The 245,036-nt window shown below is 45.8% G+C and overlaps 1 protein-coding gene and 2 pseudogenes across 5 annotated transcripts; 1 reads left to right on the top strand and 2 right to left on the bottom strand.

The window, feature by feature from the left end:
* Positions 1-61,675: 61,675 nt before the first annotated feature.
* UBE3C (ubiquitin protein ligase E3C) lies at positions 61,676-192,986 on the bottom strand. Of its 5 annotated transcripts, none has more exons than XM_004046552.5 (23): positions 192,573-192,986; positions 168,113-168,166; positions 162,876-162,950; positions 161,532-161,678; positions 156,502-156,617; positions 152,682-152,839; positions 149,871-150,024; positions 149,214-149,434; positions 147,515-147,666; positions 144,527-144,714; positions 129,733-129,819; positions 124,008-124,165; positions 123,629-123,861; positions 114,614-114,718; positions 110,815-110,902; positions 108,246-108,343; positions 106,032-106,164; positions 100,257-100,504; positions 82,722-82,934; positions 77,165-77,353; positions 76,997-77,063; positions 74,286-74,416; positions 61,676-63,460 (listed from the first exon to the last, which is right to left on the bottom strand). In XM_004046552.5, exons 1-23 carry the CDS (start codon positions 192,636-192,638, stop codon positions 63,290-63,292), a joined length of 3,252 nt encoding a protein of 1,083 aa, XP_004046600.2. In that variant the 5' UTR covers positions 192,639-192,986; the 3' UTR covers positions 61,676-63,289. The 5 variants fall into 5 exon arrangements, with proteins under 5 accessions (XP_004046600.2, XP_055203379.1, XP_063564953.1 ...); XM_055347404.2 differs by lacking the exon at positions 192,573-192,986 and adding an exon at positions 191,918-192,195; XM_063708883.1 differs by lacking the exons at positions 168,113-168,166; positions 192,573-192,986 and adding an exon at positions 165,298-165,317.
* Positions 133,018-133,989, top strand: LOC109027596 (UBX domain-containing protein 2B-like; annotated as a pseudogene).
* On the bottom strand, positions 133,913-144,520 carry LOC129523783 (ubiquitin-ribosomal protein eS31 fusion protein-like; annotated as a pseudogene).
* Positions 192,987-245,036: the final 52,050 nt, after the last annotated feature.

Below are 245,036 nucleotides of genomic sequence, written 5' to 3'. Positions count from 1 at the left end.
AAGTGATCAACCCCCCTCGGCCTCCCAAAGTGCTGGGATTACAGGTGTGAACCACGTGCCCAGCCCCAATTGCTTTTTATTGATCCCTTTATGGCTGACTGGTATCATGGCAGTCACATCACCACTAGGCTCATTTAAATGACAAAAATATCCAAAAATGGTTTGGGGATTTAGTGTTTGTCTTGCTGAGCAATTGATCTGCATGCTCTTTGCAGCTACAGGGATGTTCTCAGCAGCTGCTCAATACATAAGCTTTATTTTATTTATTTATTTATTTATTTGGAGACAAGTCTTGCTCTGTTGCCCAGGCTGGAGTGCAGTGGTGCGATCTCGGCTCACTGCAACCTCTGCCTTCTGGGTTCAAGCAATTCTCCTGCCTACGCCTCCCAAATAGCTGGGACTACAGGCGCGTGCCACCATGCCCTGCTAATTTTTTGTATTTTTAGTAGAGACAAGGTTTCATCGTGTTAGCCAGGATGGTCTTGATCTCCTGACCTCGTGATCCTCCCGCCTCGGTCTCCCAAATTGCTGGGATTACAGGCGTGAGCCACCGCACCCGGCCAATAAATAAGCTTTAAATAATGAATCCCAAGGTTCTAGTGGGTGCCTTACAGAGCCTCTGAAGCAAAGACTGAAGAGGCCACCTTGGATAAAATGAAACACCCCAAGTGTGGCAAGGCTTGTCACCATCGTCACTGTGCTCACTTCAGAACAGGCATCACTCCTTCAGCCTGGCCAACCTAGCGAAACCTTCTCTCTACTAAAAATACAGCAATTAGCTGGGCATAGTGGCACACACCTGTAATCCCAGCAGTTTGGGAGGCTGAAGCAGGTGGATCACCTGGGGTCAGGATTTCAAGACCAGCCTGGCTGACATGGCAAAACCTCATCTCTACTAAAAATACAAAACTTAGCTGGGGCCGGGCAAGGTGGCTCACACCTGTAATGCCAGCACTTTGGGAGCTGAGGCGGGCTGATCACGAGGTCAGTAGATCAAGACCATCCTGGCTAATATGGTAAAACCCCATCTCTACTAAAAATACAAAAAATTAGCTGGGCATTGTGGCAGGCACCTATAATCCCAGCTACTCGGGAGGCTGAGGCAGGGGAATTGCTTGAACCCGGCAGGCAGAGGTTGCAGTGAGCCGAGATCGCACCACTGTGCCACTGTACTCCAATCTGGGCGACAGAGTGAGACTCCGTCTCAAAAAAATCAAGCAAACAAAAAAAACTTAGCTGGGTGTGATGGCAATCCCAACTACCTGGGAGGCTGAGGCAGGAGAATCACTTGAATACAGGAGGCGGAGGTTGCAATGAGCTGAGATTGCGCCACTGCGCTCCAGCCTGGGTGATAGAGCAAGACTCCGTCTCAAAAAAAAAAAAAAAAAAACTAACTAAAAAAACAAAACAAAAAATAGGCATCATCCCATTCCCCAACCCAGAAGGAAGGAGACAGAAGAAAATTTTTTGGCCGGGCGTGGTGACTCACGCCTGTAATCCCAGCACTTTGGGAGGCCGAGGTGGGCGGATCACGAGGTCAGGAGATCGAGACCATCCTGGCTAACACAGTGAGACCCCGTCTCTACTAAAAATACAAAAAATTAGCTGGGTGTGGTGGCGAGCACCTGTAGTCCCACCTCCTTGGGAAGGTGAGGCAGGAGATTGGCGTGAAGCCGGAAGGTGGAGCTTGCAGTGAGCCGAGATTGTACCACTGCACTACAGCCTGGGTGACAGAACGAGATTCCGTTTCAAAAAAAAAAAAAGAAAGAAAATTTTTCCTTTTTTGAGACAAGGTCTCACTCTGCCCAGGCTGGAGTGCAGTGGCACGACCACAGCTCACTGTAGCCTTGACCTCCCAGGCTCAAGCAATCCTCCCACCTCAGCCTCCTGAGTAGCTGGACAAGCCTGGCTAATTTTTTGTTTTTTTGTAGAGACATGGTCTTTTGTTGCCTAAACTGGTGTTGAACTCCTGGGCTCAATGAATCCACCCACCTCAGCCTCCCAAAATGTTGGGATTACAGGCGTGAGCCACTGTACCCAGCAAGAAAATCTTAAAGTCAAACTGAAAGGCTGTCTCTCCCCAAGCCAACCGCACCCCACCCCACGTGACAGTCAGCCTAACATTGAATAGCTGAAGTTCCAGACTGTGGGTCAGGGGATCTGCACTGTACGCCATGGCACAAATTGACCTCGTTTTCTCTTTTTTTTTTTTTTTTTTTTTTTTTTTTGAGACGGAGTCTAACTCTGTTGCCCAGGCTGGAGTGCAGCGGCTGGATCTCGGCTCACTGCAAGCTCCACCTCCCGGGTTCACGCCATTCTCCTGCCTCAGCCTCCCGAGTAGCTGGGACTACAGGTGCCCGCCACCGTGCCCAGCTAATTTTTTTGTATTTTTTTTTAGTAGAGACGGGGTTTCACCATGTTAGCCAGGATGGTCTCGATCTCCTGACCTCGTGATCCGCCCGCCTCGGCCTCCCAGAGTGCTGGGATTACAGGTGTGAGCCGCTGCACCTGGCCTTGACCTCGTTTCCTTTGAATGAATGCTAACAAACAGGGTAAGAGAAATTCAATGACCAGTAAAAACATTCATTGGCATCTCTGCTTCCATTGACCCACCATTGCCACACAGGACCCTGTACGGGTTTCTTCCCAGAGAGCCCTGGCGCTCCAGGAACTTCCGTTTGGTAGCCCTTCACTGGGGACATACACGTTGGTTTCTGATGCTCACAGCGATTGCTTTCTTTTTCGTTTGCTTCTGCTCGCTGGGCACTTCTCTGATGAGTGCTTCTTCACTTCACATCATTACGGTTTGTCCGCTCTCCTCCAACCGCGAGACTCCTCCAAATCACCATGCATCATGTGTTTCTGTTACTGTATGTTGTTCTTATGTTCTCATAATGCAAGGACATCAAATCTAGACATCATGCAATACCATGGACACATTACAACGAAACTCAGGGTTAAACCCTGCCTGGTACTTGAGAGCACCTAGTTAGAACCCTGTGTGGTTGTGCTTGAGACCTCAACTGTAGGAATTAGTTCACTGAGGAAAGTGGTTGTTGCTGCCTCTTTAAATTTTTAAGCATGGCTACTCTGGGTGTGCTGCCTGTGGGTTAGCCCTGCTTTACAAGGAGCAGTCAAAAAAATTTAAAAAAGAAAAAAAGAAATTAGAAAAATCAGCTGGGCATGGTGGCTCACACCTGTAATCCCAGCACTTTGGGAGCCCGAGGTGGGTGGATCACCTGCGGTCAGGAGTTCGAGACTAGCCTGGCCAACATGGTGAAACTCCATCTCTACTAAAAATACAAAAATTAGCCGAGCACGGAGGCAGGTGCCTGTAATCCCAGCTACTGGGGAGGCTGAAGCAGGAGAATCACTTGAACCCAGGAGGCGGAGGTTGCAGTGAGCCAAGATCGCGCCATCGCACTCCAGCCTGGGCGACAAGAGTGAGACTCCATCTCAAAAAAAAAAAAAAAAAAAAAAAATTAGGCATAATTTTCTTATCTCCAGCTTGATGACATTTAGGAAAATTCCCTAATCTCTCCAAGCCTCATTTGTCCCGTATGTCAAATTGGAATATTAAGAGTATCTCGGCTGGGTGCAGTGGCTCACTCCTGTAATCCCAGCACTTTGGGAGGCTGAGGCGGGTGGATCACCTGAGGTCAGGAGTTCAAAACCAGCCTGACCAACATGGTGAAACCCCATCTCTACTAAAAATACAAAAATTAGCCAGGCACAGTGGTGCACACCTCTAATCCCAGCTACTCAGGAGGCTGAGGCAGGAGAATCGCTTGAACCTGGGAGGCAGAGGTTGCAGTGAGCCGAGATCGCACCACTGCATGCCAGCCTGGGCGACAGAGCAAGACTCTGTCTCAAAAAAAAAAAAAAGAGTATCTCTAGGCCGGGCACAGTGGCTCACCCCTGTAATCCCAGCACTTTGGGAGGCCGAGGGGGGTGGATCACTTGAGGTCAAGAGTTTGAGACCAGCCTGGCCAACATGGTGAAACCCCATCTCTACTAAAAATACAAAAATTAGCTGGGTGTGGTGGTAAGCACCTGTAATCCCACCCACTCGGGAGGCCGAGGCAGGAGAATTGCTTGAACTTGGGAGGCAGAGGTTGCAGTGAGATGAGATCACACCATTGCACTCCAGCCTGGGCAAAAAGAGCAAAAACTCCATCTCAAAAAAAAGAAAACACAAAACAAGTATCTCTATACAATTCTAATAGAGAGGCCAGGTGCAGTGGCTCACGCCTGTAATCCTCGCACTTTGGGAGGCCAAGGCGGGCAGATTGCCTGAGCTCAGGAGTTCGAGACCGGCCTGGGCAACATGGTGAAACCCCATCTCTACTAAAACACACACACAAATTCCAATAGAGAAAGCAATGCAAACACTATGACCAAGTGGGTTCCCTCTAATACTAAACTAATAGTAGTCATCCATTTTAGAGAATAGATAAGTTTTAAAAGGAAGAAAAAGAGTATCTTGGGGAACAACAGCATAGGGCTTACGTGAGAGAGGAGAATGCGAGGAGGGAAAGCTTCAGGAAAAAAACAAATGTTGGAGGCCAGCGCGGCGGCTCACACCTGTAATCCCAGCCCTTTGGGAGGCCAATGCAGGCAGATCACATGAGGTGAGACCAGCCTGGCCAACATGGTGAAATCTCGTGTCTACTAAAAATACAAAAATTAGCCAGGCATGGCGGCGGGTGCCTCCGTATCTCAGCTACTTGGGAGGCTGAGGCAGGAAAATCACTTGAACCCGGGAGGCAGAGGTTGAAGTAAGCCAAGATTGCACTACTGTACTCCAGCTTGGGCAACAGAGGGAGACTGTGTCTCAGAACAAAAATTTAAAAAAAGAAAAATTGGTTGGGCATGGTGGCACGTGACTGCAGTCTCAGCAACTAGGGAGGCTGAAGTGGGAGGATAGCTTGAGTCTGGAAGGTCAAGCCTGCAGCGAGCTGAGATCACACCACTGTACTCCATCCTGAGTGACAGAGTGAGACCCTGTCTCAAAAACAAAACAAAACAAACAAAAAAGTTCAGCTGGGACCAACACTGAAGCCCCAGGAGGCTCCAGTTAGTTTCACAGACACCGTCCCTTTCAACAGAGCTGAGCCTTAAGACCTGCCATCTGCCCTAGAAATATGTTGAATCTGTGTTAGCGCTTCAAATTCCGGTTCAATAAAATATTTACTGCTTTCAAATTATTATAATTTTCAATTGTAATCAATTTAATTGAAATAATTTTTTATTTGTATTTTTTTTTTAAATATATTTTTTACACAGTCTCACCACGTTGCCCAAGCTAGAATGAAGTGCGTGCTCACGGCTCTCTGCAGCCTCGATCTCCCCAGCTCAAGTGATCCTCCCACCTCGGCTTCCTGAGTAGCTAGGACAACAGGCATGTGCCTGTTTTTGATTTGTTTATTTATTTATTTATTATTTATTTATTGAGACAGAATCTCGCTCTGTCGCCCAGGCTGGAGTACAGTGGCATGATCTCAGCCCCCCATAACCTGCACCTCCTGGGTTCAAGTGATTCTCATGCCTCAGCCTCCTGAGTAGCTGGGATTACAGGCACACGCCACTATGCCCAGCTAATTTTTGTATTTTTAGTAGAGACGGGGTTTCTCCATGTTGGCCAGGGTGGTCTTGAACTCCCGACTTCAGGTGATCCACAAGCCTCGGCCTCCCAAAGTGCTGGGATTACAGACATGAGCCATCGCACCCGGCCAAATTTCTATTGAAGAGATATTCCCTACCCTTCCCAGAACAAAGTATGGGACCAAATCATTATTTTGATATAAAGTAATACATGTTTGAGCTCTTTTTTTTTTTTTTTGAGATGGAGTCTAGCTCTGTTGCCCAGGCTAGAGTGCAGTGGTGCAATCTCAGCTCACTGCAAGCTCCGCCTCCTGGGTTCACGCCATTCTCCTGCCTCAGCCTCCCAAGTAGCTGGGACTACAGGCACCAGCCACCACGCCCAGCTAATTTTTTTTGTATTTTTAGTAGAGACTGGGTTTCACCGTAGCCAGGATGGTCTCGATCTCCTGACCTCGTGATCCGCCCACCTTGGCCTACCAAAGTGCTGGTATTACAGGGGTGAGCCACCGCACTTGGCCATGTTTGAGCTCCTGACCTTGCTGAGGGCTATTTTATCAGTTAAAACTTAGTTGCTCATAACTGAAATTAATTCTGTATTTATTTGTTTTATTTATTTTTTTGAGACGGAGTCTCGCTCTGTCACCAGGCTAGAGTGCAGTGGCTCCATCTCAGCTCACTGCAACCTCTGCCTCCCGAATTCAAGCAATTCTCCTGCCTCAGCCTCCCGAGTAGGTGGGACTACAGGCATGCATCACCACGCCCAGCTAAGTTTTGTGTGTTTAGTAGAGACAGGGTTTCACCATGTTGGCCAGGATGGTCTCAATCTCTTGACCTCATGATCCGCCCGCCTCGGTCTCCCAAAGTGCTGGGATTACAGGCATGAGTCACCACACCCGGCCTAATTCTGTATTTCATATGTTTTGCAAGTTGGCATTCACTGTGATTTCAATATCATTCATAGTAGTAATAATAATACCAAGTATATAAGGGCTGCCATCAAAAAATGCAAGAGTTTTATTTTAAAAATTTTATTTCCGCTGGATGCAGGGGCTCATCCGTACAATCCCAGCACTTTGGGAAACCGAGACGGGAGGATAGCTTGAGCTCAGGAGTTCAAGACCAGGCTGAGTAACATAGTGAGACCCCATTTCCTCAAAACTTTTGAAAATTAAGTGGCCCAGCACAGTGGTTTATGCCTGTAATCCCAGCATTTTGGGAGGCCGAGGCAGACAGATCACTTGAGGTCAGGAGTTTGAGACCAGCCTGGCCAACATGGTGAAACCCCATTTCTACTAAAAATGCAAAAATTAGCCGGGCATGGTGGTGCATGCCTGTAATCCCAGCTACTCGGGAGGCTGAGGCATAAGAATCACTTGAACCCAGGAGGTGGAGGTTGCAGTGACCTGAGATCACACCACTCCACTCCAGCCTGGGCGAGAGTGAGACTCTATCTCCAAAAATAAAAATAAATATCCCTACCTTGCACTGTATACAAACATTAACTCAAGAGAGATCACAAACTCAAATGAAAATCTGAAACAATAACGCTTCTAGAAGAAAACAGGTGAAAATCATTGAGACTTTCTGGGAGCAGAGTTTTTTTGCTCAGGATACCGAAAGCATTTGCCATAAAAGAAAAAAATTCATGGCTGGGCGCAGAGGCTCATGCCTGTAATCCCAGCACTTTGGGAGGCCGAGGCGGGTGGATCACAAGGTCAAAAGTTCAAGACCAGCCTGGCCAAGTTAGTGAAACGCCGCCTACACTAAAAATACAAAAATTAGCCGGGCACGGTGGCAGGTACCTGTAATCCCAGCTACTAGGGAGGCTGAGGCAGGAGAATCGCTTGAACCCGGGGGTCAAAGGTTGCAGTGAGCCAAGACTGCGCCACTGCCCTCCAGCCTGGGCAACAGAATGAGACTCTGTCTCAAAAACAAAAACAAACAAAAAAAAGAAAATTCATAAATTAGATCTCTTCAAAATTAAACACTTTCACTTTTCAAAAACCACAGTATAAAAATGAAAAAGCCAGGCTCTGAGCCCAGAGTTCTGGGCTCAGAATGCTGTGGTGGCTTACACCTGCAGTTCCAGCTGCTTGAAGGTCTGAGGCAATAGGATCACTCAGCACAGGAGTCTGAGACCAGCCTCAGCAACAACAACAACAACAACAAAAGACAAGCCCAGACCGGGGGCGGTAGCTCAAGCCTGTAATCCCAACACTTTGGGAGGCCAAGGCGGGCAGCTCATGAGGTCAGGAGTTCCAGACCAGCCTGATCAACATGTTGAAACCCCGTCTCTACTAAAAATACAAAAAAAAATTAGCCAGGCTTGGTGGCGTGCGCCTGTAATCCCAGCTACTCGGGAGGCTGAGGCAGGAGAATCACTTGAACCCAGGAAACGGAGGTTGCAGTGAGCTGAAGTGGCACCACTGCACTGCAGCCTGGGCAACAGAGTGAGACTCCATCTCAAAGACAAGCCCAAGGCCAGGCAGGGTGGCTCAAGCCTGTAACGCCAGCACTTTGGGAGACCGAGGCAGGTGGATCAGGACTTGAGGTCAGGAGTTCAAGACCAGCCTGGCCAACACGGCAAAACCCTGTCTCTACTGAAAATACAAACATTAACCAGGTGTCATGGTGCTTGCCTTTAATCCCAGCTACTCAGGAGGCTGAGGTATGAGAATCACTTGAACCCATAAGGTGGAGGTTGCAGTGAGCTGGGATGGAGCCACTGCACTCCAGCCCCGGCTACAGAGGACGTCTCTGTCTCAACAAAATAAAACAAAGACAGCCCTAGACTGAGCTGGAGCCAGGATGAGATCCAGGGGTGACCTTCCAGGCCCAATCATAGCTCAGGATGAGATCCTGGGGTGACCTTCCAGGCCCAATCATAGCTCAGGATGAGATCCTCAGGGTGACCTTCCAGGCCCAGTCATAGCACAGGATGAGATCCTCGGGGTGACCTTCCAGGCCCAATCATAGCTCAGGATGAGATCCTCGGGGTGACCTTCCAGGCCAACCATAGCTCAGGATGAGATCCTCGGGGTGACCTTCCAGGCCAACCATAGCTCCGTGCATAACCTATGCCACTCGTGGCCTCTCTCGCGGGACATGTAGTCCCCCGTTATAAACTGTCCCTACCAGTAGCCTTCAGGTCCCTCTCGGGCTCTAAAAGGTCATCAGGGTGAGCAGACACGGGGGAGCTTTACAGAGGAGGTGGGTGTTTGCAATAATTTTCATCCACACTTCTCCAAATGGAAGGGGCTGCCTCATGAAGTAATGAGAGGAGTCAAACTCACAGCAGACTAATCTCTGTTATGCTATTTGAGAGGAAATTCAAACCATGAGGGTTAAACCAGAAGTACTAGACGTCCTGCCAATTCAAAACTCTGGTGCCGATCACAATGGTGTGCTCAAAGAGGCCAGGGTGCAGAGGACCTGGCTCCCTTTCCTTCCAGTCATCTCTGCATCTCTTTGTATTTTTATTTTTATTTATTTATTTTTGTTTTGAGATGGAGTTTTGCTCTTGTTGCCCAGGCTGGAGTGCAATGGCGCAATCTTGGCGCACCGCAACCTCCGCCTCCTGGGTTCAAGCAATTCTCCTGCCTCAGCCTCCCGAGTAGCTGGGATTACAGGCATGCACCACCATGCCCGGCTAATTTTGTATTTTTAGTAGAGACAGGGTTTCTCCATTTTGGTCAGGCTGGTCTCGAACTCCTGACCTCAGGTGATCCGCCTGCCTTGGCCTCCCAAAGTGCTAAAATTACAGGTGTGAGCTACCATGCCCAGCCATCTCTCTCTTTTTATAATTTAATAAAGTTTTTTTTTTTTGGCTGGGCGCAGTGGCTCATGCCTGTAATCCCAGAACTGTTGCCTGTCACCCAGGCTAGAGCGCAGTGGCAGGATCTCGGCTCACTGCAACCTCCACCTCCTGGGTTCAAGCGATTCTCCTGCCTCAGCCTCCTGAGTAACTGGGATTAAAGACACCTGCCACCACACCTGGCTAATTTTTGTATTTTTATTAGAGACAGCATTTCACCATGTTGGCCAAGCTGGTCTCCAACTCCTGACCTCAGGTGATTCACCTGCCTCGGCCTCCCAAAGTGCTGGGATTACAGGCGTGAGCCACCGTGCCCAGCCGGGACATGGGATTTTAATAAAAGTCCTAAGAGTATGTAAAGTCCCTTAACAGTCCCTTTCATTTTCTTCCATGGGCCATAAATTGAGTCAGTTCTATAATGAGGCTGGACTGGCAAAGAATCAGGCAGATTTCCAGCAGGAAGGGGCGTCAGATGGTACCAGATCCAGAGGCCTCATCTTCCAAAGAGGAAACAGGTTGAGACATCCACGAAGGGATTCATGGGCAGTTCTGGATCTGGATCCGGAGAGGCAGTTGAGTGAGGTCACTGGGCCCAGAGCTTCCTCATCTCAGAGCTCAGACAGCACGCAAACGCCTCCAGGAACCCTCAGCTGAGCCAGAAGGAAGTGACTGTCCTGGGCTCAGAACGCTGAGGTCTCCTCTTCATGCCTGAACCCTGAGAGTGATCAGCAGAGTGAAAGAACAGGCAGATTCTGCTGAGGAAACTAAAGCCGGGCCTTTGTTGCTCTTGCAAGCTTCTCTAGCACTCAGCCTGTCAAGCAGCGTCCCCTCCAGAGGGAATGTTTTCTCGTTTTCAGTCAATCAGTAGATTTTCCCCACACTTCCGCCACTTTTTTGAAGTCTGAAATCTGGGAAATTTTCTTTTCTAGTTGGTGTTCAGCCCTATGAAATGGCAGGGCAGGGTTTTCCCTGTCCCTGCCCAGCAGCCACTGGGCAGGCCCTGACAAGCTCAACCTGCAGCTCAAGGGAGCCACCCGGGGCTCCTGGGCATGGCGGGGTCATCAGCGTCCAAGGGCCCAAAGCCAGGCTGCAGAGGTCCCATGCGCCAGCTGACCGTCCCTTTAACACAAAACACAAAACACTGTCCCAGTTTCTGATTTCATTTTTCAAACCTACAGAAAATTTGAAAAAATAATCAAGTGGGCTGGGTGCGTTGGCTCATGCCTGTAATCCCAGCACTCCGGGAGGCCGAGGCGGGCGGATCACAAGGTCAGGAGATCCAGACGATCCTGGCTAACACAGTGAAACCCTGTCTCTACTAACAATATAAAAAATTAGCCGGGTGTGGCAGCGGGCGCCTGCAGTCCCAGCTACTCGGGAGACTGAAGCAGGAGAATGGCATGAACCCGGGAAGCGGAGCTTGCAGTGAGCCGAGATTGCGCCACTGCACTCCAGCCTGGGCGACAGAGCGAGATTCCATCTCAAAAACAAACAAACAAAAAAATCAAGTGAACACCTGCAAACCCTTCAAAAGGTATTCACCAAGTAGTACCTTTTCTCCATAGCTTTCCTTATTTTTATTCACATATTATTATTATTATTATTCTCTGAGACAAGCTCTTGCTCTTTTGCCGCCCAGGCTGGAGTGCAGTGGCCTGATCTTGGCTCACTGCAGCCTCAACCTCCCCAGCTTAAGCGATCCTCCCACCTCAGCCTCCTGAGTAGCTGGAATCACAGGCACACACTACCAAGCCTGGCTCATTTTTGTATTTTTAGTAGAGATAAGGTCTCACTATGTCGCCCAGGCTGGCCTTGAACTCCTGCCCAGGAGGGCTCAAGTGATCCGCCCGCCTCAGCCTCTCAAAGTGCTAGGATTACAGGTGTAAGCCACCGTGCCCAGCCTAATTTTGTCTTTTGACACTCCTAAGAAAACATTTATTCAATAATATGGGCTAGTATGTAACCCATAGGTAAGTGTCCCCAGTTGTTTGAAAATTGTCTCCTTTTGTTTTGTTTTGTTTTTGAGACGGAGTTTCACTCTCTTCTCCCAGGCTGGAGTGCAATGGCATAATCTCGGCTTTCTGCAACCTCCGCCTTGCGGGTTCAAGCGATTCTCCTGCCTCAGCCTCCCGAGTAGCTGAGACTACAGGCACCCGCCACCACGCCCAACTAATTTTTTTATTTTTAGTAGAGACAGGGTTTCGCCATGTTGGCCAGGCTGGTCTCGAACTCCTGATCTCAGGTGATCCACCCATCTCGGCCTCCCAAAACGCCGGGATTACAAGCATGAGCCACCGTACCCTCCCGGTGTCCATCAAATATTGATGGAATGAGCGAATGAACGAACGTATTCTTGGACAGTGGCTTAATTGGACATGGACACACTAGAGAGGTGAGTGACTTTTTTAGAAGATCAAAGGCTCTAGGCACTCATTGTGTAACCACCCAAAGGGCTCACCTTGCCCGCTGCCCAGAGCCGATTCATCAAGATAGGGGAATTGCAATGGAGAAAGAGTGATTCACACAGAGCAGACTGTGAGGGAGACAGGAGTTTTACTATTACTCAAATCAGTCTCCCGGAGCATTCAGGGATCAGAGTTTTTAAAGTTAATTTTGTGGATAAGGGCTTGGGAAGTGGGGAGTGTTGATTGGTCGGGTTGGAGATGGAATCATAGGGGGTTGAAGTGAGGTTTTCTTGTTGTCTTCTGTTCCTGGGTGTGAGGGCTGAACTGGTTGAGTCAGATTACCTGAATGGATGGTATCAGCTGATGCAGGGTCTGCAAAACATCTCAAGCACTGATCTTAAGTTTTACAATAGTGATGTTATCCCCAGGGGCAATTGGGGAGGTTCCGATTCTTGGAGCCAGAGGCTGTTTGACCCCCTAAACTGTAATTTCTAATCTTGCAGCTAATTTGTTAGTCATGCAAAGGCTGACAGGTCTCCAGGCCAGAAGGGGGTCTTTTTAGGAAAGGGCCATTATCAATTTTCTTTCAGATTCAAACCACAAACTTGTCTACAAAAAGAGTTAAACTCTGTAAAATATTTGAAGAGATTTATTCTGAGCCAAATATGAGTGACCATGGCCCGTGACACAGCCCCCAGGAAGTCCTGAGAACATGTGCCCGAGGTGGTCGGGGTACAGCTTGGTTTTATAGATTTTAGGGAGGCATGAGACATCAATCAAATACATTTAAGAAATACATTGGTTTGGTCCAGGAAGGTGGGACAACTCAAAGCAAGTTAGGGGGGCAGGGTGGGCGGTGCCAAGCTATAGGAAAAATTTTTTTGTTTTGTTTTGTTTTTTTTTGGAGACAGAGTCTCTGTCGCCCGGGTTGGAATGCAGTGGTGCAATCTTGGGCTCACTGCAACCTCCACCTCCTGGGTTCAAGCGATTCTCCTGCCTCAGCCTCCCTAGTAGCTGGGATTACAGCTACTACTGTGTTGCTGGAATATTGCAACCATTTGCAACCAATTGGTTGAGTTTGTCTAAAGACCTGGGATCATAGAAAAAAATGTTCAGGTTAAGATAAAAGATTGTGGAGACCAAGGTTATTTTGAAGTCTTATAGTGGCTGCCCTTAGAGACAATAGATGACAAATGTTTCCTTTTCAGACCTCTAAAAGGTGCTAGACTCGCCGGGTGTGGTGGCTTACACCTGTAATCCCAGCACTTTGGGAGGCCGAGGCGGGCAGATCACCTGAGGTTGGGAGTTCAAGACCAGCTTGACCAACATGGTGAAACAGCGTCTCTACTATAATACAGTATTAGTCGTTCAGGGTGGTGCATGCCTGTAATCCCAGCTACTTGGGAGGCTGAGGCAGGAGAATTGCTTGAACCCGGGAGGCAGAGGTTGCAGTGAGCCGAGATCCCACCATTGTCCAGCCTGGGTGACAGAGCAAGACTCCATCTCAAAATAAATAAATAAAATAAAATGCGCTAGACTCTCAGTTAATCTCTTCAGGACTGAGAGCGCCTGGCAGAGAAAGATCTAGCTGTGTTGCTAGAGATTCTTCACAGACGCACATTTCCCCCCATAAAGGATGATTTGCAGGGCCATTTCAAAATATTGCAAAGAAACATGTTTTGGGGTAAAATATTTTGATTTTCTTCTTTGTCACGTAATGTTATGCCAGAGTCAGATTGGAAAGTAAGTCATGATATATAAGGTTAAATAAAACCCATCGGATGAGAATTTATGGTTTCTAGGGCATAACTCCCCAGGCCCCTTAGATACGAATGGGCAAGAAAAAAAAAATCAGGCTGGGCGTGGTGGCTCACGCCTGTAATCCCAGCACTTTGGGAGGCCAAGGCGGGTGGATCACCTGAGGTCAGGAGTTCGAGACCAGCCTGGCCAAAATGGTGAAACCCCGTCTCTACTAAAAATACAAAAAATTAGCTGGGCATCGTGGCGTGTGCCTGTAATCCCAGCTACTTGAGAGGCTGAGGCAGAAGAATCGCTTGAACCCGGGAGGCGGAGGTTGCAGTGAGCTGAGATCACATCACTGCACGGCAGCCTGGGCAACAGAGCGAGAGTCCATCACAAAAAAAAAAGAAAGAAAGAAAAGAAAAAAGAAAAGAAATCAGAGTTTAGTTCTCAAACTGAATTGCTTCCTATAGTTTGGCCTCCACCCAGGAATGAACAAGGACAGCTTAAAGGTTAGAAGCAAGATGGAGTCAGTTGGGTCTGATCTCTTTCACTGTCTTGATTTCCTCTGTTATAGTTTTTGCAAAGGCGGTTTCAGTTCAGTCTGAGAAAGCGACCAGCACGGATCCCACGAAAGCAGCAGGAGGATGTGGGTCCCCAGTGGAGTGGAGGCCTGGAAAGAGGGGACATGGGTGACAAGTCTTCGATACTGGAAGGGCAGCCTACCTGAGAGGAGCTGTTGAGGCCCCAGTCATGCTGCCCACAGTCGAGGGTGCCCTGCAGGCGTCTGGCCCCCAGGAAGGCAGGGCAGGAGTCCTGCATCCTTGCCCAGCACGGCAGCCAGAAAGGTGAGAGCCAGCAGCCGCGGGCAGAGCCACAGGCGCGCTGCAGAGCCTGCTCCCAGGGCTGGGTCGGGTTTTTATTCTCTTCCCTCACACTCACCTCCAGTTCACTTTCTGATTCAGAGAATTGACGACATGCACCTGCGCTGCCCCATGCAGCTCTGCCGCCTCACTCTCCATCCCCAGAGATGCTCAGCCTCCGGCGTGGTGGCACACAGTGGGCTTCCAATTGTTAAAAGAGGTTACAGGTCACGGCAGTAACACCCAAGCCAGGGATACATGTGCAGCGGTAGGTTGCTCTTCTGGCCATTAGCTGGATGGACACACTGTGTGTGCTTACTGGAGGCAGGAGGCAGTGGACACAGGCACATAGCCTGCCTCTCCGGACCGGCTGGGCGAGATGCTTTCCTCACTTTAGGGCACGTACAACTCACGGGGCAGTTCATGAGAGGGAGGCTCTTTTAAGTAAATCCAGGCGTAATCGATACATTTTACTGATGACTTAACAGAAATTATATCAGAAAAAATGGACATTGTTGAAATAATTCCAATTTAGGAAGGCCATACTTTATTTTTTTGGAGACAGGGCCTGATTCTGTCACCCAGGCTGGAGTGCAATGGTGTGATCATGGCTCAGCCTCAACCTCCCAGGCTCAGGTGATTCTCCCATCTCAGCTTCCTGAGTAGCTAGGACTACAGGTGTGCGCCACCACACCTGGCTAATTTTCTGTATTTTTTTGGTAGCTAGGTTGCCCAGGCTGGTCTCAAACTCCTGGGCTCAAGCAGTCGTCCCACCTAAGCTTCCCAAAGTGCTGGGATGACAGGCATGAGCCACCGTGCCCAGCCAGGCCATACTTTAAATAAGATTTGTTAAATAAAGTTTATAGGAGGTGTCATGAGCCGTGCAAGGTTGGAGATAACAAGGTCCTTGCATGTTTTGTCTTTCCACAGTGTCGGGCTTCTACTGATGCTGCCTCAATCACAAAAACCATGAGCTCCATGGAGTTCGTAAGGAGACAGTTCTCCTCATCACTTCCTGGTGAGTCCGTGGTCAGAGACATGGGCACACAGGCTCAAGCCTCTCCACAGATCAGTCAATGTTGCAAACTGAACACGATAGTATACTTTTTTTCTTGTTTTTTTTTTCTATTTTATTACTGATATTTAAAAAATAGAGACAGGGTCTCACTACATTGCCCAGGCTGGTCTCAAACTCCTGGAATCAAGCAATCCTCCCGCCTCAACCTCCCAAAGTGCTGGGGTTACAGGCGTGATCCACCGCACCTGACCTGTGATAGTATACTTAATCAATATAGAAATGTTATAGGTTAAACATTCCACAACTTTTTTTTTTTTTTTTTTTGAGACAGAGTCTCACTCTGTGGCCCAAGCTGAAGTGCAGTGGCATGATCTCGGCTCACTGCAACCTCTGCATTTTTAGTAGAGATGGGGTTTCACAATGTTGGCCATGCTGGTCTCAAACTCCTGACCTCATGATCTGCCCACCTCGGCCTCCCAAAGTGCTGGGATTACAGGTGTGAGCCACCGTGCCTAGCCTCCACATTTAAGTAACATTTAAAATCAAGAGGAAACGGAGGACCAGGCATGCTGGCTCACACTTGTAATCCCAGCACTTCAAGAAGCTGAGGCAGGTGGATCACTTGAGGTCAGGAGTTCGAGACCAGCCTGGCAAACACTGTGAAACCCCGTCTCCACTAAAAATACAAAAATTAGCCAGGCATGGTAACATGTGCCTGTAATGCCAGCTACTCGGGAGGCTGAGGCAGGAGAATCACTTGAAACTGGGAGGTAGAGGTTGCAGTGAGCTGAGATTGCACCACTGCACTCCAGCCTGGGCCACAGAGTGAGACTCTGTCTCAAAAAAAAAAAAAAGGAAAAAGAGGCAGCTAGGCAGGGTGGCTCACACCTGTAATCCCAGCACTTTGGGAGGCTGGGGCAGGATGTTCACTTGCGCTCAGGAGTTCAAGACCAGCCTGGACAACATAGTGAGACCCTGTCTCTTTTTAATTTTTATTTTAAAAATAAAAAGAAATAAAGAGGAGCCAGGCATAGCGGCTCGTGTCTGTAATCCCAGCACTTTGGGAGGCCGAGGCGGGTGAATCACCTGAGATCAGGAATTCAAGACCAGCCTGGCCAACATGGTGAAACCCCATCTCTACTGAAAGTACAAAAATTATCTGGTCGTGGTGGTGAGTGCCTGTAATCCCAGCTACTCGGGAAGCTGAGGTAGGAGAATTGCTTGAACCCGGGAGACGGAGATTGCAGTGAGCCAAGATCGTGCCACTGCACTCCAGCGGGGTAACAGAGCAAGACTCAGAAAGGAAGGAAGGACAGAAAGAAGGGAGGAAGGGAGGGAGGGTGAGAGGGAGTGTTAATGAACCAGTCCACAGGGCGAGAAGACAAAAGGAGCCCTGGTCTCTGCTGGGAGTGCAGTGGCAGGATCCCAAGTAGCTGGGATTACAGGCTGGAGTGCAGTGGCGTGATCTTGGCTCACCGCAACCTCCGCCTCCTGGGTTCAAGCGATTCTCCTGCCTCAGCCTCTCGAGTAGCTGGGATTACAGGTGCCCGCCACCACGCCCAGCTAATTTTTGTATTTTTAGTAGAGACGGGGTTTCTCCATGTTGGTCAGGCTGCTATTGAACTCCCCACCTCAGGTGATCCGCCCACCTTGGCCTCCCAAAGTGCTGGGATTACAGGCACGAGCCAGCGCACCCAGCCTTATTTATTAAGCAAAATGCCTCATCCTTGTTGGCAGAGTTCCCCATGAAATAGAAAATGGAGTCTTTTTCCAAGATGGAGTCAGTTGTTTTTGTTTTTGTTTTTGTTTTTTTGAGACAGGGTCTCGCTCTGTCACCCAGGCTGGAGTGCAGTGGCACGATCTCGGCTCGCTGCAGCCTCCACCTCCTGGATTCAAGCAATCCTCTCACCTCAGCCTCCCGAGTAGCTGGAATTACAGGTGTGCGCCACCCCGCCTGGCTAAGTTTTGTATTTTAAGTAAAGACAAGGTTTCACTGTGTTGCTCAGGCAAGTCTCAAACTCCTCAAGTGATCCGCCCGTCTCGGCCTCCCACAATGCTGGGATTATAGGTGTGAGTCCCCGCCTGGCTTCAAGATGGAGTTAGTTATGTCAAGGCTGCACTATACAGGAGTGCACTGGTTTGGCCTGAGCTCCTGCACTAGGCCTGGCAGACCAGCCCAAAACGCAGCCACTCGTGCTAGAGTTCCACGTCACCAAGCCAAAACTAACTTGTTCATCTCACCTTCCAGGAAACCAGGAGACAGAGAACAGCCCCAAGCCAGCCAGGTCTTGCCAGCATGATGAGGAAGTCCCCTCTGCTGGAACCTTCCAAGGAAAACCTCTTGGAAATGACCAATCTGCTTTTTGTTCTGTGTCTGCTTCCTCAGCCTCTTTCTGTTTACAGAACCAACCTCCTCTACCCAGCACGCAGGAGCCCTCGTTCTGTTTTATAGAATGGGGTGTTTCCTGTTCTAGAATTGCAAATAAAGCCAGTTAAGATCTTCAAACCAAGTTTGTGGTAATTTTGTCTCTGTCAACTTGAAAACAAGGAAACTTTCATTCTTTTTAATCTGGTACTTTTCCTCATTTCAGAGTGAAATAGTTTCAAATGGAAAAATCATGGCAATGATGCCTTCCATTCATAGGAAATGCAATCATAATGCTCTCATTGTTATTCTGCCAGTGGTGACAACTGCTCCTTGTGTGCTGTTAATGGAAGGGAACAATGGCTCCCATTCTGCGGGGCCTCAGGTGATCTAGGTAAGATGAACTAACCTGAGAGGCAAGAAAACCCAGGGCCCTCGTGTGGCTCTCACTCCACCAAGATACCAGATTGTGGCTGCTAGACCGACTCTGCATTCCTTTCCCTTTAGATTTATAATTTCAGTATGGGTCTCAGCCTTCTCCTCCACCAGCCGCAACATCCTCACTTCCTAGGCTCCCAGCCTCATTCATTTCCCAAATATTTATGTTATTACCACGATTTATGAGTCATGACTGTGGAGTCAGACAGAGCCCTGAACCCAACTGGAGAATCTTTAAATACCTGAAGTTCCAAAGAACTGCAAATGCATCTGAAGCTGTGGAGAAATTTAATCGCAATCTTTGGGGGATGGCGGGGCTGGCCTCCCCAGAATGGCTGGACGATCTGAGAGCCATCTCCGTGTCCCTGATCAGGTGGTGGGTGCTCCCTGGTCTCGACCAGGGGTCTTTCTGGTCTGTAGAGAACCCAGGGTACTGGGACAGAAACCTCAGCCCATTCGAGTTGGAAAGCATAACTCTTCCAAGTGGAAACTGCCAGTGTCCTCCAGGGAGCATCTTCCCTTTGTTCTTCAGAACTAAGCCCTGGGTTCTAGGTTCTTGGCTGGCATTGCTTGTGGCTGGGTGTGGCCACAGAACGAGGTCAGGCCCAGGGTTGAGCGTGATGCAGCAGAGGCCCACATTTCCCTGATTCTTCCCCTCCTGCAGCCTGAAATGTACAGTTGGGTCCCGAAGCCCCGGCCCTGTGGGAGCAGGGCTGCTGCCCGAGCCTCACCTACCTCCCTGCAGCCGTCTGGGTGAGAGAGGCAGGGACCGCAGTGTTAGGTGGGCTCCTGGTACCACGGGTCTCCGCTACTCACACGTGGCCCTGTGTGTCCTACAGTGGGAAAGACCTCGCGATGAAGGAAAGTTAGGATCGAGTGTGGAAATGACAACATGACATGAGCTCGGAAAGGGCCAGCCCCTGTGACAAGTGCTGGGCAAAGAGAATTTACAACAAGCTCTCCAGCCGGAGGGAGGAAAAGCCTGCGCTTCCTTCCACCCCTGCTGGTTCTTTGGCTGGTATAGGAATTAAATTGACATAGAACGGATTTAACAGGTGAAAATCATTCTAATTCCACACACATGCCTGGGAGTACTGTCAGAGGCATTTCACCCAGAGCGACTCCATCTTGAACAGGGGCTGGTAAAATGAGGCTGACACCTACTGGGCTGCATTCCCAGGAGGTTCAGCATTCCAAGTCACCAGATGAGATAGGAAGTGGCACAAGATACAGGTCACAAAGGCCTTGCTGATAAAACAGGACACGGTAAAGAAGCCATCTAAGGCCAGGCGCAGTGGTTCATGCCTGTAATCCCAGCACGTTGGGAGGCTGAGGCAAGCGGATCAACTGAGGTCGGGAGTTCGAGACCAGCCTGACCAACATGGAGAAACCCCATCTCTACTAAAAATACAAAATTAGCCGGGCGTGGTGGCGCATGCCTGTAATCCCAGCTACTAGGGAGGCTGAGGCAGGAGAATCGCTTGAACCCGGGAGGCAGAGGTTACAGTGAGCCAAGATCGCGCCACTACACTCCAGCCTGGGCAACAGAGCGAAACTCCATCTCAAAAAAAAAAAAAAAAAAAAAGCCATCTAAAACCCACGAATACCGAGATGAAAGTGATTTCTGGTTGTCCTCACTGCTCATTATATGCTAATTTTTTTTTTTTTTTTTTTTTTTTGAGACTGTGTCTCGCTCTGTCACCAGGCTGGAGTGCAGTGGCGCGGTCTTGGCTCACTGCAACCTCCGCCTCCTAGGTTCAAGCGATTCTCCTGCCTCAGCCTCCCAAGTAGCTGGGATTACAGGCACCTGCCACCATGCCTGGCTAATTTTTGTATTTTTTTTGAGACGGAGTCTCGCTCAGTCGCCCAGGCTGGAGTGCAGTGGCGCGATCTCAGCTCACTGCAAGCTCCGCCTCCCGGGTTCATGCCATTCTCCTGCCTCAGCCTCCTGGGTAGCTGGGACTACAGACGCCCACCCACCACGCCCAGCTAATTTTTTGTATTTTTAGTAGAGACGGGGTTTCACCGTGTTAGCCAGGATGGTCTCCATCTCCTGACCTCGTGATCCACCCGCCTCAGTACCCCAAAGTGCTGGGATTACAAGCGTGAGCCACCGCACCCAGCCTCATTTTTGTATTTTTAGTAGAGATGCGTTTTCACCATGTTGACCAGGCTGGTCTTGAACTCCTGACCTCGTGATCCACCTGCCTCGGCCTCCCAAAGTGCTGGGATTACAGGAGTGAGCCACCTCGCCCAGCGCATTATATGCTAATTATAAGACATTAGCTGCTAAAAACCACTCCCGCCATTGCCTGGACAGTTTACAAATGCCATGGCAACGTCAGGAAGTTACCATATATGGTCTAGAAAGGGGAGGAACCCTCGGTTCCAGGAATTGCCCACCTCTTTTGAAGAAAACTCATGAATAATCCACCCCTTTGTGTAGCACATAATCAATAAGTAACCGTAAGTATTCTCAGTCAGACAGCCTAAGCTGCTGCTCTGCCTATGGAGTCGCCATTCCTTTGCTTTCCTAGTAAACTTGCTTTCACTTTACTCTATAGATTCGCCTCAAATTCTTTCTTGCGTGAGATCCGGGAACCCTCTTTTGGGGTCTGGATCAGGACCCCTTCCTGGTATAGTTCCGCAGAGCTATAAGACGCAAAGAAGGGCTGGATGACGGAGGCCTGGACGGCATTCTGAGCTACAGAAAGGAAGAGGGGCTTGGGGTTTCTGGGGGTGATGGAGACAAGTTTTGGGGTGGTCCAGGAAGAATGGGTCTGGTGAACAAACGTTGCCTTGTTATGCGGACGAAAGCCTGCAGGTGATGGGAGCAGACAATTCAGAAGCAGGGGACCAAGAAACCCAAGTCTGTCGGACGAGCAGGTGAGATGCTCACACAGCTGGTGCAGCCCTCAAAGCGCAGTCAGAGGTGTGGCCGTGAAGCAGAATGGACAAACCAGGAGGTGGAAGCTGGTTGGAGCCTCGGGCGAGGGAGAGTTCACCGAGTTAGAGTGGCGGAGCCTCCCGAAGTGCTGGGATTACAGGCATGAGCCGCCGCGCCCGGTCAGAAAGTACATTTTTAAGAAACTCCTTGCCTGTAAAATATGACACAATTGGTCTGAGGCTACTGATGGCCGGTGTGGACCCGCACACACTGTGCTGCCTACCCTCCGGAGATGGGATGGAACAGAACCATAGTATATGTGCAGAATGGACTTTTCAAAGTTTGGGAAAATTCCGAGTTCCAAAGCACATTGGGTCCCAAGAGTTTCACGAAGGGGCTGTGGCTGCACACAGCTGGTGTCTTGTTTGGCAGATGTCGGACCTGAGGCTCTGTGTGGCCCTGGCCCAACCCCCTCTCCACGTGCATTTACTGGGATGCTGACTTAGAGAGCTGTGCTGGGTTGAGCTTTCCTAGTGGATTCAAGTCCACCAGGGCTCAGCGGGACGTCTTCAGAGACAGATGGGTTTTCTTTAACCCTATATAATGTGACTTACTTTCCAATGTGACTCTGGCATAACATTCCATGACAAAGAAGAAAATCAAAATATTTTACCCCAAATCATGTTTCTTTGCCATATTTTGAAATGGCCCTGCAAAGCATCCTTTGTGGGGGAAAAATGCATCTGTAAAGAGTCTCCAGTAACATAGATCTTTTTCTTCCAGGCCCTCCCAATCCTGAAGACATTAACTGAAAGTCTAGCACCTTTTAAAGATCTGAACAGGAAACATTTGTCATCTTTTGTCTCTAAGGGCAGCCGCGATAAGATTCAAAAAAACCTTGGTCTCCACGGTCTGTGTGTGTGTGTGTGTGTGTGTGTGTGTGTGTGTGTGTGTGTGTGTGTGAGAGAGACGGAGTCTTGCTCTCTCGCTCAGGATGGAGTGCAATGGCACGGTCTCGGCTCACTGCAACCTCTGCCTCCCAGGTTCAAGCAATTCTCCTGCCTCAGCCCCTCCCTAGTAGTTGGAATTACAGGTGCACGCCTCCACGCCTGGCTAATTTTTGTATTTTTAGTAGAGACAGGGTTTCACCATGTTGGCCAGGCTGGTCTTGAACTCCTGACCTCAAGTGAAACTCCTGCCTCAGCTTCCTAAAGTGCTGGGATTATCGGCGTGAGCCACTGCACCCAGCCAACAATCTTTTATCTTTTTTTTTTTTTTTTTTTTTTTTTGAGACAGAGTTTTGCTCTTGTTGCCCAGACTGGAGTACAGCGGCACGATCTTGGCTCACTGCAACCTCCGCCCCCGAGTTCAAGCAATTCTCCTGCCTCAGCCTCCTGAGTAGATAGGATTACGGGCATGTGCCACCACATCCGGCTGATTTTATTTATTTTTATTTATTTATTTTTTGAGACAGAGTCTCACTCTGTGGCCCAGTCTGGAGTGCAGTGGCATGATCTCAGCTCACTACAACCTCCATCTCCTGGGTTCAGGTGATTCTCCTGCCTCAGCCTCTCTAGTAGCTGGGATTACAGGAATGCACCACCACGCCCGGCTAATTTTATATTTTTAGTACAGACGGGGTTTCACCATGTTGGTCAGGCTGGTCTCGAACTCCTGGCCTCAGGTGATCCACCTGCCTCAGCCTCCCAAAGTGCTGGGACTACAGGCGTGAGCCACTGCGCCCGGCCAACAATCTTTTATGTTAACCTGAACATTTCCTTTCTATCGATCCCAGGTCTTTAGATAAACTCAACCAATTGTCAACCAGAAAATGTTTAAACTTACCTATAGCCTGGAAGCCCCCGCTTTGAGTTGTCCCTCCTTTCTGGACCAAACCCAAGTCTCTCTCTCTCTCTTTCTCTCTCTCTCTTTCTTTTTTTTTTAGATGGAGTTTCGCTCTCATCACCCAGGCTGGAGTGCAGTGGCACAATCTCGGCTTGCTGCAACCTCTGCCTCTCGGGTTCAAGTGATTCTCCGGCCTTAGTCTCCTGAGTAGCTGGGATTACAGGTGCCTGCCACCACGCCCAGCTAATTTGTTTTTATTTTTAGTAGAGACGGGGGTTTCACCATGTTGGCCAGGCTGGTCTCGAACTCCTAACCTCAGGTGATCCACCCGCCTCGGCCTCCCACAGTGCTGGGATTACAGGCGTGAGCCACTGCACGCAGCCAAAGTATTTCTTAAATGCATTTGATTGACGTCTCATGCCTCTCTAAAATGTATAAAGCTGCGCCCCAACCACCTTGGGCCCATGTTCTCAGGACCTCCTGAGGGCTGTGTCATGGGTCATGGGCCATGGTCACTCATATTTGGCTCAGAATAAATTTCTTCCAATATTTTACAGTTTGACTCTTTCTTTGACATTTCCTATATGTGTGTGGTTCTTGGAATTATTTTTAAACTAGTTGTAACATCTTAACGAGTTACATGAAATCTTTTAACACATGCTCATTTTATATCTGTATGAATCATGACTATATTCTTTTTAAAAGTTATCTTTTGCTGGGGTCGAGTGTGGTGGCTCCTGCCTGTAATCCCAGCACTTTTGGAGGCTGAGGCAGGAGGATTACTTGCTGCCAGGATTTCCAGACCAGCCTGGGCAATATAGTGAGACCCCATCTCTACAAAAAAAAATTAAAAATTAGCTGAGTATGGTGACGCGTGCCTGTAGTCCCAGCTACTCAGGAGGCTGAGGTGGGAGAATCTCCTGAGCCCAGGAGGCTGAGGTTGTAGTGGGCCGTGAGTGCGCTACTGCACTCCAGCCTGGGGACAAGGCGAGACCCTGTCTCAACTTAAAAAAAAAAAAAAAAAAAGAAGTTACCTTTTACTATCTCCTAAAGATAAATTCCTAAAACAGAATTGCCAGGAGTGTAGGATGACTGTGTGAGCCCAGGAGCTTGAGGCTGTAGTGTGCCAAATTGATTACGTGTCCATGCTAAATTCAGCATCAATATGGTGACCTCTGGAAGCTGGGGGCCACCAGGTTGCCCAAGGTGGGGTGAACCAGCCCATGTCAGCGGGGAACAGGAGCAGGTTAAGAGCTTCTATGCTGACCATGGCCAGTGCCCTCCAGCCTGGGCAACATCACCAGACCCATCTCTAAAATATGAAATGAAGGCCGGGCGCAGTGACTCATGCCTGTAATCCCAGCACTTTGGGAGGCCAAGGTGGGCGGATTACAAGGTCAGGAGTTCAAGACCAGCCTGGCCAATATGGTGAAACACCGTCTCTACCAAAAATGCAAAAATGAGCCAGGTACGGTGGCACATGCCTGTAGTCCCAGCTACTCAGGAGGCTGAGGCAGAAGAATCGCTTGAACCCGGGAGGCGGAGGTTGCAGTGAACCGAGATCCCACCACTACACTCCAGCCTGGGTGACAGAGTGAGACTCTGTCTCAAAAAAAAAAAAAAAAAAGAAAGAAAGAAAGAAAGAAACCTTGGGCTATTCTGGGCACACTGTCTACGAGGAGGACCTACCCCACAAGGAGCAGTAAAACAAAACAAAAACAACAACCACCTCAGATCCATCACAGGCTCTCCCCTTCCTCCACTTTGTCCCCGTGCACCTGCCTATGTTGGACAATTCATATGAAAGGAATCCGTCTTTCTTTTCCTTTGCGACTAATTTGAATGTTATTAGATACAGCAGCATCCACATAGATTTGCAATCAGTAGCATATGTCAGTGTGAAACACGTGACAATCAATACTCAGAGGAAGACATGCATCGTCTTTGACCTAACAATTCCACTGACAGGAACGTCTGCAGATCCACTTGCAGGAGTAGACAAAGTGAAACACATTAAATATATGCCGGGACACGCTCTGCAGCCATGGTGGGAGTGGCAGAGACTGCAGCTACCCTAAGCACTCATTGCTAAGGAATTGATGAGATGGACACGCTCTGCAGCCATGGTGGGAGTGGCAGAGATTGCAGCTACCCTAAGCACTCATTGCTGAGGAACTGATGAGATGGACATGCTCTGCAGCCATGGTGGGAGTGGCAGAGACTGCAGCTACCCTAAGCACTCATTGCTAAGGAACTGATGAGATGGACACAGTAGGACCGTGCAATGGAGACTACGCAGCAACTGAAAAGAAGGGCAGATCGGCCGGGCGCAGCAGCTCATGCCTATAATCCCAGCACTTAGGGAGGCCAAGGCAGGCGGATTGCCTGAGCTCAAGATCAGCCTGGGCAACATGACAAAAACCCATCTCTACTAAATAAAAAATAAAAAATAAAAAAAAATTACAGGGCCGGGCGTGGTGGCTCACGTCTATAATCCCAGCACTTTGGGAGGCCGAGGCAGGCAGATCATGAGGTCAAGAGATCGAGACCATCCTGACCAACATAGTGAAACTCCACCTCTGCTACAAATACAAAAATTAGTTGGGCATGGTGGCTTGTGCCTGTAGTCCCAGCTACTTGAGAGGCTGAGACAGGAGAATCACTTGAACCCAGAAGGCAGAGGTTACAGCGAGCCGAGATCACACCACTACACTCCAGCCTGGACGACAGAGCGACATTCAGTCTCAAAAAAAGAAGAAGAAGAAGATAGAGGGAGTGGCTGGGTCAGGGTTGACATGGCCTCCTCCGAGGAAGACATACTGAATGTTCCCATCAGGAGGGAGCTGGGCTGGGAAAGACAGTCGAGCCCTGGGGCTGTGCCTGGGGCTGTGCTCACCAAGCAACGCTGATGACAAGGCGGTTTCTGGGCCACCCGACACCAGGAAGTGGGTGCCTGTGCCAGGCAGCTTCCTGTGATCTGGCTGCTGTGAACTGGAACGTTGGTGGCACAGTTTACACATCCTGAGTGGTTTCCCTTACTCATCTGTTTGGGGGTTTTTGTTTTCTTGTGTTTGCTTTGGTTTCCATTTCCAGTTTTTAAAATGTGTGCCTATAATAGATAAAACGCACGTTGTCAGGAAAATTCAAAGTGTGCCCTGTCTATGATGCAGACAGGCCCCTGCAATTCCACTCGAGCTACAGGTCGGTAGCCTGAACATACACATGGGAACATACAGTTTAGACGCCCCCAGAACGGCTCTTTCACTCACTAAGGCCTCGTGGACAACCTTCCAGGAAGAACAGAAGGATCTACCGTTCTCTTTTTTTTTTTTTTTTTGAGACAGAGTCTTCCTCTGTCGCCCAGGCTGGAGTGAAGTGGCGCAATCTTGGCTGACTGCAACCTCCGCCTCCCGGGTTCAAGCGATGCGATTCTCCTGTCTTCTCCTTCTTTTGACAGATTTTGAACTTTTCCCCAGAGGCCCTGTTATGGGCAAAACAGTGCTCTCCAAGCCCTGTGTTCAAGCCCAACTCCCAGTACCCAGAATGTGACTGTACCTGGAGACAGGGTCTCCCGAGAGATCATTAAGCCAAAAGGAGGCCATTAGGGTGGGCCCTCTTCCAATCCGATTGGGTTCCTTACCAGAAGAGATCAGGATGCAGACGTGCACAGAAGGGCCACCCTGTGAGGACACAGAGGGCCAAGGGCCATCGATCAGCAAAGGGAAGTGGCCTGGGACACAATCGTCCTGCAGAGCCACTGAGGAACCAGCCCTGCCTACACCTTGACCTCGGCCTTCCAGCCTGCAGAGTGCAAGACGCTCAATCTCTTGTTTAAGCTGCCCAGTCTGTGGGATGTTGTTCTGGCAGCCCTGCGAAAGGAATTCAGACCCTCTTAGCCAAGGGGAATAAATGCTCTAAGGTTTCATATTATATATTGGAGTCATACATTTTGTGTTTGCCATCGTATATTCAGCTGTGTTGTCTTTAAATTAACATGATCTGAATTACTTGCTAGATATATGTATGTATTTTGAGACAGGATCACTGTTACCCAGGCTGGAGTGCAGTGGTGTAATAATAGCTCTCTGCACACTGCAGCCTTGAAAATGGGCTCCAGCGATCTTCCTGCCCCAAGTAGCTGGGAATACAGGCATTCACCACAATGCCAGGCTAGTTTTTGTTTGTTTGTTTGTTTTTTGACAGTTTCACTCCTGTCACCCAGGCTGGAGTGTAGTGGCGCGAACACAGCTCGCTGCAGCCTTGACTTCCAGGGCTCAGGTGATCCTCCCACCGTAGCCTCCTGAGCAGCTACTTTTTTGTATTTTTTAGTAGAGATGGGTTTCACCATGTTGCCCAGGCTGGTCCCAAACTCCTGGGTTCAAGCAATTTGCCAGCCCCAAAGTGCTGGGATTACAGGCGTGAGCCACTGTTCCCGGCCTTTTTTTTTTTCTTGTAGAGATGAGATCTTGCTTTGCTGTCTGGGCTGGTCTCAAACTCGTGGTCTCAAGTGATCCTCCTTCCCTTGTTTGTCTTTTGCAACCCTCCATAGATGTAAAAGCCATTCTTGGTTCCAGGGCCGTGACTGCTTTCAGCCTGACAGAGGCAGGACTAATGGCATTTTTATTTCCGAACAATGCAGTGGGATGTTGGTGAGTGAATACCATGTCCTTAGACCACCAGGGAAAGTGACACGGGAGCTTGTGCAACACCGGCGTGCGCTCTCCTCCCACCGCGGGTGTTTTCTTACCAGGGTTCCTGTGCAGGAGCCTCCGCGCAGGTGGACGGAGAGAAGCTGTGTGGGGGACCCCAGCCTCCAGCTCCCCTGCAGAGCAGGCCACGTGCTGGACGCTGGGGAGCCGGCCTTCCTGGGAGGTGGACCTGGGCTCCCTGACACACGTGGGAGAATTCTGCATGCGTGTGAGAGGTTCGCATCGCTGTGCTGAGGCCTCTCCCAGGGAGACTGCGTCTTTTCCTTTCCACACAGGCTCTGGTGCAGCTCCGGAGAGCAGGCTGGACACGTGGCGGGCGGGCTGGACGCGTCCTCTCCTTGGGACAGGGAGTCCTACTCATGTTGTCGTCCAACCAAACAGCAAACAAAGCAAAACAAAAAACAGCTGGAACCTTACGGGGCCCCTAAAATGGCAGCAGAGACTTGTAGAAGCCGATCATCTGAGTCTTTCCTCATTTCTCTAAGGGGTGCTTGCCCATGGAACGATGCCACCCTGAGTGAGTTGCTACATCAGCGCATCCTGGCAGGTTCCAGAGCCGTGCACACCGCGCCCTTCAGAGCCCTGCTCAGGAATGTGCGTGGCAGGCGGTTCGCAGCGGCTGCAGACTGGAGGCGGCTGAGCCTGGAATCGTCCTCCGTCCCGAGGAGCAAACCCCGGGCTCCTCCGCCCCGGACTCTTGGCTCCCGCCATGCTCAGAGCGGCCTCTGGGGCCCCGGCTGTGTGGGAAGCCACCCCCAAAGGTGACCTGCGGCCTGATGCCACTCACAGAGCACAGCGGAAATGACAGAATCTCAGACGTGGAGGACGGCGCCGCTGGCAGGGTTAGAGCAGGGCGGGAGGGTCCCAGGGCGGAGGGTCCCAGGGCGGAGGGTCCCACGTGGGGAGGGTCCCACGTGGGGAGGGGTGCTGGGTGCAGGGCGGGGCGGAGCCGCTCCTGTAGAGGGTGTTTGTGAACACCCATGGGTGGTGGAGTCGTAGAGAACTAGAAGCCTCTGCACACACCACACAACACACAACACACACCACACATCACACACCACACACACCGCACAACACAAACCACACACACCACACACCACACACATCACACACCACACACACTGCACAACACAAACCACACACACCACACACCACACACATCACACACCACACACACACCACACACAGCGCACAACACACCACACACACCGCACATCACACACACCACACAACACACCGCACACAACACACAACACACACCACACACCACACACATCACACACCACACACACCGCACAACACACCCCACACACCGCACAACACAAACCACACACACCACACACCACACACATCACACACCACACACACACCACATACACACCACATACACCGCACAACACACCACACACACACCAAACACACCGCACACAACACACAACACACCACACACACCACACAACACACCACACACACCACACAACACACACAACACCACACACCACACACACCACACCACACACCGCACATCACAGACACAACGCACACCGCACACCACACACCACACACACCACACACACACCACATACCATGCACACACCACACACCACCCAGCATATCACACACTACCCATGGCATGCCACACAGCACACACACGCCACATACCACTCAGCACACACACACAACATACACAATACATGACACACCACACATAGCATACACACATCATATCACACACACCACACACAACACACCACTCCACACACACCACACACACAGCACACCACACATTACACACCAGCCAGCACACAAACACAACACGCCACACACAACACAACACACACTACACAGCACACACACACCAGGCAACACCACATACCACCACACAACACACACCACGCAACACAATACACCACACACCACACACACACCATGCAACACGGCACACCACACACACCACACACATATCACACCCACACACACACCATACACCACAGAACACACACACACCACACACCACACACCACGCAGCATTATACACCACATACCACACACCACCCAGCATGCCACACACCACACACACACCACCCAGCACACACACTGCACACCACCCAGCACACACGCACAACACACCACACACCACCCAACACACACACACAACAAAACAAACATACACAACACACCACACATAGCATACACACATCATATCACACAGACACACCACACACACCACCTGGCACACACAACACACCACACATCACATACCTCCTAGCACACACAAACACACCACACACAACACAACACACACCACCTAGCACACACAAAGACACCACACACGCAACACACCACACACTATCCAGCTCACACACACCAAGCAACACCACACACCACCCAGCGCACCACACATATCATATCACACACACCTTACACAACACACTACCCAGCACATGCAACACACCACACACCACCCAGCACACACCACACATTACACCCCACATCACACACACATCACATGCACACACACACCACACAATAAGACACACACCACACACATATACCACACACCACACCATACCACACTTAGTATATACACCACACCACACCACACATACATAGAGACACATACGCAGCACACACAAGTACAAGAAACGCCAGGAGGCCTGATGAGAGGCGTGGCTGTGTCTCTGTGGCCATGCTGGCGGGAACGCCACGCGGTGATTCTGCATGACGCCACCGTGGAGGGGCCTGGGCAAAGGGCTCTGTGTGCTTTCTAACAACCGCATGTGGACTATTTCAATAAAAGGCTAAGAGCACAGGACCACTGTACGCGTTTCCCAGGCGGCTGTAAAATCACTGCACGTGGCTCCAAACAACAGAGGTTTCTCCTCTCACAGTCTTGGAGGCTGGGAGTGAAATTAGCGTCAGCAGAAGTGCCTCCTCCTGGAGGAAGCCTGTTCTGTGGGCACCTCTGGGGGGTGCTGGAAACCCTCGGCCCTCCCCGCTTGTGGACGCAGCCGTCCCCTCTCTGCCTGTTGTCACAGAGCCTCCTCCCTGTCCCTGTGTCTCAATTCCCTCTTCTTCTTCTTCTTTTTTTTTTTTTTGAGATGGAGTCTCACTCTGTTGCCCAGGCTGGAGTGCAGTGGTACAATCTCAGCTCACTGCAACCTCCACCTCCCGGGTTCAAGTGATTCTCTTGCCTCAGCCTCCCGAGTAGCTGGGATTACAGGTGCCCGCCACCACGCCTGGCTAATTTTTGTATTTTTAGTAGAGATGGGGTTTTGTCATGTTGGTTAGGCTGGTCTCAAACTCCTGACCTCATGATCTGCCCACCTCGGCCTCCCAAAGTGCTGGGATTACAGGTGTGAGCCACTGCACCCAGCCATTTCCTTCTTCTTCTAAGAACACTAGTCGCTGGATTTGGGGCCCACCCTAATCCAATACAACCTCTTCTTAACTAATTACACAGACGCCAACCCTGCTTCCTAAAACACAGAGGCACTGGGCCTTCGGCGCATCTTTTGGGGGACAATTTAACGCACAACAACACATGTGAAGCTCATCTGCACCCACAGGGTGGCCCACGGCCCCTCAAGGCTGTCTGAACGCATCCCCACCCTGGCACCTGCAGCCGAGGGGCTCCTCACAGCGGACCTCAGCCCCTGGACGTGGCCGCCTGACTCTAAGATTTGGAAGTTCCTGAACGCAGCAAGCCTTGTGGGTGAACAACAGGAGTCCTCCAAGGTACGAAATGAAATATACGGGCTGTTCAAATGAATGAGACACAAGCTCCTGTAAATGTTCCTGAATTTATAGTGGTTTTGGAGTCCCTCAGAATTTTCTCTTTCAATAAATAACGAAATTATAACCATGACCACTTGAGAGGACATGACAATCTCCTGATGTTAAACGTGGTTCTCGCACTCAAAATATGGAACTACCACGTTGACTGTGTCTAACACCTTCAAAGGTTAAATATGGTGTATGCTATAAACGTCTTAGCAGGATGACCGGGCATTTGGAGGTGGGGTCTGAGGGCCTGGAGCCCATGACCGTGACCTATGACCCATCCAACCCACCATCATGGCCTTCGCTTGCCAGGCAGTGACCTCGGACCGACAGTACCTCTTCAGCCTGAGCATCTGGACAAGAAACCCTGATGGAGCAGATGACACAGATCTTACATAACACAGGGAGTTTCTTCCTTAAGCAAATACCCAGCCAGGAAGAGGTGCGTGTGTCCAAATCACCGGGGATATTCTCACCCGTCAGAGCCACAGGAGGCTTTCCGCTGGATTATGTGTCTTTGTTTTTGGCTTATCAGAAACTTCCTCTGAAATCGCTGGGGAATTCAGAGCCTAGGATGGGAGATGGAGAAACAGTGTTCGCCTAGCGGAATTCCCTGAGATTGGGTTATCCCCTCCTGAGAGCAGCACGGCAATCGATAACCTGAATCAGTGAAAGAAACGAACGGAAAATAAAGATCTGCTGTTCAGGCGGGGCACAGTGGCTCACGCCTGTAATCCTAGCACTTTGGGAGGCCGAGGCGGGTGGATCACTTGAGGTCAGGAGTTCGAGACCAGCCTGGCCAAAAAGGTGAAACCCCGTCTCCACTAAAAATACAAAAAATTAGCCAGACATAGTGGCAGGCGCCTGTACTCCCAGCTACTCAGGAGGCTGAGGCAGGAGGATCACTTAAGCCCGGGAGGTGGAGGTTGCAGTGAGCTGAGATTACACCACTGCACTCCAGCCTGGGTGACAAAAAATAATAGTAGAATAGAATGGAATAGAATAGAATAGAATAGAATAGAATAGAATAGAATAGAATAGAATAGAATAAGAAAATAAAATAAATTAAAATAAATTAAAATAAATTAAAATAAAATAAAATAAAATAAAATAAAATAAAATAAAATCCGCTGTTCTCCCAAGGAAGAAAACACAAGGTGAAAGGGGTTGGGGGAGGCCAGGCGTGGTGGTTCACGCCTGTGATCCCAGCACTGTGGGAAGCCGAGGTGGGCAGATCACCTGAGGGGGCAGATCACCTGAGGTTGGGAGTTCGAGATCACCCTGACTAACATGGAGAAACCCCGTCTCTACTAAAAGTACAAAATTAGTCAGGCATGGTGGCGCATGCCTGTCATCCCAGCTACTTGGGAGGCTGAGGCAGGAGAATCGCTTGAATCCAAGAGGCAGAGGTTGCAGTGAGCTGAGATCGCGCCATTGCACTCCAGCCTGGGCAACAAGAGTGAAACTCCGTTTCCAAAAAAAAAAAAAAGAAAGAAAGAAAGAAAGTAAAAGACCAGGCGTGGTGGCTCAGGCCTGCAATCCCAGCACTTTGGGAAGCTGAGGCAAGTGGATCACATAAGGAGTTCAAGACCAGCCTGGCCAAGATGGTGAAACCCCGTCTGTACTAAAAATACAAAAATTAGCCGGGTGTGGTGGCGCATGTCTGTAATCCCAGCTACTCTGGAGGCTGAGGAAGGAGAATCACTTGAACCTGGGAGGTGGAGGTTGCAGTGAGCCAAGACTGTGCCACTGCACTCCAGCCTGGGCAACAGAGTGAGACTCCATCTCAAAAAAAAAAAAAAAAAAAAGGCGGGGGGTTGGAAGAAGACAGCGTGGGGTAGGGAGGTTGGTGGAGTCCAGGACCCCGTTCCAGCCCCAGCTGCAGGGAGGACGGTGGAGTCCAGGACCCCGTTCCAGCCCCAGCTGCAGGGAGGACGGTGGAGTCCAGGACCCCGTTCCAGCCCCAGCTGCAGGGAGGACGGTGGAGTCCAGGACCCCGTTCTAGCCCCAGCTGCAGGGAGGATGGTGGAGTCCAGGACCCCATTCCAGCTCTGGCCGCGATCTTCGAGGCTGGGTGATATTCACATCCTTCACTCTCTCTTCACCTCAGGTCTTTGTTGTAAACTGAGAATAACCCTTTACTCATTTCACAGATATTTTTCTTGGGACTTTCACTGTGCAGGGCTTCCATAGGGATGTTGGGGTTCAATGGTTCACCAGGTGCCCACCACGGTCTCGCAGGCTGGAGGGACTCTTAAAGACCGAGTTAAGGGAAGTGGGAGTCCTGCACCCGCCCCAGAACTGGAAGGGTCCCCACTGGCTCTGGTTATGTTGTCTTAAAGCAATGGTGGCAGAGCTCTCTGAGGGCTCCGGGAGACGGGGCTCTGCTGGGAGGCTCTCCTCTCCTGAAGTGAAGGCAGACGCTGGCCGGGGCTCCCCCAGGATACCCGCTCGCAGGCCTGGCACTGGATGCTGGGGGCCGGGCTGGCATCACACGCCTCCCCGGATGACTGGGGCTTCTCCCAGCATAAGGGCTGGGCTCTAGGGGAGGGTCACCGCTGTTCAGAATCTGGTCCTCAGCTTAAAATACCCTCAGACTCCACTGTGTGGGGCAGGGCTCCCAGAAGAAAGCAGGCGTCCCCGCTTCCCCAGCCAGGGCGTCTGAGCCACTCTCGGCCACCACGGTCCAAGAATCATGGTGTCCTTGCTCTTCCTTACAGACTGCTCCCTCTGCCTGGGGTCCCCTCCCTCCCTTCCCACCACAGCCTGTCTGTCCCCCCATTACCACTCCCTGGCTAAACCCCTCTACTTTTTCAGAGTTCAGCCTAAATAATGATCATTTCTGTAGGTTGGGTCCATCCTCATGGCATGCTGAAACCCATGCGTCTCCTGCGTGGCATTCCCACGACGGCGACTGAACCCTGCTTGTGGCACTCAAGGCTCAGTGGCTGGCAGCCGTGCAGGTCCAGGCCTGGGTCCTGTATCAGCTGTGCAACTCAGACAGTCGCTGGCACACAGCAGGTGCTCAACACAGGCTTGTCTGCCGGGAAAGAATGAATGTACAACCACACAGGTGAGTAGGGGCTAATCAAGTCACCCTGGAGTCTCCTCTACAAGCCAGAGACCATCGCTGAGCTTACAACTGGCAAGAGAAATTGCAGCCAAGGCCAGGTGAGGTGGCTCATGCCTGTAATCCCAGCCCTTCGGGAGGCCAAAGCGGGAGGATAACCTGAGGTCCGGAGTTGAAGACCAGCCTGGCCAACATGGTGAGACCCCCGTCTCTATTAAAAATACAAAAAAAATTAGCCTGGCATGGTGGCGGCCGCCTATACTCCCAGCTACTCAGGAGGCTGAGGCAGGAGAATCACTTGAACCTGGGAGGTGGAAGTTGCAGTGAGCTGAGATCATACCACTGCACTCCAGCCTGGGCAACAGGGTGAGACTCTGGCTCAAAAAAAAAAAAAAAAAGGCAGCCAAATGAAAGATTTTTTTTTTTTTTTTAATTTTGAGATGGAATCTCACCCTGTCACCCAGGCGGGAGTGCAGTGGCACAATCTCGGCTCACTGCAACCTCCACCTCCTGGGTTCAAGTGATTCTCCTGCCTCAGCCTCCTGAGTAGCTGGGATTACAGGCGCACTCCACTGTGCCTGGCTAATTTCTGCATTTTTAGTAGAGATGGGGTCTCACCACATTGGCTAGGCTGTTCTCGAACTCCTGGCCTCAGGTGATCTGCCCACCTCGGTCTCCCAAAGTGCTGGGATTACAGGCGTGAGCCACTGTGCCCAGCCACAATTGAAAGTTTTTGTTTTTGTTTTTTTGAGATGGAGTTTCACTCTCGTCACCCAGGCTGGAGTGCAATGGCGCGATCTTGGCTCACCACAATCTCTGCCTCCCTGGTTCAAGCGATTCTCCTTCCTCAGCCTCCCAAGTAGCTGGGATTACAGGCATGCACCACCACACCCAGCTAATTTTGTATTTTTAGTAGAGATGGTGTTTCACCACGTTGGTCAAGCTGGTCTTGAACTCCTGACCTCAGGTGATCCGCCTGCCTCGGCCTCCCGAAGTGCTGGGACTACAGGCGTGAGCCACCGCGCCCGGCCTCAGTTGAATGGTCTTAATGGCTCTCTTTGCAATTCTAGAACCAGGCACAGATCATTCTATAAAACAGAACGAGGGCTCTGGCGTGCTGGGTAGAGGAGGTTGGTTTTGTAGACAGAAAGGGGCTGAGGAAGCAGACACAGAACAAAAAGCAGATCGGTCATTTGCAAGAGGTTTTCCTTGGAAGGTTCCAGCAGAGGGGACTTCCTCATCATGCCGGCAAGACCTGGCTTGTTTGGGGCTGTTCTCTATCTCCTGGTTTCCTGGAAGGTGAGATGAACAAGTTAGTTTTGGCTTGATGACATGGAGCTCTAGCACGAGTGGCTGCGTTTTGGTCTGTTCTGCCGGGCCTCCTGCAGGAGCTCAGGCCAAACCAGTGGCCTCCTACGAATTTTATCAAACGCAACTCAGACGATGCCGTTCAGGTGAATGGAACGTGCACAGCGCTGCTCCCAGACTCCCTGTCCGACTTCTAAATCTCTGCACTTTCAGCCTAAACGTCTGGAGATCCGGAGAACAAGTCCTCCAAGGCGGGGTCTCCCTGAGATGGCCCCTGCAGCTGGGCAAAAGGTCCCTCCAGACCACGTGACCCTTGTGTTGGGAGTGGAGACTCATCAGGGCGGGGAGGGCCTGAGACCGTGGGAGCAGAGGCTCGGCCGGGCAGCAGCTCTCCCTGCCCTCAGGGGGCCATGAGCTCCGCAGGCCCCAGAGCCCTGTGTGCACTTTTCACGCTTTTTCTCAGGCAAGGTTGAGAACCACGCCCAGCACTGCCTGGTCCAGCCCCTGGGAAGGAAGGCAGGGCCCGGAGCCCCTCCTGCCGCCAGCAGCGACCCTGTCTCGGAAGGTACGTGCATCCTCCGTCCCCGCCGAGGATCTTTAGGTCTCACCTGGGGCCTCACCGGGCGCTGGGAGGGGCTGGGCCCTGGGCCTGCAGCCAGCAAAAGGTGGGGTTTGGGCTGGAACTGGGAATCCCCGTGGGCGGCCGCGCCCTGTCTGCCCCTTCACGCTGAGTCAGGGCCGGGAAGGCCAGGCCCACCCAGGGACGGGCTGTCTACGGCTCCCCTGTCCGCCCCAGCCCTCGCTGCCCTGATAGGGTGAGGCTGTGTCCCGGAGCCTGACCCAGTTCCGCCTGCCCCCGCCCTCTTCACTGGAGAGGATCAGGGTCAGGGTGCCCGGCCCACAGAAGCGTGTCCAGCTCCACGCGGACACACGGGCCCTTGGTGCCCCCTCTAGAACTCCACGGTCCTGGCCTCCCCCAGGACCAGGCGAGGCCAGGCCCACTGCAGAGCTGCGTGTGCACACACCAACACACACATACATGTGTAACACACCCACACACATTCACACAGATACACACACCCTCCCGCACATATACATATACACACATGTAACACACCCACACACATTCACACAGATACAAACACTCTCCCACACATATACATATACACACGCGTGTGTAACACACCCACTCACACACCCACATTCACACAGATACACACACTCCCACACGTATACATATACACACACAACACGTGTAACACCCATTCACACACCCACACACATTCACACAGATACACACACCCTCCCACAGATATACATATACACAGACGTGTAACACACCCACTCACACACCCACACACATTCACACAGATACACACACCCTCCCACACATATACATACACACAACACACATATTCGCACAGATACACATATACCTACATTACAGATACACATGTACACACATACACACGTACACACATACAAGCAACGCTCATAGGTGCACAGGTGCACACGCTCAGTGAGCTCTCCCGGTGCTGTTGTTCACTAAAGGTTTGGGAAGGAGAAGTCTGGGTGGCAGCAAGGAAGGGACCTTAAACTGCGACACGATTTCTCCGAGGTCCTTGAGAACAGAACAGTCAGCAGGACAGGGGAGCCCTTCAGGGCCCAGGCAGCCGAGGCAATGGTCACTCATCTGTCTTTTCGGAAGCGCTCTCTGCCTCTACATGGACACGAGGAATCCATCCTTTCCTTCTTGACCCACACGGAGCCGAGGAGGGGTCTCCCTGAGTTGGTCCCCTGTAGCTGGGCCAAAGGTCCCTCCAGACCACATGACCCTTATGTTGGGAGTGGAGAATCGTCGGGGCGGGGAGAGCCTGAGACTGCGCTGCTGCTGGCATTGCTGTGCTATGTGACGCCAGCCCCGGGCCCTCCGGGGTCTGCAGGCTCCAGCCTCTTGCGTGGAGACCACACTCTGCTTGTCCTGCCACGGCGGGTGGGAGGCCACTGGCCTTTGTCTTTGCTCCCAGAGCCCAGCTGGTAACACCCTTGACTTGCTCTTGGAGCCCACGTTTGCACTTTAGTGTTGAGTGATACCAAACGCTCCTCCAGGCACGCGGTCTCTGAAGGCCTGGCTGGAGCCCCCATCCTCCCCCATCTGCCCTGCGACCCCCCTCTGCACCCTGGCGCCCAGGTGAACACAAGGCCCCCACACCCAGCCTCAGACACTGCCCTGGCCTCCTCCCCACCGCCCTCCTGCCACACCCCTGGTGGCAGGCCCCTCTGTGACCTCGGGCGGCCCGTCCCCCGGCTGGGATTCCTCCTCTGCAGAGCAGGGGCGCAGCGTCCTCCGCGGCAGTCCGGCTTCTGGCCAAGGCCCCCCGGAGTGGATTTCCAAAGCGAAATTGCCCTCCTCCTCCCCTGCCCTCCACTGGCCTCACCCCCTTCTCCGATTTTTTTTTTTTTTTTTTTTTTTTTTGAGACTGAGTCTGGCTCTTTCGCCCAGGCGGGACTGCAGTGGCGATATCTCGGCTCACTGCAAGCTCCGCCTCCCAGGTTCACGCCATTCTCCTGACTCAGCCTCCCAAGTAGCTGGGACTACAGGCGCCCGCCACAGCGCCCAGCTAATTTTTTGTATTGTTAGTAGAGATGGGGTTTCACCGTGTTAGCCAGGATGGTCTCGATCTCCTGACCTTGTGATCCGCCCGCCTCGGCCTCCCAGAGTGCTGGGATTACAGGCGTGAGCCACCGCGCCCGGCCGCCTCCTCCGATTTTCATCTGCTTTCACCTGGGGATCACGGTCTAAATGTTCACTTCTTGATTTTTTAAAAAATTGTGGTAAAGCTCATCTAACATAACATAAAATGCACCATCTCAGCCGTTTTCAAGCGCACAGTTCCGTGGCATGGAGCACATTCGCACTGATGTGCAGCCATCACCGCCATCGTCCGCAGAACTTTCCATCTTCCCAAGCTGAATCTGTCCCCATGAAACGCTGACTCCTGCCCCCGGCACCCCCACTCTTCTTCCTGTCTCCAGGGGTCTGAGAACTCTAGGGGCCGCATACACGGGGTCCTGCAGCGCCTGTCCCTCTGTGCCCGGCATTAGGTCCTCAAGGTGCGCCAGTGGTGGAGCAGGCACGGGGTTTCCTTCCTGCTGAGGCTGAACGATTCAGAATCTGTTCTAACTCTTCTTCCTCTGTCATTTTTCTGGACCTTGAATGGCAGAACCGCACCCCCTGGAAGGGCCCCCGGCACCCCTGCGCCTCCCCATCCCCATGCAGGCGACTGGTTCTTCCCCCAGGCTCCAGGGCTGTGAAACCAGCACAGAGCTCCTGCTCCCAGGCTGTGTGCGTGGCCAAGAGTAACTGGGAAGCAACCGGAGCCGCACGGGTCACCCACTCGCTGCACTGCGCCGTGCAGGGATCGCCGTGTCCTAGGGGCAAGGCCTTGGCCCCACTCACAGGTGCATGGACGGTCCCCAGGACCTTTCCCTCTTCCTTCACCTGGAGGGGCTTTGGGCCACTGTGCTCACTTCCAGCCACCTGGGGGTGGGCCCCAGCCCCACCCAGCCCCCGCAATCCTCCCAGCGCCCCCAGTCCTCTCCCCTCCCCCGAGTCTCCATGCAGCCTTGAGGCCCTGCTCTCCCGGCCCAGGCGAGCACAGTCTGTGCTGTTCCTTCCCAGAACACATTTGCATGGTGCCCTGGGCACCAAAGCCCTGGGGAAGGCAGATGACTCCAGGAGGGGCTGGTGGTGCTGTTTCCAGCCACGGAAGGGTCAGATGCAGCCCCAGATGAGGCAGCGTCGGGGACAGAGGCAGCCCTGGCTTGAAAAGCTGAGCTGCAGAGTGTGCACCCCCCCCACCCCCAAACACACACACACGCTTGTCCTGGGCCTCCCTCCTGACGCACCAGGCAAGCTTGACTGCCCCGCCTGACTCACTCCTTTCCCCTTGGGCCTCCACCTGGCTCCTGCCTTCCCACACACAGGCCCACACTGTGCTTGAGCCCCTTCCTCGGTCATCCCTGGGTACCCCCATGCCTCCTGGGCAGGGCTGGAGCAGACAGGTGCCTCCACCCAACCCCAGCCCCTGAGAAACGTCTCCCAGTCCCCTGGAGAAAACCCTCCTGACAGACCCAGCCCGCCCTCTGATTCCTCCTCTGCCCTAAGAGGCTCTCGTCATTCAGTCATTTACATGTGAGTGCGAACAAGCTGACCTTGGCATCTTGCTGAGACAGAGCGGCCTGTTCAGGGAAAGGCAGGTCCCCGGAGCAGGGAGGGAGGAGCTGGCATTTCCAGGAGAACCAGTCTGGGTGGGGCTCTGGGTGGAGGCCTCAGATCTTCCAGAGAAGCCCCAGGAGGTGACGGGCAGAGTGACAGGGATGGACGGGGCTGCCATGGGACGCCCCTGCTGCTTATGACTCTTGACTCTGCCAGGGTCTGGCTTTTTCCAGGGCTTTGCAAGCAGCAGCAGAGGCTACTCTCACTCTTGTCCCCATGCCCCTGTGGATGGCAGTCGTGGCGAGGGGACCCCAGCCAGTGCTTCTCTGAGATGTCTGTGTGAACTGAGGGAAGTCGGCTCTGTCCTGCCCCAGGCCAGCACTGACCACTCCTGGGCCTTGCTTCCAAATGTCTCCCCCAGTCCACTGCCTAACAAAAGGCTCCTCTGTAATCCAGCTCCACAGTGGAAGCCCAGTGGATCCTCTGGCTGGGAGGTGACTCTCCCTGGGCCTCTGGTATTTCTGTGCAGTTCTGACCAGAGCCTTTGTTTCAGGTTGTCTTTTCAGGGACGCTTGTACAGCAGACAACTTTGGAAGAAAGAGAGAGGGTCTCACTCAGGAGCTCAGGACAGGTATGCTTACTGCCTGTTATAAAAGATTCGGGTTTTCTAACTACAGGGTCATCTCCTGCAATGCACACCGCTGCTTGCAGGGGTACCTCACCCTCTTCACATCCCCCCACGGGAGCTGGGGCTCAGGAGCCATGGTGCATGGACATGCTGGCCCTGACTCTGCGCTACTGGGGGGTGATAAAGACCTTTGTATCTGACCCAGGAGTCTCGTGTCCTCTGCCTGCATTCACGAAACTGTGGGTGGCTACCTTGTTCATTCGCAAGGACCTGTGAAAGGAAAATAAATCTTGGGACCGCAAAGTCACTAAGCCAAAGGGAAAAGTCACACTGGGAACTGTCAGGCAAACCTGCTCCCATTTTATTCCCAAATAAGACAGCTACAGAGATTAAAAAAACAAAAAAGCCACACACCTCCCTCACAATTTGTGCACAAGGAAATTGCCTGTGGGGCTCAAGATCTTTACCCTAGAGCAGTTGTGTGGGATTTCACCCTGGCAATGTCAGTGGACAGCTTACCTTCACAGGTGCAGATGAAGGACAGAACTCAAAGCCATCCCTCTGCTTCCCTGAGACAAACGCATATCTGACTGCTTCCTCTGCCTTATTGTCTCACTGAGCCAGACTAAGGCACACGTGGCCTTTCCCCTACCCCCTCTCACATGTGGATTGTGTATTCAGTGAAAGGCTGATCAGAGACTCATAGAATGCAACCATCTGTTGCTTATCAACATTAACTGGAAGCCCCTGCTTCGAGTTGTCCCAAGTTGTCCTGCCTTTCTAGACCAAACCAACGTACATCTGACATATGTATATATTTTAATATTTATTTATTTATTTTGAGTTGGAGTCTTGCTGTGTTGCCCAGGCTGGAGTGCAGTGGTGCAATCTTGGCTCACTACAACCTCCACCTCCCAGGTTCAAGCGATTCTCCTGCCTCAGCCTCCCAAATAACTGGGATTACAGGCGCCTGCCGCCGCACCCAGCTGATTTTTGCATTTTAAGTAGAGACTGGGTTTCTCCATGTTGGCCAGGCTGGTCTGGAACTCTTGACCCCAGGTGATCTGCCCACCTCGGCCTTCCAAAGTGCTGGGATTACAGGCGTGAGCCCCTGCACCCGGCCATCTTACGTGTGTTGATGATGTGTCTTGTCTCCCTGAAATGTATGAGAAGAAGCTGCGCCCTGACTACTTTGGGCGTGTGTCATCAGGACCTCCTGAGGCCGTGTCACAGGCACACCTCAACCTGGGCAAAATACGCTTTCTAAATCGATTGAGACTTGTCTCAGATACTTTTGGGTTCACGGACCACAAAAACTCAGGCCTTTCCCAAGACTCGACCCCCTTGGGGTGCAAAATGTTCTCCCATGGGTTTTCTCTTTAGCATGTGGGCATGTACAGGAGGGCCTCACACACACTTCATTCCAAGGTGCCAGTGAGTTATTGCCTCCTGAGCCAGCTGGACAAGAGCTGAGTGCTGGGTGTCTGTCTGGGGAAAGGGTCAGGGGTTCCAGAAGAGGACATGGAGGCCAGGGCACCAAGGAGACAGCTTCTGCCTCACGGTCTCACTGACAGTCAGTGGACCCCACCCCGCGGCCCTTCACCAAGACAAAAAGGAGAACTGGCCGGGCATGGGGGCTTACGCCTGTAATCCCAGCACTGTGGGAGGCCAAGGCAGGCAGATCGTTTGAGGGTCAGGAGTTTGAGACCAGCCTGGCCAACATGGTGAAACCCCATTTCTACTTAAAATACAAAAATTAGCTGGGTGTGGTGGTGGGCACCTGTAATCCCAGCTACTTGGGAGGCTGAGGCAGGAGAATCGCTTGAACCCAGGAGGTTGAGGTTGCAGTGAGGCGAGATGGTGCCACTGCACTCCAGCCTGGGCGACAGAGCAAGACTCCGTCTCAAAACAAACATACAAACAAAGGAGGAGAACGGCTCCTGCTGGACAAGCCTCTTGGGCTCCAGTAGGGAGGACGCTGTGGTTCGGAGCCCTGAGGTGGGCACAGCCCCTGGTGCCAGCCTTGCCTACAGGGGTGAGCACCACGGTACTGGACGTTACCCTGGAGCCCATACGCCGTTTTCTAGTGCTTGAGTGTTTGCTACAAGCTGTCTATCCTTGGAAATGCTGCTAAAACTTGATGTCCTCATTAAGCACAACTTCTTAGATTTCCATAATGGTGAATAAACAGCTGATAAATGCTGGAAATATTTTAAGAAAGATAAAGGCAATCCAGGGGCTCATGGCCAGATCTGTTTTATATACTGTTTATTATTTTTATTTATTTTTGTTATCTATAAGAAACCTGTACATGTACAGATCTGTTTTAAATAACACTGAACCACAGATTTATTATGAAATCTTTTTTGTAAACAGAAAAGCCCCGAAAAGTTTAGTATGATTCTATCACAGAAAATGATTGACTCTTATCATGATGTCATGACTCTTTCATGACTTAAAAATATGAAAAGAACATGTTATAGGACAAATACAGACTAAAATATGATTGTGAGAATTTCTGATAATTCCCAGGAATTCTGATTTCTCCTTCCCCAATCCTGAGGGTGGAGCCGTAAGGAATCTGGGCTGACTGCAGGGTCCCGCCTGCCAGGAGCAAGAACAGCTCCTTCCCGAGGCCCGGTCATCACTGTTTTCTGCTGATCACCCGAAAGTGAACACCCAAAGCATGCAAGGAACACCTTTTGTTCCCAACAGGCCTGGAAAGAGCCCTGCCTGGCCTGCTGGGGAGGCGAGCTGTTCCTGCAGCAACTCGTAAGCAAAGCGTCTCAGTAAAACAAAAGGTCACTTCATATAGCTTCCCATGTAGACAGCTACATCTTTGTTTGGTTCGTTTGTTTGTTTGTTTGATTGGTTTTGAGATAGGGTCTTGCTGTGTTGCCCAGGCTGGAATGCAGTGGTGTGATCAGAGTTCACTGTAGCCTCCAACTCCTGGGCTCAAGTGATCCTCCCACCTCAGCTTCCCGAGTTAGCCGGGGCCACAGGCACATGCCACCAAGCCCAGCTAATTTTTGTAATTTTTAGTAGAGATGGGAGTCTCACTACATTGCCCAGGCTGGTTTCAAATTCCTGGCCTCAAGCAATCCTCCCACCTCGCTGGGCCTCCCGAAGTGCTGGGATTACAGGCAGGAGCCACCACACCGGGCCTGTAGCTGCATCTTTGAAGAACAAGCATTTCTGCCTTTCATCAGCCCCTGCCTCGAGCCCTGCCTTGGTGGGACCTGCAGGGAACCCGCGCCCAGAGACACCAGCCTGCAGAGCTGCAGACCAGGAGTCTCTAGGTGTTTTGCACCAGACACTCCTTTTATTTATTTATTTATTTATTTATTTATTTATTTATTTAAGACAGAGTTTTGCTCTTGTCACCCAGGCTGGAGTGCAGTGGCACAATCTCGGCTCACTGCAACTTCCACCTCCCGGGTTCAAGTGATTCTCCTGCCTCAGCCTCCTGAGTAGCTGGGACTACAGGCGCATGCCACCATACCCGGCTAGTTTTTTGTATTTTTAATAGAGACGTGGTTTCACCATGTTGGCCAGGCTGGTTTCTTTTTTTTAATTTTCATTTTTTGAGACAAACTTTTGCTCTTTCGCCCAGGCTGGAGTGCAATGGTGAGATCTTGGCTCACTGCAAGCTCCACCCCCAGGGTTCAAGTGATTCGCCTGCCTCAGCCTCCCGAGTAGCTAGGACTACAGGAATGTGCCACCAAGCCAGGCTAATTTTTGTATCTTCAGTAGAGACGGGGTTTCACCATGTTCGCCGGCTGGTCTCGAACTCCTGACCTCAGGTGATCTACCGCCTTGGCTTCCCAAAGTGCTGGGATTACAGGTGTGAGCCACCCTGCCCAGCCCAGACACCCCTTTTAATAACAATGCTTGCTTCTACACCGTGTGTGCAAAACCTCAGCCATGGCAAGGTTCTAACAAAGCACAGTGACTCCAAAATGTCCGCAGAAGTACTGCCCCCAAATTGGGAATTAATGTGCTAATAAAAACCCTAATTTATATAAAAAATCTATACTATGGTCAGGCCATATAGTAAATATTGATTAAAGAGGTCTCTGGGCTGGGAGGTGCTGGGTGCACAGTTTGTCTGGTCTCTGCCGTTTGTGTGAATGCACACAGACACGGACGAGCCCCACAAGCGGCTCATCACCATGGGCCTCACCGGTCTCACCAGCTCAGCTGCTCTCCATGATGCTTTCCTGCAGAACTTCCTTCCTAGCCTTTCCCAGGAAGTAGATATAATTTTCTGAACCGAGAAAAATCAATGGAGAAATTGGTAAAACAGGAACAAGGAGTATAATTGTGCGAGAATTAGAACATAACAACTGCCGGCCATGGTGGCTCACAGTGTAATTCCAGCACTTGGAGAGGCTGAGGTGGGAGGACTGTTTCAGCCCAGGAGTTCAAGACCAGCCCTGGCAACATAGCAAGACCCTGTCTCTACAAAGATTTCTAAAGATTAGCCAAGCATGGCAGAGTGTGGCAGAGTGGCTATGGCCTGCCTGTAATCCCAGCTACTCAGGAGGCCGAGGTGGGAGGATCCCTTGAGCCAACAAGGTCGAGGCTGCAATGAGCTGTGATTGCACCATTGCACTCCAGCCTGGGTGACAGAGTGAGACCCTGTCTCAAAGAAAAAAAAAAACCCCTGTAACAACTAGCACAACATATATTGCTGTTGGAGTACTCCAGGGTGTCCAGTCAGGAGCTGGAGCAGGAAACGAGGCATGTGAGGTCAACATTTTGGGGTGGGAAGAGACGCTGCAGCAATCGGCCAGCCTGGCTCCAGGCTGTTGTGTGCGATCCTGTGTCTGGTGCTAACGATGAGACCAAGTGCCATTGGCACCAGGGAGCCTGCATGCCTCCTGTAATGTCAGCACCAGGGACGCCTCACACCTCCTACGCTGTCCTCACCCTGTGTTCGAGGCTGCCTGCTTGGAGACCTCAGGTGGGCGCTTCCAGCCCCTGGTGCCAGCCTTGCCTGTGGGAGTGAGCACCGTGGTACTGGACGTTACCCCGAAGCCTGTACGCCATTTTCTAGTGCTCGAGTGTTTGCTACAAGCTACCTATCCTTGGAAATGCTGCTAAAACTTAATGTCCTTATTAAGCACAACTCCTCAGATCTCCATAATCGTGAATAAAGAGCTTGATAAACATCGGAAGTATTTTAAGAAAGATAAAGGCAATCCAGTGGCTCGTAGCCAGATCTGTTTTATTTATTTTTTTATTTTATTTTATTTATTTTAATTTTAATTTTTTTTTTTTGAGATGGAGTCTTGCTCTGTCACCCAGGCTGGAGTGCAGTGGCTCCATCTCAACTCACTGCAACCTCCGCCTCCCAGGTTCAAGCAATTCTCCTGCCTCAGCCTCCTGAGTAGCTGGGACTACAGGCGTGAGTCACCGCACCCAGCTAATTTTTGTATTTTTAGTAGAGACAGCATTTCACCATGTTGGTCTGGCTGGTCTGGAACTCCTGACCTCATGATCCGCCCACCTTGACCTCCCAAACTGCTGGGATTATAGGCGTGAGCCACCGTGCCTGGCCTATTTATTGTTTATTATTTTTATTTTATTTTTATTACCTATAAGAAACCTGCACATGTACAGATCTGGTTTGTTTTTTTTTTTTTTTTTTTTGAGATGGAGTCTCGCTCTGTCACCCAGGCTGGAGTGCAGCGGCGTGATCTTGGCTCACTGCAACCTCTGCCTCCTGGGTTCAAGTGATTCTCCTGCCTCAGCTTCCTGAGTAGCTGGGATTACAGGCACATGCCACCACGCCTTGCTAATTTTTGTATTTTTAGTAGAGATGGGGTTTCACCATGTTGGCCAGGCTGGTCTCCAACTCCTGACCTCAGGTGATCCACCTGCCTCCACCTCCAAAAGTGCTGGGATTACAGGCGTGAGCCACCGCGCCCGGCCTCCAGATCTGTTTTAAATCACACTGAACCACGCATTTATTATTAAATCTTCTTAAAATAGAAAAGCCCCGAAAAGTTTAGTATGATTCTATCACAGAAAATCATTTACTCTTATCATGATGGCCAGTCAATATTACATAAAAACATGAAAATAACATGTTATAGGGCGAATACAGACTAACGTATGATTGTAAGAATTTCTGATAATTCCCAGGAATTCTGATTTCTCCTTCCCCAATCCTGAGGGTGGAGCCGTGAGGAATCTGGGCTGACCGCAGGGTCCCGCCTGCTGGGAGTAACCACAGCTCCTTCCCGAGGCCCGGTCATCACTGTTTCCTGCTGATCACCCACCCCCACAGCCCCGCCCCGGCTGTATTAGCCTCCTTGTTCATTCAACAAACATTTATTGCTGCTCGACAATGTCTGCTGCTGGGTGAGGCCCTGACGTGCAGAGTGGTGAGACTCGGGCCCTGCCTTCCAGGAGGACACGCAGGTGGGGCTTACAGGTGGGTACCGACAGCCGAGTGGACGGGGTCAGGTGGGTTATCCGCCGTGGCCCGCGCAGCCCGGGGAACGCACGGAGGAAATCAGCCTTAAAGACAGGGAGGGGGTTCCCTGAGCGTGGGGTGGAGCAGGGATGAGGCCAGAGGGGAAACTCGTGCCTGGGGGAGGGTGTGCCTGGCATCGGTTCACAAACAGCCTCCGTGTGGCCAGGCCACCTCCCTGTGGGCCGCGTCCAGGCAGCACCGCAGAAGCTGCAGAAAATATTGAGACAGTGCCATCAGGTCACAGAGCCTGAGGCCCAGGCCGGGCTGCAGCCCTGATTCACCAGGGGCAGGTGCCAGAAGGAACTTTCAGGATGAGCGGCCGCCAGTCCCCTGGCCCAGCCCTAGCCCTAGCCCTGCAAATGCCAGGTGGTCAGCCTCTCCAGGTGAGTGGGGTCCTCGGGGTCCTCCCAGCAGGGCTGCCACAGCTTTGGCCCAGATTCACCATCACAAATCCTCACAACAAACCTTCCATCTCCATGTCACAGAGGGGAAACTGAGGCACAGGAAGGGCTGAGGACAGCGTGCCCAAGATCAGGGAGTGATGAGCCGGGGTCTCCTGGTTCCCAGTGGTGGGTTTCTGCCATTCCTCCCTGAACCCTCATGCTGTGGGGGCCCTGGGCCACCCAGCCCTGTGGCCAGAGGCTGATAGTCAGATCTTTGGCCTTCAGTGCCCGCAGAGGGGCCCGTCGGTTCCTGACTGCAGCTCACCTCTCCAGCCTCCCCGGAGGGGCCACACCCCTCGACGGTGCCACGGATCAAGGCCCAGCGAGGAATGTTCTAGAACCCACATGGCTTTTTGGTCCCCGCCTTTGTCCCCACCCTGGCCTCCCCTCCTGCATCCCTGAGATCCACAGAAGGCTGGACCTTTTGTTTTTTTTGAGGCTGCCTCTGGTGCCTCGGGCAGGAGTGGGTGGAGGGAGCGGTTTCAATCCCTTCCTGTTCTTCTCTGCCTCCCGAATGTTCCCAAGGCACACCACACTCAGGACCCGGAGGACTCTGCTGCCTGAGAAGCCGGCAGGACCCCTTGGTGCCCACAGCCTGGGCTGCCCAAGGGCCGTGTGAGCAGGTGAGGCAGAGGCTGCCAAGGAGGTTGGGGCCCGGAGCCGTTGGCAGGTGAGCCAACCCCGGCCTGCACCTCTGAACCATCTGCCCTCTGTCTCTGCAGTTCCTCAGAGGCTGGATGAGGCTGCATGACCCACTACCACACTGGCTATTTTTTTTTTTTTTTGATTCTCACTCTGTGGCCCAGGCTGGAGTGCTGTGGTGCAATCTCGGCTGACTGCAACCTCCACCTCCTGGGTTCAAGTGGTTCTCCTGCCTCAGCCTCCTGAGTAGCTGGGAATACAGGTGCGCACCACCACGCCCGGCTAATTTTTTACATTTTTAGTAGAGATGGGGTTTCACCATGTCAGCCAGGCTGGTCTTGAACTCCTGACCTCATGATCTGCCTGCCACGACCTCCCAAAGTGAGCCACCACACCTGGCCCAATTTTTTTATTTTTGTGGAGACAGGGTCTCGCTGTGCTGTCCAGGCTGGTCTTGAACTTGAGGCCCCAGGCCATCCTCCGGCCTTGGTCTCCTAACGTACTGGGAGTAGAGGCGTGAGCACCTGACCCCTGGTGTTTTTGTGTGCCGGCCTTTTCTCGGGGGTCAGGCCTAAGTCCTTCGGGACAAGAGCGGGTTCTCTTCATCAGCACAGAGCTGAGCGCGGAGTCGGCACCCACCAAGGGCACAATGGGCACTCACCCTGTGCCCTGCAGCACCTGGACACCGACCCCCCGCCAGCAGAAGTGCCCCCAACAAATCCCGGGTCCACGGGCAGGGCTCCTCTGCAGCTGATCGCCGGCAGGGTGACCCCATGCAGAGCCTCTCTGGAGCACTGCCTCTCCCCATCAGTCCCCAACTCCGCCTCAGGAGACTGTGCCTTCCTCCCTCCTGCCTGCCCGGCCGGGCCTCACCCAGCTGAGACTGCAGAGAAACCCTGCCTGGCCTGGGCAGCCTTGAGGGACAGGGCTACGCTAAAACCTGCAGAGCTGGACCCCCAGCTCCCGTCCTCCCATCAGGGGGAGCAGCTCCTCCCTCCGGGGTCCGGAGCTTCACCCCAGTGACACCAAGCATCACGTCCTCCTGACCAAGGCCTTGGCCTTACACCCCGGGAGCGTCCCCCAGCTCTGGCGGCCACCACCTCTGCCTGTGCCAGGCACCTGGAGTGGTCACAGTGCTGTCACTGAAGGACTGGGCACGCCGGAACACCTTCCCGGGCGGCTCCCCCTTTCTGGAAGGGACACTCCTGGCTGAAGGTGTCCATGACGAGGCCCTGTGCTCATGGTACCAAGGAGGCCACGGAGACAGAGGAGGGCCCACCTCAGCCCCCGCCGGGTGTGCACCTGTCGGGGAGGTGGGGCGAGCTGAGGACCTGCTCGGCTCCTTCCTGAGGACACCCCCGAGGACCCTCGTGCATCTCTCATCGTCAGGGCGCTTTCCCAACAGCCTCCATGGCCGGCAGCTCCTTTCTCAGCCAAGCTGGAAGCATGCAGGGCGGAACCTTCTGGTACCCTGTGCCCCCTGCGGTCAGCGCTCTGAAGTCCTTGTTGGGTGGGACTGGACGGCGGTGGCCGTTCCCAGGTCAGGGCAGGACTGGGGGCGGGGCGGGGGGCCTGGAGCAGCCGGCGTGGGGGCGACACCCACGGGCGTTCTCTGCCATCCGCGCGGCACCGTCCAGCGCAGGCCTCCCCTCCCTCCTCCGACCTCCGGCCCCCGGTGGGGACCCCCGAGAACTCTCAGGACCGCGGCTCTGGAGGGCCCGGGGGGCTGCGGGCTGGAGCGGGCGGGGAGGAGCCTCGGCTGCGGGAGCCCCGGTCCTCCCTCCGCGGACCCGTTTTCTAGGAGAGCGGCCGCCAGGCCCCCAGGGTGGCCGAGTCCGAAGCGTCCTTTGCGCGGTTCCAAGTCTCTGGAACGTGGCGGGGCCGGGCGTGGCTCTCCTTCCTTCCTGGGAGCGGCGCGGGGCCGCCTCTCGGCTCGATCCCTGGCCCCGGGGCCGTCCCAGGCCCTCCCGAATCACCTCCTGGACTCCGAGCCCTGGGTCCCGGGTCTCCTGCAGGCCTCGGGCGCCCCCCAGCCCAGCGCGGGAAATGCAAATCCCGACCCCGCACCCACAACCCCTCCCGCGGCCCTGGAGTCCCCAGAGGCTCTCCTGGGACTTCCGCCTGGAGCCGAGCCCGCGCCTCCCAGGCCCCCCTCCCGTGTCCCCGGGCCGCGCTCCTCAGGCCTGTCCGTTCAGCCCGTCCCGGAAGCCCGGGCCCCGCAGGGATTTTCGCGTTCTCAGTGTTTACTGGGCGAATGGACGAATACAGAAATGAAGTGGGGCCTCGTGCTGGGTTCGGTGCCGGCGCGGGTGACCCAGGTATACAGCCAGCGCATACTGTCCGTGTGTCCGAGGGGTCAGGCCCTGGGAGGATCCGAGCCCAGGGTCCCACGGAGGAAACTCGCCCACAGCAGCCAGCCCCGTGGCTCAGCCTCACTCCCAGCACGTGGGGAGGCTGAGGCAGGATGGCTCAAGGCCAGTTCAACACCAGTCTGGGCAACACAGCCAGACCCCGTCTCTACAAAAAAAGAAAAGAGAACAGCCCAGGTCAGCTGCTGCTGGACCAGTGGGGCTCCGTGGCATCACCGAGGAAGCAGAGGGCAGGCTCACAGGCGAGGGGGGTGGGGCGATGCAGACCCAGCCAAGGCCTATTGCACCCCAGGAGCGGGACCAGGGGAGGAGGGTCCCCGAGCCCCTGAGGGGCTTTGCTCCAGCGATGCTGACATTGAACTTTGGCCTCCAGAACTGGGACACAGTGTGTTTCTGTGTTGTGGGCCTCCAGAGCCCAGCCTTGGCTGCTAGCATCTCTCAAACACGTGTGGAAGAACCAGACCCTCCTTCCGCTCTACAGATCTCCTGAGCTCAATGGGTCCTCCTGCCTTGGCCTCCCAAAGTGTTGAGATTACAGGCGTGAGCCACTGTGCCCAGCTGCAATCTCCATTTTAAAGGAACAGGAGCTTCCACCCACACGAGGGTTCCCTGCTTCCCCTGGAGGGGGGGGCGGGCATCTGAGTTGGAGGGGAGCTGACAGCGTCAAGATGGGCCCAGGCTGCCCATCTGGGGGTGGCCTGGCTGTGGGGCTAGGGTGGTGGCCCTGGTGTGGCGCCCACCTGTGGGCCTGTCTGTCTGGGACAGAGCCTCTGACATCCCTGCAGGTCCCTTGCACTGTCTGAGGGTGCGCCCCCACCCTAGGCTCTGCCCTTCCCTGAATGAGACTCCAGGCACCCACCTGAGGGTGAGCAGCTTCCCCAGGTGACCTAAGCCAGTGACAGCCCTCATTCAAGGGTCCCCTAAGGCAAGTGTTTTGTCCTTGTCTCCTGTCCCCAAAGGCTCCTGCACACTGGAAGCCCATGGCAGCTCAAGGGGTGACCTGGGGAGGGGGACACCATCGCCCCTCACCCTTTCAGGAGTAAATCAAGTCCCCATCCCCCCGTGAAAAGCAATTCCAGGCCCCTAGAAACCTCCTTGAAAAGAAGTCACTTCGGCTCAGTATGGTGGCTCACACTTGTCATCCCAGCACTTTGGGAGGCCAAGGCGGGCAGATCCCTTGAGGTCAGGAGTTCAAGACCAGCCTGGGCAACATGGTGAAACCCCGTCTCTACAAAAAATGCAAAAAATTAGCTGGGCATGGTGACATGCACCTGTCATCCCAGTTATTTGGGGGGCGGAGACGGGAACATCGCTTGAGTCCAGGAGAGGGAGGTTGCAGTGAGCCCAGATCGCACCACTGCACTCCAGACTGGGCGATAGAGGGAGACCCTGTGTCAAAAAATAAAACAAAATAAAAATAAAGGAGGTCACTTAACACATTCCTTGGGGGGCCACCAAGCGCTGGGCAGAGCGAAAGTCCAGCGGTCTCGCTGCTCTGTATGTGGCAACCTGCACTCAACACTCATTACTAGAAAATGAAATGAAAAAACTCAAAGACACACAGCACAGATGCCCAGATCTTTTGATATTAGATTCAACAGACATGGAATTACTGAGCTTGACAGACACTCACTTTCCATTCTGTGCAGACGATGGCACAGATGGGCAGCCGGCCAAGGACTGCCCCCAGCAGCCCGGCAAGGGGAGGGGAGAGGAGACACAGCCTCTTCCTCAATGTGTGTGCCTTCCGGGGATCCAGGGCCCAGAGCTGGCCACGAATGGCTGCAGGAGGTGGGGGTGGGCAGCGCCTGCGAAGGAGCCCACACCCGGGGGAAGGACAGGCACCGGGGGGACACATGGGAGCCTGGCTGGAGGAACGGGAACGCCGGTGTGGGAAGACGCAGAAAGGAGTCGCTCAGAAACTGAGGCCATTAGGACCATCCAAAGTCAACGGACTCTGCCCAGTTCTCCCCTGCTTGCCTCAGAGGCTGAGGCCCCAGACTGAACAGGGGACGGTCTCCCCAGTAGACAGGGGTGATTCCTGCAGTGGGTGATGCTGCCCCGTTAGACAAATGGTCCCCCCAGTAGATGCGGGATAGCCCTGAAGCAGGGAGTGGATGGCCCCACACTGCTACAGCGAAACAGTCCCCCAGTAGACAGGGGACCCACCCGGCAGACAGGGGAGGCTCCCTCCAGGGGGACTTCTCTCCTGTGAGTTTTCAGTGTTGACTTCATTGTATCCAGGAAGCAATGACCACATTCTGAGTGAATTTATCAGGCACTTCCTGCCTCATCAGTCCTTGTTGTGACCAGCCTTCCTTTTGTGGTGTCTTAGGTGGCTGTCTTAGTAATGTTGGGACTCTGAAGATGGATCAAGGTGTCTTTCCTCCTTGAATGATAGTCCAAGATGTTGGATGGGTCTTAGGTGAGGAGCTGGCTGGGTGTCAGGGCACAGGGTGGTAAGGGTGGCTGGGAGTCCTGGCCTTGCCCTTGTCACCCCATTTAGGAGCCTCAGCGAGACCAGGCGGGGGCAATAGAGAGGGGGCAGGAGGCCTTGGACCTGGGCCTGTCTGTTCATCCCTTACTTGGTGCAGAACATCTGCTGGGGCCCCTCACATCTGTGGGGTCTGCATGTGAACATAATGTGCGAAACTTACCTGGCCGCGGGCACCACAGTCTGAGCTGCAGGTGACAGCCCCAGATGCGGCGGATCAGGAAACAGGTCCCACACTGGGGTCCCAGCTGGGCAGGTGGAGAACCGGCTCCTTCTGCCTGCCCCGCAGTGGCCAGGGCCTGTGTTCACACACACATCATTGCTGCACGGGGACCGTGCAAGGACGCCTTCTGCTGCAGAACAGGAAACTGCCCCCTGAATCTGCAGACCCTGGCAAGGCCCTTACGGCCACCGCGGTCACCCCCAGAGAGAGGAGAGGGGCCTCGGTGGCAGCACAGGCCCACCAGGGTGTCCCTAGGGCTGGGGTCTCTGGTCCCAGGGGCCTCTGAGTAGGGGAGGGGGGCGAGGGTGCTGCAGGGAGGGGAGGCCCCTGCAGATCCAAGTGGGCCCCACCTCAAAGGAAGGGATCCTTCGACTGGAGGTCCTGGGGGAAGATAAAGACCGCCCCAGGCCCATTCTTTCTGAACCGGAAGCCTCAGCAAACGTAAGAATGAAATAAGGTAAATACACCCCCAAATTAGAAAATTCCAAGCTTCTTCAAATGGGTTTGACAGAATTTCCAACTCCAGTCTTTCCTCTGAACTAGGCAGTGTTCCCCAAAAATGTAACTCGGCCTGCTGGTGACCAGAAGCCTAACCAACTGGTGACATCAACAGTGGCTACACATGGTTTCTATGCTACATGTCACATGCTGTATTCTTACAATACAGTGGGCTAGAGGAGGAAGGGCAGGCGGAAGGCGAGGTGAGAGGCTGGCACACTCAATAGAAGGCAACTTTCATGGAAAACCACCCATGTAGCCGGGCGCGGTGGCTCACGCCTGTCATCCCAGCACTTTGGGAGGCCGAGACGGGTGGATCACAAGGTCAGGAGATCGAGACAATCCTGGCTAACACGGTGAAACCCCGTCTCTACTAAAAATACAAAAAAATTAGCCAGGTGTGGTGGCGGGCGCTTGCAGTCCCAGCTACTCGGGAGGCTGGGACTCCATCTCAAAAAAAAAAAAAAAAAGAAAAAGAAAAAAAAAGAAACCCACCCACGCTTTGGTGGACCTGCACAGCTCAGACCGTGTTACGCAAGGGCCAGCTGTGTACAGTTTCCTATTTCTAAGTATATTCACAAGATTGTGCAGCCACCACCACCAATTCCAGAACATTCTCATCAGCCCCCAAAGAAGCCCTGTACCCATCAGCTGTCAGTGCCCGTCTCTTCCCTCCTAAGCCCTAACAAGCACCAGTCTGCACCCCGCCTCTGCGGATGTGCCTGTGCTGGACACTTCAGGTCAAGGAGTCACCCAGCATGTGTCCTTTTGTATCTAACGTCCCTGAGGCGCACCCATGCTGCTGTGTATCACACTTCCTTTTACTTTACTATTATTATTATTTTTGAGACAGAGTCTCAATCTGTCGCCCAGGCTGGAGTGCAGTGGCGCAATCTCGGTTCACTGCAAGCTCCGCCTCCTGGGTTCACACCATTCTCCTGCCTCAGCCTCCCGAGTAGCTGGGACTACAGGCGCCCGCCACCACACCCAGCTAATTGTTTTTGTATTTTTAGTAGAGACGGGGTTTCACCGTTGTTAGCCAGGATGGTCTTGATCTCCTGACCTCGTGATCTGCCCGCCTCGGCCTCCAAAAGTGCTGGGATTACAGGCGTGAGCCACCGCGCCTGGCCCACACTTCCTTTTACGACCAAGTCCTATTCCACTGCACGGAGGGACCACATAATGTTTATTCCTTCCTCAGCTGATGAACACTTGTGTGTTTCCATCCTTTGGCGATCGTGAATAATGCAGCTATGAACATTTGTGTACAAGTCTGTGTGTGGACAAAGGTTTTCACTTTTCTTTGAGACAGTTTCACACTGTGGCCGGTTGGAGTGCAGTGGTGCCATTCATAGCTCACTGCAGCCTCGACCTCCCAGGTTCAAGCGATCCTCCTGCCTCTGCCTCCAGAGTAGCTGAGACCACAGGCGTGCACCACCATGCCCTGCTAACCTTTTTATTTTTTGTAGAAATGGGGTTTTGCCATGTTGCCCAGGCTGGTCTCAAACTCCTGGCCTCAAGCGATCCACCCGCCTTGGCCTCCCAAAGTGCTGGGATTACAGGCATGAGCTCGGGTGCCTGGCCAGGTTTCTCTTCTCTACTGTAAACCTAGTAGAAACTGCTGGCTTGCTGCTGTGTGTTTAACATTTGAGGAACTAAGGCAATGGGATTTTAAACTTTAACATTTCTGCTGGGCACGGTGGCTCACGCCTGTAATCCCAGCACTTTGGGAGGCCAAGGTGGGCGGATCGCCTGAGGTCAGGAGTTCGGGACCACCCTGGCCAACATGGCAAAATCCTGTCTCTATTAAAAATACAAAATTAGCTGGGCGTGGTGGCGGGTGCCTGTAATCCCAGCTATGTGGGAGGCTGAGGCAGGAGAATCGCTTGAACCCAGGAAGCAGAGGTTGCAGTGATCCAAGATTGCACCACCGCACTCCAGCCTGGGCAACAAGAGGGAAACTCCATCTCAAAAACTTTAACATTTCTCTTACAAGGTTAGCTTTATATTGCTATTTTATTAGCCACTTCCTGATGAGGAGACACAAGCAGTGCAAGCCTGCTGACTCTGGTTGCGGGGGCAGGCACACCCGGGTGAAGATCACCTTCCAGAGCGCCGGGCGCCCTTCCACACGCAGTGCCCACTCCTGACCACCAGATGGACCCCACGCACTGCCCAGGACCACGAGGCCGACCCCGGGGTCTGGAGCAGGCCAGGCAGGCACTTGCTGGACACGTGGGCAGCTGCCCCCAGTGGGACCACCAGAAAGGCGGTGCCTGGGCGGCCCGCACCGGGCGCCCACTACTACCCTGAGCTAGGGCCGGCTGGCAGCCGCAGGGAGGCTCTCCTGCAAAAAATGGGGGTCCAAGAATTGAGGGTAGGAACCATACAGGGGCTAACTTGAAATTTACCTTAGTTAGCAAGACCGTTCTCCGGTCCTCTCCGTTGCTGGATTTGCATGCAGCAAATCCATGCACTCAACAAGTATTTACTGAACACCTGCTGTGTGCAAGGCGTTATTCTACATGCTTGGTAAACAGCAGTTTATTAAACTCCCACCCTCCATGAAACTTACATGGTGGGGGAGAAAGGAAGTAATAGGTGAGTGAAGTACATGGTGTATTAGACCAAAATCAGCACTCTAGAGAAAGATACCAATAAGAGAGGATGGATGTGCTGAGGGCAAGGGGGCTGTGTTTTAAATAGGGTGTGTGTGGCAGGGGAGGTGGCACTGGGCAATAAACTGCTGTAGAACACAAGATCAGCCATGCACCACAGCACAGCACACATCCCAGGGCCCCAAGCTGGGGAGGGGCGTGGTCTGATGGCACCAGGGGCGAATGACAGGGTCTCAGCTCTCCCTGAGCTGGGGACACACTGGAAGGTCTTGCCCAGAGAGTGTCATGAACTGACTTGAGGTCAGGGTCACTTTGGCAGTGGGCAGGGACTGAGGACGGAGGACACTTTGCTGCAATTCTAAGCCAATGGCTTGGGACAGGGAGGGGCAGAGAAAGCGGCAGGAAGGCCTCAGGTGTTGTTGGGAGGGTCTGTGATGCAGTGGTAGGTGTTGAGTGGGAGAAGGCCAGGCTGACCTGAGGAGGGCCAGGTGCCTAGGGACAGCCCACGTGTCGGGAACATAGAACGCAGTCCGGACTGGAGTCTCACGTCTGGCTCCGGGCTGCAATTAGCCTCTAGAACCCATCATTAGCTTATAACTGAGGGCCTTATTTTATGTTCAAAATACTGAGCTGAAGATCTCTTGACACCAGTTTTACGGTTCAGATAGGAGCTCCCAGCACCAGCCTCATCTTCCCTGACCCCCGAGTGGGCAAAAGCAAACGTAGAGGCTTGAAGGGCTGTGGGCCAGGCCACAGCCGAGCAGTCGGCAGCTGTGCCACAGACCATCCTCCATGGAGCCTGGATGGCACGTACAGCTGGAGGTTCCGGCCCAGGTGCTGCGGGTATCAGGACTCCCCGGAGCACCAGAAATGAACTCCAGGCAAATCAGCTGGAATGCCCTGCAACTCCCAACCTAGAAGTTTTTAACATTGAAAGGATTTTTTGAGACTGTCTAATTGTTTTCCAGAAATCACCTGGGAAGGATTATCCAGGACACTATAAAAAATACAGACTGCTAAGCCCCCACCCCTAGAGACACAATGGCCTTCAGGAAGGGCTGGGAACACTCATCTCATACATCCCTCGTTTTACTGAGTCAAAGGAAAGGCTTGTTCGAGTCTGCGTGGGCAACAGCCAAGTACAACCAGAACACGTTTCGAAATCCCCAAGGGTCTACCTACCACACTTAAATAAACACAGCCAGAATGGGGCTGCCCAAAGAAACAGGCCACGTCCTGACTCCAGGACACGTGTACATACATGGCCTTATTTGGAAACAGTCTTTGCAGATGTAATTGAGGATCTTGAGATGAAGTCATCCTGGATTACAGGGGTGTCTATAGGAAAAAGGCAGGACACTGGAGACAGGGGAGAAGACACCAGATACCAGAAGCTGGAGGAGACAAAGGGTTCCTCCCTGAGGCTGTGAGGCCTCCTGATCCCTGGAGGAGAGAAATGCTGCTGCTTTAAGCCACCTGATTTGTGGTAATTGGCTACAGCAGCCACAGGGAGCTGGTGACCATGAACACGATACCATTTTAAGAAAGACTACCCCCCTCACACTTGAATGAGCTCTAACAGCTCTGGTCCTGTCAAGTCTGTGGTTCTGTGGACGCAAGCACGACAGCATCCATTCAGTCATCACCTCAAACTCATCAGTCCATCGGCGCCATCCCATTACCTAGCATGGTGCGTACGTGGAGTGATGCTGGCCAGTTCACATGCGGGCCCTGAGCTGTGAAGGCGTGGAGCACCCATCGTGGAGGCGGACTTCTGTCTGCAATCCTGGCAGTTCAAGGAGACGCATGGACCTTGTGCTATCCACAAATCTAAGAAACATTGCCAGCAGTTGAATTCTTTGGGTGACTCAGTATGTGAACACCCTCCACGATAAATTCAAGACTGACAATAGGCTGCTTCCATGACATAAGATCACCTTAACGAGCGCAACAGGTGTGCCTTTCTTTATTCTGGATCGTGCAGAAAGAAAAACCCAGTGACTTCTGCCATATTTGCCTCTCTAGGCAGCCCCAGTTGGCTGGCTATGGCTCCCTCCTGTGACACCCTTCGGGCCTCTACGTTTGCTTTTGCCCACTCCAGGGTCAGGGAAGACGAGGCTGGTGGTGGGAGCTCCTATCTGAACGGTAAAATTGGTGTCAAGAGTCTTCAGCTCAGTATTTTGAACATAAATAAGGCCCTCAGTTATAAACTAATGACGGACACTGCCTCCTGTCAACATTTAGAAGTGCGCAATCGATGAATCCAAACCACAGCAATCCATCTCAGTCATCAGAACGTGAACCATCCTCTTAAAGCAAAAGTGGGGCCGGGCGCGGTGGCTCACGCCTGTAATCCCAGCTACTCGGGAGGCTGAGGCAGGACGATCGCTTGAACCTGGGAGGCGGAGCTTGCAGTGAGCCCAGATAGTACTACTGCACTCCGGCCAGGGCAAATGAGCGAGACTCTGTCTCAAAAAACGAAAAAAAAAAAGAAAAATGCACATAAAAAGAGAACAGCATTTAAAGAGATTACCGTTTTCTGCCTACCTCTGCAGAAGAAAAAGTAGTAGTAACGTTGCCCTTATACAGCAATATTTTTATTGTTAAGACCTTGGCCAAAACTATTGTAACCTTGTAGGCTGTTAGGGCAGACTTTTGAAGATGTGATGTTTGCAACCTGTGACACCAACCACCTAGGGAGACAAATTAAAACGTGGTTTACAGTATGTGAAAGTCAAAAGCCTGTCTACAATGCTCGTGGCATCTCCAGTGACACCAACCACCTAGGGAGACAAATTAAAACGTGGTTTACAGTATGTGAAAGTCAAAAGCCTGTCTACAATGCTCGTGGCATCTCCAGTGACACCAACCACCTAGGGAGACAAATTAAAACGTGGTTTACAGTATGTGAAAGTCAAAAGCCTGTCTACAATGCTCGTGGCATCTCCAGTGACACCAACCACCTAGGGAGACAAATTAAAATGTGGTTTACAGTATGTGAAAGTCAAAAGCCTGTCTACAATGCTCATGGCATCTCCAGTGACACCAACCACCTAGGGAGACAAATTAAAACGTGGTTTACAGTATGTGAAAGTCAAAAGCCTGTCTACAATGCTCGTGGCATCTCCAGTGACACCAACCACCTAGGGAGACAAATTAAAACGTGGTTTACAGTATGTGAAAGTCAAAAGCCTGTCTACAATGCTCATGGCATCTCCAGTGACACCAACCACCTAGGGAGACAAATTAAAACGTGGTTTACAGTATGTGAAAGTCAAAAGCCTGTCTACAATGCTCGTGGCATCTCCAGTGACACCAACCACCTAGGGAGACAAATTAAAACGTGGTTTACAGTATGTGAAAGTCAAAAGCCTGTCTACAATGCTCGTGGCATCTCCAGTGACACCAACCACCTAGGGAGACAAATTAAAACGTGGTTTACAGTATGTGAAAGTCAAAAGCCTGTCTACAATGCTCGTGGCATCTCCAGTGACACCAACCACCTAGGGAGACAAATTAAAACGTGGTTTACAGTATGTGAAAGTCAAAAGCCTGTCTACAATGCTCATGGCATCTCCAGTGACACCAACCACCTAGGGAGACAAATTAAAATGTGGTTTACAGTATGTGAAAGTCAAAAGCCTGTCTACAATGCTCGTGGCATCTCCAGTGACACCAACCACCTAGGGAGACAAATTAAAACGTGGTTTACAGCATGTGAAAGTCAAAAGCCTGTCTACAATGCTCGTGGCATCTCCAGTGACACCAACCACCTAGGGAGACAAATTAAAACGTGGTTTACAGCATGTGAAAGTCAAAAGCCTGTCTACAATGCTCGTGGCATCTCCAGTGACACCAACCACCTAGGGAGACAAATTAAAACGTGGTTTACAGCATGTGAAAGTCAAAAGCCTGTCTACAATGCTCGTGGCATCTCCAGTGACACCAACCACCTAGGGAGACAAATTAAAACGTGGTTTACAGCATGTGAAAGTCAAAAGCCTGTCTACAATGCTCGTGGCATCTCCAGAACGCTCCTGTGAAACCCGAGCCTCTAGACTGTCCCTGTTGCACAGATAAATCAGTCCAGGCACAAAGCACTTGGGCTCAAGAACTTACCATCAGAATTTTCTGGAAGCAGAGACCTTTGTGTAGTCAGTGCCTTTTCCCACCTGGACATGCTGGTCACCAGTCTCTTCAGGTCACCAACTTTGACCACCATCCAAGCACCAGGAAAAGCCCTCTGGGTTGATCCCAGCATGCCACAGTGTAGCACTCCAGCATTCAGCCTGTGTTTGGGAAGTCTAGGCAATTTCTCATTAGAAAAACCTCCAGGTGAACCTGCTGTTCTGTGAGGGATGCACAGGGTGGCTGCGTCACTTCCTAGACTACCCTGCTAGTTGTGATGCTTGCTGACCCAGAGCAGGTGGATCTGAAAGAGCTGAGCATGCCCTGAATTTCTATTCGAGTTACCATATGCCTTTGGCTGTTTATTTTTCTTTCAAGTATGAGAAAGCTTACATATTCAATTATTTCAGGTTCACCACTCCCCTCCTCAGGAAGTTCCTGGAAGGAGTCATTAACCCCACCACAGCCTTTCCCGTGCTCCCAGTTCCACCACTGGAGGCTTGCGTGTCAACGGCACGGATGCACAGAGTGTAGACTGCAGGCTCACGATGGGCAGGGATGCAGTATCTGGTTTCCCACACTCCGCAAAAGCACACACCATCCTGTAAACCACTGCAATCGATAAAGCTGCCTTAACGAGCTCAGGATACCAAAACAAAGATCTCTCTGCAGATAACACCTCATGAGAAGTATCTGCAATAACCCCAAGTCAACATTTAGGTTTGCGTACAAAATTACCAGAAAGCAGAAAGTAGGACAGAACATAGAAAAGGGCAAACAAAACAAAGAACAAAGAATCTTCCTCCAGAAATTTTTCAAGAACTAATGCCAGACCCAATGGGAGACTCGGGAAGGCAACACCCGTGGCTGGTCGGATAGGAGCACACTGGCCGCCGGCCTGGGAGCCACGCTCGGCCCACCCCTGATGACAGGCATCCTCCCGAGGACCTCTGATTCTCAGTGAGTGTAGGCCATCTTACTATACTCCATTAGCTGGTGACATGCAAACACCTGCGATAAAACTAGTAACATTCAGAAGCTGTGCTAATCACAATGATTTGGGGTAGGACTCCAACACAATCTTGGGAAAAAAAACATTTAATGTAAATGTTTAGCCATTAGAACATACAAATAAATAAATAAGCTCAGAATAGCTGAGAAAAAAACCACAAATAAGTGAATTGTCAATTTCTCTTCAGTCTCAGATATGCTATTTCCAAAATACTGCTAATAAAATATACAAATTAACTAATAAGATATAGAACATTCAACATAAAACAACCTAAAATAAAAAAGACCAACCCTAATTATTTTATTTCTGTATATCAAGACTACAAATAGCATTTAAACGCTTAATTTATTATTCAAATTAAGAAATTATACATTTTGTTTTGATAATGTTCATTGTCTTAAAAGTGTCATTCAGCTTTCCCACTTTAAAAGTATATTGCTAATTATGGTCAATTAACTATGACAGCCCACAGAGCCTCCAGTGACAGTAAAATACTAGACATAGAAGAGATAAATGAGGACTTAGATCCCCTCCCCCCAGCATCAGCAAAGGGTCACTCTGCTCCCACAGCTGACGCTTTGAAACGCTTTGTCTGTAGAGACTAAAATCACCCAGCAACAGGTCAGGTCCTGATAAAGTGCCTACTGCAAGAACTACCGACACTCCTCTTCCCTGGATGTGCACCAGGGACTGTCCCGTCTTCGAGTCAGAGCAGCACCAGGAAGCAGAGGGTGCCGAGCATGGCGAGTCACCCCCAAATATCCAGGAAGACAAGTGGGCGCAGCCCAGGGGAAAGGAGGGCGAGCGGATGATGGGAGACCGGCACGGCTAGCATCGGGACAAAGATGCAGCCACCACTTTGGTTCAAACAACTTTAATGACACCACAGTGTCTGTCCTCCCCCAAGTAACTGGGTATAGCGGGTGACAGATGTTGCAGTAGCTTGGCAGACCCTCCTCCTCCACCTCCCCTGAAAGCTCTCCAGGCACAAAGTGGAGATAGAATAGGACAATGAATGAAGTCCCCACCTCACATCCACAGACAGTATCTCCAAACCATCATGAGGCAGGCCACGGTATACTGAAAACAAGCATGCTAGTCCCATTTGGGGAAATGGCTTAAAAAGCACAAATAAAATATTACCATCATCATCTCTTTTCCAAACCTAACCACTTTGGGAAAGGCAGCAGAAAAAAAAAATGCCTTCAGTTTTAATGAGGCTTGTAAACAATCCAACCACATAAGCAGCAGCGGCCCCATGGCGTCTCAGCCCTCAGACCCTGTATCTCTGCCGCCTGCGCAGCCCTGTCTGAACCCTGGAGCGGTGCTGCCTGCTCAGGAGGGCTCTGATCTCATCAGCAAAGCCAAAGCTTCATCTTTGGTTAATTTCACTGGGATGCCACTAGTCTAAAAACTGCGCTCTTCTTGGCAATATTACTAACGTAGCCACATGGCACATAACGTGTTATTTTAAGTTATTTGAAAAGCAATGTCCATCTAAGTAAGTGACCACAACGTAATAAAAATCATTTAAAAAAGGAAGGGAGGGAGGAATGGCAGAATGAAAGAAGGAGCTTAGGAGAGCCTCAGGCGTGCAGTGTGAGTATCCTCGTGGGTCTGGGGAGGCGCTGCTGACGAAGGAAGCACTGGTTCTCTGTAGGGGTCGGACCCCAGCATCAGCTTCAGCTCAGCTCAAAGCCAGCAGCACATTCAATCGCATAGAGAAGTTTACTTCGCAAAAGTGTCTCGTCATAGAACTCGGGGAGCTTCAGCAGGTTCATGCAGGTGCTGGCTGTGGGGAGCCGCTCAAGGTCGGAGCCTCCGTTGTGAATACAAAATGCGGGATACAACTCCTGAAAAACAGCATGTGTGCAAGATGTCACTGTAACAAGCATGGCATTACATGAGTTTTAATACAAAGTACACAAAATGTGCCTGCTCCAATCAGTAAAAAGTTACCATTGCAGTCACATTTTCCCGAAACCACATTTGCTTTGTTGTTGTTGTTGTTGTTTGTTTTCTTTGAGATGAAGTCTTGCTCTGTCGCCCAGGCTGGAGGGCAATGGTGCCATCTCAGCTCACTGCAACCTCTGCCTCCCGGGTTCAAGCGATTCTCCTGCCTCAGCCTCCCAAGTAGCTGGGATTACAGGCGCCCGCCACCATGCCTGGCTAATTTTTGGATTTTTCCTAGATAAGGGGTTTCACCATGTTGGCCAGGATGGTCTTGAACTCCTGACCTTGTGATCTGCCCACCTCTGCCTCCCAAAGTGCTGGGATTACAGGCATGAGCCACCGTGCCCGGCCCACATTTGCTTTTTTAAAAAATTACATTGATGGCTTAGTTCTAAATTACATAAAAGATTATGCACTGTGCTTCAGGCATAAAAAGGGATAAATAACATTCCAGGCCAGGCGCATAGCTCACACCTGTAGTCCCAGCACTTTGGGAGGCCTAGCTGGGGGATGGCTTGAGCTTAGGAGTTCGAGACCAGCCTGGGCAACATAACGAGACCTCATTTCCACTAAAAATAAAAATCAAAACAATTAGCCAGGTGTGGTGGTGTGCCCCTATATTCCCAGCTACTTGGGAGGCTGAGGTGAAAAGATGTCTTGAGCCCAGGAGGTCGAGGTTAGTGAGGTATGATCACACCACTGCACTCCAGCCTGGGCAACACACGGCGAGACCCTGTCTATAAAAAATTTTTAAAGAGGATCAAGATTTATTCTATCTTTCCTGTACAAGCTATTACCCGGGTTAACCAAATCATTGGTGAGAAGAAACAAAGCTGTTTTTAAATAGAAAATTCCAGCTAATAAATGATACAATTACATAATTAGAACACGGCTGTTTTAGAAGCACATTAAACAATGGATCTAGGCAGTGATAAGTGACCACTAAAATCAAGAGGAATTCTGACGCAGAGATCGATCCCAGCATTGTGGGGAGATGACTCACGAGAAGTGGATCTCCATGACGATTAAGGGAATGGGAAGCATACGACATTATCTATGTGACGTTATTGTCAAAAAAAGAAAAATTCAAATTTAGAATCTGATGAGACTTCTATCAGTTTTCAAGAGATACAAAGAAGCAACCCAGTTCCCCTGTGATTTTTATTTATTTATTTTTTTGAGACAGAGTCTTGCTCTGTCGCCCAGGCTGGAGTGCAGTGGTGCCATCTCGGCTTACTGCAACATCCGCCTCCCGGGTTCATGCCATTCTCCTGCCTCAGCCTCCCGCATAGCTTGGACTACAGGCTCCCGCCACCACACCCGGCTAATTTTTTGTATTTTTAGTAGAGACGGGGTTTCACCGTGTTGGCCAGGATGGTCTCCATCTCCTGACCTCGTGATCCACCCGCCTCAGCCTCCCAAAGTGCTGGGATTACAGGCGTGAGCCACCGTGCCCGGCCCCAGTTCCCCTATTAATTAAATTACAAGACAAAATTGAGGGAGGCAGAACATCTATAGACCAAATGCATGATGAAAAGTGGCTTGCTTGTGCCAGAATTTAAATAATTGTTAACAACAAAGAAAGAAGATCAGGGAAATTTGAATATTGTTTTTCAGATGTGTTCACGACGTTCTGGTATTTAAAGGTACAGTGTGAAAATTCTCATCCCTGTATCACAGATACCCAGTTCCCATTCCCACTGGCAACCAATGCTTCAGCATCTTAAGTGCTCCCAGAGATTAAATGCACGCATGAGAAAAGGTTCTCCCTCCTTTAGTTTTAAAACTGCGACCGTGAGCACATTAGACACAGTATTCTGTGCCTTGCTTTTCTCTGATCATGTGTCTCGGTCATCTTGCCCTATCAATGGTGAGGCTGTATGGTTTCCATGGACACGTGTGGCACGATGTGTTGGTGGGCACTTCTCTCAGCTTTTTACAAAAAATGATGCAATGAATACGTACTTAGTTTTCACAATTGTGCAAATGTGTCTGTAGGCAAAAACTGTGTTAGGGATTGCTCAACGCAGACTTAATGCATGAGACCTATGGGCATGTCGGTCCTCTGACGGCCACAAAGAACCGGTGACTCCACCTTCCTCGTATACACAAACACCATTAGCTACTTGCCTCACATTTGAGATACGTGATTTATGTGTTCTCTTCCAACAGGAAGACAATAAGGCACAGATCGCCCTCAGTCTGCTCACTGTCGCAGCCTGTGCAGATTTAGTATCTGGCACGGATTTCAGAGACCTAGCTAGGTCAGCCCTTCACTGCACACGTGTACACGAAACTCTCTGAGAGGTGGGCCTGGCAGCAGGAGCAGGGGCTTCACCCACATTCACAACTCCTGGGACTGTACTTCAAGAAATAATTAGAGATGCCCGTGATAATTTATGCACAAGAGGTTCACAGCATCACAATGAAGGAAGAGCTGTAAACAACTAAAAAACAGAAAGTAAACTGGTAAATCACATGATGGGACACTACAAGTCCATTAAAAATATCTCAAAGAATAACACGAGCAAAAATGACCCTGATGTAATGTTGAGTAAAAAAGGTAGCCTATAAAATTGAACACAAGATACAGCTAAAATTGTATTTAAAAATTATGTGACCAGGAGCAGTGGCTCATGACTGTAATCCCAGCATTTTGGGAGGCCACAACGGGTGGATCACCCGAAGTCAGGATTTCTGAGACCAGCCTGACCAACATGGCGAAACCCCATCTCTACTAAAAATAAAAAATTAGCCGGCTGTAGTGGTGCATGCCTGTAATAATCCCAACTACTTGGGAGGCTGAGGCAGGAGGCAGAGGTTGCAGGCTGCAGTGAGACGAGATCACGCATTGCACTCCAGCCTGGGCAATAAGAGTGAAACTCTGTCTTAAAAATATGTATGTTTGTGTGTGTGTAACAGGCCGAGCATGTTGGCTCACACCTGAAGTACCGGTGTGTGTGTGCGCGCATAACAGGCCGAGCATGTTGGCTCACACCTGTAATACCAGGTATGTGTGTGCGCGTAACAGGCCGAGCATGTTGGCTCACACCTGTAGTACCAGGTGTGTGTCTGTGTGCGTAACAGGCCGAGCATGTTGGCTCACACCTGTAGTACCAGGTGTGTGTCTGTGTGCGTAACAGGCCGAGCATGTTGGCTCACACCTGTAGTACCACTGTGTGTGTGTGCATAACAGGCTGAGCATGTTGGCTCACACCTGTAATACCAGGTATGTGTGTGTGCATAACAGGCTGAGCATGTTGGCTCACACCTGTAATACCAGGTATGTGTGTGTGCGTTAACAGGCTGAGCATGTTGGCTCACACCTGTAGTACCAGGTGTGTGTGTGTGTGCATAACAGGCCGAGCATGTTGGCTCACCCCTGTAATACCAGGTGTGTGTGTGTGTGCATGTAACAGGCCGAGCATGTTGGCTCACACCTGTAGTACCAGTGCTTTTGGGAGGCTGGCGTGGGAGATCACTCAAGGCCAGGAGTTTCTGACAGCCTGGGCAACAGAGCAAGACCCTACCTCTACCAAAAACAGAAAAAATTATGCATATCTACATTAACACACACTCATGTATGTAGATAAAACACATACTAATTAAAGGAAGGAAACATAAAAAAAATAATGGTTAGAATGGGAGGAAATATAGGTTTCTTATACTTGATCACAATTTCCAATTTTCTATGATGAAAACATTACTTTTACTGAAAGGTAAAAAAAAAAAAAAAAAAATCCAATATAAAAAAAGTGCTTTCTGTGCCAACAGCGCTCCCACAAAGTGAATGTTCCTAAAACTTGCTAGACTTTTTTTTTTTTTTTGAGTTGGCGTCTTGCTCTCTCAACAAGGCTGGTGTACAATGGCACAATCTCGGCTCACTGCAACCTTTGCCTCCCAGGTTCAAGCAATTCTCTTGCCTCAACCTCCCGAGTAGCTGGGACTACATGTGCCCATCATCACACCTAGCTAATTTTTGTATTTTTAGTAGAGATGGGGTTTCGCCATGTTGGCCAGGCTGGTCGAGAACTCCTGAACTCAGGTGATCCGCCCGCCTCAGCCTCCCAAAGTGCGTGAGCCACCACACCCGGCCCCCGTTCGATTTTCTGTAAGTGTGGCAAGCCCACAAAGCGACACGGCACAAAAGGGCACGGATTCTCTGTATGCCTGGGAAGGCAGCGTTAGGACAGGCGCCCGGGGAAGGCGGCGTTAGGACAGGTGCCCGGGGAAGGTGATATATGTTAGGACAGGCGCCCAGGAAGGTGGCGTTAGGACAGGTGCCCGGGGAAGGTGATATATGTTAGGACAGGCGCCCGGGAAGGTGGCGTTAGGACAGGCGCCCGGGGAAGGTGATATATGTTAGGACAGGCGCCCGGGGAAGGCGGCGTTAGGACAGGCGCCCGGGGAAGGTGGCGTTAGGACAGGTGCCCGGGAAGGTGGCGTTAGGACAGGTGCCCGGGAAGGTGGCATTAGGACAGGCGCCCGGGGAAGGTGGCGTTAGGACAGGTGCCCGGGAAGGTGGCGTTAGGACAGGCGCCCGGGGAAGGCGGCGTTAGGACAGGTGCCCGGGGAAGGTGGTATATGTTAGGACAGGAAGCAGAGCGGCTACGGTGGGCAGACCAAGCTGATTTTCCGGGAAAAGGCCAGAACTATGAAGAAGCTTGTGCTGAGGCTTGAGTGCGTTGAGCGTAGGTGCAGATGTAAGAGAATGCTGGATATAAAGAGAGGTGAGCATTCTGAACTGGGAGGACAGAAGAGGAGGAAGGGCCAGGAGATCCAATTCTAAGTGTCATCTTTTGTTTTATTACGAAGACAATACAATCTTGAGTTTATGTTCAAAAAAATCTAAAAAATTTAAAAAATAGAAAAGGTAATTACCTTCTAACCACTGTAGTCAAATGTGAATCAAACTAGAGCAATGTCCCATTCTGCAGGAAACTTTGGAAGCACTGAAGCTGTCACAAAGCACAACAGGCACCCAACTGGCCACACCCACATTTCAGTTGGATTTTGTTTCAATTATATGTTGAGTTTAGAATATAATTTATGTTAAGGGTAAAACTAGCAAGAGCACAGCCCACAAAATGCTATGAAGAGGATGGGCGCGGTGGCTCAGGCCTGTAATCCCAGCACTTTGGGAGGCTGAGGTGGGTGGATCACCGGAGGTCAGGAGTTTGAGACCAGCCTGGCCAACATGGTGAAATCCTGCCTCTACTAAAAATGCAAAAAAATTAGCTCGGGGTGGTGGTAGGTGCCTGTAATCCCACCTACTCGGGAGGCTGCGGCAGGAGAATCACTTGAACCCAGGAGGCAGAGGTTGCAGTGAGCTGAGATGGGCCATTGTACTCCAGCCTGGGCAACAGGAGCGAAACTCTATCTCAAAAAAAAAAAAAAAAAAAAAAGAGCCTATGAAGAGACTTACATGATTCTTATTACTGATCTTTGTAGGTCTCTTTACTGTTAAATGTAAACTTCATTAAAAATATATATGTGGCATATAATATGTGCTAAAATCCATTGTCTTTTTTTCTAATTATAGTTTATTTGCTCCTTTAAATCTCTCATAAAAATGTTAGAATGAGAACCAAAGGAGAACCAGAAATTATACTTATTATTCAGCATTCTGAGTACATGAGGGCAATAATATCACAAATGCTTGAATATACTAAAAAGAAAGCATTGCATTTTTGAAACAGAAAAGGATCTCTGAATGAAGGGGTCAGTGACTGCTGGCAAAGTCACTGGATAAATGAAAAGCTTAAAATATATTTTGCAACTAAATGCCACATTTTAGTGTTTCTTTCATAACACTAATTGAATTTCCTACTTGGAGACTTAAAAGTAAAAAAATGAAGTTCTTCACTGAAATCTGAGTCAAGGGCACCATTTTGTGCATAATTAAATACAGTACAACGGGAATTTGCATTAATTCAGAGTGAGAAAAATCATTAATTTATTATGTGGCCTGATGGTAACTTAACAATTTTCTACAGCACTTTAATGATTTTTTGTCTGTAACAATCACATTTATTAAACATATTAAACTTTAATTAGCTTTAGCAGATGTTATTCTTCTCCAATAATCTGGCACTAAGGAGTTTCATAACTTTAAAATTATGCCTGCCTGCCTTTGCTATTTATAGTACTTCAACTGAAAGACATTCTCTTCCTTTAAGTCTACATTAATTCTGCAGCCCTGGCAAGTCCAGGCATACTAAGCTAACTGGAAAGCCTAAATATTAAGATGATTTTTCCAAACTGGATGTCTAACATAACAACTTCAAAAACACTTATCATGGAAAAATCAATTAAATTTCACATATGTTAGAACATTGAGAAAAATAAAAAAACAGGAAGACCGTCTCATGGATGCTCAAAGTGTTTTCCACGGTATAACTCAATTATGATTGTGCGGGGTGTTGACTGGGGTAGGATTTTCCCTTTTAGTCTATTTGGGATTTTTTTTTTTTTTCAGACAGAGTTTTGCTCTTGTTTCCAGGCTGGAGTGCAATGGTGCAATCTTGGTTCACTGCAACCTCCACCTTCCGTGTTCAAGCCATTCTCCGGCCTCAGCCTCCCAAGTAGCTGGGACTACAGGCATGCACCACCATGCCCGGCTGATTTTTTTTTTTGTATTTAGCAGAAGCGGGGTTTCATCATGTTGGTCAGGTTCATCTTGAACTCCTGGCCTCAGGGGATCCACCCGCCTTGGCCTCCCAAAGTGCTGGGATTACAGGTGTGAGCCACCGCACCTGGCCAGTCTATTTGGGATTTTAAAAGCTAATGTAAATCCCTCTACTTCTGTTCTCCTAAACCTATGACGCTCATGCAGCACAAGTGGCCATGCACGAACCCGGAGGCATCACGGAGGTGGAGAAGGCTCTCGCACTCCTAGGCACACATTATTGCTGGCTCTTTAGTTGGCTGTCAGAATGTCAAGAACCTACGTCTGCCAGGACTTCTAATTTTTATTGCTACTCACATGATTAGCATTATCTAATTAGCCAGGAGCCGACAAAAGTCTCTGCATCTTCCAGTGTTTTAACGGGAGCAGGTCCTCCAAACTTCCTTTTATGAAACTAGATGAGATGCATAATTTTCTTATCTCTAGCTTTGGAACAAACCAGTTTTGAAACAAAGATACTAGAAGCCTTGTCTATCATAATAAATGTTAATGACAAAATTACCAAATGGCATTAAAATCTTTACCGATAAAAAGTCGTCTGCACGCCTCACCTGCAGTCCTCCTCCTCTTTAGTCCCCAGCACAGCAAGCCCTCCAGACTCTGCCACCACACAGGCAGCACCCAGCTTTCACTGCGCTCGAGAGATTCTATCTGGTCACATGGGTCATGCTTCAAACTCTGAAGGGGACCCATCTATTTCTTCACACACGAACCTGGACGTGCCACTAAACCCTTCTGGGTCACTCCGTTTAGGTGTGTTGCTTGTAGGCGGCAGCGTTTTCCTGGCCCTGTCTCAAAGTCTTTTTCTTTTAATACGTGAGTTTCTCCGCACTCACTGTTGTAACATTCAGGCTTCTCTCATTTTATGTTTTCTATTTTACGATTCTGAATGTTACTTCCCACCCCCACCCCCCATATCTGGTAAATAGAGTTGGTTCGGTTTGTCTTGTTTTGTGTGCATGGTTATTTTTTCTCTCCAACAATTTGGAAGATTATCATTTCTACTAATATCATTGAGTAATGGTATTCACTAACACGTTTAAGTTTATACGTCTTTATTATTCATTACTTCTAGAACATAACGGTGTCGATGATTGACCTATTTGAAACAAACTCACTGCACTTAGGCCTCACTTCTTTCCACCTCTCTACTGGGTCCCAACTCCAGTTCTGAGGGCACTTACTGAGATGCTGTGTTAGTTTATAGTCAATTTTTAAGAACAGCTTAATTGAGGTGTACTTGACTTACTATAAGATTATCCCTTTAAATGTACAATCCAATGATTTTAGCAAATGTACAGAGTTCCGCAGCGACCCCCACAATCCGGTTTTGGGTCGCTCCACTTCTCTGAAGCTCCCGCTGCCACCTCCAGCCCTGTGCAGCCTCTAACCAGCTCTGTGTCTCTAAATGTGCCTTTCAAAGGACAGTTTATCCAAGTGGAATTACATATAATAATACGTCGTCTTGTGTCTTGCTTCGTTCACTTAGCACAGTGTTTTCAATGTTCATACACAGTGTAGTAGATATCATTTATTCCTTTTAAATTCTGAATATCTCTTCATCTATAGTATTTACTAGCAGTCCATGTACTGTGAATTATTTCCAGTTTTTGGCCATTATGAAGGGGCTTGCTCTGAACATTCATAAACACACTGTGTGAAAATATGTTGCCATCTGTACACTCCCAACAGTGGGGCTGCGACATCACACTGACGAACATTCTCAAGATAACTTGCCTGCACCCCTTGAAAATGGGGGTACAGAAGAAAGGAAACTAAAGAGCACACCAATTAAATGCAACGTGTGGTCCTGGATCAGATTCTATGAAGGACGTGAAGGGACAACCGGCCTAACACCTGAAGAGCTGCTCACAGCGTGACTGCGGTGCTCCGCTCCCACTGAGCGCTGACTCAGGTCTGAGTGGGGCCTGAAAATGTTCATTTTTAACATGTGCTCAAGTGATGCTGCAGCTGCTGGGCCCAGGACCACACTGTGCAGCCGGTGGATTCGATAAGGTAAGTGCCGTATGTCAGAGTTCAATTTCCTGACTTGTAATAATTTAATTGTGGCTGTTTAAAAAATGTCTCTATTCTTAGGAAGTATGTGCTGAGATATTTAGGGAAGACCTCATGTCTTCAACCTATTCTCAAATGACTCAGGAAAGAAATGCATGAAAAGAATGATAAAGTAAATGTAGCAAAATGTTAACAGTTGGTCAGTGCGGGTTTAGAAGTTATTTGTTAAATTCTCACAACTTTTCTATACATTTAAAATAGTTTCAAAGTAAAAAGTTAAAGAATAGCTTCACTCAGAAATATAAAAAAATACTTGGGGGGCTGGGCATGATGGCTCATACCTGTAATCCCAGCACTTTGTGAGGCTGAGGTGGGCGGATCACCTGAGGTCAGGAGTTTGAGACCAGCCTGGCCAACATGGTGAAACTCCGTCTCTACTAAAAATAGAAAAATTAGCCGGGCATGGAGGCGCACGTCTGTAATCACAGCTATTCAGGAGGCTGAAGCAGGAGAATTGCTTGACCCTGTGAGGCAGAGGTTGCAGTGAGCAGAGATCACGCCATTGCCCTCTGCACTCCAGCCTGGGCGACAGAGTAAAACTCCGTCTCAGAAACAAACAAACAAACAAAACAGCAACAACAACAACAAAGCAAAAAACCTTAACATTACTTTTTCCCCCTTGAGACAGGATCTCGCTACTACATTGCCCAGGTTGGTCTTAAACTCCTGGGCTCAACTAATCCTCCTACCTCAGCCTCAAGAGTAGCTGGGACTACATGAGTGTGCAGGAACTCTTTCTGATTGAAGGTTATTTGAAGGTGAATGCCAGCTGGGCATGGTGTGGTGGCTCACACCTGTCATCCCAGCACCTTGGGAGGCTGAAGTGAGAGGATTTCTTGGGCCCAGGAGTTGGAGGCCAGCCTGGGGAATACAGTGAAACCCTTCTCTACAAAAAATCAAAACATCAGCCAGGCATGGTGGTACATGCCTGTAGTCCCAGCTACTTGGGAGGCTGAGGTGGGAAGATTGCTTCAGCCTGGGTGGTTGCGGCTGCAGTGAGCCGTGATCACACCACCGCACTCCAGCCTGGGTGATACAGCGAGTGCTCATCTTATTTAAAAAAAAAAGGAAAAAAGAAAGTGAATGCCTATTAAGTTTCATAAGCACAAGTCACATACAGTACTTATCCAATTATATATTATTCTATAATATATACCACTGTGTGCATTTTTAAATGTTAATATGGTTTTATTTTAATTTACAGTGAATACAGGAATTATGATTAGACGTTCCTGAGGCAATTTTTTTTTTTTTTTTTTTTGGAGACAGGGTCTCACTCTGTCACCCAGGCTGGAGTGCAGTGCAGTGGCGCGATCTCGGCTCACTGCAACCTCCACCTCCTGGGTTCAAGCAATTCTCGTGCCTCAGCCTCCCAAGTAACTGGGATTACAGGCACAGGGCACCATGCCTGGCTAATTTTTCTGTATTTTTAGCAAAGACAGGGTTTCATCATGTTGGCCAGGCTGGTCTTGAACTCCTGACTTCAAATGATCCATCTGCCTGAGGCAATTTTAATTGCTAAAAATAAGCCAAATTACGTAAGATCAACATTAATTTCCAGAAGTGGTAAAATAAGGCTCAGTAGCATATACACTCCATCAACATCTCTACGTTGTACCTGCTTCAGTTCAGTAGCAAAAAGCCCAAGATGTGTTACAGATTTATGAGACTCATTATTAATATTGCAAATAGTCCCTCCAAACGTAGGGTTTGTTCACAGGCAATCATAAACACAATGTATAACTATCATATGAATAGGTTATTGTGAACAAACAAAAAAAGCAACCCCAAATAAAACTAGCACCAAAATATATACATCATAACCAGTACTTAATTAAAAATCTAGCTGAAGATAAAAACAAAAGTGTATGTAAAAGGACTTCATTTAACCCTACTGAATGTTCTGCTGCCTTTCTTATTATGAAGTGGTCTTTAAAGCAAATGTCATGAAAGTTGTGTACCTTAAACCCCAAGAGAGGGGGTCGAGAGCAGCTTGTTACAAACTTCAGCAGTTTGCGCTTTTCTTCATCAGTGAACCCTTCCACAACTCTCCAGAAGACCTTAATAACAGGGTGGTCTGCAGAATAGCCTCCTATGGCAAAACGAACACATGCTTTATGAAATGCAAAGCACACCCACCCTTCAGGACCCACAGGGATTGGTCCAGACCCCCACAGAAACTAAAGTCCATGGATCCTCAAGTCCCTTCTCTCAAACGGTGTGGCATCTGTGTATCACCTGTGTGCGTGCTGTGCACTTCCATGATCTCTAGAGCACTGGTACAATCTCATCTCATGCCGAGGCTGTGTAAATGGCTGTGACACTATATTGCTTAGCACACATTCAGTGCAGACACAACCATTGCTTTTTCCTCAAATATTTAAAATCTGCAATTGGTTGAAGCCATGGATGTGGACAGAACCCACAGATATGAAGGACCGATTGTAAATGCAAAAGCGGAATTCTCTGCCTCCCCCCGCCCCCGCCCCACCCACGGCCAATTATGTGGAGGCGATGGGAAAAGCACAAGAAGGGGAGAGCAACTTAAGGACGGTCAAAGCAGGGCCAGGCACAGTGGCTCACACCTGTAATCCCAGCACTTTGGGAGGCCCGGGCTGGCGGATCACTTGAGGTGGGGAGTTCGAGAGCAGCCTGGCCAACATGGTGAAACCCTGTCTCTACCAAATGTACAAAAATTAGCTGGATGTTGTGGCGCGCACCCGTAATCTCAGCTTCTTGGGAGGCTGAGGAGGGAGAATCGCTTGAACCCAGAAGGCAGAGGCTGCAGTGAGCTGAGATTGCATCACTACACTCCAGCCTGGGTGACAGGGTGAGATTCGCCCTCAAAATAAATAAATAAATACATAAAAAGCTAGAATAAGGATCACCCTGTAACTATAAAGATGAATGCGGGCACCAAGAGCTACTGCAGAGGAGCCTTATTTTGAAGAACCATGCTGCAGTTCAAAGCCGCCGCCGAGCAGACGGCAGAGAAGGGGCTTGCACGTGGCCACAGATCTAACATGACAGACAATGGGTGTCTAGTACTAACACAGCTGGGTGTTTTCCCAGCATGATTTGGTGTCTAAATTAATTTTATCATCTTTCCTTTTAACTTATTATCATTCTGATATTAATACCATGGCTAACAACCAATCTCACTATATGATGAGACCACTATTCTAAAATGTAATGTCTGCCACTTACAGCTTTTAATCTAGTAAAGTGCTCCCTAAACCTAAAATAATTGCTGTATATTGTTCCCTCATTGTTAATATACTACAGAAATAACACCAATAAAATATCTTAAGTGCATTAATTGGCACCAAAATGAATATAATATTTTAAACCTATTTACTGGCATAGCTGAGATTATTAAAGGTGCAAGCCCTCAGTGCAGATGGGTAATAAAAACAACCGAAGACAATCTCTTGGCAAAGGAAAGGTCAGACTGATTTCATTTCCTTAAACTTATGACCCGATCATGGGGACAACGTGACCTTAGGCATTATTTGCTTTTACATAAAGATTAGACTTCAGATGTAGGGCAATACAAACTACAGATAAGAGATACATATGCATGGATACACACAGGTATATGTAAAAATGATTTTTTGTAAATTTAGAGTTTTGCAACCATCAGCACAATCCAGTTTTAGAACATTTCCATTTCCTCAAAAAGCTCTCACCTGCACCCAGTAGACAACTAGTGGGTATGTGGGGTTATCTCATTTGGATTTAAGTGGCATTTTTCTATAATGACTAATGGTGCTGAACATCGTTATCGTGTGCTTATTTGCTTACTGGCCATTTATCTATCTTCTTATGTTAAACATCTGTTTTTTTTTGCCCATGTACGTTGTGTATGTATGTATTTATTTATTTAGAGACAGGGTTTCACTCCTGTCGCCCAGGCTGGAGTGCAGTGGCACGATCTCGGCTCACTGAGATCTCACGACCTCCGTCTCCCACCTCCAGTGATTCTCCTGCCTCAGCACCCCACGTAGATGGGACTGCAGGTGTGCGCCACCACGCCGGGACTGCAGGTGTGTGCCACCACACCGGGACTGCAGGTGTGCGCCACCACACCCAGCTAATTTTTAGTAGAGATGGGATTTCGCCACATTGCCCAGGCTGGTTTCAAACTCCTGAGCTCAAGTGATCCACCTGCCCCGGCCTCCCAAAGGCTGGGATTACAGGCGTGAGCCACTGCACTCAGCCATCTGGTTTTTGAACCATGTACATTACCCCTACAAAAGAGTACAATAAAAATTACTTTGAGGCCAGGCATGGTGGCTCACGCCCGTAATCCTGGCACTTTGGGGAGGCTGAGGCGGGTGGATCACTTGAGCTCAGGAGTTTGAAACCAGCCTGGCCAACATGGCAAAACCCTGTCTCTACTCAAAGTACAAAAATTAGTTGGGCCTGGTGGCAGGTGCCTGTAATCCCAGCTATTCGGGAGGCTGAGGCAGGAGAATTGCTTGAACCCGGGAGGCAAAGGTTTCAGTGAGCTGGGATAGCGCCACTGCACTCCAGCCTGGGCGACAAGAGTGAAACTCAGTCTGAAAAAAAAAATAAATTAATAAATTAAAATAAAATAAAATAAAAATTACTTTGGAAATATGACCACCTGCAACATTTTCAGAAACAATAACTAGCAGTGATAACATACCTGAATAGTTTGTAAAGGATTTTAGGTCCTCTAGGCTTATGGGAACTTGTGCACCAGAAATTAATACCTAAGGAAAAAAGTTCGAATAATAACATTTGAGGTAAATTTTAAGAAAGCCTTTTCCTTTCCTGTGACAAGCGTGTCCCAGAAAGTCAGCAGGTAGGGTACCTGAATTTCTTGCTGATCAAACATTCGGAGCCACTCGAGGCTGACGACATTGGCAAGGCCCTGGCGGAAAGCCAGGCAGTGCTGGCGGATCTGCCTGTTGAGCCTGTAGTCTGCCACCAAGTGGATGTACGCAATCCGGTTGGCGCTGGTGACAGGGATGTCTTTCCCACCGAATTTTAGTTCAACTACCTGGGAATACAAAACGTAAGGATCTCAAAATCCTCGAAGTATGATAATAGGTTAAAAAAAAAAAGCAAGAACAAATGTTTTAAGGAAATAGGACTTGATGCTTTATGAACAAGAATCTAAATACGAAAAAGTACCCGAGCATGCACAGCATTGTGCAGATGCCAAGATGCACCTCCAGGAAGAGTCTCCGAAGCCCAGCACCTTATTCTGTCTTTAAGATCACTAACCATCCATGTTTCCTCCGAAGCACTAGGGAATTGTGCAGCAATGTCACCATGGCAATTTTACTTAAACAAAAATGAGAAATCACAGAGGGCAAAGACATGAAGCAAACAATCACCGTTAAGTCAGAAGAGAAAAAGCGACTCATTCTGGAGGAAACGCAAAGGCTGTAGTAAAGTGATTTCTCATTTTCATCCATATAAGCAGCACACACTTACCTGTGTGCTTCCACAATGCCATTACTATAAAGCACTTTAATTATGATACAAAGGGTGGTGGTAACGATCAGTGATAATACATCAGCCAATTTCTTATGTATATAAACAGAGTGAGTAAGAACACTTTTTATTAGTACATGGCTATACTCACAGAATTTGCAGGTATAACGTGGGGCTCCCATAAACACTACAAGAGTGCTCATGAGAAAAGCAACATAGCGGAAACACAGACCTGGATCTTACTGTCCCCCACTTGTATGACAGACAAGTCACTTTACACCTTGAAACTTTTGGCCATTAATAAAATGGTGATATTTGTTTGTCTGACTTGGAATTGCTGTGATTATATGATTACATGAATTCATAAATACAGAACAGTACACGAGCAAAATACAATATAAACATGTAATCATAATTTATAAAGAGTGTATTTTAAATAAAAAAAATTTTAAAAAGTATTTATTAAGAAAACCAAAAAAACAGGCCGGGTATAGTGGCTCACGCCTCTAATCCCAGCACTGTGGGAGGCCAAGGCAGGAGGATCCCTTAAGCCCAGGAGTTTGAGATAAAGCAAGACCCCCACCTATATTTCTAAAACAAAACAAAAAAACAACAAAAACACCCCAACTGCATTCCTGGGGTTAGATGAGGGCAACCTATACTGTGGACAAAGAAAATATAAAATAAGCCCAAAATAAATGAACAAAGACATTTCAACTTCCCTACCTTTCCATTCTTTTCTTTTCACAGCCTTCAGTTTTCCTGGTAGCTTTAATATTCCCAGAGTAACAGACAAGACTGCTGCTTCTGGGCAATGGCACTGATGCCCCAGTCTCTTACCATTTACAGAAAGATTGTTTCACAAATCTGCTAGACAGCCTGACTTAAGTCATCCTACAGCTGATGGTTATAGGCGAGTCGTTTGCTGGTTCTCATTTTATATAGAATGTTCAAATTGAACTTGAACGTTCAACTTACCAGATCTGCTTCTTTTAACGTTTCACATTTTAAATGATGATTCAATTATTCTCAATAATTCACTTCCTGAGGTTTGGAACCATCAAGCCTAAGAATGGGCTTTCAATTCCATTGTCTTCATTCTGATTAAAGATTGTGTTCATTATCTTAATTCCTTTGCTTGTACTCAGCTGACAGTCCATCTGTTAACCAAGCCTCAGGAGGCTAGCTATTATATTTCAATATATAAAATACCACCCCTTCCTTTAAATGGATTAGAGGCAGGTAATAAATGATGATGTACTTGTATGATTTGGAAGACAAAGGACCAGTGAAGTTATCAGTTAAAGGAACTTCCAAGGCTCCCAATTACCTTGCCTGATCAGAAAAAACTGACATTTCTATAACTTTTTTTTTTTTTTTTTTTTTTTTGAGACAAGGTCTCACTCTGTCACCCACGCTGGAGTGCAGTGGAGCAATCTTGGCTCAGTGCAACCTCCACCATCTGGGTTCAAGAGATTCTTGTGCTTCAGCCTCCCGAGTAGCTGGGATTACAGGTGCACATCACCATGCCCGGCTCAGTTTTTTGTATTTTTAGTAGAGACAGGGTTTCACCATGTTGGCCAGGCTGGTCTGAACTCCTGACCTCAAATGATCTGCCTGCCTTGGCCTCCCAAAGTGCTGGGATTACAGGCGTGAGCCACTGCACCCAGCCCCTCTAATAACTTTTAAACGGTTACACTACTTTTAATTTAAAATTCTCTCTCAGGCTAAGCCTAAACAACTATGTGTACTAAAAATCATGTCACATAAGTGCTAAATTTCAGATCTGAGGGACATATTTAAAATTTCCTCTAAATACAAATATATTTAACTGGAGCAGTTCCCAGGACAGCAAGATACCAAGAGCTGTCCTTCCTGCTCCTCCAGAAGGTCTATTTTCACTTGGAATCCATAAAGCCCCACAAGACACCACCGTACACGACCTACTTCCATTAGCTCATTTCATCCTCCGGCACTCACACCCCTGTCTGAGATGAGGAAGAGGTCTTGTGACTTCCATAAGCCTCACAGAAAAGCGGCCAGACCAGGACCTGAACCAAGGTGTCGTCTTTTCTCCCTAACAGATGATTATTGTGGGTCCTTCTTAAACCCTTAGCATTTTCTGCTAGAAAGAGTTCTATGTAAATTAGTCGTCTAAAATTTCGTGGTCACTATTAAACAGATTAACAGCCAAATTGATTACACGGAAAAAAACAAATTTGAGAGCAGCACCATATTTTAAAAGGGATGATTAATTAACATAACCTGCTGAGACAATAAAGTATTTGCATATTACAAGTCTTTAAATCATACTTTATAAACTTAAAAACTTGTAAGGAGGACTACCTATTTACTTCTACAGAAATCCTTAAGATCTCCCTCTAAATTAGGTGCTTCACTAGTGAATTTCTTAATTTTTCTCATTAGGCTCTTTAGTATAATTATTCTCATACATTATCTATAATTTTTTAACTCAGTGGGAATCTCTATGAATAATTGGAACATCTTAACTTCACACTTTTGCTTTTAACAGATTCCAGTATTATCGGCAGTGCTTTAATGGAATTCTTGCATATGCGACGTTTCACTATTAACATTTATTTCAGAAGGAAAAATGGGAAATACTCGCATTAGCAAAGGCCTCAGGCAGGTCACCACAACACTCACCGTCCAAAGGCTTTTATGCCATTTAGAAATCAGGCCACTAGGTGGTGCAAGACCTAGCAGCAAGCCACATCACTGGATGTCGAGTACTTCCTAATGACGGTAACAGCCCCCCCGCCAAATTATCTAAATTTCACATTGGTGAAAATTCAGCTCTATGGTATGGAAAAATATGCAGAAACAAAAGCAACTAAATAAGTTGTAATCAAATAAATATGGCTCTTGGACAGGCATGGTGGCTTGCATCTGTAATCCCAGCACTTTGGGAGGCTGAGGCAGGAGGATCACTTGAGCCCAGGACTTTGAGACCAGCCTGGACAACATAGGGAGACACCCATGTCTATAAAAAACACAAAAATTAGCCAGGAATGGTGGCTCATGCCTGTAATCCCAGCACTTTGGGAGGCTCAGGCAGGAGGATCGCTTGAGCTCAGGAATTTGAGATCAACCTGGGTAACACAGGGCAACACTGTCTCTACAAAAAACACAAAAATTAGCCAGGTTTGGTGGTGTACGCCTGTAATCCCAGCTACTCAGGAGGCTGAGGGTGCAGTGAACCGAGATGCCATCACTAGACTCCTTCAGCCTGGGTGACAGAGTGAGACCCTGTCTCAAAACAATACAACAACAACAACAACAAAACCCCATACGCTAAAGTAGACAGAACAGTGTATGAGCTCCCAACCCCACACAGCCAGTTCATCAGGCATCACACCTCCCGGCCAGTCTCTGGAACTGATAGCCCCACTTCCTGCCCCTGTTCTCACCACACAGGGTCAGTATCCCTTATCTGAGTGAAATACTTGGGCCAGAAGTGTTTGGATTTGAATTTCCCCCCCCCAATTTTGGAATATTTGCATTATGCTTATCAGTAAGAGTCCTTAATCCAAAAACCTGAAATGGTCCAATTAGCATTTCCTTTGAGCTTCATGTTGGCACTCAGAAAGTTTTGGATTTTGGAACATTTTGGATTTTCAGATTATGGATGCTCAGAGTGTATTTGAAGCAAATCCCAGATGTTACTAACTCATTAATAATTATTTTAGTATGCTGTATGTGGATGTTTATAACAGTAATATTCTTATTAGCCCAAACATAGGAACAACCCAAATGTCCATCAACCAGTAAAGACCTTGTGGTATATCCATATAATGGAATATCATTTGGCCAGAAAAGGAATGAAGTCCTGATCCATGCAACTACAAGTGAAGGAAGACCACGTAAAAGGCTCTGTCGTGCCGGCCACGGTGGCTCACGCCTGTAATCCCAGCACTTCAGGAGGCCAAGGCAGGCGGATCACCTGAGGTTGGGAGTTCGAGACCAGCCTGACCAACATGGAGAAACCCCATCTCTACTAAAAATACAAAAATTAGCTGGGCGTGGTGGCGCATTGTAATCCCAGCTACTCGGGAAGCTGGGGCAGGAGAATCACTTGAACCCGGGAGGTGGAGGTTGTGGTGAGCCGAGATTGCGCCACTGCACTCCAGCCTGGGCAACAAGAGTGAAACTCCATCTCAAAAAAAAAAAGACTCTATCGATGTGAAGTGTCCACAGCAGGCCCATGCAGAGACAGAGTGGACTGGTGGCTGCCTGCGTGAGGTGGGGGAGCCTGCTAATGGGTGCACGGTTGCTCTGTAGACCGAGGAAAATGTGCTAACATTGGCTAGGGTGATGATGGCTGCACACCTCTATGAATATACTAAAAACCACTGAATCATGTACTAAAAAGGGCAGATTTTATGGTATGAGTTACATGTTGATAAAGCTGTTATTAAGAAAATCAGTTTGAATCTCTAATATAGACCTTTCTTTTTTCTTTTTTAAAAGGATATAAGTAACAAAAGTAACCAGATGGGTAATGAACACACCCCCTAGACAGTGCTGGAGCAGCTGAGGTGGCTCTGAGCAGGCAAGGAGTGAGGACTAAGCAAGGAGTCCTGCCGGGAAGCTGCTGAACGGTCACCCCCAGCACCGGGAAAAGCCAGACAAGCAGCAAGCCTGGGCCGCAGCCTCGAGAGTGGAGCTCCGCAGGAGGGGCTGCCGGGCAGGAACAGGCTTCATGCGTGGGAGCAGGAACTGCACTCGGCTCAGAGGCCAGGGCTAAGGTGCTTTGGAGCTACATGCTTCGACGTCTAACTCACAGCCACAGTCATTCTAACTAAAATGTGCGGAAGTCAAACGCTGTAACACAAATGGACTTCCACACACAAGGAGATGCTGCTACTTGCTATACAGGTATGTGAATCCTCCTCCTGACCCCTCACCTGTGCCTCTCCCAGGTCATTGTTCACCACAGTGAAGTTCAGCCCAAGCTCCTCCACATCGTCTTCGTAGCTCTTCAGAAAGAGCAAATTCTTATACACCTCAGGGTCTAGGGAGGCGAGGTGGTGAATGTCCACATCGGCACTGGTTCCAAGCAACTTGGAAAGAAAGAAGCCCGCAAAGGGCAGCTCCACCAGCATGTTCTCATAGAGAGCCTTCAAAAGAGAACAGTGACAATGTTAGCATCGAATATACAAGCCTTCTACAAACAAAGAGCCATATGCTCAACTTGATATTAAACCCAATCCTAAGAGAGCAGGTATTTTCTCCTCTTAGTACCGAAGATGGAAGCTGATATTCAGTGGGCAGGTACCGTGCTCCAGGATCCCGTGCAGGCATTCAATGCACGCACTAAGCATGCGGAGAACTCTGGAACAGACCACCTAGGAGCGAAATCGTGGAATTATGAAGAGACGGATCCTTCCTGTGAGACAGAAGCCAACAAATGCTTCTCCTCAACAGAAGGATGGTGAATCCTTCAGGAACTGCAGGTCTGTTAGTCTCCCAAGGTGGCTACGGCAAATGATCACACACTGCGAGACTGAAAACCACATGAACTCACGGCCTCGTAGCTCCACAGGCCACAGGTCCAAGATCCAGGGGAGGAGCCCTCACTGCGTCTCCAGCTCCTGGTGTCTCAGGGTAACCCTCGGTGGGCCTTGGCTTGTGGCTCCCTTACCCACTTTCCTGTCTCCTCTCACAGGTATCTCCCCTGTGTGCTCTCTGGGTCTGAATCTCTTCTTTCTCTTATCAAGACACTAGCGACTGGATTTTGGGACCCGCTCTAATTTACTATGACCTCATCTTAACTTGAGGAGGATTAAGATGAGATGACCTCACCTAAACTTTGCAAAGACCCTATTTCCAAACAAGGCCGTGCCCACAGGATGGGGTATTAGGATTTGAGCACAGTTTTTGGGGTCCCAGTTCATAACAGCATATGCCACTCTGCCCTGCAGCACAAAAGCAGCCACGGACAATGTGTCAATGAGTGAGGGTGGCTATGTTCCAAATTTGGGTTTCATGTGATTTTCACATGTCAAGAAATATTACTTATGCTCTTTTTTTTTTTTTGGAGACGGAGTCTTGCTCTGTTGCCCAGGCTGGAGTGCAGCCGCGCAATCTCAGCTCACTGCAACCTCCGCCTCCCAGGTTCAAGCGATTCTCCTGCCTCAGCCTCCCCAGTAGCTGGGATTACAGGCACCCACCACCATGCCCAGCTGATTTTTGTATATTTAGTAGAGACGGGGTTTTGCCATATTGGCCAGGCTTGTCTCAAACTCCTGAGCTCAGGTGATCCACCCACTTCAGCCTCCCAGAGTGCTGGGATTATAGGTGTGAGCCAACCTGCCCGGCCAAAAGTTTTCTAATAAAGACAATAGAGACAACAGTTACCATTCCTTGAGCACTTACTAGGTACTAGGTGCCAGGCACTGTGCTAGACATGCAGTTAGACATTAATTATCTTGTTTCCATGTGGTCCATCTGGACAATTTTTTAACTTAAGGTAAAGGAATGGAAGTAAACAAGAAATCTCAATTTCCTCTACAAAAGCCACTCGTGTTAGAATATATCTAGTCAGGCCAGGTGCGGTGGCTCACGCCTGTAATCCCAGCACTTTGGGAGGCTGAGGCGGCTGGATCACCTGAGGTCAGGAGTTCCAGACCAACCGACATGGTGAAACCCGGTCTCTACTAAATAAAAAAAAATTAGCTACGTGTGGTGGCATATGCCTATAATCCCAGCTACTTGGGAGGCTGAGGCAGGAGAATCGCTTGAACCCGGGAGGTGGAGGTTGCAGTGAGCCGAGATTGTGCCACTGCACTCCAGTCTGGGCAACAAGAGCAAAAACTCCGCCTCAAAAAAAGAGAAAACATCCAGTCTTCAGAGAGATGTGTATTTACAGTGATCCTATTTTCCCAGGTCAAACAGAGGTAGTCTAATTACCCCCAGGGGGTGTGGAGAACAGGTGGCCTAGTTTTAGAGAAAGAAACCCTCTCAACGGAGGCAGTCACGGGCCTTCCTACTGTCTGGAGGTGCAGCACTGGAATTTTTGCCCGAGAATGAGGGACGGCAGGAAGGACAGAGAGAGGGAAGGTGAAGGCTGGACTAACCATACCCTGCAAATGACTACTATGAGCTGTGCTGCAGGAGATGCTGTGATAGACCCAGACCCTCTTTATGCTACTGTTTTAAGATTCAAGTGCTATGGTGCTACCCAGGGAATACCAAAATCAAAACAAAACTTTATGGGGTAGTCATTCATCCATGAGAGAGTCAACTCAGAAGTCACCCTTCCAAGCTAGAGGCCATCACCCAACCATATCATGCACTGTAAATATTACAGAGATCTGTGTGAATTAATAACATGGGAGTAAGTAGCTTCCAGAGAGCTGGGACTGTGCTTCTGCAAGCTTCCAGCAAAGGAGAAATGTTTTAACTGTAAGCCACTGCTCCTGTGGGGAGTGAGTCCTTTGCTTAGTCATAGCTTCCAGCCAGTTACCATATTTAGTAATAATCTACTTCGTATGTGTAGTCTATAAAATGCGCATCCTTAAATAAGTACTCCAGAACTTACACACTACAACAGGGCATGCTCAGACACCCCTTGAGATTCACATTTTAAGGACTCGTCCACTGATACGACTGGAGAAAATGAGAAAATAGCTGTTGAGGTTTTCCCAAAAGCAAACATCTAGAGTACCACTGGCTTTTTGTTTCAGAAAATGACAGACATTGTGAAGAACGCTGTTTTTTTTTTTTTTTTTTTTTTTTTTGAGACGGAGTCTCCCTCTGTTGCCCAGGCTGGAGTGTGCAATGGCACGATCTCGGCTCACTGCAGCCTCCGCCTCCCGAGTTCAAGCGATTCTCCTGTCTCAGTTTCCTGAGTAGCTGGGACTACAGGAGTGCACCACCAGGCCCAACTAATTTTTGTATTTGTAATAGAGATGGAGTTTCACCATATTGGCCAGGCTGGTCTCGAACTCCTGACTGAAGAAAGCTGTTTTTTAAGGAGCTCAGGCGCATGTCTGATAACTAGAGCCGGCATAACATCCCCTCCAGGAAGACTGCGGCTGGCCTCTGCCAGGTAAACCAAAGTATTATGTCCTTGTGCTTTTATTTCTGATTTGAGGACTAAGGATTACCCAATTAATTTTGAAAAGATAGCAAAAAAAGGGTTTCTTAATGAGAGAATGAATAAAATGGCAACAGGCACATAGTCATCATCTCCTGATAATGTAAAGAAAGTTGTGTTGAAAAGTCACAGTTTGTTTAAAGTTAAGGATGGTTAATACTATTAACCTGGAGCACTGATAAACGGCATCACTTCGAAATGAATGACGAGTTCAAAGCCAAGGGGAACATTCTGCATACAACTACATGATTGATTCCAGGTGCTGAAGAAAAGCCCTCATTTGTACAGTGGACTTTAAAAGTAAACTGGAAGTGTAAATCATTTGATGTTCAATATATAAGGTCACTGTTTGCCATTTCTGCATTAGTAACAATAAACCAGTGAAACTAGTTAAATATATCAGAACTACCTGAATTTTAAACAGAAATCCCACTGTGACTCATAAAATGTAAATGCATAGGTATCATTTTTTACATAAGGCAGGTTTAAACCTTCAGAGCATTTAATATACAAGCACTAATAAATGATGGCACTAAAAACTATGACTGCATCAGCTAAATGGATTATAAATTAAATTTCCATAATGTATGCAACTGAGATACAAATGTAAGCATAAATCAAGGTATTTTCTAAACACAGGTTAATTATACAACTTCAGAAACTGCCTATTTTTTATGCAAAATAATCCACTTAGCATTTTTCACACTGGCCTTCTCAGCCAGCTGTACCACGCTTGTTCCTAGAAGCATATCAATAACTACTTGTCATGAAAAAAATAGCAATAGGTATATGGAAAAGACCTGTAACGAATTTTTCAACTGTCTGTCTTTTATGAATGTTTATAGCTAGAAATTGTGCCAAAATGATTTGAAATAAAAAGGATTAATTATAGTAGAAGCCTTTTAATATAAGTGAGTGCAGTCACGACGCAATTAATGCAAATTGTGGCTCTATCAGGAGAATCAATGTGAACCACATCACAGACCATTTCTGTTTGCCGCCAAATAACTTCAGTAATTTACTACATTAAGAATCAATAAAAAAAAATAATGCTTTTCAAATGCATCTCTATCAATCTTCAGGCAGCTCTAAAGTGAACATTTATAACTTAATCTAAAAACTATATAAGAGATGATGTCTTGCTTTAAAGCCATCCTAACTGAGCAAGCAGATAATTTTAATTATTTCATATCATATTAACCATATAATTTAAAAAACAAAAAAGAAACATAAAATAAGAATGTATACTAATAGCAACACGCTATTTAATAATTGTGCTTCAGAATTAGTAAGTTGGAATTGAAAAACAAAGTCCCTTCAGTCACTGGGACCACTAGGGGCTTGTGTAACTAACTCTAAACTCCTAGGGGGCAGGAGATATACCTCATCTTTCTTTCTTTTTTTTTGAGACGGAGTTTCGCTCTATTGCCCAGGCTGGAGCGCAATGAATGGCACGATCTCAGCTCACTGCAACCTCCGCCTCCTGGGTTCAAGCGATTCTCCTGCCTCAGCCTCGTGAGCAGCTGGGATTACAAGCACGCACACCATGCCCAGCAAATTTTTGTATTTTTAGTAGAGACAGGGTTTCCCCACGTTGGCCAGGATTGTCTTGAACTCCTGACCTCAGGTGATCACCCGCCTCGGCCTCCCAAAGTGCTGGGATTACAGGCGTGAGCCACCGCGCCTGGCAACATACCTCATCTTTAATGCAACAGTCCAAATACAACATATGGTGCCCATTCATGTAACAAACATTTATTAAGTGCCAACTATATGTCAGGGACCACATTACATACTGGAATTCTGCATTCATGAATCTGTTTGCAAAAAAACCCTTTCATTCTTGTGTTAAGAGTTTTCGGATTGTGGGTTTCAGTTTATGTATACGTCAACACCCATTTCAAGTCCTAGATCTTCACAATCCTATTCCAGAGAGCTTTCTACACTATCAACTCCCGCAACACTTGGTCTACACAGCTACCCTGGCACTAAAAAATCCGTGTTGTCCCAGTGTCCCCTGCGCCTCACATGCAGGAACAGCAGCAGGAGGACACCAAGCTCCCTAGGAGGGGCCAGGCCATGGGCCTCACTCTAATACTCCACTGGCAGGTGCCCTAAAGCCAATCTCTAAACGTGAGCTGAGGTGAACTCACTCCTCATTCAGCAGATGTCTACCACGGATAACTGAGCAGAGCCCACTAGCTGTTACTCAGAGAAAAAGAGCAACTCTGCCTTGCAAATCCTGAACCACCACACCAGGACACGGGTGCTGCACTCTTACTTCTCTACAGAGGCTGCCCAAATCCCCAGCACGCAGAGCTGCCGAGGCCTCACAGTGCTCGTACCTTTTCTTCCTCGAGACCCTGGCGCTCCATAAAAACAAGGAAAGCCTGCACAGATTGCCCTTCTCATCTCCAACTCTGCTTTCACTTCGGAAGCCCTGCAGGGCACAGAGGATGGGGGATGGGGACCGTGGAGGAGACGTGCACGTCTCCTGTCCTATTTTCCTCATAGTGGCTTCCAGCGATCGAGCCACAATATGATACATTTTGAGCAGCTTGGAGTTGACTCTTCCTCTTTTTTTTGAGATGGAGTTTCCCTCTTTCACCCAGGCTGCAGAGCAGTGGTACAATCTTGGCTCACCATAATCTCCGCCTTCCGGTTTCAAGCGATTTTCCTACCTCAGCCTCCCAAGTAGCTGGAATTAGAGGCAACCACCACCACACCCAGCTTATTTTTGTATTTTGAGTAGAGACGGGGTTTCACCATGTTGGTCAGGCTGGTCTAGAACTCCTGACCTCGTGATTCTCCCGCCTCAGCCTCCCAAAGTGCTGGGATTACAGGCTTGAGCCACCAGAAATGGCTCGACCCTTCCTTTTTTTCCTCGACTTCTAGTTCTATGGCTTCCAGGTTCAGGCTCCAAAACACAGAAACCCCTGACCCTGCTCACCAAAATATTTCTAGAAGATAAAAAACATCTTCATGAACAAGGAAGTTCGCCAAAGTAGCAAACCCCTATTCCCACTTCCACTGACAAGAAGCAAACACCTGAGCATCTGAGGACAGTTTTACACTCCTGCTTCTGAAAGACAGTAGGAATTAAAAAAAAACAAACAAAAAAAAAAACAAAAAAAACACTCAGGCCCAGTCTCAAGGTACCCCACATAACCAAGAACTATTTTCAACAATTAGAAGAAAACATCTTTCAAGTTTCAAAATTCTACTTTTGCCATATAGGAGAATAAAATATCAGACTAGAAATCTGTCGAGCCATCTCTTGAGAAATTTGAGGATACTGATGCCTTCGATGACAAAAGATTTCGTTACTATCAGGTACTATGTTTCCCTAACAACAGCTCATGCTCTAATCGCCATAGTCCTTTCCAGCTTTAGAACGATAGCATCCATGAACTCCGATTTATACTGACTGCTGCTTTCTCTAACTTCTGTGACACTGGCCCTCTCGGTCACCACGTTACCTACCGCACGATTCCTTTGTAACAGCTTTACTGGGATATCATCCACATAACTTACATTCAAAGGTTTTATTATATTCATAAAGTTGTATGACCATCACAATCAATTTCTGAAGATTTTCATTATTCTAAAAAGAAACTCCACATCCCTCAGCTGCCACTCCTGGTTCCTCCCAGCCCTGCCGATCACTCACCCACCTTCTGTCTCTAGATTTTCCTGTTTTGGACATTTCATATAAATGGAATCATGTCTTTGGTGATCTCTGCATCTGCTCTCACCGGGCAGAACATTCTCAAGGCACATCCATGTGTGCCATGTGTCAGTGCTTTACCCCTTTTTACGGCCCAGTAATATCCCACTGTATGGATGAACCGTATTCTGTTTACCCGTTTGTCAGCTGATGGGCCTTTGAGTCATTTCCATCTTTTAGCTATTATGAATAATGCTGTTGTGAGAATTTGTGTCCAAGTTTTTGGGTAAATATATGTTTGCTGGGTCCAAAGGTAATTAACCTTTTGAGGAACTGCTAAACTTTTCGAAAGTGGCTGCACCGTTTTACATTCCCATTGGCAATGCATGAGGACTGATTCCTCCACATCCTCACCAACCCTGCGGTTCCTGGTTTGATTCCCGCCGTACTCGCGGGTGTGCGCGGCAGCCTGTGGCTATGCCTTGCCCTTCCTTGATGACTAGTGATGCTGGCCATCTTTGCACGAACTAATGGCCCATTTGCTTGCTGCCAGTCCCTGGAGAGATGTCCAATTGGATCCTTCGCCCATTTTTATCATGGAGTCCTTCATATATATGCCACAAGTATCTTCTCTTTCAGTGTGTTGTATTTTCAGTTTCTTGATGGTGTCTTTTGAAGCATAAACGTTTTTAAGTCCAGTTCATTTTTCCTTTTGTTGTTTGTGCTCCTGGTCTCACAGCTAAGACGGGATTTTTTCCTTACTATGCTGCGACACTCAGCAGTCCATTTTCCCACATGCCCTGCAGCGCTCTGTGATCCTCAGAGCACTCTGCGTGAGTAGCTGTGGTCTCTTTTGCACCCTTGAACCACCGGGCACAGAAGGGAGGTAGGCCCCCTGTGCTCCTTACTGCCACTTCCAGACCATCCTTCCCTTCCCTCCCGCTAAAATCCCTGGCTTTCAATCTCATGCACTGGGCTTGCGCATCCATTACCTCTCCCGGGTTCAGTCACTGCCCCTTAATTCAAGATTTTAGCTCCTGAGAGTCCAACACACTCTGGTGATAATTTTTGGTGACATCTGTAGCCCACAGTTGACTGTCATTCTACCATCCTGGCTGTCCCTCAACTCCACCTTAGCTACCAGTTCCTTCAGCTCTGTCCTCCAAGTGGCATTACCGGTAACTAAGCCCCTCTGATCTTAGCTCTAACCACCCCTACACTGACTCCCTGAATGACCTCGACTCCACAGGTCTCCTCTCCTGTCCAGCTTCCCTTGCCCTCAAATCTCCATTCATGGATTAATTTCCTCTCTAAACAGCCTAGATTCAAAGGCAGGCTCTTGTAACCACTCTGAACTTGCAACCAATTCACCCTTTATTATAGTCACTTGGCAAAAAACCCCACCCCTGGTTAAATCTGACTCTACATCCTAGTCAGACCCACACAGCTGTTTACGGGTGTAGAAAAACAAGTAACCCACACGGCTGGTCTCACTTCACTTTATGATATGAACGTCAAGTGAGCCCTACACTAACTGGCAATCCTATTATATTTCCATTGTCCAGTAATTCTCAAATTTCAGCATGCATCAGAGTCACACTTATTAATTTAAGCCTATTCACAGCTTGCTGGCTGGGTGCTGTGGCTCACACCCATAATCCCAGCACTTTGGGAGGCTGAGGTGGGCGGATCACTTGAGGCCAGGAATTCGAGACCAGCCTGGCCAACATGGCGAAACCCCATCTCTACAAAAAATACAAAAATTAGCCGGGCGTGGTGGTGGGTGTCCGTAGTCCCAGTTACTTGGGAGGCTGAGGCACGAGAATTGCTTGAACCGGGAGGCAGAGGTTGCAGTAAGCCATGCCAAGAGCAAGACTCTCTCAAAAAACCCCAAAAAACCAAAAACCAAAACCCACAGCTTGCTGAGCCCTAGCCCTAGAGTTCCACATTCAGAAGGTCTGGGGTGGAGCCCAAGAATTTGCATTTCTAATAGATCCCCCGGTGATGCAGATGTGGCTGGTCTGGGAACATTGCTCTTCCCATTCTTGCCCTCTGCTGCATCACCCAGAAAGCAGCAACAGTGGGATGCAGTCAGAATGAGCTCCTGCTCCCCAGCTCATGCAGCTGCACCCACAGTGTTCCTCTACCTCTTCTTGGACACGCAGCCTGTGGCGCCCCCTGCTTCAGCACCAGACCCCACACCCTCACTTTGCAGGGTGCGGTTCCTCTCTCCCTCAGCAATTCCACTGACTTATTTCCAGCAGCAAATACACATGCTGTTATTTCTCCCATCTTTAGAACACAGCTTTCCTAGCCCCATATCCCTTAAGCAGCTGCTCAAGTTTTCTTGATAACCAGTCCCCCAATTCTTCTCCGATCCTTCCTCTTGTAACTGCTCTGAAGTCTACTGCTGCAGAGTGCCCTAATCACAACCCTGTGGTTCCATCCATTTTTACCCAGTGAACACACTTATGGAAAAGCACTTAGTCCACAGCGCAGAAAATGTCTAGCATCTTGGAAGCCCCCTGCACCCCCTTCCAGTGTTACCCTCCCAGGAGCATCAGGATCCTGCCTTCCAAAAACTGCAAGGAGCTTTGCTTGTTTCTGAACTTCCATAAATGAAATCTGACAAAATGTACTTTTGTGTGTCTGGATTCTTCAACTCAATGTTAGGTCTGTGCCGTTCACTCATACCATTTTGAGTAGCTGTAGTCTGTTCATTCAGTAAATCTTGTGAATATCCTACAATTTATTTATTATCATTATGCTTTCGAAGGACATTTGTGTAGTTTCCAGTTTAGGGGCTATACAGTGTTACTATAAACATTCTTTCACATGTACTCTAATGAATAGGTACACATTTCTCTTGTGATATGACATGGATATTTTCAGCTTTAATATGATGCTTTAGGAAGATAATCCTGACCCTCTTTTCAACCCATCTGCTGAGGTTTTTGCCTTCACCACGCCACAGAAATCACTTGTCCAGAGTGCTAAATGACATGGCCACTTCTCAGTGCTAAACCTTACTTGGTCTAACAGTACCATCACACAATACCCACCTTTCTCTTCCTTTCAAACACCGTCTTTATTTGGCACCTGAAATCCCACTTTTCTGGTTTTCTCCCTTCCTTTCCAGCTTCATCTCCTGAACTTCTATTAGTCAATTCTCTACTCTCTGGACTCTAAACCTTGGAGAGCCCTGGGGCTCAGTTCTTCATCTCTTCTCTTCTCCAGTGACACCTACACCCTGGGTGATCTAATTCAGGCTCATGACCTTAAGGACCCTGGGAATGCTGATGGCTCAGCCCAGATACTGCCTCTAACTTGAGGCCCCTATCCTCAACTGCCCCTCACTAGGCCTCCATAAGAATGTCTCCCTCTCCACACCTGCTCCTGCCCGGACCTTCCCCAGCTTAGTCAGCATGACCTCCATCCTTCTAGTTCTCAGAACAGAACCCAGGTGGTCCCCTTACCTTCTCCTGTCCTCGCACATCCCAACATCTCATTCATCAGCAAATCTCCTTGAATATGATGACTTCTTACCAGCACTACCACCGGGACATGGGCAGCAGCATCACTCCATCTGAACGATGTGACACTCCATCCGGTCTCCCAGCTTGAGTGCTTGACCAATGCTAGCTACTTACACCAAAGCCAAGGAGGCCCACGACAACATAGGCCGGATTCTGCTGCCCTCTGTTGGTGACGCCAGGAGTCCCCACTGGCCTGTCTTACTCCAGAGCGTGACCTCCACCACTTTACTTACTGCCGTCTCTCAAAGCTGATTTTAAGTTTAGAAACAATAAAATTAACACCATATACCTTCATTTGGCTTTTATTTCATAAAGTTACATTTGCTAAATCTAAATCTAAATTAAATTGAATATTTAAATGTTTAAAAGGATTTACATGGGCCCTATTTTATTATTATTTTGAGACAGGGTCTCTGTCACCCAGGCTGGAGTGTGGTGGTGCCATCATGGCTCACTGCAGCCTCTACATTCCAGGCTCAAGCAATCCTCCCACCTCAGCCTCCCAAGTAGCTGGGACTACAGACACACACCACTATGCCTGGCTCCATTTTTTTTAAATTTTTTTTTTAGTGGTAGAGACCAGGTCTCCCTATGTATGCCTAGGCTGGTCTTGAACTCCTGGGCTTAAGTGTTCTTCCCACCTTGGCCTCCCAAAGTGCTGGGACTACAGGTATGAGCTACTGCACCCAACACTATTTTCTAGATTATTTGTTGTCTTTATTGCACAAATAAGAGCCAAAGATAAACAGCAGACTTTAAGTGGGGCCAGCAAGAGTGTGTGCTTCTAATCTTCATGGTGACAAATTAACATGGCCCAGAAAAAACAGAATGGTCTCAATACCATACTGATCCATTCTTCTCATGAATTTCAGATGTTTATTGCTTGGGCGTGATGAGAAAAATAAAAAGGAAGGAATAACTCAACAGTAAGCAAGACCTACTTAATCCAAGGGCAGAAAGAATTTACCTTGTGGTGCTAAACCTACAGTGAGAAATCTTTTCTTTTTTTTTGAGACAGAGTCTCGCTCTGTCGCCCAGGCTCGAGTGCAGTGGTGCAATCTCGCCTCACTGCAAGCTCCGCCTCCCAGGTTTACGCCATTCTCCTGCCTCAGCCTCCTGAGTAGCTGGGCTACAGGCGCCCGCCACCACGCCCTGCTAATTTTTTGTATTTTTAGGAGAGATGGGGTTTCACTGTGTTAGCCAGGACGGTCTCGATCTCCTGACCTAGTGATCCGCCCGCCTCGGCCTCCCAAAGTTTTGGGATTACAGGCGTGAGCCACTGCACCCAGCCGAGAAATCTTATTTAGGTGCAGCAATCAACTGAATTCAGGAATACATCTCCCATTTTTACTGTAGAATCTAAACCATTTGTATTTCATGGTTAATTCTGAAGAAATAAACTTACATAGAAAACTGTCTTGCCGGGTGCGCTGGCTCACGCCTGTAATGCCAGCACTTTGGAAGGCTGAGATGGGCAGATCACCTGAGGTCAGGATTTCGAGACCAGCCTGGCCAACATGATGAAACCCCGTCTCTACTAAAAATACAAAAATTAGCTGGGCATGGTGGTGGATACCTGTAATCCCAGTAACTCGGGAGGCTGAGGTAGGAGAATCGCTTGAACCCGGGAGGCGGAGGTTGCAGTGAGCCAAGATCGCACCACTGCACTCCAGCCTGGGCAACAGAGTGAGACTCCATCTCACAAAAAGAGAAAAAAAAAAGAGTTTAGGGTTCAAAACAAGGTATTATACAAGAGAAGCTCTGCCCCTTTAAGGACTAAAGCAACCAAAATGACCAGTATTCACCTCAGTTTAGATGTTTAAAGCCTCAGCAAATTCAGTGAGCATTTTACAAAAGGATGCTAATGATGGAGAAAAAGAAACTTTCCAACTTTTGAAAATCTCAAGATAAACTGTTAAGTGCCAATATTACACTACAGAATACATTAAATGCACACTGAATTCTACCGCAATAAAAAATTATAAACCACGCCAAAGTTATACAATCTAATTGAAATTTTCAAATATATAACCAAGATCATATCAAATAATCTGATTTATAGGCATGCCATTCCAATTAAATCAATATTCTAAAGCAAAAAAAAGCCATTTTCAAATAGAATTCAAATATGATAAAGGATTAACCTCAATAAATATTCTGAACTTAATTGGCTTAAATGGACCTAGGTGCTTCTATCTGTAAAAAAAAAAGTTCAAGATGACATTACCACATCCTTGGGCTGTTTATTTATTCCCTGTCTGCAGCCTGATTTACAGGCGATAAAATGCAATCATGACCCACACCAGAAGCAAGAATCATTTGCTAATGGAACTTTTAATTGAGAAGTGACCAGTGACATGAGGTAATTCTTCCTCTGTAGGATCCCTCTTGAAGACCTCTTTGCACTTTATCACAGTAAACAATCACTAACATATGCATTAAAGAAAATTTAAATACATTATGACCCAATAAATATCATAATCAATCAATATACAATTTTCTTCTCTTAAAGATGTAATGTTCAGGTACCACACTATCAGTTGCTGTAATATTACACTTACTTAGATCTGAGCAATGTTTAGCACACTAGTACAAAGTTTAACTTTGTAATCAGATGGTCATCAGATATGTTTTGGAAGTTAGTAACCCCTTAGGAATTTCCACACAGAGAGTAATGTAAGGGAAGTCTTAAATATGTGAAACTAAGTTAACTACCATCCTCAAATTACTACAGTTTTGCTATTGGTCTAAACTTTATTATTTTAAACAGCCTTAATAAGATATAACTTACATAAACTTCATTTGTGGGAGAAAGGTTTAAAATCACAAATTCTCTTCCCTGGATCTTCTGTAAATATATACATATTCCAAAGTACAGAACTGTACAATGACATCATCTTCAGAATAATTTCAATTATAAGCAATATGTCAATAAACAGAGGAGAAATGAGTTTATCCTCACCAGACTTACATAACTATTAGCTTCTACATAAATCAAGACTGGATGACTTATACATTCAGGAAGAAAAAGTAATATATAATCTTAAGATTTAATTCATGCAGATAAAATTATTGCTCTATCTTCTGTGACTGTACTGTGTAAAAACTACCAAGTTTAGAGTATTTCAGGTTAGTCTAGCAAAACACTCACCTTTATTTTCACATATATATAAAGTTAGAAGGTTCTTGGGCTCACTTTAACAGAAAGAACTATGGGATTTCATTGTAAAGATTTTCTTTTCTTTTTTTTTTTTTAATTTGAGACAGAGTTTTGCTCTTGTTGACAGGCTGGAGTGCAATGGTAAGGTCTTGGCTCACCACAACCTCCGCCTCCAGGTTCAAGCGATTATCCTGCCTCAGCCTCTGGAGTAGCTGGGATTAAAGGCACGCGCCACCATGCCCAGCTAATTTTGTATTTTTAGTAGAGACGGGGTTTCTGCATGTTGGTCAGGCTGGTCTCGAGCTCCCGACCTCAGGTGATCCGCCCGCCTAGGCCTCCCAAAGTGCTGGGATTACAGGTGTGATCCACCGTGCCTGGCCCATTGTAAAGATTTTCATACAATGAATTATGAAATGTACATCCTCCAGGGGCAGCTGAAACTGAGAAGTAGGCTGTGTGGCCATCAACAAAGAGAGAGATGCTATCTGAAAACTGCCACCAAAGCCAACTCACAAATCAACATCAAATCAACACCTGAAATCTGCCACCTGAAATATGGTGAGCCTGAAGATGATGATGTAACACATACCGTTACGGTAGTGAAGTCATGTTGGAGCCCTTTCTCAAACCTGAAGAGCACTTAAAATCACTGGGAGTCTGAACAAAGAAATAACTGGGGCTACGACAATGCATTTCAAAGAGACACAAATAAAGCGGAATTATTCTATATCCAGGATAGACTGATTCCTTCCCGTTATCCCTGCTTAACAAGGCTGCGGTTCTACTCCCATCTGCTATTAATAAATACACACACACCCCATACTGCAAAGCTACAGTAATCAAGACCATATTGCATAAGGGCAGACCCAGAGTGTTACGTGTACGGTCAACTAATTTTCAACAAGGGTGCCAAGAACATGAGGATGCCTAACTCATACAAGCTACAAAAATTAACTCAAAAAGGATCAAAGACCAAAATGTAAGAGCTAAAACTACAAAACTGTCAGAAGAACATACAGGTGTAAATCTTTGTGATTTTAGGTCAGGGAATGGATAAGACATCAAAAACAAGCAATAAAAGAAAAAAACACGTTAGACTTCAAAATTAAAAATGCTCGTTCTTCAAAGGAAATCATCATGAAAGTGAAGAGACAATCCAGAGAAGGAAGAAAATACTTGCAAATCATTTATCTGACAATGTTTCAGCTTCCTCAGAGAATATAAATTTCATAATTCATTGCATTGCAGGGACTTAATAATAAAAGACAATCCAATAAAAAAATAGGCAATGGACTTGAATAGACATTTCTCAACAGAAGTCATGAAGCACATGAAAAGATGGTCAACATTATTAGTCACCAGGGAAATTAAAACCACAATGAGATACCAATTCCCACCCACTAGCACGGCTGTAATGAAAAAGACAACACTAAGTAAGTGCTGGCAACGATGTGGAGTCACTGAAACCTTCACAAATTGTTGGTGGCATTGTAAAAGGTTGCAGACACTTTGACGTGGAGTACTGTATGACCTAACACTTCCATGTCTAGGTATATGCCCAAGAAAAACAAAAAACCTATGTCCAAATAACAGCTTGTATACAAATGTTTGCAGTAACATTATTCACAATAGCTAAAAGGTGGAAACAATGCAAATTCCCAATGTAAATGCACCACTGCACTCCAGCCTGGGATGAGTAAGTAAACAAAATGCGGTGACTGGGTGTGGTGGCTCACACCTGTAATTCTAGCCTTTTGAGAGGTTGAGGCAGGAGGATTGCTTGACGCCAGGAGTTCAAGACCAGCTTGGGCAACATGGCAAGACCCTGCCTCTACAATAAAATGAAATAATTAGCCAGGTGTGGTAGCAAGCAACGGTGGTCCCAGCTACTCGGGAGGCTGAAAGCAGGAGGACTGCTTAAGCGCAGGACTGAGCCGTGTTTGTAGCAGTGCACTCCAGCCTAGGTGGCAGAGAAAGACCTGTTTCAAAATGAACAACACAAACCCCAAAGTGTGGTATATCCATACAATGAAATAAGATTTGGCCCTTAAAATGAGTGAAGCTCTGACATACTAGGACATGAATGAAACCTGAAAACATGCTAAATCAAAGAAGCCAATCACAAAAGGTCACAAATTTATAGTTGATATAACAAATGATTCCACTTATATAAAATGTCCAGAAAAAAAAAAAAATCCATACAGACTGAAAGTAGACTAGTGGTTGGCCAGGGCTCGGGGAGGAAGGACAGGATAGGGAGTGACTACCTAGCGTTTCCTTTTTGGGATGATGACATTGCTTCCAAGTTTGATATTGGTGATGGTCACATAACACAGTGAATATATTAAAAACCACTGAACTGTACACTTTAAAAGGTTCAATTTTCCATAATGTGAGTTATATTTTAATAAAATTGTTATGTAAAAGAAGTCATAAAAGCACCACCTGTTTTGCAGGCACTGATTTTTCAATTAAGCTGCTTCTCAAAACAGGCAACTCCATGCACTATGCTTCTCGGAGAACAGAACCACCAATGAGACAAAGAAATTTTATTACAAAGTTGAAAATGATTATAGCTCTGATTCTTACAGAAATTAATCACAATAGCAACATTAATTTCTAATTTATTTAAGAATGCGAATAACAGGCCAGGTGCAGTGGCTCATGCTTGTAATCCCAGCACTTTGGTAGGACAAGGCAGGTGGACCACTTGAGGTCAGGAGTTAAAGACCATTCTGGACAACATGGTGGAAACCCCCATCTCTTCTAAAAATACAAAAATTAGCTGGGCGTGGTGGTGCACACCTGTTGTTCAGGAGGCTGATGCAGGACAATCCCTTGAACCTGAGAGGTGGAGTTTGCAGTGAGCAGAGATGGCGCCACAGCACTCCAGCCTGGGCAACAGAGCAAGGAGAGACTCTGTCTCAAACAAACAAACAAACAAACGAACAAACTAATAACAATTCCTAAATACTCAACTTTATAAATGTCACCCTAACAGGTAGAGCTGTGTCCCCCCAAAAGACAAATTCAAATCCTAATCTGTGAATATAACCTTCTTTGGAAATGAGGTATTTGCAGATAACCAAATTAAGATGAAGTTACACTGGATCAGGGCAGGCCCCAATACAATGACAGGTGTCCTTATTAAAAAAAAATAAGGCAATGTTGGACACAGACACTCAGGGAGAAGTCCACAGAGGCAGAGATCAAAATGATGAATCTACAAGCCAAAAAAGGTCAAGGGCTACTGGCAAAACCAGAAGAATGGATTCTTCTAGAGCCTCTAAAAAGGAATCTATGCTGCTGCTGACACCCTGAGTTTGGACTTCCTGCCTCCAGAACTGTCAAATAATAAATTTCAGTTTTTCTAAGCCTCCCTCCCCGCCAAAGAGTGTGGTAATTTGTTGCGGCAGTCCTATTAAACTAATAGTCACTAGGCAGTAACTTACTGTCTTAGTCCGTTTTGACTGCTTATAACAGAAGACCTGAAACTGAGTAATTAATAAAAACTGAAATCCATTTCTTATAGCTGGAAGGCCAGGAGCCCATGGTCCAGAGGCAGCCCCTGGTGAGGTCTTCTCATTGGTGGGGACTCTGCAGAGTCCGGAGGCGGCACAGGGCATCACAAGGCTAGGGGCTCCCTCCTGTAAAAAGTCACCAGGGCCCTTCCCACAATAAACCACTCATCCATTCATGACGGCCAAGCTCACATGATCTAATCACCTCTTAAAGATTCCACCTCTCAGTACTGGCACACTGGGGATCAAGTTTCAACATGAGTTTGGAGGGGACATTCAAACCATAGCACCTACTCACAACCATACAAATTTGTTTCGTGCAGTGCTTCTGCAACATTTAGCATCCAAATTTAAAACAAACAGTATTTTATGGTAAACCTGGATAACAACCACACATAAACATAAAATGTCAACATCTTTTGGTCCGAGGTCTATTTTTATATGAAGGTTACTTTACCTTTCCAAGCATTCTGCCTAGGAAGTAGTAATGTCTGGCAAAAGAATCTCCCACAAGCATCTGAGCAGCCGGGTTGGGGTACAGAAGCCCTTCATTAGTAGTCTTAAAGAACCCCTGGTTGGGGTTAAATCCTGACTTCAGTAGTTCATTTAAAAACTCTCTGAAAATACCACCACCATCAATGCCAGCTTCATCCAGGCCATGGGCATTGAGCAAGTGCACACGGATCCGCTTTTTCAAATCAGGCTCTGTTCAAAAAAAATGGGAGGGTGAGGAGAAAAGATGTTACAAGCAAGCAATAACATCAACTAGCCTTACAGGAAGGCTTAGGGAAGGGGTGTGAGGATCTTAGGGACATTTTAACATAGGACTCAAAACAGCAATGATATTATCATTATTTTTTGAGACAGAGTCTTGCTCCGTCACCCAGGCTGGAGTGCAGTGGCACGATCTCGGCTCACTGCAACCTCCGCCTCCACAAACTCTCAGGGAATTGGTCCTCCAGAATCTACAGCAAGCTTGTCCTCAACCTGCAGCCCACAGGCCGATGTGGCTCGGGATGGCTTTGAATGCGGCCCAATACAAATACCTAAATTCTTAAAACGTTAGGAGTTTTTTTTTTTTTTTTTTTGAGACGGGGTCTGCCTCTGTCATCCAGGCTGGAGTGCAGTGGTGCCATCTCAGCTCACTGCAACCTCCGCCTCCCGGGTTCAAGTGATTCTTCTGCCTCAGCCTCCCACGTAGCTGAGACTACAGGCGTGTGCCACCACGCCTGGCTAATTTTTCTATTTTTAGTAGAGATGGGGTTTCACCATATTGGCCAGGCTGGTCTCAAACTCCTGACCTCGTGATCTGCCCGCCTTGGCTTCCCAAAGTGCTGGAATTACAGGCGTGAGCCACCGTGCCCAGCCTGTAATTTTTTTTTTTTTTCAAAAGCTTATCAGCTATTGTTAGTGTATTTTGTCTGGGGCCCAAGACAATTATTCCTCTTCCAATGTGGTTCAGGGAAGCCAAAGGATTGGACAACCCTGATCTACATGATCTTTTAAAAGCTTTATTTGGCTGAAAAGGGGGGAAAATTACTGGTTATATAATTTGCTACGAAGAGTAAATTAAGGCCAGGTGCAGTGGCTCATGTCTGTAATCCCAGCACTTTGGGACGCTGAGGTGGGTGGATCGCCTTGAGGTCAGGAGTTCGAGACCAGCCTGGCCAACACGGTGAAACCCCATCCCTACTAAAAATATAAAAACTAGCCAGGCAAGGTGGCACATGTCTGTAATCCCAGCTACTTGGGTGGCTGAGGCCGGAGAATCACTTGAATCTGGGAGACAGAGGTTGCAGTAAGCCAAGATCGTGCCACTGCACCCCAACCTGCGTGACAGTCTCAAAAAAAAAAAAAAAAAAAAAAGTAAATTAAAACATTGCACAGAGGCTCACTTCTGTAATCCCAGCACTTTGGGAAGCCAAGGCAGAAGGACTGCCTGAGGCCAGGAGTCCAAGACCAGCCTGGGCAACCCTGTCTCTACAAAATATAAGAAAAGCTGGGCATGGTGGTATGTGCCTGTAATTCCAGCTACTCAAGAGGATCACTTGAGCCCAGGAGTTTGAGGCTGCAGTGAGCTATGACTGCACCACTGCACTCCAGCCTGGGTGAAAGTGAGACTCCCATCTCTAAAATAAAAATTAAAAAACCCCCAAAACAGGCCGGGTGCAGTGGCACATGCCTGTAATCCCAGCACTTTGGGAGGCCAAGGCAGGTGGGTCACCTGAGGTCAGGAGTTTGAGACCAGCCTGACTAACATGGTGAAACCCCGCCTCTACTAAATACAAAAAAAAATTAGCCGGGCGTGGTGGTGCATGCCTGTAATCCCAGCTACTCAGGAGGCTGAGGCAGGAGAATTGCTTGAACCCAGGAGGTGGAGGTTGCAGTGAGTCAAGATCGCGCCATTGCACTCCAGCCTGGGCAACAAGAGAGAAGTTCCATTTCAAAAAACAAACAAACAAAAACCCAAAACCAAAAAAAAAAAAGGTGGACCAAGTTAAGATGTGCTCTGATAAACAGGCTGCATCAGAGAACAGCTTTGGGGAAGTAAGTGAAATGTCCTTTATCTTTCCCTAAGAATGTTCTACAGGTGCTTTGCAGAAAAGATAGGGGGAAGGAGAGGGGACGAGAGCTGGGGTCAGGCTGCTGCATGAAGTCAGGGGAAAGCAACCGCAGGTAGTGCACATTTGACACTTTCACAGGCCCCATGCGCTGCTGCCCTCTGTTGGCTTTGGTGCATAGTCACCCAAACATATCTGTCCTGGAGCATCTCAAGGGACACGTAACCTCTAGAAGCATTCTGGAAAAGGGGTTTAGCAGAATGTTTGATAGAGCCTCCATGCAATCTCCTCAAAACCCTGTCTATCCCTACATTGCTATGTACACGTGTCAGTAATTTTAAAGTTACAGTACCTGGAGTGTAAATAGTCTATGATATGTGTCAAATAGGGCAAATACAATTTACTGGACTGACTGAGGCTTACAGCCACCACACAGAAATACCAAGCTCCCATTCACTGAGCAGTGGTCACTGACTGAATGGACAAGATGAGGCCACTCTGCACAGCAGCAGTGATGCAGTGCTGCCCTGCCGTGCCTGCCACCTCTGGGTCAGTGTCCGTGTCACCCTTGGGAATCAGGTAAGCACATCTAAGCCATTTGGCTCCAGCTTGCTTTCCTGCTTCTGGAATAAATTTCCTCTGCTTCAGGAAGAAATGGTAATTCTGCCCATTAAATGAAATAAAATAAAAGTAACCAACCAACAAAAGCAGACAAGTGAGGCTCTCCAGAACTGATGACAGCAGAGTGCAGAGCCAGCTGTGCCTCACTCTCACCCAAGAGTCAATGACAGAGTGAGCTCCAGGCCCCGAGGGAACTATGTTACCCACTTTACAATTCTTACAGCAATCCCATGAGGGAATGTGACAGTTTCTCCCAATATTCCACACTGCAACAAGGCAGTGCCGTGCAGGCCGGGAGTGCGTGGGCATCCCTGTGAGACCCCAGCCCATCTTTGCTCTCTGAGCACCAACTGCATGAACAGCCATCAATCTCTGCATTCCACTCAGTCAACTTATGGGTAACAGGGGCTAACATGCACACTTCAGAGAATCGTTCGGGGATAAGACAACGAGCATCGTAAAGCATGGATTCACTTCAATGACTAGATGACACGTGGAATAATCACATTAGTTGATTATATGTAAATATTTAGTCAAAAATGCACCTCAAACCATTCTCTCACAAGTAAATTAATTATTCTGAGATGATATCTGACTTTACTAATTTGCCTAGCAAAACACCACATTTTAACACATGGCTTAATCATTCTTATAGTATTTGAGTTGAGAACATTTATAAAGATTTCAAGCATTACAGTATAAACAATATGAGAAGATTCTTCCAAATCTTTTAACTTCAATGCAATTATTAGCATGCCCCTAGGGAGGTGGGTGTGATCAGTTTTTTTAACAATTTTTAAAGCTTAAGGATTCATTAGGAAATTTGAGGCTTGTTACAATTGGACAGTAACATCAAAAAATCATCTACAGGGAGTAGTTTTTTCTTTTTTTTTTCTGAGATGAAGTCTCACTCTGTTGCCAGGCTGGAGTGCAGTGGCGCGATCTCAGCTTACTGCAACCTCTGCCTCCCGGGTTCATGCCATTCTCCTGCCTCAGCCTCCTGAGTAGGTGGGACTACAGGTGCCTACCACCACACCCAGCTATTTTTTTTGTATTTTTAGTAGAGACAGGGTTGCACCATGCTGGCCAGGCTGGTCTCGATCTCCTGACCTTGTGATCTGCCTGCCTCGGCCTCCCAAAGTGCTGGGATTACAGGCGTGAGCCACTGCGCCCCGCCCAGGGAGTAGTTTTAAAGTTAATTTTAAATTGCTGGTAAGTAAGAAACACATTCTACTCTGGCTGAACAGCTTACAGCCCCCCACTTGCAAGTACTCCTGACCACAGCACCCGTGCCCTCGGAGCTCCCCTCACCCACAAACTCAGCTCCTCCCCTACAGGTGCTGCTCCAGAACTGCCTCTTGGAAGGCCCTTCAAGGTTAAACATCTCACTCTTCTCTAAACACTACACGATCATTGGCAAACTCATTGTCACATCTATTTTTTTCCCCTGGGATTCAATCACAAATTGAATAAGCATCTACTGAGCATCAGCTGTGTACACCAAATAAACAGTTCCATCCCAAGCTGTAAATACCTCCAGGGTCAAGTGGGAGAGATGAACGTGAAATCTGCTAATAAAAATACAACATACGAACTATTAGAATTGATTTATAAGGTACTGTGGGACCCCAAAACATCTCTCAATTAGACGATTAGTTAGATTAGGAGTCAAAGTACCTAGTCTCATCTCATTCACACCAAATACTCTGAAAACACAATCTGCTAGGCAAGACAAACCTGGCCCTGTGGAGAGGCCACAGCCTGCATGCAGACCTAAGTTTACTCGGTCTCAGCTGATGACACTCGGCATCAGAGGGCCATGGCAAGGATTCAATGGCAACAGTAAATTGTGTAAAAAAAAAAAAAAAAAGCTTGAAATAGAGTAAGGAAACAACTGATGTCAGCTTTCCTCCACTGTTCCAACATTATGACAAAATTAGTTCTTTATGTAAGCAATAAAAATTATTAGAAATCAGGTTTCATTTCCTTAGAAGAAAATTAAGTTGCTCCCCTAGAGGAAAAGGCAATTGTCATTTCACATCGGACAACTCATCACCTTCCAAAAGCTGGGTAAGATGATTTCATTTTTAATTTTAGATCCAGCCTAAACTTTCATTTTAATCCCCTCGGCATTGACCAACATGGAATTAATGTATTACCATAAGCACAATATTTGGAAGTTAAAACTGCTAATATATTAGAGGTTAATAGCACACGAACTTTGAAGACTGAGTATCAAATATGAACATACGACGAAACGTGCCAGTGAGCTCCAAATGCTATCACAGTATAATTCTCCTTTACTAACGGCAGTGTCATTGGAGCACACTTATCTTTTCATAAGAAACTTGGATTGCAGTGGCACTTATTTTAATATGTTTAATTTGGCTTACAATTTGTGATTTCATATAAATATTTATACAAAAACGCAGAATGTAAATGGCTACCATCGAGATTTTTAGAACAACAGCTTGCAAACTAAATTTTAGGGGCAGACAACAGGAGGTGGGGAACTGGTTACTTTCTTGCCCTTTAAAAATAATTAATATTTTTTAAAGGCTTCTGTTGTAGTAACTGTCAATTTTAGAAATATTACTTGGTAACATGTCTCCCAAATCTGACTTGCTACACTTTTTTTTGGAGACTGGGTCTGGCTCTATTGCCAAGGCCGGAGCAGTAGCACAATCAGAGTTCGACTGCAGCCTCGACCTCCCAGGCTCAAGCCATCCTCCCGCCTCAGCCTTTTGCAGAGCAGGGACAACAGGGGCACACTAAAACATCCAGATAAGCTCACTTTTTTTGTTGTTGAGGCAGGGTCTCAGTATGTTGCCCAGGCTGGTCTCTAACTCCTGAGCGCAAGCAATCCTCTCACCTCAGCCTCCCAAAGTGCTGGGATTATAGGTGTGAGCCGCCATGCCCAGCCTCACATTTCAGTTTTTAAGTCATTATGGAACAAGATGATGGACACTAATTTTTAAAGAACCACCATTTTCTAAAACAATACCCTAGCCTCCACCTGCCAAATAATACACAGAAAGAATTATATATACCATTTTCTGGAGAAAGTTTGTCATAAGCATCTTCATAAATGTAATTTCTTCTTATTGTGACATTAATTCCATCCAGAAATGGACCATCTCCTTGAACTTCTTGCTTATCTGCATAAATCAACCTCTGAAAGATCTAACAAACAAGGAAAGCTGTAAGGTTATTAGAAACAAAAGACCTCTTACAAGCTACCAAAGAATAAACTGCTAAATCTTATCTTTTGTATCTTCATAAATTCTGAAATAAATGCTAATAGTCAAGGTATCAAATCTTGATTTTTATCAATAAATGTATAGATAATATATAATGCATATCATATTTAAATATTTCTAAAGCTGCTCCTTTGCCCAGTTTAAAATAAATTTAAAAAATCCGGCCAGGCACAGTGGCTCATGCCTGTAATCCCAGCTACTTGGGAGGCTGAGGCACGAGAATCTCGTGAACCCGGGAGGCAGAGGTTGCAGTGAGCCAAGACTGTGCCACTGCACTCAGGCCTGGGTAACAGAGTGAAACTCTGTCTCAAAAATAAAATAAATTGAAATTAAAATTTAAACCCCTTGCTATAGAATATTTTCATTTATAAATCCTTTATAAAAACTTAGGTAGTGAGGAAAGAACAGCTTTGTAAAAAGCTGTATACTAACACTAGTAGAAATATCTCTGACAAAATTCAAATAATTTTTTGATGTTAAAAATCCAGTAGAGGGAGCTCAGGAATTATGTGAGTGAGTGAGTGAGTGAGTGGGAGAGACAGAGAGAGAGAGAGAGTGTGTGTGTGTGTGTGTGTGTGTGTGTACGCACGTGCAGGGAGGGTTCAGTGAAGGGACATGAACAGCTTCAAAAGAAACTCTTGTTCACCATACAAACAGAGTGTATAGGCCTAAAAAATACACTCTTGAAGCCATTACTGAAGAACGGAACCAAGTAATCTTTAGAAATTTGGTAAAAATAGTTGACAAATAAAAACAAAACATTTTAAAATTTGGAAACATATATAAACAAAGTTTTGTACATCAAAGACACCAGACAAGGAATTAAGATATTTGTCCATTTCTTTTTTTATAAAAAGTAAAGTGGCCGGGCGTGGTGGCTCACGCCTGTAATTTCAGCACTTTGGGAGGCTGGGGCAGGCAGATCACGAGGTCAGGAGATCGAGACCATCCTGGCTAACACGGCGAAACCCCGTCTCTACTGAAAATACAAAAAATTAGCCAGGCATGGTGGCGGGTGCCTGTAGTCCTAGCTACTTGGGAGGCTGAGGCAGGAGAATCGCTGGAATCTGGGAGGTGGAGGTTGCACTGAGCCAAGATCGCGCCACTGCACTCCAGCCTGGGCGACAGAGGAGACTCCATCTCAAAAAAATAAAAAAATAAAAAAAATAAAGTAGTGTTTCCAGGCCAGGTGTAGTGGCTGATGCCTGTAATCCCAGCACTTTAGCAGGTCAAGGTGAGATGGTGGCTTGCGCCCAGGAGTTTGAGGCTGCAGTGAGCTATGATCACAGCACCGCTTTCTAGCCCAGGTGACAGAGTGAGATCCTGTCTCAGAAAAATAAAAACAGCGTTTCTGATAAATAAACATGAATGTACAGAAGCATATCTTCACAAAAAATTTGCTTTTTCAAAAACAATGCAAAATTTCTTCCCCCCTTTGAGATAGGTTCTGGCTTTGTTGCCCAGGCTGGAGTGCAGTGGCGCCATCTTGGCTCACCGCAACCTCTGCCTCCTAGGCTCAAATGATCCTCCTACCTGAGCATCCCGAGTAGCTGGGACTACAGGTACACGCCACCACGCCCAACTAACTTTTGTATTCTTTGTAGAGGCAGGGTTTCACTGTGTTTCCCAGGCTGGTCTTAAACTCATGGGCTCGATCCACCTGCCTCGGCCTCCCAAAGTGCTGGGATTACAGGCATGAGCCACTGTACCTGGCCAAGCAGTGCAAAATTTAATAGAGAAAAATGACGTTAGGCCCTCATTATAAGAAATCTATAGTGTTACTGGCTTTCAGTCAGTTGTAACTAAGAAAACACTTTCAGTTTGTAAAAAGAGGTATCTGGTTGGGTTTTATAAATCATTCTTAGCTATTTCAGCCTAATGAGAAAAGTATGTTATGTAATCAGCCAGGCACTAGGCACCTTTAGAGATTTCTCCGGTGGGTGTGTGTTAATTTCTTAACACTAATATGATACGTAGTGACGATAAAGAAGCCAAATTGCATACCTTTACTCGTTCCTCAAATGGAACCACAAAAGGCAACTCTGTCAGGACAGCAAGCTGTCTTTCCTCAGACACAGACAGCGGCGGGGACTCCAAACCCACTACAACACATTTTAAAACCTTAATTAGTTCACTTGTACTTTCCCCTGCATTCCCACTGACAATTCTTAAGGTGAAGATTCTTGAAATCATCCTGATTAACTCATTTATCTAAATCCAGTTCCATGAACACATCCCCCCCTCAGGCAGACCCATGAGCCATGCACAGTGCAGGATCAGCACAGTAGCTCCCCGAACACATAACTTGATCGAATATTAAAGATGTCCTAATCAAGAACTACACTTCCACTCCAGCTGTCTAGCACGTCTCAAGTGCACAGCTAGCCCTAGCACTGGCGGTGAGGCCCGAATGCAGCCAGATCCAGCAATGGGCGGTGCCCTGGCCACCCCCGACCACCTTCGTGCCCTTTCCCTCCTACTACGGCAACAAAGTTCCTCCCAGACCAGGCGTGTGTGCATGAGATGGTGCCTGGGAGAAGGCTATATACACAGTAGGCCCCAGGCAGTACTTCATGAATAAACACATATCCCATTCCTTTCCAACAATAAACCATAACTTGGCCTCTTAAAACTCATTTCAAGGAGCTGGGGATGGCAGCTTATGCCTGTAATCCCAGGCTGAGGCGAGAGCATCCCTTGAGCTCAGGAGTTTGAGAAACTGAGCATCACAGAGAGACCTTGCCTCTACGAAGAAAATTTTTTAAAAAATTAGCTGGGCATGGTGGCACATGCTTATAGTCCCAGCTACTCAGGAGGCTGAGGTGGGAGAACTGCCTGAGACTGCGGAGTTCAAGGCTGCAGTGAGCTGTGATTGTACCATTGCACTCCAGCCTGGTGACACACTGAGACCCTCCCTCAAAAAAAAAAGAAAAAAAAAAAAAGTAAAGTGTTAGGTGAAGGTATCTTAGACATCATATCAAAAGCACAATTTCATTAAAGAAAAAAATGGTAAATAGGATTCTATCAAAATTTAAAACTTCTCCTCCTTGAAAGACACTGCTAAGAAAAGAAAAGACAAGCCACAGATTGGGACAAAATATTTGCAAATCACATATCTGATAAACTATATCCAGAATAGCTTTATAACTCTCAAAATTCAGTAACTAAAAAACATGTTCACAGGCAGTGTGCAGTGGCTCACACCTGTAATCGTAGTACTTTGGGAGGCCAAGGTGGGAAGATCCCTTGAGCCCAGGAGTTAAAGGCCAGCCTGGGCAACATATGGAGATTCCATCTCTACAAAAAAATTAAAAAATTGGCCAGGTGTGGTGGCACACGCCTGTGGTCACAACTACTTTGGAAGCTACGGCAGGAAGATCGCTGAAGCCCAGGAAGTCAAGGCTGCAGTGAGCCGTGATTGCGCCTCTGCACTCCAGCCTGAGCACACAGTGAGACTCTGTCTCCAAAAAAAAACAAAAAACAACCAAGAAAACAAAACAAAAAAACAAATTCATGAAAAAGATGCTGAATATCATTAGTCGGCTGGTAGACACAAATTAAAACCACAATAAGATACCATTTCCCACCTTTTATAATGGCCAAATTTTTTTTTTTTTTTAGACAGTCTTGTACTGTCACCCAGGCTGGAGTGCAGTGGTGTGATCTTGGCTCACTGCAACCTCCACCTCCTGGGTTCAAGCGATTCTCCTGCCTCAGCCTCCCAAGTAGCTGAGATTACAGGTGCCCGCCACTACGCTCAGCTAGTTTTTTGTATTTTTAGTAGAGACGGGGTTTCACTATGTTGGTCAGGCTGGTCTTGAACTCCTGACCTCGTGATCTGCCCACCTCGGCCTCCTAAAGTGCTGGGGATTACAGGCGTGAGCCACCACGCCCGGCCCATAGAATTTTTTTTTAAATGCAACTGTAAGTGCTGGTGAGGACTGGGAACAACAGAGGCTCTCATTTATTGCTGGTCTGAATGCAAAGCCGTGCAGCCACCCTGGAACACAGTTCTGCAGCTTCTCATCAAGTTAAACATAAACTTGCCAAATGTCTCAGGATTCTTACTCCCAGTGAAACTTACTCCATGTCAAACAAAATGTTCACAGAAAAACCTGTACATAGATGTTTATAGCAGCTGTACTCGTATTCCCAGAGACTGAAAAAATAACCAAATGTCTTTCAACCAATGAATGGATTCACAAACTGTGGTGCATCCCCACACTGGAATACTGCTGAGCAACAGAGGGAACAATCAACCCACACAGCACCCTCAAATGCAGCATGCTGACCAAAAGGAGCCAGGAGCAGACTACACAGCATGGTTCCCTTTGGAGGCCTTTTGCAAAAGGCAAAGTGACAGGACAAAACAGAAATGGGTGGCTGCTGAAGAGGTGGCCGCAATGGAGCTAGAGGCAATTTTGTGGGTGATGAAACTTTTCTACATGGTAGCTCCTGCTGGGAGTGACACGGCTGTATAAGTTTATGAAAAATAACAGATCTGTAGATTAAAGGAGTGAATTTGACAGCGTGTAATTCATACCTCAGTAACCCTGTGTCCTAGAGAACTCACCGTCCAGGGTGGACTGCAGCGGGCCTATCCTCCCCATCCGCCGGAACCTCCACACATGTCTGGATGCTGGCACATAGAGCTGAGTGACCTGTCGGGGGCAATCCTGGTTCAGAACTCCCCTGTGCTCTAGCACACACTTTGACCTGATCACACTTGAACAGAATTGGTGCTGGACATTTCTCTACTGGGCCCTCTCTCTGACCTCATACCTTCATGTCCCCTTTTGCTTTACCTTTTCAGGTCCTCTCTCATGCTAGCTGTCTTTTCATACTTTTACAGTTAACTATGTTTTCTAATATGCCCCAAAGAAATCTCTAATTGTTTTATTTGATGATGCATAATATCTAAACATAGTAAAATAATATAATTGCTTTATGAAGCAAAATAGATCACTTTAAAAATTAAGTTATTATCAAAGATTCACTTTCTAGTTTTTTTTTCAATTTGGCTGAGGCAGTATTCAAATAAAACAGACACAGTATATTTTCTCAAGTTATTTTTCATCTGTCAGTTCCTCTCATCCCTTATTTTTGGTCCTTACAATTTTTTATTTTTTGATACAGGGTCTCACTCTGTCACCCAGGCTGGAATGCAGTGGTGCGACCTCAGCCCACTGCGACCTCCACCTTCTGGTTTCAAGCGATCCTCCCACCTCAGCCTCCTGAGTAGCTGGGGCTACAGGTATATACACCATCACGCCTGGTTAATTTTTGTACTTTTTGTAGAGATGGGGTTTTGCTATCTTGCCCAGGCTGGTCTTGAACTCCTGAGCTTAAGCAATCCACCTGCCTCAGCATCCCAAAGTGCCCGGGTCACGGGCGTGAGCCACCACACCCGGCTGGCCCTTGCAATTTTTTTTTTTTTTAAGATGGAGTCTCATTCACTCTGTTACCCAGGATAAAGTGCAGTGGCCTGATCTTGGCTCACTGCAACCTCTGCCTCCTAGGTTCAAGGGATTCTCCTGCCTCAGCCTCCCAAGTAGCTGGGATTACAGGCACATGCCACTATGCCTGGCTAACTTTTGTATTTTTAGCAGAGATGGGGTTTCACCATGTTGGCCAGGGTGGTCTCGAACTGACCTCAGGTGATCCGTATACTTCGGTCTCCCAAAGTGCTGGGATTACAGATGTGAGCCACCGTGCCCAGCCACCCTTGCAATTTTTAATGAAGAAACTTTCATCCTGTAAAATTTCCCATAATCTAGATTTTGCTAATTGCACCCTCACGGTGTTGTTAAAGATGTACTTCTAACCCCTATGTTTCCTGTAATTTTGTAGTTAGATGTAGAGGTTCCACCACATTTAGATGTAACTTTCTGGCGAGAACGTTTCCTAGGTGGTGTGGGATGCTCGATCACTGAGAGGCCCCCATCTCTGCTTTTCACTGCAGAGGTGAAACCTACTTCAAGTGTGGGTGTGTGCACTGTACTACCAGTTGGTGATGAGATAAGGGACTTGTGCCAAAATATAAATCAATTAAATCACTAAGCACACGGCTGGGTACAGGTGACATTTTCCCATCGCACAACTTTCTGGAGTAAGGAAGAGGTGCAGCTATTTGCATTCTGGGACCAGACCCTCCTCTCCTGGGAGGCCAACACACCATCTCAGACCAGCAGACCCTAGACATGCGCTGCACCTGGAGTGGCACCGCCCTGGTCATCTCCTTCACCAGAGCCTGCAACAGGCTGATTCTAGTTTGCAGAAATCCTTTTCATGTAGTATTGGCTGGAATACTTCTGTGCAAAAGATCACATACTATCTGTTTTGTCTGAGGTACAGTTTATAAATGAAAGGTGGGTTAAATGCTTGAGTACTTCTTTTTTTCAAAACAGTATTCAAAATAATGAGATGGTTCCTTTGCATCCTACAAATATGATGACGAAGGGTTTTGTTAGCACCCTTGCGAACTCAGAGTTAGCTGCTTTCATGAATGCTTTAAGTTTCTGCCCATGACCAGCTAGAGACAGGCTCCTAACCCTGTCTCCCAGCCCCAGCCACTCTGCAATAGCTTCCTTGCTCTCCAGCATGACAGAACACTCCACACCCATCTTGTAGGGTCTTCCCCAGACCTAGAACCAAGCACCCTGCCAGGACTCCTTCTTTTGCTGTGAAGCGACCCCGGCCTGGGCCCCAGAACTGTTCACTGCTGGGGGATCTGCCACCATTGCTCTACCTTGTCAGTGGGCAGAGTTAGAAGCAACAGGCTTAACTCACAAATATCTTATGAGGACATAGTCATGCTTATAAAATTGTTCTGAAACACTCCTGTTTTCTCTCCTCAAATATTTCTGTGACATGGTTTCTTTTTTTTTTTTTATTTTTTGAGACGGAATCTTGCTCTGTCGCCCAGGCTGGAGTGCAGTGGCATGATCTCGGCTTACCGCAACCTCCGCATCCCAGGTTCAAGCGATTCTCCTGCCTCAGCCTCAGTCCCAAGTAGCTGGGACTATAGGCGCACACCACCGTGCCTGGCTAATTTTTTTATTTTAGTAGAGACTGGGTTTGACCATGTTGCCCAGGCTGGTCGCAAACTCCTAAGCTCAGGCAATCCACTTGCCTTGGCCTCCCAAAGTGCTGGGATTACAGGCATGAGCCACCGCGCCCGGCCGACATGGTTTCTTTTATACCCTCCACCACTCCATCTCCTACTCCCAAGATTCTGAAATGAATCCAGTTATGACTTTTTCTCAAGAACTGAAAATACCTTATGTCCCTCTGTTAACATCACTTATATTTTTTGTTTTTTCTGGGGACAGAATCTCGCTCTGTCACCCAGGCTGCAGTGCAGTGGCACGATCTTGGCTCACTGCAACCTCTGCCTCCAGGGCACAAGGGATTCTCATACCTTAGCCTCCTGAGTAGCTGGGACTACAGGGGGACACTTACCATGCCCGGCTAATATTTGTATTTTCTTTCATTTTTCTTTCTTTTTTCGAGACGGAGTTTCGCTCTTATCACCCAGGCTGGAGTGCAATGGCACAATCTCAGCTCACTGCAACCTCTGTCTCCCAGGTTCAAGTGATTCTCCTGCCTTAGCCTCCCGAGTAGCTGGGATTACAGGCGTCTGCCACCACGCCCGGCTGATTTTTGTATTTTCAATAGAGATACAGGGTTTCGCCATGTTGGCCAGGGTGGTCTCGAACTCCTGGCTTTAAGTGATCTGCCCGTCGGCTTCCCCAAGTGCTGGGATTACAGGTGTGAGCCACCGCGCCTGGCCACTTAAATTTTTTACTAACGTATCATACTACTGAATCTGCTTTAGATGTAGGTATTAGTAATATTCAAATTTGTCTCTGTTCTTTTAGAAAATCAAGGATAAAGGACTGGTGTGGTGGCTTACGTCTGTAATCCCAGCACTTTGGGAGGCCATGGTAGGAAGATCACTTCAGGCTGGGAGTTTGAGACCACCACAGGCAAACATAGCAAGATTCCGTTTCAAAAAAAAACCACAAAAATTAGGTATAAGATCTATCTCTTTTAAATACTAGACATATATTAATACTAATAAAAGCAAAATATTTTTCAACCTCACAAAGAATCATTAAGGCTTTAATATAATCTCAGGTTAAAAAGGAAAATTGAGGATTAATAACTCAGAATATCATTTTAAGTCAATGATACTGCTATATGTTCCATTAAGCAGTTGGCGTAAGAGGTAGTAGTAAGGTTTATCATTACTATTTAGTCATATGAGTCATAAAATAAATAATTTTAAAGTGCTTAATTCTTCTCTCCAGAAAGACACAAGCTGAATGTATTTTTTAATGATAAATATTAAAAAGATCTTTCAATAACACCTTATCTGCTTTAATATCTTCTTGTTCTGACAGCCAGTGGTTTGGAGGACAAAAATTTCTCCTCGTGTCTCTGGACTTCAACATTTTCACTAGATTGGTGATAACCTGAAAAGAAAGAACACATCCGCGTCACACACGTGAGCTCGGCAGCACAATGCACAGTGAGCAATACATTCACTCGAGGAGGAGCATACAGCGGTGGTGCAGGAACCCAGGTCGAGCCGGACACCAAACCCGCTCACAGAAAAGGGCCTCTTTTTGCCATCACAATAATGTATACAAAGCAGTTATCTGCCAACAAATATGTGCAGAACAACAAACACATGTACATGATAATTTTTTAAGTTACAACAGAGGTGGTGATTAAGCTTTGAAACACAAATTTGGTGGGAGCTACATGGTAAGAACCCATGAACACAAAGAAGGAAAGAACAGACACTGGGATCTACTTGAAGGCGGAGGGTGGGAGGAGGGAGAGGGCAGAAAAGATGACTATTGGGGACCAAGCTTAATACCTGAGTGATCTAATGATGTGTACAACAAACTCCGATGACATGTTTATCTATGTAACAAAACTTCACATGTACCCCCAAACCTAAAATATTAAAAAAAAAAAAACCCACGAATTTGGAAATGTCTTAGCTCATCTGAGTTCTAATGAAAGATACCTCGAAGTGGTGCAATTTTGTAAAACTTTTTCCTGAAAGAGCATTTCTGAGTTTTCTGAGAAATAATGTACTAACGGCACTAGGGGAAAAAAGCAGCACCCCAGATATCACTGTCACATCTCCCAAAGAGAAAACAATTGCAGCACTTGCCTCACGTAAGCAAATGAAGTCAGGTCTGTGATCATAACTCCAGAAAAATCGAGTCTGATCTCCTTGATAACCTTTCCAAACAGTCTGGCCTGGACACACTTCACTATGTCATCACAGCTTAGTATTTTATTATGGTTTTAAAAAATTACAATATTCTTTCAGAACAGTTCCTCTCTGGTTGTTGTGCAGTGAGTTCCTCACAAATAGAATCCAACTAGCCACCTTGGAACCTAGCAGGTACTAAATGACTGACTTGAGATCAATAATTGTAAATTTTATAATACATGATTAAAGAGATATAATAGCATTACTTTAAAAAGACCTGAAGTTCTCTACCGAATAGAAATGCATTTTGTAATAAACAAAGATAAACCAAAATTGTAAATCCAACATGTTAAATGTCTACAACCAGGATTGGATCATATAACTACTACTGAGCTCAAGATGGCGTTTTCTGAAAAAGTCGGCCAGGCCTGTATGTATGCTGCCTCTAATTAAAGACAACGGAAATCACCACAGAAAAAACAAAATCAGGACTATCTGATTTATAATATACCCACCGGCTAGATTAGAAATAACATTTCTAATATATATCTATTATATATACTAATTTATATAATTTATATTATATATATTATACAATTTATATTATAATTATAAATTGTATAATATATACTATGTATCTAGTATATATAATATATAAATTTATAATATATCTAATCTATACTGGATACATTATATATTATAAAGATCACACAATCAATTGTTGAGATTTCCCTTTAAAATTCCATAATTTAGCATTTACATACAATGAAATACAAATGCTTATTTTATGAAATGCAAATCCAAGGCATGCAGGGATACCAGAAGTTCTGCGTGCCCAAGGAAAAAGGGGAAGGGTACTTGGGTTGATATCTCAGGCCACTACAATGTGGACACCCCTTGAATAACCTACCCGTGGACAGAGAAAAAGTGTTATTCGAGCAATTTGGTCATGCAGATAAAACTGCATAGTAAAAACCCACTCAAGATCAAAGATACACCTTTATAAGTGGTGGGTATTTCATGCCAATTTAGAAGTGGCGATTCTCTTGTGGCATTTTAAAACCTATCACAATGCTATGGAAATACCATCCTTCTTCAACGAGTGGAAATGTTTAGTGAAGTAATCAGGGTAAACTGGAGTCAGCTATTCCTTGACCCTTGACTCCATGGTGTTGCTCAGGGGCTCAGCTGCACACACAACATCTTACAATTAATGGTTTCTTATGCAGCCTAGGCAGCCTGGGGAGAGCCTCATTATTGGTTCTGTCTGGTTAACTGTTTGGCTGAAACAAAGTACTGTCATTGACCTAATACACTAATTCTTGAAAGTCATTCATTTTACTCTTCAAAAGCAAAGATGAAATCTCAATGAGCTACGCTAATTACATGTGCTATCCTTGTATGGGATAAATTCAGGTAGTCCACACAGAGCACACACCCTTCCAAAAGGAACAGAAGTACAATCTTTTTGTATGAAGATGATCATGTCTGGTCTTTCCATTTTTGTGACCAATTAAATTGATACTTTAAATAAATCCAGATTTAATAGTTACCATGCTGAAATTAGCCCTTTCATAATTACCCCAACCGTTAACAAAGGTCATGCTTTCTCACATATTTACATATTTAATTGCATCATCCCATGGAATCCTGGGGTCTCCATGAATTTATCATCCCCAAGGAAACTTAGCTTTATTGAGGGGGTAACTTGCTCCAGGTCAAGCAACGGAAAGATCAGGTCTGCCTAACTCCTAGATATCTATTTCTATTCAATCTCTGTTCATGAGGACATATATTTTCTACAGATTACAAACATTATCAAATTATATGAGACAAGTTCTCATTTACATTCTTCTACTAAATTATACAATTAAATGTTAAAAAAATTTCAATATAGTGTATCCTCTTTCATATTTCCTATCCTAAATATGAAAAAAGAAGTAATCACATGTTACCAATATAACATGCCAGTACCATGGATCCTTGGTGAATCAAAAAAAGGCGGTGGAGGGAGATGGGGAGAAAGGAGGAGGAAAGGAGAAGGTAAAAAAGTGAGTCCAGCCAAGGGAGTTATGTTAAGGACGGGATATCAAGATAGACGGCACTGTGGTAATGCATGGTTTAATAAACATCAAATAATATATTTATTTATATCAAATAATATATTTTTAGTAGAAGTATGTCCAAAATATTGCTTTCTTTAAAGTATGTCCACAATATTGCATGGGACATAACTACATTTTTTAAAGTAATTGTGATTTATCCGTAATTCAATTTTAACTAGGTGACCTGTCTTTTTATTTGCTAAATATGGCATGACTAGTCCCAGACCAATTCCCAAAATACTTATTTAGAATATCAAATACCAAACCTTAAAATTCAACTAAGAACATTTTTCCCTCCTTCGTATCAACTATTTTTCTCCTAAGTTTTAATGAAAAATATAAACATGAAAATGTGACTGGATTCATTTTGTGATCTCGAAACACCTTAACACATTCCTTTTTTCCACATTCACTTTCAGAATCACAAACTCAACTGCTCTGCAAGTATCTAGCACCAAAAAGGGAAAGTTTGTAGAGGCAACCATGCCAAATCACATAAAGTGACTAAATGTGCTCAAAGTGAGTTATCTGCAGGGTTAGGCCTGTGGCTCTTAACCTTTGCTGCATTTTAGAATCACCTGGAGCACTAAGACAAGCCCACCACAGGCGTGCCGCCATCATCACTGACTCGAATTCAATTAGTCTGAGGTGGAGCCAGTCGAGTTTTCAACTGCTCCCCCAGATGACTCTGATAGGTAGTTACGACTTGAGAACCAGTGTGGTAAGTTATATGAAATAAGATAGCAAACACTGGAACAACTAGCTGTATCTAGCTGAATATACACAATTTTAGTGGATTTTAAGTTCTGAAATACAATAGCATTATGTCCATCTGATGTGTTAACTCTTGTCCCTCCTCTCATGTTCTTCCACGCCAGATCAAAACGTTACATTAAATAAATGCAGAAACTAATACATTATTCAAGTACTAATAAATTTATTCAGAAATGCACACACTGCCGGGCGCGGTGGCTCACACCTGTAATCCTAGCATTTTGGGAGGCCGAGGCAGGCAGATCACTCGAGCCTAGGAGTTCAAGACCAGCCTGGGTAACATGGCGAAACCCCATCTCTACAAAAAATACAAAAATTAGCCGGGTGTGGTGGCACATGCCTGTAGTCCCAGCTACTCAGGAGGCCGAGGTGAAAGAATCACTTGAGCCTGGGGGGTAGAGGTTGCAGTGAGATCGAGCCACTGTACTCCAGCCTGGGCAACAGAACGAAACCCTGTCTCAAAAAAAAAAAAAAAAAAACAAAACCCCACAAAGGTACACAACGGTTACACATGCTCTATTATGTGCCATTTAAATGAAAAATAGGTGATGCTGTAAGCAGGTTTCCCTTAACCCCAATATTAAAAAGATCAAGTAGATAACTGCTTAGAAACATACCAACTCCTTATAAAAATCACACTTGACAACTGTTCAAGGTAAACATTGTAAATTAACAGGCACTGTTTTCACAAGATCGCTATGTTTGAGAGTTCATGGCAATGATGATCATAAGAAAATCTTGCTTAACTGACCTTGGAGAAATATTCTTACGCACTAGCTATATTATCACAAATGTATATATAAATTAGATGACAAGGCTATTAATCTTAAATTGTGACATTTCTGTATGGAGATGACGGATATTTAGATATAGTATTGCGACCAAAAAATTAAGTACATATAGTCCAAGTTTTGAAGGGCAACTAAAAGACTAAATTGCATCATAACATAAAATAAAAGTATCTTTTTTATCTTAAATGTGATATGTAAAATCTGGTAACTAAAACCAAACAACGGAGTTAATTTCTTTTTTTCTTTCTAGAGTAGATCTAGTCCTGAAACCAGATGAGTTAGTTCTTTAAAAAGCAAAATACAAAGCATACTTAGCATACAATTTCCAGGTTCTGAAGTGCAGTAAATGTGTAATGTGGGAAATACATCAAATGAGAATGGATTTTTACAATTTGACTTCATAAGAAGAATATATAAAAGTAACATGTCAGAAAAAGCTCTAAGAACATGACCTCGTTGGAAAACAACCATTCTCCTCAAGTGAGTCAAGTGCCAGACGACGCAGCAGCTGGTGCTTCTCTCCTGTGTGCTTCCACAGGACCGGCCTCTGCGGTTTGCTGTTTCCCACTGTCATTAGCTGAATGCATGTCTCCTTCACTACGTGGTGATACTGCAGGAACAGGCACCCTGTGTGAATTCATTTATGATCCCTTAGCATAGAGCTGTGTCACTATGGGTGGGATGAATACTGTGAGTGTTCAAATAACTGAGAATAAAACACTCTAACCTATGAAAGTCATGAAGTATCTGGTATGCACTGCTGCTGTCAAGGGTTAACCAAATTTTATATAGCCCTTAGTTACCACTTGTTAACCCATTTATGCCTAGTGTTCCATTACTGGAACGCTAAGCTTGTGGGATTTATATTCTACTGCTCAAGGTCATTGCCAAGGCCTGATTTTTCACACAAAAAATTTGCAACCTCTGGCATAAACGGGTTAAAAACTGGAGTATTTTGAAAAACAGCATTCTTCAGCACATATTTAAAACACTATAAAATTACTGCATATAGTATCCACTTTAGTAGTCAAAAAACAAAAACAAAATCAATCAAAATCTTCAATAACAGAGAAGGATATGGCACAGTGCTACAAGCTTTGGATCTCTTGGTTGTAACATAGACAGTCAAATGGCCGCATGTTAGGATTATATTAACAGGGCACTGCTGTTGCTTTATTACTTTTTAAAAATAGCTTTTTGGAACTGAAAAAATACAACTTAACCACTAAGGAAGTAAAAAAATCACTCACAGTATGGCTCTCTCTCTCTCTCTCTCCAGACATATGGATAATGAGGGCATGAGAACCTTCCTCCTCATTCCCTGCCACTTCCTCCTGTTTCCCTATCACAGGAGGTAATTCCTGTTAAGCTTGGTAGATGCACACAGACATCTCAAAACAGGATTTCCTATCTCATCAAGCTAAAGTAATTATAGCTCTAAATTACACTTCAAGAGGAGTTTATAAATTTGATAAATGCATAAACTGTTTTAGCAGTGTCAAGGCAGGGCTTAGAAAGTGACCTCAATTCTTACAGTGACAAAGAAAGATGACTCTATCCACTTAAAATTCTATGCTCTGTGACCAGCCAGCAGAGCCTCTCACACAAATGACTTTGGGAGGACCATGATAGGACTGAAAAATGAAAATGGTCGGTGTTGAAGGAGTCAGGTCTCATCATTTGCAATTCTGTCAAAATCAATGGTAGGCAGGAGACATGGGCAAAACGCTTTTGCGTTCTTTGGTTGATTCCACCTCGAATTCTTCAACTCACATTTGGCACAACAATAATATGAAAAATGCTGATAAAATCTGTATTCTTTTCAGAAGGGGAATGTAGAATAGCAGCTGGTTCTACCATCATATACACGACCTCATCTGTAAAACAAATTATAGTATCTTTCTCACAGAACTATTGTATTAAATGAATATATGCAAAACTCTTAGAATACTGCCTAAAACACAGTTAACTACAGAGGTGTAAGTTCATACATCTTCATAATAGAGATAGTATTTTCTTAAAAGAAAAGCTAACAGCAGCTGATTACTCAAAAATTATGCAGTGATTTTTATTTTGGGGGCTCAGCTCAATAGCAGGTAACATAAAATGGTTTGGGGGACAGGTGACCAAAGAACAGAAATCCTTTAAAAAAAAGGTCTTTAAACAATTCTAAACTCAAAAGGTCTTACAACAACTTGATTTCAAACCTAAAACAATCACCACCACCAACAAAAAAAAGGTAAATTTTCACCCTCTTTTTTTTTGGAGAGAGTCTCACCCTATCGCCCAGGCTGGAGTGCAGTGGCGCTATCTCGGCTGACTGCAACCTCTGCCTCCCGGATTCTAGCGATTCTCCTGCCCCAGCTTCCCTAGTAGCTGCGATTACAGGCGTGCATCACAACCAGCTAACTTTTTGTATCTTTAGTAGAGATGGGGTTTCACCATGTTGGCCAGGCTGGTCTCAAACTCCTGACCTCGTGATCCACCCGCCTTGGCCTCCCAAAGTGCTGGGATTATAGGCGTGAGTCACCACACCCGGCCTCGCCCTAACTCTTAAAACTGTCAATGATTAATAAAGTGGCAGGGAGTCATTTTGAGGCCTAAAAAAATTCTGTACAAACTCTTAATTTAACGCTTAACCAAAACAAAATAAGGCCAGGGTGGAAAATATCTTATATGGCATTATTAAGTTCAGAGATTTCTACATACTAAAGATAAGCCTGTCATGGAAATTATGAAACTCTCAACAGGTGCCACAAAACAGTGAAATTATCTGATATCATACACAACACCTGATATTGCACATCATGGAAAGCTTAATTAACAAAGACCCCAGGGTTTAATCAAATATTGAAAGGAAAACAAATATGCTACCGTTAACACCCATATCCAGGAAAAGCTTATGTAAGAATTATAGGTTTTAAATAGGTGAGATTGCTTATTTTTTAACACAGAAAAATTGCAAAATTGTCAATCTTTAAGAAAGGATATAGTAAAGGCTTACCATGTGACCGTCCCAGTTTACTTAGGAATACAGAAATAGGTAATTAAAATAAATTGTGCAAACATATATTACATCAATCTGCCCAAATTATAAATTCAACGATGCATTAGGACTGTATTCAGTGCAATCAAAACATTATCAGTTACGGCTGCTGCTGCTAATGCTCATGCTCCTAAGAGAAATGTGTTGTAAAACCAGGCAGAACGGGCTGGAGAGAGACTCTCGTGGACTTGGAGGATGAATAAGCATTCCTTAATTAGCCCATCAGGTTAAGTGCAAGCATTAATGGGCCCTTCCTAAAGTCTAGCTTGACATCTTTCTCCAAACATGGCCAAGAAGAAAGTTCCATTAGCAATATTAATACAAGCTTAGTTGATCATTTTCATTCAATTAACTTCTTTCAATTAAATAGATAGCTTGACAAAAGCAGTGATAAAAGACCCAAAGGGACAGCTGATGACTCGAACTGAACATTAGTGTGCGAGAGGTCGCTGGTATTAAACGGACTGTAAATCTAGCATTCAATTTGGAAAATGCATTTCTTCTGCTCTCACTCCTTTAATGAGCAATTTTAGCTGACTAGATGTGTTTGCTGCAGAAATTTCATGGGAAGTCAAGCACCCTTTTCCTTTTCTTTTTTTCCATCCCAACAGTTACATTCTCACTGGTGGTGGTTTCCTGCCAACATTCCAGCCACAGTAACTCAAAACTTCACTTTCTGGTTAAGAACGAAGATATGTTAAAATAATTTATATACAACTAGTATTAAAAATTAATGACCTACTTTACGTTGTTAATCAATTTTTGAAAGGTTTGAAAAAACAATAAAATCTAAGAAATATTTAGTGAAAAATAAAAACATTTTTAAAACTGTATTTATATTTCATCGTGTCACAGTTAAGTAGTTAGGGCCACATAGAAAAGATGCATGTAACAAGGTTTAAAAACATGGTTTTAAGTGACGCAAATGTAAATTAAAATGAAAGTAATTTTAGTTAATTAAATTACCTTAATTAATCAAAAGTACTAAAATTACTTTTCTTAATTAAAAAGTTATATAGGCCAGCTGCAGTGGCTCACGCCTATAATCCCAGCACTATGGGAGGCAGAAGCAGGAGGAATCCATGAGGCCAGGAATTTGAGACCAGCCTGGGTAACAAGTGAGACTCTGTCTCTACAAAAAAACTAATAAATTAGCTGGGTGTGGTGGCATGTGCCAGTAGCCCCAGCTACTCAGGAGGCTGAGGTGAGAGGATTGCTTGATCCCAGGAGTTCAAAGCTGCAGTGGAGTATGATGGTGTCATTGCACTCCAGCCTGGGAGACACATCAAGTCCATGTATAAAAAAAAAAAAAAAAAGTCTTGCAAATTAAAACATGTCTGAAACAAACCTGCATTTTTATTCCTCTGCAATGAGTCAAGACAAAAATCTGTATATTTTTCAATGTCAGTAAACAAAAAAATACATATACTCTATACCTTAAATAACTGAATCCATCTTTTCTGTTCCATCTGTATGCATTGTTGCATTTCAGAGCTAGTAGTAACTCCAATACTCTGAAATGCTGTAATATATTCTTCTCGAACTTCTGGCTTGGTTTCTGGATAAGCCAACTTGATGATCCCCAGGCATGCATCTCGAAGGCATCGAGACAACATTATCAGCTCTTCTAAAGTAAAAGGCATCATTGATGATTGTCTTTGACCTACAACTAAAAAACATAATCCAGTTTTCTATTGTTTCTTTTTCCATCTTTTAACACACACTGAAAGACTTAAAAAGCTTAAAACTTTTCTACTGCTATGAAAACTGATGGGCCAAGTGGCCAGCAGCAAACTGGTTTCTCAAAATCCTTACCTTCTATGGGATCACCGAAGAATTCGTTATCATGTATGGAAATTAGTGAATGACTAAACAAGGAGCTAAAAAGGTAAAAGAGTGGGATGATTCGACTAGAATCTTCAAAAGACATAGGAGAACCCCTGGATATCACCTGAAGCAACGGTACCATAGACCTTGAATTAAAGAAAAGAAGAAAAAAACCAGTCACTTTAAAATTAGTCTTAGTTTGGGAACTAATTAAAACATAACATCAAACAAAGATAATCAGGGAAAGTAACATTTGCATTAGGAATTAAACTATTTAAAGGCAAGGTAAAGTCACCATGGCAATGCAGGTTAATAAACAGCATAGATTAATACAAAAAATAGCATACCAACCCATTAATCTTCACTAAGGTTTCTGCTACCTGTATCAACTAGATAATGAAGTTACTAAGAGTAAGCCAGTCGTTCCCAGGCTAAGGCCCCAAGAAGAGCTCTAATAAGGCCACTATTCAAGACACACATATACTTTACTCTTATGAGGAAACCATCCCCCTTCCCTTCTACTCAACATATTTAATAAAGGCAAATCATTCTGGTCTCAGGAAAAATTTATCCAGCGACTTAACTTTTGGTAACGTTGAAAGCTATTCAATATTGAAGCCAAACTGGAACCTCAAGAAACACAGTTTCCAGTTCTCTATGGTGGCCTTGCTCCCACTGTCCACTTTATTCACCAGCTCCCATCCTGCTCCTGCTTTCACAGCAGCTAAGGTGGTCTTAGCAGCCTCTTTCACCCATCAAGAGCTATGATATATTAAATTAATTAGCCAGGTGTGGTGATAGGTGCCTGTAGTCCTTCCTAGTTACGTAGGAGGCTGAGGCAGGAGAATGGCTTGAGCCCAGGAGGCAGAGGTTGCCATGAGCTGAGATTGCGCCACTGCACTCCAGCCTGGGGAACAGAGCCAGACTCTGTTTCAAAAAAAGTTTAAAATATTAAGAGAGAAAAAAAAAAAGGCTGGGTATGGTGGCTCACGCCTGTAACCCCAGCACTTTGGGAGGCCGAGATGGGTGGATCACAAGGTCAAGAGTTCGAGACCAGCCTGGCCAACATGGTGAAACCCCATCTCTACTAAAGATACAAAAAATTAGCTGGGTGTGGTGGCACGTGCCTGTAATCCCAGCTACTTGGGAGGCTGAGGCAGGGGAATCACTTGAACCCGAGAGGCGGAGGTTGCAGTGAGCCGAGATCGTGCCATTGCACTCCAGCCTGGGCAACAGGGCGAGATTCTGTTTCCAAAAAAAATAAATAAAAAAGAGCTACGACATATTAAATTGACTTATTTCACCTAGAACTTCTTCCTTTTCTCTCGTTTTTAAGTCTGGTTCCTTGTCTTATGGAACATTTAGCTAACAGGCTCACCTGCAAGCTCTTTCTATAAAGTCCATGGTCCCCTCTACCAAGTCAAATCAATCACAGGTTAACAGACACTGTGAGCAAGATCACTCTCTTATCTCCCCAAATATCCATTTCCACAAAACTACAGGTATATATTAGATGAGATGTAACCAGGAGTCAGGATCTACAAATCATGTATGAAAGCAAAGCAGAAGGTAAGGCCACTTGTTCTAATTAGCGGGGCCGTAAGGAGCCTGGCTGAGCCACCTGGAGCTTCTGAGTCTCCATGGTGCATGGTTCAGGGGAGGGCACTGCCATCATCAACCGCTTTGAGAACAGGAACCCATATGTGCACCTGAAACTGTGTTCCCACAGAGAAGATACACTATGTCCACATGCTACACAACCTGAGCATATATGATCCATGTTTGCAGTTGTGATACTCTGCATTTAGCACTATGCTGAACGGATTCATCAATGAATGAATGCCAGTCTTCCAAAATTTAAACGTTGTGGGACATTCAAAAAGGGACAAAGCACAATTGTCCTACCTCATTGCCAAAGCCAGGATGACACAAAGAGGTTGTTTATATGGAGGATAAAAAAGGCACGGGGCTGCCTTAACTGGACAGGGGTGGCTTCTTTCAACAGCCCTGCCTATGACAGCTGGAGCCCACTCCTGTGTCTTGATGAGCCTGCTTTCCACTGTTATCCCTGACAAGAATCATCACCACCAACACATCATCAGTTATGCACACATATTGCAGGATGCATAAAATTCTTATATTGGGTCCAAAAAAAAAAAGGGACAGGGTAATTAACCAACAAAAACTTATTTGTCCTCTTCAAACCCCCTGTGAAACAAGCAAAAGGAATGCATCATTTTTACTTTAATGACAAAAACTGGGATTGGCAAGAAGGATACGTGCCAATGCTGCCCTGCAGACAGGGCACAAACGAGACACAGGTCTCTTAGTTCTCTGCTGACCACTCTCTCTGCTATAAACACTGACTCAAATATTCCTCTGAAAATAGGTCAGTCTCAAAGACTTAGGTGCAAATAAAGTCTGCAACTTACTGTAATGGAAAAGACACTGATTCACACATAACTCAGGGGAGCTAGGTGAATTACTGACCATCAGTGAGACCCGAGGCAATCCCTAACCTCTGTCTAGATCTTGAGAACAAGGGTTTTCAAACTGTGTGCCTGTGGGAACCACTCCTCCTCCTCGTCCAATGTCCCCCACCCTTGCAAAGAGCTTTTATTCTTAAGAATGGATTCTTGCTTTAACAGGTTTTCAGAATACTACTGTAGACTGTTTTGAGATTATTTATCAAACAGCCAACACCAGCACCTACTGCCCACACTGAAGACATCTGGGCAAAGCATCTCTATGTTATGTTGTAGTCAAGGGATGCCTAATGGAAAACAGTACCAGCTGGCTATGGGTTCCTTCATCTTCAAGAATAAGGAAACTAAACTGGCTGATTTCAATAGCAAGTACTGAAAATGAGGTAAATGAATAAAGATGTTATTTGCAAAATGTCTGATGTGCCAAAATTCACTATCCATCTGGAGATTGTTTAAATGTGATCTGCTAGACTGGGGTGAAGAATAGTGCTTCTCAGTTGGCCCCCAAACCATCTGTACCTCAATCACCTGATAAGCTTGTGAGGCTGCAGTCTCCAGGGTTTCTAACCCAAGTCTTAGGGCAGGACCAGAGAAGCTGAATTTTTTTTTTTTTTTTGAGACAAAGTTTCCCTCTTGTTACCCAGGCTGGAGTGCAATGGCGCAATCTCGTCTCAGGAGAATATGCATTTTAACACGCTCCCCTGATGAAACTTCTGCCCACTAAAGCTGTAAGTCCTAGCAATGCAAGCCTTACTATGAAACTATTTTTGACTTAAATTGAGTGCCAGTTTCAGAAAATCAGTTATTTCATTTTAAACTTTATTCCCAGTAGGAAATATGAGACATATACAGATGGTGCCTGACTTACAATGGTTCAGTTTAGGATTCTGCAACTTCAAGATGGTCAAAGGTGATTCTCATTCAGTAGAAACCGTACTTCGAGTATCCATAAACCATTCTGTTTTTATGCTTTCAGTATAATATTCAATAAATTACATGGACATTCAACACTTTATTATAAAATTGGCCTAGTGTTTGATGATTTTGCCTAGCTGTAGGCTAATGCACATATTTTGAGCACGTTTTAGGTAGGCTAGGCTAAGCTGTGAGGCCTCAGTAAGCCGGGTGTCTTGAATGCATTTCAACTTATGATATTTTCAACTTACAATGGGTTTATCAGGACACAGCCCCATTGTACCTCAAGGAGTATCTGTATTGAGAACGTATTAATACACTGTCAGTTTCTTGAGGGACTTCATTCTAATAAATTAAACAAGTAAAAAGACATTCAAATTATCAAACTGTCTTTTAATAAGATTTGTAAAACTACCCTATCATAAAATAGTATTAATAATTTAATATAATTAACAATATCCCACTTTTCTTTCACACACCATGACTCCATTTCCTTAGCAAGAGACAAATGCCATAAACAAATAAGCAATTATCAGGCAGAACTATGACAGTGTTTCTGTTGCTAAGCTGGGGCACTTATGGGTAAACGATAATTTCCTGTCCTAATGATTCTCAATCCCCTTCTGCCCAAAACAAACCTGTCACTAATGAAAACCAAGGCTGGCGTAGTCAAAAGTGGCTGAAATGCACCAAAAAAACACAACAAAACATACTTAAAATCTTCTATTTTGGTTTGGCAATGAAAGAAAAGAATTTCTCAAGACAGTAAATCATTCTAGGAGTCTTTCATCTCTGCTTTAGCCACCCACTGTTGATGCAAGATAACTCACTTAACCTTTATGAGTTTCACCAGTCACAGCGGCAGCAGTAAAACTCCCCTTTCTTCACTTTTCAATTAAAAAAATGAAAAATTTGAAGTAATAATATTGAGAAACTGACATTCCCCTTTCATTAGTATGAACTGTTTTGTCCAGATGATTTGAACACCAGTCCCATTATAAAGGGGCTGCTGACTGTGCCTGGCTGAATAACATATGAATATCTTTTGCTCTACATATTGTATGAAAAAGCTCAAAATCCAGAAATCTCAACAAGTTTTCATTATGACTGCACACAGAAGTTAGATTGCAGATGAGTGTGTTTATATTTTAGATATACCACCCCAACCCACCAAAAATTCTTTCTTCTAACTTCTTGTTCCTAAAAAGAAAACAAGACCACTTTCTACACTCTTGCCCTACAACTGAGATGTGTCTTCCCACCACCGAATGAGCTGGTTCACAGCATGGAGTCAGTAACAGTGACTGCTATTATCATTACTACCATGAGCATGACACACAGTTGCATCTTGTAAGTTTAGTCTCCAATTAACTGAATTACACACTTCATCTTTTCCGATTACAGCACAGGGGGATTGGCACAGACTTCTTTTTTTCTTTTTTTTGAGAGGAAGTCTTGCTCTCACCCAGGCTGGACTGCAGTGGCATGATCTCGACTCACTGCAACCTCCGCCTTCCAGGTTCAAGCGATTCTCCTGCCTCAGCCTCCCAAGTAGCTGGGATTATGGGCACGCGCCACCATGCCCGACTAACTTTTGTATTTTTAGTAGAGATGGGGTTTCACCATGTCGGCCAGGCTGGTTTCGAACTCCTGACCTCAGGTGATCCGCTGACCTCAGGTGATCCGCTGGCCTCGGCCTCCCAAAGTGCTGGAATTACGGGCGTGAGCCACCGCGCCCGGCCGCCTTAGACTTCTGGCAGAGGAAAAATTCAACAACAGAGTACTAGGCTAAGTCAGTTAGTTTACCATGAAGGATTTTAAGTATGAAATTCCTACCTATTACATACTCAATTAAAATATGTATGTCAAAGATGATATTTTTTAAATTACATGATTCAAATAAGAAAAATCAAATTATTTCAACGAATGTTTAAAAACTTCTACACTGTTCTAATGTATGCGGCAGTCTTTAATTTACTTCAAATCTGTATTTTCACTGTGAAAAGAAGAGTAAAGTCATATGGAGCAAAGCAATTTCCAAATGTCTGCTTTTTTAAAAACATGGCTAGGATATTTAAAGGAAACTTACCTTCAGATAAAACCATACTCTCTATAATATATACAGATAAGTAACTGTTAAGATTAGACACTGATTTTTCTTTTTGTGCAACTGAGACCATCTGGAACTTACCTTCTAATATGAAATAAGCCCAGTATAAGCAGGACTTAAAAACAGGTTCTGGCAACATTTTTGATTAGGCTGCCACTTCCTGTGCCCTTCAGCTCAATTTATAAGTCTGTATAATACATACCCTGTGATCATCCGTGTTGTCATGGAAGATATTAGAAACCAAAGATGTCTCAGAAACCTGGCATTAAAGGCTAAACTGTAGAGAAGCCTAAAAAGGAATAGGAGAAAAACACAGAACAGTAAAGCAATTACTTATTCAAAACATTTCTTAAAAAAAAAAAAAAAAAAGCGATACACTGAAGATCAACGTACAATTTAGCAAATCTCTGTACTAATACCACAAAAAGCTGCCTCAGACAACCAGCCATTTGATGAGACACCGAGACACGGCTCCCAAAGGTGTAAATCTGCGCTGTTACCAAGCTAGGAAAGCCCGCCCTCCCTCCCCTGTGGCTGTGAGACCTACCCCAAAAGATAAAGATATAAGCTGTTTTCATGCACAAGTTGAACCTGCTCCCCCTCTGCTACATATCGTATTAATATATCACAATATTATAATTACTATTGTTATTACTGCTTATACTTTTCTTTTTATTTTTTTTGAGACAGGGTCTTGCTCTGTTGCCCAGGCTGGAGTGCAGTGCCACGATCTCGGCTCACTGCAACCTCCACCTCCTGGGTTCAAGGGGTTCTCCTGCCTCAGCATCCTGAGTAGCTGGGATTACAGGTGCCCGCCACCACGCCTGGCTAATTTTTGTATTTTTAGTAGAGATGAGGTTTCACAACGTTGGCCAGGCTGGTCTTGAACTCCTGACCTCAAGTGATCCACCCGCCTCAGAATCCCAAAGTGCTGGGATTACAGGTGTGTGCCACTGCACCTGGCCTACTTAACACGTTTAAAATTTGTAAAATATTTAGTGACGGACTCAACTCACTTTTCTTGAAATACAAAAAATGTGCTGTTAACATCTCAAGAATAAATCTAAAAAAATGTATCTTAAAGATTTTTAGGCCAGGCACGGTGGCTCATGCCTGTAATCCCAGCACTTTGGGAGGCCAAAGGAGGCAGACTGCTTCAGCCTAGGAGTTTGAGACCAGCCTGGGCAATGTGGTGAGACCTCATCTCTATGAAAAGTTGGGTGTGGTGGCTGTAGTCCCAGCTACTCATGAGGGTGAGGTAGGAGAATCGATAGAGCCCAGGAGTTCGAGGCTGCAGTGAGCCAAGATTGCACCACTACACTCCAGCCTGTGTGACAAAGTGAGATCCTATCTCAAAACAATAAAAATAAATAAAAATTAAAAACTTTTCCTCTATAATATTAGATTTAAAAAAGATGAACTTTGTGAAGAATGCGTGAGCATTTAAATTAGCTCTATGTTGTATACTGCATGTTTGTGACAGGATAAACATTCTAGCCACAATTGTGTAATCAGCTAGCACAAATATTTTTTTAACAGATGAGGTCTTTCAAAATCCAATAAAAAAATCTCATATTTGATTGGTCGAGTAATTTCCTGCACTCAATCCAAAACATCAAATGCATTGTTCCGTGTCAGCACTTTCTGAGTACACTATAGGAATCATGGGGTACTGATTAAAAATAACAACTAAACTCCATTCTTATTTTAATGTAATGCATTTTGAGATATCCAGATGGCACTAAGGGTACATCCCTGAAAAAACAGTAAAAGCATGAAAGAGCATGTAAAATTTCCTAGAATCAGGAAACCTTAAGCTAGAAAGAATCTATTAGATCATTCAGCCCAGCCATCTTTCCAATATCATGTAGGCTAAAAGCAATGTTTGCATAAGAAAATGAAGGGGCAGTGATACATCTGTTCTAAGGTCCTTCCAGCTCAGAAGTATTATGATTTTATGAAAACATGCATGATGTTTATCAGTCACACGCCATGACAAAGTGGGGACACACTGCATTCATTCCAGCAAGAGCAGAATCTCAAACGGAGTCTCCAACAAATATTATTTAATATTATTGGAAAATATTACTTAATAAATATTTAATATTATTGGAAAAACGAAAAAATGGTAATAATACAAGTTAAAGGAGACCAATTAAGACATGTAACTAAGTATGCTGTCTGTCATTAATGTTCGAGCAAATTTCCACTTAAAATTCACTCTGAAATATGGCCGGACCTGGTGGATCACGCCTGTAATCCCAGCACTTTGGGAGGCTGAGGCGGGTGGATCACTTGAGGTCAGTAGTTCGAGACCAGACCGGCCAACATGGTGAAACCCCATCTCTACTAAAAATAGAAAAATTAGCTGGGCGTGGTGGCAGGCGCCTGTAATCCCAGCTATTCAGGAGGCTGAGGCAGGAGAATTGCCTGAACCTGAGAGGCTGAGGTTGCAGTGAGCCGAGATCACACCATTGCACTCCAGCCTGGGTGACAGAGCAAGACTCAGACTCAAAAAAAATAAAATAAAATAAAATAAAAATAAAAAAAATTCACTCTGAAAAAGACTATACTGTTGAAAAGGGAAGCTGTATTAGAAAATGATAATAGATACCCTATCTCTGAGATATTTAAAATCCTTACCATATGCCTGATAAGAGTGTTAACGTTTTTTCTTGCCTTTGTGGAGTTTTATTTGCTAAGAATATGCAACAGTCATACGGAAAAAAGAGTAAGAAAAAAGCTATGAAAAATACGAACTTTCGAAATAATTTGAGAAGGTAGTATTTGCTTATTTTCTCTTCAGTTGAGAAACTGAGTTTTTAAAAAATGTTATTAAAACAAAACAAGGCAAAAGAATGTTAGCCACATGGCATCTTATCTACCCAGAAATCATCAGTTAATACCCTGCTATAAATCCATCCAGACCCTTGTGTGTACACATAGAAACAAAAATGAGTTCTTCCTACAGGTTCTAAGAGTTTGTCACTAAGATTATAATTAACATCTTTCCATGTGAATGTATACATATTTCTGAAATACCATTTTCAGAAATACACATTTAAAATACACATTTTAAAATTTGTATTTCAAGCTAACCCTGACAGAATATTTACTAAATCACTCAATAAGCAATAATAAAACAAACTATTAAACTTTTAAAAATAAATTTCTGGGCCAGGTGCTCACGCCTGTAATCCTAGCACTTTGGGAGGCCAAGGTGGGTAATCACCTGAGGTCAGGGGTTCGAGACCAGCCTGGTCAACATGGTGAAACCCCGTCTCTACTAAAAATACAAAAATTTGCTAGGAGTGGTGGCGCATGCCTGTAATCCCAGCTGCTCAGGAGGCTGAGGCAGGAGAATCGCTTGAACCTTGGAGGTGGAGGTTGCAGTGAGCCGAGATGGCGCCACTGCACTTCAGCCTGGGTGACAGAACAAGACTCCCTCTCGAAAAAAAAAAAAAAAGACAAATACAGCCAGCGGAAGATGGCGGAGGGCGGCGGCCCTGAGCTCGGTGAGCAGGAGAGGAGATCTTCCAGGCTGTGGCCTCCGAGTGCACAGGATTTGCAGAACTTAATATTAATGTGAAGAACCTGCAAAGAAACTTGAAAACAGCCAAAGGGATGACATATCAAGAAATAAACTGGCCTTGGAAGAATTGTATGAAGATGAAGTGAAGCGCAAACCTTCCAAGTCTGATAGACCTAAAGCTGCAGTCTTCAAGAGCCCACGGACACCACCTCAACGTCATTTACAGGTGGAGGATACAGATTGGGTAATTCCTTTTGCAAGCGGTCTGAATATATGCATGGAGAAAATCAGCTGCAAGATGTTCAGATTTTGCTTAAACTGTGGAGCAATGGTTTCAGTTTAGATGATGGAGAATTGAGACCTTACAATGAACCAACAAATGCTCAATTTCTGGAGTCTGTTAAGAGAGGAGAGATCCCCCTGGAGCTTCAGTGCCTTGTTCATGGTGGCCAAGTGCATTGGGATATGGAGGACCATCAGGATCAAGAATACATAAAACCTAGATTGAGGTTCAAGGCTTTTAGTGGAGAAGGGCAAAAACTTGGAAGGCTTACACCTGAAATAGTCAGTGCACCTTCCTCTCCAGAAGAGGAGGATAAATCAATACTTAACGCGGTTGTTCTTATTGATGATTCAGTGCCAACAACAAAAATTCAAATCAGGTTAGCAGATGGGAGTCGTTTGATACAAAGATTCAATAGTACACACAGGATCGTGGATGTCCGGAACTTTATTGTACAGTCTTGTCCTGAATTTGCAGCTCCTGACTTTATTCTTGTGACTTCATTTCCGAATAAAGAGCTAACAGATGAAAGCCTGACACTGCTAGAAGCAGATATTCTTAACACTGTGTTACTCCATCAACTAAAATAATATTGTTCCTATCCATGCAGTACCATGTGGGAACAGATGATGTGCCGTATTAATAAAGACAATACCTCCAGCATTAAAAAAAAAAAAACCAAACTATTTTTATTATTTTTACCGATAAATTTTGGTTTTATTGTTATTCTGTCTTCCAACCTGAATATAGACAAATTTGGATTAGGAATAGACCTTGAGATAAGTATGTTTGAGTTTTTAGTTGAAGGACTGGCTTATGTTGATAGTTTTTGGATTTGTAGGCAAATCAGTTTGTTACATACTTAGTGTTAATGTTTTGTTTGCAGAAAAAAATGAAAACCCCTTTTTGATAAATGCATTTGGTAAAATTTGCACTAAAGTTTCTTGATGCAGCATTGACCAACAGCCATTAAGAAATCTTTTGATCAAATAAGTTGAAAATTTGTCTGTAGTAAATACTGAAAAGCGTCTAGTTTGATTTTGAAATTGTTTGATCATACAATAATTATTTCTCCTAAGATTTTACACATCCTTTTTACTTACTGATTTAGATATATTGCTAGTATCAGAAACGACAGTTTTGCCTTGTATTTTGCAGAATTATGATTGCTGTGAACTTAAACAGAAACACATAAAGTTCAGCAATTCTTTTTTTTGAGATGGAGTTTTGCTCTTGTTGCCCAGGCTGGAGTGCAATGGCGCTATCTCTGCTCACCACAACCTCCACCTCCCAGGTTCAAGAGATTCTCCTGCCTCAGCCTCCCGAGTAGCTGGGATTACAGGCATGCACCACCACGCCCAGCTCATTTTTGTATTTTTAGTAGAGACGGGGTTTCTCCTTGCTGGTCAGGCTGGTCTCAAACTCCCGACCTCAGGTGATCCACCCACCTCAGACTCCCAAAGTGCTGGGATTATAGGCTTGAGCCACTGCACCTGGCCTAAAGGTCAGCAATTCTTAAGAAGATATGATAAACAGCAACAGCATTTTAAAATCAAGTAATTACAGTTCCTCCCAGAGCTTGCCTTGATCACATTCATTTATTCATTCAACACATTTTTCTAGGAAACTCACTATATACACTAAACACTCTTCTATGTGCTCAACCTAGAATGTCTTCTCCAGAACAAGACTAGTGTAGAAATACAGGAATGTATATTCTGTCGGACAGACTAGATCTAAAGAATTACCAGCATAAATGTTTGTATTTCTGAAGTCAGAAAGTTTCCCTTCTTCCCAGACACCATTTCATCCTTAGTTATCACTTCTGGTTAGTTTCCCATTGCCACCATAACAAGTTACAAAATGTGGCTTAAAATAGCACAAATTTATTATCTTAACAATTCTATAGGTTAGGAGTCCAAACGGGTTTCGCGGTGCTTTTAACATCAGTTTGTTGGCAGCGTTGCATAGGAGAATTATTTATTTCCTTGTCATTCCACCTTCTAGAGAACATCCGCATTCCTTGGCTTGTGGCCTTCTTCTATCTTAAAAACCAGCACTGTTTCATCTCTATGACCCTTCTGTTACCACATCTCTCTGACACCAGCCTGGAGAGGTTCTCTGCAGGACTCATGATTAAATTAGTCCCATTGCATAATCTGGGCTTATCGCCTCGTCTTGAAATCCATAGTAACCTTAATTACATCTGCAAAATCTCTTTTACCATTTAAGGTTACATACAGGTTTGGAGATTAGGACATTAACATTTTACATGGAACATTATTCTTCTTGCCTACTACAGTGCAACCCCCGCCCCGCCCCCACTCCACCCGTGTTAAAGATTCAGATCCATCACAAATAAATTTACATCACTCATAGGTGCTCAAAAGTCACAACCCATTATTACAGCATCAACTCTAAATCCAAAATCTTATCTGAGTCTCACCAACTCAAAAGTCTCAAATCTCACACTAAAGCCATCTAAATTTGGGAGAGGATCTGGGTGTGATTTCTGGGGCATAATTCTCCTCCATCTGTGCACTTGCAAACCTAGAAAACAAGTTATCTGCTCCCATGTATGATGGTGTGACAGGCATACAGTAACAGCTATACACATTCCTGTTCAAAAAGCAGAAATTGGGATGAAAAAAGGAGCCATCAGCACCATCAATTTACAAAACCAGCCAGGCACCCTCCTTTCAGTTTCAAGGCCTGGGAGTAATCTTCAGCTCACTGCTCAGTTCTCTGGGCTTGTGACCGTCTCAATCATCTTTACTTTTTCACAAAAGGTAGCACATGTTTGCAGCTGAGTATCAGCTTATCAGTTTGTTTCTTCTTTTATATTCTCTAAAGCGTTCTGTTAAAAATAGTGGTGTTTCTGCTGCTATAACATTGTCGAGAAACTTGTGGGTCTCTTACATATGTCATGGGGATTCACTCATTTACACAGGAGGCTCCTCACATATCTTTCCTGGAAAATCCCATCTCTAATTTTGGCTTTTTCTGAAATAGCTGGGAGGATCTATGATTCACACCCTTAATCTCCTCAAAGAGCCTTTTGTGTGACTTGATACTCAGACCTTTTGATGTTTCTGAAGTATTAGCAGAAGGTTATACAGCCATACCTTCATCACTTTCTCTAGAGAAGGCTGTCCTGACAGTGAATCTCTTAGTTTTAGTGGCTTTTGCCTTGAATAGGCCACAAATTTCCCAAATCAAGTCCTAGTTTCTTTATATTCAACATTTCTTCCCTCAATTTATCTACCTCCTTCCACATTTTACCATAATCAGCAAGAAGACAGCAGGCTGTACCTTCCACAGCTTGCTTGGAAATATCCTCAGCTAATATTGAAGTCATCACTTAAAAATTCTGCTTTACACATAACTGCAGGACACAATTCAGCTTAGCTTTTTGCCACTATGTAACAAGGACCCCTTTTCCTCCAGTTTTCCAATAACATATTCCTCATTTTCTACCAACAGTCTATTCATGATGATTTAGATATTCTATCGCAATCGAGGTATTCTCTCTTATACTCCTTTCTTCCTTCAAGGCCTCCCTAGCATTAACATTCCACATTTCTACTAACAGTCTGTTTAAGGCAATTTGGCTTCTTTCTGGCATGCGCCTCAGAATTCTTCCAGCCTCGACCTACTGCCTAATTCCAGAGCCACTTTTCCATTTTTAGGTATTTGTTACAGCAGCATTCTAAGTACCTAGAAAAGTCTTTTATGCCTACTTCTCTGCCAGATGACCTGAATATGCTACTAGATTTGGAATTCACCTTTCTCCAGGGTCACTGCTTATTTCAAAGAGGTGAAATTACCTGTGCTAGGGTTTTCATACCGGGAGTGCTACCAGAACTACCACAGGATGAAAGTGGTGAGCCCACCACTGCAGAGAAGTTTTCTCAGTGCCATAATTTAGAGGAATTCTTCTCAAGACAAGCCCAACTCCTTTTCACTTAACTGAAAACAACCTGTATAATGTATAACAGCCAGCCCCATTTCAAAAAGATTACCAGGGGTAAAACAACTTTTTCATGGGTCAAAATCATCTTCCGAAGAAAATGATTTCTTAAAAGAACTGAACATTGTAAATCAAAGGGCATTGTCCTGTTTTGGATTAACAAAACAGGAAAAAACAACTAAACCTTGTAAAATTATTTGAAATTTTGTTTATATCAGTTCAGTGCCTATAGATGCACATACAAAAACAACTGCCATTTTTGTAAATAATAGTCTTCCAAAATAGAGATTTACATTAGGAGAGAATTAAACATCCAGGAGGGATGAACAGTATTTCATGTGTGCTATGTAGTGCTTTGCTTCATTGAGAGTCATTTTCATGAATTATTTTTACTACTGCAGTCATCTTAAATTTGTAATCATCTCAAAAAAGATGTCACAATGAACAGACAACCATGTGTGAGGTCAGTCATTTTGCATGATGCATGTAATCAAAAAGTTTCAAATGTCTGCTTACTAATAAAGAATGTTTTCACCGAAAAAAAAAAAAAAAGACAAATTTCTGAAGGTTATTTAGTCTGGGGCTCTACTTCTAAAATGTAAAGAAGTGATATTCTTCTCCCACATAGTGGGATAGATTAAAAATTACTCATTAAGCTTTATTTAGCTGTAACAATCCTATGAGTTAATCAGTAAGCCAGGTCATAAATTCAGGCCAGTTTTCCATGGGGACTCTCTTGAGTTATGAAAGAGAACACAATGGAAGACACTGGCTCCCACACAAGGAGTCAAGGCCACCACAGCATGGCATCCTCTGAGAATTCCCCTCTAAGTCCAGGTGCCACAGGTAAAAGAAACACAGCGAGACACCCAATGATCTGTCTAACTCTTATAGCACACAAGTACAAAGGCAATAATTTGTTCTTCTGCTGAAATTTTTCTTTTTAAAAAAATATTACTGGACACTTCTAATGCCATAAAAAGCAATAAAACAGACATATAATAATTTGCATCAGATAATGCAAGATTCAAAATAAATTCCAAATGTCCTTACTAATAAAAATTTTAAGGTATATTTCATCTGGAGACAAGCTGCTAAAAAACTGTTCTTCACAAACTAGTAGCTAAGAATAGAAGATAAGCCTTAGACACTCAGATGTGTTAACATTCCAGTACTAAAACCATAACCAATTTAAACAGCCAGCCCCCTTCTTACTGGTAATTGATTTTCTTTAATTAAAAGATTTACAGATTCAAAAAACATACTTTCCCTCATGCTACAGTTTAAATTAAAATGGGGGAAAGTGGCATTCATTACCTCAAATGTCTTCTTTGATAATCCCTTCTCTCTTTTTTTTTTTTAAAGTTCATGTCTTTTATTAACTCATACGCAGTTACTTGTCTTCTGGTTTGTTGAAGCAGTAGTCAGACAACATTTGCCAGAATAATGTCTGTCAAAGTGACTTGCCATAAACACTCCAGCACCACATTCATCAGAAGGGCACTCTCGACGAAGGCAGCTCATTTTGCCATTCTCATCCACCTTCTAATACTTCAGGACAGCCAGCTTCCCCTTCTTTCTCTTGCGCTTATTCTTCTTGGGAGTGGGGTAAGACTCCTTCCTTTTCTTAGCACCACCACGAAGTCTCAACACAAGATGAAGAGTAAGCTCCTTTTGAATGTTGTAGTCAGACAGTACATCCATCTTCCAGTTGCTTGCCAGCAAAGATCAGTCTTTGCTGATCAGGAGGAATTCCTTTCTTATCCCGGATCTTGGCCTTTACATTTTCTGTCATATACAAGGGTTCAACCTTGAGGGTGATGGTCTTCCCCGTAAGGGTTTTTATGGAAATCTGCATTTTGGTGGCGGCTCCACCGCAGATGGCGGATCGAAAAGGAAGCCCCTTCTCTTACTATTTCTTAACAAGCTTAAAAGGAAACTTTAAAAACGTGGTAGGGATTTAGAATCACTTTGGTGGGATATGCTCCTTCCAAGTTTACTCATATTTCCCAGGAAACAATTATCATTCACAAATGTTCTAAGAATTCTTAGAAGATTCAGAACTATGAATGATATTGCTAAAGCTGACGAAGGCAAGTCTATTTATTTATTTGATGTGTCTAACAACAGCTAGTGGAAATTAGTTTATAATCTATATAGGATTTCAAAATACATTTAATTTTAAGATCACTATGTGCTGAAATGTTTAAAAGCTCATCAATGTTATTTGAACTTCATGAAAGAGAATGCAATTTTTAACATGAATCAATAGCTTATTAATTCTATTGATTATAATGAAAATATCACTGATAATAAAAGCAGCTATGAAATTACAGACAAAATTTACTTCTCTCTCCAGGCACATCCTCAATATTTTTTCCAAAATATTATAAAAACTTGTTTACAAACACATGGACGGTATATATAGATATATATATTTAATTCTACACATACAATGAAAAACAAATCTGTATTTTTCTGCTTTGAAGTCATCTGTGTAATCATTTTATCCCAAATTATTAAAGTATAAGATATGAAGCTATAAATCTCTCAGAGCTAAAGAGCATTCATCACCACCACATACACCACAGTTCTTAGAAAACACATGGCAAAGAAATGGTTAGAAAACACACGAGAGGCTGGGCGCAGTGACTTGCACCTGCAATCCCAGCACTCTGGGAGGCTGAGGGCTGAGACAAGCAGATTACTTGGGCCCAGGTGTTCGAGACCAGCCTAGGCAACATGGCAAAACCCCGTTTCTACAAAAATTACAAAAAATTAGCCAGGTGTGGTGGCACGCCTATCGTCCCAGCTACTCAAGGGTGCTGAGGTAGGAGGATCACCTGAGCCTGGGAGGCGGGGGTTTCAGTGAGCTGAGATCACGCCACAGCACTCCAGCCTGGGTGACAAAGTGAGACCTTGTTTCAGAAAACAAAAACAAAAATAAAGACAAAACCAACAAACACTACACACACACACACGCGCGCGTGCACGTGCACAGAAAAGAAGCACTGCGCTTCGAGGCACACTGCTGTTTATCTAAATCACAATGATTAATAACACAAGACATAATTAAGCTGCCTCACTGTATTACTTTTTGGTGGAAAAATCAAGCATATGTTGAAATAAAACTAGAGGCGTCTTATGATTTATGTATTTATATGAAACTACGGGCAAATTATAACATCAACCTCTTCGACCCCTAAAACACTATCTTCAAAATTCTGCTTCAAAACTTTTAGATCCATCAATGGGGTAAAAGAGCCAAGCCCCTGAGAACATGCCAGCCCAGACATTAACTGGAAGAGACTGGTATACGCAAAAGGAAAGGGGCACGAAACACCACGAAGGCATAAAAAAGTGCAATGGGAACAAGAAAATGCAAGATATGCCTTTTTGCCTCATTTATGGTTGGAGAAAAAGTATTTTGTGCTAGAAATAAAGTTGAGAGATAAACAAATGCTTGATAACAAGGGGATACTGCACAAATCAATAATCCAAGGAATGTGAATTTTTTCCTAAAAGCAAAGGGAGTCTACACTGTTCAAGAGAATGCAATAATCAGGGTTATATTTTCCACAAGTCAGGCTGGCAAACCATGACATAGAGAATACAGCTCTTGAGCACCATGGTGGGAATACTGAGCCAAAACCCTGGGCAGCACCGCCCACCAGCACCTTCCGTGAGGGTGGGTGTGTTCTAATCTGTGCTGCCCAATAAGGCAGCCCCTGGCCACATGTGGCTACTGGGCACTTGAAATGTGGCTTTGGTAGCCGAGGACCTGAGTCTGTGCTTGTATTTAATTTACTTTAAAACACACGTCACTGGTGGCTACCATGCAGGACACTGCAGTTTCAGGCTGCAGGTACAGACAACCAAGTAGATGACGGGCCTGTTCACCAAAACAGGGACAGAAAGAGGAGGCTCTTATGAGGGAGAGATGCTGGACTCAACTTCAGACCCTGGGAGGGGACAGAGGAGAGGTCCCCAGGGACATCTCCTATTAAGCAGGTACACTTGTGTCTGGAGCTCCAGAAAGTTACTTAAACTAAAGACACAAATGTGAGAGTCACTAGAATGTAGCTGAAGCCACTTGTATGAAAGAGATTACCCAGAGGATCAAATAAAGAACTAAAAAACTAAGCAGGGCGCAGTGGCTCACGCCTGTAATCCCAGCACTTTGGAAAGTGAGGCGGGAGATCACCTGAGGTCAGGAGTTTGAGACCAGCCTGGCCTACATGGTGAAACCCCATCTCTACTAAAAATACAAAAATTAGCTGGGCATGGTGTAGGGTGCCCGTAATCTCAGCTACTCGGGAGGCTGAAGTAGAAGAATCGCTTGAACCCTGGAGGTGGAGGTTGCAGTGAGCCGAGTTCACACCACTGCACTCCAGCCTGGGCGACAAGGCAAGACTCCGTCACAAACAAACTAACAACCCTAAAAAACTAAATACAAAAAGAAGTTTAGGAAACAGTGAGAAAGAGGGGAAAAAAGAACCCACAAAGGAAACTGAGAGGCCCAAGTGAAGGAAAAATCACATGAATATGGTATCTATGAAAGAAGCCGGTGAAAGAGTCAGGAAAAGGAAGGACAAGGAATGTGAAATACACACAAAGGCCAGGAATGCCGTGGGGCTGAGTGGGCACCGCAGGCCTCATCTACATCTAAGCAGGGTCACAAATGCAGTCAATCAAACTCTGAAACAGCACCCACTAAAACCCCACATATGCCAGATGAAAGCCAAGCACTTTTCTAACAGGCTATCTTCGGTAGCCTACTTTCTTATTTTAGTTGTCTGATACTGCGGTAGAGCCTTTATTTTTTGCCCCCTTAAAATATAGCCAGTGAATATTTAATCATATTTTAAAATAGTGGATATTAAAAATGTTAAATCCAAATTTCCACGTCCAATGGTAATATATCTAAAATTTCCTCTCAAAAAAGGAGCTGGCAATTCATTTATTACTCAACCAATTTTAAAATATTAAGTCATTCACCTAATCCAAAACTTAAAAGTGATATAAAAATAGTGTACTCAGAAGAGCACTTCTGCTCCAGCCCCAGCTTCCTCGGCATATTCAGACACGAGTGTTCACTTTCATGAGTTTCTTGTATATGCTTCCAAGTTTCTTTATGCAATATGAATATATATTCCTATTTTTTCCATCCTTCTTATAGGAAAAGCCGGTTCTTCTACATACTGTCCTGTGACTTCCCGGTTTTCATGTACGCATCTGTCCCGGAAATCTTTCCATGTCAGGGTACAAAGGTCTCCACATTCATTTGTACACCCTGACAATCAGTGTTAAACAGAAATTAAATGGCAAATCCTAACTCTGAAAATAAAAGGGACTAATATTAATCAGTGAGGGCCTGTGAATGAGTTATCAGCCTGGGAATATACTAATCATCTTTCAAATACTTTTTTAAAAAAATCAAAATTGAAAGCAGTTAAAATCTGTAACAGTTAAAGTAAGCCTACTTGCTCTTTCTAAATACTAGAACCTAGTATGTTTAAGCCATAAATAAAATTCCTAGAGTAGTTTCTTAGAGGAAATAGGTGCTGTACTCATAAAATCACGCCTACACAGAAAGTTCCTTCACCCATTAAACACCTTTTGGAAGCGGTTCTCTAGTAAACCTCAGCCCAGGGCAGTGATGCATTGAAATCCAGCAATTACTATCCGCAGCAATGGGCTGTGTGCTACAATAAAAGCAAGTGTCCTGGTTCAGCTGCTACGATCCTCAGATCTCACATCCTGCTCTCATGCAATTAGCCGGCAAAGAGCTAATGACCTAATCTAGGAGCCACAGTTTCACTGACATCTACTTCCTCCGATGGTAATAAACACCAGTGAGTGAAGACAGCACCTCATTAGTTGGCCACATTAGTGTTTACAAGGCCATTTCAACCGATGGGTTCCTTACTTACAGTTCATTTCAAAGAATGCTTTCTTAGCCAACAGAAATCACTCTTTTCATATGATGGGATGGCATTTTATAAAAACAAAGAGAATTCTGTAGGGTAACGTGAATTAACGTCAGACCTGCTTACTTACTGACAGCTTTTGCCTACGCAACATCAGTCCCTTGGGTCCTAGGAGAACTACGACATATATTTTACACTGTATCCAATTGAATACTTTTCTGTTAAATTCTCAAGAAACCACTAACATATCACTCAAATTGGAGGGAAAGAAAACAGTTCAAGATTATTGTCACAATTATCTAAGCACAAACAGGCCATATTTTTAACTTGCAGGTTTTGTTTTGTCTGAACCAAAAGTTTATTTCAAAGGCTGAAAAACAAAAATTTACTTTTAGGGATAAATTGTCAAGGACAATCTAATTAAAAGGGTACTATGAAGGCTGGGTGTGGTGGCTCATGTCTGTAATCCCAGCACTCTGGGAGGCCGAGGCAGGCAGATCACAAGGTCAGGAGATCAAGACCATCCTGGCTAACATGGTGAAACCCCGTCTTTACTAAAAATACAAAAAATTAGCCGGGCGAGGTGGCGGGCGCCTGTAGTCCCAGCTACTTGGGAGGCTGAGGCAGGAGAATGGCGTGAACCCAGGGGGGCGGAGCCTACAGTGAGCCGAGATCGCGCCACTGCACTCCAGCCTGGGCGACAGCAAGACTCCGTCTCAAAAAAAAAACCAAACACACGCACACAAAAAAACAAAAAATTAGCCAGGTGTGGTGGTGCACACCTGTGGTCCCAGCTACTCAGAAGGTTGGGGTGAAAGGATGGCCTGAGCCCAAGAAGTGAAGGCTGCAGTGAGCTATGATCACATCACTGAACTCTGGGCAACAGAGTGAGATGCTGTCTGAAAAAAAAAAAAAAAAAAAACCCATAAAACATGAGTACTATGAAAAAAGCCTAAAAAGATATGTAACATAGTGTTTCACTAATGCAGGTATGAGTCCAACCTTTCAAATGGGTGAATAAACTCACAATCGTAAGGTACTACAGAAAATATTACAGATAGGGTACTTGAGAGCCACACGGGCCAGGAAAAGGTCTCAGTATTTGTTGGTTTAGAAAAGAAAAACACAAATTATTTTTTATGAAACGCTTGGACAGTAGAATATCCTACATCAATCTCTACCAGAAAGGAGCAGATGAAACTTAAGAGGAGAGCAATTCCCAGGGAGGAAGGTATGTTCTCTGGCTGGCACCCCCTGGCACAGACGCCCACGGACACTTGCCTGACTTTGGGCACCATCATGCGGTGCTGCACCATCAGCGTGTGGCAGACGGAGGCCATGGTGGTGAAGACCTCCTCGCTCGCAGAGTCCCTCCACACCAGGTTGAGCAGGGTGTTGGTCTGCTGCTTTGTGTCCAGCTTCTTCAGGCATTCCTCTGTTATGTATGATACTGACAGTCTGCCATCCTCCTAGAACATACCAGAACAACCAGTCTCCATAAATGTGCTCAACTGGAACGTCCTCTACACTACAAACATATACGAAATCACATTTTTCTTCGGGCAAAGAAAGCTAGGCATCATCTCAAAATTATCTACATCACAGTAAACTTAGTGTGAAATCCTCTAGGGATCCAGTCAACAGTAGGCATCCATTTTGCCTAACACAGTAAACTGTGAATACCTGGTTTTTGCCTATGATGTAACAGTAGCTTCAGTATTTACATTTCAAAAAAACTTCATTTCCTACTTTTTTTTTTACATCAAGCTGTACTAAGACAACCACACATAGTCAAACTATTATCATCTAATGGCATTTTCATTTTAATTTGAGATCACAGTTTAAGCAAAATAAGTGAGAGTATTAAATAAATTTTTTTTTTTTTTTTGAGACAGTCTTGCTCTGTCACCCAGAACGGACTGAGTGGCACAATCTCGGCTCACTGCAACCTCCACCTCCCAGGTTCAAGCAATTCTCCCACCTCAGCTTCCCAAGTAGCTGGGACTTGCCCGCCTCCACACCCAGCTAATTTTTGTATTTTTAGTAGAGACAGGGTTTCACCATGTTGGTCAGGCTGGTCTCGAACTCCTAACCTCAAATGATCCAGCTGCCTCAGCCTTCCCAAGTGCTGGATTACAGGTATGAGCCACTGCTCCCAGCCTATTAAAGAATTTTTTAAAATCAAAGGCTATACAAATCTATTTTATACCTTAATCTCTCCAGAAGATTTGATTCACTGAATATAACCCAAGCCAATCTATCTAATTTACTCATTTGGGGCAGTAACCAAAGATACATACTTTTTTCATATGTATGTGTATATATGAATATATATATATGAATGTGAATATATATAACATTGGGTATTGCTGACTGTATTGTCTGGAAACTTGGATGAATACAATTTATGTAATTTATAATAACTTATCAAACAAAACACTGCTTTATAGATAAAAGCAGTAAATTCATCTGTCAAACCTGAATCTTTAACATTAAGACTAACAAAAGTATGTCAGAATGAGAAAGGAATCCTAGCACTATTTTTGTAGTGTACAATTTTAAAATAAACTGTACATAAGCTATAAGTGAACAGATTATACAGAAACCTAAAGGCAAAAGAGCTTATCAAGGGTGAACTTTGCCCTTGGAAAAATCTCATACAATCACATTAGGTTTTATATAATTAAGTGCCACGGGAAAGAAAAGGCAACACAGAAACATACAGGTAAGAGACATGGCAGAGAAAGAATGACTTGGAGTGAAACCTATGAGTGCCTGGCTCAAAATGGGGTCTTTAGTTCTCAGCCCAAATGTGGACAATACCCAAGACAAAGGAAGAATGAAGAGAATAAACAAAAAAAGGAAATTAAAGTATAAAGTTAAATAATACACAGACTTTGAAACCCTTATGCATTAAAAAAGAATATAGAATAATATTTTCTACGGTTGTAAATAATTTTAAAAAATCAAGAAACTGATCCCACTTCTTAAATGTTCAAAGTGTGAGCACGAGCGAGAGCCTGCAGGTGATTTCCTGGTTCATGGGTCCGCATGTTCTGCTTTCATCGTGTTTGCACACCCACAGCGAGGAAAAACCTGTCCTCTCTCTCGCTGAGAAAGCCCACAGCCTCATCTTCACATGAATACAAAATACACTGCGTATAAATAAGGGTTTAATTTCACAAATTCTATGGGAGGTAACTATTTAATAACTTTCTTCCAAAAACAAAAATTTATCTACATTCCATCTACAGAACCCACTCTTTTTTATAAACATACAAAAAACTGAATACTTGTTGGTGTAGAGTTTGGACAGATGCAACAGTTCCAGCATCCACTATCCGCTAGAAAAACGGCTTCACTCCTTTGTAATCAGCCCACCCCTCAGCCATGAGCCCTGGCAGTGAATATCTTCTGTTCCTTTCTTTGTCTTCTCTTATTTTTCAAAAAAATCAAGCCCTGAGCTAACTTATCGATCCTTTTCTTATTGCTGTGATCTCTTTCATTCGATACTAGTGAAGCTCTTTGTCCAGGAAGGTGCAGCACTGCACTGACACACCCACTTCACAATATTCTAAAAATTTACTTCACCTGGAAGCCCTGAGACCCTCTCAAGTATATTCTGTGATTACACTTAGTAGTAATCAATATAAAACTCCTTAATGAAAAAATAACAACTTACGATAGCCATACCTCAAGCCATTTCAATTGCTTAAGACCAAAAAAAGTCATTGGCGGTTAAATTCTTTAAGTAAAACACAAATTATGTATGCATGTATATATAATTTTAAAGTTTTTTATTCCCTGAAAATATACTGTAAACTCAATAGTAAGGAAGAAAAGAGATAAGAACTTGAAAGTAATTTTTAAGTAAATAACATTTATCCTCTATAAAATCAGCAGGAATTAATGGAAGACACTACCCGGTGTTCACAGGATAGGGTAAAAAGGATCTTTTTGACCCAACAATTTCACTTCCAGAAAATATTTCCTAATAACTAAGTTAACATACAGTATGATCCTATTTTGCCTAAAAAACCAAACACAAAGCTATGTGTCTCCATTTACACTTCCATGAACGTGCTAACAATGCGGTGGGAGAGACTTTCCCATCACTAGAAACTGTGGTAGTGGGGCTGACAGGGTTTCTCTGCAAAGGCTGCCTGAGGGTCTGACTTGTGTAACTGAAACTACGGGTGGACAGAAAGCTAGAAGATCCGACGGGGCTGCCTGCATCGCAGCCCCCCAGATGCAAGGCACGGGGCTTACCGGGCTTGAGGGCTTGTCGGCTTCTTCACTCTCCTCCTCAGAGTCACTGGCTGAGTCGTGACAGCTCGCGCTGGCAGGAGAGACTGGTAACTGAGAGAGGAAGGTCTGCAGCACCCGCAAATACACCAGCAGCCCTTCCTCAGAGAGGGCCCCTTTGCAAAACAATTAGTTAAAACGTATTTTAGTTAAAAATTATTTTTTAAAATGGAGAACGAAGACGCCATTTTTCCTCACACGCAGAGAGGCATTTCTGACCAGATCTTATTTTAAAAATTCTAACTGTGTTATAATAGGAAACATATTTAGATTTTGTCCCCGTTCATGTCAGAAAGCACCTACAACTCTTGGAATTTCTTGAAAGATAAGAGTCTCTTGTTATTCATAGCCAGCCCTTTGTGATCATACTTGAGGTGACTTATGGTGAGGCCATCTAGGGGACTCAGAATGGGGCTTTTCACCAGAAAAACCAAGTGATCAGAGGGATGGAACTTTCAGCCCCACGCACCAACTTCCAAGGGGCTGTCTGTGGGGAGGGACACTGGAGAAGAAGCACCATAAAACTCAACAGGAAGACACAATGAGCTCAACACAGGGAGGTGCCGAGAGTGTGGCGTGCCTGGAGAAGGCATGGAAGCTCCCCATTCCCGCACACCTCGACTTTCCGAGTTCTGTGAACTGTCTTAGTCAATTACCAATCCCAAGGAGGGGCTGAGGAACCCCCATTTTTGCAGGTTGGTCAGAAGTATAGGTGACAACCTACTACTTGTAATCGGCCTCTGAAGTGGGTGTAGTCTTGCAGGACTAAGCCCTCAGATGATGGGATCTGACATTATCTCCGGGTGGACGGCATCAGAATTGAACTGAATTGTAGAATACCTAGTTGGTGTCCACTGGAGAATTGCTTGGTGTATGGGAAAAAAAAACCCCACATTTCTGCTCACAGAATTTTTCAGTGTTGAGTGAGAGAGTAAGAAAAACAGTTTGGGCTGGGCACAGGGGCTCAAGCCTGTAATCCCCAGCACTGTGGGAAGCCGAGGCGGGTGGATCACGAGGTCAAGAGATTGAGACCATCCTGGCCAACATAGTGAAACCCCGTCTCTACTAAAAATACAAAAATTAGCTGGGTGTGGTGGCGTGCACCTGTAGTCCCAGCTATTCAGGAGGCTGAGGCAGGAGAATCACTTGAACCCGGGAGGCGGAGGTTGCAGTGAGCTGAGATGGAGCCACTGCACTCCAGCCTAGTGACAGAGCGAGACTCTATCTACCCCCCCACACCCAACCCCCAAAAGTTTGGTTTTCACATTTTCCTATATTTCTTTCATGAATAATTCATGCATGTATGTATGTATGTTTTCAAACATACTACAGGAAGATGTTATTCTAGAAGAGGCACACTGGAAGTTTAGCAGAGGGAGGGAAACAGGCCTGACTCACAGAAGAGCTTTCCCATTTAACTCTGTTAACTCTATTAAAATAATCTGTGTGGCCTCATAAGACACATATATACATCAATCTTTTCCACTGTATCTGGAAACTGTCCCCAGGAACACACTGCCCAGACCACATCCCTCCAGCAAATACACTCTTCCAGGAGAGGCCCACCTTTCCATAACACCTGCCACTGCATGGCCTTCTCTTGACTCATCTGCCAATGCTACCCATATGTGTGTTCAGGTAAAAAACATCTTGTATTTCATACCCAAATAATTTTCGCCAACAGTTAAAACGAAATAGAAAAGCCAGGGTGCTCCACCACTCTTTCTTGAACATCTACTCTCTATTAACAACAGTGCATTCAGAAAGGGCTCGTAAGGGAAAACGGTCTGCGCATCTGCAAGCGCCGGAATGATGAAATGAAAAATCTGATCTGTAAAAGGCGCTGCCAGAAACTCCTCTGTGAAGGCTGTAAAAACTTGTTGCCTGAAAAAGATAAACAGAAGCTTTTTATAAAATTAAATTATACTGTCCATCCAATCACTGATTAAAATCACCTTTCAAAATATCCTTCTAAAAGGATAATCTACTCTTCTAAATTAGCCAAGTTAACCATTTTAATATCAACTAGATCAACCTAAAGTAAACTTAATGTCTTCTCTATTAAGATAACTACCATGTTTTCGTTAATTTTTGACAGTTACTTAGAAAAGCATGAAAATAACCATGTTATCAGAATCACAAATTTGTATTAGGCTACAGGCCAGAAAGAAAAAGTACACTTTCCTATAAACTAAGTCAACACTAATAAAGTAAAAATCTGACTTTCAAGTCTATATTTAAAATCACATCCTATGTAAAAGTTACCATCAGATATAGACCTTGTGAAAGGACAAAATCAATAAATCCATTCCAGTCTCACCTCGCACCTTCCGGACAGGAGTTGTAAGTAAAGTGCAATGGTTTTAGAACATTCTCTAGCAAAATTTTTGCTATAGGAACTCGAGATAAATCAGAATATTCAATACTTGATGGAAGCTTGCTGTTAATCAACAAATAGAGAGACCTATAATACCCTAAAAGGAAAAATACATATTTAAAATTTAGTGCCTTTTCCTGTAATAAGGGAAAAAACTTGCCAATTTTTAAATGCTTTTTACAATCTCTACAGGTCCAAACTTAAGTTAGTTCTTTAACACGCTAGCAAGGAAAACTAAACAAATATATAGGCAGCTGAACGGTATATAAACCTCATGTACCAACAACTGTCAACTACAGCCAATCTCATTTCACCTGTATACCACTCATTTGGAAGGAAGTCTAAGATATAATTATTTTAGTGTATCATTAAGAGACTATTTTTAAAAACATCATCACAGCTAAAATAAATGAAGAGTAGTTCCTTAACATCACAAATATCTAGTCAGTGTTCAAGTCTCCAACTGTCTCATGTTAGAAATTCTATTTAACTAGTTTGCTTGCATCAGGAAGGAGCTCAATAAGGACCACATATTGTGATCTTATAATTTGTCTCTGATTTGTGCATTTTTTAAACACTGTGTTGAACTCATAGAATTGAACATATTGGTAGGTTTCATTCCACTGTAGTCCTGACCTCATGCTGCTCCACCTGGGGCCCCGGGGTGGGCTTTAGGAGACTCCTGAGCCCCAGGGTCACTGGCAGCCCTGCATCCCGCCCTGCAATCAGCCTTTTCTCCAGAAACTCTTAAGCTCCTTTTAGAGGAGATGATGTATTTGGAGACCACAATCTGGGAACTGAAGAAGTTAACTGTTTAAAGGCAGCTTATACGTAAACTGAAACAACTTTCAGAACCTCTTAAAACATTCAGCCTACGCTTTTGATAGGAACTTTGGGTGGGGGGCAGTGAACATAACTCTGGGTATCAAGAATGATCCGAATCATATATTCTTTCAGAATCATTTACTCCATTTTTATAGAATAAGAACGTTCAGGTGCAATTTTTGAGTATCTCATCATATACAAGCGTATTTGGTAGCACATTAAAAACAATCCATCTGCATGGGCTAGTTTTTGAAACAGTCCTACACAGCTTCGTATTTGAGTGAAGATCACCAAACAATGCATACTCAGTACTTTATCATTAGACCTACTTTGTAACTACCCCAAGTCTAACCTAGTGTATACTGATAACTAGTGAAACTCATATGAAAGCTTGAAAGCTCTTTTGCTATGAAACTAAAAAGATAAAAATACATCAAGAATTTTTAAAAATAGAGACTTTTTTAAAAAAGTGACTAACATAACTAACAATGTACTTACTGATTAGACTGACAACATGACAAAGGTTCTGTTGCAAATGTTAAAAAGCTTCATGGCATATAATGTGCAATAACAATACAAATAATGATAATACTATAATTTAAAAAGGCTAAAATTTTATAGACTGTTAGAAAGTAAACAACTGCTGTACCACAGAAGATGCTAGAAGCGGCAGTTTCTGTGTAAGATTTTTAAGCATTTCTTATATTGGGACACATTTCAAATAATGCATATTTCTTAAATATCTTCCTTACAATTTTAGAAAACAAATACAAATTCTCAAACGCTTAGTCTTAAAACAGTATATATGTCAACTCACGCAATGAACCACTTTTAATTATTAGTTTTTAAAAAGATCAAATTCCACAACTTTCAGTTTACTTTTAATTAACTCGGAATACTGTTTCCCTAAGTTTTCAACAAACTAAGGAGTCTAAAAAATAGTAATACGCCAAGCAGCAAGGTTGAAATGAATATGCATTTAATTTCTGTAGTTTTGACAGAGGACCAAGTGGTCCAGATTTCAAGTCCGTTAGATGTAACCCAGACTATGACTCCAAGTGAAGGAAAGCACAGTTGCTTATAATTCTGTCTGCAGCCACGGCTCTCCAGACCTCCCTTCACAACTAGTCTCACACACATTTTTAATGCTGACAAATATTTCTCGAGCCCAGGAGTCCTGAAGTGCTTGGGTTTCTACCTATGAGGATGTCGGGACCGAAGGTTTTTTTGTGTTAGGATTTATACTGCTCACTTCATAAAAGCTTTAAAAATCATGTTTATTTCATACTTTTTCTCCAGAAAGTGTCACTAATGTGTCCTCAAGGGTTTCAGATACAGTTCATTATAGCTTCTACAATGCAGTCATTTTAGGAGCATTATCAATGTATTAAAACTTTAGCACTGAGTTAGAAAATTCAAACTAAATATCCTATTCTCTTCTACTGAACTAATGTGAAAGGACCTCACTCTTGGAAGAAAAATCATTTAACAAAATTTACTTTTTCATAAGGCTCTTGGAGTGATGTTCAACTCATACATTGGTGGCATTACCTTTCCCATTCACTCAGAATGACCAGGAGGTGGTAAGAGCCCTTCCTGCTCAGGTGAAGGACCGGCAGCTGCACTGCAGACACCAATCTTGGATGACGGGACAACTGATGAAAGCATATGTCAATTTTGTCCATTTCCAAGCAAAAGAAAAAGGCAAAGAGAGTAGCATGTTTCTGAATTTTCAGAGTGGGTGGAGCCAAGGACAGATTTTGGAATCTGGGACTCTGGTGGGCACCTGTGGATGGAGCACAAGGCGTCTGGGACACCAGTACCGCTCTGACATTGAGACTGAGGGCACAGGCTCACAGCAGCAGGCTGGCCTCTGCTCACTCCCCATCGGGATGCTGAGCCACAGTTCTGACCCTGCCTACTACTTACCATTGTGAATCATGTAGTGCAAAATTTGTTCAATCACTGACACCACATAGCTAGCATCTTGTAAAACAGGCAAGTAAGTATTCTCAGACGAAAATACTTCAAGCATTCTCATTGGAAGTGCAACATTCAAACTGTCATCATTACAGTTTTGCAGCAACCTGTAAAAATGAAAAAAAGTATTCACACACTTACAGGATGGCAAAATGTCACCAGTTTCCCCAAGTTACTCTCGGTGACAATGGTTAAGAAACTATTCCAGTACAAGATTATCTCTGAAAATAGGGACATCTTACAGATAGACAGGGAAATCATCCAACTAACATTCAGTCATTCAGACAGTTTTTAAAAGAATTCTCGTTATGTGCCAAACGGTATGCTGGCACTAAGTTCACAGACAAGAAAAATGGACAGTGGAGAAATGAACACGAAAAATTAAAGATTACAAAACACTGTAAGAAGTATTACAATCCATGAATTGTACCAAGAAGCTGCATTTAATTAAACTCAGATACGAATCTCTTTAACAGTGCATATCATCTCCTTAAAGATGCTTTTGAGACTTTCCACGCCTGCAATATCCCCCAAATAGAACAATGATATATTTCTGGTCCTAAGTCAACTCTCATTTTGACTGAGGCTTCCCTTCTTACTATGAGAAGAACTGCAGGTTAACTATCCGTTTAGAGAGGGCAGCACAAGCAGTCGGGCAGGCCGCACCAATCAAGACACAGAGCACATCTCCCACTCCCAAAAGTTTCTTCTTGGCTGTCTCTAGTTCACTCCTCCCTCTTTCCGCCAACCCCAATCCTTTTTTCTATCAAAAACTTTGTCTAACACCGAACTTATTTTCAGATTTCTCCTGTTGTCTTCAAAAGGTATTTTACAGCTGTTTTTCCTTTTTTTAAAAAAAAAAAAAAAAAAAAAAAACAGAATCCATCTGATCACACATCACCTTTAATGAGGGACCCAGGAGGCTGTTTCAATGCCTCACTGAAACTAACTTCTCTATGTGACAAAAGCCTTCTGCCCTGCCAGGAGGGGAATAACGTGCAGGGTTCTGGGTGGGGTGTGTCTACACGGCTCATCCGCTTACTGCAGGCTGCCTTCTGTCTCAACAGCTGCAAAGCCCAGGAGAGACAGGGGGTGAGGACCCAGCGGGCAGGCTGGGCAGGACACCCAGCAAGACCTTGTTTTGTCTTTGCCCTTTTCACAACTTTCCCCTCAGCACCGCACTGGTGTCTCGCGAGGGGTGTACGAGTGCAGGAGGAGTGGGGCTACATATAACAAGCCGCTGGGACACAAAGGGCAGCGGCGGGCGGTGGGAGAGCCTCTTGTCAACCTGGAAAAGTCAGCAGCATGTGTGCTGATGATCCCATGTGAGAGGTAAACCTGATAATGCAACAGAGAGAAGTGCTGGAACGGTGCCTCGTGTGAGAGACAACATAGGATGTAGCTCCACGTTTATCGGGACAGCCTTGGACGGGAAAAGGACATCCATATTGTCAAGAGACAACCCACCTTAAAAAATGAAGTAAAAGATTTGAACAGACTCTTGAAAAAGAGCCACGTGAGTGACCAGTATGCTCCTGAGAAACACCCGTCATCATTAGTAATCCAGGAAATACAAATTCCAATCACAATAAAATACAACTACACACCCATCAGAATGGCTGGGTTTTGACAGATGTCAATACCAAGGGTTCAGGATACGGAGGAACTGCGCCTCTCATATGCTGCTGTCCTAAGTTTGGTAGTTTCTTCTAAAGTGAAATATATAACTACTATGTGACCCAGCGATTCCATGACTTCAGAAATGTTCAACGGCATTAAAAAATATGTATGTGATTAGTCATAAAAGGAGCTGCAGGTGGTTCTGGAAGGCCACATTTACAGAAAAAGAAAAATTCAATGTTCTGACACGTGGCAGATAAGACTGTCGACTTACTAACATACACTTGAAGTACAATTTCTAACATTTACATTTTGTTAAAATTCCATTTCTCATCAAAAAGAATCAGTGCTCCTTAGAGAAAACAGCCCCAGGCCTGGGGCAGAGAGAGCACTTAAGCCTTTGTGACCTCACAGAAAACAAAGATCTCTCCAAATACAAATGAGGCCAAGCCAAGAAAAACGGGCTGCTTACAGGGTGCTCTCTACCTGTAAGCAGACCACTAAAAGTCATCTGTCACACACTGTATTTTAAAAAATACATGAGACCTTACTGAGATTAAAGAGGAAAGATGAGGAGGAGTGTTTTGTTATTGTTAAAGAAACATGGGTTTGGCTGGGCACGGTGGCTCACGCCTGTAATCCCAGCACTTTGGGAGGACAAGGCAGGCGGATGACCTGAGGTCAGGAGTTTGAGACCAGCCTGGCCAACATGGCAAAACCCCATCTCTACTAAAAATACAAAAATTAGCTGGGCATGGTGGCACGTGCTTGTGGTCCCAGCTACTTGAGAGGCTGAGGCAGGAGAACTGCTTGAACCCAGGAGGCAGTGGTTGCAGTGAGCCGAGATCACGCCACTGCATTCCAGCCTGGGTGACAGAGCAAGACTCTTATCTCAAAAATAAAAATAAATAAATAATAAAAAAAGAAACACGGTCTTGCTCTGCTGCCCAAACTGGAGTTCAGTAGCACAATCACAGCTCACTGCAGCCTCGAACTCCTGGGCTTCAGGTGTTTCTGGTATTAGAAATTTTTAAAAATAAAAGTTGGGAAAAGAATAATTATATTTACATATATCATGTATCAAAATTATTTGCTTATACAAATACATTCAAAAGTTACGTTAAAGGTGTTTTGCAAACTACAACCCACAGGCCAAACCAGCCCTAGGGCTGTTTTTTGTACGGCTGTTGAGTGAAGCATGATTCCTTTATTTTTAAAGAGTTGTAAGCAAAAGGCAAGAAAAATACATAATAGAGACCACATGTGGATCACAAACCCTAAAATACTTGCTATCTCGCCATTTACATAAAAAGTTTGCAAACTCCTGCTTCACAGAAAGAATGTATACAATGTGTTTTTCAAACTAAAAGTTTATTAAAGAAATAAGTTAGAAAAAATATGAATTACTGGCATCTAGGATCCTCTTGGTTCTCTCTTCTAATAGGTTCTTTATTCCTACCTTTGGTCCAGCTAAGTATTTTGGAAAAATCAGTTAATAAAGACTAGTTCTGACAGTAATCCTAAACAAATATTACAGACAGTGTCCAGAAAATTAACTGAAATTATATTGAAGGCTCAGGATCATTTGAAAATTTTACTACAGTTGAGATATAAGCAATTTATTAAAAGCTGGTAAAGGTGTTATATTCAGGTAATGTAACTCACATCACTTACACGTGTTCTTTCGGACACTGAATGCAAGAAAGTCACGGCAGTGGCTTATGCTGAGTTCCTACATAAGTAATAAAAAGCCTGATGAAAGGTGTATTCTAAAGATGGGGCTTTCAAACTGCATTTTGGTGGAGACCCCTATGGAATGGAATCATTCTGACACATCAGGAGTCCTCTTTTGGCTGGCCTTCCATTCTCCAGTAACCAGGATGGCCAACATTCACAAGATAATTTGAGGGCATCCGTGAAAGAAAAAGTCATCTGAAAGATACTGAATATGTGTCTTCATTTATACCTCATGCTGGCCTGAATCACCTACAGTAAAAATTGTAATATATACAGAAGTCCATGACCTCAAAAAAAAAAAAAAAAAAAGTATGGAAAAGCCACTGTCTCTGAAAATAAAAGTCAAAAGGTGTTCCCCCAGACAAGGTGATCAATACGTTATATACGTTACTGACTTACAATAGAATTTTACCTGCAACAGAGGCTCATCAATCTTTTTATCTGAAATAAGCATGTAAGTCTCTCAGATCCATCCAACTGCTTGACAAACAGAGAGCTGTGTTTAATTAAGTTCTGATACAGCCATATCTGAAACAGCAAAACATAAAATATACAACTCTCAATGAAAATTTAATAGTTTGCTAATTTACATAATAGCCCAAATTTCCTTTAGTGGCAATGCACATTTAATCAAACCTAATCAAAAGATGGTAAGAAGCAAATATTCTAAGTCGGTTTTATTTAGAGGTATGTGCATTTTCCAGCCAGGCGCGGTGGCTCACGTCTGTAACTTTGGGAGGCTGAGGCAGGCAGATCACCTGAGGTCCAGTTCAAGACCAGCCTGGCCAACATGGTGAAACCCTGTCTCTACAAAAAAAAAACAAAAATTAGCCGAGCATGGTGGCACATGTCGGTAGTCGCAGCTATTCGGGAGGCTGAGATGGGAGGATCACTTGAACTTGCGGGGTGTGGGTGGAGGTTGCAGTGAGGCAACATCAAGCCACTGCACTGCCTGGGCGAGAGAGTGAGAGACCCTGTCTCCAAAAAAACAAAAGTATTTGCATTTTCAATCTTAAAATAATACATCAGTATTAAATTACTAAATTAGTAACTAAAACAAAGTACACTTAAAGCTCATGTCAATCTGAAACAAAAATAGTTCACTTGCAAAAATCAGAAATCTGTAATAAAAATATATGAGAAATACGATATTAATTTCAAGTTACACAGGATATCTGTTTCTTTTCACCTTTTTCCTCTGCGGATGTGTGTGCCTGTGTGTCTCTAGCAACTGTTCCTTTTGGATACTTCCCTTCCCTAACTCCATCATTTTTTTGATAGGGAAGGCAATCCTATGGTCCCACTCACCAGGCTGGCCAGAACTTCCCATTCTCCTGGATAAAAGGATAGTCAGTGAGTTCATTAAAGGCAGATGCAGATTTCCGTTGCTTGCAATCAAGAGGCCTGACCAGATAGTATGTACGAAGCTGCCCTATTACTTTGAAAACACAATACTTAACAAGGAATCTCTTCCACTTTCTCTACTATATGCTTGTGAAATAGACTGGTATTTTATTTTTTCCTTTCATAAGCCCCATTTAGAATCATCTAGAATGAAAAGATAGCCTCTGTTTTTTCTTTTGAGACAGAGTCTCACTCTGTCACCCAGGCTGGAGAGCAGTAATGCAATCTTGGCCCACTGCAACTTCTCCTAGGTTCAAGCGAGTCTCATGCCTTAGCCTCCCAAGTAGCTCGGATTACGGGTGCCTGCCACCACGCCCAGCTAATTTTTATATTTTTAGTAGGGGCGGGGTTTGCCATGTTGGCCAGGTTGGTCTCGAACTCCTGGCCTCAAGTGATCCACCAACCTCAGCCTCCCAAAGCACTGGGATTATACACGTGAGCCACCACCCTCGGCAAAGATAGCCTCTTAAGTGTAGCTAGTTATAAATACGCCACATAGCCTTGTCTTTGCCTATATTTTTAAGTAGTTTCTTCGACATTAACATTTCTTTGCCATAAAACGTTATTAAGCAATGAAATTACCAACACAAAAGCACTCTGCATAATAAATTAGCGCATGTCTTAAACTGGGACGAAATACTTCTGAACTACTCCGAATATTAGTTAATTTGCCTACACACAGGCTTTCTCTTGAGGTGTTTGGAGCCACCTTGCCCACATTTTCTCAGGAATGAATAAGGTATGAATACTCCCTTCACCATCTGACATGTAGTTCGTCCTAAAATTTCTATTATCAGTTAACAAATAAGATGTAAAATAACTATACATTATATAATAGGACTGTTGGAAGAAGACTTTATCAAAAGATTCAAAGAAAATTAAGCAATTAAAAAGTGAGGCAATTAATTCCAGAATTAAACTATACATAAAATATAATCTTAGTACCATATTTGACTTAAAGTCATAAGAAAAATTTTTTAAAAAGGAGGTGAGGAAGAAATAGCCATATATGTTGATTTTTGCATAGAATAACTTTGAAAACCTATCAAAAGTGGCATTATGCTTACTCCTAGAGTAGAAGGCAAACAATGTGAAGACTGGGGCAGGGGACATTTTCCCCTACGTTAAGATTAATTTATTGCTATCGCATCTATGCTTGAGAACTGAATCAACATTCAACCGCCCAGGCTGGAGTGCAGTCACAGGATCATAGCTCACTGCAGCCTTGAATACCTGGGCTCAAACGATCCTCCTGCCTCAGCCTCCTAAGTAGCTGGACTACAGCAGCAAGCTACCGCAGCCAGCTAATTTATATTTTGCTTTGTTTTACAGGTGGGGTCTGGTATTTTGGCCAGGCTGGTCTCAAACTCCTGGCCTGAAGGGATCCTCCCACCTCAGCCCCCCAAAGTGTTGGTATTACAGGCCTGAGCCACTGTGTCCAGCCCACTTTTCTTTTATCCTTTTCCTGGACTGGTCTTATGACATCTAATTCTATTTCAGGTTTCAGAATATGCACATGAGCAATTTGCTTGATATTTGCTCGAGGCCGAAAGTCAAATATGTTCATTTACCTCCAAGCTTTTCACAGATGGCTTCTGAAGCAAGACTGTGTAGCTACACCATGTCGTGACTGATGACTAAGATTGAGGACCTCACTCAAAGGCAATAGGTGCTCTGGAGAGACACCAATCGACATCTCACAGCACCTGCCTTGGTGATCTTGCAATCTACAAGATTAGAGTATGTGAGGCCAGGACATCCTGTTCCAGAAAGCAAGCCCGATTATCTGCCGTTGTACTATTCTGATTCTTTTTTTCAACAACTTCAGAAAGCAAGCCTGCAAAGAGCCTGCACTTAACTGAAGTCCAGAATGGGTAGATTCAACGGCTTTCACTGCCTCTCTAGACCGGCTCTCAATTCTTTCTCTGCACGTTTTTGGTTTACAGAAAGTCTTCACCATGTTCCACCTTAGCTCAACTCCGGAGGCAATGCTGGGTTTTAAAGCCAAACACTAGAGGAATAATCATGTATTCCTTTGTCCGCTGTAATTAATTCATGTAGGATCATTCTAGTAGGGATGGTTTGTAGCGAGGAAGACTTATTTTTCACTGTATACTCCCCTTTCATGCAATTTGAAATTTTTAACACAGATAAACAAAAATTTCCAAAAATAAATTATATATTTAACCTGGCTGGGTGTGGTGGTTCATGTCTGTAATCCCAGCACTTTGGGATGTCAAAGCAAGTGGATCACTTGACGTCAGGAGTACAGAGCAGCCTGGCCAACATGGTGAAACCTGACTCTACTAAAAACACAAAAAAAATTAAGCTAGGGGTGGTGGCATAAGCTTGTAATCCCAGTTACTCAGGGCGCTCGGGTAGGAGAATCGCTTGAACCCAGGAGGCGAGGTTGCAGTGAGCTGAGATCGCACCACTACACTCCAGCCTGGGCGACAGAGTGAGCAAGACTCCGTCTCAAAAAGGAAAAAAAAAAAAGATAAATAGCATATTTAACCTAGGCCAGGCGCGGTGCTCACGCCTGTAATCCCAGCACTATGGGTGGCCGAGGCAGGTGGATCACCTGAGGCCAGGAGTTCGAGACCAGCCTGCCCAACATGGCGACATCCCATCTCCACTAAAAATACAAAAATTAGCTGGGCGTGGTGGTACATGTCTGTAATCCCAGCTACTTGGGATGCTGAGGCAGGAGAATTGCTTGAACCCGTGAGGCGGAGGTTACAGTGAGCCGAGACGGTGCCACTGCATTCCAGCCTGGGTGACAGAGCAAGACTCTGTCTCAAAAAAAAAAAATATATATATATATATATAAAATATTAAAAAATGTATATAACCCAACAATTATATACAAATCTCTTAATATTCCTTGAGAAAATGGACAGTAACAAATTCCATTTTTTAAAAAAATTATTCTTCTATGCATCTGGATGTATTTTCCACCATTAATACACACTGTTCCTCAGCACTGATAAGATCAACAGCCTACAAAATTTTAGAGAACTACGATTACATTTGGGATTTTTTTTTTAAAATGAGACCCTAAGGCTGGGCATGGTGGCTTATGCCTATAATTCTACCACTTTGGGAGGATGAGGTGGGAGGATCACTTGAGGCCAGGAGTTGGAGACCAGCCTGGCCAACATGGTGAAACCCTGTCTCTACTAAAAATACAAAAATTAGCCAGGCATGTTGGTAACACACCTGTAATTCCAGCTACTTAGGTGGCTGAGACACCACCGATTGCTTGAGCCCGGGAGGCGAAGGTTGCAGTGAGCCAAGAATGCACCACTGCACTCCAGCCTAGGTGACAAGAGCAAGGCTCTACTCCCTCAGTGCCCTCCCCACAAAAAGAGACCCTAAATCATGTACAGTGACTCACGCCTATAATTCCAGCACTTTGAGAGGCCAGGGAGGGAAAATCACTTGAGACTAGGAATTCACGACCAGCCTGGGCAACATAGCAAGACCTCATCTCTACAAAAAAAATAATTAGCCTTAACATTAACAAGGTGTACACACACCTGTAGTCCCAGCTACCTGGGAGGCTGAGGTGGGAGGACTGCTTAAGCCTGGGAATTCAAGACAACTGAATAAGACCCCATCTCTAATATAATAATAATAAAATGTAAACACTGAGACCCTGTATTTTAGAGTTTGCAAGTAATCATGATGTGGTATTCAGGGTGCACGTCCCACTGACCTAGACGTGCTGGCAACTGCTAAGGCTGTGTCAGGGTACACGATAGGTGGGCAAAATATTCTGCTTTTTAAATGCTTAAGGTTTTCCACTGCAAAAAATATGAAAAAGCCTATTTTTGGATACACATTTTTATGTGTATCAAATTTTAAGAGGTAAAACACATCACCACAAAGATAACCTCTCACAGCTAGCTGAGAAGTTCGCAAAGCCTGGATGCAATGGAGAGCTGTTTAACTTTCTGATGAGAAGCCATTTCCACTTTAAACAAAAAAGTAGAACACGTGTAAACGAGGACAAGTGAAAATGTAGTTAACACTCACCAAACGTTTTGAGTCTTCATTTTGTTTGTAAAAAAACAGAAGCTGCCTTACCAAAAGGGTAAGGTTGGGGCCATTAGCAATGGGAAAAGCGCCCCCGGACTGTGACAAGGTAGCACAGCGATCAAATGCACTTCTTTGGATGGAATACTGGAAGAAAAACAAAACAAAATGACCCATAAATATAGTATTTGGACACACAATTCTTATGATGTAAATATACGTTGCTGTGTTTACAGGAATGGTGGAAATTGACAACGAAAACACCAATATTGGTCCTTGCTCAAAGCTGAATTGTAGAAAAAAAATGGTTAAAAAGAAAAAAAAAAAAAAAAAAAAAAAACCAGGCATGGTGGCTCATGCCTTTAATCCCAGCACTTCGGGGGCCAAGGCAGGTGGATCACCTGAGGTCAGGAGTTCAAGACCAGCCTGCCCAACCTGGCGAAACCCCATCTCTACTAAAAATACAAAAGCTAGGCGGGGCACGATGGCTCACACCTGTAATCCCAGCACTTTGAGAGGCCGAGGTGGGTGGATCACCTGAGGTCGGGAGTTCGAGATCAACCTGGGCAACATGGTGAAACCCCATCTCTATTAAAAATACAAAAACATTTAGCCAGCTGTGGTGGTATGCACCTGTAGTCCCAGCTACTCAGGAGGCTGGGGCAGGAGAATAGCTTGAACCTGGGGGGGAGAGCTTGCAGTGAGCCAAGATCGTGCAACTGCACTCCAGCCTGTGTGACAGAGCAAGACTCTCTCAAAAAACAAAAAACAAAACAAAAACAGGCCAGGTGCAGTGGCTTATGCTTGTAATCCCAGCACTTTGGGAGGCCAAGGAAGGCGAATCATTTGAGGTCATGAGTTCGAGACCAGCCTGGTCAACATGGCAAAACTCCGACTCTACTAACAATACAAAAATCAGCTGCACGTGGTGGCACATGCCTGTAATCCCAGCTACTCCGGAGGCTGAGGCAGTAGAATTGCTTGAACCCAGGAGGTAGAGGTTGCAGTGAGCCGAGATCATGCCACTGCACCCTGGCCTGGGCAACAGAGTGAGACTCAGTCTCAATTAAAAAAAAAAAAAAAAAAAAAACAAGGATCTCTCATGACTTCCTTCTATTTTGATTTTCAACTGTGGTGAGGCCCATGTTTGTATTTTATTATTTAAAAATTACCTAAAAACTCACCTATCTATAAATCTTCACAATAATTAGAACAAATAAAATTATTTATTGGGAAGAATACTACTGTCAGCACTGACTTCAATTAACAAGGTGTACAAAGATATCATATTTAAAATAAGCTCTCCCATGCCCTACTAATCTTCTCATTTTAAAACAAACTTACTTGCTGTTTTCTGTCTCTATAGCCTCGAATAAATGACTGGATAATTATTGCATTTTTCAACCTTCGCCTTTCTTCCTAAACAATAAAAGGAGGAGTGAGGGAGCAATTGGTCAGAATCCAGTGAAAATGACATTTTGCTAGTAAAGACTTTAAAAACACTAACAGCTATGTAATTCACATACCATAAAATTCATTCTTTAAAAGGTAACACCCACTAAATATGCATTTAATATATTAAGAGCTATGCAACCATCACCACTGATCTTAGAATACCTTCATCACCACAACCAGAAGCCCCGTCTCCATTCGCAGTCACCCCGTTTCCTGCCGTCCCTTCCCTTGCCCCTGGCAATCACTCATCTACTTCTATCCTATGGATTTGCTTATTCTGGACACTTCATATAATGGAATCATACAATATGCTGTGTCTGGTTTTCTTCACTTAGCATGATGTTTTCAAGATCCACCTATGTTACAGCATATGTGAGAACTTCATTCCTTTTTAAGGCTAAGTAAGAGTAATGTTCCATTGTATGGACGGACCACGTTGAATTCCTCCATTCATCTACTGATAGACATCTGGGCTGCTCCCACTTTGGTCTATTATGAATTAAGGCTGCTATGAACATTCATATATAAGTTTTGTTGTGGATACAGGTTTTCATTTCTCTTGAGCATAAACCTAGAAGTAGAGTTATCATTGAGGAATTGCCACACTGTTTTCCAAAATGGCAATACCATTTTACAATCTCACCAGCATAATAGGACCTTTTTTTTTTTTTTTTTTTTGAGACAGAGTCTTACTCTGTCGCCCACTTGATCTCAGCTCACTGCAAGCTCCACCTCCTGGGTTCACACCATTCTCCTGCCTCAGCCTCCCGGGTAGCTGGGACTACAGGTACCCGCCACCACACCTGGCTAATTTTTTGTATATTTAGCAGAGACGGGGTTTCACCATTTTAGCCAGGATGGTCTCGATCTCCTGACCTCATGATCCTCCAGCCTTGGCCTCCCAAAATGCTGAGATTACAGGCGTGAGCAACCGTGCCTGGCTAGCAGGACTTTTTAAAGTTTTAAATATTAAAGGAATACAAGCAGACAACACCAGCATCTATTTTAAAGGTCACTTTCTTGTTTCAAGAGAAAATTCCAATTTTCATTGACTTGAGAGTATCTTTAAAATGTTCAGTGACCTGGCAAAAATATGTGTTCTTCATCATTGTTATGACCAGTGCTACTGCTGTTGGACAGCCTACTACTATGTGCCAGCCCTATGAGAGGCACTTTAGGCCAGGCATGGTGGCTCATGCCTGTAATCCCAGCACTTTGGGAGGCCGAGGCAGGAGGATCACAAGGTCAGGAGATCGAGACCATCCTGGTTAAAATGGTGAAACTTCACCTCTACTAAAAATACAAAAAATTAGCCGGGCATGGTGGCGGGTGCCTATAGTCCCAGCTACCAGGAGGCAGAGGCAGGAGAATGGCGTGAACCCGGGAGATGGAGCTTGCAGTGAGCTGAGATCGCGCCACTGCATTCCAGCCTGGGTGACAGAGTGAGACTCTGTCTCAAAAAAAAAAAAAAAAAAAAAAAAAAAAAGAGAGAGAGGCATTTTATATACAAATGCACAGTCATCTTACAGGTGAGCATCACTTCCAGTTTAAAGATGCAGAAACTGAGACTGCTATAAAGATTAAGCAACACCCAAAGATGTAAAGCAGAATTCAAACTCAGGTATGATAATAAAGCCTGTACTCCATCTCACCATACTACATTGTTTCATGTCTTCCATGAATGCCATCTACAAAGCTGAGACTAACACACACACTGTGGGATTCAAGAACACCATCAGATCATGTAGATGTAGTTCCTGGGCTTGAAATGGTTATAAAAAATCCCGTGAGGTCGGGCATGGTGGCTCATGCCTGTAAACCCAGCACTGTGGGAGGCTGAGGTGGGCGGATCACTTGAGGTCAGGAGTCCCAGACCAGCCTGGCCAACATGGTGAAACTCCGTCTCTACTAAAAATACAAAAAATTAGCTAGGCATGGTGGTGCACGCCTGTAATCCCAGCTACTTGGGAGGCTGAGGCAGGAGAATCACTTGAAGCCGGGAGGTGGAGGTTGCAGTGAGCTGAGATCATGTCACTGCACTCCAGCCTGGGTGACAGAGCAAGACTTTGTCTCAAAAACCACCACCACCACCACCACCAACAGGAAAAAGCGACTTTCACCAGATGCACATGGCAATGTAAGGATGCTGGAAACATGAAAAAACAAGGAAATACGACATCTCCAAAGGAATACAATAATTCTCCAACAATAGGTTTTTTTGAAAATCTCAATTCAAAATATTGATTTTTTTTTTTTTTTTGAGACGGAGTTTCACTCCAGGCTGGAGTGCAACGGCGTGATCTCAGCTCACCGCAACCTCCGCCTCCTGAGTTCAAGCAATTCTCCTGCCTCAGGCTCCCGAGGAGCTGGGATTACAGGCATGCGCCAGCATGCCTGGGTAATTTTGTATTTTTAGTAGAGACGGGGTTTCTTCATGTTGGTCAGGCTGGTCTCGAACTTCCGACCTCAGGTGATTGGCCCGCCTCGGCGCCTCCCAAAGTGCTGAGAATACAGGCGTGAGCCATCGCGCCCAGCCCTCAAAATATTGATTTTAAAGCTCAGTGAGATACAAGGGAATTCTGAAAAATACAAAGAAGTCAGAAAAATAATTCAGGATATAAGTGAGCAACTTACCAAAGAGTAAGTATTTTTAAAAAGAATCAACTAGAAATTCTGGAAGTGAAGAATTCATTTAAAGAAATACAAAATACATTTGAAAGCTTCAAGACAGACTAATCAGGCAAAAGAAAGCATCTCAGAACTTGAAGACAGGTCTTTTGAAATAATCCAGCCAGACAAAAATACAGAAAAAAGAATGAGCAAAGCATTCATGACATTTGGGATAACATAAAGCAATAAAATATTCCAAGTGCTGGTAACACCAAGGTCAAAGAGTCAAAGAAAGGATTAGGAAACCTATTTAATGAAATAATAGATGAAAACTTCCTGTCTCACAAGAGATTTAGACACTCACATACAGCAGACTCAACGATCTCCAAGCAAATAATCAGACTATCTAAAGTCAAAGATACAGACTGAATTCTAAAAGCATCAAAAGAAAAGCAGCTAGTCACCTATAAAGGAAACCCCATCAGATTAAAAATCAAGAAGACAAACAATAGAAACAAACCCCACAGAAGATCCAATTACTGGAGTTTAAACATTGTCTTAAAAAATCTATAATTATGTTCAAGAAATTAAAAGAGAACTAAAGACTATACAAAAGAATGAAAGAAAATTCTAGAACTGAAATAACAAAAACTGAAATTACGAAGTCAATGGATGTATTTAACAATTAGGCAGCAGGGTGGCTCACGCCTGTAATCCCAGCACTTTGGGAAGCTGAGACAGGCGGATCACTTGAGGTTAGGAGTTCAAGACTAGCCTGCCCAACATGGCAAAACCCCATCTCTACTAAAAATACAAAAAATTAGCTGGGTGCGGTGGCGTGCACCTGTAGTCCCAGCTACTCGGGAGGCTGAGGCAGGAGAATCGCTTGAACCTGGAAGGCGGAGGTTGCAGTGAGCTGAGATCGCGCCACTGCAGTCCAGCCCGGTTGACAAAGTGAGACTCCATCTCAAAAAAAAAAAAAGTCAATGCTAAAGAGATCAGCTGTAAATCAGAAATTAGGTCAGGTGAAAATATCCAAACTGAAGCAGAGATATTCAAAAGGATAAACACAGAGAAAAGCACATGAGGGAACTATGGGAAATGACGCAAAGGTCAAATACATTTACAGTTTGCGTCCAAGTAGGAGAGGAGGAGAAGAATGAAGCAAAAGCACTAATGGAAGAGATAATGGCCGAGAATTTTCCATAAAACAAGATTAAAAACACCAACCAACAAATATTTTTCTTGGTTGAGCAGTGCCCTCCCCGGGACATTTGGTAGTTTCTGGTGACATTTTTGGTTGTCACAACTGAGGTAACGGAGTGCTACTGGCATTTAGTGGGTAGAGGCCATGGGTGTTGCTAAACATCCTCCAATGTACAGAGCAGTTCCCCCCAACAAAGAATTATCTGTCCAAAAATGTCAGCACCAAGGTTGGAAAATCCTGCCTAAACTCTTTTCACTGTAACCACCTCAGAGAGCCCTTCCCCTAAACACCATCTCTAATATAGGCCCTTCCAGTTGTAATCACATTACTCTGTGGCCCTCACCGGTTTTGTCACCATCTCAGCATCCTGGTTCACGGCAGGAACCTTGTCTGTCTTATTCACTATCTGTATACCCAGCAAGCAGAGCAATACCTAGTACATACATAGTAAGTTCTCAATAAATATGTGTCAGGGGCCTAAATGAATTGTTAAAATAACAAAACAAAAAACTCTACCTAAAAAAGCAGGTCATAAGATAGTACAATTGCTGATTAATCAACAAAATAAAGCTATTTAAAGAAACTATCACAAGATATAACGTAGGATAAACAATAAAAATGTCATTAGTGTCTTTCTTTTACATTCTTCACAAACAGTTAAGACATATGTCTTAACAGTGAGCTTTCTCCTTATGCTTCATGAAACATCAACATCATAAGCCAGACGAGGCAGTTCACGCCTGTAATCCCAACACTTTGGGAAAATGAGGGAGGCGATTGCATGAGGCCATAGTTTGAAATCAGCCTCGGCAGCAAAGCAAGACCCTATCTATGTAAAAATTTTAAAAATTAGCTGGGCACGGTGGCATGCACCTGTAGTCCCAGTTACAGGAGGCTAGAGCAGGAAGATCACCGAGCCCAAGAGGTCAAGGCTACAGTGAGCTATGATCTTGCCACTGCACTCCAGCCTGGGTCACAGAGTGAGACTCAGTATCTTAAAAAAAAGAGAAGAAAAAGAAATATGAACATTATATTTATAATACGGCTTTCTAGATCTTCTGGAAACCATATCATTATGTAAGTCAACCAAAAGCCCGTGTTCCTTCTCCAGTCTGGAAACTGCCCTTTTAGTCCATCTCTTTCTACACCGGCTCCTGAATAAATGTTTCTAAAGCTAAACACACATACACACACATTCTGTCATATATAAAAAATACATACACACATACATATATACAGTAAAACCAAGGCATGTTTAAATGCTGTAGAAAAAATGCTTATCTACAGAGTATTACAAAACTGTTTTTACCTCTCTCTTTCTTCTTTCTTCCTGAGTACGATGTAAAAGAGAAGCCTTTTCCTCCTACACCCAAACAGAGAAAAAAGGAGGTAAGGTTATAATTTCAATTTTAAAACTCCCATACAAAAATTATAGAATGTTTTCACCCAAAAAAAGATCCTAAAGATCATCCAAACAAGCTGTCTTGACTTAATCAGATGAGAGAATCTGAGGCACAAGAAGTTAAATGGTTTCCCAGAGGTCACTAGATATAATACAAGTTAGTACTTCAGTAGTTTTTTAAGCATAAAATCTGATTTCTTCACATATACAAATGAGTACAGGTAAAACTGGGGAAATGTGAGTAAGACTGGTGCTCCGTACCAATGTCAGAGTTCTGGTTGTGACATCTTACTAGCTTTGGAAAATATTACCCCAGAGGAAACTGGGTGATGTGGACAGGGGTCTCTGGGTATCATTTCTTTTCTTTTCTTTTTTTTTTTTTTTTTTGAGATGGAGTCTCTCTCTGTCGCCCAGGCTGGAGTGCAGTGGCGCAATCTCGGCTCACTGCAAGCTCCGCCTCCCGGGTTCACGCCATTCTCCTGCCTCAGCCTCCCAAGTAGCTGGGACTACAGGCGCCTGCCACCATGCCCGGCTAATTTTTTGTATTTTTTTAGTAGAGATGGGGTTTCACTGTGTTAGCCAGGATGGTCTCGATCTCCTGACCTCCTGATCCACCCGCCTCGGCCTCCCAAAGTGCTGGGATTACAGGCCTGAACCACCGTGCCCAGCCATCTCTGGGTATCATTTCTAACAGTTGCATATGAATCTACAATTATCTCAATAAAAATTTCAATGAAGAAATCAATTTCTTTGATGAAAATTTTTTTTCATAAGTAAAACTAAGTTTTGAACAAAATGACTTGGTTTGTAGAAGGAAGTGAAATAAAAGGAAAACTTCAAATAAATGAAAAATACTTAAACAGAACCCTCTTCTCCCCCAAAGATTGTTCCAGTCTTTAGTGTATGGACATTTTATTTTTGTAAATTTCATCCAAAATAAAATTAAAGGTCCAGGCTGGGCAAGGTGGCTCATGCCTGTAATCCCTGCACTTTGGGAAGCCAAGGCAGGAGAATCACTTGAGCCCAGGAGTTTGAGACCCTGCCTCTACAAAAACTTTTTAAAAATAGTTGGGTGCAGCAGTATGTGCCCGTAGTCCCAGCTACTCAGGGGGCTGAGGTGGGAGGATCACTTAGGCCCAGGAGGTCAAGGCTGCAGTGAGCCAGGATTGAGCTACCACTCTCCAGCCTGAGTGACAAAGCAAGATCCTGTCTCAAAAAACAAAAAAAAAGTTCAAGATTGGCAACACTATATATGAATCATTACAAAAAAAAGAAATTTAGGCCAGGCACGGTGGCTCACGCCTGTAATCCCAGCACTTTGGGAGGCCAAAGCGGGCAGATCATGAGGTCAGGAGTTCGAGACCAGCCTGGCCAACACAGTGAAACCCCGTCTCTACTAAAAATACAAAAATTACCCGGGTGTGGTGGCACATGCCTGTAGTCCCAGCTACTTGAGAGGCTGAGGGAGAAGAATCGCTTGAACCCAGGCAGCGGAGCTTGCAGTAAGCCAAGATCACGCCACTGCACTCCAGCCTGGGCAACAGAGCAAGACTCCGTCTCAAAAAAGAAAAAAAAATTAAATATCTTAAGAGATATACTTTATCAGAACAGTGTCAGAGAGTAGTTAAGCCAATTTAAAATTATACACTGATACGTGAACTAACAATATTCAGAATCAAAGTTTCTATCCTTTTTTTTTAAATTGAGACAGAGTCGTGCTCTGTCACCCAGGGCTGGAGTGTAGTGGCGATCTTGGCTCACTGCAACCTCTGCCTCCCGGTTTCAAGCAATTCTCGTGCCTCAGCTTCCCGAGTAACTGGGACTACAGGTGCACACCACCACACCTGGCTAACTTGTATTTTTAGTAGAGACGGGTTTTCGCCACATTGGCCAGGCTGGTCTCGAACTCCTGGCCTCAAGTGATCTGCCCGCCTTGGCCTCCTGAACTGCTGGGATTACAGACATGAGCCACCATGCTCGGCCTAGAATCAAGTTTCTAATTGTCAAAATGTAAAGCCAGACCTGGCGCAGTGGCTCATGGCTATAATCCGAGCACTTTGGAAGGCCATGGAGGGCAGATCACTTGAGCTCAGGAGTATGAGACCAGCCTGGGCCACATGGTGAAACCCTATCTCCACAAAAAATACAAACAAATTAGCAAGGCATGGTAGTGCATGCCTGTAGTCCCGGCTACTTGGGGGTTGAGGCAGAAAGATCACTTGAACTGGGGAGGCTGAGGCTGCAGTGAGCCGAGATTGTGCCACTGCACTCTTGCTGGAGTCACTAAGTGAGACCCTGTCTCAAAAAAAAAAAAAAGTAAAATCAAAGAAATTAATCCTCCAGATACTTTCTATCAAAGAAAATTTCACATAAAAAACCTTTACCACATGTCCAACAGCAGAAAAAATATTGTTTTAAACTTAATTAAAATGATTCATGATTGTTTACTTAATATTCTTTAATTTTTTAAACTTTTAAAAACTAATTTTAGACAAAGAAAAGCTACAAAAATGATACAAGTTCCCTTATCCCATATGTCTTACTCACTTCTACATTAAGCAGATACAATTATCAACAGGAAATTAACACTGATACAATAACATTAACTAATCTACAAACTTAATTAGAAATCCACCAATTTTCCCACTAATGCTGTTTATCTGTTCTAGAATCCTATCCAGGACCCCACATTATATTTAGGTACTATTTCTTCTTAATCTTCCTCCAATCTTATAGAGTTCTTATCTTCATCTTTCATGTCCTGGATGCTGTCCCTCAATTTGGGTTTTTCCAATACTCTCATGATTACAGTAAGGTTATGAAATAAGGATAGCATTAGATTTTAATCCATAGGATTATACGCACAAACACGCATCATGGACTCAATACTTACATAAATAACCAAATCAATAAACAAGGAAAAGAAAACTCTTTTCCTCATAGAATCCAGTTTAAAAATGTAGAAGGAAAGAGAAAAACAGAAAACAGAAAAACACTGCAGACAAGATCTACTAATGTATGCTAAAATCAGTGGGCAAAAGTTTGAGGAGAAACAGGATTTGCCTAGTCTCAAAGTATCTCTCAAGATATAGATCAATTAACAAGGGAAAGACAGAAAATTTAGAGGGGAGAAATTTTGCAGACACCAACTAAGACATCAACTGGCTCAGTAATAAAACATAACGGCATAATGGACTACTACTTGGTACCATACAAACGATACAATCAACTATTGTGTTAGTCTTGCCAAAAAGACTCTTTTTAACCTAAATATATTTATCTCAAGGGGAAATCTTTCATCACTAAACAGGAAAACAGCATCACTGGTCACAAACAGAAGGCATCCCCCCAAATTAAATACAATGAAAACTGTATTTTTAAAGTTAAATTTGGAAGTGGCTGCTGCAGTGGCTCACACCTGTAACCCCAGTACTTTGGGAGGCCAAGGTCGGCAGATCGCCTGAGGTCAGGAGTTCGAGACCAGCCTGACCTACATGGTGAAACCCCGTCTCTACTAAAAATACAAAAATCAGCTGGGCGTGGTGGCTCGCACCTGTAGTCTCAGCTACTTGGAGGCCTGAGGCAGGAGAATCACTTGAACCTGGGAGGCAGAAGTTGCAGTGAGCCGAAATCATGCCACTGCACTCCAGCCTGGGTGATAGAAAGAGACTCCATCTCAAAAAAAAAAAAAAAAAAAAAAGTAACTACGGAATTACATAAAAATCTAACAAGTTTATTTATAAAAAGTCCTATCTGAAACTTGATTCCTCAAGGTAAAAGAAACTGTTTATAATCACAATAAAAGAATACGAGACGCTATGCTGCTTAGTTTAAGAGGAAGATTAGGCTCTATTAGACAGTTTTATTTTTAAATTTTGATATTAACCAAAGAATTCTGATTTACATGTCTGTAATTAGATCAGGCAGGTAAATGGTATTTATTTTTTTGGAGACAGAGTCTCGCTCTGGCCCAGGCTGGAGTGCAGTGGGGCTATCTTGGCTCACTGCAACCTCCGCCGCCGGGATTACCATGTGCCACCACACTCGGCTGTTTCTGTATTTTTAGTAGAGACAAGGTTTCACCATGTTGGTCAGGCTGGTCTCAAACTCCTGACCTCAAGTGATCCACCCGTCTCAGCCTCCCAAAGTGCTGGTATTACAGGCATGAGCCATCGCACCCAGCTGCAAATGGTATTTAATCATGTTCTCTGATAGAACTGGATTCTGAAAAGGAATTCCTAACCAAAATGCCATTTTGCTTTAACTTTTGCTTCAAGAAACCATCCACAGTCTGATCTTTTGAATGTGTCCTTTTACTTGGTAATATTCACATATTAATAAAACAGGGTAGGGGGAGACTGTCTTTATCCATTCACTGCCACCAACTGGTTTAGGAAAACACTCATAGAGACCTTTAATCCTAATTCTGTTTTTTTTAAAAATCTTTTCCTTTTTTCCCACATGCCTGCTGTGTCAAATACTCCTAACTTTGTAAATGCCATATTCAAAATACTTTTTTCAAGTTTTCCACAATTCTTTCCTCCACAATCATGGTGTGTATGCCATGGTGAAAGTTTGACTCCACAAAGATGTGACACTCTTCTTGAGATAACAGTCAAGGAGAGAGAGACTTTCCTACCTACAAGCTTTCAGGATGAAGGAGAAGTGGGTGCTGGTAGTTACTGCCCATGACTTCACAAGGCTAGAGAATTAAGTCTCCGCCTTTCGCAGGAGTGATTATTTCACACTCTATTGATAACGGACTTAATATCCCCGCATACATGAGACTAGTAGGACTGTGTTTTCAATACAAAAAGGGAGCAGACTTTAGTTCTGGTAGTTTCTGGCGCTGGAGCACAATGGACCAAATTCTCATATTAACCCAAGACACCATCTCTGCTTTTACCATTCAACACACTTGGAGTCTATGTTATCATTTGTCATAAAATCAACAATAGATTTTAAAGCATTTCTTCTAATTGACGAGCTAGAAAAAAAACGTCTCCATGGGCTTGTCTATTCAGGTCATGCCTAACAAAGCAAAGGATTAGCTGAGTTCAGAGTATCAGTGGGCTCATCGATCTCTAGTGAACAGAACCAAGTTTGTCTTCCCCAGGAAAATAACAGCTGCTCAATGTATTTGTCCCTATCTAAAAATGGACAATGAGCTAAATCATTAGACAAAGGAATCTTGTCCATTATTTTATTTGCTTTGTGACTAATCATCACTTTTAATCACAGCTTTGGCGGCAGCTTCCCATTTGGCCAATTAGCAGCTCTAGCCTTTGTGATTAAATACAACGCACAGATGCAGTGTTCTCTACACCGGTCCTGCCACTCTGTGCATCTACTTTCAACCTGTTTGTTCCCAAAAGTTTAACAGGTTTTGGGCGCTATGGCTTACGGTTTCAAAATAAACTATGAGTGCATGGTTTCACACCGGAATTTGGCATGTAATAGAATAGGTTCCCTCTCTCGGCCAGTCCATGAAAAACTGGTTTTCAAAAAGCTTCATTATATTTGTGTTTCCTTTGAATTTTCTTCGCAGCCTCCAAGTTAAAGCTGACTCTAGGGCCAGGCACAGTGGCTCATACTTGTAATTCCAGCACTTTGGGAGGCTGAGGCAGGAGATCACTGGAAGCCAAGAGTTTGAGACCAGCCTGGGCCATGAAACAAGGCTCTCTTTACAGAAAAAAAAAAAAAAAAAGGAAAAAAGAGTGTACAGATTGGGTCTCACCATGTTTATATGTATCTCTCTCTCTCTATATATATATCTCTATACATCTGTTGCCCAGGCTGGAGTGCAGTGGCACGATCTCGGCTCACTGCAACCTCCGCCTCCCAGGTTCAAGCAATTCTCCTGCCTCGGCCTCCAAGTAGCTGGGATTACAGGCTTCCAGCACCATGCCTGGCTAATTTTTGTGCTGTTTTTCAAAGCAGAGACCAGGTTTCACCACGTTGGCCAGGCTGGTCTCAAACTGTTGACCTCAGGTGATCCACCCACCTTGGCCTCCCAAAGTGCTAGAATTATAGGCGTGAGCCACCACGCCCAGCCACCACGTTGTATTTTAATGGTCATTGAGGTTGTTTTCAGTTTTTGGCTAATTCAAATAAAACTGCAGTGGATATCCTTGCAAATGTGTCAGTAATGTCTGCAGGTTAAATTTCTTTGTAGGTCAAAGGCTATGTGCATTTTGAATTTTAATGAATATTTCCAAATTGCCCTCCAAGGAGATCATGTCAATGTATGAAAAGTGACTGCTGTCCCTTGTCTTCACCTGCACAGTGCAGCATCTAACTTTTTATGTTTCCACAGTTTGAATCATTTAATTTTTCCATTTGATTATCTTTTCATCTTGTTTTACAAATAATCATTTTCATGATGCTACAAATATTCCCTTTGTCACTCTTTAACCTTGGTTATGATATCTTTCTGTGTACAAAGTTTTAATTCTTAATGTAGTCAAATTTCTCGCTTAAGAATTCAGTAGCTGCAGCTTAGGATTATATGCACAGCATGGACTATTACCGTCCACATCACTAGCATGGATTTCTGTATACTGAATTTTTTAATTCATTGTTGCAGGTTTATTTTTAATAGCATGCTGAAATTTCACTTTCAGAAGCTGACACTAGTGTGAGCCACATGCTGATATTCATAATTGTGAATTAGGATCATGCCTACACCTTTATTTTTTCCTCCTACCGCCTGGGCCTGACATGAGTTTTTAAAAGGGTCATTTAAAAAGTCTAATGATGAAGACTCTTATAACTGAAGACATTAACTATAAATAGGGCTGTCTTCACATATAATAAGGACCACATTAATAACCCACTGGAGTCAGCTTTATTTTTTTGGCTGCTGAATAAATTATAGGGCATTCACTACATGGAATATCATATAGCTCTTTAAAGGAATGTGGTAGATCTATCTACTGATCAGGAACTGTCTCCAAGAGTATTATTAAGGGGGACAGGAGAAGTACAGCAATCTGTTTAATATGCTCTAGCTTGTGTTTTTTTTTTTTTAAAAGAAGGGAATTTACACACCTATATGATTATATATGTAGAGAACAGCTCTGACAGGATGTGTAAAAATCCCAAAATAGAGTGTGAATGTAAGGATTAAAGAATTGGGGCCGGATGTGGTGGCTCATGCCTGTAACGCTAGCAGTTTTGGAGGCCAGGGTAGTGGATCACTTGAGGTTAGGAGTTCAAGACCAGCCCAGCCAACGCAGTGAAACCGTCTCTACGAAAAATACAAAAATTAGCCGGGGGTGGTGACGTGCGCCTGTAGTCCCAGCTACTTGAAAGGCTGAGGCACAAGAATCGCTTGAACCTGGGAGGTGGAGGCTGCAGTGAGCCGAGATCATGCCACTGCACTCCAGCCCAGGTGACAGAGCAGGACTCTGCCTCAAAAAAAAAAAAAAAAAAGAACAACAACAACAAAAAAGAACTGGGGGTGTGAGGAGTGGAGGTGAAAGGCAAGAAAACTTCTAGTATTTTATTTGAATTTTTACATTCCCATCTGAATGATCGCCCATGTACTTACAATATTTTCTCACTTTTGTAGAACAAAGTAGTAACAAAGCAATATGAGAACAAGTTCTAGAAACAGCTCAATATAATGAGGAACAAGTTCACCACTGAGTGGCTGGGAGGAAAGGGGCAAGTAAGGTACTAGGAGAAAGCAGTGTGATTTTGAAAAAGGACTGAACTTCCTATTGATTAACAAGTTTTTGGTTTCAATTTATTGTACTCATAGTTGAAAACATTCTTATCTTTCAAATTATGCAGACGTAGAACCCGTAGGGATGCCTAGTAGCAGTTACAGACAAGGTCCATCAGACACCCAAAGGGTCTCTGAAACGACCGAGGCCATCGTCCTGACAGCGTGCACACTCCCTGCTGTAACTACCCACCAATGTGAAATCCACAATGAGCACAGCCAACTGCTCTGGGTGCCTGTGGAGCTTTAGGTACGATCGTTATCTTCTCTGAACATTAAATATGACCAAATCTTACAAACACCATTTACCAAGGTGATTTTCTTTTCGTTTTGTCTTACCAAGATGATTTTAAATGGGGGGAAAATGCTTTCTTCACTAAATAAATTTAGTGGTAACAAAGTTTATTCTTTATTTGAAATAGTAAAGCGTACATAGTTTAAATCAGATTTCATTAAACCCTCAGAATAAAATTTTTATGTTAAAAAACTAGAGTGAATGTCAAAGTAAATTTAAGTAACTTCCAAAAGACCACATGCCCAAATTAACTGCTAACCACTTACAGAACGATTGTTAGCATGTTTGTAAATATCTTGATTTAAAAAAAACCCCAAAAAACTGTGAGGTTTTTGTTTCACCTATTTGGCTTATCTTCCATTAACAATTTACTCCATTTACACAGAATTATCAGCTTCACATCTGTTTCAGTTCAGTATTTTCTGACTCTCAGGCACTAACATAATGCTAGCCATTTTATACACTTCAAAGAACACTGCCTTTGAGTAAAGGAAAATGTTACAAGTTAACATTTGTGAATAATGCATAAGCTACAATGTGTGTGTGTGCGTGTGGAGGGGTGGGATTCTTTTTTGCAGACCTACATGAAATAAGAATCTCTATGAAAATATGAGAACCGCCAATTTCACATATGCAAAACATACTTAAAGGTGCATCATCAGCCACTAAAAATCATATTTATAAAACATAATGCACAATATGATGCAAGTTCAAAAGAAATTTTTTAAAATGCTAGGAAAATATTTGACCATTTACCATCACAAAGATGGGAAAAAAAACTGACTATGCATTAACAGCATTTCATTTCTAAGGGATGGGTAGGGTTCCAATAGGTAATTATTAAATACATTTCAGTATAGCCTACATTTCCAATTAAATACTATTTTACAATCATAAGAGCTCATTTTTAAAAATAAAGTCTGACTACAACCAGTTACAGATTTCTTTGTTCCTTCTCCACTCCTTCTGCTTCACTTGACTAGAGAAAAAATGAAGTATCCAATGCAAAACGCAATCATTTAAATATCACAATATACAACAAGAGACTTTCTTTTCTTACCTCAGAATTGTGTCGTAAATAAGGCACTATTTTAATAGCAAAACTCTAAAGACAATTTATATGTAACCATTGATAGGAAAGTGGTTATATTAAGTATCAAACTATGCTATGGAATATTATATACCATGAAAAATAACATATATAAAGATGCTGATATGGAATCACTAAGACATTTTGTTGAGGTGAAAAAGCAATATGATCTCCCATTTTAACTGAAAATGAGAGGGGAGGACATGTTTATGTTTAGACTTGTTCTGAAAGGATCCTGAGAAAATAATGGTGGGAAGTTAGGGGATTCAGTGAGAAGATGATTTCATGGATGCTCTTTAGAAGGTCTGACCTTTTATCTTTTTTTTTAGACAGAATCTCGAACTGTCACCAGGCTGGAGTGCAGTGGTGTGATCTTGGCTCACTGCAACCTCCACCTCCCAGGTTCAAGCAATTCTCCACCTCAGTCTCCCAAGTAGCTGGGATTACAGCCGCCTGCCACCACACCTGGCTAATTTTTGCATTTTTAGCAGAGACGGGATTTCACCATCTTGGCCAGACTGGTCTGAACTCCTGACCTCGTGATCCACCCGCCTCGGCCTCCCAAGGTGCTGGGATTACAGGTGTAAGCCACCGTGCCCGACCTATCATTTTTTTTAAACAGAAAAAGTTAACTTTTTTTCCACCCAGACAGGGCCTCGCTCTGTCACCCAAGCTGGAGTGCAGTGGCGCGGTCTTGGCTCACTCACTGCAACCTCGCCCCCCGCCCCACCAAGCTGTCCTCCCACCTCAGCCTCCCGAGTAACTGAAACCACAGGTACATATACCACCATGCCCTTTTTTTGTTTGTTTGTTTGTTTTGTATTTTTAGTATAGACGGGATCTCGCCATGTTCCCAGGCTGATCTGGAACTCCTGGGCTCAAGGCCTGCCTGTCTTAGCCTCCCAGAGTGCCGGGAGGAAAAGTTAACTTTTTAAAAAGGCCACTGACTGCAGAGTAGAAACACAACCATTCTTAGAGCAAGGAAGATTCATGATAATCTAGTTTGGTTTTATCATTATCAAGAATTATGACTTTCTGGCTGGGCGTGTGGCTCACACCTGTAATCCCAACACTTGGGATTACTTGGGGAAGCCAAGGTGGGAGGATCAATTGAGCTCAGTTCGAGACCAGCCTGGGCAACATCGTGAGACCTTGACTCTGTTAAAAACAAATTAAAGAGAATTGTGACTTTCCCATTACATGATACAATAAAGAAAAGCCCAGAAAAGATGAACAGCTAAGTCACAGACAGTTGGTTCCAGAGTTAACTATTTTTTTTTCAAGGTTACACTTTCTGAAATTTCGTCTTTTGCAGTAAAGGGGTTTCACAGTGGCAAGATGTGATGTGAACCATGCTAAGTGCCAACAATCTAGCGTCTGCTCACACAGCTCTAAAATAATATGTACAAAACTGAACAATTTTGTTTTGTTTTGTTTTTGAGAGGGAGTCCCACTCTTTCATCCAGGCTGAAGTGAAGTGGCGTGATCTCTGCTCACTGCAACCTCTGCTCCCCTGGGGTTCAAGCCATTCTCCGGCCTCAGCCTCCCAAGTAGCTGAGATTACAGGCGCCCGCCACCATGCCCGGCTAATTTCAGTATTTTTAGTAGAGACAGGGTTTCGCCATGTTGGCTAGGCTGGTCTCAAACTCCTGACCTCAGGCAATCCACCCCCCTCAGCCTCCGAAAGTGCTAGGATTACAGGCGTGAGTCACCATGCCTGGCAAAAAATTAAACAATGTTAATGCTGCACTGTAAGAAAAATTAGTTCCAAAAGATGTAGGACTGTTGGAACCACCTTCTCAGTGCCTGCAGGATGTGGTCCTCAACTTCCCAAGCAGTTACAGGAATGCACAAGTAAAGCAGGAGACAGAAGCAAGATGTGCAGGCAAGACAACCTGCCCAGACACGAGGGAGAGGCCATACAGCATCCGGATAAACAAACCACAGGGCAGTGTTGTGGGTTTTGCTAAATTATTTGGACTCCAGGCCTTGATTTCTTCCTCCACAGGACACTAACACCTCTGCCTCACATAACAGAAGTCGAGATCAATGAGCTCATAAAGGAAAAGTGCCCTGCAGGAAAACAAATAGTGAGGAGCGCAAGGATCTGCATGTGACAAACAAGGAGAGAAACAGAAACATCCTTAAAAGAAAATGCCCACTGCAGGTTTTAGGCCCTCACTGCTCTTCAGGCACAAGTATGGGTGCTTCTCCCTTGATTTCCCTGGCTTCAGTCTTTGCCTCCCTAGAATCAAACACCCAAACTGCCCCCCACGCATCTCTAAAACCTAAGTCTCATTAATGTGCTTAAAACTCTTTAGCGGCTTTTGAGTCCTCCCTGAATATGCCTTAGTGTGGCCTACAATGCCCCCCAGCTCTGTCCCTAATTACCTTTCCCCCAGCTCTCTCCCTGACTACCTTCCTCCCAGCTCTGCCCGATTACCTTCCTCCCAGCCTTCTCTTCCACTTTCCCCACACCCTTTGCCCACCCCCGTTCTGGCCACAACCTGTAGCTGAACACCACGTCTCCATGGTTGGACACCTTTGCCCATGCTGTCCCTCTAACTGGTGACAGTAATGTTAATATGTAAATAGTCCTAAGAATCCTACCCAGTCCAGCACACAAAAACTGATGCTTGCTTGGGGTTCTGGAAATAGGATACACACATGGTACTAGAACAGAAGGTGAACAAACTTCTGGGTACGAGGCTGTGCAGAAGCGTTCTCAGATGACGGCCACTTGACTGTGCTGCTCCACTGCTTCTCACTTCACTCACCTCTCCTCCCTGTCATGATGTGGCTACCTCCTGCTCCACGGTTGTCATGGTGACAAACCAAGGGCTGACTGACTCCAAAATCATTGACTCCCCTTGGTCCAACTGCATAGCCCCCTCTTCTCTCCAAGGGCAAATGGATTAAAAAGCTAAATGATCTAAATCAGTGAATTTGCATTGTTACAAAAAATTACTCCTTATGGTTCTACTAGGCTTTTTGGAGGAAGACACTTAAACGGCTTAATAGATAGTATTTCCGGCAGGATAATGCAGGAACCTAAGCATTTCCAAGCAGCATACGGGAGAAGGTAACAGTTCACAAGAAAAGCCAGCACATGATCAGGAGGGCTCATCTAGAAAAATAGCATTTTAAGTCAGGTCTCTATTTACTTGTTTTTTAAGCTGCTCCTAGTTTGCCAATTTCTTTGTTACATTTCCAAAGAGCTACACAATCTTCTCCGAGTGAACTCACATTCACCAAAATGTATGTTGACAATGCTTGCTTTTTAACTCACTGTGTTGTTATTTATGTAGCCAATAACTACTGATATAGAAGGTAAGAGGTAAGAAGGAAAACCACAATTTTTAACTCCTAATAGGCTGAGGCAGAAAACACAGCGTATTTGTTTTGCAGCGCCAGCGTTTACGACTAAGCTAAAACTGAAGTTCCCTTCTACGGTGGCTTTAGGGTTATGTCCCCAAATGCTTTACTACTGCTGCCCTTTAGGAGGTGGAGCCCAACTCCCCTCACCCCGAGAGTGGGCTGGACAAATACACTATGACCAAAGTCACAGTGTGTGGCTTTGAGACGGCCAGTCACCACAGGCTTTGCCCTTCCTCCCTGCTCTGTCTGGTCAGCAGCTTAGCGGGAGGCCAGCTGCCATGAGGACACGGTATCCCTAAGAAGCCCCGCAAGCGGCTGAGAACTGACTCTCCTGCCAATGGCCAGCACTAACTTCCAGGCTTGTGAACAGGCCAGCGCCGAAGTAGATCCAGATGCCTGCCCCACAGAACTGACCAAGGTAACAAAAATGTATTGCTTTAAGCTCTATTACACAGCAATAAGCAACTAGTATCTTTCTTTTATTCAATGAAAATCAAGAAACTGGGAAACTAGCTATCTTGACTGTTCAGATAAACATAATTTAAATGCCAACTGCAATCCTGTTTTGTAATCTACTTATTTCCATTAACAATAAATCATGTTCATAAATACAAGTATATTAATAAATTAATGACAGACATTAATACACATCATGACCATTTTAAATGGCTGCACAGTATTTCACTGCATTGTTATATTAACGGTTATTTAACAAATGTCCCGTATTTAGACATGTAGGCTGTTTCAGTATTTTTCAGTATTATAAGTAATGCCATAAATCACCTTTCCATGCATCTTCTCTTATGCATATTAGTTCACTAGAATAAATTTTTACGTTTCTAAATGTAGAAATTTGTTCTGCTGGATCAGAGGGGACATATCTTGTTAGACTCTTTTTTTTGAGACAGAGTCTTGCCCTGTCACCCAGGCTGGAGGACAGTAGTATGATCTCAGCTCACTGCAACCTCTGCCTCCCGGGTTCAAGCGATTCTCCCGCCTCTGCCTCCCAAGTAGCTGGGATTACAGGCGGGTGCCACCACACTCAGCTAATTTTTCGTATTTTTAGTAGAGATGGGGTTTCACCACGTTGGCCAGGCTGGTCTGAAACTCCTGACCTCAAGTGATCTGCCAGCCTCCACCTCCCAAAGTGCTAGGATTACAGGTGTGAGCCACCATGCCTGGCCTTGTTAAGACTCTTGATAAATCTGTTATAACCAACCCTAGGTAGGTTGTGTCCAGTGTCTGTACGCCCTCAGCAACAGCAGGTATTACAGCCTGTAATTTGACCACCATCAAAGGTGATGGGCTATGGAAAGCATGGCTTCTCCTTCATGCTGACAAATGGTAAAGAGCGGCATTTGGAGGCCTGAGACAGGAGAACAGGGACATGCAGAAAGCAGCTGCTTTAAAGGCAGTAAAAAACAGGGGTCACAGTCAAAGAATAAGATGCCCCACTTCCAAATTCCTAGGTGCCTACATTCTCTAACAGAAGAATTAAAGAAAAGTCACAGAGTGAAGCTCCTTACAGCTTTTGCAAGAACTTCTTTTGAGGCTATTCTATGGTCTTATGAGACCATCTATTTTTTAACCTTTTAAGGACCCTAGCTGGCAATTCACACTGTAACTCAAGAAAATCAGCACACATTCAAGTGGTTAAAGCCAAGTAGGGGATATCATGAGGCAAGCCAGATGCCTAAGGCACAAATTTAAGGAGGCACTCACTCTCAGGGATGTGCCAGTGCAGGGTCAGCCTGTGCATGAACCTGAGAGTAAGTGCCTCCTTAAATACTGTATGGTGCTTTACTCACCTCCCTGTAGGCCCAGATTTAATGTCCAAAGAAAATGAGACAATTAGTCTCAAGTCTCACTCCTTCCATTCCACTTGGTTTCTATTTTTAAAAATCGGTTGAATTCCTGGCCAGGCATAGTGGCTCACGCCTGTAATCCCAGCACTTTGGGAGGCTGAGGTGGGTGGATCACCTGAGGTCAGGAATTCGAGACCAGCCTGACCAAGATGGTGAAACCCGTCTCTACTAAAAATAGAAAAATTAGCTGGGTGTGGTGGCAGGCACCTGTAATCCCAGCTACTCGGGAGGCAGAGGCAGGAGAATTGCTTGAACCTGGCAGGCGGAGGTTGCAGTGAGCCGAGATTGAGCCATTGCACTCCAGCCTGGGCGACAAGAGCAAAACTCTATCTCAAAAAACAAAAAAAGAATTATTAACCTTATCTATAACAGGGAACTACAGTCTTTTGCTCCTACATGTAAAGGATACAGCATAACTGTATTCGAAGGAACAAATGCAGTGTTGCTAAATAATACCAGTCCTGACAGTCAATTAACATTTTCAGAGCCAGGCTGGGGTTGGGTAGTGGCAAGCCTGGAGTTCCAGCTCCTCAGGAGGCTGAGGCAGGAGAATCGCTGGAGACCAGGAGTCTGAGGCTGCTGTGCACTATGATCATGCCTGTGAATAGCTACTGCACTCCAGCCTGGGCGACACAGTGAGGCCCTGTCTCTTAAAGGAAAAAAAAAAAAAAAAAAGAACTAATTTGATCTTAGAAAATATTTTGACTTTATTTGATGCCAGATCTGTAAGAAAAAGTTTTTATGTTCCACTGCAGTGTATATGGAGCATTATACTATCACATCCATTACACCCCTGCTTTTTAAAACAAAATAGCACAAAACATTTTAAGTTAAAATATTCTAGGTAATCCCTTCAATTATATAATAGAGGGCAGTTTTACAAAACTAAGCAATCAAGTTCTTACCGTCTTAACAGTCTAGACCTATCATAGGGGAGGAATTAAAACTAGAGTAATTGAGGCCAAGCATGGTGGCTCACACCTGTAATCCCAGCACTTTGGGAAGCTGAGGTGGGCAAATCACTTGAGGCCAGGAGTTCAAGGCCAGTATGGACAACATGGCGAAACCCCATCTCTACTAAAAATACAAAAAAATTAGCCAGGCCTGGTGGTGGGCGCCTGTAATCCCAGCTACTTGGGAGGCTGAGACAGAAGAATCACTTGAATTCGGGAGATGGAGGTGGCAGTGAGATCGCACCACTGTACTCCAGGCACTCCAGCCTAGGTGACAGAGGGAGACTCTGTCTCAAAAAAACAAAATAAAACAAAAAAACTATAGTAATTGGTTTTGGTAGGCCCTAGAGTATCCTCATTCCATAAGGCCAGTATCACCCTAATACCACACCAGACAAAGACATCACAAAAACACCCTAAAACTGATGTCCCTCATCAAAAGAGATGCAAAAATCCTGAACAAAATATCAACAAGCTCAATGTAACATCGTATACAAAGAATTATGCATCACAATCAAGTGGGATTTATCCCAGATATGCAAGACGGGCTCAATATTCTAAAATGACTTAATGTGATCCATCATATCCACAAGCTGCAGAAGGAAAATCACATAACAGATACAGAAAAAGCATCTGACAAAACCCAACCTTCATTCATGATAAAATTCTGCAAACTAGGAATAGAGGGGAATTTCCCCAATTTGATAAAGAATATCTACCAAAAAACCCACCAAACATCATACTTCATGATGAGAAACTCAAAGCTTTCCCACTAAGATTAAGAACAAGGCAAGTTCTCACCACTCCTTTTCAACTATAATCCTACCTCATGCAGTAAGACAATAAAACACATTGCTTTCTGATGGTCTTAGAAAAGAAAAAAGAAAAAAAAAGGCATACAGATCAGGAAGGAAGAAATAAAACTGTCTTTGGTTGCAAATGAAATGATTATCTGTGCAGGAAATTCCAAATATCAACCAAAAAACCGCTCCTGGAACTAAGAAGTGATTATAGCAAGATTTCAGGACATAAGGTTAGTACATGAAAGTCAACTGCTTCTCTACAAATAAGCGATGAACTGGAATTTGAAACTGAAACACAATACCATTCACATTAGCACCCCTCAAAAATAAACGCTTAGGTATAAATCTAACAAAATAGGCATAAGGTATATATAAGGAAAATTATGTAACCAATGAAAGAAATAAAAGAACTAAACAAATTAAGAGATATTCCATATTCATGGATAGGAAGGCTCAACACTGTCAAGATTTTAGTTCTTCCCAACTTGATCTACCAATTCAGCACAATCCCAATCAAAATTACACAGGTTTTTTTTTGTGAGTATCAACAAACTGACTCTTATGGAGAGGCAAAAGATCCACAACAGCCAACACAATACTAAAGAAGAAGGAAGTCGAAGGACTCACACTACCAGACTTCAATGCTTACTATGGTTGGGCACGGTGTCTCACTCCTGTAACCCCAGCACTTTGGGAGGCTGAGGCAGGCGGATCACTTCAGGTCAGGAGTTCAAGACCAGCCTAGCCAACATGGTGAAATCCAGTTTCTACTAAAAATACAAAAATTAACCAGGTGTGGTGGCACACGCCCACCCAGCTACTCAGGATGCTGAGGCGGAAGAACCACTTGAACCCAGAAGGCAGAGTTTGCAGTGAGCCGAGGTCACACCACTGCACTCCAGCCTGGGCAACAGGAGGCTCCCTCTCAAATTAAAAAAAGTTTAGTTTAATATATATACTAAGTAGTATAGTTTACTACAGATCTGTTACAGTAATCAAGATGGTATGGTATTGACAAAAGGGAGAGAGATCAATGGAGGAGAGAATAAAGCCATAACAGAGCTTAGAAATAGATCGTAAAGGCCAGACGCAGGGGCTCATGCCTGTAATCCCAGCACTTTGGGACGCCTAGGCGGGCAGATCACGAGGTCAGGAGTTCGAGACCAGCCTGACCAACATGGTGAAATCCCATCTGTACTAGAGTAGCTAGGTGTGGTGGTGCACACCTGTAATCCTAGCTACTCGGTAGGCTGAGGCCGGAGAACTGCTTGAACCCAGTTGACAGAGGTTGCAGTGAGCTGAGATTGCGCCACCGCACTCCAGCCTGGGAGACAGAGCGAGAGTTCGTCTCAAAAAAAAAAAAAAAAAAAAAAAGAGAAATAGATCCATAAAAATATAGCCAACTGATCTTTGACAAAGGAGCAAAGACAGGCATTCAATGGAGTTGGGGAATGTCTTTTCAGAAATGGTGCTAACTGGACATCCACAAACAAAAAAACTTCAAAAATTAAAAATCTAGACACAGATTTTATATCCTTCACATAAATTAACTCAAAATGGATCAGAGACCTAAATGTAAAATACAAAATTATAAAACTACTAGAAAATACGAGAAAATCTAGGTTACCTTGGCTTTGGTAATGACTTTTTAGACACAACGCCAGAAGCAAGATCCATGAAAAAAACACTGGTGAGCTGGACTTCATTAAAATTCAATAGTTATCCAATGTCACAAATGTACCACACAGATACAAGATGTAAATAACAAAGGAAACAGCGTGCAGCAGAGAGGAGGTTTTGAGGACTCTATTATAGTTTCCGATCAATTATTCTGTAAACCGTAAACCACTCTAAAAAAAAATAGCTTATTAATTGATAAAAAATAAAGTAAAAAGAAATGAGCTGTCAAGCCATGAAAAGAGCCTTAAATGCATAGTACTAAGTGAAAGAAACCAATCTGAAAAGATTACATAGCATATGATTCCAACTATATGACATTCTGGAAAAGGCTAGAGTAGAAACAGTAAAAAGATCAGTGGTTGCCAGGTGTTACAGGGATAGGAGGGACGGATGAATATGCAATGAGGATTTCTTCCTTTTTTCTTTTTTAAAAGAGTATCGCTCTCGTCACCTAGGCTGGAGTGCAATGGCGTGATCTCAGCTAACTGCAATCTCTGCCTCTCGGGTTCAAGCAATTCTCCTGCCTCAGCCTCCTGAGTAGCTGCAATTACAGGCACCTGCCACCACGCCTGGCTAATTTTTGTATTTTTAGTAGAGACAGAGTATCACCATGTTGACCAGGCTGGTCTCGAACTCTTGACTCCAGGTGATCCACCCTCCTTGGCCTTCCAAAGTGCCGGGCCTCCTCCTTTTTTCTTTTTTTTGGAGACAGAGTCACGCTCTGTCACCCAGGCTGGAATGCGCTGGCACAATCCAGGCTCACTGCAACCTCCACCTCCAGGGCTCAAGTAATTCTCCTGCCTCAGCCTCCCACGCCCAGCTAATTTTTTGTATTTTTAGTAGTGATGGGGTTTCACCACGTTGGCCAGGCTGGTCTCAAACTCCTGACTGCCTACCTCGGCCTCCTAAAGTGCTGGGATTACAGGCATGAGCCACCACACCTGGCCAGCACTGAGGATTTCTAGGGCAATGACACTCTACTGTATAACGCTGTAAGGGTAGATACATGTCATCATATATTCGTCAAAACCTACACAATGCACAACACACAGTGTGAACCTGAATGTACACTATGGACTTCAATTAATAATAAGACATCGACATTGGTTTATCAATTGTAACCGATGATCCACATTAATGCCAGATGCTAGTAATAGAGAAAAGTGAGGTGAGGAAGACTAGGCATATGGGAACCCTACCCTCTGCTTGATTGTAAACCTGAAACTGCTCTAAAAAATAAAGTCTATTTTTTTTTTTTAAAAAAGCACGGGACAAACATTAAACTGATCTTAATTCTACTCCCACTACTGTCAGAACTATCTACAAAAACTTACAAATTTTCAGTTCCTCCGGTCTACAAACTTTTCTATATCCATATTCATCCCTAGCTTCTTTAAGTCTCAAAATATTTCCCATCGCCTGCTCACACTCAGTTCTCCCCTCGGGTATTCTCGAAGACTCTGAAAGTTATGCCACTCCTGTCTTCCCCACATTTTTAACCCCCGTCCTTCCCAGTCTATAAACTTAAGTTTCCCCCATCTCCCAAAACAGACAAAACTCTTTCCGAGACACCGAATTTCCCTCTATCATCCAATCTTCTGGTTCTTTTCAAAAAAGGTCTACACTGTTGCCTTGCCCCTGCCTTATTTTTTAAGAGATGGGGTCATGCTGTGTCGCCTAGGCTGGAGTGCTATGGCATGATCACAGCTCACTGCAGCCTTGAACTCCCGGGCTCCAGCCATCCTCCCGCCTCAGTCTTCGGTGTGGCAGATGGTAGGCGTGCGCCACAGCATCCGGCCTGTGTTCAGCCCTGTTTGTGACTTCCCATTCACTCTCCAACGTGCCATGCTCTTGACTTCTAACTCTGACTACCCTACAGAATATGCTCAAATCACCCAATTCTTCCCAGCTCCGCAGTCAGTGGACTCACTGTGTCTGTGCAGCACTTGGCATTGCCTGTCACTCCTCCCTCCCTGAGATTCACTCCCTGGACACCACTCTCCTCCGCTCCCGGAGGTGTGACTCTTTTGTAAGCATCCCCAACTCCCACACGTATTAAATGTTGCAGTACCTCACGAGTCCCACCCTGTCCCAAACTCCAAGTCCTCTTAAGGAACTGTGTTCGAAGCCACCATTCTGTTGATAACCCCCAAATCTGCATCTCTAGCCTAGATTCCTTCCTGTGTCTGTCCCACAGGAACTCAGGCATTCAGTCAACGACCACTCCCCGCTTCTTGAAGAATCTACCCCAGCCCTCAGGTGCACCTAGACTGTTCCATTTGAACCAAGCCTCCAAGCCCTCCTCAGACTGAGGTTATCAGGTGGAAACATGACCCACGCCAATCAGACTTTCCTCTCCTTAAAACTGGTAATTATGATCAAACTTTCTTGACGCTTAAGCTAGGAAACCATGTGTGAGAAATGGAGAAAGCCAGTCTGCAGAGCCAGGAATGAAGGAGACAGAAAGAAGGGAGTGCACCCAGCTCCTGGAGAAAGACAAGCAACTCCTGTGGTGGTGGTACCTGCTATCTGGGTGTTTCTGACCTTTCTATTCTGTCAGACACGCCTATCCTTTCATAAACTTGTTTTTGTTTCTTTTTGTTTTGCCTACTAAGCTAGTTTTAGTCCATTTCTGTACTTGAAATCAGATGACCCCATGATATTCTTCTATACACTACCAAGAAAAACATACCCCCAATTAAACTGCATCATGCTATCAGTGTGTATCCCGATGTCAGAAATATTTAAAGATAGAAATCAGTGTGACTTAAAAAAAAAATTTCGGGCTGAGTGCAGTGGCTCATACCTGTAATCCCAGCACTTTGGGAGGCTGAGGCAGGCGGATCACCTGAGGTCGGGAGTTCGAGACTCGCCTGACCGACATGGAGAAACCCCATCTCTACTAAAAATACAAAATTAGCCGGACGTGGTGGTGCAGGCCTGTAATCCCAGCTACTCGGGAAGCTGAGGCAGGAGAATCACTTGAACCCGGGAGGTGGAGGTTTGTGGTTAGCTGAGATCGCACCATTGCACTCCAGCCTGGGCAACACTGCACTCCAGCGTGAGCGAAACTCCATCTCAAAAAAAAAAAAAAAAATTCAACTTTTATTTTAGAGTTGGGGGTACCTATGCACGTTTGTTACAAGAATATACTGCAGGACGCGGAGGTTTGGGGTGTGAATGATCCCATCACCCAGGGAGTGAGCACAGTTACCAACAGGTAGTTTCCCAGCCCTTGTCCCCGTCCCTCTCTTTCCCCCTCTAGTAGTCGCTGGTGTCTATCATCCCATCTTTATGTCCATGTGTAATCAATGTTTAGCTCCCCAAAGTGACTTTGAATCAATGGAATCCAATCTACATGTACTCCACACACCCCGCTCCACGAACCTGGAATGCCTTCTCGTCTTCCACCCATCCTAATTACACCCATCCTTCAGGACTAAGCTCCAAACAATTCTACTTTTTCTGAATCAGGACCAAGGGAAATTTAGAATGTAGCAATTACTCTATTGTTATTTAATTTTTAATTGCTTAAGTCTTATCTGCCCAACAAGATTATCAACTTCTTCAAGTCAGACTTGTTGTACACACATCTATACAAATAATAAATACTAAAAGTATTTAATTTGAAAAAAGAAAAAGGTTATTCAAAGGTGGTAACCACTCCATTTTCCACTAAGCTCCAGAAAGGGAAGATTTCAAATAATAATTTAAGACATGAGAAAAGGGTCACTATAACTTCATTTTTCCAACAAGGGAAGGGACTTATGTGGCAGTCAAAGAGAATTCAGGAAAATAAGCATATGTAGGTGCTCAACATAATTAGTTGTCAGGAAACAAAATTAAAACCACAAAGAAACTACATCCTCATTAAAATTAAAGGACTTGCAATATCAAGTGTTGGCAAGTATGTGGAAACCTGGACACCTTCAGATGCTGTGGGCATGCGACACGGGGAAACTGTGGCAGCGGTGTGCACAACAGCTGAACATACATATAATCTAGGACCCAGCACAAGACTATTATGTGCACCAAAAGGCACACACAGCAAAGGTCTGTAAGAAAATAGAATCAGCCACGGTGCGTTCACACAAAGGGCAATGCCGTGCACCGAGGCGGATGGAATCCACCTCTGAGACAGAAGCCGAGCCAAAGCAGCCAGGCACAAACAAGTGGTGAGTGGCTCCATGCCCCTGAAGTTCAACAGGTAACGCTCATCTACAGTAACGGAGGTCAGAAGGACAGTCACCTTTGTGGGGCTACAGACATACATGGCATAATGACCTCTCAGTCTGTCGACAACAGACCACATATACACCATGGTCCCATAAGATTATAATTTGTATTTTTACTGTATCTACGTTTGGATGCACAGATACTCACCATTGCATGAAGAGCTGCCTACAGTATTCAGCACAGAAACACGCTGTCCAGGTGTGTAGCATAGGGGCAATGGGCTGTACCAAGCAGCTAGGTGTGTAGTGGGCAACACCGGCTAGGTTTCTGTTAAGTGCACTCTAGGATGGTCCCACAACAACCAACTGGTGACAGTGTCCCCCTCTTTAAGTCACATATGACTGTAATGAATGGGCGAGAGTGCAGGGGAGCCTCTGGAATGCTGGGGATGGTCTTCCTTTGATGTGAGTGGTGTTCCATCTACAGGAGAGTGTCCATATGCAAAAATCCTTCAAGCTGTACATACAGCTGGCTCCCCACCCAGATTCCTTAACCAGGCCACGGCACCCATGCCCCAGCTGCTGCCAGTTCCTACTAAGGGCTCTTTACTGCCACTCTCTCCCAGAAGAATGGCCCTCGGCTCAGGGTTAGTGCCACACTCCCACCCTCATCCCGGAGGGGCAGCAGCCTGCAGCCACCAACCCCTCTGCCGCAATTAGGGCCAGTTGTAGCATGCTCCTGGTGAGATGGGGCTAACGCTAGCCTCCAGCTGAGACGCCTTTTCCTTCCCTACCCAGCTTCCCTCTCGCCCTTCCTCCTCAATTTCACTTGCACAAGGATCTCTTTAGTGTTTGTGAACCTGACTGTATCTTAAGTTATACCTCAATAAAAAGAGTTTTGTTTTTAAAGGGGTGATTCTTTTACACAGCTCGTGCTATCTTCCCTTGAGATTCTGATCAACAGTTAAGAAATCTCACTCCCTCAGAGCAGAGATGCACTGCTTGGTGAAAAGGGACCAACAACCATGACCCGTAGGGTGTTCCTGCCTGCAACAGAGGCCGCGCGGCGCTGTGTAAATGGCATGGAGTCTCAGATGGTCTGCCACTAGCTTGCGGTGTGAATGGGCACTCGTTCAAATGTTCTGCAGCTCACCTTCTGAACTTGTAAGCAAGGCGATTTGGCCCTGAGATTCTCTGAAGTCTCTTCTAACTGTAGAAATCCTTTGATCTCATAAAACATTTTCATTAACGTGGAAGACCCTAAGTGCTACCACGCCCACCCTTAACTGCACAGTACTTAGTTCTGGAGCACAAGTGACTTCCAACCAATCACCATCACACGAACCTCAAAGCTGAAAAATTATCAGCACACTTCTCTCCCAACTCTTTACCCAGGTTCCCTTCTAACCTCAGAAACCACCAAACACAGCCCCACAGCACAATCTTAATAACAGCAGTTCCTCCTTGGCCTACCAGCACCCACTCCGCGTTATGTGCCTACCTGGTGGTTGTGATATACAGAATATACTGATAGACAAGAAAAACTAGGTGAAGCATTTTAAAGAACATTTCAGAAATGATGGGAAGGGGTGGGAAGGGAGGGGCGGGAACAAGACCACACAGTGTTCAACGACTTAGCGGTTCCAGTGAACCAACCGATGCCCGTCTTCAGGGACAGACAGCTAGAAACTGTAGACTAGAACAGAGGCGTCATGGTTTGCCTACCCTTATCCTAAACAATTACCATGCGAACAACTTATGGTCGATCACAACGGATGTAAGTCCGGAGTCTCTCCACAGTTTCCAGGAGGCTGGTGGCAAATAATTGCCCTCGTCTTGGATTCAAACACGTGGCTATTCATGAGACGTTCTGCCTCTACTTTAGAGATTATCGACATCAGCAAATGCGTGCCGTTCACCTTCTACAACCGAAAACGCCCTTCAGGTGGCATTCGAAAAGCAGCCACTCCCTGATGCCATGCGGGAGCGAGCATGGAAAGCGCATTTCTGAAAGGAAACACCCAGAAAGGGTAAGTTCACCTTGGGTGGCACAAAGCGTGCCAGGGTTCACCGGCCTCCTGCATGGAAGGGAGCCACCGCCAGCGCGCCCGGGTCCCGAAGCGCAGTGGACAGGCAAGGCCCCCACGGGCGCGGCCTCGAGTTCCAGCCAGGGAGGCCCCGAGTCCAGTCCTAAGTCCCAGCCAGAGTCCTGGCCCCAAGTCTCGGCTCCGAGTCCAACCCCGAGTCCCGGCCGGAGCGGCCCCGAGATCCGGCGAGGAAGCTCCGAGTCCCCGCCAGGGAGGCCCCTAGTCCAGCCCCGAGTCCAACCCCGAGTCCCAGCCCCGAGCCCCGGCCGCGCAGGCCCGGAGCCGAGGGCGCCCCGCCAGCCCGGCCCTCACCTTCCTGCTCGCGCCGCCAAGGGACACCTTGGGCCGCGTCTTGAAGTCGCCTTCGAAGCTGAACATCCTGGCAGCCTAGCCCATGTGCTGGCAGCGCCGCCGCGGAAGTAGCCGGGCGGGCGGGGCACGGGGCGGGCTGGGAGGCTCTCGGCGCCCGCCCGCCCGGCCCGGGGCAGCGAGGACGCGGCGGCCGGGAGGCGACCCGAGCCCGCCCCCGGGCTGTACCCTCCCAGCCCTGCCCTGGGGCGGGAGGGGCGGCAATACTGGAGGGGCGGCCCTGCCTCGCCTGCCCCTCATCCACGCCGGCCACAGCTCGGGCCGCTGCAGGGGCGCCCAGCGGGCAGCAAACCCGGCGCTTGCACCTGGAACTGCCGCCTCGGGAGGGAAGATGGCGGTCAGCCGTCACTGCGTGCGCGGCCCTGCAGGCGTGCGCGGCCCTGCAGGCGTGCGCGGCCCTGCAGGCGTGCGCGGCCCTGCAGGCGTGCGCGGCCCTGCAGGCGTGCGCGGCCCTGCAGGCGTGCGCGGCCCTGCAGGCGTGCGCGGCCCTGCAGGCGTGCGCGGCCCTGCAGGCGTGCGCGGCCCTGCAGGCGTGCGCGCCTCCGCCATCGACGGCACGGCGCTCTTCCCGGCGGTTCCGCTAGCGTGCGCGGCCCCGCAAGGCGCGCTGGAGCCCGGGGAGGACGGCGGTGACGCGGGCTGAGCACGCGGCGGAGTGGGCGGGGCCTGGTGCCTGCGGGGGGGGGGGCGCGGCGGGGGGGGGGGGCGCGGCGGGGGGGGGGCGCGGCGGGGGGGGGGGCGCGGCGGGGGGGGGGCGCGGCGGGGGGGGGGGGCGGGGGGCGCGGGAGGTGTTGGGTGCGGGGCAGGGTGCGGGGAAGGTGGAGTGCGAGGCACGGGCCGGGATGGGGTGCAGGGCAGGGTGCGGGGTGCAGGGTGGGGTGCAGGGGCCGGCACCCGGAGCGGGCTGGGAGCGGCCAATCTGGTGCCAGACTCGAGTGAGGCGGGAAAGGAAAGCTAGGCCCAGCCCGTCTGTTTACATCCCGCCTGTTCTATGTCTATGACACGCACAGGCGGACGTAAATATTTACCGTGTACACAGACATGCGCAGATTTGCCTCATACATAGCACACATATGCATCTATAGATACACACAGCATCAATACATATAAATATGTATCATGTACACATACCTGTGTATGCAAAAATATTTGCTCCTGGACTTACCATGGGGCTTTGTCCTGATAAACGCATCGTAAGATGAAAATATTGTAAGTTGAAAATGTATTTAATGCTACAATAAACCCATCACAAAGTCAAAAAATTGTAAGTTGAGCCATTTTAAGTTGGGGACCACCTATACATAAACATGTGTCTTATATCCACACATACGTATACACAATATCTCGTATACATGTGCATATACATATATATCATACACGATTGAAACCAATTTCTAAAAATTGATTTTTGGTTGTATACAAGGTGTGCAACATGATGATTTCATAGACACATTGTGAAATGACTACCCTCTTTGTGTGTGTGTGTGGTAAGAGTACATAAAATCTACTCTCTTAGCAAAATTTCAACACACAATACGATATCATCTACAGTCCTCCTGCGGCCGAGCACGGTCGCTCACGCGGGTAATCCCAGCACTCTGGGAGGCCAAGGCGGGCGGATCACCTGAAGTGAAAAGTTCGAGACCAGCCTGGCCAACATGGTGAAACCCCATCTCTACTAAAAATACAAAAATTAGGCCGGTGTGGTGGTGCACGCCTGTAGTCCAAGCTACTCTGGAGGCTAAGGCAGGAGAATTGCTTGAACCCGGGACGCAGAGGTTGCAGTGAGCTGAGATCGTGTTATTGCACTCTGGCCTGGGCGACACAGAGACTCCGTCTCAAAAAAAAAAAAAAAAAAAAAAAGAAATACAGTCCTGGCGCCGCCTGTAATCCCAGCACTTTGGGAGGCCAAGGTGGGTGGATCACCTCAGGTCAGGAGTTTGAGACCAGCCTCGCCAACATGGGGAAACCCCGTCTCTACTAAAAGTACAAAAATTAGCTGAGCATGGTGGCATGTTTATGTATAGGTGGTCCCCAACTTAAAGTTCTTAAACTTCTAGCTGCTTGGGAGGCTGAGACAAGAGACTCGCTTGTGCCCGCGAGGCGGAGGTTGCAATGAGCTGAGATCGTGCCACTGTACTCCAGCCTGGGTGACAGAGTGAGACTCTGTCTCAAAAAATAAAAATAAACAGGCCGGGCGCGGTGGCTCACGCCTGTAATCCCAGCACTTTGGAAGGCCGAGGCGGGCGGATCACGAGGTCAGGAGATCGAGACCATCCTGGCTAACATGGTGAAACCCCGTCTCTACTAAAAATACCAAAAAAATTAGCCAAGCATAGTGGCGGGCGCCTGTAGTCCCAGCTACTCGGGAGGCTGAGGCAGGAGAATGGCGTGAACCCGGGAGGCGGAGCTTGCAGTGAGCCGAGATCGCGCCACTGCACTCCAGCCTGGGGAACAGAGGGAGACTCCGTCTCAAAATAAATAAATACATAAAAATAAAAATTAATAATAATAATAATAAACAGTCCTCCTGTGAACATTAGATCTGTGGGCATATTTATGCTACATAACTGCAAGTGTGTTTCCTTTTACATATCTCTCCCCATTTTTCCCAGCCCCAGGAAGCACCACTCTACTCTCTGTTTCTAGATAGGATTTGACTGTTGGATTCCACGTATAAGTGAGCTCATCAGTATCTTTCTCTCTGTCTCGCTTATTTAACTTGGCATCATGTCTCCAGGTTCACACATGTAGCCAATGACAGGAATTCCTTCTGTATCTTGCTGTTATGAATAATGTTGCAATGAACTGAGAGGAGTTCCAGAAGAAACAATTTCATTTCCTGTAGATATATAACCAGCAGAGGGATCGCTGAGTCATGTGGTAGTTCCAGTTTTGTTTTTTTGAGGAAACTCCATACTGTTTGCCATAATGGCTGTACCTCCAACGATGGGCAAAGGTTTCTATTTCCCCACACCCTCACGAACACTTGTCTTTTGGATAATAGCCATGCTAATACTGTGAGGTGATATTTCATTGTGGTTTTGTTTTGCATTTCCTTGATGGTTATTGATGATGAGCACCTTTTCATTACCTCTTGGCCATTTTTATGTCTATTTGGAAAAATTCAGGCCCTTTGCTCGTTTTTTAATTGGGAAAACCCAAATTTTAAAACTAATATTTGTCATTACTATGTGGAATGCACTGTTTTTTTAAAAAAAATTCTGTCTTTTTATTTTATTTTATTATTATTTTTTTGAGACAGGGTCTCACTGTATTGCCCAGGCTGGAGTGCTGTGGTGCGATCACAGCTAACTGCAGCCTCAACCTCCTGTGCTCAAGCAATTCTCCCAGTTCACCGTCCCAAATGGCTGGACTGCAGGTGTGTGCCAGTAGCCTGGCTTTCCCCCCCAACCCCCCAGCTTTTTTTCCCCCCACTTCTTGTAGAGGTGGGTCTCATTATGTTGCCCAGGCTGGTCTCAGATTCCTGGGCTCAAGAGATCCTCCTGCCTCGGCCTCCCAAAGTGCTGGGATTACAGGCATGAGCCACTGCACCCGCTGTCGTCGTCTTCTTTTTAATGCTGGATGCAAAGCACTAAATATGTTTCACAATCTACGAATGGGTCTCAGCTCACAGTTTGAAAAAATCTGCCATATAAATTAAATATAGACAGATAGATGGTTAGAAAGATATACAAACACTCTACTGTTGTCTGAATGTTGGTGTCTCCCCAAAATCATAGTTTGAAACTTAGTCCCCAATGTGATCGTATTAAGAGGAGGGGCCATTAGGAAGTCTTATAGCATGAGGCTCCACCCCCATGAAGGAAATCAGTGCCCAAGGCAGCCTGTTTGTCCCTCCTGCCATGGGGAGACACAGCAAGAAGGCACCATCTATGAAGCAGAGTCCTCAGACACAGAATGTGGGGTGCCTTGATCTTGGACTTCCCAGATTCCAGAGCTGTGAGAGATACATTTCTGTTGTCCAAAAATTACCCAGGCTAAGGCATTTTGTTATAGCAACCCAAATAGACTAAGGCACCCACACCCAGACACAAAAGTGTGTGTGTAAATATATATGTGAACAAGGTCACAGTTCGTATATATGTATGAACTATCATAGTTCATACATATATTTGAACTGTCACAGTATAGAGTGTATTTTTAATCATAAAATGTCCCAATTTTACCATTTTGAAAGTTTACAAATTTTGTCAATTAAAAAAGATATAACCTTTTGTTTTTTTACCTGTCAGGTTAGCAAAGATTTAAAATTGGTAATATCAATATTTGTGACCTCTGTAAGTCTGCTCTGAAGTCTCAGATTCTTTTTTTTTTTTTTTTTTTTTTGAGACAGAGTCTTGCTCTTGTTGCCCGGGTTGGAGTGCAATGGCGTGATCTTGGCTCACTGCAGCTTCCACCTCTCCACCTCCTGGGTTCAAGCGATTCTCCTGTCTCAGCCTACTGAGTAGCTGGGATTATAGGTGCACCACCATGCCCAGCTAATTTTTGTGTTTTTAGTGGAGATGGGGTTTCACCATGTTGATCAGGCTGATCTTGGACTCCTGACCTCAGGTGATCCGCCCGCCTTGGCCTCCCAAAGTGCTGGGATTACAGGCGTGAGCCACCGCGCCCAGCCTGAAGTCTGAGATTCTGCTTTGAATGAACCCTTCCAATGTCTGGACTAGGAGGAGGAGCAAGAATGCCCATGTGAATCTCACACCAACCTCAGTGTTGCTGGTAACTGGGGGGTGCTGTCCCACATCTGCTGGGCCTCTTTCAAACGTTCTGACCGGCCCACATGGGTAGGGAAGAAGTGCTCCTGACTGCACCTCTGCCCATCTCAACACCGCTGCCTGGCATCTGGTCTGTTTCCACAGTCAGCCCAGGGTGGGTGCACCTCTGTGCTGGGGTCGGTGCGTCTGCTGGGTGGCCCTGTTCCTTGAGCCACTTCTTCCCCTGGTGTCCACTGGAGAACCAGTGATGCTACAGGAAAATCTGTCTTATCAGGATCATTTCATCATCTTTAACATGATTCCTAATGAAGGATTTTCAAGGATTTTAAAAGTACCTTTTTATAGAAAATTTCAAACTCAACAAGCCAGGGAGACTCATATAATCAATCAGTCTCCTTCAGCTATCACCCAGCGTCAGTGAGTGCCCACCCCAGGGCCAATCTTGTGTGATTAGACTCCCCTCCATCCCTTTGAAGCAAATTCCAGACATCATTTTGTCAGTATCTCTTAAAAAGTGGAATTTTGGTACAAGATTATGATCTCATTATCACTCTACAAAGATTAATAATTTTCAAGAGTAATTTTCACTATAAAAGATTTTCAGGCTGGGCATGGTGGCTCACACCTGTAATCCCAGCACTTTGGGAGGCCAAGGTGGGTGGATTGCTTCCGCTCAGGAATTCAAGACCAGCCTGGGCCACATAGCAAGACCCCATTCTTAAAAAATAAATACAAAAATTAGCCAGGCATGGTGGCTATAGTCCCAGCTACTCGGAGGCTAAGGTGGGAACATCCCTTGAGCCTGGGAGGCAGAGATTGCAGTAAGCAGAGATTGCACCACTCCACACCAGCCTGGGGGACAGAGACAGACCCTGTCTCAAAAAAAAAAAAAAAAATTCCCAACCATAGGTGCTGACCTAGAACCTAATGCCTGTACACTCTGACTCCAGTGAACAGCACTGTTTACTTGGCCTACTTCCTCTTGTAGACAGCAAACTCCTAAAGGGTGAGGAGCTGTCTACCTCACTTTTGTACCAACTGCAGGCCCTCAAATATGTGTTGGATTAAACAGATGATTACGGAAAGGCAGTGGAAAGAGTAGGTCAAAATCCTACAGCCACTACACACCTATCAGAGCAGCTAAAATAAATACTGACAACATCAAATGCTAGCAAGGAGGTGAGGAAACTGGACCTCTCATATGTCACTGTGGGAAAGTAAAATGGTGCAACCAGTCTGGAAAATAGTTTGGCAGTAACTTTAATAAAAAAAACTTTTAGCTGGGCATGGTGGCTGGTGCCTGTAGTCCCAGCTACTCAGGGGGCTGAGGTGGGAGGATTGTTTGAGCGCCCAGGAGGTTGAGGCTGCAGTAAGATGTGACTGTGCCCCTGCACTCCAGCCTGGGAAGAGAATGAGACCCTGCCTCAAAGAAAATGTAATTAATTTAATTTAGAAACTAAACATACACTTACTGCAGAACCCAGCAATTGCATCCCTGTGCATTTACCTCCGACTAATGAAAACTGATGTCTATACAACATTTTACACAGATGTCCACAGCAGCTTTATTTGGAATAGCCCAAATTTGGAGACACCAAAATGCCCTTCAAAGGATGATATTAAACAAACCTCAGCAGGTGCATGCCATGGACACTACTCAGCAATTTTTACAAACAGCAAACCACTGATGCCCACAGAAAGCCCTCAAGGGCATCCTCCTGACTGGAAAAGCCAGTCTCAGAAGGTCACATACATACTGTATGACTCCATTCACATGAGAAGGACGGGGAGGAAGAGGAGGAGGGTGGCTTCGAAGGGAGGCCATTCTGGTGATGGAGCAATTTTGTAGCTTGACTGTGACCATGACATGAAAACACACATGTGATAAAATGGCACAGCACTACCTTGGGAGGTCTCAGGTGTGTCTATGACCTTGATGGTGGTGATGGTATCACAGATGTTTGCATCAGTTATACCTCAATAAAACTGTTTTCTAGAATGACCTAGAACTATGAACACATGTTGTACCAATGTCAAGGCCCTGGTTTGGATGTTGTGCTATCATTCCATAAGATATAACCATAGGTGGAAAACTGGATGAAGGGTCCATCTCTGTACTAGTCTCACAACTTCCTGTGAATTTATATCTATCTCAAAATAAAGAATTTTTAAAAATAGCTTGTTGTTGTTGTTGTTGTTTAGAGACCAGATCTCACTCTGTCACTCAGCCTGGAGTGTAGTGGTATGATCATAGCTCACTGTAGCCTTGAACTCCTGGACTCGAGTAATCCTCCCACCTCAGCCTCCTGAGTAGCTGGGACTACAAGGGCTCAAAATAAGAATTTTAAAATGCAGCCTAAAACAACAATAATAATAGAAACATTAAATGCCAAATATAATTATACATATGTATGGGCCAGGTGCAGTGGCTCACGCCTGTAATCCCAGCACTTTGGGAGGCTGAGGCGGGTGGATCACAAGGTCAGGAGATCAAGACCATCCTGGCTAACACAGTGAAACCCTGTCTCTACTAAAAATACAAAAAAATAGCCAGGCGTGGTGGCGGGCGCCTGTAGTCCCAGCTACTCGGGAGGCTGAGGCAAGAGAATGGCGTGAACCCGGGAGGTGGAGCTTGCAGTGAGCCGAGATCACGCCACTGCACTCCAGCCTGGGTGACAGAGCGAAACTCCGTCTCAAAAAAAAAAAAAAAAAAAAAAAAAAAAAAAAGTTATACATATGTATGTAACAGGATATTGTGATGGTTACTTTTTTTTTCTGAGATAGTCTGGCTCTGCCACCTAGTCTGGACCGTGCAGTGGTGTGACCTGGTCTCACTGCACCCTCTGCCTCCTGGGCCCAAGCCATCCTCCCACCTCAGCCTCCTGATTAGCTGGGAATACAGGCACATGCCACCATGCCAGGCTGATTTTTGTATTTTTTGTGGAAATGGGGTTTTGCCATGTTACCCAGGCTGATCGCCTGCCTCAGCCTCTCAAAGTGCTGGAATTACAGGCATGAGCCATCGCATCCAGCTGTAATGGTTAATTTTTGTGTCAACTTGAGGGCCCCAAGGGATCCCAGATAGCTGGTAAAACATGATTCTGTGTGCTGCCTTCACCAACGTGAACAGGCAAACTCCAACTCATTCAGAGCCTGAATAGAGCAAAAAGGTGTTTAGGAGGGGCAAGATTATATGGAGGAAAAAAGATGTGGAGGGAGGGAACCTGAGGGAACCTTCTCCCTCTTTGTTCTTGAGCTGGGACATTCATCTTCTTCTGTCTGCGGGCATCAGAGCTCTGGGCTATTGCTTCAGACTCTGGGACTTCACTGGTTCTTCACCCCGTCCTGTGCCACCAGCTCTCCTGAGTCTCGGGATTGCAGACGGCAGATGGTAGGAGTTCCCGGCCGCCACAACCGCCTGAGCCAATTCCTCATTATAAATCTCTCTCAAATGCAGATATAGGTATAGCTATAGATACATACATCATATTGGTTCTGTTTCTCTGGAGACCCTAATACATACATACATACATATATATATATAGAGAGAGAGAGAGACAGAGAGAGAGAGAGAGAGAGAGAGAGAAAACATACATCTCCCCTATGGCTCAAATTTTCCAGTGTTTGAAAAAGCCCCGAATGTCTCATTGCACTCTATTAGGAAACATATATACTCCTCCTGTCTCTCCTTCCTTCCTTCTATCCCTTTGCTCCAAAGGAATCTAATAGAAAATAGCAATATATTTTTAAGTTATTGTTTATGGATGCTTGTAAGAGCTTCCCAGTGTATCTGAAGATTCTACCTGAAAACCACACATTGTTTCAGAAGTTCTTTTGCAAACTGCAGGAGAGAAAAGGAAGAGCTGCTTTCACCAAGAAAGTCATTTATCCAGTTTCTTCCGTCTTACACACTATCTTGTCTTAGTTACCTCACAATTCAAACATATGATAAAAATTGGCTATATTTTTATTTTAAAAATTCATTATTTAGAATAGTAATACATGTTAATTATTTTAAAAATCAATTCCAATGCACACAAATAAATGAAAAAAATCCTATCTGCCCTGCCTCCTCATCATATCTTTGAGATTATTGATCTATCATCTCTCTCTCTCTCTCTCTCTCTTAGTTTCTTATCACTCCTGTAACAAATTACCAAAAGCTTAGAGGCTTAAAACAACACAAATGCATTGCCCTACAGCTCAGGAGGTCAGAAGTCCTCACGGGTCTCCCTGGGCTGAAACCAAGGCGTCACAGGGCGGGGTCCTCCTGCAGACGCCGGGGGAGGCTCTGTTCTAGCCCTGTCTGGCATTCCCTGGCTCGTGACCCATTCCAGCAATCACTTCACGCCAACCACCGCTCTGTCCTCAATTCCCTTCCCTGACTGACTCTCCTGCCTTCCCATCGTAGGCACCCTGGGATGACATGGGGTCCACCACGTAACCCAGGATCATCTCACCTGGCAAAATCCTTGACTTCATGACATCCGCAAGGTCCCTTTTGCTGTGTAAGATAACATCCGGCCAGGCGCGGTGACTCACGCCTGCAATCTCAGCACTTTGGGAGGCCGAGGCAGGTGGATCATGAGGTCAGGAGTTCGAGACCAGCCTGACCAATGTGGTGAAATCCCATCTCTACTAAAAATAAAAAAAAAAAATGAGTCTGGCATGGTGGAGTGTTCCTGTAATCCCAGCTACTCAGGTGGGCTGAGGCAGGAGAATTGCTTCAACCCAGGAGGCAGAGGTTGCAGTGAGCTGAGATTGCACCACTGCACTCCCACTCCAGCCTGGACGACAGAGCAAGACTCTGTCACAGAAAAAAAAAAAAAAGGATGACATTCACATGTTCACAGGATTAGGACATGGACATATTTAGGGAGCCATGATTCTGTGTGCCATACTATCCATCTACAATTTTTTTGTTTTTAAACAAGATCATTTTCCTCATTTCCCCCAAAACTTTCTTTCGTTGGGAACCAAAATATATCACAAGTCTTCTTCCATAACGGTATTTAGAGATGTAGCACATTAATTTTAACATTAATTAACTCATTTTGCTGCATTAACTGGATGCTTAGAATCTTATTGTCTGAACGCTCCAGAATTTATTATTTTACCATTTCCCTATTGTTTCACACCTAGGCGGATGTCTCTTTTTTTTTTCTTCCTATTTCAATTTATGCTGCAAGAACATTCTTGCACACAGGTGGGAGCTCTTTCTGCAGGATGGACACTCGAAAGGGCATAGCTCCATCGCTGCAGGGAAGGGCACTCACCATCACCCAGCATCAGGCGTGTGCACGGCAAGCCATGCTGAGCCAGCTCCTCACACCTGTTAGTACGGCTGCTATCCAAAAGACAGGAGGTAACAGGGGTTGGTGAGGATGAGGAGAAAAGCAAACCTTGTACACTGTGGGAATGTGAATTGGTACAGCCAGTATGGAAACCGGCATGGCGGTTCCTCAGAAAATTATTATTATTATTATTATTAATTCATTCATTCATTCATTTTTTTGAGATGGGGTCTCGCTCTGTCGCCCAGGCTGGAGTCCAGTGGCGCAATCTCGGCTCACTGCAAGCTCCGCCTCCCAGGTTCACACCATTCTCCTGCCTCAGCCTCCTAAGTAGCTGGGACTATAGGTGCCTGCCACCACGCCCGGCTAATTTTTTTTTGTATTTTCAGTAGAGACGGGGTTTCACCCTGTTAGCCAGGATGGTCTCAATCTGCTGACCTCATGATCCGCCCGCCTCGGCCTCCCAAAGTGCTGGGATTACAGGCGTGAGCCACCGCGCCCGGCCCAGAAAATTAAAAGTAGAACTACCCTATGATCCAGCAATCTCACTCCAGGCTATATACCCAAAGGAAATGAAACCATGGTACGGCTGAGTTGAAGGGTATACATGCCTAAATTTCAATAGGTTCTGTTAATTGCTACCCCAAAGGACACACCACCTCTCCTTCAGGTATCATCCTGGGACCACCAGTGAGCAATGTAGATCTGGACCCCAGAGGCTCTGAAGTGGGTGCAAGGAAAACATTCATTAAGTGAACGCCATGGCCACAGTACACCTGAGGCTGAACAGTCACTCCTTCCTCCATTTACTATACCAAACTGTGTCCAGCTACCCTGTCCAATAGAGCTCATCAGAAGTTATCAATGAGATTAAGTGGTCACATTAAGATTCTCTGATAATTGGCTGGGCACAGTGACTCACCTCTGTAATCCCAGCACTTTGGGAGGCTGAGGCAGGCATATCACTTGAGGTCAGGAGTTTGAGACCAGCCTGGGCAACATGATGACATCCCTACTAAAAACACAAAAATTAGCCAGGTGTGGTGGCGGGCACCTGTAATCCCAGCTACTTGGGAGGCTGAGGCAGGAGAATCACTTGAACCCAGGAGGTGGAGGTTACAGTGAGCCAAGATCATGCCACTGCACTCCAGCCTGGATGACAGAGTGAGACTCTGTCTAAAAAAAAAAAAAGATTCTCTGAAAATAAAATACAAAAAGACATTCCAATAAACACAATTGTAAAGAAATACAAAGAAAAGTTTTTCAGAAAAGTGGGGATGGTAGTTACTGAGCAGGAAAGACCACCGTGAGAGCGTCTCAGTTATTGCCGACGGAGTGTCTCAAGCTGGGTGGTCTTCCTTGAGACGTGTGCTTCGATCTTACTCTTCAAAATTTAAATATCTGTTTAATACACTTTCTGTAGGCATAATAACTTTAATAATAATTTTTTAGAAAAATAAACCTCATTAATAAAATGCTCACAATAAGATGTTCTGCATTTGAATATATTCTCTTCTTCATTATATTCCAGGGGAAGTTCAAGCATTAAAAAAATTGAATTGTTTTACAAGATGAAAGTTTCATTAAAGTCCAAAACAATTAAAATGGACAGAAATGGAGGGAGAATGGACAGTTCAAAGTAGTAACTAGAGACTTTGCTACCTTTTTTTTTTTTTTTTTTTTTTGAGTCTTGCTCTGTTGCCAGGCTAGAGTGCAGTGGCACCATCTCAGCTCATTGCAACCTCCGCCTCCCAGGTTCAAGCGATTCTCCTGTCTCAGCCTCCTGAGTAGCTGGGATTACAGGCGCCCGCCACCATGCCCAGCTAGTTTTTGTATTTTTAGTAGAGACGGGGTATTTCCATGTTGGCAGGATAGTCTCGATCTCTTGACATTGTGATCTGCCCACCTCGGCCTCCCAAAGTGCTGGGATTATAGGCATAAGCCACCGCGCCCGCTCCACTACCTCAATTTTAATAATGCATAGAAACCAGACAGAAGAAAGAAAGAAAGAAAGAAGAGAACATTTAAATAACAATACAATCCAACTAGACATAACACCTGTGGACACTGCCAGCACCAACAGAACACATGTGCTTCTCCAGGGCACACGGAGGATTCTCCAGGATGGACCATGTGTGAGGCCGTAAAGCAAGCTTCAGCACATCTGCAAAGGAGCAGGTAATTCAGAGCACGTGCTCCAAGCACGAGGGAGTGACATTAGAAATTGATGACAAGAGTCGGGCACAGCACTCACACCTATAATCCCAGCACTTTGGAAGGCTGACTTGGGAGGATCACTTGAGGCCAGGAGCTCGATGCCCGTCTGGGCTACATAGCAAGACCTCATCTCTATTAAAAAAAAGTAATAAATTAGTTGGTGTAGGGGCACATGCCTGTAGTCCCAGCTACTTGGGAGGCTGAGATGGGAGGATCACTTGAGCCCAGGAGGTCAAGACTGCAGTGAGCCATGATCACGCCACTGCACTCCAGCCTGGGCGACAGAGTAAGACTTTGTGGAGACAAATTGGGAAACTCACAAATATGTGGAAATTATACAACACACTCCTAAATAGCCAATGAATCTAAGAAAAACAGAAACCAGAAAATATTTTGAGATGAATAAGAATCAAGACACAGTGTACCAGAGATCACAGCAGGGACCATGGCATTTAACAGGAGGGTAGATATGATTTTCCACTCACCAAAATGCAAACCCTCTGTACAGCTTAGCCAGAATCCATGCCAAAAATTCTCAGTTGCTAGTCAGGCGTGGTGGCTCACGCCTGTAATCCCAGCACTTTGCAGGGCTGAGGCGGGTGGATCGTTTGAGGTCAGGAGTTCAAGACCTGCCTGGCCAACATGGTGAGACCCTGTCTCTACTAAAAATATGAAAATTAGCCAGATGTGGTGGCACATGCCTGTAGTCCCAGCTACTTGGAAGGCTGAGGCACAAGAATTGCTTGAGCCTGGGAGGCAGAGGTTGCAGTGAGCTGAGATCATGCCATTGTACTCCAGCCTGCAATTGTGGCCTGTGCGTCCTCTCCTGCACTCCAGAAGGTGGTATTCAAGACACAGGGGCAAGCTCAATCAGGCCTTGCTTCAGGCGCTTTTCCGGCCGATTCCAAGTTTTTGAAACCCTCCTTTCCTTTACCTGATGAGTCCCATGTCTCTGGCACTCAGAGCTCTGCCTGTGTGACCTCTCTGCCTAGGACACCAGCTCCAGTGGCTTCAGGACAGTTTCAAGTCAGTGCTGGGACATGCCTTGTCCTGCCTCACCCTGTAGAACTGCATCTGCCCGTGGATGGCGACTCCGGATGGTTCTCTCCTCACCTCACAGTGACTCCTGCCCCAGAGCCTCTGCGGGGTTTCCCGTGGGGTCACCGGGAGCCTCCCCCTGCCTACATCCCCCCACCAGGCTCTCTGCCCCGACCTGACTTGTTCTGCACCTTGAGTTGAACTTCCCCAGGAGAGGTCGGGCCACGCGTCAGCAGCTGTCCCGAGGGGCCTCGGTGTGCAGCTGAGATGCCCCTCAGACTCCCCCGAGCCTGGCTCTTGCCTGCTCTGAGGTCCACGGCCCACACCCTTGCTCAGGCCTTGCCGCATAAGGCCCAGGGCACTCCAGACACAGGCAGCCTCTGCACCTGGGCCCCTCCCCTGTGAGCTGCAGTCACCCAATAAGGCCAACATGTTGTGTGGCCTCAACGTCCATCCTCGCCTCAAGCTGCAGCTGTGAACAGCCAGGTGCACTGCTGGGGATGCTCCTGTGGGGCTCGCTGTGAGACACAGGCCTCCCTGGGGCCGGCGCTCAGCTCTGAGGCCTGGGGCAGTGGCCAAAGCCCTGCCAGGGGCTCCTTCTCCAGGCATGAAATTATTCCCCAGAGGTCTGTGTCCCAGGCTCCCAGTTCTCAGAAATGAACCGATAATGCAAGTGTGGAGGGAGGGAGGGGCTGAGTCACGGGAGGAGTTTGGCAGAACAAGGGCCTGGAGGGGCAGGGGTGAGAGTGAAAGCAGGTGAAGGCCCCGCTTGGAACAGAAGAAAGTGTGTCTGGGACAAGACAAAAAGGGCCAGAGCCCGACTGCCCGGAGGCACAGGGACCCAGAGGCTTCCTCCTTCCTCGGGAGGAAGGCAGGCAGCACCCCTCGTGAGTCTAGGCATTTCCATTTTCTTCTTTTTCTCATAAAGCTCTTGAAGATTGAGGATTGTGGGGTTTTTTGCTAAAAACGGAACAGTGTCCACTATCCATCGGCCGACATGGCTGTGACTTCACAGCTACCCGGGCAGACCGCCGAGCTGTTCTTCCGTGAAACCTTGTTTACACTGTCAATTGCAGACTGCGCAATATTCAGATATACATGCATGCCTTCAACTTCCTAACGCTTAAGACGTTTCCTAGTAGTAAAGCGTTGTTGAGACTTGGGTTCCAGCCCTTCCCTGACCCTTCCTAACTGCATGACTTTGGTGAGTCACTTAACCTCATCAACTTCATCTGCCACGTGGGCAGGATGCCCCACGAGGTGGAAGGCATAGGCCTGGCCGGGCTCCATTCTTGAGGGCTACATTTTAGTGATACAAATGCTGAATGAGCCCGGTCATTTCAGACCAGTGTTACTGACACTCAGCATCTGTACTCAAAGGGCATTTTGCTAAGTTCACAGGCTGAAAGAACTGTGATGATAAACAGTATGAAAACACCAAGTATTGATAATATGCTGCGGTTAACATTCTACTCTTCTCCGCATTATCATCACCATCATTTTAATCATTTAAAAAGGTTAGACAATTAAGCGTGTGTTTGGCAGCCCTTCAACGTGTGGGAAGTAGGAGGCCAAATTGCAAGTGCTCCTTGTCGCCTTGGACAGCTCGAAGCTGCCAGGACAGTCAAGGAGAGTTCCTCCTCGCAAAGCGTGGAGCACCCTGTGTTTTGGGAAGATACGCTTACACTTCTGCTCAAGGTCATCTACGAATAATCAAGTGTCGAAACATATAAGCACAGCAGTGGAAAATCAAAGCTCCTCTTTACTGAGGATTCATATTTTGTCAGGTATGACACGACATGCCATATAGACTTTTTTTTTTTTTTTTTTTTTTTGAGATGGAGCCTCGCTCTGTCACACAGGCTGGAGTACAGTGGCATGATCTCCGCTCACTGCAACCTCCGCCTCCCGGGTTCAAGCGATTCTCCTGCCTCAGCCTCCCGAGTAGCTGAGATTACAGGCGCCCACCACAATGCCCAGCTAATTTTCATATTTTTAGTAGAGATGGGGTTTCACCGTGTTGCCCAGGCTGGTCTCAAACTACTGACCTCAAGTGATCCGCCCACTTCAGCCTCCCAAAGTGCTGGGATTACAGGTGTGAGCCACTGTGCGCGGCCCCATACAGACTTTTAAACTTTTGTGTGTAGAGCAGTCCTATGAGGGAAACGTTATTACCCACATTTTACAAACGTGGAAACCAAAGCTTAGAAAGAAGCACCAGGCCTGGTGTCTCCTCCAAGATGCACCACTTTGTAACCTACGGTGGCCAGGGTTTAATTTCTAGCAACACAGATGAGGCTTTGCCTCAAAGATACCCATAAAACTTATTTTGTTTACTCTGGGGAAAAAAATGCTGTAAAACAAGCTGATGTAAAGACAGTATTGCAAAGAGCACTTCACTTAAGCACTTTCTGATAGTTAAACACCCGAGCAGTGCAGGCTGCCAAAGAGTGAAGACATTTCATTTAAAATTACACTGGCGCAAGACCATCAAAGTATCCTTAACATTTTCATTAAATTGAGATACAGATCTAGTTAGAGTAGTAAATCTCTTCCGATACAAGTTCATTGAAGAGCCAAGGCTAGAGGCAGCAGCGAGCCTGAAATAATCACCAGCTGCAAGGAATCCAGAAGCACCCGAGGCCTGGCGGAGAGCTCTCCATGTGCTGTTGTGAGATCTATGCAGGTGGTGCCTCCCTGTGCCCTCACCATGGTGCACACTGGAGCAGCAAGTGTCCAGGGGGCAGCAGGGAGGGGGCGGCGGGGAGGACCAGGCCAGGCATCTGTTTGTCTGTCTTCAACAGGCTTGCTTATGGTTCAGCATGGTGAGGACAACAGATCTGGGATGGCTGCCATTGAAAAGATGGCTTGTTACTCACAGATCCCGAGAGGAGGGCAGGTCACACCACAGGGGCCACACAGTGATGCGCCAGGGTTGGTCGGGATGCTGGGGGGTGGGGGAACCGAGCAGGAGCCTCTATTGTGGTTTCCACAATAAGGGAGGCCAAGGCAGGGTCAGCAGGCCCGGGACTGCCCAGCTTGAATAATTACAGCCCTCTGGGGCCAGGGGCTGCCCCGCGTCTGGTCCCTGCCCTGGGGTGACAAGTGTGGGTGAACAGTGGCCTGGGGTGTGAGCTCACAGAGGAGGTGGCGGGTGTGGGCTCTGCATTGCAGGGTTTGCACGTGGAAAGCCTGCATGGGGTGGGCAAGTGTTCGCTATCCAGGAATTGGCTGTTTGTGGGAGGGGCAGCCTCCCAGGGTCAACAGGCCCCAGGTGTCAGAGCATCAGATACAGAAAATAAACAACATGGTTACTACAGCATCAAAGGACCAAGGTTCAAATCTCAGGTACTGCCTGTATGAGCAAGTCAGGCCACCTCTGAGGTCTGTCTGCTCGTGTGTAACTCAGAGATGATCACACCGACCATTTGATTAGACAATTTGTTTTTCTAAATGTAGCTTAGTACTTGGCACATTATAGTTATTGTTAAATATTAGACAATTAAATCTTATGGCATTTAAAATACTAGTTACAATCTCTTATCCAACATAGTTTGGACTAGAAGTTTCAGATTTTTATTTTTTCAGATTTTGGAATATTTGTAATAATGAGATATCTTGAGGGTGGGATACAAATCTAAACACGAAATTCATTTATGTTTCATATACACCTTACACACATAGCTGACGATAACTCGATGCAATACATAAACATAATTTTGTGCAGAAAACAAAGTTTGCATTTTGACTGTGATCCATCACGTGAGGGCATGCATGAGATTCTCCCCTTGTGGCATCACGTTGGTGCTCAAAAGGTTCTGAATTTTGGAGTTTTTCAGATTCGGGATTTTTGGATTAGGGATGCTCAGCCTGTATGTGCACAGCTTCTCTGGCACTCTCTTCAAACGATGGAGCCTGGGCTGGGCGCAGTGGCTCATGCCTGTAATCCCAGCACTTTGAGTGGCTGAGGTGGGTGGATCACCTGAGGTCAGGAGTTCAAGACCAGCCTGGCCGACATGGTGAAACCCTGTCTCTACTAAAAATACAAAAATTAGCCAGGCTTGGTGTCAGGCACCTGTAATCCCAGCTACTCAGGAGGCTGAGGCAGGAGAATCACTCGAACCTAGGAGGTGGAGGGTGCAGTGAGCCAAGATCATGGCACTGCACTCCAGCCTGGGTGACACAGTGAGACTCAGTCTCAAAAACAAAGAAACAAAAGATGGATCCTGAAGCCAGGTGCCATGGCTTATACCTGTAGACTCAGCTACGTGGGCTGAGATGGGAGGCATCCAAAAGTCCAAGATCGGCCTGGACAACATGGCCAGACCCCATCTCAAAAAAAAAAAAAAAAAAAAAAAAAGATGGCACCTATGCCCCTCCCCTGGAGCACAGGTTGGATTTAGCTGCTCTTTTCTGCTGAGTAGAAGAAACCTGGACACGGCAGTGTGGGCCTCGGAGACACATTCACGCGAGGCACTCAGCTTCCTGTGTGCTCCCTCTCTTGGGTCATGCACCCTGGAGAACGCAAGCACCACACAGTGAGGATACTCAGGCAGTGCACGGAGGGCCCCACGCGGCACAGAGCCGAGGCTTCCAGCTCCACCCCCCACCACGGGGCCATCCTGAGGTGGGCCCACCTGTCTCCGTTGAGTCTTTGGCAAATGCAGCCACAGCCGGCCTCTTGACTGCAGCCTCGCCAGAGGCCCTGAGGGAGAAGCACCCAGCGAAGCCATCCCCAAGCCCCTGGCCCGCGGCAGCCCCTGGCCCGCGGCAGCCCCTGGCCCGCGGCAGCCCCTGGCCCGCGGCAGCCCCTGGCCCGCCGCAGCTGGGCACCAAATGTGTTTTGCTTTTGGGCCACCAAGTGCTGGGTAGTTGGTTGTGCAGCAGGGCCAGCGGGTCTAACCTCAGGAAAATCTCCAAGCTGGGCTCTGCCAGTACCATTTGCAGTGCTTAGGCCTGCATAGACAATCTCTAGAGAAGTTTCCAGAACCACTTTCTAGTCAGTTCCAGAGATTTCCAGACAGAGGTGCAGGGGTGCTGTGCTCACCTGGATTGAAATGGCCGGTGGCTAAGAAGCTGGTGGAGGTGGCCACAGAGCCCTCTCGACCGCTGGGTCTGGGTGAGACGCACTTTTGCCTCCACACCTTACCCTGTGTCCCACTGAACTATCTTGGAAGCCACATCGGGTGCTCAATGACACACATTTAAAGAACAGTTTAGTTATGAAAATCTCTTTTATGTCACCATGGCTTTAGTCCTAGTCTGTAGACACCTTCACTAGGAAGGCCGGCACAGTCATTGTGAACATGCAGCTTCCTCAAACTGCCGTTACAGAAACAAGGACCATGGATTTTACCTTCAAATTATCACCAGATCTCAACCATTTTTCACATAAAGATCTTCCATTTCACTTAAAGCCTCGACCGTTTGTTATTAAAATGTACCTTCCTCTTCCTCTCCCTTGCCTTGCCTGTGATGCTTTTCCTCCCGAGAACCGCTGTGTGTGGATGCCGGAGCTCACGCTTCTTGACAGCAGCATGAAATTGTCAGGGCAGGCTATGTCATGCTCAGGTACAAACAACCCCTAGGTTTACCTGGTGCTAATGCAAGGTCTGCTGGGAGTCTGGACGGCTCTCCAGGACAGTGTCCGCCGCGGCCACTCGGCAGGTCAGCCCGCCCAGCTCTTGTGCCTCCATCTCCACAGTGGGGACAAGAACACGACGGTCTCAGGGTGATGAGAAGTGGCACACGGTCCTCCCACGCATGCCCGTTGGCAATCTTATCCCACGGTCCCTAGAACCACCCAACTGCCAGGACATGAAGACGTGGGATCATCTAGGGGCCCAGAAGAACAGGAGAAACAGACAGGAGGAGAAGGCAAAGACCCCACTCCAGGGCTGCCCGCACTCAGCAGGCACACGTGGGCTGTGCGCCAGGAGCTGGAGACACAGCAACAGAGACAAGGCCCCTCTCCGTGTGATGCTTATGCCCAAGTGGCCGTCCACTGCTGCTTCTAACCTCCCAGCACCTGGTCCTGTCTGCACCTCCTCGCATTCAGGAGGTGCAGACAGGCTGATCAACAAAGCTAAAATCTTACCCAATGGAGCAGTCACCACAGAAACTTCCCAGCTGGTATGAAGGGACCCTATCCGACTTCTCCCAGCCCAGTGCCTCACGTATTAATAGAAAAGCAAGGGAAGGGATTGATTTAAATTTATGATGAAATATTTTGGACATACAAAATGACTAAAAGGATAAAATATCAAGTTCCAAGGACCCATTGCCCAATTTACAAATAAAACATGACCTTCTTTGATGCATCTGCCGCCTTCCCTGGAGAGCAGCCTCAACCCCAGTTCTGTTCCTCATTGTCAGGCATTAGAAGCAAGAGGGAAGTAGTTACCTCCTGGACTTAAATGATCAGTTGTATCAATTTGGTTTTGAATTTTAAAATACTAAATTAAAATAATCATTTACATTTGTATAGAGCTTTACAGCTTACAAAATAATTTTACTTATATTTTCTCATTAATCCCTGTAATAATCCATCAAGCAGGTATTATCAAACCTGTGTTAAAGTAATATATATTTTTCATTTTAAAATTTTATTTTGTAGAGATGGATCTGCCTGTATTGCCCAGGCTGGTCTCCAACTCCTGAGCTCAAGCGATCCTCCCACCTCAGCCTCCCAAAGTGCTGAGATTACAGGTGTGAGCCACCATGCTTGGCCAAGCAATATTTAATCCCAGCACTTTGGGAGGCCAGGGCAGGTGGATTGCTTGAGCCCAGGAGTTCAAAACAAGCCTGGGCAACATGATGAGACCCTGTCTCTACAAAAAATATAAAAATTAGCTGAGTGTGGTGGTGCACACCTGTGGTCCCAGTTACTCAGAAGGCTGAGGCTGGAGGATTGCTTGAGCCCAGGAGGTAAGGCTACAGTGAGCTGAGACCATGCCATGACACTCCTAGGTGATAGAGTAAGACTCTGTCTAAAAAAAAAAGTCTATTTCCCTCCATTTGAAGCTGCTTCTGTGGACTCAGGGGAAGATGCAGGTCATTTCCAAGGTCATCCCAAGGTCAGGTCACAGGAGCAATATGGCTTCCACCTGGTTTGTGCGAGCACTCACTTTCTTGCTTTCTTTCTCTCCCTTCCTCTGTCCCTTGGAACCCAGTCATGTGCAGTGAGGCAGCCCCAGCTGCACGCAGAGATTACTGCAGGTGTTTCAGCGAAGGTCCAGGACACCTGGCCTGTGGAGTGGATGGGCTCTAGGTGATCCCAGCCATTTGCTTTTCCGGAGCTCCAGCTGAAGCTGACAAAGCAGAGATAAGCTGGGCCTGACAAGCCCTGCCCAGATTACAGATTCATGGCAAAATAAACACTGTTGGATGGGTGTGGTGGCTCACACCTGTAATCCCAGCAATTTGGGAGGCTGAGGCAGGCAGATCACTTCAGCCCAGGAGTTTGAGACCAGCCTGGCCAACATGGCAAAACCCTGTCTCTACTAAAAATACAAAGATTAGCTGGTCCCAGCTACTCGGGAGGATGAGGCACAAGAATCACTTGAGCCTGGGAGGCGGAGGTTGCAGTGAGCTGAGATCGCGCCACAGCACTCCGGCCTGGGCGACAGAGTGAGACCTCGTCTAAAATAAATAAATAAATAAATATAAATTAAAAATATTGTTGTAATTGTTCTATAGCATGAAGTTGTGGGGCTATCTCTTATAGCAGAAAGACTTAAACTAAAAGGGGACTTATAAACTCACACTAGATTGTCCGAGAAATGAGTGGGCTTCAGGATGGGTATGATGACTCAGCTGCCCAGACAGGTAAGTATGTGCTTTCCTGTGCTACTGCCCTGCTTCCCTCTAGCACTGGTCTTCTACACATCTGCAAAACAGCAGCAGAAGCAGTTCCAGGTTTTATGGACATATACCAGAAAGGGAGAAAGTGGCAGGCCTCAGTAGCTCTTCAAAGAACAACTCCAGAAGAGAAGCTATCTTTTAGAGTGAGCCCCACACACCTCTACTGGCATGTCTGCCCTCCCATTGGGTCATGTGCCCATTTGGAGCCAATCCCATTGACTAGGGAAATGCCATGTGCTGATTGGCTAGAACTTAACCAATCAGTGGCAGAGAGGAAGAATTGAAGAAATCAGGGTGATTCTGGCAGTTGAGGATGGCTCAATCCCTTCTGCAGCTACATGATTAGGAAGGAAGAGAAGGGATCTGGGGGGACACAATTGTACTATCCAGTAGATTACATGTAAAGGTAATATTTCTCATGTACCCTCCGCATTATTTTGAGTACAATTTTCCTTAAACGTGTAAATGTAAACTCATTATAAGCTTCTGATGCTTCATGTCATCATGCAACCATAGAAGTAAAATAATTCACAAATTAAAAATAAACAAAACTGCCAAATCATTAACATTCAAACTAACAATACTGATGTGACACCGCGTGCTAGCTTGGCTGATGCAAGTAGCCCTTGCACAGTGACTGTGTGCTCCCCACCCAGGGGCAGCTTCTCTGGAGTTAAGTGCTCTGCTCACCTGCACCTCTGTGCCTTTGATGGTCGTTTCTGCCTTCTGTTTCAGTCTTTTCCTTAATTTTTAAATGGCTAAGTGCAGTCTTTCTTGGGAGACCCGAAGGGCCTAAAGTGCTGATTCCTCCATGAAGCTGTCCTTAATCAACCTAGCCCAAATGTTGGAGCTGGATAAGACCTTGAGAAAATTTGAGTCCAACATGAAAATGAGGCCTAATGAGGTTGAATGGACATCCAAGTGATTCTCCATTAAAAGCAAAAGATGATGTTTGCTTTACAGTTTACAAACCAAGGCCAGGCACGGCGGCTCACGCCTGTAATCCCGGCACTTTGGGAGACAAGGTGGGAGGATCACTTGAGGCTAGGAGTTGGAGACCAGCCTGGGCAACATAGTGAGACCCCCGTCTTTAAAAAAAAAAAAAGAAAAATTAGTTTACAAACCAGTGCATGCATTAGCTCATTGAGCCCTCCAGAAATCCCTGAGAGACAGGAAAAGTGAGGAAATATCATCTTGGATGTCCTACAGATAATGAAACCAAAGCCAGCCCAGAAGGGTTGAGTGACTCACACAAGCTGTCATAGCTGGTGAAGTGACAAGGCCAAGGCTTGCGGCAGGTCTGCTGACCAACAGTCATTGATTATGCCCTGCTGCTTCTCTGAGTGTATCCTAGCTCAGAAATCCTTAGCTTGGGGTTCAATGACTATGAGTGGGGGGGGAGACATCACTGCTGGAAAATCAACTACAGTTGTGTGGTTGTTGTTTAAAATACTCATGCCGGCTGAGTGCAGTGGCTCATGCCTGTAATCCCAGCACTTTGGGAGGCCAAAGCGGGTGGATCACCTGAGGTCAGGGGTTCGAGACCAGCCTGGCCAACATGGTGAAACCCCGTCTCTATTAAAAATACCAAAAAATTAGCCAGGCGTGGTGGCAGGCACCTATAATCCAACCTACTTGGGAGACTGAGGCAGGAGACTGGCTTGAACCCAGGAGGTGGAGGTTTTAGTGAGCCGAGATCATGCCATTGCACTCCAGCCTGGGCAACAAGAGTGAAACTCAGTCTCAAAAAAAAATAAAAAATAAAATAAAATAAAATACTCATACCCACATTCCTTTGGAAATCACTGTTTTAGTTTCTCCTGGTGGGACCTCAAAGAAAGCTGGGAAATTCATTGTGCAGTGGCTCACTCTGTTCATCACTACTGACAATCCACAATATAGAAGACTCTCACAGTCTTGGCGAGGATGGACTAGAGGGCGCGATCCACATAGTAAATTGTATAAAACCTGGGCCCCAGAAAGCCAAGCACTGTGTATAACCTGCAGAGATGTGAGACTCCACAATGCATAGCCATTGAATCAAAGCGAAGTACTAAAGAGTAGCTGCTGATTGAAGTGGGGCTGTACTTAGAATACTGTAGCATTCATGCATTGGTTCTTTGTGGCTTCTTTGCATTTGGTGTGTTCATTACCCACTGAACAGAAGATAGTTACCTGACTGCAGTTTTACCTTCCTATCAGATTCACCATTTTCTAACAAGAATGAGCTAAACCTAATTTTTTTTTTTAGATGGAGTCTCGCTTTGTCACCCAGGCTGGAGTTCAGTAGCACGATCTCAGATCACTGCAAGCTCTGCCTCCCCGGTTCAAGTGATTCCCCTGTCTCAGTCTCCTGAGAAGCTGGGACTACATGCAGTCACCACCACCCAGCTGATTTTTGTATTTTTAGTAGAGATGAGGTTTTGCCATGTTGACCGGGCTAGTCTCAAACTCCTGGGCTCAAGTGATCCACCCGACTCGGCCTCCCAAAGTGTAAACCTAAAATTTCTTATTCATGACTTTTTTATTGTGGTAAGATGTACATAACATAATATCAATCATTCAACCTTTTTGGGTTTTTTTTTTTTGAGACAGGGTCTCTCTCTCTCTGTTCTCCAGGCTAGAATGCAGTGACATGATCATAGCTCACTACAGCCTTGACCTCTCATGCTCAAATGATCCTCCTGCCTCAGCCTCCTGAGTAGCTGGGACTACAGGGGCATGCCACCACACTTGGCTAATTTTTAAACTTTTTGTAGAGATAGGGTCTCACTATGTTGCCAAGGCTGGTCTCGAACTCCTGGGCTCAAGCAATTCTCCTGCCTTGGCCTCCCAAAGTGCTGGAATTACAGGTTGAGCCACCATAACTGTGAGCCACCATAACTGTGAGCTACCATAACTGGCCTCATTTAGCCATTTTTAAATATACAGTTCAGTGACATTAAGTACATTCACATTGTTTTGCAATGATTACCACCATCCATCTCCAAACTTTCTCATCTTTCCAAACTAAGACTCTGTCCCTATGAAACACTAACTCCCCATTCCCCTTTGCCCCAACCCCTGGAGCTTCTGTCTCTATGAATTTGACTGTGAAGGCACCTTATGAAAGTGGAATCATGCAGCATTTGTTCTTTTGTGTCTGGCTTGTTTCACTCAGCATAATGTTTCTGAGGTTCAACGGTATTGTAACCTGTGTCATAATTTCTTTCCTTTTTAAGACTCACTCATATTCGATTGTATGGATAGACCACAATTTGTTCATCCGTTTATCTGTTGATGGGCACTTGGGTTGCTTTACCTTCTGGCGACTGTGACTAACACTGCTACGCAAATATTGATATCGCACAGGCGAGGCGGTTCACACCTATAATTCTAATGACTTGTGAGGCTGAGGCGGGAGGTTGGTTTCAGGCCAGCAGTTCATGACCAACCTGGGCAACAAGTGAGATCCTGTCTCTAAAAAATAAAAATTAGTCAGGTATGGTGGGGCATGCCTATAGTCCCGGCTATTCAAGAGGCTGAGGTAAGAGGATCCCTTGAGCCCAGGAGTTTGAGGCTGCAGTGAGCTGTGATTGTGCCACTGACCTCCAGCCTGGATGACAAGCAAGTCCCTATCTCTTAAAAAAAAAAAAGTATTGGCATACAAATATCTGATTGAGTCCCTGCTTTCAATTCTTTTGGACATATACCTAGGAGTTGAAGAAACCTACATTTTTAAGGCAAAACATCTTCTCTGCCATGGCAAAATCATCGCCACAAGAAAAGAAAATTCAGATCTGGTACGGATGAGAAAACAAAGGTTGATTTAGTTTCTTCTCCACCCATGACAACTTTTCACAGGAAAATCACAAGACTGATGGCCAATGAGGAGGAGCATAAGGCTCCACACACATGGGGGTTTTCCTCGTGAAACTGAAAATTCACAGGCTTTTTCAGATCATAAACCCTGATTTGGTAATTTTAAAAATTGCGGAATTATTATGCAATAGAGATTTAAACTTAAACATTTTTAATGACAAGCTAGTGATATCCTGAAGTCTGGGTTTTGCAGTCATTTCTACATGGAAGACAGAGAATAATAATAAACCAAATGCAGAGCCATGAATGCACATCCAATTGTCCAATGCCACACTAGAAAGCAAGCCCCCTTCATCCATCCGTGGCTCATTGTATTTGTCTGTTCTTACCCTGCTATAAGGACATCCCTGAGACTGGGTAGTTTATGAAGGAAGGAGGTTTAATTGACTCACGGGTTAGCATGGCTGGAGAGGCCTCAGGAAACTTACCCATCATGGTAGAAGGGGAAGCAAACATGTCCTCCTTCACATGGCAGCAGGAGGGAGAAGAATGAGAGCCGAGTGAAGGGGGAAGCCCCTTATAACACCATCAGATCTTGTGAGAACTTACTCACTACCACAAAAACAACATGGGGGAAACCACCCCCATGACTCAACCACCTCCCACCAAGTCCCTCCTGCCACAGGTGGGGATTATGGGAACCACAATTCAAGATGAGATTTGGGTGGGGACACAGCCAAACTACATCCCTCATCTTTCAACTTTTTATTATATTTTTAGACACATGATATCACTCTGTGACTCAGGCTGGAATTCAGTAGCACGATAACAGCTCACTGCAGCCTTTGACTCCTAGGCTGAAGCAATCCTCCTGCCTCAGCCTCCCAAGTAGCTGGTACTACAAGTATGTACCACTATGCCCAGCTAATTTTAAATTTTTTTTGTAGAGACAGGGTCTCACTATGTTGCCCAGCCTCATCTCAAACTCCTGGCCTCAACTGATCCTCCTGCCTCGTCATCTTTCAAATTAAATTTGCTAAGTAGGTTTTTGATTATATTTTTCCTGGGGAAATATGATTACTTTAAGATATTTTATGTATTTTTGAGGTGCAAAGACTGACATACGGATAGTAAATAGCTCAGTATTAAGTAGGATGAAGATTGATAGCCATGGATCTTGTCCAACCCCCTCATTTTACAGATTAGAAAATTTAATCTCAGCGAGGATAGAAAATTACCCAGGTGGATGCAATTTCCAATTCTCTTTCTTTATATTAATATCATGATGCCTTGTTATTGTCCTAAAATTATTTCAGTCATGTTTCAAAGGGAGCCTTTTTCCTTACTTTTCAAGATTAGGAGATCATTGAGCAAAGCACGCCCATGTGGGGCCATGCTGGCCATCTGTTTGCGCCTGTCCTCCCCGTTTCTTCCTCCCTTATAGAATCTCTTTCTTCCTTTGCAGAACTTCCCTGCTGCTGCGCAGGTTCTGGGCCAGCCCTGCCCCGGTCGATGAGCCACTCCTCGGGTAACACTGGGTAAAGCCTCTCTGTCGAAGTCACCCGGTCTGGATTCTGCTTCCCCAGGTCCCTCACCTCCATGACTGTTCTGAAGTGGTGGCTGTGGTTACTGTTTTGTTCTGCCCAGTTAACATCATTTAAATTTTTTTTTTTTTAGACAAGGTCTCACTCTGTCACCCAGGCTGGAGTGCAGTGGTGCAATCTCAGCTCACTTCAGCCTCAACCTCCCAGGCTCAACTGATACTCCCACCTCAGCCTCCCGAGTAGCTGGGACTACAGGCATGTACCACCGTACCTGCGTAATTTTTGTATTTTTTGTAGAGGCGGGGTTTCGCCATGTTGCCCAGGCTGGTCTCAAACTCCTGGGTTCAAGCGATCTGCCCGCCTCAGCCTCCCAAAGTACTGGGATTACAGGTATGAGCCACCACACCAGGCCATCATTTAATTTTTTTAAGCATCTTATTGCAGAAAATTCTAAACATCTACAGAAGTAGAGAGATGAGCTTAATAAATCCTCACATGCCAATCACTCAGCCCCAGCAGCCACCATGCATCCCTCACTTTGTCTCCTCCACAGCCACCTTCTCCCTGTACCTGCACCCTCTTCCCACCCAGCTTATTTTAAAGCCAGCCCCACACATTGTGCCATTTTGCCCATAAACATTTCAGGATGTATTGCTAAAAGATAAGGACTGGGTTTTTGGTAAACCGTAACTACAGTTCCATTATCACACCCAAAGAAATTAAAAATACTTAACTCACCAAATATTGATAAGGACAGGAGGCAGGGAAGTTCTGGGCAGAGGAGGGCAGGTCTCCAGTGAGGGCCCCACCCTCAAGCCTAAAAACCTCGTACTGTGGCCCAAAGTGAGAACATACATCTGTGTTTTCCAGCTCGAATGTTGCCTTTTCCAAAATCACCCATGGCCCACCTCACCTGTGGTCCTGTGCCCATTAAAAACCCCTGGCTAAGCTGGCAGGGAGAGGAGAAGCAGCTGGATGTTGGAGAGAAGTGGCTTGAGTTCAGGGGAACAACTTGATGGCATAGCTTCAGAGAGATTACCTTCCCACTTCGTCCCCTTTCCAGCTCCCCTTACCACTGAGAGCCACTTTCATCAGCAACAAAATCTCCTGCATTTACCACCTTCAATTCATTCATGCAACCTCATTCCTCCTGGGCGCCAGACAAGAACTCAAGTGCTACAAGTGTGGGTGCAAAAGGCTGTCACACTGACCCTCTGCTGAGCTGTTAACACTTAAGCCACGGATGGCAAAGCTAAAAGGGCACTGTAACACTTCCTCTGGGGCTTCAGGGGTTGCAGGCATCCTCCTTTAGACACTGCCGGGAGCGCTGCTATGGAGTTCGCTCTTGCAGCACCGAAAGCGCTCACCCCGACTCCTGCACATGCGCACCTGTGCTCCCACGAGGGGTGGAGCGGGAAGTGAGTGGAGTTGGCCCCTGCTGGTGCCCACGCACTTCAGTTCCCGCTGGCAAAGACGTCAGGGAAATATCCTGCTTCAACATCCGTCCTTCCGTCAGCCTGGTTCCCAAACTGGAATCTCTCCAGTTCCACTGTTATAAATTAAAACTCTAAACCCCTAAATGGATGGGAAAGAGTGATTGCCTAACTGTAGGGGCTGGGAACTGGGGGTCTAAGTAGTCCTTACCCGTTAACCACTCCTGCGTGGCCCCAACCATGCCCTGGGTCAGCACCTGTGGTTGTTCCCTTGTCCTTATCGGATGTAAACCAAACAGCGACTAATAAAGTCCTTAAAATGGCCTATCGAAAAACAAAACAAAAAGTGACAGGCGGATCCCAGTCGGCTGAGAGATTTACTTTGCTGAGGTTGAGCAGGTGCCCGGGAAAAAGAAACTCAAGGCACAATAGAATCTGTGTCCTGTGCTTTTACCAAAGAGGGTTTTAAGGACTTCAGTGTTTCAAGAGAAAGGAGAAAAGGGAAACAAAGAGGGTAGGCAAACAGGTGAGAGGCCACATTCTCATGAGGCTCTGATTAGCACTCAGAGAATCTACATTTCACCTGTGTAAAGAATGGAGCCGGCCGGGCATGGTGGCTCATGCCTGTAATCCCAACACTTTGGGAGGCTGAGATGGGCACATCACTTGAGGCCAGGAGTTTGAGATCAGCCTGGCCAATATGCCGAAACCCCACCTCTACTAAAAATACCAAAAAAATTTGCCAGGCATGGTGGCATGCGCCGGTAATCCCAGCTACTCGGGAGGCTGAGGCAGGAGGCTCGTTTGAACCCAGGAGGCGGAGGTTGCAATGAGCCAAGATAGCCCCACTGCACTCCAGCCTAGATGACAGAGTGAGACTCCATCTCAAAAAAAAAAAAAAAGAACAGAGTTAGGGGAAAGCCAGTCATGCATCTGTCTCACGCTCAGTAGGTCCACATTTGACATGCGATAACACAGGCATGGGGATCACAGCTGTCTGGAAACAGAAGGCAGGCAGGCATTGCATGACTCAGTTCCCTTTGGCATGGTGAGTTTGGTCTCGAGATTTTCCTTTCCTTTCACACAGGTCATGTGGAGGGATCCACTGGCTGCTCCGGACTGTCCGCTCTGTGGGGTCACATTTGCGTCCACCGTCTGCTGACGTTCTTCTACACGGTGATTCAGGTTCCAGGTGTCTTGTAGTCTCACCAAAAGCAGGGCTTCTGTTCCTGTGACTTTGCCACCTCATTTTGGTTCAGGCAGAGAGTAAGGTAGAAATGCTGTCATCCCATCATCTTGAAACTGTAGGGCCAGGTGTGGTGGCGCACGCCTGTAATCCCAGCTATTCGGGAGGCTGAGGCGGGAGAATCAATGGAACCCAGGAGTCAGAGGTTGCAGTGAGCCGAGATTGCGCCACTGCACTCTAGTCTGGGAGACAGAGCGAGACTCTGTCTCAAAAAAGAAAAAAAAAAAATAAAGAAACGGTAAGCTTTTTGTATTTAAAAAATGCACACAACTATCTAAAATAATGGTTTAAATCAAATTATTATTTTAGTTAAGATTTTTAAATTAAAAATCTATAGTAAGATAGATGATATCTTGCTACAAATATTCTTTAGGACTTGCTATTTTCCAAACTTTCTAAGGGAGGGAGTTGCACCCTTGATATCAGACCATACCTTTGGTTAGAGGTCTTTAGATAATCCTAAAATCGTGTTGCTAAGTGAGGGTGGTATTTCTACTTAAGGGACAGACCTGGGAGCCACACAGACTTAGATTTGAACCCCAGTCTGTGGTATATTAGCTGTGTAACATTGGATAATCAAACTCATCATTTTAATTCTCCAATAATCCTTACTTATAGGGTTGTGGTACGACTTAAGCTAATACACATAAAGTGTTTGTTGAAGGTATAGTACGTGCTCAATATGTGGGAGCCATTTTTATTTTCTTCATATTGGCAAGATCCAAGGAAGGGTGTGATGATCATGTGAGTACAGGGTAACTAGAAGGGTTCTCCCCTTTTCACTTTTTTTTTTTTTTTTTTTTTTTTGAGGTGGAGCTTCACTGTTGTTGCCCAGGCTGTAGTGCAATGGCACGATTTCGGCTCACTGCAACCTCCGCCTCCCAGGTTCAAGTGATCCTTCTGCCTTAGCTTCCCGGGTGGCTGGGATTGCAGGCATGCACCACCACACCTCGCTAATGTTTGTATTTTTAGTAGAGATGGGGTTTCACCATGTTGGTCAAGCTGGAACTCCCGACCTCAGGTGATCCACCCTCCTTGGCCTCCCAAACTTCTGGGATTCCAGGCGTGAGCCGCCACGCCCAGTCCCCTTTTCACTCCTTAGGTTTTCTATTTTCCAGCCACACTTGCTTACTCTAGGGCAGACCACCCTCGAGAGTTCTCAGGAGAGTTCGTGAGTCATGATACCCTTCTCTAACAAACCACTTGTAAGTTCCCTGAGTGACAAGTAACTTGCTCTTTCTGAATTACTGAACATACTCCAGAAACAAAATCTAGACAATAGACTTCATTCTACAGAAACATTCCAGTTGCTGCCAGTCAAGGTGGTGGCCACAGAGCATTAGAGGTTACCTGATGCAGATGCACCTGACAGCAACGACTCAACATAACCTGAGAATGAAGCTGTGGTCTAAGAAGGGTGTGTGTTCAGAGTCCTGAGCAAAGGAATCTGGGGGTGGCCAACCGGGAGGTTCTCTCTCCATCTATGAAGGACCTCCAAACCCCTGGGCATTCCTTGGAACACAGGCTTAACAGGGGATCGAGGCCTGCTGTTTTGGGTTAAATGAAGGTTGCTAGGAGAGGGCGCTAAGGGAAAATGTCGCATAAACTGCTTGCTTTTTACACCAAGTAGAGTTTTCCTGTCCAGCCTACCGCTCCTGGACTGCCCTGTATGTAAGTTTTCAGTAACCCTTATGCCCCACTCACTGATTCCAAGTCTATTCTTCAGCCTCTGGGACACAGTGCCCTCCCTGTTGGAGTCAATAGGGGTCTGGCAAAACACTAGTGCATTAATGGGGCAGATAGCCACACACTTTGATTAGGAGGAGGAACCCCAGGCTTCGCTTGTTCAGGTAACTACAGCTGGACTCACGCAAGGCATCAAGGCGCAAAGGGTCCCTGGTCGGCTGCAGTCCCGGGCCCCTCCGTCCAGTGCAAACCACTCTCCTGCCCTGCCATTCTGCCTCTCCTGCCTGCTCATTGATAAAGCCAGAGGAATCACACACATGGACAAGTTGCCTAAATTTAGTAAAGGCAAGTGAGATTTCATTCACGCTCACAGCCTTTGGTTTAGCTTCCCAAACTCCTTCCTAAGTGGTGAGAAGGGAAATTTGGTACACTTGGGTGTTCACCTCTTGACCCTCCCTACTCAGCCCTTCGCTCTCCACCTTCTGCACTGGGGGCTCACCCAGCTTCAGGTACGAGGGTAACAGGTGGGTCTCCAGTGCACCTGTGCCATGCCCAACCAAACTCCGGACTAGAAAAACTAGGTCCTTATTCATGTAGATCTAGCTTCCTTCTGCAGAGGAGGAGAAGATCATTGTAGTTGTCTAATGGGTTCTTCCTACCTGCTGCAGAGACAAAATCAGTTCACTGAGACCATAGCATTGCAGTAAAGAAAGAGTTTCATTGATGTGAGGCTGGCCACATGGGAGATGGAGTTGCTACTCAAGTCAGTCTCCCCAAGAACTCAGAGCTTAGGGTTTTTATGGACAACTTGGTGGGCAGGGGCCTGGGGAATGGGTGCTGCTGATTGGCTGGGGATGAAATCACAGGGGCATGGAAAACACTCTTCATGCACTGAGTCCACCTCTGGGTGGGGCTCCAGGACTGACTGAGTCACGAGTCATGAATCTGGATGGGATCAGTCCATTGCCAGAAAGTCTGAAAAAATCTCAAAGGCCAATCTTAGGTTCTATAAGAGTGATGTTATCTATAGGAGCAATTTGGGAAATCACAGATCCTGTGACCTCTGGCCGCATGACTCTTGAACAGGAAGAGATTATAGAAGCTATACGTACATTTTAGCAGAATTCAGTTCCCTCCCACAAGCCTAATCTCATGGCCTTTCCTTAGTCTTACAAAGGCAGTTTTGAGTCCCTGGGCAAGGAGGGATTTAGTTTTAGGGAGGGACAATTATTATCCTTGCTTTCAAGTTAAACTATAAACTAAATTCCTCCCAAGGTTAGCTTGGCCTACACCCAGGAATGAAGGAAGACAGCTTAGCGCGTAGAAGCAAGATGGAGTCAGCTGTGGCAGATTTGCTGTCATAATTTTGCAAAGGTGGTTTCACATCACAGCCTGGATGACAGAGCAAAATCCTGACTCAAAAAAAAAAAAAAAAAAAGAAAAAATGGGCCGGCACAGTGGCTCACACCTATAATCCCAGCACTTTGGAAGGCCAAGGTAGGCAGATCACTTGAGGTCAGGAGTTTGAGACCAGCCTGGCCAACATGGTGAAACCCTGTCTTTACCAAAAAAAAAAAATACAAAATTTAGATGGGCTTAGTGGTGCATGTCTGTAATCTCAGCTACTTGGAAGACTGAAGCAGGAGAATTGCTTGAACCCCGGAAGTGGAGCTTGCAGTGAGCCCAGATCGTGCCACTGTACTCTCGACTGGGTGACAGAGCTAGACTCTGTCTCAAAAAAAAAAAAAAAAGAAGAAGAAGAAGAAGAAGGCAAGGAAAGCCTCTTTGAGATTCGAGAGGGTGACCCGAACTGTTGAGTTGAGACTGCAAACCAAAAATAAAATTCAAAGGCCCCCAGTCAACTAAATGGACCCCTCCTCTCAGCCAAGGACATTCCAAAGTAAACCTGAAACGCTAGCTCAGGCCATGATGGGAAGGGGTGGTCAGACTCCCCTCATTCTGCCCTCTTCACTTTGGAGTTCAGGCATGGCTGACCAGGTTAACACTGAAACAGAGACCTGAAGAAGGACAAAGCAGACCCTTTGCAGCCACAGGGTATCAACATGGCAGGTGGCTGGTCCTGAAAGAAATGGACGTATTTTACTCCAAGATATTTTTCTTTGACATATTTTAAAGTGGACTGCAAAGCTGTCTTTTGTGGGGAAAATCTATATTCTGTAGAGAATCACCTTCCCTTTCTAGATCTTTTCCTGATCAAGGAGATAATTAACTAAGAGCCTGGCACCTTCTGATAAGGAACAACTGCGATCTATTGTCTCTGCAGCCTGCTACCTGGAGAGGTTCATCTGCATGAGAAGAACCTTGGTCTCCAAAACCCCTGTATCAGTCTGTTTTTACACTGCTGATAAAGACATACTCAAGACTGGGAAGAAAAGGTTTAGGGTGGGCGTGGTGGTTCACACCAGTAATCCCAGCACTTTGGGAGGCCAAGGTGGGTGGATCACGAGGTCGGGAGTTCAAGACCAGCCTGGCCAACATAGTGAAACCCCATCTCTTCTAAAAATACAAAAAAATTAGCCAGGCATGGTGGCGGTCGCCCATAATCTCAGCTACTTGGGAGGCTGAGGCAGGAGAATTGCTTGAACCTGGGAGGCAGAGGTTGCAGTGAGCTGAGATCGCCACTGTACTCCATCCAGCCCAGGCGACAGTGCAGGACTCCATCTCAACAACAACAACAACAACAACAACAAAAAGGAGGTTTAATTGGACTTACAGTTCCACATGGTTGGGGAGGTCTCATATTCATGGCGGAGGGTGAAAGGCACTTCTTATGTGGCGGCAGCAAGGGAGAATGAGGAAGAAGTAAAAGCAGAAACCCCTGATAAACCCATCAGATCTTGTGAAACTTATTCACTATCACGAGAATAGCACAGGAAAGACTGGCCCCCCATGATTCAGTTACCTCCCCCTGGGTCCCTCCCACAACATGTGGGAGTTCTGGGAGATACAATTGAAGTTGAGATTTGAATGGGGATGCAGCCAAACCTTATCAACCCCTTATCCTAACCAGGACATTCCTTTCTAGTCATCCAGGTCTCTAGATATGACTTAACTTTTTCGACCAATTACCAATCAGAGCATCTTTGAATCCATCTGTGACCTGGAGTCCCCACCCCACCGCTGCCAGCTGTCCCGCCTTTCCAGACTGAACCAATGTACATCTCACATGTGCTGATTGATGGCCTATGTTCCCGTAAAACATATAAAACCAAGCTGTAGCCCAACCACCTTATGCACATGTTCTCAGGACCTCTTGAGATCCTGCCCCAGTCCATGGTCACTCATTTGTCTCAGAATAAATTTCAGCTGTTTTACAGAGTTTGACTCTTTTCTCCAACAAGACCCAAAAGACAGAGTTTGAAGAAGGTAATTAGGGCCTAGGAACAGCAGGGAGGGATGGCCTGCAGCAAAGCAGCCTCAGCGCATTCAAGGCAGTGAAGAGCGGGGATCCCAGCACCTGCCTGGGGCTGTCTGGAGAGAGAAAGGCCAGGAAGACAGGGCTGGGGCTTCGGCCTGCCCCACCTCCAAAGGGAAGCCACAGGGGGATTGAAGCAGCATGGGGCAAGATTTGACTCACAATCTGTGAAGAGCTTCACCTTTCTCCTGCCAATCAAGAGCAAGTGAACAAATTATGAGGCCGGTCACAGTGGCTCACGCCTGTAATCCCAGCCCTTTGGGAGGCTGAGGTGGATGGATCACCTGAGATCAGGAGTTCAAGACCAGCCTGGCCAACATGGTGAAACCTCGTCTCTACTAAAAATACAGAAATCAGCCAGGCGTGATGGCAGATGCCTGTAATCCCAGCTACTTGGGAGGCTGAGGTAGGAGAATCACTTGAACCCAGGAGGCCAAGGTTGTAGTGAGCCAAGATTGTGCCATTGCACTCCAGCCTGAATAACAGAGCAAGACTCTGTCTCCAGAAATGAACAAAGAAATGAACAAAGCCTCCAAGAAATATGGGACTATGTGAAAAAACCAAATCTATGTCTGATTGGTGTACCTTAAAGTCACGGAGAGAATGGAACCAAGTTGGAAAACACTCTGCAGGATATTATCCAGGAGAACTTCCCCAACCTAGCAAGGCAGGCCAACATTCACATTCAGGAAATACAGAGAACACCACAAAGATACTCCTCGAGAAGAGCAACTCCAAGACACATAATTGTCAGATTCACCAAAGTGGAAATGAAGGAAAAAATGTTAAGGGCAGCCAGAGAGAAAGGTCGGGTTACCCACAAAGGGAAGCCCATCAGACTAACAGCGGATCTCTCAGCAGAAACTCTACAAGCCAGAAGAGAGTGAGGGCCAATATTCAACATTCTTAAAGAAAAGAATTTTCAACCCAGAATTTCATATCCAGCCAAACTAAGCTTCATAAGTGAAGGAGAAATAAAATCCTTTACAGACAAACAAATGCTGAGAGATTTTGTCACCACCAGGCCTGCCCTACAAGAGCTCCTGAAGGAAGCACTAAACATGGAAAGGAACAACCGGTACCAGCAGCTGCAAAATCATGCCAAATTCTAAAGACCATCGAGGCTAGGAAGAAACTGCATCAACTAACAAGCAAAATAACCAGCTAACATCATAATGACAGGATCAAATTCACACATTACAATATTAACCTTAAATGTAAATGGGCTAAATGCTCCAATTAAAAGACACAGACTGGCTAATTGGATAAAGAGTCAAGACTCATCAGTGTGCTGTATTCAGGAGACCCATCTCACCTGCAGAGACACACATAGGCTCAAAATAAAGGGATGGAGAAAGATCTACCAAGCAAATGGAAAACAAAAAAAAGCAGGGGTTGCAATCCTAGTCTCTGATAAAACAGACTTTAAACCAACAAAGATCAAAAGATACAAAGAAGGCCATTACATAATGGTAAAGGGATCAATTCAACAAGAAGAGCTAACTATCCTACATATATACGTACCCAATACAGGAGCACCCAGATTCACAAAGCAAGCCCTTAGAGACCTACAAAGAGACTTAGACTCCCACACAATAATAATGGGAGACTTTAACACCCCACTGTCAACATTAGACAGATCAACAAGACAGAAAGTTAACAGGGATATCCAGGAATTGAACTCAGCTCTGCACCAAGCAGACCTAATAGACATCTACAGAACTCTCCACCCCAAATCAACAGAATATACATTCTTCTCAGCACCACATAGCACTTACTCCAAAATTGACCACATAGTTGGAAGTAAAGCAGTCCTCAGCAAATGAAAAAGAACAGAAATTATAACAAACTGTCTCTCAGACCACAGTGCGATCAAACTAGAACTCAGGATTAAGAAACTCATTCAAAACCACTCAACTACATGGAAACTCAACAACCTGCTCCTGAATGACTACTGGGTGCATAACAAAATGAAGGCAGAAATAAAGATGTTCTTTGAAACCAACGAGAACAAAGACACAACATACCAGAATCTCTGGGACACATTCAAAGCAGCGTGTAGAGGGAAATTTATAGCACTAAATGTCCACAAGAGAAAGCAGGAAAGATCTAAAGTCGACACCCTAACATCACAATTAAAAGAACTAGAGAAGCAAGAGCAAACACATTCAAAAGCTAGCAGAAGGCAAGAAATAACTAAGATCAGAGCAGAACTGAAGGAAATAGAGACACAAAAAACCCTTCAAAAAATCAACGAATTCAGGAGCTGGTTTTTTGAAAAGATCGACAAAATTGATAGACTGCTAGCAACACTAATAAAGAAGAAAAGAGAGAAGAATCAAATAGATGCAATAAAAAATGATAAAGGAGATATCACCACCGATCCCACAGAAATACAAACTACCATCAGAGAATACTATAAACTCCTCTACAAAAATAAACTAGAAAATCTAGAAGAAATGGATAAATTCCTGGACACATACACCCTCTCAAGACTAAACCAGGAAGAAGTCAAATCCCTGAATAGACCAATAACAGGCTCTGAAATTGAGGCAATAATTAATAGCCTACTAACCAAAAAAAGTCCAGAACCAGAATGATTTGCAGCCAAATTCTACCAGGGGTACAAAGAGGGGCTGGTAGCATTCCTTCTGAAACTATTCCAATCAATAGAAAAAGAGGGAATCCTTCCTAACTCATTTTATGAGGCCAGCATCATCCTGATACCAAAGCCTGGCAGAGACACAACAAAAAAAGAGAATTTTAGACCAATATCCCTGATGAACATTGATGCAAAAATCCTCAATAAAATACTGGCAAACCAAATCCAGCAGCACATCAAAAAGCTTATCCACCGCGATCAAGTTGGCTTCATCCCTGGGATGCAAGGCTGGTTCAACATACACAAATCAATAAACCTAATCCATCATATAAACAGAACCAAAGGCAAAAACCACATGATTATCTCAATAGATGCAGAAAAGGCCTTCAACAAAATTCAATAGCCCTTCATGCTAAAAACTCTCAATAAACTAGGTATTGATGGGACGTATCTCAAAATAAGAGCTATTTATGACAAACCACAGCCAATATCATACTGAATGGGCAAAAACTGGAAGCATTCCCTTTGAAAACTGGCACAAGACAGGGACACCCTCTCTCACCACTCCTATTCAACATAGTGTTGGAAGTTCTGGCCAGGGCAATCAGGCAAGAGAAAGAAATAAATGGTATTCAATTAGGAAAAGAGGAAGTCAAATTGTCCCTGTTTGCAGATGACATGATTGTATATTTAGAAAACCCCATCGTCTCAGCCCAAAATCTCCTTAAGCTGATAAGCAACTTCAGCAAAGTCTCAGGATACAAAATCAGTGTGCAAAAATCACAAGCATTCCTATACACCAATAACAGACAAACAGAGAGCCAAATCATGAGTGAACTCCCATTCACAATTGCTTCAAAGAGAATAAAATACCAAGGAATCCAACTTACAAGGGATGTGAAGGACCTCTTCAAGGAGAACTACAAACCACTGCTCAGTGAAATAAAAGAGAACACAAACAAATGGAACAACACTCCATGCTCATGGATAGGAAGAATCAATATCATGAAAATGGCCATACTGCCCAAGGTAATTTATAGATTCAATGCCATCCCCATCAAGCTACCAATGACTTTCTTCACAGAATTGGAAAAAACTACTTTAAAGTTCATATGGAACCAAAAAAGAGCCCGCATTGCCAAGTCAATCCTAAGCCAAAAGAACAAAGCTGGAGGCATCACGCTACCTGACTTCAAACTATACTACAAGGCTACAGTAACCAAAACAGCATGGTACTGGTACCAAAATAGAGATATAGACCAATGGAACAGAACAGAGCCCTCAGAAATAATACCACACATCTACAACCATCTGGTCTTTGACAAACTTGACAAAAACAAGAAATGGGGAAAGGATTCCCTATTTAATAAATGGTCCTGGGAAAACTGGCTAGCCATATGTAGAAAGCTGAAACTGGACCCCTTCCTTACACCTTATACAAAAATTAATTCAAGATGGATTAAAGACTTAAATGTTAGACCTAAAACCATAAAAATCCTAGAAGAAAACCTAGGTAATACCATTCAGGACATAGGCATGGGCAAGGACTTCATGACTAAAACACCAAAAGCAATGGCAAAAACCCAAAATTGACTAATGGGATGTAATTAAACTAAAGAGCTTCTGCACAGCAAAAGAAACTACCATCAGAGTGAACAGGAAACCTATAGAATGGGAGAAAATTTTTACAATCTACCCATCTGACAAAGGGCTAATATCCAGAATCTACAAAGAACTTAAACAAGTTTACAGGAAAAAAGCAAACAACCCCATCAAAAAGTGGGCAAAGGATATGAATAGACACCTCTCAAAAGAAGACATTTATGCAGCCAATAGACACATGAAAAAATGCTCATCATCACTGGCCATCAGAGAAATGCAAATCAAAACCACAATGAGATACCATCTCACACCAGTTAGAATGGCAATCATTAAAAAGTCAGGAAACAACAGGTGCTGGAGAGGATGTGGAGAAATAGGAACACTTTTATACTGTTGGTAGGACTGTAAACTAGTTCAACCATTGTGGAAGTCAGTGTGGTGATTCCTCAGGGATCTAGAACTAGAAATACCATTTGACCCAGCCATCCCATTACTGGGTATATACCCAAAGGATTATAAATCATGCTGCTATAAGGACACATGCACACGTATGTTTATTGCGGCCCTATTCACAATAGCAAATACTTGGAACCAACCCAAATGTCCATCAATGATAGACTGGATTAAGAAAATGTGGCACATATACACCATGGAATACTATGCAGCTATGAAAAAGGATGAGTTCATGTCCTTTGTAGGGACATGGATGAAGCTGGAAACCATCATTCTGAGCAAACTATTGCAAGGACAGAAAACCAACCACCACATGTTCTCACTCATAGGTGGGAATTGAACAATGAGAACACTTGGACACAGGGTAGGGAACATCACACACCGGGGCCTGTTGTGGGGTTGGGGGAGCGGGGAGGGATAGCATTAGGAGATATACCTAATGCTAAATGACGAGTTAACGGGTGCAGCACACCAACATGGCACATGTATACATATGTAACAAACCTGCACATTGTGCACATGTACCCTAGAACTTAAAGTATAATTTAAAAAAAAATTATGGGTTGAAAAAGTCAAACAATTTTGGAATATTATTCAATCCTAGGAAGGGACTTCTGACACAGACGACAATATGGATGGGCCCTGAGGATGTACTGTGACTGTAACAGGCCCGGGGCACAGTGAGTCTGTACTCAGACACCCACACCCAGGGTTGCAGAGGACAGAGTTTTAATCCCAAGGCCTGCAAACAAGCAGAAGGGAGAACTCAAATCCGCCCCCTGGCGAGTTTGGGGCTAGGGATTTCAGGGGGTCAGGGTGGGCCGAGGTGTGGGACCAGATCATTGATGGGTGGAAGAGCGTGGGGAGAAGTCATGGGACAGAGAGAGGAAGAACCTGCATTCTCAGGCGGACTCCGCTCCTCTGTGGGGTCTTCGCACTGGTCGGAGTCAGCTTTTCTGCTGGAATCCAGGAGTTGAGGCACAACTTGGCAATTCTTAAACAAGAGCCTCATAATGCTAACGTCAGCCATCCTCTCTGTAGGAATACTGGGGCTGCACGTGGTCCGGGGCGAGGGTTACAGGACTTCAGCACCCACGAAGTGGGCCACAGTGCAGCCTGAAGAATGCTTCATCACAACTCTATTCGTGCCCAGAACACGGCACGTGGTTCAGGTTAACCCTGTGAGGGCAGTTTCAATTATGCTCACTGTCGAGACACAAAAGGACCAATACCGTCTAATTCTACTTATGTGAAACATGTAAAATTCTCCCAGGACGGTGATGTATAGTTAAAAAAGAAAAAAGGCTGGGTGCAGTGGCTCACACCTGTAATCCCAGCACTTTGGGAGGCCGAGGCAGGCGGATCACGACGTCAGGAGTTTGAGACCAGACTGGCCAATATGGTGAAACCCCGTCTCTACTAAAGATACAGAATTTAGCCAGGCATGGTGGCGTCCGCCTGTAGTCCCAGCTACTTGGGAGGCTGAGGCAGGAGAATTGCTTGAACCCGGGAGGCAGAGGGTGCAGTGGGTCAAGATTGAACCACTGCACTCCAGCCTGGGCAACAGAGCAAGATCCTGTCTCAAAAAAAAAAAAAAAGATATATTTAAAGTTAACACAGGCCGGATGCAGAGGGCTCACACCTGTAATCCCAGCACTTTAGGAGGCCGAGGCAGGTGGATCACTTGAGGTCAGAAGTTCGATAGCTGCCTGGCCAATAGGGCAAAACTCCGTCTCTACTAAAAATAGAAAAAATTAGCCAGGCATGGTGGCAGGTGCCTGTAATCCCAGTTTCTTGGGAAGCTGAGACAGAAGAATGACCTGAACCCGGTAGCATGAGGTTACAGTAAGCCGAGATCACACCACTGCACTCCAGCCTGGGTGATAGAGCAAAACTCCATCTTAAAAACAAGAGAGAAATTAATAGAGCATGTAGAATGGTGGTTGCCAAGGGCTGAGGGGTGAGGGGATGGGAGTTGGTGTGGAGTGGGGACAGAGCTTGATTATAGTCGGGGAGAATGAAAAGAGCTCCGGAGATGGATGGTGCTCATGGTGGCACAAAATGCGAATGTGCTTAATGCCATTGAAAACGACACTTAAAAATGTTCAAATGGTCAATTTTATGTTACGTTTATTTTACCATAATTAAAAATAAAAATAAATTTAAAACTTTTTTAGGTCAGGCGAGGTGGCTCATGCCTGTAATCCCAACGCTTTGAGAGACTGACACAGGTAGATCACTTGCGCCCAGGAGCTGGAGACCAGCCTGGGCAACATGGCAAAACCCTGTCTCTACTAAAAATACAATAATTAGTCTGGTGTGGTGGTGTGAGCCAGTGGTCCCATGCAGGAGGCTGAGGTGGGACAATCATTTGAGCCCAGGAGGTCGAGGCTGGAGTGAGCTGTGATTGTGTCATTGCACTCCAGCCTGGGAGACAGAGGGAGACCCTGTCTTAAAATTATAATAAAATAATAAACTTTTAAACAGAAGGGATTTGAAGGGAGCCTGGAGAGCGATAGAAGACAGGAAGCTGCAGAGCAGATTGGTGGCCACTGTGCCTGCCCCTCCCCATCAGGAGCCTCATCACAGTGCCCAGCCCTTCCTTCCTGCCCTCACTTCAATTCCCCCTTAGGACCAGGGAGGGGCACACGGCCGCCTCCTAGCACCTGCTGCCTGCCACCTGCCACCTGCCACCACCTGTCCCTGGAGATCATAGGACTCTTCCACCAACCCTCCTCCTTTCTTATTCCCTCACTGAGTTTCTTTTCTTTTCTTTTTTTTTAATTTGAGATGGAGTCTTGCTTTGTCGCCCAGGCTGGAGTGCAGTGGCACAATCTCCGCTCACTGCAACCTCCTCCTCCCGGGTGCAAGCCATTCTCCTGCCCCAGCCTCCCAAGTAGCTGAGATTACAGGCACGCACTACCACGCCCAGTTAGTGTTTGTATTTTCAGTAGAGACGGGGTTTCTCCATGTTGGCCAGGCTGGTCTCGAACTCCTGACCTCAGGTGATCTACCTGCCTTGGCCTCCCAAAGTGCTGGGATTACAGGTGTGAGCCACTGTGCCCAGTCCCCTCACTGATTTTGTCTTCCCTTCCCAGACGGGCTGGCCAGGGGCTGGGTTGACACCCCCTGAGCTGCAGCGAATTGACCTTTAATCTTTTCAGGCAATTGCTGGGAAAAGGGTCATTTCAATGTGAAGCCGAACAGAGTGAAGCCACAGCCCAACCCCTCCCAATGCGTCCTCAGAAGTCCTGATTACGGAGCGTGTGATGGCGCATGGGGGGCCAGCAGTAGGGGTCTTGTAAAAGCCCGAGGCCCTCCCTGCCAAAGCACAGCCCTGCCCCTGCTTCCACCTGAGCGACGTTTGTGCACTCCCTGCAAATTCAATCAACAAATGGCTACAATTGGCCTGCTACGGAGGAAGAGCGCAGATAAGTGCCAGGGGAGGGGCACAGACATGGAAAAGATAAGTAGACGAACATATTTCACATAGCTGATATTTTTAAAACAAATTTTGAAAGAAGAAGCGAATTTTGAAAGGAGAGGGAAACACCTAAACTCTAATGCTGACGAGGCCTGAGCCCTCCTGGGCCACAAGACAATGTCACTGACCCCCAGGAGAAATTCATTTTCAGAGATTATTTTTAAAAGCCAGGGCTTTTCCAGGAGTCTCAAAGCATAAATCACGCCTTTCACGAAAACCCATAAAATATACTCAGCCTGTAAGATGAAATGAAATCCAGACAACCTAATCTTCAGAGGAACCAGCGCTGTTCGCAGGCCTGGCCAGAGGCCCCACCAGGGTTCCCTGCTCCTGGAGAGGAAATTCATAAACCAAAACAACCACCGCACGTCGTTTTTCGCTCTGGAAATGGCCGGCTCGCTGCCCTCCTGCGCGCCCTGCTGCCGTCCCCTTCCAGGCCGTGGGGCTGCTGTTGCCCTAGCAAGTTCCACCCCACTGCCTCTCCCACGCTGCGGGGGGTTTGTTCGGACCCACCTTATAGCAATGGGAATAGCATTTTGCCACAGAGGCAGCACATCTTTGAGATGCTTTTCACATCGTCCTGAGCAGGCGTAGAACAGCAGGCTACGGGTGGTGCTTTCCTGCTCAGAACGAGCCTCATGTGGCAGCCCATAAACCAAGCCCCAGGTGACAGTTGCCCTGTGCAATCGCCATAGCAAACACCGCACCTGGCAGCACCCTGGCCCACAGCTGGTGAAACCTAGGGGACCCTCAGAGCGAAGTCGGGGTCTTAAGACAGGCTGAAATAATTTTCAAGATTAAATTTTCATTCTCTTTGACTTAAAAGAAAGTACCAGCATTGGATGATGTGGCTGAGGATATTGAGTGCGTTGTAAAGGTAGATTCAAATGAAAATAATAAAAAGTCTAGAATGTCGAAAGCCAAACGGAGGACACCCACCCACACTGCGATCGTTTGGATTAAGTGATCGGTTATTAACGTACTAGACAATCTCAGATTCACTTGTTTGTTGCTCCAGACAGTCTTAGGGTCATAATTGAATAAACCTGTGAAAAGACAAAGTTACAACAGATTTAGTTTGAAGATCTAAACTAATTGCTTTATTTGCAATTCTAGGATCTGGCAACACTTCTTTCAATAAAATAGAATAGGCTGGGCATGGTGGCTCAAGCCTGTAATCCCAGCACTTTGGGAGGCCGAGGCGGGTGGATAACCTGAGGTCAGGAGTTCAAGACCAGCCTGGCCAACACGGCAAAACCTAGTCTCTACTAAAAATACAAACATTAGCTGGTGTGGTGGTGCCTGCCTGCAGTCCCAGCTACTTGGAAGGCTGAGGCAGGAGAATCGCTTGAACCCGGGAGGCGGAGGTTGCAGTGAACCGAGATCATGCCATTGCACTCCAGCCTGGGCGACAGAGCGAGACTCTGTCTCAAAAAAATTAATAAAATAAATAAGTGCTCAAATGAACCAAACAGAGGAAGTTGGTTTTAAAGACACAGAAGGGCTGAAGAAAGCAGAAACAAAGAACAAAAAATCAGATTGGTCAGCTGGGTGTGACGGTGTGCACCTGTGGTCTCAGCTACTCAGGAAGCTGAGGCAGGAGGATCACTTGAGCCCCAGAGTTCAAGTCTGCAGTGAGCTGTAATTGCACCACTGCACTCCAGCCTGGGCGGAAGAGCAAGACTCTGTCTCAAAAAAAGAAAAAAAGTGAATTGGTCATTTCAAAGTTACTTTCCTTGTATGGTGGGAACAGGGAAACAGAAAAATAGCTGGCTGGTGAGTTTCAGGTTTCTTCAGGTGACATTTGATTCATTATCAGGCCCACTGAAGCTGCCAGTTTGGGAAATTTGGTGTCATTCTCTCGTGATTTCTTAGAAGGCCAGATAGCAACTCAGTTTCTGTTGGGTGACTTGGAACTTTAGTGTGAGTGACTCCATGTTGGTTTTTAGTTGGGTATGTCAAGATCTAGTGCAGGAGCTTAGTCTAGAGCAATGGCCTCCAATAATTTTTACTTAACAAACCACAAGGCCGGGTGCAGTGGCTCACGCCTATAATCCCAGCACTTTGGGAGGCCGAGGCAGGTGGCTCACCTGAGGTCAGGAGTTCGAGACCAGCCTGGCCAACAAAATGAAACCCCGTCTCTACTAAAAATACAAAAATTACCCGGGTGTGGTGGTGTGCACCTGTACTCCCAGCAACTCAGGACGCTGAGACAGGAGAATTGCTTGAACCCAGGAGGCAGAGGTTGCAGTGAGCTGACATTGCACCATTGCACTCCAGCCTGGGCAATGGAGCAAGACTCTGCCAAAAAAAACACAAACAACAACAACAACAAAAACCACAGAGGCCAGTCAGGGGGGCTTCTTCAGAATGCGCTGACACCAGATGGCCGTGGTTGTCATGAAGTGGCTAGACAAACCCAAGAGGCGGCCGACAGGGGAGTCTTTGAAGGTCCTCAAGTAATTGCTTGACAGGTTCTTCTTGCCCCAGTGCACAGAGGAAACCAATTCACTGAGACATTGTTACTGCAGTAAAGAAAGAGTTTAATTAACACAAGGCCAGCCAAGTGGAAGTGCAGGAGTTTATCATTACTCTAATCAGCCTCCCTGAGAACTCAGAGGCTAGTACTCACTGTGTCGCCCAGACTGCTGTGCAGTGGTACAATCTCAGCTCACTGCAACCTCTGCCTCCCAGGTTCAAGCAATTCTCCTGCCTCGGCCTCCTGCATAGCTGGGATTACAGGCGCCCACCACCACGCCCAGCTAATTTTTGTATTTTTAGTAGAAACGGGGTTTCACCATATTGGTCAGGCTGGTCTCGAACTCATGACCTCGTGATCTACCCGCCTTGGCCTCCAAAAGTGCTGGGATTACAGGTGTGAGCCACTGTGCCTGGCCTGTTTTTAAATTTTTTTTTTTTTTTGAGATAGGTTTTACTCTGTTGCCCAGGCTGAAGTACAATGGTACAACCATGGCTCACTGCAGACTTGACCTCCCAGGCTCAAGCAATCCTCCTGTCTCAGTCTCTTGAGTATAGCTGAGACTACAGGTGCATGCCACCACGCCCAGTTTTTTTTTGTTTTTTTTTTAAGAGATATGGGCTTGCTGTGTTACCTGGGCTGGTCTCAAACTCCTGGGCTCAAGCAATCCTCCCACCTCAGCCTTCCAAAGTGCTGAGATTACAGACATGAGCCTGGCCACAGAGAGTAGGATTTTTCTGGGCCATTAGGTGGGCAGAGGGGCTAGGGAATGAGTGCTGCTGATTGGTTGGGGATGAAGTAATGGAAGTGTGGAAGATGGTCCTTCAGCACTGAGCCCACCTCTTGGTGGGGCCACAGTTGAGTTATGAGTCACAGGTCTGGGTGGGGTCCGTTGGTTGCCAGAATGCAAAAGTCTGAAAAACATCTCAAAAGACCAATCTTAGGTCTTAGGAGAGTCATGTTATCTCTAGGAGCAATTGAGGAAGCCACAAATCTCGTGACCCCTGGCCACGTGACTCCTGAGTGTTAAGAAATTACAGAAAACAAGCTGGGGAACGATGGCTGGTTGATGTTCAGCTGTACCTGCATGTCAGCACAACCCCAGGCTCCTCCTAGCATCTGAATCTCGTGGCCTTTCATTAGTCTCACAAAGGCAGTTTCAGTCCCACACAAGGAGGGGAGCAATGTCAGGGAGGGACTATTATATCATCCTTGCTTTCAAGTTAAACTATTAACTAACTGCCCCCCATGGTTAGCATGGCCTACACCCAGGAGCCAATGAGGACAGCTGGCCGGTGAGGACAGAGGTAAGATGGGGTCAGCCATGCCAGGCTTCTCTCTCTGTCAGAAGATCTTGCAGAGGCAGTTTCACTCATCCCCTCTTAGAGGACTGGTGGGGCATCCACTTACCGGGCTGAAAATAGCTGAGTGGAAAAGAAAAGTAGCTTAGAGCAGTCAGGGACCCACGTCTGGGGGCAACTGTTGAAAGGTATTTTGATACTGATCGGCAACCTCGCCCATTGTCTTCATGTTCCTGGAATTTGTGATACAAAGAACAATATGTAGCCAATCGATAGCATATGTTACTTTAACGTAACTTACTGGTAAACAACTTAGGAACTCTCTTTTTTCTTGTATGGAGAAGGGGTCTTGCTCTGTAACCCAGGGTGCTGAAGTACAGTGGCACAATCATAGCTCACTGCAGCCTTAGCCTCCTGGGCTCAAGCAATCCTCCCACCTCAGCCTCCTGAGTAGCTGGTACACAGACAGGTACCACCATGCCTGGCTAATTTTTTACAATTATTTTTTGTGGAGATGGGGGTCTCATTATCTCTAAGGTAGCCCAGGCTGGTCTCAAACACCTGGCCTCAAGCAGTCCTGCCACCTTGGCCTCCCAAAGTGCTACATTACGAGTGTGAGCCACCACACAGACCATCCCTCTTCTTTCCTTTTGTTTCCCTTTCTTTCCTTCCAGCTTTTGCTTCTTTTTACAACTCACTTGTAACTGCTGCTAATCGGAGTCCACATTGGAGGCAACTTGTATCTATGTTCCTGGGCTGCAGTCCTCAAACTTGGGCCAAATAAACTCTCTGCTTATATTCATTTTGCCTTTCTTTTTTCCTTTGGGCCAATCTTCTGGGTTCTGTTGCGCTTTGCTCTTGTGGAGAGAGGGGAGCTGCAGTTTCAATGGCAGGAGGTGAGCCTCTACTGGGTGAGTTCCCTGGGGCTGCGGTAATACGTGACCACACATTCAATTGTTTAAAACAACACGAATGTGTTGCCGTACAGTTCTGGGGGTCAGAAGTCCTCGAGTCTCCCTGGGCTGAAACCAAGGCGTCACAGGGCGGGGTCCTTCTGCAGACGCCGGGGGAGGCTCTGTTCTAGCCCTGTCTGGCATTCCCTGGCTCGTGACCCATTCCAGCAATCACTTCACGCCAACCACTGCTCTGTCCTCAATTCCCTTCCCTGACTGACTCTCCTGCCTTCCCATCGTAGGCACCGTGGGATGACATGGGGTCCATCACGTAACCCAGGATCATCTCACCTGGCAAAATCCTTGATTCATGACATCCGCAAGGTCCCTTCTGCTGTAAGGTAACATAGTCCCAGGTTGCAGGGATTAGGGTGTGGCATCCTTGGTGGGAATTTTCTGCCTACCACAAGCGTATCTTTTATTTATTTATTTATTTATTTATTTAGAGATGAGTCTCTCTCTGTCACCCAGGCTGGAATGCAGTGGGACGATCTTGGCTCACTGCAACCCCCACCTCCTGGGTTTAAGCGAGTCTCCTGCCTCCCAGCCTCCCAAATAGTTGGGAGTACAGGCTCATGCCACAATACCCAGCTAACTTGTATTTTGAGTAGAGACGGGGTTCCACCATGTTGGCCAGGCTGGTCTCCATCTCCTGACCTCAAGTGATCCACCCGCCTCAGCCTTCCAAAGTGCTGGGATTACAGGTATGAGCCACCACACCCAGCCTGCGTATCTTTTAAATACTTGAGAGACTGTCAGATTGAAGAAAGATCATATATGTGCTCGAGTGGATGAAATAATAAAGATATAGAAAGAAAAAAAAGAGCATGTTTTTGAGGGGATGCAGGAGCTATAACTGAGTATTATCAGCTCATATACCATTTAGGGAAGCTTCCTTAGGGTGCCTATAACCCCGGATGAGAGATGGTAACTACAGATGCTCCCCAACTAGGGACGAGGTTATGTCTCAGTAAGCCCCTGGTAGGTTGAAAATATGGAAAGTCGAAACTGCATTTAACACGCCCACCCTATGGAACACCATGTTTAGCCTTGCCTACCTTAACCGCACTCACCTCAGGACACTCGCATGAGCCCACAGTTGGCAAAACCATGGGGCGGCACAGCCCACCGCAACGAGCAGGTGACTCACTCTCATGCTCACGGGTGACGGAGCTGCCCTGTCCAGCTGTGCAAATCTCTGCTGTCCACTTTGCGCTGCTCTCCGCTGATGCCTGCAGCTTCTGTGCCACCCGAAAGTCATGGTGTCAGCCGCGAGGCAGCTCATCCTGGCAGTCCCTGCCCTTACCTGCGGTGTCCCACCCTGCACAGCTCCTGTCCTGTCTCAGCCTGCGTCCCCTGAGATGCTGTTCTCAGGGCCACCGTGTCCCCAAAACGCAGTTGGCTGGTCTTGCCCCTGCTAGCTGCGAGGCTGGCACTGAGTCCTCAGAATGACGTCCAGGGCCCGGGCCAGGCGCCCCTGACCTTGGGGTCCTGGGGGAGGGTGAGGCAGGGCTGGTCAGTCAGGCCGACTCCCTGGGCAAGTCCCTACGGCCACACAAGAGCCCGGGGGCCTGCATGCTGAGTCCAGCCGCCTCGAGGCTGCCCCAGGTGCCCCTGGGTTAGCGCAGCCTGGGGGGCTGTTATTCAAATCCCTCTTCTTCCTCCAGCCAGGGCCCTGCGGGCCTATGAGGCCAAGTCCTCCTCTCTCCCTCTAGCCCCTGGCAGCATGGAATCTGATGAATCAAAGTGGCTGCCACCTGGAACAGTCAGAGAACATGCCAAGCACCATTAAGAAACTTTTATTTTAAAATAAATTTGTGCAACACAGGTGAGAGGAAGCCCTGCCTCTTCCTAGGGCTTCTAGGAGCCTAGCTGCCTGGAGCACTGGGGCCCCTGTCGCCCATTCCCACACCTTCCGCAAGTCAACCCTGGTCCAGATTCCAGAGACATATTTCACGGTCAGTTTCTAACTGTCTGGAACAAAATGATCGAATGACCCTTTATCAGTGTGATTTTGGGCACACACGTGCGGACTTCCCTATGAGAAATAAATCAAGATCCTTAATGAACAAAGACCTGCGTGATTGCCAAAGCAATGAATTAGTTTGTGCACTACCTGCGGGATCACAAAAGTAGAGTAGTTACAATTAATGGATTTAATTTTAAATGTAAGGGCCTCCATACTGAAGTGCTAAAGCAGTCCATCTTGGCATTCTTATTACTCTTTAATGATAATTGATGTACCTGGGAGGGATGTCAGCTGTGTCCAGTTTTACACAGGTGTGAGGCCCCTCCCAGCTCCCCATTCCTGCTAGCGATCACCAATGATCAGCAACATGGATTTGATGAAATCCAAATTTATTAGGGTTATTAAAAGTCGTTAATTATTTGGCACCATCTAGATTTCATTTGCTTCATCCTTAATGAAAATTGACAGCTTTATATTTTTAGGTGTAAAAAGTGGGATCTCGTTTTAAAGGCTTCCTGTCCTACTCGCAGGGCCACAGCCTCCGCCATCTTTCCCTCATTCCTGCCTCCAACCTTAACTCCGCTCTTCCCCCATTCCTCCCAGTATTGATTTGTAGCCTGTCCCCTTTCAAACAGACTTGTCGTTTGTCTTCCCTGTTGCTCCCTTTCATGGTCCCCGTGGAAAGTCCCCGACCAAACCCAAGGACAATGGTTTCAGTCCAGACGTGGCCTCCGAGGGCGTGACTCCAATTTCCCATGGAAGGACAGACAGCGAGGACCCAGAGCCCCCACATCCTGGGAGGAGCAGTTCCCCTCCTGCCTGGTGTCATGGGCTGGGGCGGTGAGCAGTGGGAAAAACGAAGCCTTCTGTGAAGCCACTTCTGTAAATGAGAGGCTGGCCGAGCCATCTGTCCTCCGCTCCCTGGCCGAGTGTGGCAAGCGCGGGTGCAAACATTGTCAGGGGAGCCCTGATTGCAAGTCATCCCCAACACGTGACTCAGGCCAGGAACCCTCCTCCTAGAGGCCAAGGCCACCAGCTGTGGCTCTGTGCTAACATCTAGTTTTCCTCCAAAGCAGAAAGGTTGGTATGGTGGAGGAACACGCAATAAAGGCTGTAATTTCCCACCTGTGGCTGTGTCTCAGGCAGATACTGACTTACGCATGCCAAGTGGGGACCCCGTTATTCATTCAAGCTAATTCCTGCCCTCTAAACATGTTTCTAATTAAAACAAAAGTGACTATACTCCCTGAACTTCTAACATTCTGATTTGGAAAGAGGACTTGTGATTACAGATGTTAAACATGGATAGCATGTCACACCACAGCCAGGCATTTTCTACCACAATTAGAAGTCCAGGCTGGGCCTGGACTTTTAGTTTTTGTACTAAAAATACAAAAACTAGCTGGGTGTGGTGGTGTGCCTGTAGTCCCAGCTACTCAGGAGGCTGAGGCATGAGAACTCCTTGAACCCAGGAGGCGGAGGTTGCAGTGATCAGAGATCGCGCCACTGCACTCCAGCCTGGGCGATAGAGTGAGACTGTTTCAAAAGAAAGAAAAAAAACCACAAAGTTTATTTTATTTTCATAAGAATGTAATGTAGTCCCCTCACCAAGGATGCCTACCTTGGAACTTCCAGAGAGAAACAGCTTCTTAAGTAATTTTCCCAAATGGAACAGCGTATTGTATGGGACGCAGGAATTCTGACCGTTAGTACTTGTCTACTCCGGATTTCCCAGGGCCACTAACCAGCCAGCCAGAGTCAACCGTGGCCATCCTGACGAGGCAGCTTGACCAGCAGTTATGGACCAGTTCTATGTGAGCAACTCTGTTTCTGCAAAGGGTGAGCGTGGCACTCTCAACCTGACACCAGGTTCTGTCATTGAGGACTCACTGGGCAGCCCTTCTGGGGATTCAGTGAATGGAATGAAATCAGGTGGAATTCATGGGACAATGCACGTCACTCCAGGACTAGAAGTTACTTACATTAGCTTTAAAACACATTCAAGTCAGACGTCCTGTGGTGGTCTGAGCAGAAAAGTTGTGCAAATCTTCAGCCAAGAAGATCTGTGACCATCCTGTATGTAATTAGATATCTGAACGCCACATAGTCCTTCTTCATCCCGGAAAAGGCAGCCTTTCAGCGTCTCGGTTGCCAGAGTGCCGTATTCAATGATTACAACCTCATGTTTACCGGGTTTGCTAAGCAGCGGCTATAGCAGCAAAGTCCGTTGATAGAAATGAAGGAAAATGCAAAACAAGAACACAGAAGAAGGCGGTGGCTGCCTTCCGGATATCCACGCCGAGGGCCGTGCTGTCCGTGAGCACCGCCTTGTAGTTGCCGGAGCCGTGGGTGTGCTCATCGTCAATAGCAAGCACTATTGTATGCCAGAGCGAGCCCTTGCGTGCACATTCTTCTGCATTTAGGTATTTCTGCCACTCCAACCGAGAAAGTGAGGTGCATATGAGAAAAGCCTCTTGCTACGTAGAACCTTACGCTTCTGAAAACAATTCAACTTGGTTTGTGCAGAGTGGAGCATTTCTCCAGGTTTCACCCCAAATTCCCCACACAGGAGGCTGCTTTCTCATTAGGTGTTGGCCTGTCCCCTAGATTCTCTACTGATGTCATTAAACCAATTTCTATTTCATATAGATTTTTGTCAAAGTAGAGTTTTTCTTCCAAAAACAAAAAAGAGAGCAGAAAGTTAGAGCAAATACTATTTCTCTACTGAGTTTCAAATATACATTTTAAAAAAGTTACAGCAACTTGAAAGACTCAAAAAGAAAGCTTCAATCTGAATTTAAAGAAACTTCCAGTTCCAAAATTTACTGTAAGTAGCCAGTGGGTGAAATGCAACCTACAAATGAGTTTTACTTTTATCTGGACAGTGTCTTATTCACCTCATTTTTATTTTCAAAATGTTCAGATTTCCAGGAAATTTAAAAAATAGGACAAGGATTATCCATATATCCTGCCCCCAAATTCACTGCTAGTTAACATGATGGCACATTTGCTTTCTTCTGCCTAGTCACGTGTAGCTAAATGTGTGTAGTCCTGGGGTGCAAACATATAGACACAGGTGTAGGGGAATGTGGAGCAGGGGATGCTTGTATATATGTGGGTGTGTGAGCGTGTATATATGTAGGGGTGGGGGTGTGGGCATGTGTATAGGTAGATGTGCACATGTGGGTGTGTATATACGTAGGTGTGGGAGTGTGGTGTGTATCTATATTGGGGTCAGTGTATGGGTGTGTATCTATATAGGGGTGGGCG

Source organism: Gorilla gorilla, chromosome 6 (genome assembly GCF_029281585.2).
Source record: "Gorilla gorilla gorilla isolate KB3781 chromosome 6, NHGRI_mGorGor1-v2.1_pri, whole genome shotgun sequence".
Lineage (NCBI taxonomy): Eukaryota > Metazoa > Chordata > Mammalia > Primates > Hominidae > Gorilla > Gorilla gorilla.
The sequence above is the reverse complement of the archived record's forward strand: the minus strand, read 5'-3'. Positions and strand labels throughout refer to the sequence as shown.

What these genes read in the sequence shown, in the direction of transcription:
- UBE3C (XM_004046552.5), bottom strand. Translation starts at nt 192,638, where the DNA reads ATGTTCAGCTTCGAAGGCGACTTCAAGACGCGGCCCAAGGTGTCCCTT. An exon ending in CCGACAAGCCCTCAAGCCCG is followed by an intron (nt 144,715 to 147,514) that starts GTAAGCCCCGTG and finishes GGTATGTTCTAG; the next exon opens with GAGGATGGCAGACTGTCAGT. An exon ending in GCTGCAGTCCACCCTGGACG is followed by an intron (nt 108,344 to 110,814) that starts GTGAGTTCTCTA and finishes AATGTGTTGTAG; the next exon opens with TGGGTTTGGAGTCCCCGCCG.